Source organism: Sarcophilus harrisii, chromosome 3 (assembly GCF_902635505.1).
Source record: "Sarcophilus harrisii chromosome 3, mSarHar1.11, whole genome shotgun sequence".
Taxonomy (NCBI): Eukaryota; Metazoa; Chordata; class Mammalia; order Dasyuromorphia; family Dasyuridae; genus Sarcophilus; species Sarcophilus harrisii.
In genome coordinates this window covers 72,385,833-72,662,902 of record NC_045428.1, presented here as the reverse complement: position 1 = coordinate 72,662,902, position 277,070 = coordinate 72,385,833, and the positions used below count along the sequence as shown (strand labels likewise).

Below are 277,070 nucleotides of genomic sequence, written 5' to 3'. Positions count from 1 at the left end.
TAGACGTGAGGTACAGCCAGTGAAAATGCCTACATTTGGGAGATGGGATGTCTTTTATGAGGAAGTCAGAAGAGTCACTGGGCCAGTCAAGGACTTAGAGATTACTTTCTACTAAGTTCCCACTAGATTTTTAAATGGTTCTTCTTATTCTACGATTCACTACCTAAAGTAGGAATGTTATAATTTTCTGCTATTATTCATCTTTTCTAATGTTAGTTCTATGCTATTCCAATATCACTTGGTTACTTTTGGTGGATTTCATCACTCTTCTTGACATTTAAATTTGCCATCACTCTTATCAACATAAACTTTTCTCAGACCTTATTCATTTCACTAAAGCTATTTATGTTGAGTTATAACATGTCGAATATTGGAAGATTATAAGGTATAAGGAAAATGGGATTTGTTTTTTATCTTGGAGGTGCTAAGGAGCCATTAGACTTTACTGAATAGGAGGAGAGGGCATCATAATATCTAGTATTTTATGTGGTACTTTTATAAATCTCATTTTGTCTTCACAACAACACTGGGATTTACCTGCTAGTGTTATCCCCATTTTACAGATGAAGAAATGAAGGCTGAAAGAATTTAAGAGACTTGGCCACAATAAGAAGCTACACAGGTAGTTTGAGTGAGACAGGAGGTGAAGTCAGGTCTTTGTGATTCCAAGTAGAGCACTTAGTGATCTGGGCCACTTATTTTTTTTTTTTTTTTTTTTAATAGCCTTTTATTTACATGATATATACATGGGTAACTTTACAGCATTAACAATTGCCAAACCTCTTGTTCCAGATCTGGGCCACTTAACTGCCCAGTTGTTACATCACTTGCTACTAGTGCTGTGTCATATAGCTAACAAATTACAGAATTGGGAATGCTCTTATAACTCATAGTGCTTTTCAGAAAACAAAATTTCACAACAACACTGGGATTTACCTGCTAGTGTTATCCCCATTTTACAGATGAAGAAATGAAGGCTGAAAGAATTTAAGAGACTTGGCCACAGTAAGAAACTACACAGGTAGTTTGAGTGAGACAGAAGGTGAAGTCAGGTCTTTGTGATTCCAAGTAGAGCACTTAGTGATCTGGGGCATTTAGCTGCCCAGTTGTTAGATCACTTGCCACTAGTGCTGTGTCATATAGCTAACAAATTACAGAATTGGGAATGCTCTTATAACTCAGTGTTTTTCAGAAAACAACAAGGTTATAAACTGGAAAATGAAGAATTGAGTATAGGAGAAGAAAGTGTCATTTGACAAGTTAATTGTTTTCAGGGAATGTATTGGGTATTCTGTGTGTATTTTGTAAATATCAGTAAATCACAAATTATGAAATGAGATTGAAGACCAATTTTATGTCAATATAAATTAAAAGGAAAATACTATGTTAAGCACAAAAAAAAAATCATTAAACACTTTCTACAAGTATCCTATGTCTTATGAGACAGAATATGCTATTTTAAGTATATCCCATACTTAATAGAGGGAATAGGAGATAGAGCAGTACAACATAAATAGCTTTAGTGAAATGAATAAGGTCTGAGAAAAGTTTATGTTGATAAGAGTGATGGCAAATTTAAATGTCAAGAAGAGTGATGAAATCCACCAAAAGTAACCAAGTGATATTGGAATAGCATAGAACTAACATTAGAAAAGATGAATAATAGCAGAAAATTATAACATTCTTATTTCAGGTAGTGAATCGAATAAGAAGAACCATTTAAAAATCTAGTGGGAACTTAGTAGAAAGTAATCTCTAAAATTAGAATACAAATAGCTCATATATATATATGTACATACATCCATATGTGTATATATTTTATATATTATGAAAATTTAACATTTGTAAATCACTTCCAATTTTTCACATACAGAATTGGTTTAAAAAAGTTTAATCTGAAAAAAAGACATGGATAACTATATTTGAAGGCCTATAATACGAAAAAGAAATGAGCTTTGTTTTGTCATATAACAATGAATGAAATTTTTAGAGGCAGATTGAGTTTCAGTGTAAGGAAAAACTTTCAAAACAATTGCAGCTGTAATTACCTTTCTTACTCAAAGAGGACTGATATTGTTGGGGTTAAGGTATGGTGTATATAATATAGCTCTAGCACAGATTAGGTAGAAATAGTTCATTTGAACATTTAGGGTTGAGATGCCGCTACCATTTCATGTTTCCTTTGTGTTTCTGGAATTATGGGCAGCCAGGTAGTGGGGTGGATAAAAGTGCCAGTCCTAGAGTTAGGAAGACCTGAGTTCAAATCCAACTTAAGAAAAAGGATCTCAGGATTTATTACCATATCTTGCCAGATTATCTTCAGAATCTTCCTGAGATGATTCATTTGGAAGTAGTTTAATTTTCTCACATGGTGCTAGTAGGCTGTCCAGTTTTCACAGACATGACAATGAAGTCAGCATAATACTCTGAAGACCTTCAGTTTGGTATATCTTAAAAATACTTCACTTTCTTTTGGAGCTTCACAAACATGAAGCTAGTTCTGGCGATACATGCATCAACTTCCATCATCAATGTGGACATCCTTAGAAATCTTACTGCCAAGATAAGGGAACATGCCCACAATATTCCACATTTCTCTATTTGCTACAACAAATGGTTCAGTATTTGAAAGGTACAGTGCCAGCTGGTAGAAAACCTCTATTTTCTTGTCAGGCCAGAATTAGCAAAAGCAGCAGAAAATCAATCCATAACTGATTATGTTGCATCTTTGCCTCAGAGGCTGCTTTGGGTGCACAATTATTGGTCAACAAAAAGTAACCTACCAACTCTTCCTCCACTTTTCTCTTGATTTGTTGCCTTTTCAAGAGGGATAGCACTTCTGTGATGAGACCTTGTGGAACAATTACAACTATCTCAAAGTAAAATGGGCTCCATTAGGAGTTAGTTCCTTTTTGCTGTAACTCTTTAAACAGAAACTAACTTATTGGGGACTTAGTTCTAGAGAGGATTCATTCTTAGGATGAGTTAGGCCTCAGAGCCCATTCAGCTTTTGCTACTGACTACTGAAGATAGAAGGCACAAACATAAATATAATAAGCATGTTAATTGATTTAGAGACTTGCAAAATGCTGACAAGTGATCATAAAAGATGTCATGGAGGCAAGTGGCATTTGAATTTAGTTGGATTTTAAAGGATAGGAATTAAATCAATCAGCAAGCATTATTATGTGCTTATTATGTATCATGTATTTTATATATATATATATATATATATATATATATATATATATATATATAAATAACTTTTTATTGACAGAACCCATGCCAGGGTAATTTTTTACATTATTATCCCTTGCATTCACTTCTGTTCCAATTTTTCCCCTCCCTCCCTCCACCCCCTCCCCCAGATGGCAAGCAGTTTTATACATGTTAAATAGGTTACAGTATATCTTAGATACAATACGTGTGTGCAGAACCGAACAGTTCTCTTGTTGCACAGGGAGAATTGGATCCAGAAGGTATAAATAACCTGAGAAGAAAAACAAAAATACAAGCAGTTTACATTCAATTGGCAGTGTTTTTTCTTTGGGTGTAGCTGCTTCTGTCCATCCTTGATCAATTGAAACTGAGTTAGATCTTCTCTTTGTCGAAGAAATACACTTCCATCAGAATACATCCTCATATACAGTATCGTTGTTGAGGTATATAATGATCTCCTGGTTCTGCTCATTTCACTTATCATCAGTTCATGTAAGTCTCGCCAATCCTCTCTGTATTCATCCTGATGGTCATTTCTTACAGAACAATAATATTCCATAACATTCATATACCACAATTTACTCAACCCATTCTCCAATTGATGGGTATCCATTCATTTTCCAGCTTCTAGCCACTACAAACAGGGCTGCCACAAACATTCTTGCACATACAGGTCCCTTTCCCTTCTTTAGTATCTCTTTGGGGTATAAGCCCAGTAGTAGCACTGCTGGGTCAAAGGGTATACACAGTTTGATAACTTTTTGAGCATAGTTCCAAATTGATCTCCAGAATGGCTGGATGTGTTCACAATTTCACAAACAATGTATCAGTGTCCCTGTTTTCCCACATCCCCTCCAACATTCCACATTATCTTTCCCTGTCATTTTAGCCAATCTGACAGGTGTGTAGTACCATGCATTATATTAAGGATACAAAGAGCAAAAACATTACCTGCCTTTAGATATTAGTAGTATAGAAAATACGTACAAAAGGAAGAGATGAAAAACATTATAGATATATGAACACCCCAAGAAAGGCATGGAGATGAGGAAACTCAGTGTATTCTCAGGACAATGCATATTTCTCCTGATCAATTTGAGATTAGAGAGGAAAAATAAGGTAGGAGGGTCAGATTGTAGAGAGCACTGAATGCCTGGCAAAGGAGTTTGAACTTTATTCATTAGACTCAAATAGGGAACCACTAAATATATTTAAACTGAGGACTGGCTATATATAGTATATTGCCATAATGTTTAGATAAATGTATTCTAATAGTAATTCTCTACTAAAGTCCTTAAACTTCTGTACTGTATTATATTTGAAATAGTTTTTTTCAAAGTCTGACTTAAGCAACCATCTTCTTCCTATACCATGGGCTCCATTATATAATCTGCTCCTCTTGATTGGAAAGTTCTTTTCCTATGCAAATTTATCTTAAAACATTTCCTGGACCTTTGAATATACCAGTATCTACCTTGAATCACAGTTATTAATGTATTTGTCTTTTCCCTTTCTGATTCCCCAATTATAATATAAATACCCTGAGATCAGAGGCTTTTGTTTTTATTTTAACATTTTTTATATTTTTAACATTTAGAAATTTTTTCTTTGTAATTTTTAAATGTTCTTGTTACTGTTATCTAAAAGCTTTAATGAGAGCTCTATTTAGTAACATAATTATATAGGAATGAATTTGATAGAGGAAATGAGTTTCATATTAGATAAACTTGATTATATTCTATTTATTCAAAGTTAATATGCTATGTTATTAATAATAAAAAATGAATGATAAGGAATTAAGAAATTTTTTTGTTTTTGTTTAGTACTTTCAGTCATGAACCACTCATCAGGACCCCATTTTTGGCAAAGACCATTTATTTCTCCAAACCATTTTACAAATGAGCAAATGAAGGCAAACAAATGATTTGCCCAAAGTCACACAACTAGTAAGTGTTTGGGCCAAATTTGAACTTGGGAAGATTAGTCTTCAGGCCTACTGAACTACTATTAGGCAGTTATATTTTAAGTTTTGAGGACAAAAATGCAAACGAGGAAAAAACAGTTCTTGCCCTCTAAAAGTTTACATTCTAAAGAGAGAAGACAACACATAAATGGAAGCTAAAAGGGCAGAAAGATAGGAAATGTGTGTGAACTCATAGTTGGAAGAGAGAAAGAGGATGAGCCAGAAGGCAGGACTTTTTAGGTAGCTTAGTTTGGAAATAGTCAAGATTCTCTTAACTGTTATAATGACAAACAACTAGTGATTCTGAGATTCTATTTATCTTCTGATCTTAAGTTTTTACAACTTACTGTCATTAATGGGGGGACAGGGTATCACACATAAAAAAACTTATTGCCTATTAAAAATGGGGAAAGGTAAAGAAAAAGATGATGCTGGGAATTAAAGCATCTTAGATTTTCCTTGCTCTCTATTACTTCTGTAACCAGTGGTATTGGGAAATTTGCCCAGGGTGATAGAAACTGTGTCCCATGACAAGAGGTAAGCTATCCTGACCAGCTCTAATCGTTCTGAAAAAAAGAATCCCAATTTGAAATATTTTTAAGTTTGCCTTTCTCCCATGAATCATCATCTACAGAATGATTCTACAACTTTTTTAGACCAAGGAAAAGTAGACAACTTTGTGTTTGATAACACCATGTCAATAGCTCAACATTTTTCTGCACTATTATTGAGGCAGCTTTTGACTATACACATGGTACAAAACTTAATTGACAACGGCTATTTCCTGTGGTGGAAACAAGGATGTAAACAGATATACACTAGTGCACACTACAGTACACTGTTTTAATTTCCCAGAGACAACAGTTCCTATGGTGACTGGCAAGATTTTTTTCCTTTCTTGTCAGGCTTGTTATTAGTATGCTGATATATTGCTTTTTCTAAATGTACCTGCTGGGTAAGTGCTGCTATTATGTTAAAAAAAAAAAAAAAAAAAAAAAAAAAAGCAGGTGTGCTGGGGTTTCCTTGGGAGATTTAAAAGATGGTGAGCCTAAAAAGTTGAATAAAGATGTACAAAAGCATCAATTTTTTTGTCTTGTACATTTAATGCTGAGAGGTACTTGGTTAAAAGCCTTAATGCATAATTTTACTTTGAGAAAAGGGAGATTTCTGAACATCGTTGAAAATATTCCACTGAAGTCTTTCGCTTGAGTTCTGAGTACCAGTGCTTATACGTGCCAACTCTGATGGGTCTTACCAGGCAAGAAAGGCTTTGGATAGAAGTCTGTATCTTTTCTGAAAACGAGCCTAGCTATATTGAAGTTCATCATTACAACACAAAACATTTGGAAAAAAAAAAAACAAAACAACCTATATACTACAAACTCATGAAGGAATGGAGGAATTCTGCTCCTTATCAGTGAAGTATATATACACAACAATGGCAGATTGACGTATTTTAAATATTGAAGTGCTTTGCAATATTGTACTAGGCTAAAAATATAACACTTTTTCAATTGAAGTTGGAAAAATATACATTTCTTTATAAACTTAAAGTGCCTAAATTTTTGGTAGAAACATAGTCATCTTTACAAACCCACCAATTCTGAGGAAACTATGCTATCTTTGCTCTTTTGTTTCTTGGGCTGAAAAGTAGGGGGAAAACACTTTCCTGATCTTTTAAATATTGAAGGAGTCATAGACCTTTAAATAATTTAAAAATGAAAAAAAATTTTTTATCTGCCTGATTGCTATGTTTTAATTTTATTCTGATTTTGATGCCATCCTTTTCTCACTTACCTTCCTCTCTCCCCCATTTTCTATAAGGGGTTGGAGTTCAGGTGAGTGGGTGGAGAGATGGTCCGTCAGGTAGGTCAGTAGAAATTTGTGAAAGTTCTGGAACTTTATTAAGGCATAAAAATCTTGCAGTATAAAGTGGGTTTAATGAATGAACCAATTCATTTTTATTCTATTTAGGAATAAAGCTAAAATTTTTGAAATCCAATCAGCTGATGTGAAATGGAATATGATGATCTTGGTGGGCATTTTGTTAGTGTCCATGGCTATGTTAGAGGATCTAGTTCCTTTTCTTTCATCATGGCCTTAGGTTGAACCTCAAAATGTGTGTCCATAATAGCTGGAGAAAGTAGTAGGTAAAGGCAATCAGTCTTTATTCAAGTTTGTACTGCCTGATAAGATCCTTCTCAGCGACAAAGAAAGTAGATAGATAGTAGATATGCTGATGAAATTGAAATGGAACTTAATAGTACCTTTTTCTCAATTAAAAACTTACATGTAAATTTCTTAAACAAGACTAACTCAGTTTCAAGAAAATCTCTAGGTCTTTACTGAGAACCATAGCTCTTGTCAGAGAGTCAGAGGACATGAGTAATTCAAAGCTAATGTATATAAGAAAAAAAAAATAGAAAAATAGCATTAAAACATTTTTCTCATAAACCTGGGGTATATTTTCCAACCAAGACATCCATCCTGGAGAAGAATAGATAAATGGGTGACATGTATGATATGTATGATTAGGACACATTGATATTTTGTCATGTGGACTCTGTAAGTCTGGGGGAGAATAATTAACCTCTTATTAACCCCCAAGTGTTTTCCAACTTGAAATGAGGGTTCAAACTCAGGCAGTATAGCCCTGGAATTATATAGGTCCTTATGAAATATGGGACTCACCAGAAGAGAAAATATTTTTGACTGCCTATGGGCTTAGATATATCTTTACAGTTTTTCTTTTCTTTTCTTTTTTTGGTAATAAGCTTATTCTATTTTTATACCTTATTAGCTTTATGCTTGTCAAAGAACTGAAGATACATAGACAGTAGCTAGAATTGAGCCACATAAATTACTGATAAGCCTTCAATATTGAACCTGAATTTTTTTTAGAGTCCTGCTTGCATTTGTATATAAAGAGAAACTTCCTAATAATTACAACTGTCCAATAGTGAGATGAATTGCTTCACGAGATAGTTGGTTGCCCATCAATAGAAGCTGGTTGACTCTTTATCAGTGATATTACAAAAGGTATTCTTGGTCAGATATAGATTGGGCAGATGGTCTCTAAGATCCTTTCCAAATCTGAAGTTCTGTGCTCCTATGAGTGATCACAAGCTTCTTGAATTGAGTATTGAGGCAATATAGTACTATTGGAAATAAATCACATAGATCTTGACAATATGTGAACTATAATTGAAATTTGAAATATTTATAGGTAAGAAATTTTTGCCTGAGGTTCTACTCTTCTAATTGGTAGTTTTCTTTTCCTAACTGCAATTTGAGAGTGGACCACAGCTATATTTATTTCATTCTCACCTCTACACTCCAGGGACTACTATCCCTCCTCAGCAAATTCAAGCTCTCTTTTCCAGCTATCCTCCAAGTGTTTGTCTTCATTAGAATGTAGGCTCTTGAGAATAGAGATTGTTTTGTTTGCTTACATCTATAATTCTAGCAAAAATGTATAGAACTAGTTAAGTTCTTAGATACTTGAAAAAAATCTAGTTTGCTAGCTGATAGTTATAGATGATGACTAAATAGACAGTTTGTAATGAATTCGATGAGACTCTCCCAATGAAAATAACATATACTTTAATACTTGGTAGCTTTAATGCAAAGATGGGAATATTGGGAATCAGGAAAAAGAAAATATTCTAGGCAATAACCAGGTCAAATTAACAAGGTAGATAAGCATTTACTAAAAGTCAGGCAAACAAAAGAGATCAAAGGTTTATGCAGAAGTCTTGTGTCTATAATGAATAATCTTCAAGGGGATAAAATAGATTAAAATGGAAATAACAAATATTGATAACATCTTGCAGTGAGGATATTTGGTTCTCAATCTCTGTAAACAATACCAGCATATTTCCCTCTTGAAGTTTTAAGGTACCTTGGGACATTTAAGACAACTTTTCATAAACTTAAGCATTAATTGGTTATGTACCAGTAATTAGCATCTTAGTTCCATTTAAGGGCTTAATATTAGTTAGCTTTAGCAAAGGAATATTTACTTTAAAGATATAATCAGAAAAGTACAAAGAATTCCCTCCAATGCCTTGGGGGAGAATTCTCTCCTATTTCACCTTAGTCTTTGGGAAGAATAGGTTTACTATTAGCATAGCTTCTACTTTACATTGATCCCACCAAGTTCATGTCCAGATGCTACAGGACTAATAAATGAGTCCTTGTCTAAGCTGCCTTCCCAAAGGCCACTTTTTCTCCTCAAGGCATCAATGTTGGTTTGACTGCAAAAATCTGGCTTGATACCAACTCCAGGAATCCAAAAGGCTCACTTTCCTGACCTGAAACTCACAATGTTGTAGTCTCCAGAAATCTTTATCTAAAATGAAAGGGCAAATACTGAGAAAAACAAAGGATCAGAATCTCTTTTTTTATGAGACCACATGAACCTCAATGAGGAGACCCCAAAGCTTCTTCCATTACAACTTTGTCTCATATCAAATCTCATCCACAAAAGAGTTACACCAAGAGCAGGGTAGCTGAAGAGTAAATGGACAAAGGAGACCAAGTACTTTTTGAGGTGCTCCTAGTACCAGTTCTACACCAATCAGAAAACCTCCTTTTAATCACATGGTTAGCAGATCAGAACCAATTATATGTTCCAGCATCACTTTTAGATGCTGCTATTACATGTCATCACTATTCAAAAATAGGTTTATGGGCTTCCTTTACTTGTAGAGACACTCAGAGATTATATGCAATTGGGATAATCCCTGTTACAATCTCAAAAAATGAAACTGACAATAGTTTAACACATGGTAAATTAATAAGTTATTGATGTCTGAGTCATTTTTGAATTCAGCTATTAGTGTGTTCCAATCACTGACTGATTAGGAAATAGGTCAATATGTATGTCAAATTAGGGGGAAAAAAGAGATGAGAGCAAACAACAAAAACCTCTAGAATGAAAAAGACTTGTCAAGATTTCTATGATCATTTTGTAGACATTAAATTAAGCATTTCCTATATGTCAGGTATTGCATGTACAAAATATAAATCCAAAACAATTCTAAACCATTTTCTCCATTAATGATAGTGAATACTTCATTTGAACTTCAATATCATGGTTTTGATGTATACCATAAAGAATTACAAATGGAATCAAATCAAGTACATGTAGAGAAAGTTACTATAGAGATTACAGAGTTTTAAGAACATGAGAATTCAGGTTTCAAATCATTTGAAAGAATGTAAGATACTGAATAGAAAATCACATGTTATTTTTACTTAAAAAAATCATTGAGATAGTAAAAACTTTGAAGCCATATGCCTCCTTAATTTATGAGAATAACATATATATATATACACACACATATATATGTATATATATATATATGTATGTTATTCTCATAAATTTTTGATTTTATATATATTTATATATATAAAGTATATGTATATGTACTTCTGGAAACAATATTTCATAGAATATCACCTTTTTATAGTCATTGACAGAAAGATTCAGAAAATAGACAAGATGCTATTTATATTATTGATGAAAAACAATTTGATTCAACAGTATAATGTCATTTTGAAAGCAATGTCTTTTAAAAAGGTGCAACTCATGTATATACTAAGATCATATGAGATTTGTGGGTAAACTCAAAAAAAGAAGTAAATTTGATCATTCTTTGATTATAACTATCAAAGGAGTCATAAAACAGGGAGATTTATACATTAAAAATGTTTGCAACTGTCATGGATTATGCCCCGTCTGAGCCAAATGACAGAGAAACGGTGAGACTTTCTATATATATATATATATATATATATATATATATATATATATATGTATATATATATATATTTTTTTTTTTTTGCAGATAACTTTGTACTCTGATTGTGTCAAGCTCTAGAATATTGAAGAACCATCTAAATGAGATCTGAAATCACACAAAAGATTTAGGCCCAACTACTCAAGAAAAACAAAAAACCAAAAATTACTATTATCCAGACTATGATACCAAGTTATCTAGTTGGATTTATAACCCATAGAGTTGATGTGTGTGTATGTTATATATATTTATGTGTGTGTCTATTTATTTTGGACACATACTAAAGATAGTATAGTAAATGAGAGTTGGTAAGATAATTAAAATAAGCTTTTATTAAGTGCCCACCATATACCAGGAATCATGATCAGCACTGGGGATACAAGTAAAGTTAAAAAACAAAAACAAGAAGCTTATAGTCTAGTGAGTGAGAAAATGTGCAAATTATGTACAAATAAGATATATACAATATAATTTGGAGATAATCTGAGAGATGGTTCTAAAATTAAGTAAAACTGGAAAGGGCTTCTTGGAGAAACTGGGAGAGAGATAATAGCTCAAGGAAGAGAAAAAGTTCTAGATTTCACCAAAGGGAAATTTCTGGAGACTAACCTCAGGGTATCATTGTTAAGTTTTCACTACTCCTTTCCTCCAGTTTGGGACCTTTCTTTCCTAACAGAGGATAGAGATCAGGAGGTCAGTTTGAATCTAAAGATATTTTCCCTAGACTAACAATATTTAAGAATATAGAAAGATATTTCTAGCCCAATACTCACTCTTTTTGAGGAGAGCAGAATGGTGGCCAGCCTCTGGACGCACCCTAGTGCTTCCTTTTCTGGAAGGAATCAAAGTCTCGCTTGGAGAAAGGTAGGAGGAGATTCTAGAGATAGCTAGTCTTGCCCCCTCCCCCCCAAAAAACATCTAGACAGATCCATGTGAAGATCCCAGTTCCTTCAGGTAGTGGTTTAAATCAAACACATCTGGGTGAATGGAGTGATGGCAGTACCCGTGATAGGGTACTTGATAGTAATAAGGAATCTCAGAAGAAGTGTGCATTTGGGAGGAAGATAAATTCTGTTTTAGATATATTAAATTTGAGGTGCCTCTAGTATATAAAATTATAGTTGTTCAACAGGCAGTTTGGTGATACTTACCTGGAGATTAAGAAGGCAGAGTAGGAGTGGATATAGATCTGCAAATAGTGTGACCAGAGATGATAACTTAAACTTTGGGAGTTGGGGAGAACACAAATAAAAAAGTTTGGAGAAAGAAAAGAAGAGGGACTCAGGATGGAACCTTGATTGGACTTTTTAGCTGAGCCTAATCTGTCTTTTTCAGATTCTTGAAAACATGGCTTTATGTGTGTAGGTATTTGGATAGTGAATTTACCTTCACAGATGCTTGTTCTCTAAGCCATACATGCCAATTTTTAAAAAGCCAAATGGAGAAGAGTTTGGCAGCAGTGAAAAGGAAGGGAAATGCACAGCAGGCACCAATGTAATACAGGATGTTCAAATCTTGAAAATGGAATTAGGCCACTGAATCAGTTTGTCTGACTGTTATGGACCATGGGGATATGTCCTAGTTCTTAAAAAAATACATCAATAGTTTAGTACAGGTGTATGACAAAATTCAGTGAGAGAACTACCTAGTGGGAAATCATTGAAATTAGGTCTCTCTGGATCTGTGCTGAACTTGCTTCTTTGTTGTTTGTTTTTCTTGAGCCTTGTTTGTTCATGTGTGTATATGTAAATATATGTGTATATGTGTGTGTATATATATATATATATATATATACATATATTAAATATATAGAAGTTGTCCCAAAAGTCTTAGTACTGTTTTAAGCTTTAATAACTTCCAAAGTACAGATACTTATATTACAAATAGCAAATAAAAGCCTAATTGTTTGTTTCGTTTACACTTATTTAGTTTCATGAATTTGAATAAACATTTTAAATTTTAAACAAGATGGGACATACATGGCATGGATGATTTTCTGGATGACGCTTTTTCAGGCTTGGCCATCTCAATCACCTGTTCTATCTCTGTTAGACTTTTTCTTGTGGGATCAGTTCAAAATTTTCATGTATACATTAACATCTTGTTCTTTGCATGATCTTAGACTAGGTAAAAAGTGCAGTCTTTTCATTCATTGAGCAGTATTTGATAAAAATTTTTATGAAAAGAGTTGGAAATCAACTGGGGTGATATGAAGAATAAGGTAGTGTTTATGTTGATGTAAGGGTGTGTAGAAGCTGTGCTGTTTTTTCTAAGTAAGTTATTTGTGTTCACATGGTTCTGTCTAGCTCTGACTTCCATGGGAGGAAGGGAAGGCTAGAATCTCCTCCTATCTTTCTCCAAGGGAGTCTGTTCCTTCCAGAAGGGAAGCAGGAGGGTGGGTTCAGAGGCTGGCCACCACTCTGCTATTCTCAAAGAGAGGGGTATTGGGCTAGAAATATCTTTCTATAATCTTAAATAAATTGTTAGTCTAGGGAACATATTTTTAGATTCAAACTGATATCCTGATCTCTAACCTTTATTAGGAAAGAAGGGTCCCAAACTGTATATATATATGTAATAAAAAACATAAAATAAAACCGTTTATCCAAAATCCAAAACCGTTTAGCAAAAGAGAAATCAGAGAAAATATATGTAAGAAAATATATCCCAGACAATGCAGATTGGATGAGCTCTGTCATTGGGAACATGAGTCTCATATCTTAATCAAGAGTAAATCCCAAAAGTCCCTAGTGTAATAAGTTGGGGATAGGGACATAATCAAAGTCCTGGCTCCTGTATATGTCAGCTTCTTCCCATATGTCTTTCTTCTTTTAGAGTCCTGAAGAGCCTGGAATACTATTATTTCCTTCTTGAAACTGGAAACTAGAGAACCAGGAAGCCTTTTCTTTCAGATTCTCACTGTCTTTGCCTTTGGGGCAGGTATAGAAAATTGATGTTCACCAGTGAGGAGAGACAAATGAGTTTTGAGCCAAGGGTTACATTTAATTTTAATAAGCATATGAATATTGTTAATAATTTAAATAATTTTTAAATATTTTATGAGTTTGTAGCAGTTATATGTCTGAAATTATTATTAATTTTTTTTTTTTAGTGAGGCAATTGGGGTTAAGTAACTTGTTCAGGGTCACACAGATAGATGTGTCTGAGGCTGGATTTAAACTCAAAAGCTCTTGACTTCAGGGTCGGGTCTCTCTTCATTCTCCATCTAGCTGCCCCTATACCTGAATTTATTAAAGCTTAAAACTGCACTAAAACTTTTGAGACATCATGTATTTATAAGTATGTATAGTGTATATATAGAAATAGATATATTATTTATATATACTTATGTATTAAAAAAAGATATGCCTTGTTGATGCCATTTGAATTGGTGGCAGTCATATCACTCCCTTCCAGACTGAACTTTTCAGAGAGATAAAGAAAAACAATGGACAAAATTATTTGACAATGATCACCCATGCCTAGGTGTATTCTATTTTTTTCTAGTAATTCTTTGCTCAGCTGTGAAGGGGAAAATCTTTCAGATTGTGAGTTCAGTAAGGGTAGAAACTATTTTTTCCTTTCTTTGTCTAGCAGTTAGCATAGTGTCTGGTATATAGAAGACACTTAATAAATGTTTATTAATTTGAGTTGTTAACATTGTCTACTTTGTGGGACCTTAATTTTTCCAGAATTTGACTTCCATTTAGTCATTTTTCATCTGTATTGCTGTAGCTATTCTCTGATTTTGTTTACTTCAGTTATTTTTATTAATGTAAACTGGATGATTTTTAAATAAAAAATTATTAAAACAAATTTATTAGTTAGATCAATTGTTTCTACCCTTTGAAAGCTGAGAAAATCCAGTGACACATTTTTTTCCATTTGTTTCAATGGCTATGGTGGTGCCTTAATTCCTCAAGGGAAAAATATAAACTATTTAGTGTGGCAGTTAAGAATTTCTACAGTCTGGCTCCAATTTTTCTTTCTAGTTTTCATATCCTGTATGCTCTGTTCAAGCCAAAAGAGACTTCTGGATCTTCACCTTGGGCAATTAGTGAATGCAATGGAGCTTGAGTAGGAAGGACTATACTGAAGCAAGTTTGAATCCACTCATTATTAAATTTTCAGTGTGAGCATTTACTTCTGGGAAATCAGCAAATGGTATAAATCAGGGCTTAATTTATTATACTGTTGGTTGTCTAGACTTAAGAAAATAATGGAGAAAATGTTAATAATGCAGATTGAATTTAAAATTATATCATGGATAATTGTGGAGGTGGGGGTGAGAGGAGGTGGTTTAAACCCTTTTAAAAATGTTTACTGGAAGAACCCATGAAACTTGGGTTAAAACTCATATGAACTGACTCCCCAGGTAACAGTATTCTCATCACTGAGAGACTTAGAGATGATATAGATGTAGGAATGTAATCTATTGGTCATCATAACTGCAGCAGGGTTGATAGGCCAATCTTAGTTACTATAACTGCAGCAGAATGATGGTACTACATTATAGAGGATTAATCTATAATTTACATATAAATATATAAATATGTATATTTAATTTATATGTTTTATTATATATAATATATAATAATTATATATAAAATAAAATTTATATATTTACATAAATAAAAATATAACTAAATATAAATTATAATCAGATTCAAGAAGACTGCTCCATTTAGGAGACATTCTTGGAAGTGATTCCATCATCTGGGGCTCTCTCTCTTCTTATCTGCTAAATGAGTGAATGACTCTGTAGAGGCTCTGTCTTAGATTTCTTATGGATGGATGTGTGTGTGTGTGTGTGTGTGTGTGTGTGTGTGTGTATGTGTGTATGTGAGAGAGAGAGAGAGAGAGAGAGAGAGAGAAAGAGAGAGAGGTGGAGGGAAGGCTCCCTTTCCATCTAATATGTTTAAGCCTAAACTTCTGCCCCTGGCTACCTCTTCTACTTAGCCAAGATGACCAATCCTGAGAGATAGACTTTTTAGTATTGAATACTTCAGGAATTCAAGACAGTCTGTAATGGACGACAATAGGATAGGATTTCTACAATTATATTCTTGCAGAATATAACTATTAAAAGGAGGATGAGACAAAGGCATGTCCTTGCAGGCCTGAAGACAGGGATCTTGAGGTAGTTAGTATAATGGAAAATGGAGATGAAGGTGAAATATATTTAGCAGTCCCACAAAATGTTTCAGGCTTTTATGGTTTAAGTTTTGGCCTCCTGGGAGAATATAAGGGCAACTAGAAATGTTGTGTAATGGGACATTTGATCATCATTTTTTGCAGTGCTCGTATTAATCATAATTTATAGTAAGTCTATGAAAATAATTGTAGTTTATTCACTAATATCTGCTAGAGAATAAAGAGAGAAAATTTTACAAAGAATTTAAGATCTCCTAAACTAAATCAATATGTACTTTGATGCAAAGATTTGCATAGGGAATATAATGCAAAATATGTTTGAAGATGTGATTGAGGAGTAAAAGAAAGGTGTAAAGATATTTCAGAATAATCAGAAACCTCAAACTTGTATAACATGGATATTTTCTTTAAGAAAAGAATTAGAAGATGTTGGAAATGGAAAACATCAAAAAATCATTAAAAAATGAAAATAACTATATATTAATGAAAAAGAAATGGTTAATTACTGACATGGTAGTCTTTTTAGAATTGCCTATCTATGTGCAGTAGTAACCAGACTTATACTCTACCAGAGTGAAAGTCGAGTCAGCGTCAAAATAGAAGAAATGCTTACAACTTCAACTTGAAATATTCATATAAACTATTTATGTTAGAAATTGAAAATGGAAAAAAAAAGATTGACCTTGATTTCATCATTTCCTGCTAAAATTGAACAAATATGAAGCAGTTTTCTAAAACTCCATAAAGTTTGATCCCTAACTAACTTTGGATTTGTTGTCTTGACTTGCCACTGAATAGCTTACTGGTGGAACCAGTTCTTTTTCCCCTTTCCCTTCCAGGGCATAAGGGATATAATTCAGACAATAATTAAATGAAAAAAAAAAAACCAGATGATTCAGTAGGGCAACATAGACAGTAATCACACAGCGGAAGGAGTAGATGGGTTATGCTCTGTACCAATGGAGAGAATACTCCCAGCTGTGAGCTAACAGTTCCAATGAAGTATTAAAATACTGTTGACAGTCTCTCTATTTTCTCCCTTCTGATCACTTCTCATCATGTTTCTAAACTGTTATTTTCAGGGCCTACACTAGGATGTTAATTTGTCATTGAGAAAAGTATGGTGAGTAAACATTGGAATTTTTTATAGTTACAGGGCAATTTATTTTCTTTCTAATATAGAAAATGAAACACGTGGTCTCACTGCAGTTTGTCTAACTGCTGTGTTTCTCCTCTACTTCATAGGGAATGAGATAAGCAGTTATTTCTGTTTCTTTCCATTGCTGCCCTAGGGCCCCTTGTGAAGTTTACATGGTTACTGATGGAATCATCAAGTATCAGGATGCTTTTACTTTTGATTGCTTTGGCAGAGATAAATTTTGAATCCGGGCATATTAAAGAAACCTCAGATATAATAGAAATAATACTTTCCAGCAGACTATTACAAAATCATTACAACTTTAGCAAGGTTACCCTTTCTGGGCCTCAGATATTTTATCTGAAGAATGAAGATTTGGACTAGATTGTTATCCTCAAACTAATTTGGTGACAGGACAGTTTTAGTCTTCCCTATTTTTCTAGTACTTTTAAATGTTATACACTCTATACATTCTTTCACTTCTCCAAAAAAAGCAAAAACAAAAAAGCAAACAAAAAAAACCTCTTTGCTGTTGCTTGAACAAAACTATTCCATTTCCTGCTTTGGCTGTTTTAACTGGTTATCCCTGGAATGGTATTCCCTCTTCAGCTCCAACCACTGATTTTCTTGGCTTTCTTCAAATTCCAGCTAAAATTTCACCGTTTATAGGAAGTCTTTCTTGATCCCCCTTAATTTTAATATCGTCTATCTGTTGATTATTTATAATTTACTCATCATATTGCTTTTTTGAATATAATTGTTTGTATGTTGTCTCTTCTTATGCTGTGAACTCTTTGAGAGGGAGGAGTGTTTTTTGCCTTTCCATCAATTCAGCACAGTGCCTTGGACATAGAGGAATTTAATAAATGTTTATTGACTGATAACTGACACATCGTTCTGCCTAAAGTACAGATTCTAGGCCATTCATTTCCCTTCTCAAAAAGCTTCAGTATCTTTCTGTTGCCTGTACAATAACATAAAACTACTTCTATTAGATTTTTAAGTTCTTCATTCTCTGGTTTTAACCCATCTTTTGGAGCTGTTTAAATATGGCTCTTTTTCACATATCTTTTAGTCCAGCCAAATTGGTTTACTTATTGTGCCCTCCATGCCTTTTTGTGCAGTCTGTTTCCCATGCCTAGAAACTCTTTCATCTCTGCCTTTTTATTCAAAGTTGATCTCAAGGGTCATCTTTTATTAGAAGAAGATTTCTGGCTTTCCACAGTCTTTGGGCCCTTCTGGCTTCCCAAATTACTTTGTTTTTATTTTGTAGTTGTTTTTGTATGTGTTTTCCCGCAAAGAAAAGGTCAGCTACTGGTCAATGAAGTAGAAGGAAACATTTTGGGAAGAGAGAAGTGTGGCATTTTATGGGACGATGAGGATTGTTGTTTTAGAGAGGCAATAGGATGGTGAGAGGAATAAAATGGAAAGAATCTTCAAATGGTGGAAGAATTTGAATCAAGGAGAGACTCATTTTGATCTCATAGCCTCTCTGTTCCCCAAATCTGCTGCACCTTGGCTATTTTATTAGTAACAAATCAATGAATAGTACCATTTTCTCATGGAACTTTATTTATAATATGTGGAATTCTAGAGTTCGGTGGAACACATTTTGGAAAAGTTAATTTCAGGTCAACTAAATTCATTTTGGTTCAACAAACATTTATTTTGTTTGCTGAAATCTTGTTTTAGAAGTAAATAGGTGAAACAGTGTATAGAATGCTGCTCCTAGAGTCAGAAAAACCTGAGTTCAAATCTACCGTCAGATACTTGTTAATTGTGAGAGCTAGATGAGTGACTTAACTTCTGTCTACTCAGTTCCTCAACTACAAAATGGGTAATATCACCTATATTATACATAATGGTAAAGATCTAATGAAATGACATTTGCAAAGCACTTAGCACAGTATTTGACACATTATAGATGCTTAAGACTTGGTTGTTTCCTTTCCTTATCAACTTTCTATCACCTACCTTTCCTAGTGTATTTCCCCTACATTTCCCTCTCCTTTTTTGAAATATCATTTATAATAAGAATGAAAAAAAGAAATAAAGAGAAGGGAGTTTGGCAAAACTAACAAATATAAAAAGAGATTAGTTTTGTATAATTCCAAATCCATAGTCCCATAATTCTGCAAAGAAATGAAGAGTTTAATCTCATCTCTGTTCTTTAAGATCAAACTTGACTATTATAATTATTATAATTTCTTTCCAACTATTATATTCCAATTATTATAACTGTCTTTCTGATTACATTGTTGTAGTCATTATGAATATTGCCTTCCTGATTTTATTTACTTCCTTTTGCATTAGTTCATATAAGTCTTCTCAAGCTTATTTGATACTGTGATATCCATCACAGTAATTGTTTCTTACAGCACAATATTTCATTCTATTTATGTTTAATAATAGATGTCACTAGGAACATGAATGGGTCTGTGATCTCTGCTCTTTTCCTCTCTAAACAGAAAGAATCTCATTTGGAATCCCCACAACCTCCATGTACTATTGGATCAGTGAGGAGGCAGGCCACATACAGGACTTTTCATCCTAGCTCCTTAGGCACTCATGGCTAGAAGCAGGGATGATGAGGGGGGCAAGGAATATGTTAACCCATCCTCCTGTCCTAATGTTTTGGTGGACTGTGACAAAAGGCGTGACCAGTACTGAAGAGGGTAGCCAAGACTGAAGCATCTCTTGGGAATGATCTAATAAGTTCTGGGGAGCACAAGAAGATGGAAAGAAAATGAGAGAAATAAATCTCTTAATGAAGAAGAGTTTATTAATGAACTAGTGAGCTTTGTGGAGAACATGGGAAAAAGAGCAGAGGTTAGGGACTAAGTAGGGATGAACCTGAACAGGATAGAAATGAATGAGAGTTAGCAGGGGAAAGTGGATTTTTTGGCCCTCTAGAGCACAAAGAGTCGGAGAGTAAGAGCTGGGAACTTGTTAGCCACAAAATAAGAATGCTAATTTATCAGAGTATTTAGCTGATCAGAGGAAAGGACTCAAGGATTGAGAGTAATGGTGGTCAGGAAGGTTGTGGTGGGAGAAGACCCTATTCTTGGGCAGGATTCAGATGGAACAACCATTTCATTCCACTTTCTCTCTCAGTCCTTGAGACTCAGTCCTGGCTTAATAATAGAAACATAGCAAGCTTTTCTAATGCTTGTAACAGAATGTAGAAAATGAGTGTTGTGAAAATGCATGTAGTTAGGAGATGGTGTTACATGTTTAAGGAATAGCAAGTAGAAATGGATGAGAATAAAGTGTGAAATTTGGAAACATAGATAAGGGAAAGTTTGTGAAGGAATTTAGATGTCAAAGAATTTTACATTGATTCTTGAGGGAATAGGGAATCATAGTAATTTATTGAGTAGGGGATGACATGATTAGGTCTATGCTTTGGAAAAGAAACACTTTTATAATGGCCTGGAAGATGGCCTGGTGTGGGGAGAGACTTGAAGCAAGGAAACTTAATTCAGTTGGTCATTACAATTTTACAGGTATAAGATGATGAAGGCTTTCATTAGAGAGATAGCTTTGTGAGTGTCCAGGAGAGAGCATATAGAAAAGACATTTTAAAGGTAAAAATCACCATTATATATATAATCACCACAATATACATATATATATATTTTAAGGGGAAATAAGGACTCAAAGATGATATTAAAATTGTGAACTTGGGTGATTGGGAGGATGATAATGCTCCCCAAAATAACAAGTAAATTGAGAAGGAGGGAAGGTAATGACAGAGATGATGATTATGTTTTGGACATATTGAATTTAATATATCCGAGCCATTCAGTTTGAGATGTGAGACTTTTTTGGGATGCAAGATTTTGTTGGAAATTTTACTTGGTGGGAATAAGGGACAACACATTTATCTTTAACACAAAAGTTTTTGACAGTTTTATTAGAAACTGCCACTAGATGGCGCAGATAATTTTTAGGAAAGAGAAAATTCTGGTTATCTGGGATTTTTGTTTTCTTTGTGTGATATAATGCAGACGTATAGCTTAGGAAGCTTTGTGGGGACATGACACTTCAGTGTATTTGTGAGCTTGAGGCCCTTTGTTTGACAAGCTGATGGAGAGAATCATTAAATAACACTCTTGTCTGAACAAAGAGAAAAGATGAACCATGGAATAAATATTGTTGCACATTTTTTTCTTCTCTCTCTGCTTCTCTCTGTCTCTCTCTGTCTCTCTCTCTGTGTCTCTATATGTCTCTCTCTGTCTCTGTCTCTGTCTCTCTCTCTTTCTCTGTCTCTCTGTCTCTCTCTCTCTCTCTCTCTCTCTCTCTCTCACACACACACACACACATTCATATTTTCCTCCCTTCCTTTCCTTCTTCCTCTTCTAATTACAAACTGACTGTAATAATAAACCAATGGGTCAGTTTTTTCCTAAACTGTTGTGGTTGATGAAGATTTCAGGAATCCAAAAGGATGCTTATTGTCTCCCTTATCTCCTCCTCCCATTATATTTAAAAGGCAAACATGAGCAAATATAAATAGGAATGGGCTAATTCTCATGTAAAGAATTATAATGTCTACCTCCTCTTATATATCATTTCATGTTATGTCATGATATGTCATTTTATGTTATGTCATATTTGCAGCCTTTCTGTATTCTTTTGTGGGGGAAGATGGAATAAAAATCCTTGTCTATTTGTAATTTGGGTGAAGGCCAAGCACTTGATGAATATTATAAACAGAGATGTTGAACAGAAATAATGTGTATTCATTCACTCTTTTTCATTGGATGTTCTCAAAGCATAGTTCTTTCCTCAGTGTATAAGCTATTTCCTTCTCCTTGACTGTCAAAATGAAAAGATGCATTATGGAAATGTTTTTCACCAATGGTTGTATATCTCTCTGGCCATGCTCCAGCCCAGCTGCCTGTCGTTCAGGGAGAAGCTATGTGCTTGGTGCTTGAATATACACCACCATGTTTTCTTCTGTGCTGAGTGACACATTGAAGGGTCACTGCCTGGCACAGTAGAGCAGAGCTTGGTGTGTGTCCACGCGTGAAGACAGCTTGTTTACCATTCTCTGAGAACCATCTGGCAGCAGCAGGTTCTAATCTTTACTTTTTGGGGGCGAGGGGGGAGACATCTTTATTATGATTTTTGAAAGATTAGTCATTGAAGCATACGTTGAGTAAAGGATGGATTCCAGAGCTTAATAACCTTTGGGAAGATCCCATCTTATGAATTCAGTTGTATTTTTCTTGGCAACTGACATTCTTCTACCTGCTGATATACCAAGACTGGTTTTACTCCATTCTGGATATCATAAATGAAGGTTATGTTTTTGTATTTCCCTGAGAAACAGGAGAAAAACACTCTTTGCCTATTCATCTCTGTGTCCCTAGAATCACCTAAAAGAAAGAAGCTTAGAGAAAGCATGCAGAAGAAAGATCCCTGGGCTTGTAGTTGGATAACTTAATTAATAAAATGATGTCTGAGAGTGAAATTTAGATTACTGGACCATAACATAAGATATAGGAATGTTAGGCTTCTGGCCACACATAGATTACATATTACAATGCTTTATATAAATGTGTGAATGTTCCTGGCTTCTTGCAAGACTAATCCAAAGAGATATATGAAAATGAAAAAGAAGGGGGAAAGAAGCAATTTACATATATTCACCAAAGTAGATACTGTATAGAGTTACTACAATCTGGGAAGAAGAAGTAGAGACACTTAAAAATGCACTGGAAACAAAATATAAGAAATCCCTCTCCTCACTAATAAGACCCATATCTAAATACACAAATGCACAAGGCATAAGTAACAAAAAAGATAAACCAGACATCCTAAAGCAGAGGAAAATTTGATTTGATATCATTGAGAATTGATGGGATGAGAAGCAGAGCCAGAATATGACTGGCATTTGGGTATAGCTCATTCTAAAGGACTAGGATAGATAAAGAAAAGTAGAATTGTATGAAAAGAAGCAGCAGCTATGTGATGAATTGCAGGCACTAGAGAGAGAAAACATGGTGGAAACTTTTGACAAAGAACAGAGGAACAGAGATGTATTACAATTGGATTATTCGATAGACAAATGGTATCAGACTCAAATAGAAACAGGGCCAAACCATACATAAAGATTCCTGTAAATGACATAGTGACTTAGAAGATCACATATGAACATTTTATATATTTTATTATATTTTTATTTATTTTGTTAAATATTTCCTAATTACATTTTAATCTAGTTCAGGCTATACTTGGTGGTATTGTGGCCTAGGGATTGCATATTTGATACCTCTGCTACAGACTATCTTTATACAAAGAGGTTATAAATAAGGAATTTGGAAAAGAACTTAAGAAAATCTTGACTACTGAAGCATAGGAAATTTCAGTTACTCAATTAGCTATTGCAGCCCGCCATCTGACCAAAGAAGAGTAGTTAATAATTTCTTGCTTTAATCTTTAATCTGATTTTCACCAGTGAGGAGGAACTGGTTTCTGGAGTGCAAATGATAAGAACCTTGGGGGAAAGTGATCATTCCATCTTAGAATTTACGATAGAGAAGAAGATAGTCAGACAGTCTAAAGTGCAGCCCAGCTTTTGGGAAAGCAAATTTCAAAACCTTTAGGACTATTGCATGATCTAAAATTCCACAGTGGGGATGAAAACTCTCAATGAAGAAATCCTAGAAACACAAAACCCCCAATTTTGATTTTGACAAAAACAAAATACCTACGGATACCAGTGAGAATATCTAAGGAACAGAGCAGTCAACTTGGATTTTTAAAGTGCACATATATAAAATGGAAATAAAAGCCGGTAAAGGAGGCTGGATATTCTAAGAATGGTGTCAGGGGAACTCTGAGGTATCACAATATACCTCGCAGATTGTCTAAGATGACAGAAAAAGATGATAACTGTTAGAGGAGATGTGGGAAAACTGAGACACTAATGCAGTTGTGAACTGACCCAACCATTATGAAGAACAATTTGGAACTATGTCCAAAGAGCTATCAAACTGTGCACACTCTTTGATCCCGCAGTGTCTCTACTGGGCCTGTATCCTAAAGAGATCAAAAAGGAAAAAGGACCTACATGTGCAAAAATGTTTGTAGCAGCCCTTTTTGTAGTGGCAAGGAACTGGAAACCGAGTGGAAATCCATCAGTTGGAAAATGCCTAAATAAGTTATGGTAGATGAATGTTATGGAATACTATTATTCTCTAAGAGACATTTAGCAGGATATTTCAGAAAGACCTGGAGAGAATTACATGAACTGATGCTAAGTGAAGTGAGTAGAACCAAGAGAGCATTGTACACGGCAACAGTAAGATCATATGATGATCAACTGTGATGGACTTGGCTCTTTTTAATAATAAGGTGATTCAGGCCATTTCCAATAGACATGTGATGGAGAGAACCATCTGCATCCAGAGAGAGAACTATAGGGACTGAATATGGATTACAACCTAGCATTTTCACCATTTTTGTTGTTGTTTGCTTGCTTTTTTTTCTTTTTCATTTTTCCTCCTTTTTGTTCTTTTGATTTTTTTATTGTGCAGCATGGTAAGTATGGAAACATGTTTAGAAGAACTGCACATGTTTAATCTATATTGATTACTTGCTGTCTAGGGGAGGGGGATGGAGGGAAGGTATGGAGAAAAAATTTGGAATGCAAGGTTTTGCAAAGATGAATGTTGAAAACTATCTTTGCATGTATTTTGAAAATAAAAAGAATGGTGTTAGGGATACAAAAATTCAGAATGCAAAGCCATAGGAAGGATGGTATGAATGCAAAATAAAAAGGGCTTATTTAAAAAACCTATGATGTTGGAAAGAAGAGGATAAAGTAAGGAATTATTGCTTATGATGGATGGATTGATCTTAATGGCGAATTGAAAGAAGGCTGAACTCTTCAATTCCTTTTCATCAGATTTCTCTAGGATAGAACAGATGACTGATAGAAAGTCAAAGCATAAGATAAATTGGGATAAAGTAAGAAGGCACATGGTTATTTTTAATAAGTTCACGCCAACAGAATCAAATGAGTCATATGCCAAAATATGGATTAATGAATAAATAAGAAAGGATTTTTAATCACTTACTTTGTATGTGCACTGTACTATCCACTAGGGACACAATATAGGAAATGCAAGTCAGTCCCAACTCTCTAGGTTATATTCTAATAGGGGAAGATAATACATTAAGTGAAATGATGGCCAGATTATGTTCTAATGGGGAAGACAATACATTAAGTGAAATGATGCCTTTGGTCTGAAATTTTACAGGGATAGTGAATCAAAGGACAATTGATCGACATGGTTTTTCTAGAATTGGTAGTGTTGATTTGATCCCTTTCATTTTGTCATCAGAGACAGATAGAAAGTATGTTGTAATTGAATGGAATGGAGTAGGGGGTGGAGTTAGGACAGAACTCTTCCCCAATTAAGTGAATATAATCATCGTGTGGAAACTAGAGGATCTGGGCAGACAGACTAGCTATGATTAATATGCACTAACCTCTATAGAGCATGGTCCCAGGATGGGAGCTGCTCATTTTGGAAGTTGAGAATGAGTGGAACAACATGGCATGAAGATGATAAGAGTAGAAGAATTAGGGTAAAAATGATTACTATGGCACTGTCAATGGTCTCTCAAAAATTATGGAAAATAGTTCAATAGTAGTATTCAACAATGGCAAATGTTATCCTGATTTTTAAAAGTGGGAAGAAGATGGAGTTATATAACTATATATTGTGTGAGGCCGGAAGAAGAGAGGATCATTTCTTTATGAACAAGGTAGTGTTTGCTCTTAACTCTGAAAGAGGGGACAATTTTAAAAGACTGAGAAGTGGGACATAGGAGGAGGCCATATGAGAAGGGAATAATCTTGAGCACAAACTCACAAATTCTAGTCTTATATAAGGAATGGCAAACATCCATTATGATGGGAACATATTAACATGTGGAGGAGTATCATCTGTGATGTAAGACTGTAGAAGAATTGGAATGTCATACTAAGAAGTTTGTACATTATTTGATAAATGATTGGGAGTTTAAGAACTAAAGGATTTTGAGGAGGGCAATTACCTGCTTAGATTTGTATATGAAGATTAATCTGACAATGCTATCACAAGTAGATTAGAAGAGGGAGAAAGTGGCTCTAAGGAGATTAGTTACAATAATTCAATACAAGTAATAATAAGGATTGGTATATAATGCTGCCATTTTTTCTGACTGTTCCCCATGCCCTCCTCAAACTCTACCTGGTGACTTCCCTGACATCCTTTAAGTCCTAGCTAAAATCCCATCTTTTATAAGAAGCCTTTCCTAACTCATCTGAATTCTAGTCCCTTCCTTCTGTTCTCTTTTCTTTCCTTCCTTCCTTCCTTTCTTCCTCCCTTCCTTCCTTTCTTTCTCCCTCCCTCTCTCCTTCCCTCCCTCCCTCCCTCCTTTTCTCCCTCTCTCCTTCCCTCTCTTTTTTCCTTCCTTCCCTCCCTCCCTCCTTCCCTCCCTTCCCTTCCCTTCCTTCCTTCCTTCTTTCCTTCCTTCCTTCCTTCCTTCCTTCCTTCCTTCCTTCCTTCCTTCCTTCCTTCCAATAGATATATGTAGTCTTTTGAAACACATACAAAAATATGTTATGAGTTGTGGGGTGAGACCAAACATTTGAATTAATTAGTATATAGATTCCCTCTTGAGGAACTTTTTTTTTTTTTTTTTTTAACCAATAACAGATCACTACCTTTCACCAACTTAGTCTTAGAGAGTTACCTGGGGAATCCAATGGTTAAGAGATTCATCTAGGATCACATACCCAATATAAATCAAAGTCAGGACTTGGAAGTCAGGACTCCAGCATCAATTATTTATTCCTACACTATGCTATTTCTTGTGACAAAGATAGCACTACAATCTTTTGGCATCCTAGGCAATCCTTTAAAATTATAAATTACAGAGAAATTTTGAGTTCCAATAGTGGATGAATTTTTAACACCAGAAATTTTCCACATCAATGGAATCATAGGTCTGGATCAGGAAAAAATGTATATGTTTTAGCATTTAAAAAAAATCTATACTCCTCTTAAATAGCCTCTGTTTTTTATGTGTTTCCAAGGCTTTCTCTGAACTTCTTTTGAAATACTGAATGCCATAGGTAAGCTTCTTAACCAACTTAGTTAAGAACACAGCTTAAGGAAAATATAGGAGCAAACTGAACTTTTCCATTCAGCCCATAACTGACTCTTTTTATTGTAATAATACTAAACTTAGAGGGTAAAGGTTTGATAATCTTACAGATTAATTTGTTTTATTGGTTCATAATCTGCAAACAGAGGCTTAACGTCTCCAAAATGCAGAGTTAATACACGGATTTATAGGTTCAGAAGTCCACTTGCTTCTCACAAAGGCTTATGAGTATGGATTACCCCAAAGTGAAGGTTTATACTCATTGATGATAAGACAGATAGACCCATAGTGGCACCATTCATAAATTTTGCCGGGTCGGCATCAATTCATAATTATTCTACCAATAGACATCTAAGTTATAATCATTAGCCTTGAACTTCTCCACCTGGGAAATGTTATTTTTACTCAGGAGTGACTACATGAATGTACTATATTATAAACCAAGGGATTCCATACAAAACTTTTTTTTTTTTGGTAAAAGAGAAACAGCTATTTTTCCATTAATAAGAACTTTTTCTTTTGTCTTCCTATTTTCAAATTTCTTGTTATTTGTTATTTGACTTATAGGAACATATATTTTCGAGGTAGCTATAAAAATTAGTGCGTGAACCTGTATAATGTATGATTTGAAATCAACTGAATCAAAAGACAGTATGCTGTCTTAGAGAGCAACTCATATTAAGAAAACCTGAGTTCAAATCTTGCCTCTCACATAGATTGGCTTTGTGATACCAGGCACATTAATTAATCTTTCAGTGCTCAGGACAGACTACCTAAGTATTGCAGAAAATGCTGATCTGCATTGAGAAAGGGAATTTCTTTACAGGAAGCTCCTTAATCTGATGAAATCACAGATCTATATAGGAATAAAAAAATCTGCACTAAAACATTGTATGGTATGTAGATATTATCAGAATTATAGCTCCTAGTGAGAGAAGTTTTTGGTCTCATTTTCTTTTAAATTGACCGTTTGGAAGATTATCCATGAAAATGGTGGCTTTGGTTTTGCTTTGTTGGTAACTTAAGTTTGTCTCCTTATATTAGAATTATATGAGATCAGTCCTAGGCTCATGAATTTAGAGGGAGTACAAAATATGACATTGATTTGTATGTATCTCCTTACATTAGAACTCTTAGTAGACATAAAATTATATGGTATGCCTGTCAGTTGCTACAGAATGCATGGAATGAGAAGCTGATAATTTCAGCGACTTCAGTACTTGTATTATCTGGAACTATACTTTGTGTGCAAAGTATTGAACCTTTTGAAGTTGGTAAATTTTTTTCTTTTCTAAAAATTTCCTCTCTGATCATAATCTTTTCCCTATACCTTGATCACTCTCTTTGTATCTTTTCCTACAATCATTATCCCTTAGGTTTCATTTATTTCTTGGGCCAGTTTGGATTCCATAATCAACTAATGAAAAACTCCATAGGATCTCATTCCTTTGACCTTTCACTATATTTGCTTGTCCTAAATAATCCCTATTATCTCTCCTGCTCTCAGGCTGCAGATTATTGCTAAATAAAGTTACAAAAGTGCTCATTGCATTAACTGTGGTTTTATGCTATATAATCTGGCCTGAGCCCTCCCTCCTTGCTGCTCTGCAATTCTTTTATTCATCTGTTATAATTCTCTATCCCCTTTTTATGTGCCTTTTCCCATTATGTTCCTTTATTCTCAAATGCTTGTATTTATGCCTCAATTTATGTCTCAATCACAACAGTGAATGATTATAGTTAACATACAAATCTTAATGTAATGAGTTTGCTGTAGCCTTACTGTCTCAAGGTCTGGCTGATTACATTTACCCTTTAGAATTGTAGAGTTCTATGAGGAGTTAGAGGTCCTTTTGGTGTTGTCTTCCCCTATCTTGTTATTAGGGGCCATTAACTAGCATCCCAATTCCCTTTAACCACATTGATTACCTTTTACAAAGGGATATTTACTTTATAGATATAAAATATACAAACATAGCCCTCAGCTTCTTGGAGGCCATAATTTCCCTTATGTCTTCTTGTCACCTCAATCTGGGGAGAGGAAGTTTAGATTAGAAATTTAGCTTCGTTCCTACATCATATTGGTCTAAGATTAAAGTCAGATGTGAGATGACTTCTGGATGAGTTTCTCTCAGCTGGCATCCATAAAATTTGCTCCTCAGGATATTAATACCATACCAGCTACCAAGCCAACTCTGGAATATTTTTATCATTCTATTTAAACTACTCTCTTGAAGGCCACCAATGACCTTGAAGCACCATGTCTTATGACTTTTTCATAGATTTTATTCTTCTTCTGTGAAATATTTGATACTATATAATATTTGCTTCCTTGGGTTCTTTCAGATCTCATCTGAACACTGTTCTGTTTCTTTTGTCTCAACATTTTTATCTCTCTCTTTCCCAATGTTTAGTTCTTGAATTTTTTTTTCTCATGACCTTCTCCATTAGCAACCTCATTTACTTGCTTGGTTTCTGCCATTTAATTTGTATCTTTCATCCCAGTGCACCTTTTGAGCATTTATATCTCAATCTCCATATGACTCCCTCCTAAGAAATATGTTTTGAAGTCTTGTTGGAAAGTTCCAACATTGTGTAGTGGAAAAAGTACTGATCTTAAGTCAAGAGAAACAACTTTATCAAGTTCCAAGTTTACTGTTAATTAACTGTGTGGCCATATATGAGTAAGCTTTTCAGTTTTCTTATCTTTAAAATGGGACTTTACTATCTATTTTAGTGTTTCAGGAAGACTTAGATCTAAGTTCAAATTGTACCTCTCACAGATACTGACTATGTGACCCCAAGTAAGTTACTTAATGCCCCCAGACTCTAAGATGTTAAGTTGCAGAATAATTGCTAGTCTTCATTGGCAGAGGTAGTGTTTCTTCAACAAGAATTCCCTTTGCCAATAAAATAACAATAATCTCTGGGGAGAGGGGAGAAAGTGGGAATAGACTGAGAGAGGAGGTGGGGGAGTAAGAAGGGAGAGAAATAACATTGAGTATGGGACCATTCAGTAGAAGCATTGCCATAGGGAAGTCACTTATCATCTCTAAATCTCCATTTCATCATCTGCAAAATTAGAGGTTTAAACTAAGTGATATTTGAGAATCCTTCCAGTTGAAAAATTCAATTTTGTTCAATTCAACAAATTAATCAATAAATCAGTCAACAAGCATTTATTAGGCATCTATGACATGCAAAGAACTATGCAAGGCACCAAAGATAAAAAGGCAAAAATGAGAGTCACCACTCTCCAGGGACTTTCATTGTATTAAGTGATTCTATGACTTTAATAATTTGTTATTTTGAAAATCACCCATTGCTAGAACTAGATCTTGTCACCCCAAACACACAAAGCTAATTAAAAAACCACAACTATATGTACAGAGAAAGCTCAAACCATTCTGGCATGTTTTGCTAAATATTTCTTGAATGCATCACTAAGAATTAACTATGAACATTAATCATTTTAAATATCTACACTTTTAAACCAAGAATACTGGTTGCATTTTCATGGGTATTTGCTTTCAGCTCCACTTGCTGTAATTGATACTTCAACTGGAATCTTTTTCTCCTTCTGCCATTTTAACCATTAGCCTGTCAATGATCAATTGCAGCATTGAGAGATTGATTATTTAATCAATCTGGACAGGGGTTTAAGTGAAATATTTCTGTATGAAGGATGAAAAATGGAAAGATTAGGAATATAATAAGTTGTAGAGTATCCCAATAGGAAAATTCTTTGAAGTCTAGATAGTGGTCCATGAGTACTGTAGTATGGAAATCTCACTATTACTTTGACAAGATTCTGATTATGGAATGTTCAGAAATCATAATATGATGGGCAGAAAACTTAAATGCAATTTTTAGCCAATTCTTGAGGTTGACCTTTTATCTTGACATATAATCCTGAGGCAAAATGTTAACATAAAACTTGTCTCACCACTGACCATCCAAAGAACTTTTTTGTTACTGAACAGTTGTCTTCAGATAGTCTAAATGGAATGAAAGCCACATATATAGAAATCTGCAAATGAGGTGGTGAGTTACTCAAAGAGAGATAATGAAATAATTCCATTATGGAAGGATTCCAAAGATAATTCATTGCACACCTGTGCAAACATAAAGAGAATAGGTTACTGTTTTGATAACTCTGGAGGCATATTACTGCCACAGCTTGTTAAAGTCCTATTAAAGACTAGAAAGAGCCTTATATAGTCTAGCACTTTCAAATTACTCCTTTATTTGCAGAAACAGCTGTATAGCACAGTGCATAGAGTTCAAATCCTACTTCAGACATTTTCTAACTGTGATGTTGGGCACAGGGTTTTTTTTGTTTTGTTTTGTTTTGTTTTGTTTCAGTTTCCTCAATGTAAAATAGGAATAATAACACCACCTATCTTTCAGAATTGTGGGGACCAAATGAAATCACCAGAATGATTATCAAATGAGATAATATTTGTAAAAAGTACTTAACATAATGTCATACATGTAGTAGGCTCTATATAAATGTTTCTTTTCTTTTCTCTCTCCTCCATCATTTCAGTTGCATCTAACTGCTCCACTAAACAGATTCCATTGTTCGTTCTGACCTGCTCATGATTGCTTCTGACCTACGGAACTGTTTCTTGATGTGATCTCTTTGCTTTTAGAAATTGAAGCTTTCTTCATTTCTATTGGAACGTATCTGGTTCCCAAGAGGGACTCGGCATCATAGAATCTTAGTTAATGGAACAGCAGAGCTGGAAGGAACCCTAGATATTATATATAGAAGATTCCTATTTGAAGGTATGTAAAATCCAAATTATAAATTTCTTAAATTCAGGTCCCCATCCTGGCAAAGGATTTAAGCAATAAATAAGACTGTGCTTATCACTCTCTGCTGCTGTTATCTAGGTCCCAGTTACTATAACTTTCTACTTAGTCCTTAATGACATTTTTTCCTTGGATTATTTAATCTCTTGGTAATAATGTTTTCCATATTTAGCTAGCCTAATCATTGGATTAGTATACGCAGTTTGGCTATCTGCTGCTAGAGTTACCCCTTAAACTCCCAACTCCCTTGGGTTGTGGCAGTCATTGCTATCTATTGTTAGGGATTAGGAAAAGAGAAAGCTAATCAAGAGAAAGAAAAAAGAAGTCAAAACAAAACCAAACCAAACCAGGGGGAGAGAAACAAGAAATAGAAAAGATCTCATGTTTAGCAATGGTAGAGTTCTATTAATTACCTTTTATTAAGGTTTCATAGTCCTTGAGATTCTTTGATTATCTCATGTAATGTAATATAAATTAGTTGTTAGAGGCACAATGGCATAGTGGAGTCTTCAGAATCAATTCTAAAGCTATGGATTTTACAGAAGATCCCAATATGAATTAGTACAGAAAGCTCTTACTGGAAGCTTCTAAAACCAAATGACATCATAGTTCTGATTTAAAAAAAAATAACAAGAACAATTAAATCTTTCTAATTTTAGTGTGAGTAGTGAGTCACCCTGATATGGTGGATAGGGCCAGAAAACATTTGAGATCAAGTCCAGTCTTTAACATAATTGATTGTATGACTTGTAAGCAAGTCATTTAACTTCTCGGTAGGTAGCCTCGGACAACTCCCATAAGGTTAATTTACAAAATAGTTGGTGTGAAATGTGTGCTAGTAAAGGGAGTTTCCTTATTAGTTCAATACAGTAATGAAATCATGAATAACAAAAAAATGAGCAGAACTTTTCTTAGGATGTGGAAAAAATTCTTGAATTGATATTATGCTTGAATTTTTCCTGACCAATAGTTTCTCCTGCTTACTCAGAAAATAAGTTTCTCTTTTATATTTTATAGTAATCATGAGACACAAGAAAGAGAAATTCCACAGAAAAGATACATATATGTATATATATATATATATATATATATATATACACATATATATCTGCAATATATTGGAATGCAAAAGAGTATATATACTCTATTTGCATTTTAAGAATTACTAAGCAAAGACATCAATGTTAATATTAGCACATGCCTATGAAGAAGATTTGCCTTCCCAACTATTATCCCTATAGATTCTTGGTCAATAATAAACCAGTGTCTCTTGATTTTATTAGTGAAAAGACTTTCCCACTCTTAGCTTGGTCACCACAAACAAGACATTTCTTTCATTGAGACATTAAATGCTTTCAATTCATCTATCTACTATTCTAACTCGCCTTGAAATTGATTAAGCCTTTTATTCAAAGGAGAATGATTAGCTACTCCATTCAAGAGAGAAAGAGGATTCTGAAGTAAACCAAAACATATATTTTATAGGACAAATTATACTTTTTATAATACAAATGGGATCTTAGTGTTTTATGCTTCTACAAGGTTAAGTAATACTATTTTTCTTACTCTTTGGAAACAGCCTTAAAATGATATAATAATAAAGTATTGCTTCATTTGTGCAGCATTATTAAGGAATAAGGTGTTGAATATTAGGAAACTTTCCAAATAACTGAAGCTCATCTCTCTTAAGAACTAAAGCTTGCTTTAAATTTTATTTTTTTTCAGTGGAATCCTTCTAAAATATATCATATACTTATCTCAATTAAACAAATTTAATTTAAACTTTTATTGATGATTCAAGGTTATTATGAGGAATAATAAATAATACATTATTTTGCAAAACAGCTAATGCCCTCAAGGGCTATTGAGACTGTGGGGGTTTCCTCCCATTCTAAATGCTCACAGTCTTGTGATTTTCTAATTGATGTTTGCTCTGTCTTTCTTATTGTCATTAGTCTCTATGATTGTTTTAAATAACATTCCCCCATATCTCAACTTCATTGCTTCTATTGAATTAGTAACTTAAATTTTATATTTTGTATGTGAAATTTTTATATGACCTGCAGGATATAGGGGATTTGGGAAACTCCTATATGACATTTCCCAATGGGTCATTACCATCTGTTGTTGCAACGTTATATTCCTTAAAACTCAAATAAATACAAAAAGGTTTTTTGGCAGACTGAAGAAAGCAAAGTAATATACCGTACTTTAATATATAGAAATGTTCTTTTTGGTGTTCATTAAAATCAGAATAAAAACTTTAAAAAATATATGATGATATGTATATATATATATATATATATATCTCATACACACACACACACACACACATATATATATGTATATATATATATATATATATATATATATATATATGTATATGAGATCCTGAATAACTGGGTGTAGTTGGCTGTGAGAATGAAATTGCTCCCTGGGGCAGGCAGGAAAGGACACTAATAGGGGTAAGATTAGTTTCATAGCCCCACCTTCTGTGGAGATCATAGGCAGCCCTGCCTTGCTATGTCTGTTCAGAAATCCGAGTTATTTCAGATCTCTGAATTTTCCCCATAAATCTGTCCTTGGCTCATGTCATCTTTGCTGAACCCCTTTGGGTCAGTGTCCCATGGCACTCTGCCTCGAGGTATATTTCTCCTCCCCCATGCCAATTGATGTCTCTCCTCTCATCCTCCACCATGCCTCTATTTTTTCTCTTTCTTACAGCTAACTCTTTTAGGGTGCTAAATCTATTTTGCTATTTAGTCTGCCAGCTAAGGACATACTCCAACCTCTCTCTCCTGGTTAATTGTGAGTTCCCTTAGGGAACTTGCCTTTCCATCATTAATTGTTAAAACCCTTTTCCTTACCAACGAAATGCTGTCCCAACTCTTATTCATATTTATCACTGCTAGTGTCTTTAGTATCTCTTTATTTTATCTACAACCTCTTCTCCTAAATAAATCTATCTTTTGCCAAAGAGAATGGCCGTTGTGAATTCTTCACATGACTGAACACCAACATTTGTACCTAAATCTCATCATTAGCTGCTAAACTCTAATCACATCAATTGGAAATAGGAATTGCTCTTCTAAACCACATCATTAGGTGCCTACAAATCACATTACAGTGGCTGGATATCATTCAGGATGCCTGGAGATAGTCCTGGAAACTAGGATTCTACACAATGTACCACCTACATTCTATCTTGGTGAATGTGTTTCAGTACTGTAGCAGCTTAACAATGTACCCTTATTTATTTTCATTTGTTTCTAAAGTTAAATCTCACTGGGGGCAACAGGATGGCCATTTTAAAATTACCCAGACTCTTATTAGTCACCTTTCTGGGAGGATAGCAATAGAAAGTGAGAGGAAAGCTATATAGTGCCTGCCTTAAAAACAAAGGGGGGAAGTTTTTTTAAATTATAAAAATTATTCAAAGTCTATGGGAACATGATTGCAATCTTCACCTAAGGAACAAAATCCATTGGTTTTATTAAAACTGTTTTCCTCCCTCCTTAATAATCTGCTTGTTTTTTCATATTCATAGCTGTAGTCTAGTTGGTTGAAGTCCTCAGCATTCTGATTAATCAACCATGAAATGATGTTATTTTTTTTTTGTATATGTCATCTTGACATCTTGAGAAATGTTTACATGTAGCTGATTCATCCAACTTATACTCATTTGTTGGATTAAAATTCAGAAAAGAGGTATTTATGACAAATTTGACTCAAAAAATATCTTCTAAAGATTCTAAATTTTTCTAAAATTCCCATTTTCAATAAAAGTTATTAAAGAAAATATGAACTTATCTTTACAACTTTATTGTATCATCCTGAAATCCCAACATTCAGTTTAGTTGAATTTAAATCTGTTAAATGGAAATAACATTTGTTTTCTATCTAGCCATGATTATTCTTTAGTTCCGCTGCCAACCAGGGGGTGCTATTCATTCAGCTATGACAGAATTTCCTTGGCTGGATGATGGAAGTTATTTCACTCAAAGAAACCTGACAGATTTTGGTAGATATCAACTGTTCTTTCTTGAGTCTACTATACTTCATCCGGATTTCCTTTGTTGTCAGTGCAAATACCAGAAGGAGATGGCATGTTGTCCTGTTAGTCAGGGCAATGAATTAGAAGAGAACATCAAATTCTATATTATCTGGTGATAAACAAATATAGCAAGAATCCTAGGATCCCCATAAGAGTTTAGACAGAGGGAAAACTATATCATATCCTGGAAAAGAACAAGTCCATGTTAATAAAGAGAAATAATCCCCCCAAATGGAAAAATATGGCATTTTATTCATAGTGAAGACAGTTAATTCTTTTTATTTATGTGGTGTTTAAAGTTGTATTGAAATGCAGAACTTTGCCCCCCAAGTCAATAGTTCTCATTCAGGAACTTGAATCCTCTTCTTTCTGTTGGGTGAGAGGAGAGAGGGCCTCTGAAAGCCCCACTTGCACAGGATCTGCTGTGCTCTGAAGAAAGTAGTGGTGGAGAAGGTGAAGGGCACGACTGTAGCACAATGCCCTCATTGCCCCTGTTCCAAAATGGGTGTGGAACAGACCAGAGAGTTTTACTGGCCTTACATCCAGTGGAATTTGTTCTTTGCTCTTGCTGGACATCACACTGTACAAACAGACCTTGTGTATAGTAAAAAATGCTTTGTGATAGGCAGAATTCTGAATTAGAAGATGCTTGCCTTCTGTCGGCAATCTGCCATTTTCCTTTCTGCATGACCACTCTTCAGAGCCTATGATCTTTATGCTGCCTTCCTGTGAAGCTTCTATTCTCTGGATAATTCTTGAATTTTCACTCTAGTCAGTGTCTTACCTGAGGACAGCAATGAACTTAAACCCTGGTCAACTCAAAGGACTATCACCCACTGGAGTGGAGGAAGTTGGGTACAAGTGAAACAGAAGAACCAGTCCACTTTAGTGCATTGGTGTCTGTGGATCACTAAGCCAGGAGACTCATACATGGGAGGAAACTGATTCCTAGAAATTATTCTTTCAGGTCCCTGGAGTCCTTATTAAATAAAGAAATCACACTTAAACAAGTGGTAGTGGGCTGATCATTAGAATCACCAAGTTGCCAAAGTTTTAATATGTTTCAGTTGCATATATTATTACCATATCTTGATGTTCATTAGATTTCATTGGTTTTCCATTATATTCTTTTAGCCTCTTTTTTCATTAAACTTTCATTGTGTTGGGAAGAACTTTTGAAGAAGCTGGAGAAGAAACTTGTTCCACACAATTCACTCATTGATCAGGCATGGTCAATATTGAAGTGGAATTTGACCCGAACCAATGACTCACACAAAAATAACAAAAACTATTATCCGTAGAAGACATTGCCTCTTTCTTATCTGGGCATTTTATTTTAAGAAAGGACATTTGTGTGAGGGACTAAGATAACAGTAGTAGAAGAAAGATTTTGGGGCAAGGAGGCTTTTTGCTCTTTTTTTTTTTGCCATTGTAGGATTGGCTATCATATCTGTGTATCAGACTAATCCTCAGTCATTTTGTGGAATGGATTTCTTGAAAAAAGCTGTCTTAACCCTTGCTTTTGCCTAGAGATTGCAGGACTGGGGAAGATATGTTTGGAAATGTCTATTTACAAACACAGAGGAACTAAGACTCTAACTTTTAATTATACCTTCTCTGGGGAATCTCAGGAATTTGCACAAATCCCCTTACAATTCCACTGGGGGTTTATAGGTATTTTCATTCCTGGTAATAAATTAAAAAAAAAAACAAACTAAGGCAAATGGAAGATTTGAAGAACATTTATAGACAACTTTTGTTGTTGAGAGTTGTTTTTAACTTTTCATGATTTCATTTGGAAATTTATTGGCAAAGATGTGGTTTTTCATTTCCTTCTCAGCTCATTTTACAGAGTAAAACTAAGGCAAACAGGGTTAAATGACTTGTCTAAGGTTTCACAGTTAGTGTCTGAGGATGGATTTGAACCCATGAAAATAAGTCTTAACAATTCTATACCTAGTGCTCTATCCACTGAACCACAAATATTTTGCTTTAAAAAAACTTAAAAGTCCCAAACTAAAATGAATAAATAACCCCCCTCCATGCCTCATTCCTCCATTTCCCTGCCTCCTGTTTTTCCTACATCCAGTTCCTTCCTTCCTGGTTTCTGAAGATAGTCTCTCTAATTAAACCATAATGGGTGGGATTGAGTTTGAAATTGAGAGGGTATTGACAGCATTTCCATTCCTTTAACAGGCAAAGCAACTGAGTTTAACACCTACTAATTGTTATTTATTTTATTGAACCAAGTTTTTCCTGACATTGAATCCAGTTTTCTACAGCAAAAGTGATTACTTAAAATAACAAGCTATCACATAGTATGCTTCCTTTCCTGGAGTACTTCAGGTGAATTCCCTTGACCATCACTAATCTGCTATCTGATCCAAGAGATGCCTACCTAGAAGTGATCTTGAGGTTTCCTAGAGATCTTTATATTTTTCTCCTGAGTGGTGTTTTGGAGTCTTTCCCTGAATGGGACCTTGTATCTCTCTCTTCCACCCTCCACAACCTCATTCTTAGGTTTGTCATTCTTAGACAAAAGAAGGATATTATACCCCTATGTGTTTGTTGAATTTAATTAATGCATTGGAATTATTGATGATACCTTGGGGGCATCCAGTCTACATCTCACAGTATTGTGTCACTTTACAATATAGACTGGGTTGGGAAATTCTGACTTAGATGATATACAATTTAAAAAAAGTCCCATGTGGTAATAGCTTCTATGGGGAAAATTGCATATGACATTATTCCATTGTACTTTTGCTCTCTGCAGCCAAATGGCTTGTCACATAAATTCTTAGATAGTCACTCTTTCTGTGAAATCCTAATGACTTCTAAGTATAGTGGAATAACCACCATGATCTGTTAGTTCACTATTGTATTCAGCATGTCTATAGCTTTCTGTACTTAAGTCTAACATACAAGTGACAAGAGAACTGAAAGCATTTAGAAGATACCATTTGCAGGACAGGTTATATATCACTAATCTCAGATCACTGTTTCACATCCAATTAATCAGCAGGTGTTTATTGAGTGGTTGTTGTGTGTCCCATTTCCTCTCAGACCTTGATCATCAATCATTCTCTCTGTCAGGGATTGAAGATGCTGGGAAGGAAAGAACAGCAGTGTATCCAAGATTGTGAGGTCACAGAGCTGCCAACTATTTCTTTAGGCCTAATTTACCAGATTATGAAGAAGCCTCAGGGCTGGTATCCTATGGTGAAGGAAGGAATTCCAGATGGAAAGCTGGCTATATGGTAAGGCATGGTTGAATAGTATATGGCTGAAAGTTCTTTGGTATTCATGATTCCTGCTATGTGTAGGGAGGGAGGGAAGGAAGGGGAGAAAGAGAAACAAGGAGAGAAGAGAGAGAAATGGAGGGGAGAGGAGGAAGGGAAAGAAGGGAGGGCAGAGGAGGAAAAGGAAGAGAGGAGAGAAAGAATGAGACTTGCAGCAAAATGTAACATACATTTTATGTGAATTATTTCCACTATTTGCCTACAAATTACAGGAGTCTGCCTTCCTCCTCTGAAGTTTCTACTTCCAAATGGTAGTATTGAAAATGTCATTTGTACTACAATGGTAGGTTACTAATTGTGAAAAGACACAGAAATGAAAAATGGAATGTTGTGCATGAGGAACAGATGATAGGCATTTTAAGATAAAAGGAGCACTATGAAATGATTGGGAGGCAGATAGAGAGGTTAGATCATGAAGTTTTAAGGATAATTTTTTATTTCATCCTAAAGATCATAAGGAGTCATTCTTTTGAATATGTGGAAGGAGATCTTGCTTTGATAATTATATATAGGATAGGCTGGTGAGAGTTTGGGGATTTTGAAGGCAAGCAGACCAATTAGAAGGCTATTATAATATGTCACTGAGAAGTAAAGGGGACCTGAATCAAGCTGATGGTTGTCTAAGTGAAGACAGATGTGAGAAATATTTCAAAGGGAGAAGAGATAATAAGATCAACTGATTAGATGTGTATGTGTGTGTTTAAGTTTGTGTGTATGTGGGAGGGTATGTGCAAGAGTTCATGAGGGAAAGTAGAGTTGAGGTCTACAAAGTTGTATGCTTGGGTAACTGGAGGAATGGTGATGCCCTCGGCAAAAATAGAGAAGTTAGGAAGAGGATTTGGTTTTGAGAAGCTTATCAGTCCTATTTTCATCCTGTTGTGTTTGAGAAGTCTATGGTACATTCAGGATACCATTAATATTATCCTGAAATTTCTGAGTAATAACTAAATTTAAGGGCCCTAAATTTCTCATATACTCTTCTATTGATCTTTAAATATTTCCATTTAGACTTTAGAGAAGACCATGAAATATATGCTTAAGAAATAACAACAACAATGATTAAATAGATTGAGGTGTTCTTTGATTCATGTGATAGTATATTTCTAGGAGATTGCTATTAAATGGACTTCTGAAGCATGAAGCAGTTTGAGATCATTGAAAGCAGTGCACATTGGATGAAAGATGAAGGTGTGATGATTATATCTGTAATAGGATTGTATAAAATAAAGAATCTAATAGACATGCCATATAGATCTTCAGGTATAGGTTAGTTGAGATTATCCTTTCCACATCTGATTCTCTGTGATTCACTTGGAGGTTAGTTATCTGTGAATCTTTTTTATGCCACTATTTAAACAAGTTTCTTGAAAACAGAGACCATAAGCTATTTATCTTTATATTTCCTATATCACCTAGTCCAGTGCTTTGCACATGGTAGAAGTTTAAAAATATTTGTTGAATACATGGATGGATATTTTAAAATAGCAGAATATAGGGTGTTACTGGCAGAGGAATCAGGGAGTTTAGTTAAGCATTAATTAAGAATTTGTGCTAATAATATCTGAGACCCTTCATTTTACAAATGAGAAAACTGAGATCCAGAGAGATTACTTGATTTATCCATGATCCCATAAACTAGAGTGCTGGAGGGTAAAAAAAATAGAATATATAATATATAAGACATTTTATAGGAAAAAATGATAGGAATTAGTGGTTGCCTAGTTATAGGAAATGGAGAGGGATCAGTTACAGATGACTAATTTTTCTAATCTAGTTGATGGGAAAAAATGGTAGCAATATTGATGGAAATATTGGGAGAAGGAGCTGGTTTTGAGATGAACATAAATTTGATTTTGAATGCATTTCATTTTGATAAATCAAATTCTGAATTAGACATGGGATTCAGGTTTATTAGGAAGATAGAACTAGAGATATAGAATAGAATTCATTATCTTGGAGATGGTCATAGAAACAATGAAAAGATATAATTATATAACAATAATCACAGGGAGCATTCCATTATGCTTTGGATCTAGTTAAATTCAATTCAGCAAAGATTTGTTAAGCATCTTTAATTTGTAAGGCACTATGCTAGAAACTGAATAAAAAGATAATGTAATACAATGTATATGGAGAAGTGAAATGATGAGGTGTAGTGGGATGAAAGTAAAGAAGATTGTGTTCTATGCAAATTTAAAGGGAAAAACACTTTTAGTTTAAAGATTAGGGAAGGATGTATGAAAAAGTTAGTAAATGAGTTTAGCTTTGAAGAAAAATAATCTTTTTGAAAGGTGGGATGAGGAGAGAGTAGGATTTCAAGCATGGGGATGGGCTGATCCAATGTACAGTGGCAGAAGATCAGGTGACCAAAGCTTGGGGAACATCTAGTAGAAGAATTTGTGGATGTGAAAGATGGGATAAAAAAGGCTCTTCAGTGCTATGTTAGAGAATAACTCAACTAATTCAGGTAAATGAAACCTACCATTCATTTTCCATTAACAGCCAAAGGGTCCATCTGTACCATCCTTATTGTCAATTAGGCTGATGCAGTTTAACAGTCACACTTTCTTGATTGTCAAAATAATTGTTTTTGAAGATCTTCCTTAATCTCTGCATCATTTAAAAAAGTAAAAAAAACAAAAACAAATTTTGACTTGTCACCTTTATCATTATAAAAGCAAAGGATGCTTGAAAAGATAGTTTCATTTCATTGAACATTTTACGTATTCTCCACTCCAGTTAATATCTGTAGTGATCAAAGAGATACATTTTCCTTTATACTGGTAACAGAAACTAAATTAGCATTATGGAAAGGATAGGTAAAATATGAATTTGTCTTCAATTTAACAGATTTTTTTTTCTATCCCCATTTTACTGAATATTTATTGCTTTCTCTCAGGTTACTTCTTTTGTATTTCAATTGTGAAATATGCCTACCATATAATTCCAGCTATTTTCAGTCAAAAACATTTTGAAGACCTTATCATTTTCTAAATCTTTTGTGGCTGGGATATTCAAGAATCCATTATGGATTCTAGTAACACAAATACATACTATCCTATAAGGCATGGATTTGAAACGATCTTAGATTTTTTTTTTTAAATCACACGATCTAATAAAGATTATCTATCAACCTATCTATCTTTCTACCTATTTGTGTATACATTTGTGTATGCAAATACTTTGAAATTTAAATAATTTTGTTTCAAATAGGATAAATTCCCTGTCATAGGGAGGATTGTATATAAAATTGCATTTCTTTTTCTACAACTTGTTTTTTTTTTTTTAAGGTATATAATAATATATTTTACACATAGCTTTCCAAGCTGCTCACATTTTCTCTATTTCCTTTTGAATTTGTTTCTCTTTTCTTCTGTACATTAAAATGTTTCAATAATACCCTTTTCTCCCTCTTTTTCATATTTTTAAAGAACTATTCCTAACTCAACTCTTTCCTCTCAAATCCTCTTACCCAAATTAAAAATGAAAGGAAAAAAGTTCCAACTAATAAACATAATAAAAATGATACAATGTATTCTGAAATGTATGTCTCTTTCTGCACCTTGAGTATATCATACTTCAAGAAGTAGACAACATGTTTCATCATATTTTCTCTAGAGCTATTGATCATTTCTATATATTCAGAGTTCTTAAGTCTTTTACAATGTTTCTTATTTATGATGTGGTCATCTAGATCAAGAATAATATTGTTTTTGTATTAAGAACCTTTTAGTATTCTGAAACCTAGAGACACCTTTCCAGAATAATGTTTTTAAGAGCATAAAGTAAAATACATAGGATTACAGAGGGGAAAAAAATTGCAATACATTTATCAAATTTTAAAAAACGTTCACAACCCCAAGATATGAACTCCTGCTCACATTTTTTCTTATTCTAAAATTTTACTCTCTCAAATGATATAAAACTGACTTGTTTTTCTAAAACCATCCCATTTATGTTTCTTACAATGCAATAATAATATACCATAATTTGTTCAGCTATTATCCAATAGATGGGCATGCCCTTAATTTCAGGTTTTTTTGGTTTTTTAAATCTCTACCTTCATCTACCCTTCGAAATTGAAGTGTATTTTGGTTTTGACTATGCTAGCCTTCATACTTTTCTCTTTCTTAACCTTTCTTCTCCCTATCCTGATCTCTTTTTTCTGTTGTTTGATGTTTTTCTATAAATCTTTCTGTCTCTGTTTTTGTCTCTATCTCTCTGTTCAATCTTTTTTAATTTTCCTTTAAGAAGGGGTTCATCTAATGCCCTTTCTCCTCAACCCTTCCTCCATGGGGTATACTGTTCTACTGACACATCCCATTTATGAGAAATACCTTCTTCTACCTATGAAAAACTTCCTTCTTCCTTTTTTATATATTAATATCTTCTGCCCTTCCTTCTTCCTCCTTCCTTTAAAACCTTTAGAAAAATGAGAAAAACAAATCCATCTCCAAGGCCTCAGTTTCTCTCATTCAATTCTCTTAATATTCTTTGAAGAAATTAAAGATACTGAAAGATAGGGATTAAAAAAAAAAAGGAAAAAATTTGATGCTAAGGGCATGTCCAACTATTGGATAATGGCTGAACAAATTATGGCATATGAACATAATTGATTATTACACTGTAAGAAATATAAGAGGAATGCATTTAGAAAACCCAGGAAATTTTAAATGAACTAATATAGAGTGAAGTGAGTAGAACAAGAAGGAAAAAATTCGATCAGGTTCTTCTTGGGTTCTGTGAACTCCTCCATTTTCTTAGGATGTCAATATGCATTAGAATTTAGCCCCCTTTATTTGCTCAAATGAATTTAGCTTTTAGATGTCTCTTGACTCTTAGGTTTGCATTTCAAAGTTTCAGTTTAGTTTTGGTGTTATCCACAGGAGTGTTTGAATATTCTCTTCTATTCCATTAAAAGTATATTTCTCTCTTCCACATTTTCCAGTATTATTTACTTAGCTTTACAGAATAATTTTTTCTTTGTTGTAAGCCTAGAACTTTGAATTTTAGATATCAAGATATTCATATATATATATATATATATATATATATGTTTTGTGTGATCCTGAATGTGGTTTTTCATACTTGAACTATTTTGGGGGGCAAGGACTGCTTTTTGCCTTTTTTTAGTATTTCTAGTGCTTAGCCTAGTGCCTAGCACATAGTAGGTATTTAATAAATGTTTGCTGAATGATTGATTGCGGCATTTTTTCTTTGATGTAGAAACTCTGGATTGTAGCTATGACACTCTTCGGGCCTTTCGAGGTTTCTTTCAAGAGGTGATCAGCAGATTGCCATATTTTATCTATTCTGCCTCTTCAACATCTTTAACATCCAATTCTCTTGTCAGGCTAGACCAGTTTGGTTCTTATCACTTCTTGCCTAGAATATTATAATAACCTCTTAATTATACTTCCTGATTCTAGTTTTTCCCCTTTTCTTATCTATCCTCTATACTACTGTCAAACTGATACTCTTAAAGCACAGGTATAATGCTATTCCTCTTGTCAAAAAGCTTTACTGCTCCCATTTCTTTTAAGATTAAATAAAAGTTAGCCTATTGGTAAATTAACAGCTTTCACAATCTGACTGCAGCCTACCTTTTCAGATATTTTGCATTCCTCCCTCTCATGAACTCGATATTTTAGCCAAAAAGGTTTGCTTGTTCCCTGGAAGTGATATTATATCATTCACCTCAATGCTTTTGTATCTGCTTTTTTCCATATCTAGAATGCACTACCTGCTCAAATTTGTCTCCAACCTAAACTCTTTCCCAATTTCCCCCATTTGTTGTAACTCCCCACTTCCCACATCCAAGTGATTTTATCTTTACTTTACATTTGCTTATGTGTGTACATGTAGAATGCAAGTTGCACCAATGCAGAACTATTTGATTTGTCTCCATGTCCCCAGGACCTAGTATAGCATCCTGAACATAACTGATCTTTAATAAGTGCTTGCTGAATTGAACTGAATTTTACCAGCCAATTCACCCTATTTTGGTTGTTCTCTAGCTAAATATTGCCTTTTCTTCATAAAACATTGGACCCAGAATTGAACATGACATTCAATATGTGAACTGACTAGGGAAAGCATAGAAGATAATTATCTTTCTCATTCTAGAGACTAAGCTTTTGATATAGATTATATTATCTTTTTTGAATGCCATCTTGTACTGATCACTCACATTGATCTTGTGATTCCAGAATTTTTCACGCACACTATCTAGTTTCTCATCATCCATCTTTTGCTTTTGAAGTATTTTTTTTCGAACCTTTATAAAGATTTTACCTTTATGTCTAGTGTTATTGGCTTAGACCCAGTAGTTTACCTTGTGGAGATCTTTTTGTCTCTCAACTTTTTAACCGTGTTGGCAACTTCTTCCTGATTTACCATCCATAAATTTGATGTATAATTTATGATTTCCTCCAAGTTATTGATAAAAATATTAAATTGGAAAGGCAAGAGGAAGTAAATAAGCATTTATATAGCAACTACCAAGGGCTGAGCAGTATGCAAAGTGATTTTTACAAAGATTATATCATTTGATTTTCACATGAATTGTTCAAGGTACTTGACATTATTATCTTTGTTTCATAGTTGAGGAAACTGAGGAAAACAGGGTTTAAGTTACTTATCCAGTATCACACAACTAGTACACATCAGTACAATGACAAGTCTCAAAGGAATACACTAGAGTAATTTTTAAAAGTTTGTATTAGCTATCAATGATTATCTTTTGAACCCAGCCTTTCAACTACATAATAAATTAAGTTTTTGATTGATTGTCTAGCCGTATTGTTGGAATCTTTACAAACTGTTAAGCCATTGGAGTTGATGAGACAATAATTATCTAATTTGGCATGGTTCAACATGATTGATTTGTTCTTAGAAGGAGATATTTTGGGCCAGAACTTGAAACAAGGTACTAAGTACAACTAATAAAGGATGCTTGTGTTCATACCTTTAGAGAGCTCATAAGTATCTAAATACTCAATGGAGTTCACACGTTTGGGAGATTTCAGGGCTTAGTATGGCTTAGTATGAGATATCCAAATTCACACCTCCCTTAGGGCCAGAGAGCACTCTGGGAGATAACCCAGAATCCCTCTCTCTCCAGAAGGAGGAGTTAACCTTTGGGAGATCATATAGATAAAGGAAGCTCTTAGAGCTTGAGAGAGTTTTCTGGGGAACATTGACGGGTTGGAGAGGAGCACTCTGGGAGAAAGCCCACAAGTCCTATCTTCGAGGCAAAAGAGATTCATTGCATCTTCCAACTTGGTGCTGGCTGGAGGCTGAAGAAAGCAGAGGCAGAAGCCAAGGACAAAGCTGCAAGATCTCTTGGAACCAAGCAGAGAGATAGGCCTGAACTAACCGGGCTATATTGAGGACACAATAAAAGATCTGAACTTTTATTACCTGGCTGTGTTTTGGAAAAAAAACACCTACATTTGATGACAGTTATTATTTTAATCTTTATTTTTATCTTTTTGTCATCTGTTGGCATCAACAATTTAGACAAGTAGGGTTATAACTGTACAAATCACATAATTGCTATTATGTAATAGCAATTAGATCTAATCTAATAGCAAATAATCTAATCCTTTCATATTTTGACTTTGCACAACCAATTCTGAGTTGGCCCTAATGATTAAGAAAATTGAAATTTCTTAGTAGTCTTCAAACCTTTGACTGATTTTACCTCTTGGTTCAGAACCACATTTTACAACAGAGTTTTCATTCTCCTCTGCTCCCCTTTGTTCACCTTCTCACTGAAGTCACCAAGCACCAAGATATATACTGTGTGCCAAGGTACATATTGACTTTGGAGAATCTTGAAGCTTCATAGAACTTCTTTAGTTTTTCCTCTGCAACCATATATCTTCAAATAAATAGCTCACATTTATATAGTACTTTAAAGTTTAAAAACACTTTTTATATGTCATTTTATTTCATTCTCACAACCTTGTGAGTTAGATTGTATCATATTTCCAATTTGCGAATGAGGCTGAGAGGGAGCCACACAGTTATGTGGAATTTGAACTCAGTTTTTTCCTGCTCTCCCTGTCCATCTCATCATCTTTTCTATTTGCTTGCACTTATTGTGAGAATTACTAGGCAAGAAAATAAAAAATTCCATGAAATTATATTTTTAAATTTCCTTTGTTTGTATAATGAGAAAACACTATCCCTCCTTTGCTTACACTTCCAATAAAAAACCTGTGACCTGTTTTTCCATTTCTTTTCATAATGTCCTGTTGACTTCTTTAATGTAAGTAACCATTTTCATAGTACTTGCTTTCATTTCATGAATGATAATGTAGATCATGAATGATAATGTAGATATAGTTAAATTGCCAGCTATTTCAGTAGTAAAACAATTTGATTGCTTTTAGAAAAAGTTATACTTTGACCACCAAGAGTTAAATTACTATTTGTAGATGGCCTATGAATCCAGACACTTTTAAAATAAATTTTAACCATACCTTTGCTAAACTCTTCTCTACAATTCTGCCACCATCAGCCAAGGAAAGAGAAAAGAATTGCACAGACTAGATAGTCATTTTGCATTTCCATCTGTTTCATGAGTTGCTATCAGGCAGCCTTCTAGATATATTTATTCGTAATTAAAGGAATTAGTGTATTGATTTTGGGTGATTTGGAGACTCATCCTCTCTTCAGTTGCATCTTTAAATGTTCTTAGGGTTCATGCTAACCTTTCTGCTTATTTGCTTTTCCTTCTGTTCCTTCTTGCTGCTTTATTAATAGACTTAAGTGGTTGATCAGTGTACTGACTTCTCTCATTTGGAATCATACTTGTGACAATTGCTTAACAAGTTATTTACTTTAAAAATAAATTCATGGATATCTTTTGATTTAACACACACATACACATACTTTCTTTTTTTTGGTTTTGTTTTATTTTATTTATTTTTATTATTATAGCTTTTTATTCACAAAACATATGCATGGGTAATTTTTCATCAGTGACCCTTGCAAAACCTTCTGTTCCAGCTTTTCCCCTTCTTTTCCCTACCCCTTCCCCTAGATGGCAGGTAGTTCAATACATGTTAAATATGTTAAAGTATATGTTGAATCCAATATATGTATACATATTTATAGTTATTTTGCTGCACAAGAAAAATTGGATCTAGAAAGAAAGAGAAAAACCTATTTCTTATGGTCATTCCTTTCTCTCTTCTCACCCCATCTTCTTCTAGTTCATGCCCTCATGACTTCTTTTTTTGATTATTGCAGTAGTATCATAATTTTCTGGTTTACTACAAGTTTCTTCCCTTTCCAACTTAAAGAGAGGGTCTAACTATGGTACTCCCATGCTCAGTAAACTACAGTGGCTCCTTCTAGAACCAAATGCAAACTCCTCTTTTGGGCATTTAAAGCTTTCTCAATCTTCATCCAACCTACCCTTGCAGTGTTATTATATACTATTTCTCTTCCTACATTTTCAGTTTAGCCAAACAAGTCTTCTTGTTGCTGCTCACACACTATTCCAAGTGAATCACTTTGTAATCCTTGAAGTGCTCTATAATATTATCTCTTCTTCCATCTCCATGTTGTCAATGCACTTCCTCCTTGGCTCCAACTCTTAGAATCTTTAGCTTCAGATTTCAACTCAAATGCTACCTCTAACATGAGGTTTGTTCTTGATCCATGTTCCTGCCCTTCCTATCTTCTTTACAGAAATTACCTTGTATTTATTTTGTACTTTATAGTTATTGATCTTCATTGTTGTGGCCAGAATGATATGGTATTTAGAGTACAGTTTAAGGCCAGGAAGACTTGAATTCAAGTTCCACCTTTGACATATATTGCATATGATCCTGGGTAAACTGGGTGACTTAGAAGCAGAAAGATCTGAATTTGATATTTAACTAGGTTGTATGATCCTAGTCATTTAGCTCAGATCAGTTTCCTCAGCTCTAAAATGAGGAGGTTGTATCTGATGGCCTCTAAGGTTCCTTTCAGCTATAAATATATGAGTCTATGATGTATCTTCTCAATACTCTAGGAGTTTTCTAAGACTATAGTTAGTTGCCAATTAGTGAAGTAATGAATCACACAAAGTGTTGGTGTTATTTGAATTTTCACTGCATATTTCCATTGGGTTGGAACCAATTGCTATATTTTGCATATAATTAAAACTTGGCTTAGTGTGTTATGATAATATGACCATGTCATAATATTAAATTTTGCACTAATTGAGACCTTTTTAGCTCTATAAGTTTCAGAGAAGGTGATACTTGTATTGCTATAAGGTGCTTCCTCATTTGGGAGTTCCTTATACATCAATTAAATCATACATCTTACCCTTAAGCTTATCTCCTAAACTTATGTGTATACTTTCTTTTTTTCCCAAATAGAATATAACATTTGATTTTTAACATATATTTGGAGGGATAAGGGCAAAACACCAGGGCCATAGGGCCAAGGGCTATTGATTCTGATCAAGTGTCAGAGGTGAATGAGTTGTTTGTACTTTTACCTTGACTCCTGTCCATGTCCAGTTGGTACAGGAGAAATTTGCCCTGCTCTAGCTCCAGTTAGAAGACAGTTGCTTATTTTTCCTTTTATTATTTAAATATACTTGATAAATAATAAAATATTCCTCCCTGAAAACTTTTTCATTATGTCTAATAGAATGAAGCTCCTCCTTCGAAATCAGACCTAATAGGTAGGTAATAGTGGCTGTGAACTGTTATTGATGAGGAGCACAAGTGGAATGATAACATGGTTTACCTGGTTTGGAATCTAGGAAAAATGCTGGCAGAAGAACAAGTGTAAGAAAGTTTTAACTAGGATTGTAGCTAGAAACACTTGAGCCATAAAGGATTGAGGTATGGGGGAGAAAGAGAGTAGGAAGTCTGTAAAACAGATAATTCAGAGTATAATTTTGAACAGAATTTTTTTTGTTTGAAGTTAGCTTCTATAGTTGCTAGTTAGCATTGTGTAATGGTTTCCCAATTGTCAAGCAATTTAAGTAGTTATTTTAGAATTTCTATTTTGCCAGTGCTTATCATTCTATGCCTGCTGAAAAACAAACAAAAAGAATAATCAATTGAGAACATTTTAATGAGACAAACCAGTCAGTAGCAGTGGGTGACTTGCATCCAAGTATTTGTTCAAATTCAGGGAAGTTATGCATGGGTATTTGATGGAGAGGGTGGAGTGGTACTGGGATCTAATAATTGAGGAAAGCAAAAAAAAAAAAAAAAAATACAGATTTTCTGCTAACTTTTCAGCTATAGAAAAAGGTCACTTATTGGGAGGGTTTATTCTAGAATGTACTTTGAACAGATGGCTTGCATAACTTGTTTTCCATCCCCAACCAAAAAGGATTTGGGAACAAAACGATAATTCAGCCATTACATTAGTTGGAACTTCTGATATATTGTGGATGATCTGAATGTTAAGATATAAATAAGCACAGATGCATATTAAACTGTGAAGTCATACTCTGTCTTTTCCCTAAGCATTGTATCACTCTATATTCTATAAAGTATTGTATTAAATACAATATTTGCTTTCATTTGAAGGTGGCAGTATAAATTTCCCCACTTGAAAGGTGAAGAAATAATCAAATCACATAGTTGAATCATCAGTCTGAAGTTACTCAGGTCACCAGAAGTATAAGGGGACCTCTGTGTGCTTTCTCTTGGGGCATTTTTAAAAGAGCTCAGAAACTGACAAGCCATTTGCAATCTTATATATCACCCAGATTTGATGTATTCTTATCTAGTTAGTTTACTGATTAAAACTATGTTATGGTCATCATTTTAGGTCTCTTGGGTTTAAAAGTGTCAGTATTCCACTAGTTACCACTAGATCAAAATGAACCATGGAGTGCTTAATTAAATCTTTCCCCTTGGATTATAATATGGTTTCAGTGTTTTATAATTGGAAGGGGCATAGTTTCTCCTATTGCCAGATTTGAAGAGAAAAAGTTAATTTGTCCATAACCTTGGCATTAGTTGAATGAGAATGTGACAGTGGTCACCAAAAGAAAGAATAGGTTTTAAAATTATGCTGAAAGAGAGAGAACCTTATGATATATAAAACTAGTTTAATTAACTATGGAACAGTGCACTAATATTCCTCCTTTGAAACAAAGCTAAAACTGAAATTGGTTTTTTGCTTTCTCTCATTGTTCCTATGTAGGAACTGATAGGAATATAGTTGTTTGTCAGAGGGAGGGATTGGTTAGTGATGACTTGTGATTTTACTTTGTAAAATGTGAACTAATAGATATTCATTGCTTTTTAAAATCGAACATCTTTAGATAAAAATCCTTTAGGTTTGCAGATCATTGGAAGATATCTTATTGACTCTCATACTTAGCCCAAGATGACTACCATATAATAAGAACTTTTCTTTGATATTAATTTAAAATGCCTTTTTTTGGGGTGGAGGTGGGATGGGAATGGGTAGGAGTGGGTGAATATTTAAGAACCAGTTGCTTCTAAATAGAAAATGGACTTTTAAAATGAAGTTATTTCTTTGCACTGGGAAAGCACTGCATTCAGAGCACTTCAAAATAATACTTAGAGTGGAATGCCTGTACTGAAACATATATTCTATCATCCTACTTCAAGTCTGACCCCAAATTCCAAACCCTCGAGAAAAGCCTGGAAATTTCTTTGTCTATAGAATGCAGTATTCAAACTGCAGTCAGTCATTTTACACTCTAATGACTGTGATGGCTCATTGGTGTGTTGCCAAGTATCTGCCTAGGATTCCAAGGGACAGCTGGGAATAGACTCAGTTAGCATTGAGTTAAATTGGTCACCTCGGTGGGAGGGGAAAGCTAATTAAGTTGGTAAGACAAATGCATGAGGAAAATGACCAGAGGGCAAAAAAAAAAAAATACCTATTCTTGTTTGTGAGCCATATAATGGAGGATAGGGGGGTTGACACACAAGGACAGAAGAATGATAGGTCTTCTAGGAAGGAAAATAATTCATGTAGAAGAAATCTTGAGAGTTCAGAGAAGACCCTAATACTTAAAGAGGTGCTTGTTATTTTAGATTTTTAAATTTAGTTCAGAAGTTTAAAAAGCTGTTCTTGATTTGGGGAGTGGTATTTAACTGAACTGGATTTGACATTTAAGTGTGGACCTCCTTTATAGGAATTCATTAAAATTAGATACGTTTAGAATAGATGTGATTTATAGAAGGTCATGGACAAGTTGCCTAGGATGGGCAATGATGGATCTTAGGACTAGTGCTCCCATTACTGATAACACAGATCCTTTGGAATGCTGACATACATAATTACAACTCGAAGCAATGTCAGTCTAAATGCTAGAATCCACTCACCCTCAAACAAAGGTCCTTTATGAAAGGAGATCCCCATTATCCTTTGTTCTTATAAAATAAGCTGTAAGTTATAAATGGAGAGGCTTCTTCCCCTTTTAATGTGTTCTTCAGTCCTGGGAGATCACCTGATAGATCCTATACCATTATGAATAGTTCTGCAATCATACAGACAAATATACATATATGCATATATATGTATATAGATTATTATTATTATTTTTAGTCAATTGAAGCACAGTTAGATGATAGAATGGGTGTAAAGACAGGAAGATTGAATTTAAAACCTGCCTCATGCATTTGTTAGCTGTGTTACCTGAGTAAATTACTTAACCTATCTCAACCTCAGCTTCCTCATTCATAAAATGGGGATAATACTAGCACCTATGTCACAGGATTTTTGTGAAGATCAAAGAATATTAAATATACATTTTATATATAACATATATATAAAACTGAAAGTGTGACATAAATATTAGCTATTATTATAATTATTATTAGCTTACTGCTGTATATATCAATTGAGACTATTAAAAAGTTCATCCTTTTTCTTCTAAAAGGATAACATTTTTGGGGAGGAGAAAAATTGCTACTTTCAATGGCATCAATTTAACCAGATGGTGAAATGCTGAATTGAGCTAGTGACCTGAATTGTCCTGTACTGGCTGCACCTTGTTCAGTCCCAGCGTCATTTAAATGATACACTCATGATAGATAGGTGGCCTTGGCCCTGTGTTCTGCTACTGAGGTCATACAGCTTTGCTGAAGATGGGTACGAATTTTCTGTGGGATGGGGAAAAAAGCAATGTTTTAGCGGCAAAAAGCAAGCATGTAAAGAATCTCCCCATGTGCACACACATGTTGTTTGGGCACATTGCCAGCTCTGGAATGATTGATTAAAACAGACTTCCTTTGCAGCCATATTTCCAGCCATGCTGGGAAAGGGAGGAAGGGCACCTTTGAAGGAGGTGGGGCTGTGCATAATTATATCATTCTTCTGATGCTTAAAGGAAGCTTATTTTAGAAAGACAAATGATTCCCTAGTGTGTAATAACTTTTAAAATCATCCTTAAAATACAATTTTACAAAAAAAAAAAAAAAAAAAAAGAAAAAGAAAAAAATACATTTGCACATTGTTATACCGAAGCAGATTTCTGAAACTGGAAGATTGTTTATTAGTGACACTAACTTTCCCAAAGAGCTCAAATTGTTTATTTTTTTGTTTTGTTTTGTTTTTAAATTTGCTAAGCTTTTCAGAAGAGGATTGGCAGTTCTCCCAATCAATTCATCAAATGAAATAATATTTGCAAAGTGATTAGCCCAGTACCTCAATACCTGACACATAGTAGGTATTTAATAAAAGTTTGTTCTCCTACTCCTCTATGCCTTTCAGGAGGTTTCATTGCAAAGGCATCTTTAAAGGGATCTATAATTGCTAGTGGCGGTACGATATTAATAATTCAGATCTCAGTTGAATTGTGAAAAATAATAATTTGTTAGTGTAGACAAGGCTTGATTCATGAGTTGTGCATTAATATTGGGAAAAGGCACTTATCCCTGCTTTGAAATGTAAAATTTGTGGAATTCAGATCTATTTAAATTTACTCAAGGACACATCAGTGGCTTTTTAATCAAGGTAAAACATCTTACTCAAATACTGATTAGCCCTGACAATGGAATTATAAACAGGATTCTAGGTTGTGAATTTGCTAAATATTTTTCCCAGTAGTCATTAGCTAGTATTCTGATGATATAAAAGAAAGTCCATACTTTATGAAATCAGTTGTTTTGCCAATCCAATATTCTCTTTTAGACAACGATTCCAAGGAATGTTTCATGGGAAAGCAAATAAAACATGAGATATACCCTAAAAAATTAATTAAACCAAGATCCTTCTTTTGGAGTCTATCTTGTAGTCTACAAGTCATAAAATAAAATTAATATTGTTTCTTTCATATTCCTAACGTGTATGTGTATTAGATCTACCCTGCTTAAAGTTTTAAACTAAATCTACAAAAACAGAATGGTAGGCATTTCAGGGATATTAGTTCTGTAGGAACCATGTTGTGGAATATATTAGAGTATGAATTGATTATAATGTACTTCTGACATTATAGTGAAATGACTTTGGGTGGGGCACTGTTAAGTAATATGTATCTCTACGTGTGTATGTATATGATTGTGATGGGGTACAGGGTACAGAAGTGCTGAACCCCTAAATATATTGGGTTTTCTAGACTTTCCCTGTATAAGCCACCCAATGTTGGGGAGCAGGTATATGACCATCAAAATACATTAGGGCTTCATGTTGGTATTTAAGGTGTCACAAAAGAATTTTAAGGGTTAGACCATCTCCAAATCAAGGGGTAAAGATTTTATTATTATGCAATTGACTGGTGGGCTTAAGTTCTAAAAAAAAAAAGGAGTTTTAGCAATTAAAAAGGGGAAAGATTTAGGTGCTTCATTCCCCAGGGGAACCTACAATTAATTAGGGGAAGGACACCTGGGAGAAGACTCCATAACAAAGGGAAAGGTGTTAAGATAGGATAACCATTGTGGCACTTAGCAAGTAAAGTAACCCTAAGTAGCCCTATGACTCTTGGTAAGTAGGCTAAAAGGAGTTAATCTATAACAAGGAAAAAGATGCCAAAAGGCAGAAAAAGCCCCTAGAGAACTTGCTGTCATAAAGCATGTAGTTCCTAATGATCCTGCAAAGAAATGGGATACAGATAGGGCTTTTTATAGGGAAAAATGACCATGGGAATTGAATTTATAACTTGGTCTTCTTATTGAATTCACTAACTATGGGGTCATGATAATTTTGTCAATACAAGGAATTCCACAAAGAATCCAATAACTCCTCTTCCTGCTTGTTTCTGGGAGTAGTGAAGAGAATTCAACTAGGCAGTATTATGACTCAGTTTCTCTGAATTGCTCTGCCTCAGTTTCCCTGAATTGTTTTGCCTTGTTTTTCCTAATGACGACCCTCCTTCCTGGCCATTAGGACTGAGATAATTAGGACTGGGAGTCTTGGCCACTAGCATTCCAAAGAGTTATATAACTCCAGATGGCTTATCTCAAATATTTAGATGGGACCCTCTGAACCAGATTTAGTGTCTCCTAGACTCTTTCCAATTTATCAGAATTTATGATCCTTGCTCCTTACCTCTAACCTGTCAAAACTGAATTTTTAGTCCTTTCCTGGAGTTTCGGCTCACCAGTGCTCCACCCCGCCTTGCCTTTGTTTCCCTGATTGCTGGAGTCCTATAAAAGTCTCTGGAATCCCTAGCTCATTGTTGGATGCTTTGAGACAATAGTCCCATCCACCTGGCTGGCTAAGATGGTTTAGCCAGTCCAAACTCTCCCTCTAATAACATATTAAAAACCTCTAATTTTTATCTTGCAGTTTCTTTGGAATTACAGTAGGATCCCGTGCAACAAAGATCCACTTAAATTCTACTTAAATTCAACAAAAGTCTTCTGTCAATGCCCTACTCTCTATGATCCATCTATACACTTGATGCTAGCAGCAATGTGACCTTTTGCATGACTCTTATTTGCCCTATTAATTGTATTTTGCATATACTTATATACATATTTGTTGTTTCCCCTGATAGAAATAAGCTTTATGAGAACAACGATTTTTATATTTCCAAAACATATTATAGTGTTTGCCATATAGTATACATTTAATAAATATTTATTGATTATATATTATTGCATGTACACAATTATAAATTCAGAAATTTGTGATTTCTTCAGCTTAAGTATATGATATAGATTCATGATAGAGACTGTAGCTCCTTTACTTTGTAATGCAATGCCAGGCAAATAGAGACTGGTTTAATTTTAAAGTGCAGAGTTTAATATAAGATTAGCTGACCGAACGAGACTATGGTCCAAAGCATTCCATCCCAAATGAGTTTTGAAATGAGCTTATATAGGATTGTTAACTAGCAAAGCAAGCAGATGATAACAGAATCAAAAAAGAAGGGGGTTAGATAATTTCCTTTTTTATCATCAGGCAGCTGTTATACAAAAAAAATATGTTTTTCACAGCCTAACGCAATAACAGAATGCATACAATGATGGGGATGGATTTGGGATATATATATAATGGTGGGAATGGGTTTAAGGGGGCTTTCCAGGGTCAATAATTTCAGAGAACAATGACTGATCCTATTTTGGAAAACACCTTGCAGGTGTGATGAACCAAGTAAGCAGAAGAACAGAAATAGGCAAGGTCACTCTATGGTCATACTTGTCACTTCGATGTAGTATGTGAGAAGGCTAAGTTCATGTTCTCAAGAGAAATTTATGAAACTCAAGAAAAACATTGGTAAGCACTGGTAAGATGCCCTTCAAAAGCTTCTGAAAAATTCATATCTTATCTAATTTGGTGATAAGATCTCTACATGCACAATATGCCTACATGATCATGTATATGTAAGTATACATATGTATGTATTCTGGGAAAGAATTTGGCCTTATAAAATTAGAATATTTAACTACTATTGAGTTATTGACAGTTACAGATTTGTATAGATATATTGAAGTGGTTTTTTTTTTGATATGTCAATATTTGGACATCAAAATTGGGCAGAGTTCCTTATGGACATAATCCCCATCGATTGATAATTTCAACTGAGCTATGTTATCTTTGACCTTAATATTCTTTTTATTGCTGACAGCCTTACAATAGTATTTCTATTTTCCCTGATGCCTGATAAATACTTATACTTTGCAACCTTGAATGCCTGTTACAGGTAGATCCTATCATAAAATTTTTGAAAAAAAAAAGATTTGTTTTCTTTGATAGTTCTGAAATTCTCTAAGAAAGAAGAGGGTATTATGTTGCTTAGAAATTTAAAAAACTTTTCATTTTACTTGATTCAGACCTAATTAGAAGATAATATAATAAAATTTGTAATTTCAAGAAAAAGGAAATAATTGAAAACTTTACTGTTTGTTTTAGGTAAGGGAAAAATAGTATGAGAAAATGTCATAAAATTTAGGCACACACTCCAACAACCCAGCATGACATGAAATTCAATATTCATTTCCTAAAAGAAGTTATACTCATTTGAATAGAAATTTCTTAAACTTGAGCATTTTGAAATACTGATAAGCTATGGAGGCATATCAGTGTCTTAATATTTAAAGATATATTATAAACTTGAATTTGTGAGTGTTAATTGTCAAATAATTTTTAAAAATGCAAGTAATAAAGGAAGCAAGTATATTAATTAGGGAAATGTTTTTACTATGGGTTGTTGTTGTTTTTTATTCCTTGTGAACGTTTGTATGTAATTGAGGGCTTGAGTCTTGCCTATTTCAAGCTTGAGCCCTGAATAATAGGCTTTGCAGCTTTTCTGTATACAGAGTTATTAGCTTGCTCTAAAACTGACCTGATGTTTTTTTGATCTTTCTAATCATAGATCTGCCACCTCTAAATGGTACCTGCTAAAAATTCTTTTTGATATTATGGATGTTATAACACTTTGAATCTTCTCTAGTGTGTTTGGGGAGTATGTCTTAACTTCTATTCAACTATAATATTAACCGTGTTCAGGACACTGTTTCCAAGATGGAAATTATATAATAGACTCTACCCTCTTTATTTATTTCCAGATTTACTGATGGGAAACCTGTAAGAAAAAGGCTGTTATCTAAAATGGACAATGATGTAAATGACCTGAAATGATTCCATTCAGTGCTTTTGTGTGAAAGCTAGTCTTGCAGAGACATTAGCACATCTTAAGATGGCAAGGTGACTCAATGAATAGAAAGCCTCAAAATCAGAAAATTTGGCTTTATGACCTACCTCTGACTTACTGGCTGTGGGATTCTTTGAAAGTCATTCAACTTCTCAGTTACCCCAGGAAACCCTTTCATCCCATAAGTTATAGATCATTGATAAAAACTTCTTTATCAGGAGTTCCTTATACAATTGAAATCATAGAACTAACTTTAATTTTTTTTCCCTTTTAATAGTGATGTATTTACGTGATGGTCACTGATTTCTGTATCTATTACTATTATCTGGAAGGAGAGTGATTAACCTAGAACCTAGCTTCTTAAACTTTGGATTGTTTCTGCACGTGGAGTCTTATAACTGAATGTGAGGAACATGAAATTATGATTTATTATCTGTAAACATTTGATTTTCATATCTATTTTATATACCTATATCCCTGAGGTTATATAAAAATTTCTCAGGCAAAAGGGGTAGTAACTAGAAAAAGGAATACCCCTTTCTAACATTGAGGATGTCTGAGGCTTTTAGGTCATTGTTCCTTATACTTTGGCTTTAGAATTATTTTTGTGTTTATGTTGGAAGGAGAAACTCAACTGAGACTCTTTATAATAGCAGTGAGCCTTGGGATTTTGATTTCACTGGAAGATTGTATATTTCTGTATTGGTATTTCCATCTACTGTATGTTCTTAGTAAAATCTTGTGGATTCATTTGCATTGCAAGATGCCTGAAGTCTCAGGGCTCACAATATGCTAAAAGGTAGGACAAGGATGATTCACAAGGTCAGTGACAGCTGTGGGTGATAACTTTGTATGGAAGATCATAGACATCCGTAGCCTTAGCAACACTTTCTCAGCTTTCCTTATTCTTTCTGGCATGGCTGTGTAAGGGCAACTTGACAGATAAGGAACCCTGATGATAATTTGAAGAATTATGGTAATAGACTTGCATAACATCTTCATAATATTTCATTTTTGCTAGTCATGGGACCTAGTTGATTTTCTTATTTACAATCAACATTTTTGATTGTTACTAAAATAATTTACATCTACATAATAATGAAATGCAATTGACAAATTTTTAACAAATTTGGTTAGAAATGGACAAATTTAACAAATTTGGCTAGAAAAAGTCTAAAGATTATTTCAATTATGGCTTTAGGTTTTTGAGTTAATGGAAGTATTCTATCAATTTATTTTTTACATTGTATCATAGATGTACATGCAAGAAACATTGTTTAACTGTTCAACAGTTTTTTTTTCTTGACTTTTAGTTATGTATGAGGCATTCATTGGACAGGGTTCTAATAAAGATAGAAATGCAAGAAATGCAGGCATACTTCAACTTATAGTCAATAAGAAAATGTATAATTTAGTTAGGAATTTATAGTTTAGTAAACTAATAATGTAAATTTCTTCACAAAATAGAAAATGGAAAAATGCCATAAAATCAATCAGAAAAATATCTCAAAGATGAATGTGAATTACCCTTTCTTCTTCTTTTTCATCTCTCTTGCTTTCCTAACAACTACTTGACAAATAATAATAAGAAAAAATATGTAATATGAGGGGTGAGGTTAGGTAAAGAACCTTGCCCTTTTCTGTCACTCATTACATTGCATTTTAAATGCTATAATTCAATTAAACATTTATCAAGAACCTACTATGTATGAAACACTGTGTTACTTTTGAGGATAGAAACAATTTGTTGATTAATTTCCTTCATAGCATGTTCGCCTGACCTTTGTTATAGATGCCCCAGGGTGCTTAAGAACAAAGTTTCCACTGATTTTATGATATAGTTTCACCAAATTTCCTCCATTTTTATGTTTTAACTTATTATCATGGCTAAGCATGGGAAGTCCCTCAAGGGAAACACATTAACAAATCTAAACTGGAAATTACCCAGTAACATCTGCTCCTTTTAGCCATGTCGTCCCACTGTGCTTAAATCCCTTCTCTTTTCTGAGAGAGGTTTCTGTATATACAGTGCAATCAGAGGTACAGTAGTTTCCAAACACTAGCCAGAGAAAACGTGGTCACCCCTGTGAAAATCTAGTGTTCTTTTTTATTCAGGGCTATTGACCACAGCAGCTGCTTTCTTTACTTGCTGCTTCCTTTTTGCCAGCAGCCCTGCTCCTCTGTTATGTCAACAGCATCCTCCTTTTAAGATCCATCTTTTTCTCCTTCCCCTGGTGGTAAAAGGGTGAACAGTTTTTCTGTTATCCCTGAGGAAATGAATAATTCCTACTAGAATGTTGTTTGTCCATGTCTCTAGGAGTAGCTGGCATGATGGATGGCATTGCTGGAGCCCCTTTCTGTAAGAGTTTATCCCACATGGCCAACACTGCTTTTGGTTAGCTGTTTTCTTCTAGGTCACCTGTACTCTATAAATGAAGTCTTATATTTTACAGCTCAAAGCGTTCTTAAAATTTTCTCGCTTTGAATTTTCCTTCTGTTCTTCCCGGAATGTTGAGCAAAAACTGAAGACCATTCTAACATCTGACTTTGTAATCTTTGCACATGCAGGGTCCTGCCTTCAGTGGAGTGTCCTATGGATTTTGAATTGTAAAGTTCAAAAAATGGAACTCTGCATAAACAGGGCTTCTTATTCTTTCTTTCTTTCTTTTCTTTTTTCTTTTTTTTTTTTTTTTGGTGTCATGGATCTATTTGACAATTTAACTGATCCCTTCTCATAATCATGTTTTTTAAAGGAGTAAAGCAAAATACATAGTACTGTAAAAGCAATTTTTTTGAAATTATTTTGAAAATTATATATATGTATATATACACATATATTTTCAGTATATATATATTTATATTTAAATTTCACAAACTTTGATTTAATGGAATCACAGCATATCTCTATTTTACTTAGAGTTCCATCTTTCCTTAGGGTTCTAAATAGTCTAATAGTCTTTCTCCAAATATTCTCCCTCTCCCAACTCAGTAAAACACTGTGGTTTAGATTGAGATTCCCTGTGGCAAGGGAAATGAATTCAACCATGTAAGAGTGGCAATTTTCTGATATTCTACATTCACTTTAGGAACCTATAAAGGCTTGCTACCTTTATAGCCTTTCCCCAAGGGCTTGAGATTTTTTGGCAGAGAAGTACAAATGTAATCGCCTAATATTTTGTTGAGTTCCATTTTCACCCTAGAAGCCATCCAGCATGGCTTGGAAACCCTGATGGGGAAATCAACTGTAGGTTTCTAGAAGGAAATTCCTTAAACCTTATACGATTTTGGCTTTTGAAGTAACTCATAATAACAGTGGAGAGCAACTTCCAGATATTTTGTCTTTTCCTATCCAGCTTCATCCCTTGCTGATTCACTGGTGCTTAGGGATGTATACATTCTCCTTTTCAATCCAGTACTTCTTAGGAACTCCCCTTTCTCTTTTTGTCTGGATCCTCAAGTTTTCTCTTTAGAGTTTTTAGATAACCCTAAAACTGATATTTCCCAGAAACTCTTCCTTCCCTCTTTAGAAGCCTAGATTCCAGATTTTGGAATCAGGAACTCTCCTTTAAGGCAATGTGGATAAAACGAAAAGCACACATAAGTGTCATTGGTCTTAGGGAACTGGAAAGGACACTTGCACAGTTCTCTTCTGGCATAAGTTTATCCTTAGCACATTGCTGTCTGCTTTATCCTCTAAATAGTAAAAGAGACCTAAAAGGATAATTCTGCAACTCATTTCTCTTTTTCTAGAGCAATGTAAAGGAGTGGCTCTAATGTGTGTTTGGTAATGTAAATGAAATAATTTATCCTTATTTAATTCACAATAGTTAAAGCCAATCATTCCTACCTCAATTTATGAGCTATCATCAAAGGCTCGAACAAAGCCTATGAACTCATTAATTTTATGAGGAAATTCTCCTTGTCAGCCTCTTATACTCTTTTAAAAACAATTTCAGGGAGATTGCTTCCTTCAAGACCAAGGTCATTGTTGTATTCCACTAATTTACCCACATTGCTGTCTATACATCAGAACAGAAGCAGTATGATATCTGTGCTTGGGATATCTGAAAACAGCTAAAATTTATCTTCAGATGTGGATAGGCTTCTAAATAGAGAATTCTCTTTCAGCAGATCAGTTGTTCTACAGTAAGCATAACGTCTAAACTGTAATTTTACATAATTGGGTTTTGAATGTTAGATCACCCAGACCTATGCCCATTCCTGTTAATTGGAATGGGAATTAGTGGTAATTAAGATGGTAGGTTCAGGTAGAAGCAAACATTTGCCATTACAATTGCCTCAGAAATATGCATTGGGCATTTTTTCTATACTTGGAGCCAAGCAGCATCTTTCATGTCCACTCCTCTTTCCCAATTTTTGTTTAAAACTTGAATCAGAACTTAGGTTATAGTTGGGAAATGGGACATAATTTTCAGAGTGCCAATGTTTTTGTTGGGGTCCCTCTAATACTACCAATATTCTCCCAACTTTGAGGCAGACATACCCTAAAGGATAGGAAATGTTTTGGAATGTATTGAAAGTATTTTCTATTTATTTTTGCTTTTTGTTATTTTGATCTTAGAAAAACATGGAAAGACTTGCATGAAATAACAAAGAGTGAAGTGAGCAGAACAAAAAGAACATTGTATACAGTAACGGCAATATTGTTTTAAGAATGACTTTAACAATAAATCATTTTGACAAATTTACTACACAGGACATGAAGAAAGATGCTATCTATATCCAGAGAAAAAAAACTGGCAAATAAAACTATATGTAGCATATTTTACATATATACACATATATGTTTATATAGAAAAGTATGTTTATGTATTTACATACATAGACATAAAATATGCCTATACACATTTACATGTGTACATATATGTATATGTATATACATATATATATACACATTTTATATATACATATTAGACACATATTTATGTCTAATGATAACCATCTTTATGGCAGGGGTGGCAGTAGAAAAGAGAAAAAAGAAAAAAATTCCATAATTTATTATCTATTAATAAGAAATAGCAAATTGTACATAAGATTTACAGTTTTCTATTTTTAATTATAGTATATTATGGAAATGCTTCTTTTATTCTAGGAATTAAAAACAAAATGAAATTTAAAAAGGAAAAGAAAGCATTTTCTATTTATCTTGTGATGCACACTAATCTCCCTGACATTTTCTACTAAAAAAAGAAAAAGAAAAAGTCAGAAAGCTCAATAGCTTAACAAGACATATAAGACCCTTGAGGAAAACACTCATAGGGCACGAAAACTTATCCCTATATACAATAGGACAAGAAGAAAACATTATGTTCTCCACTGCCATGCTTCATTGAAGTTTTCCTTGATTGTGCTTACTCTCCTGTCTGATCACCAGAGAGTTGGACCCATATACGGCAATGAGGGCAGGTTTCTAACTCTTCAGGAGTAGAAGTTAAGCTTCTCTTTCTCTATATGTCCAAAAGTCTAGAATGAGAGAGAAATTTGCTCTGTGTAAAGTTGAGAGCTGCTACCTTCCTATAACTCATTCAATTTAGTTGCCCTATCATTCCTTCTTTCCTAATATTTATTTGATCAAAGCCTTGTACTAATCAAGTTGAAGTTGTGGCAGTCCTCTTGTTGGTCAACTTAGTTTTATTTTCTTCCATAGTCTGTCAGTCAAAAAAAGCATTTACTAAACATTTACTATGTATTAGGCTACTATGCTAAGTAGTGGAATAAAAAGAAACTCAAAAGCACCGTCACTGCTCTGAAAGAACTGACATTCTAATGATGAGAAAAATGTAATTAACTATGTACATACTTGGTATATAAAGAGTAAATGGAAGATAATCTCAGAACAAAATAATGATGTAATGGGAACTGGGAAGGACCTATAGAAAGTAGAACTTGTACTGGGTCTTCAATGAAGTCAGAAAAGTAAAAGTAAAGAGAAAGCAAATTATAGGTTTGGGGTACATATTGTAAATTCATGGTGTTGGTGGGTAGAGTGTAGGTGTCAGTATAGCAGGATTATAGAATATATAGAGGGAAGTAAAATGTAAGAAAACTGGAAAGAAAGAAAGAGGCTAGTTTATAAAGCATTTTGAACATCATTCAGAAGATTTAACAGTTGATTCTTGAGGTCGTAGGGAGCCACTGGACTTTACTGAGTAGAGGATGATGTGGTCAGACCTATGTTTTAGGAAAACCATTTTGGTAATTGAGTGGAGAATGGATTAGAGCAGGGAGATTCTTGAGGAAAGAAGACCAATCAGAAGGCCATTGTAATAGTTTATATGAGAGGACATGAGAAAGGGCCATGAGGGATATCTGAAAATAGAAACAATAAGTTGTAATAATTAATTAAATATGTGAGGTGAGTAAGAGTGAGGAGTTGATTGTGACCCTATAGTGCATTCTTAACTTGATTGACTAGTTCTTAGTTCTGGACCATTATTCAAAGGGGAAAGTTGATGAGAACACATGGATGAATCATGGCAAATGTATAAATACTACTATAAAAATAACCAGACATGTCTTTCCCAAGTTTCTTCAGTGGGTTGCCCTTATTTGAAGAATAGCTTAAAAACCCTGCTGTGGTGGCTAAATAGATATTAAATGAAGTAAAACAATTATTTTTTCTATTATGATTTATTCTCATTAGTGACGATTGGCTATATATAGATTCTACTACTTCCATTAATTCATTCATAAACCAAATATTTATATTCACTAATTCCATGCACAAAGTAATTGCAGAGTAATATGGGAGGGTATTCAAGGAAGTGCATGGCTACATAAGATGAAAGAGCAAAGAACAGTGGAACCTGCCAAATAGAGCAAAATCTCTAAATTTAGTTAAGGATGCCATATTTTAGGAAAAACACCGATTAGTTGGAAAACATTTAGAAGAGGTCATTTAGGACCATTAAGAGCCTCAAATTCTTTCTGCATAAGGATCAATTGAAGAAATTATCAATATTTAACCCGGAAAAGAGCAGCTTTACAGAAGATATAATTTTCTTTATGAATCTGAAACTCTGTCATGTAGAAATGGCATTATACTTGATCTGCTTGAACCAAAGATTGATTTAGAAGCAATAGACAGAAGTAGGAGAGAATCAAATTTAGGCTTGATGTAAGAAAAACATTACTAATAGTCTTCCAAATAATTTAATAACAGGCATTTATAAAAGATTTTTGATATTAATTTAAAACATGATTGAGAATGAAGATGGTTTGGTTATATGGCAAGAATGAAGAATAAATGTAAGTAAAAGTAAGGACAATTTTGAGCACTGTTCTATTGCAAACTCTGGAAGTATGTAGACAAGAATTGTATAGGATAAATAGGTATAGATGGGTTGTGATGTGCATCATTGGAGAGAGTGTCCCAATTATTGGGATCTCAGATACAGTTTAAATATTTGAATACACAGCACTTTAAAGTTTGAAAAGGGTTTTGCATGTGAGGTACATACTATGAAAAATATTATTCTCTTTTTACAGAGAGAAATGTGATTTTCAGAGGGACTAAGGAACTTATCTATGGTCACCCAGTTATCATTAGCAGTGGGATTTGCACCCAAGTCTTTTCTTGATTCTTGGTTCTCTCTCCACTAAGCCGTATTGGAGTTCACTTTCCCTATAACTGGAGAGTTCTATAAAAAGTGAGGTGACTCTTTCTTTGTTACATTAAAAGGGAGATGCTTATTTAGGCTCATATGAATTGAACCAGATGATCTTTGAGATCTCTTCCAGTAAATCTTTGATCATTTTTTGGAGACAATTAAATAGAAACTATTTAATTATGTATATATCATGCAAATTCAAATGCTTTTTTCTTATTAAAAGTATCATTGATTGAAATGGAAGAAGAGAACCAGTAAACTTTTGTAGGCTTATTTTTTCTATATTGGATCACATGTTTATAGTAACACAACTGATTAAGAGATTTATAGTAAAGCCTCAAATATTTATTGTATGCTGGTTAAAGATCATCCATTTCTCTTAGCAGAAAAATATATCTAAGAAGACCCTCCACAAAGAGTTCCTCCCATACATTTTAAAAGTAGAAGATTCTATGGCAGATATGAGTGGGGAGTTTAACTTACTTCCATGAGTTGTTGACCATAAATGTCAAATGACACAAAAAAACAATGGCATATGCTCATATTTGGTATTCATTAAAATTGTGGAGGAGGTCTTATGGGAAGTTTAATCAACAATCAATTTCCTATTCATTCCAAGGTTCTTTTTAAATGCTCCTTTTCACATATAACATTGTGCTATGTACCTCAAACCCTGGAACATAATAAACTACCTTAATGAAAGCTATAATTATTTAAAAGATGTCATTTAGAAAAACAAAGTGGATGAAAAATGCAGTGTTCCAAGAATATGACATAAAGTTGTATATTTCACCCAATTTCACTGGTTAATCAATTTAACAATATTGTGGACAGACAAAATATAATGGTCAAAAATCTGGATCCAGAGTTGAATAGAAATAATTTGGACTTAATTGATTTTTATAAATTACTCATTGATTTCAATGATTCTAAGCTATTTAATGTCTTAAAAGTCTATTATTTCTTTAATACCAACATTTTCTTTGTGATGTAGGTGCTTATAAAATGTTTATTTACTGTTTTAATAATTTAATAGTGGACCATTGGGTACTTTTATTTCAGAAAATTCAAAATTACATGTAACCCAAATAGCATTAAAAAAGAAATACATAGCTGCTATTAGTTGTAGCCTCTTAACAGAATATTATATTACATTTCAATATTAATGTCAGTGTCATTATATTACATTATATTACATTCTTGTTAGTAAGTCAGTCAAAGGCATTTATTAAGTGTTTACTTGACACTGTGTTAAGTGTTAGGGATATAAAAAGAGACAAAATATGTCCTTGAGCTCAAGGAGATTACTTTCCCTTGGGGGAGACAACAAGCAAACAAATATGTACAAATAAGTTGAATAAGCTAAATAGCACATAATTAATGGAGAGATAGCATTATAATTTGGACAGCTTGGGAAAAACTTCCTGAAGAATATGAAATTTTAGTTGGGATTTGAAAGAAATTAGCAAAACCAGAAAGTGAAGATAAAGAGGGAGAGTATTCCAGACATGACAGACAGTAAGAGAAAATACTCAGTGCTCATAGTTGGAATTTCTTGTTTAAAGAGGCCAAAGTCACTAAATCAAAGACTACTTGACAGAAAGAGTAAGATATAAGAAGATTGGAAGAGATAAGGGAAAGCTAGGTTATGAAGGGCTTTGAATGCCAAAAGGAGCATTTTTTATTTGCTCCTGGAGGTAATTAGAAAGCTACCAGAGTTATTGAGGGGTGGTTGTGTGTGTGACATGATCAGACCCTCACTTTAAGATAATTACTTTGGTGGCTGAATTGGATTATGATTGGGTTGGAGATGGATTGGAAACCTGAGATAGGCAAATCCACCAGCAGTAATTCAAAGGTAAGTTAATGAGGGTCTGTACCAGTGAAGTGGTAGTATCCATAAGAGGAGAAAAAGGGGTATATTTGCAACCCACTGAATTAGTTCATCAATATATCTATCTTAGGTAGGGATCACCAATGGACAATGACCTAGATCTAGAGGAAGGAAAGAAATAAATATTTTTTAAAGTGTTTACTTATGTGTCAGGTGATGTTCTACACAATGGTAGTATAAACACAAGAAAAAAAGACAGTCCCTGTCTTTAAGGAGCTTACATTTTAATGGAGTGTGGAGGGAGGAGAGATAACACACAAAAGGAAGCTGGAAAATGGATATAGGGAGTGGATGGGAAATTAAGGTATCTAGACAATCTAGAAGTCTAGAAGTCAGGAGCAGAGCTGAGAAGTGAATGAAGGATAATTAAGAGCTCTCAACAAAATGGAGACCCTAGGAGGAAGTCACCAAGGAGAGGCTGCAGATCTTACAATGCTATTCCAAGTTGAGAAGACTGCAGGGGATGGCTAGATATTGCAGAGCAAGGAAATCTCAGGTGCTAAGGGAAGTTCCTGGATGAAATGGCAGCAGAGTCATGTTTTTGAAGTCTGGAAGTCAGGAGCAGATCTGGGAGAAGAATGCTGGACAACAAAAGAGCAAACAGACTGGATTAGCAAATTATATAGTGCCTTCAGTGATCCCAAGCTATTCTTTGAAGGAAATCTTACATTTTCTTTTAGCATCTTCTTAGTGATGCTATATGACTTTGAATCATGGACCCTTAACAAATGCTGAAGAATCAGAATTTCAAGTATACAAAGGACAGTGGGAAGATATAGCAATTGTAAGTAGGTTATAATGCGATAACTTTAATGTGCTTTTAATTATATGATATCATTAAATATTTGTAATATTATGTAGTTGAAGTCAAGGAGTAGTTATATGGTAAGTACCCAGTTAATTCAGGAAACACTAATTAGATACTAGTTCAGTATTAGGCATTGGGATCCAACAATTTGTACTCTCAAGGAGCTTCTATTAACCTGGAGGTGGAGCTGGAAAACACATGCAAACAAATGCTAAATATATACAAAATACTATAAAATAACATTAGGAGGAAATAATAGCTGGGAATGTTTAAGTTAAGAGCATAAAAAAATACACCCACATGCCAACAGACTCCTGACTTGGTGGATATTTCAAGGTTCTCCAAGTTACCAGCTTCTGCCCAGTGGATCATATACATATCTGATGAAGGCAAAGAGGTCACAACTGTGGAAGCGAAAATGCCGTATTATGCTAAGGCTAAGACAGACTCCTTTTGTTAACTTGAATGACATATAAATGTCTCATTTCTTCTGTTATTGGAACTAAACTACCAGAGTACTGCAGGCCCTTTCTACAATAGGAAATATACTTAGATGACAGTTTGAGTTCAAGAAGGAAACTAGTAAGAGAGATAAATGGAAACTAGATTGTGGAGCACCTTGGTTGTCAGCCTGAAGATTTTGTATTTTATCCTAGAAACAAGAGAGACTTAAAGTTGGGGTGACATTGTTAGAACTATATTTTAGGAAGGCAAGTTGTAGGACATTCTGTGGGGATTCGGGACATAGGAATAAGATAGCTATTTAACCAAGGGGTATTCTGTGACCCTGAACACCAGGAAATCTTTAGCATATTATAGGATATAGAGTGAGTATAAAAAGCACTACAGAGTGTTTAAAAATTTTTTTTTTATTTTGAAAGTCTGAAACTCCCACAGTAGAATTACATCTTTTACTCTGCCCAGATAGTATTTATGTGTGTCAGTAATATCTTGGCATAGGTGATTATGAGTTGTCCTGTGGTATCACTTCCTGTGAAGATTGTGAAATTTAAGGGGCACTTTCATCTATATTCGTTTTGTGTATATACACATATATGTACATGTGCATATACATACATATATTAGCATATATGTGTATATATATTAATTGTGTAGTATAGTAGCTGGAGAGCCAGCCTCAGAAACATAAAAACCTGTATTCAGGTTCTATTTTTCACACATCTCACACATATTGGCTGTGTGATCTTGAGTAATTCATTTAAAGTTTCAGTGCCCCAGGTAACTTTTTAAGATGAAAGTTGGAGAACAATTGCTAATCTGTTTTAACAGAAGCAATTTCCTTTCCTGGATCTCTCTATATAAATGAAATCACAGGTTCAGATTAAAAATAAAGTATTATGTATATATTTATGTGTATATATCTCTTTAGTTTCCTAGAATGAATTAATTTTATTTTTGCATTGTGAATATAGCTGCTTGGACAGGTAGGTGGTGTAGTGGATAGAACACCAGCCCTAAAGTCAGGAGGACATGTGTTCAAATGTGACCTCAGACACTTAACACTTCCTAGCTCTGTGACCCTGGATAGGTCATTTAATCCCAATTATCTCAGGGAGGATATATATATATAGATATATATATAGATATATATATATATATATACTTTAAATGGAATATTTTAACACAAGTTGGTTTTTCCTGTCTTTCAAGGCTCATCCTAATCATCCTGGTAAAGTAAATAATCTTAGGGAGATCCCACATTTCTTATTATCTCAGGCTCAAATTTATATGGAAGGGAGAAAGACAAAAAAATTGCTTTATATCCATTTGACACAGAATCAGGTACAAGACTCTCCTTCCTCCCGGCCCAAAATTCATTATATAGCAAAAGAGCAATTAAATACAAGCACAGGGCCAGATGAAGGGCTAGAGTTGTAAGGAAGCATTTTAACAGTACGAACTGTGAGGCCTCCAGCATAGCTGAAGGCTCCGAACCCCCTGGGGCTCTGGTGGTCTCAGGAGATAGTGGTGCCTTTAGGGGCTCCTTCTGCTAGATTAGAAAAATCTTTACTGAGATGGACAGAGGCGAATTTCTCAGGTTAGAAGACTAACTATTTCAGCTGAGCTGTGAGATTTTAATCTCTTTCCCCTAGAGATTTTTTGTTGGCCAATCAAACTATTCCCTTAGCACACAATGTTGTATAATGACATGCATGCGCTGGAGCAGAATTTGCTGTCCAATTTACAGAGCAGAGTTGCCTTCAGCCCCAGGCAGAGCTCTGGCTGCTGTGCATCTTTCTCTAAATTCAACCAATGGCCTGCCTCCCCAAGCTGTACACTCTGTACAGCAGCTGCAACTCGTTATCAGCTTTGTCCAGAATAACAAACAAAGAAAATGCATTTTGCAAGGGTTTTCTCCTACCCCTCCATAGAGAGTCAGAGGAAATTTAGCAATCATTGAAATGCTGATTGATTGGCTATGTTGACTTAGAGGAGTCCAAGGCCATATAAGCAGCACTAACTCTTAAAAAACAGCAAGTTCTTTGTATTGTCTTAAGATTTCTTAATATTTCTGTGGTGTGAGGATGTGCAAGTATCTTCATTAGGGAGGGCCATTTTTAGAGAGATGACCTTCTGGTAGGCTAGAAAATACTGCAATATTTGTTTGATTTATTACTATTTGTATCCAGATTGTTTACATGTAATGGTATTTTTTAAACTTCTTAAATACTTTTAATACTTAAATTAATAATAAATTAAATACTCTTAATATTTAAAACTATACTTAAATACGCTTGTATTTGGCAAATATTGGTTTGTCATATTGATCTGATATAAAATGTATGGTGCTGACAGATCTTTATGAATTATATTTAAATTATGTATTTATGTAATTATGAATTATATAACATCAAAGGTTTATAGTCCTAGAGGAGAATAGGAATCATCTAATCCAATCTTTTTTGTAGATGAGGGAACTGAGGCCTAGGGAAGTTTACCCATGATCGCAAAGTAAATAAATCAAAGGCAGAATTTTAAGTCAGACCCTCTGCTTCAAAAGCCAGTATTGTTTCCATTCTACCTGTTCTTGAGGCAAAACCGAATAGAGGAATGTAGCTGAGACCAGTCCCCCTAGAGAGGTGAGAAGGGTGTAATCAGGAGAGGATGAGGGGCAGCCCTGCCGGCATAATGTGGCCCAAAGGCCAGTGGAGGATTTTTAGGGGAGGTGCTAAGATAGTGGTTCCCAGAGGTAGAATACACACTCCTCTTGAAAAATTGAACCTACCAGATGTTGGTACCCTGGAGCAAAGTTCTTCCTCTAAGTTCTGTTTCTCTGGACAAAATAACTTTAGGAAGCTACCTGACTACCATAATAAAACTTGAGAGAAATGTATATCTAATCAGGATTAAGTGACAAGTGACTACCTGACCCTTAATCATTTCTTGGGAATTTGATGAGGCTTTCAACACAGGATACAAATTTGTGAAATGGTTAATTTTATAGAGTTTCTTTGGTATTCCTTTCCGAGGGCTTCAAAGTTCTTAACAATTTAGTATTTTTTGTCTATCTCATTAATCCCTACACATCCTTGTGAATTAGGTAGTCTGAAGGGTTTGCCTAGTTTTTCAAGAATCTGGAGGACAAAGAGGTTCATTGTCTTGGCCAAGAACAGAAACAGACTGTGACATAGCCAGAGATCCAGGCCATTTATCTCTTGATACCACTTTCAGCTACTGTTCATTTGCTCACAAACAAAAGGAATTCCAAACTGAATAAAACTTGAATCATTACAAGAATGATAGTGGAAAGATTGTGTTTGAAGTGGTTTTGAAATGTTCTGGCTAAATCCTTACCATGTCTGATACAGTAGATCTCAGAGTCAAGAAGCTGTCTTTGTGTGTGTGTGTGTGTGTGTGTGTGTGCGAACATTAATTTTTCACAATTTCTTTAGGGGAAAAAATGCCTAGAAAAGTTGTGACTTAGCCAGAGTGACACAATGCTGTGCCTAGGACTCTATACTTTGATTTGTAGCAGACTTCTGGGAGCATAGAGCTACTCTCTCTATTATCATTTTTTTTTTAAAGGCCTGATTTATTGACTGGCAAGAAAAAAAAAAACTTAACTGTGAAGATATATATTTGTATGGAGAAGATAAAAGATTTTCTAGAACTTTTCAGAAGAAAAATATCATAATCCAAGTATATAGTCATATAAATAAATGTTTTATTTTTTAAAAGATAATTATAGGTTATTAAAAATCAGCAGCATATAATGGATAGAAGGATGGTCTTGGAATTAGGAAGATCTCAGTCCAAATCTTGTTTCTGTCACATATTGGCTGTGTTGCTAATGGATAAATTAACACTTAGTATCTCTAGAAAACTCTAAGAATCCATGTCACAGAAAGTGTTGATAGAAAAAAATAGAAGTTATATACTAACAAGTGTTATGTGATATAGTCTATATTCATTTGTAAATGTAGATTTTACTTATGAAATTTAGTATCTTGCCATATATAACCTTTATAAAGAGTATTTTGTATTTACCTTCACTTTCAAATTACATTGTAATCATGAATTAGTCCCTCTTTACTTTTTTTCTTTAGAATTTTGCTCTATAGACAAATTGGGGAGGAGAAATAAAAGATAAATAAGTTACAAACCTATATTAGTAGAAGAAACCCTATATTAATGAAATCATAGGTAGACTACCTTACCAATTAAAAAAACATGCAACAGTCATTTGAATCTTTTTTCTCATATTAAATAAAAATTGTTTATGAGTGTAGTGAAAGACTGAAATCAAAAGCATACAGAAATTGAAATCTTGGAAGCTAATTTCTGAAGAACTCCAGATGATAAAATTTATTTACTCAATCTAGTTTAGTTTGTCAGTGTTATATGCTTCAATGAAAGTAAGGTACAATTTACATTTTTATCAGATTGAATAGGTCTTGTGAAGTAGTGGAATTAGGTGGAAAGAGTGTGGGACTGGGAATTGGTAAATCTGGGCTTTGGTTCCCAAAGTTGCACCTTAATTGTGTGACCTTAGTCAAAACCTCTCACCTCTCTGAACCTTGGGTTCCTTATCTGGAAAATGATGCTATAAGCCTAGATCATCTCTAAAGTCCCAATCAACTTGCACATTTTAAAATCATCCCAGATTTTGGAATTTAATGAATTTTTTTTTCATCCATGGAAGAAATTTTTTATTTTGGAAACCTTTGTGATTTAATTAAATAACTAGTAAATATAATAATTCTCCCCTCTCCCTAATCTTTCCAAGTCAGCTGATATAGGGAGGTCTCTAATCTTATTGGTATTAGAATATGACCTGTCACTTGGACTTTGAAGCCTATTCTTTTCTTCGCTCAAGATAAGGAAAAGTGTCTTATGTTAAGTCTGGAAGAAACACGGAATCCAGTTTCAAGGTAGTGGAGTTGTTATTTTTCCAGACATAGTCCAGGGTATTCCAGCCTGAAGAAAAGAGTAATCTCCTTAAAAAAGGACTTTGCTAATTTGGGATTGGACATGGAAATCCTGTTTCCAGCCAAAGTGTATAGAAGCTTTAACAATTCAAAGTTTATTTGCTTTGATTTTGATCTGACTTATCTTTTCTTAGCTGCTCCTTTGCAAGATTTGGAAAAGAAGGAACAGTGGTGAGCAGAGTAATTCATTGACTTCTAATGATGAGTTCTTGAGAAATTTTACTATTCCTGTTTGATAGTACCTTATATAACTTTAGTATTATTTGGGCATGAGCCTTTGCTTTTCTCTCAGTGCTTTTGTTGGGATTTTTTTGTAGTATTGATAAGAAAAAATAGAAGTTATATATTGTCTAGCATGCCATAATCTGTGTCTGTTTTTAAATTTACTTCTCTTAGATTTTACTTATGAAATTTAATTTCTTCTGAAGAATATTTCATATTTATCTTCACTTTCAAATGTCATTGTTATCATGAATTAGTCTTTATGTTTTTTTTTAGAATTTTGAACTATAGACAAATAGGGGAGGAGAAATGAAGGATAATATTGGTATGGTTTATATATAAAGTCTAATGAATTGTTTGAGATGTATATCCATCCATTAGCTGGTTAATCCAATCAATGTGAACAACTGACAGGGGTGATTCAAATATATCTTTTTTTTAGTGGAGTTATCTGGTTGTAATTTCCACCTTTCTTTGAGAGTCTCTTCTTGCTAGAAGGAAATTGTCTGGTGATAGGAGATGGTCTGGAGTATTTGGGTCAACTCTTTTGAGGGCAGGGAAGAAAAAACATTATTTATATATGTAAATCACTTTCATATGAATTATCACCTTTAATATTGATAGATTTTCTAAAGAAGGGTGGGTTTTGTACATAAGGAGATACTGCAAAGAGTCTTGGGTTTCATATACTTCATTTCCATCTTGAAATTAAAAATTTAATGTAATGTTTCTGAAAATAATTTCAACATCATTTGCAAAAATTGAAACATTGTCTATTTGACCCTAAAATAAATGATACATGGGGTGTTTGTGGTACAGTAAATAGAATGCACCAGCCTGAAGTCAGGAAGACCTAAGTTCAAAAACAGCTAGTTGGATTTGCTAGTTGTGTGACCCTATGTGAGTCACTTAATTTCCATTTGCTTCAGTTTCCTCATCTATAAAATGAGGATATTAATATCATCAGCTTCACAAGGTTGTTGTGATAATTAAATGAAATATTTGTAAAGTGCTTAGCAATTTGATAAACATTATATCAATGTTATTTATTATTATTACTATTAAATGCTTTTTGTATATTATCTCACTGAAGGTTTTTTAGCAACTCTATGAAATAAGTAGGTCAGATATTTATTATCTCCATTTTATAGATTAGGACAATGGACAATAGAAGGATTAAGTGTCTTCCCAAGGTGATAGTTTAAAAGTGGCAGAACTGATATTCTAAATGAAATCTTTTGTCTCTTTCCTGTATACCACAGCTGTTTTCCATAATGGGGAGGAAACTCTTATTATTGTCCTCATCTAACTCAAGATCATGCAGCAGGTCAATAGTGGGGATAAGATTTCAGTTCTCCTTCATCCTAGCCTCGTGCTTTCTCTGGTAGAATGTAACTCAGAGTAAATTTAATTCAAATGATATATTATAAAATGCCTGGGTATGTTGTAATATACAACATTATAATACACAACAACTCCCAAAAGAGGAATCACTAGATCTCCATTAGAGAGGAGCTCTACATTTATAATCTTGTGATCTTCTAAGTGAAAAGAAGATAATGATATAAATATTTATTCACACGAACTTTTAAATTAAATACTTCAATATTTTAAAAGTTTATCACTAATTTATACTATGATATATGTGTATAAATATTCCTGAGCATGTTACTTAAGGTTTCTTGTGCTCAGTTTCCTAAGAAGAGTTAGAACTAGATGATTTCTTCAGTTCTGTGATTTTAAAATCCTCAGATCTCTGTAGACTGTAAATGGCAAAGACCAATAGTTTCTTCCCTTAGGAAACATGTCTCAAAGGGACAGTATTACAAATTGGAAGAGATTTAGATCATTTAATCCAATTCCCTCCTTTTTAAAATATGGACACTAAGGCCCAGAGAGAACACTGATAGTTAGGAATAGAGCTGGAGCTAATACCTGGGTCTACATTTTCTTTTTATGCCTTTTCACATACACCATACTATAAGGAAGAGAGGTGAAACAATTCCCTGTAATCTTTCTTTTTACAATTAACATAGGGTCATAGAATATTAAAGTTAGAAAGGACTTTGGAGGTCCCTTAAAAATATGCTTTCAGGCTCTCTGAGTGCTGATATCCTTTCTCATAATGTTTTAAAAGTATGCTTGTTACGGCTATGAGCTGCAGAAAAGTTCCCCTATGGGCAATATCTGCTTGTATACAGGGCCAGTTATGCCCTTACTCAGCTTGAAATACGCTCAGTGCTTGAAGTAGGTCAGGGTAAAATCGGGGAGCATCTCCCCTCTTTACAGGAAGACCTGAAATGACCTTGTTGCCTAAGCCATCCCACTTTCTTATTTCACCAATTGAATTAATATTATAAACCGTGTCACTTCCCTTTCTCCTATCACTTAAAGCTTTGCTTCTATTGTACTTCAAAATTTTGTACAGGGTCTGTAACATAATTATAGCAAAATCCTAAGATTCTCTTTATGAATTTTTCCATTCCTCCTTTCTCTTGCTCCACAGATATTATTATTATTATTATTATTTGATATATCAGGCTAAGTAACTTGTGGAGTAACATGGCAAGGTGGTGACATTGATCAAGAAAAATTCCCATAACTATGACAAGCAATGGAATCTATAAAAATACCCAGTTGGCTAAATATATTTGACCATTGTTGGGCAATTTTTCTTAAGTTTGGCATTTTGCCAAGTTGAAATAATTGCTTATGCAGTTGACTCCCCTTTTTACGCTTGTTCTTTCATTCAGTATGCCCTTTCTTTGATGTTTCTGTAGTTACTGACTTGTCAGCTTTATGGTTTATTTGCTGGACCGTTTACCTAAGTCAGGAAAGTAACTGATAAATGGAACAATCATCTTTCCACATCTCTTCTATCTAATCCATGTCACCACAAGCTTCAAAGAAGGTTGCCTTTTCTAGTATTTTTAAAAAATTATTTCTGCAATTTAAGAAAAATGGTAGGCATCCTGTGAACATTAATAAATTGATTATTATTCAAGATTATTCTGTGACTTGCACACATATTTCAAATATGTAGCAATTCAAAATTATGAAAGATCTGCCATATATTGCAAGTATGAGTAAAATCACACAAAATCCTTTGAACATCAGCAGTCCTATGTAAGTAATAGTTACATTAAATTTAGTGAGGTTAAATTTTTTTTTTAAACCAGCAAGCTTATACTTGGCAAATTATTTCAATTTTGGGTATTCATTGGATTTGGAAAATCAACAAGGTAGAATAAAGTTGGTGTTATTCATGCTGTTATATTATTCTTTGATTCTCATGTTAAGAAAAAATGAATTCAACATCAGAATCTGCTTATGGGAAAGTCTGATATAATGGCACAGCAACATTCTTATTGATCTAAACTGAAGTCCTAAACTTCTCATTTTTTAAGTTAAAATTTTCCCATTTTTTAATTTATGAAAAATTAATTTATACTTTGTTTTAAAACTTATTTTTCTTGAGTTCGATTTATCAAAATAATTAAATTCTGTCAAGCCTTTTAAAAAATCCATCAAATGGGAAAGATTAGTACATATTGGTCCAAAAAAGCTGTCTCTGAATATTGTATATGCTTAGCCCTTAAAATAAGATCTCTTGGGGAAAAATAAAGCATCTATATTTGACCAATATAATAGTGTTCTTATTTTGTGGATAGAGAAATTGAAGGAAATATTATATGACCTGATTAAAGTTACTAAGTGAGATAGGTTTTAGGTCAAAAATAGGACTGAAAGAGTTTTTCCTCTAAATATGCTAACCTGAAGCATAAGATACGTTTTCCCAAAATTTTGACTCATAATTTAAAGCTTAGTATATCACAAGTCATGGATTTCAAGCTGGGAACATAGAAGCCATCAAGTCCAACCCTTGATAAGTGAAATGACTAGCCACTTGTCATGCCTTTGGTTAGTGTTACAGATATTTTCTGGATCCTGAGTTCATATACTATTCCCTGCACCACTGAGCTGCCTATATAAACTTATAGCTTCAACTAGGAATGAAGAACAGAAGGCTATTGTAGAGTGTGTATATATGTTTAAAAGTTTTATTTGTTTGATTAGTCAGTTGGAAAAATGGAGTACCTACCATGTGGTTTGCACTATGCAGAACCTACAGAGTACAGAAGAAATCTAAGACATAGGCTCTACTCGTATAAAGCTTACTCTCTAGAGAGGGAAAAACATAATGAAAAAGGAAATATTGTAAATAATATTATGTACTTTAATAATAAAGTACTACTTTGTGCAGGAAAGAGTAGGAAAAACCTTAAGGTGTATAATAAATATAAAGGAATTAGTGGAAAGATCACTGGGCTACTTGGTAGCAAAAAAGTCTCCATGGAGAAGAAGGGAATGCTAGAATGTAAAAAAGGAGAGAGTATTCATATAAGTTATGTAAATTTTTCATTAGCATATGAATTTATATTAGCCAAGTGGTTCTTCTTAGTTTTAGGCAACTAATTCTCATAATCATCTATATTTTGTCATGCAAAAACTTAAGTGCCCAAAGTAGAGGGATTTGTGTAAAAACAGAGTCAACTAGTGCTATGTTAAGCTTCAGACTTTGGACTATAAGAGGAACATCCCCCTTTGTCAACCTCTCCTATTCTTTTCTCTCTATTTTATCAGTCTTCTTATTCTGTGTACTCCTTCCTTTATGTCTTATGTAACCATAAGACCTGGGGGAATCATTGGGACACATGAGAAGAAAGCAACTGGGAGGAAGTAGGTAGGGGAGAAATTAGGTGTTCCAGGCAAATGCTGAGGTTCTGAAAGCAGTCATGATGAAAGGGAGTCACAAAAAATTCTCTCCCCTCCCTTTTTATTGCTAGGGCCTCTCCCACCTGTCAGGCTAGCCTGTGTTGTTCCTTGCCACAGCATTAGATGGTGGAACAGGAAACCAGAATGGTCATTTGTAAACCCTCTACTCTAGGATGCTGCACTGGAGCTCAGCTTGCCTCTCCAGTGTGTTGGTTTTTGTCAATTTATATCATAAACGATGTTTCTTTAAATATTTTAATATAAATACCATTAAGGAAAACAAAACTTTTTTTTTTTTTTTTAAAGAAAAGACAACTGATCTTCATTGAAATTGTTTTTGACTTCTGAGGAGAGTGTTAGTTGGAAAGGCAATTGAAAAAAAAAGTACCATTTAAGACCTTTATTTTAGCTCATTAGAAATGGCTTCCCTATGTTTTAGGTAAGTGTTTATGAGCTCCATTGCAATATTTCAATTTGTCTTTTAATATGATCAAGGTTAGTATTAGAAAGCTTGTATATAACAGTAGACATTTTCATTTATCCTAATCTTAGAATTTAAAAGGACATCATTATATAGTACTGTGGAAAGCAATTTCTTTCCTTGCAATATAGTCCAAATTATTGGGGCTCTTATTTGATTTATATTTGAGAAAAATAATTCGATTTCCATTTTCTCCCCTGAGATTGTTTATATTATAAACTGAACTATTTTACCATCAGGTGGATCCCTAGGCGATGATTCATATATATCTATCTATATATACACATGTATATATATATAAACATATACATACCTATATGTAACTGTTATAAATAATTTGTTAGGCATGTAAACAAAATTTTTGTGTATATGCAGTGTATTTTGGGGGTTCAGACATTTGATTTCTTTGGTCTTGAGACACTCAGTATAGAAATTCCTTTTACCAGTGCAAATAAACAAGACATCTGCAGTATTAAGAATTATCTGAGACATTGTAACATTAAATATCTGACTCATAGTTACCTAGTTAGCTTGTGTTGAGACAGAATTTTGATCTAGATCTTAATGGCTTTAAGACTGGCCTTTTGTCCATTACTCCCTGCTATTTTTTTAAGGTAAGAATCTCTGTGGTGAGGAGAGTGCTCATTAAATTCTGATACCTATACATTCTTCTTAAAAGCATTTTTCTTCTTGTTATAATGTGACCACAGAAAAGAACAAAGTCTCTAAAGACAAGTCTTTTTTTTTTCTCTCTTAAACCTTGTTTAAAAATCAAAGTTCACTCTTCATTGATTGTTGCAGTTTTGCATATTTAGAAATCAGTTCTGCTTGACTGGCAGGATTATTCTAAACTGGAGTATTCAAAATAGTCACAATGTAGATCATTGAAAAATCAAATATTTTTAATAAACGGAAGCTATCATTTAAGGAACTCTTGTTGAATATGAAAAAACCGTAAGATGATAAAGAAGTTATTAAATATTACTGGAAAACTGAATACTTCTTTAGGCATGAAACTTTTCTTGAAAATTCCTTTAATAACCCTAGGAACATAGTTATCACCTGTAATAGAGAGAGGGATCCTTCAGAGCTGGAAATGATATCTGTTTTCACATGTTATATATTATCACAGTCATAATACCTCTTCTAGGACCTTGCATACTTTTATTTCTCTAACTGACTTACATTTGCAGTGTAGCTTTTTATTTTAAGACACTTGCAATGTCTGCTCAGATTGAATTTTTATTTTCAATTTGCTAACTTTTAAAAGTTAAGTTTTCTTACAATGCAGCTTTCCAGCCATCTATTGTTTGTTTAGTCCCTAACTTTCATATATGCTTTTAAAAGGTTCAAGAAAATATTTTCTGAATCTTAACTGAAATAATCAGTTCCCTAATTACAAATTTAGCCAACAGCCATCATTCTTTCCCCTTCCCACATCCATCCCTCCTTCCTAATATTTCAGATAACCTAAAGTCATATAAAATCACATAAAGTAAGTTATGTGAAAAAAGTACAATAGATAGACAATACCATGAAAAAGAACCTAATTCCTTAACACATACCAATATGCTAACATTTAGTCATATTGGTCCTTATTAACCATTGCTCTTAATTTCATAGTCCAGGACCAGGTCCAGAATGTTGACTTCATTTCTTTCTTCTTTCCCTCCAGTATGTTAGATTTTTTCTGAAATCATTAGCCTCTGAAATGGAAAAATTCAAACTCATCCTTGTCCTGTATTAATTTTAACTCTTAAGTTTCCTGAGTTCTTGGAGTCTTGTTTTTCCTAACTCTGACTTGGGATAAAAATCTATAAACTTGGATGAATGATGAGCTATGTGATCCATTCATAGCAATTTTTAACTTAAATGACTTTTAAAATGATACATGATAACTATGCTCTAAAAATGTTTTGAAATGGAGGCTGAAAGGACAATTAGGATGGGAGGTGAGCTGACCTGCTTCTCCTTGTGCCAGGTCCACTGTGTAATAGATGACCATGGCAGAAATGAGATGTATGATAGTAGGATTGTCATAAAACTGGGTGGAGGAGTTCTGGTTTACGTTAAACATTTTTTCAATAATGTCATTCCCATGTAACACATTGCTCTTTATCCTTATGAAGTCGGCATCTTCAAAGAACATTTCTTACACAACTTGTGAACTTGCTATATTTAATTTAGAGAGATTCCAATATTTTCCCCTTATGGCACATGACCTGAGGATTACTATCAGATAACCCCTCCTCCTGGTCAATGGCCGCATAGGAAACCTTGCCTAATTATTTGTGTTTGTACTTTGTAAAAATGAAGAAAACAAGTCCACGAGGGCTGTTTGTTCTGTTCTTTGTTGGACTGGAAGAAGGAATTGATGGTCACTGAACACGCAAAAAAACTGATGTTGAATTTTAAAATCCTCCTAGAAATCATATTTTTTCTCTTGAGAATGAGCAGTTTCCTAACAATTTGGTCATTTTATTTGATAAGTTAAATTAACAAAGTTTAGCTGATATTAAAATGACTAATTTGGATTCTATATTTATTAATACTTTGCACACTTTAATCACTTAATATTTCTCAAAATGACCTGTCTTTGGAATAAAGTAACCATTTGCTTTTCATTTCTATTGTTTCTTTCTAAAAAACCTTAATTCACAAGATTATTTATCTCTTTTAAAACTAATATTTAGCCCATATCTTCTCTTTTTTTTGCTTATGAGATGAAAGTTTAGAAAACAAAAATAAAATTCTTCAGTTGTTTTCTTATCAATACAATAGACACTTCAAAGTTGAAAATATATTTTTCTCATTTTTACTTGTTTTCCTGTTTTAATTATCACCATCTGAAGCAGAAGTAGATTAAGTTAGTAAAATAGACCAATTATAACTGATTTGGTTGATCAGAACTAGTCTATCATTGAAAAGAACAATATAGCTAAGACAAATCCTATAATTTTTAATTCTAGCAACAAAGTTGCTGGAAAGATAATTAGCTCTACTTATTTTCTCAATTTTTTCCCCTTTTGAGCACTGAATCAACAGTGAAAGTCCAATCCTATCCCCACCCCCTTTTTTCTGACAGTTTCATTGACTCTAGCTTTGACTCATTCTCTATTAATCTCAGGTATGTCTTTAGGCTGCAGAAATCTACATTCATTGCTTCCATAGAATCATTTATCCCAAAGGTCAGATGGATGCTTAAAGGACCTCCAATTATAGACCTAACTACAATTCAATTTAATTATGTAGCATGATCTATTTGATCAAAAAGTTGTGCTTCAACACTTATTTGCATAATGGGCACTGTATAAACTATGTTAGAAGGGGAATTATAGAGAAAAGAAACTTGCCTGTTAAGCATCTGATAGCCTAAAAGAAAGTTTTCTCTTGTTTCCCCCCCCCCCAAGAAACCCCTGTCTTTTTCCAAAGTTCTAACTTTTAATTTTATAATGCTTTTACCTCCTAATGAAAGTTTATTTTTTCCTTCCTTTTTTTTTTTGTCCCTAGCATTAGAAACATCTGGACACTATGCTTTAATTAAGAGCCCTTTCATATACATGAAGTTTTTTTTTTTTTAAATTGTTATTAAATCATCCTTCAGTGTCCTTCACAATGAATAGTTCCATTTTCCTTCATCATGCCTCATATTTTTCTAAGACTTTAATCATCTTTAAGGTTCTGTCCGTAACACCTTTTAATATTACACACTATATGATTGTTAGGGATTCTAGTGATGCGTTCACTTTTATTAATTGCAGCTTTAAAATGCTGATTCCAGTCAGTTTAATTCCTAGGGATTACTGCATGCCAAAATCTACTTTTAGATCATCTTTTCTCACCATGTATCTATGTAATGTTTTTCTTCTTCATGTATGCAAACTCCAGTTCTAATTCATTTTTATTAAACTTTATTATCCTTTTTTTAACCCTTCTATTTAATGGGATTATTAAAAACAAAACAAAACAAAATCTGATCTAGCTTCCTAAAATACTTCCACTCCTTCTCTCTTCATGACAGGAACCTATCCCAAATTTACTCTCTTGCAAATTTAATGAATATGAATTTGAATTTGTAATTCAGATTATTTATGAAACTGGGTCCAAGACAGAGCTAAGGAACATCATTTACTATTACCTTTTAGGATGACACCAAGCTACTGATAAATACTTCCTGGCAATTGTGTTTGAAAGTCAAAATTTCTATTCAACTTTGATCTTTTAATTAGGAATGTTATTTCATTAAATATCCTTTTTTTCCCTTGAAGAATTATACTCATTCTTTTTAAGGAGATTGTTCTTGATTGCAATCCTAGCTCCTTTGTCTTCTAGAATATCACATTCCAAATTCTGTTTTTTTTTTTAATGTGGTAATCATTAAATCATATGTGATCCCTATAGCTCCATGATCTTTCAATGATTTTTCCCTTGATGCTTAAAATATTTTCTGTTTGACATGGGAGTTCTGGCATTTAGCTATAATATTCTAAAAGAGGGAACTTTTTTTTAGATGGCAATTAAGTAGATTACTGCAATTACTATTTTACCCTCTAGTTCTAGAATATCAGAGCAGTTTTCCTTGATAACTTCTTGAAATATCTAGACTTTTTTTTTTTTTTTGATCATGGCTATGAGGCAATCCAATAGTTCTTAAAGTCTCTCTTTTCAATCTGTTTTCTAGGCCAATTGTTTTTTCAATGAGATAATTAACTTTTTCTTCTATTTTCATTTCTTTTGATTTTGTTTTATTGTTTCTTGCTGTCTCATGGAGTCCTTAGCTTCTACTTACCCATTTCTAACTTTTCACTGTGCTTTTGTACTTCTTCTTCTTCTTCTTTTTTTTTTTTTTTCTTTTGGCCAATTCTTTTTAAAGTGTCATTTTCTTCAATTTTCTTTTGTGCGGGCTTCTTTTACTAAGCTGCAAATTGTCTTTTCATAATTTTCTTCCTTCGCTTTCATTTATTTATCTAATTTTTTTCTCTGCCACTCTAATTTGATTTTGAAAATATCCTTTTAATTCTTCTAGGAAATTTTCTTGTGCTTGTGTCCAATTTACATATTTCTTTGAGGCTTTGCTTCTGGCTATTTTGACTTGATTGTGTTTTTTGGAATTTGTGTCTTGTTCTTCCCTGTTACCACAATAGCTTTTTATAGTCATATTATTTTTTAAAAATTATATGTTCATTTTACTACACTATTTCACTTTTAGTTGCAACTTTAAATTAATGTTCCCAGTATGGTTCTTGGGGGTGGGGTGACTGTTTCAAGATTTAGGTCTTTTATCCTGCTCTTTTCAGAGGTAGTTCTGGGGGTTTAGGATTTTTTTGGTGCTTCCAAGGTGATGTTATACTTTATTTCTTGAAAGCTTTTGAAGCTGCTGTTCACTTATACCACTGGCATTTCATCCATGTAGGCTCTAAGCCAGATTCCACCCTGGTGTCACATATTATTTCCCCCAACCTCCTGTTTTATCTTGGACTGGAAGAATGTTTCACTCTGATATTTTATTGGCTCTGCCACCCTGACATTTGTGTACTGATTTTATTTGATCTATGATATATACTTAGCCATATTTGATTAAGATTGTTTCTATTTGTCACTTTCTCTTTACTTACTAGTTTTATTATTTTTGTTATAAATTTAGACTACTTACAAAACCCAACAAATTGCAGAATATGAGATTTGGAATGCACCACGGAAGTCACCTTCTTCCTATTTGTGTGACCTTGGGCAATTTATTTAACCTTTCTGTGCCTCATTTCCCATAGATGTAAAATGTGGAGTTGAATTTGACAACTTCTGAGGCTCTTCAAGCTCAAAATCTACTTTGATCCCTGCAATTTATAGATAATCAAAATGAATTTTAGTGTTAAATTAAGTTCCCCTGCTAGAATATGTGGTGCAGGTGGGACTTCTGGGTCTTCTGGTTTTCTGTTTACCCCATAATTTCTACTCTACCCCATAATTTTATTTAGAAATATATTCTAACTTCATCTAGTAACCTATTTCTATCTTTTGTGATTTCATATTGATATTACAATTATCTTCCTCCCGCCAAATTACTTTCCTAGACTGAGCTTTTCTCTTTTCTCCTTTTCAGGTGTGTAAAGTCCATGGAGGCTTTTCTAATATGTTCAGATATATTATCGCTACTCTTCATTTTGAGGATGAAAAAACTGGGATCTAGAGTGATGAAGTGACTTTTATGCAATATAACAAGTGTCAGACATAGGATTTTACCTTCTATTGTATGACTGTAAAACTACTGCTTTATAGACCTCCCTTTTCAGCAGACTTCTTTCCCAGGTTGCTTTTCTGACTTCCCTATTACTGCCTTCATGCTAATGAGAAAAATCTTTATCTTGGTTCCTTGGCTTTCTGCATTTCAAAATTGTCACTGATACTTTGAGATCTGCTACTTGACTTACTTTCTTGATTTTCCAAAGATGCTAGGTTGTTAAAGTTTCAAGTTACTTACCTAATTTGCCTGTATTGCAAAAGTATAGCTTTTATTTCTTTTGTAGTATTGCAATTATATTCAAAGGCCATGATTATTTTTTCTGGATTGTAATGCATATGACAAATTTTTCTAGCATCTTCCTACTTTCTGGATCTATAGAAAAATTCTCTATCGTTGGTAGATGTTTAAAGCTATAGCACTTCCCTTTTCTTCATTCTGTGATTTCTAAAATGATTAATATCCTCTGAATCAACTTTTTTATTGTGATAACTTTTTGATGTTATATATATCAATAAAGTCAGAACCATTTACACTGTTTTTATTTCTTAACTAGATTCTGGTTTCTAAGGGCCAGTGATTATGTCTTATTTATTTTTTATATCTCCTTTAGTTCCTAGGCAGTGTATCTCACATAGTAGCAGAAAAGGCTCTTAAATGAATGGAACAAATACACATTTATATACTGCCTGTTATGTGCTAGTGCTGAGAACTTTTTATAAATATTATCTTATTTGATATTCACAACAATCCTGTGAAGTAGATGCTATTATTCTTATTCCTATTTTATAGTTGAGGAAACTGAAGCAGATAAAGGTTAAATGAGTCACACAGATGTTAAGGGTCTGAAACTGGATGTATAACCAAGTTTTCCTGACTCAGCTCAACCTCAATGAATGACTACTCCATCCATAGAATCACAGTTCTATAGCTAGACCTTTGCAGATATTGATAGGCATCAACTTTAGGAAACATAAGCTAGGAAATTAAATGATTTCCCCAAGGTCTCATAGCTAGTGTCTGAGACAGAATTTAGAGCTATGATTTCATGCTTCATGATTTCAAGTTTAGCACTCTATAACAACACCTAACTGTGGTGCTCCATGCAACATTTTGAGTAGAGGCGTGTTGTTGTTGTTTTTCTTCTCTGAAAAGTGTTTGTGTTGACACTTTACCAAGTCTTCTAAAATTGCACCTTGAATTGGCCTTTTAAAAATGCCCTTTTAAATTTTTTTTTCTGGCCTAACATTTCTTCTATGTTGACCTAATAATATAATTTATGTTCTCTTAGATAGGTGCTATATGGGCAGAAGCTAAAAAATGACTTTTAATTATTTTTTTTGTAATGTTTTAAATTCATAATCTGACAAACCAAACAACTGCTAGAATTTTGTATCTGGAGGGCAGGTAACAATTTCAGTCTCTTTAAAGAGATAGACATTTATGACCTTTAATTTTGGTCCTAGAAGTTACAGGTACAGTTTTCCCATTATCTTTTGAGACCCTTCTTCCCAATTGCTTTTGGATTTTTTCTTGCTTCCATTTCTATATATTACAGATGAAATATGGGATAATCAGAATTCTTTAAAATAAGTTCTTAAACTGCCAGTCAATAATGATTTTTTTTTTACCTATTTTCCATTGAAGAGGTTTGTTCCTTCTCCAATATTAATAGCATTTTTATACTCTTTGTGACTTGTAATCATCCATTATTAGTTCTTATGATATCCCTATGAGGAAATGAATAATTAACATTATTATCCCTGTTCAATAGATAAAGAAATTAAGCAGAGAAAGGTTAGATATAGAGGAGTTAAGTGACTTGCTCAAGATCACATAGTATGAACAATATAACTTTCAAGCTGCTGATTAACTCTCAATGAGGATATATACTCACAGGCTGCAATCATTAGAAAAATTTAACCTGCACAGTAGTGAACATAGAAAATTAGATAACAAATTTATTAAATTGTCATCCTATACATTTAGAATACAAAACATTATATTTCTGTCATGTATCATTTATTGTAGTATTTTTCATATTTCATAATACATAATCACAGGGATTTCATATTGACTTCTAAGTTTGTAGCATTAAAGAGCAGGAAATTAGGATATTTTTAACTCCAGAAAGATTGAGAAGTCCTTAGATCTTAATTCAATTTCTGGTATTCCATGGAGGAAAACAGCTCAGTGCAATAAACAGTAATAACTAAGACAAATGGACCTTAATGGAAAAGAATGGCTAAATCCATAAAAAATCATTTGCAAGTAATTTTTGTTAGTTGCTTGTGGGAGTAGAGACCTCTAATGACCTATTTAATATAGAGTATGCTTTTCAAATTCATTGATTTCCTAAATATCTTTTTTATTTTGGGTTACTATTTGTACTTATGTTGATTCCATCTATATCCTTGGGAGGAAGCAGAGTGGGAATTGAGCTATGTTAATGCATACCATTGTTAGAAAGATTTGTCATTCCTTTTACCATGGTAGAGCCAAATACCTCCTAAAGAATTTGTGATATCTTTACTAAATACTCAGCTTGCCTAGTATTAACATCCATAGAGTTTGAACCTTGGAAGCAATCTTGTTTAACTTGAGCAGAAATCGTTTCTACAGCAACCTTGAGAAGTATCAACTAGCATTCAATTTCTAACTTCTTGTGAAGAAAAACTCACTATTTTTTGAGTCAGTATATTCTACTTTTGGAATCCTTCAGTTATTAGGAAGTTCCCTCTCTCCCTCCTTCCTTTCCTTCCCTTCCTTCCTTCCTTCCTTCCTTCCTTCCTTCCTTCCTTCCTTCCTTCCTTCCTTCCTTCCTTTCTTCCTTCCTTCCTTCCTCCTTCCTTCCCTCCCTCCTTTCCTTTCTCCCTTCACATCCTTAACCTAGAGATGCCCTTAAAGGCACTTGTTTTTTTGCTCCTCTGAAGCCTCCCAAGATATCTTGGAGTTTACTGGCTAGGATTCCTTGTTAAGGACCAAACTTAAACCAAAACCAATCTGACTCTGGCTATCAGTAAGTTCTAGGCCAAGCCCATTTGGTCATTCCCTGGGTTTTGATTGACTCAGATTGATTATAAATGTCAGTCATTTCTGCTTTGGCCAGAAACCCTGGGTCTTCCCCTTCCACATTCATTCATTCATTCATTCATTCATATATCCATTATATTTTTTAGACTAGGTGAAAGAGAAGGTCCTTTGCCTCAATTGCTACCTAGCATTAATAGCTATCTAATCACTGAATGGGTATGACCTCAGTCAAACTGAGACCTTAGCTTAAAGAGGCCAAGGTCTCTCATTGACTCTAGGATCATCTCCAGTCTTCCTAATCTATATTTGACTACTGACCTCAGATGGCTCTGGAGGAAAATGTGAGACAAGTAACTTTGCCCAGCCTTCTTCATTTAAATCCAATTCACAAGCATGTCGTAACATCACCTCCCTGATGTCATGGCCCTCTTTGAGAATGAAGGACAAATATCAACAATATAACTAGGATAAAATATAGTGGGACTACATTACCTCCTTCGTTATCAATAAGCTGCTCCACCCTGTTATACCACTGTCTGCCATTCATGCTTTAAAATTGTGGGCAAAAAATGATGGAGAGAAGAAGGCCAAGGACAAATTTGTTTAACATTTCACTAAATATTTTCCTCCTGGTTGACAATGATACACTAGTCATCTTTTATTGCTATATGTCTTCATCTACCATTTTGCATGTTTTCTACTTAATGATTTTTAAAAAATCTAGTTGTAATTTTTATCTATTATTATTCATATCTGAATTTCTCCACCATATTGTTTTTATATTTTTACATTGATCAGAAGCATGGCATTGCTAGTCAGAAACAACTGGATTCAAGCCCTGTTTCTCACACATACTTTCTCAGTAAGCTTAAAATAATTACTTAACCTCTCAGAGATCTAATTGTATTTCTAAGGTAACAAGTACAGGTCTGTATTGAGAATTAGAATTTTATTAATTGAGAGGTCTCTATACCATTGACATCATAGATCTGCCCAATTAAAAAAAAATCTTTCTCTAAATAGTCTTTGGATAAGTCTCAAGCTCCAGCATTTCCTCAAATCTCTTGAACATATTTTTTTAACTTTTGCCTACTGGGGACACAGAGCCTAATCATAAATCATTAAATTGAAACCTCCTTATTATATCAAATTTCCTGAATTCTGATACAGATTTGGGACCCTTTAAAAAATCAACTTCATTTACATGTATTATATCATTTAATCTTCACTACAACTCATTCAATTAGATGCTGTCATTATTTCCATTTTACAGACAAGGGAACTGAGACACAGAGAAATTAAATGACTTACTCCTACAACTAATAAGTATTTGAAGCAAGTTTAGAACAATATTCTTCATGGACTCATGTTAAGGTTCATGGACTCGTGTTTAAATTTCTGTTTGTAGTTTAAAGCCAGGGAATTAGATAAGTTCCAAAACTATATAATAGATAGACTTGATATCTTTGTCCCTGAACCAAATTTGGATCATCAGTCTGTTTGATCATCTTCTAGGAGCAGAGTTAGATACACACTTGTGTAATGTTCTTATTCCAACTCAGGGTGTTGCCTTTATTTTTAAGGGAAATCTAAAGAATGAAGTCAAAGTCTGTGGAGGAGCTCACCTCTGCTTGTCTACACTAATTCTGGCTTCTTGCTTTTTAGTACATGGAGATTATATGTCATAGGGAGCCAAGATTAGGAAGATACCTATAATGGAACAATAGCCCCAAATCTCAAGCTTGACCCAACCAACTCAAAAAGTTTGCTGGGATTTGGGGGATACATTTTAAGTTCTAAATTTGAGCCAAAATGTGGCAATTAGTCTCCACCAAAATTCTGTCATTAGGTGGGCTCAACATCATACCTTGAAATATGGCTATCTCAGTTTGCTGTTTCAGATGACCTGGATGACTTTCCAGATATCACATCTTAGGGATTTGATTATTTGGAGGACAAGATCTAGAACTGACCTGATTTTTTTTGACAAAGGAAATGTTCTTGGAACCAAGTCAAATCAGAACTTTTTCCTCATGTGTCCTCCTTCTATTCTTTCTATATGTCTACTCTACACAAAACTAAAAGAAATATTTGGGGTAAGATGTACAATGCTCATCCTGTGTATTCTTGTCTTCACTCTTCTTCTTTGTATATTACCAAATCTGTTATTAAAACTCAGTTTGAAATTGGTGACATTAACAGAAATTATCAGAACTTCCAAATTCCCAAGACATATTGCAGATAAGACTGAATGTTTGTTGAGTAACAGGGAGAAAAATTGTTGGGAAGGTAACAGGACAACATATCTACAATGCTTACTTAAAATTACAAACCTAGGGTTACCTTATTATTAAATGAACCAGTTTACAAGCTACATTGATTATAGGTTGATTATTCATACCACAGTAGAATTTAAACTAAATTCTAAAAGTTTCCTTTTATATTAAATTTTTCTTTTTATAAATAACATGTTATGTATAGTATACATAGAGAGCTGGCCTTGGAATTAGAACGTTCTGAATTCAAAATCTATGGTTCAGTGAGCACAAGCAATTTATGCTAAAGGCAAAAACTTTTAAATCTGTATTGATAGTGAGAGTTTCTATATTAGAAATCTTATACATTGCTAAAATCTTAAATTTATATTCTTTCCCTTACCTTCCTCCAACCCCCTGCCTAAGGGGGGAAAAAGCAAATCTAGTAATTTAAATGTCTGATTTGATGTATAAGGACTTGTTTCAAAAAAATTAATATAAGGAACATATCTCATAGAAAGTAAAATGCATCTATATTAAGAAATAAAATTTCTTGTCCTGTTTTGGTCAACATCCATCCTATGGAAAATATTTTCATTCTCTAGAGTAGCATTTTTTTTTAATGGTTGCTCCAAGAAGTCATATAGAAGACCAAAGAAAGTAGCTCTTTTAGACATTTTCACATTTTTCTCATCTCTGTGTCTTTATTCACATCATTCCTTAGGCCTGGAATATATTTCTTTTGCTACCATTAATTCCTCATCTTTAGCATCTAAATCTTAAATATCTTTTCAGGCTTAGCTTAAAATGCTAATTCCTCTGTAAAACCTTCACTGATCCCTCTGGCAGGATCTAAATTTTTATACCAAGATTTTTCATTGCCCTTGTGTCTACCCCTCTTAGGCTATTTTTTTTATTGACTATAAACCCCTTAAGGGCAACATCTGTTTCTCCTTTATCTCTGAATCCCCAGCAACTAGCACAGAGAAGGGTCTTTTGCAATGATCTTTGATTGATTATCATATCCTATTTTATACCATAATTATTTTGTTTGCCTGGTACGTTCACACTAATAGATTACAAGTTTCTTGAGAGCAGTAAAATTTATTCAGCAACCAGCATTATTATATATTGCATAAATTATATATTATTATATATTATATATGCATAGAAGTGTTTAATACCTTTAATTGAATGATTAGAGAAATGCTTTTGCATTTAGAATTTTGTAGCCTTGAAAGAAATTGACATAAGAGAATCCCTTTAAGACTCCACATCCTCTAAATTATTGAAAATAATAGATAACCCAATAAATGTATTTTAAGGCTTATAGTAATAACAATAATGACAAACTTTATGCCTAAATATATCTCCATTGTATGTTGTATAAAGCTTTAATGCTTGTAAAGTGCTTTTACATACATGATCTCATTTAAGCCTCACAACAACTCTATGAGACAATTACTACAGATATTATTGTCTCTATTTTAAAGAAATTGAGGACTTGAAATTAAAAAAAATAAGTTGTTTGTCCAGGGTTACATAGGTAATAACCAATGTGTGATTTAAACTCAGGCTTCTTGACTCAAAGATCAACACTCTATTATGTCTCTAATAAGGGTGAAAACACAAAGTGGAAAGTTTTTTAGATAATTATAATTTAATAATCAATAGAACCTTGATTATGATTTCAATGCATCCTTTGCGTCTTACACTTTTAATATAGTACTGTCCAACTAGAATGACATTATAGTATGGAGGTGATTAACCTCTCAAAAGCTATCTCAGTAAACCCCAAATTCTGGAATGGTTTCAAGTATGGGTCCAGCCTAGTTAAGAATGGAGTAGCTGATCTTAGAAGATTAGCTATCAGGCAATGACTTTTGCAGTCAGAACTTCCCTTGAGGACTATACTAATGGTTGAGAGGTTATGAGATATGTTATTGGAGGATCATTGCACTGATGACATCATAGATCTTTCATTATAAGCACATAGGAAAGATAGGATAATATAACTCCTCCATTTGTCTTGGCTCATTTTTGGTGATTGTTAATTACTTGTGTAATTTAATTAAATATCATTTGATTCCATTTTAGAATATAGAATTATGTGTGGTGCAGCAAAAACAGGTGGTAATATTTTAATAAATAAACTCTGTCACATTTCCCAATCTCTCTCATCTATATAGGCATCATATATTATATGTTTACATATCACAATATGTATATATATGTTTACATATGTAATGTATATTCCCATACATATGTACATGTATGAGAAAAGGTTTTATTTTCTTGGAAAATAAAGGTGTGCTTATCCTTTAATATGAAATAATACTGTGATAAGTTCCAAATTGTTATATTCCTCATATCATCATAAGACTTCAGATTTCTTTGAACAGTCAAAATTTAATCTGTAGGAAACTTGGGAATACCCTGTAGAAAGGTCTTTCACCTTGTAACGTCATTTAGATGTTACTAATTTCCAAGTTAAATGTTGTTCTTAAGACTTTCCTCTATGTTTAGGTCATTCTTATTAGGCTGCATAAGCAGTTTCTGTGTAGGTATCTTGTTTCCTACAGTGCTTGCATATTTTCAGTAGGAAAAGTTGCTATTTGAAGTGATGCAATTTGTGTTACATGACCATAAGAACATCTCAGGAAGTTACATTGAGAGGAGGGGTTGGAGAGAAGGAGGAGCTATGGCTAAAGACATTTAATGGCAGAATGAATGGGAATTTACAGAGAGTGAGTGTGCAGTCAGGCCTAACCATAAGACTGTACCTCCTTACACCTAAATTTTGTTTTACCTTAATTGAAAAGTTTCATAATTAAGACCCTTAACATCAATCCAATTCTCTTCAATTTTAGTTGCAGTCTTCACCTTCAAAATGACAAGGATTTTGACAGCTTACAAAGTGGTAAAGGCCCTAAAAACTGGCTTTTGCAATGGAACTGCCCAACGACAATGGAAAGTGTCGAGGACTGGCATTAGACTACTGAGTGTTAAGGTAATGTTCCCTTATTTGTTCTTTCCAGTATAATTTAATGCTTGTAGCAGGAAACAAGTAATCACTAGCAAGAGGTAATGGATTTGAATTTAGCATTTAATACTAATTGATTATTTACTGGATTCCAGAATTTCATAATACAACACATCCTCATTTTAAGCTTCAATGAGGATGAAAATTCCAGGGTAAATTTCACAGAAGGCATAAGTTTATAACTCTTGGTGGCTACATAGGACACAGACATAATTTTCATAATGATTACTTCTCAAGAGTTTGGTAGCTGACCATACTTCTCTTTGAACCTACAAACTACTGCAAATAATTTAGGGGATAAGGAAAAGCAATATGATATGTTACATGGAGAGACAACCTCAGAGTTAGTTATTATAGGAATGAGTCCTTTCCCTCGTAGCTGTTTTAATGTCTTAGAATTTATCCCAGGTAACTCTTTAATACTCCAAGTAGCATCTAGCATCTGAACTGGTGAAAGGATTTTCTGCATTGGATATTTCCTGTACCAAGAAATCGCAGGCCTAGTCCCCCCCCACCCCCCCAAAAAAAAAACCCAAAAGTTTAGGCTGCTGCATGGAAAGATTGTTGATTTTTGTGCCTGAAATTTGAGTAAATTCACTTTTTTTCCCCCATTCTAAGACTTACTTGATATTAGCAATTCAACTTGGAGTAATTATCTTGACTTTTCTTCTTCTAGAACATCTTCAAGTATAGCAAATATATAATTTCCATTTTAAAGACTAAGAAATTGAGGCAAAGAGCACTTCAGATTGTCCAGATAGTATATTATAGCTGAGTTTAAAAATGTAATATTAAACTTTCAGGATACTGGGCTTGACAAGAAACCTAGTTTGTAGTCCTACTTCAGATATTTACTAGCTACATAACTCTACACAAGTTATTTAAACTCTTTATGCCTCAGTTTCCAGTTCTATAAAATGAGAGGATTGAACTCAGTGGCTTCTAAAGTATTTTCAAGCTCTAGGATCCTATGAATGATAAAATGTCAATAGCAGCACTTGATTTTCTTTTTTCTTTTGTATTATTGTATGAAAAAGCTTATCGCTAAATTGATCTGAAATGACCGTGATGTAATTGCCACGTTATTAACAATGAATGCAAAATTTGAGTAGAAAAAGTAACATTAAAAAAAATTCTACCAAAGTATTACAAATTCTCCATGGTAAAGTAGTCCTACCACAAAATTTTTTTTTATTGACTTAAAAGCAGTAGAGTCTAATTTGTGTTACATTGTTTCATCTCTAATAGGCATAATCATTATATTTATTTTCAAAAATTACCAGCTAGTTCTCCAACCTCTACAGTTTTAGATTCATTAGTCCTGAGGGATGGTTTGGGACCAGGAATCTTTTTCAACATGAATATCATGAATACCAATGGGGATGGCTAAGTAAACACTGAAGGTAGATACTGCTAATTACCATAAGTAGATGTAAGGCTCAAGAGCAAGAGAGAGAGGATGGATAGGAAAAAATGAGGAGTGAGATAAGAAGAAAGGAGGGAAAGAGAAATAAGGTACTACCAGTTGTACCTACTATTAGCTAAGTCATTTTGTAGTACCTAGTGTTTGAGAGTTCCATTTAGTAGTTAACAGTCCTAGCTACAAATGCTTAGAAGACTTTCCCAGAAGAGGGTCTTGAGAATATAAGTCCCAAGAGAAATTGTAACAGTGGATTTAGAAACATTGGAGTAATTAATTTATTTAGATTCTATTTCAGTGAAATAAGAGAGGCTATCAGGAAGATATTTCCCCAATCATAGGGTAGATATAAATATGGAAATAAAGAATAGGGTACTTCATGTATAAATATACTTCATAAGAGAATATGCACTCCCAGAAGACAAGGACCATATCTTTTTAGCACAATGCCTGGCACTTAATAAATTCTTATTAACTGGCTGACATACCAATCTCAGAAAAAGGAGCTTAATGAAAGTAACAATATCTTGAATTTATACTCTTTTGGTGGGAATAGATAACATTTAAGCATGCAGTTCATATGCAGTAACTGATTATCCTCACAATATTTTATAAAGTGAATTATCTCCATTTGCATGGTCAGAACATAGAAATAGAAATGTAAATTATTGTGATAGAATCATAACCTCCTTGAAGTCAGAGAATATTTCATTTTTGCCTTTGTATCACTAGTGGAGTACCTTGAATACAGCCAGTGCTTAATCAGTGCTTTCGGTTGATTGAATACAGAGAGCCATATAAATAGCATTAAGACCAGAACCTGCATATCCTGAGTTGCAATTAATGCTCTATATACCCATCGCAATAGAAAAAAGAGTAAGCTTTGGGTGATGTTTATAACAGTTCTGGAGATGAACTTTGGGAGAAAGCCATTCTTATTCCTCCCATTGGCAGATGTATCAACTGTTCATAGCTAAGAATGACAAATTTGTAGGAAAAATAAGGCATCATTGCTGGCTGTAAAAGTCATTACTCACACTCAATCACATCTGGCCTGAATTTCTGGAGGAAAGCCAGGAATGAAAAATAGGAGTTCTTGAACTTCAGAAATAATTTATTAAAATTTTTCACTGGTGCCCAAGGGAAGTCCTGCTATTATTGATTCATTTTGCTGCAGAATTCTACCCCCCAGCTTGCCCCACCTCCATTTCTAACCTCTCCTCCTTAGAAGTCATAACTCTGTCCCTTTTCTATTTTATAAGTCCTCCTAGTATTTTGAGAAGGGCAAAACCCCTTGGAGATGCTAGTGGTGCAAAGTGATTACTGTTATGTGTTGGTTAATAAATGGCAGTGAGGGCTGTAGACAGAGATGTTTGTTCTACAACTAGCACAGGGCTGAACAGAATGTGAAATGTACAGTGGGACTTGGATCTGTGAGGCCTGTCCTGCTAGGCAGCTACCATTGGGCATTTTCTCTGTCTTCCGAGGTCACCTATCCTCCCCCTTTGGCAAAAAGGGCCAAGGGTGGGTTTGACGACAGCAAACTACACCCTTGTTCTTTCATGTTGTTTTTTATTTGTGTATTCTTGGCTAATGTTTGTAGATTGGGGTCCTGCCAACTGAGCCTGCCATATTTCACTTGTAGTAAGAAAAAATGTCAAGGGGGCTGTATACCTAAAATGAAGGTGACCTTAAGGATAAGACTGACTAACAGCCATAAAACAGAGAATAATGCCAGATACGTGAGCTTTTCTGTTAGTGCTGAAAATATTTAACATCCAGTATTACATGAGGTGAATTATCATAGGGAAGAGAAGAAAGATTTAGGAGGACTAGAACCAGAAGACCTCGATTTTAATCCTGGAGTGGCTGATTTCGTAGCCATGGGACTTTGGACAAGTCACTTAATCTCTTTGAGATTTAATTTTTTCCCTTGTGAAATGAGAATAAAGAGACCTGTCCTTGTTCACTTTGCTTAACAGGGCTAAGGGAAAGATCAAATGAGATAATGTGTGTTAAAGTACTTTGAAGCAATCTCAAAGTATGTGTAGAAATACTCAAATGGATCAATCTAGCATAAAATACATCTGGGTATTGCCTTCAATAATGCAGATCATAACCTATTCAAGCCTGCTTCTTCTGTGCATATCCGTTCACAAATTCACTACCGAAGTCCACCCAATGTGCTAGTTTCTTTACTCATTTACTAAGTCTTAGGGACTCATTAATACCATCAATAATTAAAATTAAAACTTGAGTACAGTATATTTTCTGATCTTTGGAAAGAACTGATCAACACTCTACTTTGTTCTTTTTATTACATAGGCCTTTAATGTACAATATTTTTTATATTTAGTAGTAATTATATAATTATATTAATATAATATAATTTCCTAGAATTGTCAAGTGGTCTTCTGAGTGCTCAAATTATTTGCAGTTATTATGCTTGTATTAATGTTTTTCTTCTGATAATATCATGCCAGACTACTTCAGATTAATATGTTTAGTGAAATCATCTTTAAAAATATATTTCGGAACCATGTCATGGTGAAAAGGCCTGATAATTTTCCTTGACATTAGCCTCTAAAATTAAGATTGCAGCCTCCAAATATCAGCTTTTGCAGATGACCAGCATGCTATTTTGAAAGAAAAAGGTAACAAACTGAGAAACCTAATTTCTCTTGGAAAAGAGTATTTTCCCTAGTCTTCTTCCTCTCCCCCTAAAAATAGTCTTGACATCTTGCAATTCAGTTCCTTCACATTTTGCAACTGTTGACAAGTATCATTATTAAACCAAAAAACTTTCCAGATAAAAATTTTGGTATCCCTCTAACTTCTCCATACTCTGCTGAGTATTAATGTTATTCTCTTCAGATAATTTTAAAATTTTGTTTATTTTTTTATACTCAGAGATCCTTAAGTAAATGTATTCATTGTTTGAAACTGAGGTATGATAAATAATAATAATAATAGCTAATATTTATATATTACTTTAAAATGAGCAGAGCCTTTATATAACATACATATGCTACTTTTTTATGTATATGTAAATTCTTATTGATTTGCTCAAGTCTCACAATTAATAAGTATCTGAAGCAGGATTTGAAATCAAGTCAGATCCTGAGTACTAGCCACACAATTGTGGTGCACAATTGTCCTGACATCTATTGACCTTTTCACAGGTAATTTTAGCTATGGAGCGGACAACTTCAATAAATACTGCCAATTGCTGCCATTCAATTAGACTATAGCAACATTGTATCCAATTCTTGTGTGACCAAATTCAGGTAATTCCTCTGTTGATACAGATCACAATTCCCTCTGTATCTCATAGTATGTTATTGGGCATATTTTCCCATAATTTATACATACAAGATCTAATTTATGTCCTGAAGGCTTTCCCTTTGTTTATTTTTAATATCCCAGGATCAACAAATTTAGAATCCGGAAGGAGCATCTCTAGGATTCTAATGCAGTATTTGGCATATATAAAGTTTTTCATTTTTGCTGTATTCTAAGATATGCAAATAAAAATAATTGATATAACAAAATCTCTTTATAACATTCTTGCTGAGACATATACGTCCATATATCTTTAAGTGTCACAGCCTTATATTCAGATTTTACATATTTGTGTTTTTACCCACAATGTATCCAAAGCCATGTAATAAGAAACCACATTACAATCCCAAATAAGCTAACTAATGATGATAATGAAAATGAAATGGTAATGACTTATATCTACATAGTGTTTCATAGTTTTACAAAGCGTATCAATGCTGTCAGATAATAATAATAATTAAAATAGCTGATCTTTGTAGACTTAGAGACAACATGGCATAGTAAATAGAGATGGGTTTGTGCCAGGAAGACATGAACTGAATGAAGTTTTGCCTTTGTGACCCTGGATAAAGTTCCTTCGGATCTCAATTTTCTGATCAATTCTCAAAGATTATAAATTTCAGCAAAAGTACAAATCTACATGGACTGCAATCTGTTCATCTAGAAGTTTTCTATACTAATGAAATCATAGATCTTATTCTTATCCTTATTAAAATAGCACTTTGGGGGCAGTTAGTTGGTGCAGTGGATAGAGCACCAGCCCAGAAGTCAGGAGGACCTGAGTTCAAATCAGATCTCAGACACTTAATAGTCTTGGCTGTGTGACCCTGGGGAAGTCACCTATCCCCAATTGCCGCAGGGGGAAAAACACTTTAAAAGATCTACTAAACGCTTTGTATGCTAGAGAAGGAAATGACAAACCACTTTAATATCTTTGGACATCAAGAACATCATAAATAGGGTCATGAACTGTCAGACACAACTGAAATGGCTACTGGACAACAAAATGCTTTCTATATATTCTGTTTTTATCCATGAGACAACATGATCTGTGAGGTAGTCAACTGTTGTATATTTAGACAGATAAGTTCAAGTTCTGTTTTGGAGGAAGTTTTATTTCTCTTTAAAATGTTCCTTCATTTTTGTCAGGGGCATGAGGGAAGCTTCCTTTCATCCTGCAGATGCCAGCTTGGTCATGATATCCTATATGGGGTCTTGTGAATGTGAGGGTTGTGAAATTATGATTTATCCATAAATGTTTGATTTGTCTATCTAATATACATATATACGCGGGGTAATGTACAAATTTTTCAGGTGAAAAGGGGTTGGGAGGAAAAAGTTCGAGATGCCCTCTTGTAGACCACTTTTTAAACAGGGTCAAATCTCTGTCCCCCATAATGTTTTAAAGACTGATGAACTTCTCTAATAGTCTTATAGGTTGATGGTCACAAGAAAGTTTGACCAAGCTAGGTGGCAGTAATTTGGAAATGCTATCTAGTGTTTTCTTCTACAAAGAACTCCAAAGCACAACCATTTTCATCTACAGAAGTCTATTGATGATTTTAAATGTCCCATCCTTTGGCTGTATCATGAAATGAACATGGGTTTCCCTCTTTATGTGATCATCTGCCAGACTTTCTCAGAGGGAGAGGAGTTTTAGCCCTGAGACATTGAACCTCCTAGCTTTGTATCATATACAAGAGACTTTAAACACTTCAGAGTCCATGGCATAAGAGAAAATATGCTGAAAAGGCTGGCAACTGGATGAAGCAAAATCAAGTTTGGCATTCATGAGGTTGGGTTCTTGAATTCTCTCTTTTTCTCTTGGCTGTTTTCACCCTCCTTCCTAATTACTTTGACCTTGGACTATAGCCACCAAATCTTAACCTGGCTATGTCTTCCTAATGCATTTTAATAGTTCCCTTTTGGTTAGTTTATAAAACTGAAAATAAGTCTGTGTCTGCTTATAGCATAAGTAGCATTTCTATTTCACCTTCTCTTAAAGCATTCTACCTAGAGTGAACAGAATACAACAGGACCATCACCTATTTATTTCCTAGCTGGAAAAAATCTTTATATCCTTTCATTTATGAATCCACTAGCCCTTTGTGTAGTTAGTTGTGCTCTTTATGATCAGGGCAAATTAAAAAAATTCCTTTGTTTTTCTCTCTCAGACTTTGAAAGTGAAAAGTTCCATAAATGTGAAATGCCAATCTCACTGACTGAAAATTTGTGATAATCTTTAGTCCTTTAACTGATAATCTATATATATATAATATACTATTTGTAGAATTCTTATAAATTCCGTAATTATGAAACTGAAATAAAAAGTACCTATGAATCTTACTGAACCTTATAACTCAGTATTCAGAAAAGAGACGCAGACTTTGAAATTTATCACATATTTGTATTCTGGTTTAAATTTAACTAATAATGAGTTAATATTAACTTAGGATGTTGTAAGGTTTAATTGATTACTGCCATTAAGTACTTTGAAATCCTTCAATGGAAAGCATTGTAACAAAAATGAAACATCATTAAATATTTTTAAGCTATAAAAAATGAGTTTAGGTTCTAGAGAGTCTAAACTGTTCATATTTGATAGCTTAACTTGGAGAGTGAAAATAAGATTCTACTTACTAATAAAAACATGTCATGATTTGAATTTATTGCCATGCTAGCTATGGAATCATTATTTGAAATAAATTCTATCTTTAAGCATCCTACATTTAAAGCCTGATTCGGACTTACTTGATTTCATAGAGAATGAATATTGAAGTGAACTTATAGTTCAGGAAAATCAGGCATGTTGAAATCAAATGTATATGTAGCTTTAGGCATTGGTAGAAATAGAAGGGAACACTAGGGACCTCTAGTTTTTCTAGTATGCAAATCATTTGCATAGATAAATGATTCAACAGTAATGCAGTCAGAGTTCCCAGAGTAAATCATTTTCATTTCCACAACTAGCTTACGGGGCTTATTGTAAAAGCAGTTTTTTATCTTTAGCTCTTATGTAGAATTTATTGCAATAGCTGGCTAGCAGTTTTATATTACAAAGGGAATCATCATGATTTTATTGGCTAATTTTCACACTCTTTAATGGTGACAGTGCCATTATTCCCATTTTACAGATGTGTAAAATGAATATAGCAACTTAGTGCCCAAAGAGATATTGGGCTGTCTATGCATCAGCTTTGAATAGACACCCTCCGCCCCTCCCCTCCACCAATATACACACACAATCCCCTAGTTCTTTTTTTTTTTTTTTTTTTCCCCCAGAGGGCAGTTGTATTAGTTTTTTGAAAGGGCTATATTCATTTCTGAACACATTAGATCAGTCAACTTGATTAGTTTGTTAAAATTGTCAAAGAAAATAAATTGATAGTTTTTCATTATTCTTTCCTTCCTCCCTCCCTCCCTCCCTCTCTCTCTTCCTCCCTCCCTCCCTCCCTTCCTTCCTTCCTTCCTTCCTTCTTTCCTTCCTTCTTTCCTTCCTTCCTTCCTTCCTCCCTCCCTCCCTCCCTTCCTTCCTTCCTTCCTTCCTTCCTTCCTTCCTTCCTTCTTTATCTATCTATTTATTTATTTTCTAGGTTTTTTTTTCTCCATCTTAAGAAAGTGCTTATAGACCAAGGAACCAGAGGACACTAACACATTTGGTTATAGTTAGTTCTGTAAATATGTTCTTATACAGATACTTGAGGTTGTCACAGCCCCTTGATCTCAGTCAGTCATGTGGCATCTACTTTAACAAGATGTGACACATTACTTTAATTTCCATATAATTCTGAGCAGCCACAGTTATGCGAAAGTCTGACTTAGTAGCTGGATATTTACTGTAATCAGTTTGAGCTTTCACTAATGATTTTCATTCTGACTTCACCTTCTCCCAGACTTTTGAAGTCAAGGGTTCAAAGGACAGAGAGTTCAAAGAGAACTACCGATATCCTTAATTTAAGAACAGGTTGATGATTAGATGAGGTAAGATAAATGAAAATCTAGCTAATGATTATAAAATATATAGCCAACATGCTTGTAAAAGTTTATCTAACAATAGCAATATAGTCTAGACAGTTCAGAATGCTTTATATTTGCTTGACTTCTAGACCTGCATTCTCTGAATGAGGTTAGTCTAGCACTTAAGGACACATTTTCAGTTTCTGCAGCGGGACTTAGTCATGAATCCCAGTCATAATTATTGCATTGCTCCTATGCCACAAAAGACAGCTTCAACAGGGGCTCAAACTGAGCATGCTCAAGTGGATAGTTCTAAGCAATCATTTAATGGGGACTAAAATCAATGAATGATGTTTTGCTTGGCATTTTGTTTTTGGAAAAATAAAAATACACTAAAGGTTTCACTTTCACTTGAAAGAAATGTTATTATGTAAATATAGTACTACTTTTTTTCTAATATTTTAGAGGGGAAAATGGTATCTTCTCAGTGTGTGACATTTGAAACATTCCAATGAATCTAAACAAACCAACTAATACCTTTTGTATTATATTGGAATTATTTTAGATAAAAAAATTTCATAAAGTTATTCTTAGGACAAAAATTATTTTAAATGAATGAAGCTCTTAATTTCACAGATAATTACAAGTGCAGAATTTAAAGGCATGCTAGTCAGCAAATTTTTTTTTTACTACAGAATAAGTGAAAAATTTCCTCCACTCTCATCTACCCAGAACCATAAAGATGGGGCATTTCTGATATAGAAGTAACAACAATAATATGAATTGTATAATATTTTAAGTTTACTTTATTTACTACCCAGTTGAAAGTACAAAATAAAAAGGAAAGTAAAAGGAAGTAATCAGGTATGCACAGAATAACAAAAGATTTAAATACTTTGTAATACATTTTAGAGAAACTATTAGGTGTATAAAATCTTCATCCTGATGAATGATTTTCCCCTAAATCCCCAGAAGAAATTAATAGCCCCTAGAAGCAATTCACTTTTCTTCTCTACTGTATAGAATCAGTTAAATACTTGTATATAATTAGCTAATATCAAGACTGCTAATTACCCAGTCTATCTTATTTATCAACTCTAAAATGCCTTTCCTTCTCCTTTTTTCAGTACCCAAATGCCATCCCTTGCAAAGTCTTCCCTGATGTCCCCAGTTGAAAGCAGTCCTCACATCTCACATAGAACATCACTGCCTACTTTGTGATCCATGCTACATGATATCACATTTTGTAATAATAATAGCTATCATTTATGTAGGACTTTAAGATTTGCAAAGCCCTTCACATGTATTAGTTCATTTGATCTTCACAATAACTCTTGAGATAGGTGCTATTATTATCCCCATTTTACTGAGGAAAAAACTGAGATTGAGAGACTTGCCCAGAGTCACACAAACTACTATGTATCTGAGGTAAGTTTTGAACTCAGGTATTTCTGGAACCAACTTCAATACTCAGCCATTGCACCATCTAGCTCTGTATTGTGAGTGTTTGTATTAGTGTCTCATCCTTATCCTAAGCTCTGAAAATCAGAGGCAGTATATTAGTAAATGCCATGTTCTCTAGTAATAATACTTATCATACATTTGTTCTATTTGTATTTATTATATTTATACTACTTACCTCACAGGGCTATTATAAGGCAATTACTTTGTAAACTGTAAAAAATATATCAGTACTATATCAATATGAGTTGTCATTACTATTTCTATTGTTATTACCTCATTGCCTCTGTGAAGTGATTGGATTTGTATTCTGGGAGTGGGCGCGTGCAAGCTTTTCTGGGTCTTATTCCCTCTTAGAAAATTTGACCTAGGCTAGATTGAAATTTTAAGGAGTATTAAAGAAGAAATACCATTCTAATACTTCCCAAAGATTTTAGCTTGTCTAAAAATTCCATATGGAACTAGCACTATGAAGAACAGAAGTGGTATCCAAATTTCTCAGGGATTCCACTTGGGCCCTGAGTACTCTCTGAAGTTCTACTTATCTAGGCAAAATCTGAACAATTCTTCTATTTCCTCCAAGGCTTTTGAAGGTTGCAGAGCTTCTTCAGATTTGGTTTAGTTTGTGTGGCTCCTGAAGCACAAGGGCTAAGTGGACCAAATCATGAAGATCCTCTGCTAACTTGACTTTTCTTTCTTATGTACATTAACCATGGGATTTCAGAATCTATAATCAATTCTTGCCTCTCTGGAGGCAGGTTATCTGAACTGAAGTTATGATTTAAGGTAGAGATTCTTACCTGGGGCCCAAGAACTTGTTAAGAAAATTTTTTTGAGAAACCAATGTAATTGGTTTTCTTGTCCTGAGAAGGGATCTATAGATCTCACAGAATTTTGTTAAAAGAGACAATGATACAAAAAAGAAAGTGAAGAATCTTTAATCCACAATAAAACTTAAGTTCAATTTTTTATAGATATAATTAAGCAAAATTCATGTTATTTTTTGATATAATATATTGTGGTTTAATTAATTTTACTTAATCACACAAACCAAACCCATCTGTGACTCTTTTAAGGCAAAACCTTTCACCCAAAAGAGGAAGGATACAGACTCAAAATACATAAAGAAACTAATTTGAACAGAAAAAGAAACTGGTTCACTTAGATTGGTGTTTTGCATCTGTTAATGATGAGATATTATCTTTTTCTGTCACTGAGTAGAAAAGCAGGATGCTAAAACTATACAGCTCTAAAACTTCTCTTCAATCAATTTTTTTTTTTTGGCTGAGGCAACTGGGGTTAAGTGACTTGCCCAGGGTCACACAGCCAGGAAGTGTTAAGTATCTGAGACCAGATTTGAACTCGGGTCCTCCTGACTTCAAGGCTGGTGCTCTATTCACTACACCAACTAGCTGCCCCTCTTCAATCAAATTTAATCCACCAACAAGCATTCCTTAGATGTATTCCATATTCTAAGTACTGTGCTAGGTACTAGAAACACAATTCTTAATCATCACTATCAATCAATAAATCAAACAAATTTTATTAAATTCTTACTATGTGTCAGGCACTGTGCTAAGCACTGGGGATACAAATCACCACCAAAATAGTAGCTAATGGTTATATGGCTCTTGAAAGCTTGCAAAGTACTTTACAAATGTCATCTTATTTTACCCTCACAACTCTGGTAGTTAGATGTCATTATTATTCCCATTTTACAGATGAAGAAACTGAGGCTTAGAGAGTTTAAATCCTTTGCTCTGAATTATAGAACTTATAAATAACCAAGGCTGTATTTGAACATTGGTCTTCCTGACTCTAGGATGAGTGCTCTTTCTGTTGGACCACCTAGATACAAAATTGAAATGGTCTCTGCCCTAGACAATTCGTGGAGTGAGATAGTGTTAACAACTTTTTTTTTTTTAATCATGATGTACTGTTTACATACAAAATGGCTGAAATCTCATTTTAAAAGCATGAATAAAAAGCACATTGTATAAGGAAATACATTTTGAAAAATTTTGTTGCTATTGGGACCATCCATTATTAAGTTTAATTAATGATTAATCACATATGGAGCATCAGTCTATATCTTTGAATATTATCTATTAACATAATGGTCTCTTTATGAGGGGAAGGAGAAACGAATTGATTTCTCACAATTGAAGTTTTCCAAATATTTATCTTTCTTTTTTTTGGGCTATAAACATCTCCTTCATGTTACAAAATGATCAGAAGGAGATTCTAATGCCTTGTCTTGAAATTGAGTACAAACTAAAGCAAATTTCTTCTGGCAGTCATTATATTAAAATATGAAAAAATTGGAATCAATGTATCAGCATAATAGGGAATTAATAGATGTCATTAATGAAAGGAAAGAAATAAATTGCTGATGACAGAGTATGACTTGGCATGTACTTTAGATGAGGAAAGGGAAAAAACAATGGGAATGTATTATATAAAATCTGAACCCAATTATCTTTCCTTTCCCCCAAAGAGAGAGAATTAAAACACTCTGATTAGTAGTATTAATATTAGAACTCCATTATTAATAATAGTCTGGGAGCTGCAAATAATATGAAATAATGAAAAAGAGAAATGAATTATATAGATCTGTTGCAATCATTTTATTAAAACTTTAGGTAATGAATGTTTTCATTTTTGTTTTGAATGGTAATTCTTTGGATACCTGGTAGACAACATTTGCCAAGTAGCCCCATGTCGTCAATATTTCATTTTATAATGAAATGGGGTAGTTATACAGAATTAAGCTTTGCTTTGACTAGATGTGGAGAGGGAGAGAAAGCTAATAATAAACCAGCTTACTCATATCTTGCAAAGAGATATTACTTAACAATAAGGAAATAATAGAGCATTTTGACCCAGTGATCCAAATAACACTATTTGAATGATATATGTTATAAATGACATAAAGCAGCATCAACTTTAGACAGTCAAGGAAAGAAAAGAAAGGGGATCACTAAATATTAGTGGTCAGAAGTTATATGATGAAGAACTTGAGTTTCTTGACTACTCATAAAGATTCTATACTCTAAGATATGAAACCTTTCTTAAAATAAAATTTAATAAAAAAAAGGTTTTCAGTATACTACAGTATACTATAGTACTTCCATAGATCCAAGTCAGCCTGAAAACATAGTCAAGCATTGTGCCATGCATTAAGGAGATAATAAATTTGAGATGTGATTCTTTCCCTCAAAAAACTTAAAGTCTAATAAATAAGTGGACAACTAAAAAACCAAACCAAAACAAACTACACCCCAAAATAAATTGGACATGAAGTGGACTTGACCAAGAAAGTGCCATGATATGTTCAAAGTTAGGAAAGACCCCTGCTTGCTATGGGGAAAAGAATAGACTTCATGGAGGAGGGATGGACATTAGAGTTCTGCAACACTGAAAAAGAAGAAGCTGTGTTATGAAAAAAGAAACAAATGATACTTGCTTAGTAACTCTATGCTGACGGAGACTGTTGACTTGAGAGCTATAATAGAAAGGTTACTATTTTCCAAGGTTATTTTCATGGACATGGCTATTCAATGAAGGTGTCTCTAAAACATGGCTTAACATCATCCAAATAATTTTTTTAAATCAATTAAATGTATCCAGATAGCAGATAGTTTCTGGAACTCCCTTCCCCTCCCTTTCCATTTTTTTTCTCTCCATTTCTCTCTGCCCAAGGAAGGACAGATAATACTTATTTAGCTTGCCTTCATGAAAATTTCATTCTTCAAAAAGTAGAAAAATAATGAGGGTAACTACAATTCTGAATGATTTTTGTAAGTGTAAGTGTAAGATTGGAGAGATTTGTGTAACAGTATATAAAAAAAAGATATGAAGGTTTTAGTGACTTGAAAAGTTAGTATAAATAAATCCCAACAATGTGACATTGCAACTAAAAAAAGGTAATGGGAGTTTAAGGTGCATTAAACATTATGTAGGATTTGTTTTTGTTGTTTGTTCCCCACCCCTCTTTTATACCACCAAGGAAGTCATAATTCTTCTTTATTTTGCCTTGATCAGACCACATTTGGAATATTGTGTTCAGTTTTGGATACCACATTTCCAGAAAGACATTAATAATGAAGATAACCAGGATGCGAGGGACTTTAAGATAAAATCATATGAGAATTAGAGAGCAAAAGTAGAAGTAACAAAAGACCTTAAGGATTCATATAAGGAAAAAAAAATTCCTAACAATTAGAGATATCCAAAAATAGAATGAATTCCTTTTTAATAGAAGACTTCAAGAAATGATTAGATGACTACTTGTTGGTGTTCTAGAGGCATTTCTAATTCATGAATAGATTGGATTTTTAAGACCTTTTCTAACTCAGAGATTCTGGGATCATGTAATTATGGCTGTGGGAGTGGGAACATAATAAATATGTTTGCAGTCAGTTAACATGATGCTTATGGGATTCTTATCATACATGGATTTTAGGATCATAAAGTCAGAGTAGAAAGAAATCTTAAAGATCATCTAATCCAATTCCCTCATTTTGCAAAAGAGAAAACTTAGGGCAGAAAACAGGAGTTACTTGACTTGCTTAAGGTCATTCTGGGAGTAGCAAATGGCAGAACTGGGATTTGAAGTAACATACTCTACATCCTAATCCAGCACATTTAGCTTACTTCTTTCTGTTTTTTTTTTTTTGATAAAAGCCTTTTTTTTTAAGAATTGGAAAAAAAAGATCACAAGGAGAAAATGTTGACATAATAAAGAATTTAAAAATTGCCTCTTAAGCTAGAGTAAAACAACAGCACATTAGCTACCTGATAATACTGTATATGGAGGTATTAGTAAATGGGAAATGAGCAACAAACAGTTCTCCATATCAAAAAAGGAAAACCAAAAATGAATATGTCTAAAACTAAGCAGAATTTAAATTGTATTTAGAGAAAAAGAAGTTCCCACCTGCCTGTGAGAAATGGTGCAATTTTCCAAAACATAGTGGGCAAGAGCCAGTCTTGAAAATTTGAAGTGCTTCTGGTCCCTCAAATTTCAGCATATTTGAATAAATGACAAAGTATTTGATTTATTCATTTTACTTTCCAAGACATTTGGATTCCTTTCAAGATCCTAGTACTTAAATTTATTTTGTTGTCTTTTTCTTGAGCTTTAACTTACCTGTTCAGTGGACAAATGAAGTATGGGTCCTTGTATCTGTAGTGGTTTCTTTTATACTTTTAGTTTTAAAGGCACCAAAGTGCTTAGCCCTGAGCACTTGGAAAATAACTATACTATGATCTAGTTTCCGTGTTGAAGGCTTTTTTTTTTGGTATTAGGACATATTATTACCAAGGCTGCAAAAGTGTCTTATGATCATAACAAGGTGATTTGGGGTGGGGAATCACTTTGGAATGAAATGGCACTTTGGGACTGTTAGCTAGAAGAAAGGATTCCACATAATAGTTCATTATACAGAGTTCCTCCATCAATCCTTAGACAACCCAATTGACACTCATCATTTCAAAACCATTGGAGGCCAATGCATTTAAGAGGAATGTAAAGAGCAGTATAGGCAATAAACAGAAGGCTTGTAAAAATATAATGTGTAGTAGGGAGGAGGATAGGGAGATCTATAAAAAAAAAACCCCAGAAACGAGCAAAAATATAATTAGAGGAACCAAAAGACATATTGAATACAATCTCCAAGACTATTTCAGGCAACAGTAAATGTCTCCTCAAATATATCTTTAGTAGATGGAAAGTAAGAAACCAGTCCACTGGAGAGAGGAGGATATGCAGGGCTATAGAAGGGCTAACAAAAATCAGCTTCATTCAACACATAATTTTCATCTTCTTTACAAGATTAGATGGTGCTTAAAATAAGGATATTCAATTCTGATTTTTTTTATATTTAGGGTGCAGAAGGGAAGGGAAAAGATGAGTTAGAAATTAAAATAGTACATGAGGCAGATGGTACTCAGAATAAGCAGGGCAAACTGGCATAAGAAAACCAACCACAACAGCTCTCTTGTATTTTCTTTTCCCAGATCTCATCAGTTAAACAGCCTCTTTTCAGGTTTTACCAAAGTTAGTTTTTCTATAATATTTGAGAAATATTTTTCTTTCCTTCTGTTTTCTGAAAGGCAGAGAGTTGAATACCATGATTCTCGAAAGTCAGAAATACTCAGTCTCAATATAAAGGAAGAATACCATAGAGGAAAGGAAGCAGGATCCAGGGGGAACCTGCATTCCAATCTTCACTGACACTTGTGACATTTAGTTTCAAGGCTGTTTTCTTATTGTAAAAAAGGGCTAAAACAGCTGTAATATGTATTTTGAAAGTATTTATTGAGGTTCAAATGATATAATGTTTGTAAAACAGTATAGAAAAGCTAATATATTTACAAGAAAGTGATGTTTCAGCATTTTAATTGTCATATCCACATGCATTTATCAATCACTGACGTGTGTGTGTGTGTGTGTGTGTGTGTGTGTGATCTGTGATATTGTTCACCCTATAAATGAAATGAGCTTTGGATCCAAATTAACTTTGTCATTGCTCCAAAAAACTATCAGTTAATTTTTCAAGTTAGAAATGGAAAAAGCATATTTAAATACAGGAGAAAGCAACTGTATCATGATTTTGAAAGCAGTAACCAAGAAAAGATGGTCTCCTTGTAATCAAATTAGGAGGGGGTTAAATGAGTGGCTATTAATTAGTTAATGAATTTTTGCTCTGTGTCTCAATTTATGTATAAATAACAAATTGATGGGGTTTTTTTCCCTTTTAAATCAACTAAAGTCCCTTTGGGACATATGGATTAAGAAGCTAATGAGTATTGGATAAAAGACCAAATTTGAGATTTTTGAGTACTTGTCATAAGGCTGCAGATAGATGAAATTTCACCTTAGAGATAAAAACTAAAACAAACAAAATGTCAAGTTCTTACAGTTAATTATCTGGTGCCAGAGTATGCAAAGCATTCCACTAAAAGACAGGAACTTGTAGCTCCTGTGTTGAATATCGACATGATGTAATAAGTGGGAGAAGCACTTTGTGAATATGACTCCTAGCTCTGCCGGTATTAACCTGACAGATTATTCGGCTTCTCTGTTCTTCACTTTGCTCATTAGGGAAATGAGGTGGGTTGGATCAGATGATCTCTCATGTCCCTTTCAGCTCTAAGACTATGATAATATCATTTGACAAAGAAGTGACTGTTTCAGGTAGCTATTTTTTTCTTTTATTTTGTAGGCTATTGAACCCTTACAGAAGGATCTCAACTTTTCTAATTTGTTTTCTAGGAGAAAAGTAAGATGGCTATGTGTATTACATGCAAATTTGAGAGAATATAATGCAAATTTAATAGAGTTATAACTCAGAAGTCTGGCACTAGAAATAAGTTCATTTGGGGGTAGAAGTGGAATATTTCTTGGCCGTAGTCAAGTGCACAAGTGTACAAGAAAAGGGGCGGCTCCTCCTGGAGAGAGCCTGGCCTGAATCTCCATTGGCTTACTGATGTTTCATGATGCTCCAACTCCCAGGAAGAGGGACTTGGTTATGAGAATGGGAAGTGATGGTAAGGAAAATAATGTTTAGGACTTCAGAGGTGTCACCTTGGGATAGGAGAGGGAAAACACTGATTGTACCATATGACATGGCATTGGCAGAGACTAAAAATCAGTGTTAATAGTCCACTATGTGAAGGACACACAGTCTCAGAATATTGCCTGGGATGCAAGGTCCTGGATATTTTGACACAACTGTCCAAATCTTTCTGAAGATCATGAGGTCCTTCTGGATGGGAGAGGAGCCAGGGCTTCTTTCCTCCCTGATTCTTCTCTCGCCTCTGAAGTGGTTTACAGGATCTTAGATAGAATCAGGTCCTCCTGGCTTGCTACTGAATTAATGCTGGATTTAGAAATGACTTTCTGTTTTATAGGATAAATTTATTGGTAAACATTAGCTTAATATATTTGATTATTGAATTAATTCAAAGGAAATGTTCCCACCTGATAAAGGTATCATGACTAGAGTATTCTGTTAATCATTGTAAGTGATGGAGGAGGTGATTTACTCAATAGATTCCCACATATTCTGTAATGATGAAGATTCCCTTGAAATTCCAGGAGAAGGGACTAAAGTGGGACATGAACATACTTCTACATCGTTTATTACTTTTAAAGAAATAGATCAGCTGTGCCTTTAAGGTACTCTCATTTCCAAACATTTCAATTCATTATGGTGTCTCATATTGAAGGCATTCAATAAACATTTGACTTGGATAAACTAAAAATCCGATAGTCTTTTTTTTTTTGGTAAGGGTCCATTGGACAGTTCAGAATATGTGTATATATATGTGTGTGTAAGGAATACTAAGAATAATAACTGATGTCACTCAATTTAAGCAACATTTCTCAATATACATTATGAACAGTCCTTCTATTGATGATTCATCAATAGTTTACACTGTTCCTTTCCAGAATGAAATAAAACTGAATACCTATTTATGACAAAAAATCATTTGAGAAGAATAAGAACAAGCAGGAGAATATCCCCAGATGTGACTAGTTAGATGGCCATAAACTGAACAATGCCATATTATTTAATCTTTTATGTTCAAGATTCTGATTGACTTCCATTATATAATATTTTTTCTATATTGCCAAGACTCATGTAGTTTGTTTTTTCTAGGCTCAGACAGCACACATTGTGCTAGAAGATGGAACCAAGATGAAAGGTTACTCCTTTGGTCATCCATCATCTGTTGCTGGTGAAGTTGTTTTCAACACTGGCCTGGCAGGGTAAGTGATGCTTAAGCCCTAGTCTCCTTCTAATGATAGTTAAGGGTATTGGGTTTATTTTAGGTAAAATGGGAGGAAATTATCTACTAATAGGATATGGGTGCCTTTGGTTTTGCCATTGTACAAAGCTTCAGACATAAATCATTAAGAAAGAGACCACTGAGATACCACAATGATAGTTTGTTATCTGCTCTTTCTACTGCTAAGTAGTTTCTCCAAAGGGTAAATAATGCTGACAACTTAGGTGAGAAAAGCAGAAAATTTGTCTATTACATCACCTAATTCTGATTATGTATGAATCTTATTAAAGTAGAGAACAATAAAGTAAGGGAGAATATCAAAACACTCATCTCCCTCTTGGTTCCCAGAAGAAAACCTTTGCTCTTGCAGTTCAGTAGGATCATGGAATCATAACCTTTAGAAGGGGAAGGAAAACTTGAGTAATCTTGTCTAGGTATTTGATTTTGCAGATGAGGAACCTAAGGTCCCAAGAAGTGGAGATTTTTTCACAAAGTCACATAGCAGAATCAAATTTAGAACTGTGGCTTCTGACTCGAAATCCAGTGTTCTTTCCACTGTATTCTGTAGCTGCTTTGTTTATGAATGGGATTTTTAAAGCCACACTCTATTAGTACAATCCCAAAGACTGAAGAAATAATTGAGTTCCTGCTTATGTCTTATAATCTTGTAATTAAATAGGAAAGATGAAATTACACAGAGAATAGTATTCATATTCTTCTTATTACTAGTTATCATTGAGAGAGGAAATATCTAATGTTGATGCCTTTTAAAATGCACAATGCTAATTTAAATGAATCACTGTAATATATTTGTCACCAAGCTTTTTTTTTAAGTGAGTTTTGGATCTCAATATTTATAAAGCCTATTCAACATTTGAAATGTTTTCAGAAACAGTCCAAGATAGAGATTCTAGAGAAAGCACACAACTAACCCTTTCCTGAAGTATCTGGGAATCAGGAGTTCTAGTCCCACTCTTAGTTCCGCTACCAACTATGTATATGATTTAGAGTGAATCTCTTTGCTATGTCTTTGTGGTACTCATTTTTCTCTATAATATGAAAGGGTTGAACTAGATTGAGGGGTTAACATTGTTTTATATCATAGAGCCTTTTGACAGACTAAAATATATGCTTTTAAATGCATAAAATGACATTTATAGGATTATAAAAGAAAATAATTGCATTGAAATATTTACCAAAATAGAAAAAGAAAAATAGTTCAAATACTCCAGATTAAGGATTTCTAGGCTAGATGAATGAAATTCTATGATTATATAATTTAGCATTATTTAAAAAAATATTTCTACAAGAACTATTTCAAAAGGGATTTTTGGAAGAAAAGGGAAGGTCACCTTTTCAGTGAAAATACTTGATAAGTTCTTTAGGGACCTAATTGAGCCCAGAAAGGGAAAAAGGTACTGATGTCCAAAGTATTGGCTGAGATTCCATTATTTTATTAATGTACACTTTCCTCCAAACTCTAAGTTGCCTATGTGAAATAAAGAGCACTAGATGGATTTTTAAATAGTTCCACTGGTGAGAATGTTAAATTACAGTGTATGAAATCTGTTTGCAAAGTTTTGCTTCACAAGGCAATTATTTAAGCTTTTCGACAGCACTAATTACTAGCTGTGTTAATATACCTGCCAACAAACAACTGTTTAATATAGATCAGAATGATGGAGGGCACTAGAGTTTTCTTTCCTGTGATAGATTATAGGTAATAAATCTTGTCACATCACAAAAGTCAAACAGGACCTGATGGATTAATTTCCTTTCAACACAGCAGTTCCCTAGCACAAGCTATATTTATTCATTTACGGATGAGAGTTAAGAATTTGTTCAGAAGCAATGGCTAGTTCTTTTAAGGAGAGCTGGAGGAGAAAGAGCTGGAAAGTTAGAGTTATTTGTTAAATATACATCTCCTTTTGATGTTGAAGTCTAGACTTAATCTTTATAGATTTGGATAGGTTCTCAGAATCATTGACTTAGAACTAAAAGGACTTTAGAGATTAACCATTCCATTTCTCTCTTTTTGTAGATGAGATTACTAAAACCAATAAAAGTTAAGTGACTTGCCCAAAATTATATAACTATTTAATGGTAGAGCTAAGATTAGAAACCAGCTTAAGTCTTTATCTTTTGGCAATAAATGTATCAATAAATATATCTTATTTGGCAATAAATATACCAATGTATCAATATATGATGTATCAATAAATAATCATATCAATATAAATCTATATATATCAATAAATATATAAATCTATATAAACATATCTTAAGCAAGAGATGTTAGATGAGAGATCCATGATACTTATGCATCTCAACAGATTTTTGATTTTTAGTCTTTAGGAGGAAAAGAGGGCACATAAGAACATAATAAATTTAGCTTCCCACCACCACCATTGTAGCACTGTACATAAAACAAAAATTGAGTCTGATACTAAGAAGATCCAGTGAATATAGAGTTAGGTGCTCTTACTTAACACCATCTTCTCATCATATTAGCCTCGGACAATAACCTGCCATCTTTCTAATATATAGAGCACTAGCTCCAAAGTTAGAACATTTTGTTTTACATTTATGATCCTGGACAAACCTGGGCAAAATCTGTAAAATGAGAAGATTGGAATAGGTGACCTTGAAGGAATATTCTGGCTTTTCAATTCTATAATTCTGGTTCTTGAATATGAGAATTATTAGAGCATAGAGGATAACTTAGAAGCCTATGTCAAATGATTTGATGAGGGAATCTTGATGAGGGAAGGCCATCAACCTAAAGTAAATGATTTTATGAAGAAAACTACAAAAAACTAGAAATCTGTGGTAAATCAGAGTTGAAAAGCTAAATATTATATTGAATGAAATTTTAGTAGGGATTCCTTCCAACAGAGTTTGAGGAATTTGTGAATGAATTTTCTTTTTTGGTTTCTGAATTATTGCCTCTGTTATTCTAAGAACAAAATTCACTTTACATAAGTTAAAGAAGCAGTGAGATTCAGTGTAAAGTATATTGAATAAAGAAACAAAGATTTAAGATTCAAATCGAAGCTCTGATACTTAAACCATTATGAAACTGGGTAAATCATTTTACATTGTGGATATCAGTCTCTTCTCCTCTAAGAGCTGGACCATTAGGTTTTTTGATTCATCTTTTTTATAGAAAGATTAGACTTGAGATTTTATTGGTACAGGAAACTCCTTTTATGAATTCAGGCTGGCACATTCTCTGGAACTTATAGTGTTAGAGAGTAATTTGCATAATTGAGAGAGCTTGTTACTTTCCCAAAATTACATAACCAGCATGGCTATGTAGTTAGATCTTGAAGCAAGGTCTTCCTAGTTCTTTATCCGAGGCTAGTTCTTTATCAACCACTACATCACATTGCCTATTGTGCAACCTAGGAATATGAACACTTATCAGTCCTGAGTCTGTGATAGCATATGGTTTTCTAGAGATACATGGCTAAATACATATGGCCAGTATATAAAATTTCAAATGGATCATTAAATTAGTTATAGTTCCTTTGCTCATTTGCCTTTAGATGAAAAAATGAAAACTTATGGGAAAAGCTACATGAATGAAATAGATCATGTATGTGGGAAATAAAAATCAAACATTGATATTGCATATATACTTATGCACATATGCATATAAATGTGTATAAAATTTTTCACAATTTTATATATGCATATATATTTTTAGAGTTCCAAAAAAATTTAAAATCGATATTATAGAATTTACTTCTATTAGTTACATATATGCATTATTTTGATAGCCTATTTCATAATCAAGAAAAAAGGTATATACATTAATACTATTTTTATAACTTACATATTGGTTCTTAAAGCCAAAAAATAACTTTCTCACTTTGTGACAAAAATATTTTGCTAAGAATGTCAAATTACAATAAAAGCATCAATTTGGACCTGTTTATATCTAGTAGACTGTCTAAAATGTAAATCCTTTACCATTTTCTAAGCAAAACAGATAAAGTGAAGAGAAAACTTTTTTAAAAAAGAGGAAATAAACTAAAAGCTTAAAAAGAGGTTTTATATTTACAAAGCAATATTCATAAAGTAATGTTTCCAAAATACTTTCACCTACATTATATTATTAATCTTAATATTAATTAATACTAATTAATTAATTAAGATTAATCTTAATCTATAATAATCCTGTCAGACAAGCAAGATAAGATTCTGTATCCCATTTTTCAGTCAAGAAAGTGAAGCTCAGAGGGGTTAAGTAGTAAGTGAAATAGCAAGGACTAGAACTTGCCTCTTTTCTCTTTAACTCATTGCCCTCTCTGTTATGGCATGATGTTTTCATGTTTAGCTCAAGAAGTATTTTATGCATACTCATATATCAATAAAAAAAAAGAAGGCTACAAAAATGTTCTGGGAAGGTTCTTATATTGATGGGCCAGTTTTTCCTCAATTTGTAATTCTGTGATTACATTTCTATGGTAGTCTAAAATCTATTTAAAGTTTAAAATATACATTATCATACATTTTATTGTTTTGCAATAAATTTAGTGATTCAAGTAGTTAATAAGTTTCTTTCTGTTGATTGCCTCTTTATGTATCTCTCCAGGTACCCTGAAGCTATTACAGATCCTGCCTACCGAGGACAGATTCTTACAATGGCCAATCCAATAGTAGGAAATGGTGGTGCTCCAGATACTGCTGCACTGGATGAAATGGGACTAAGCAAATATTTAGAGTCAGATGGCATTAAGGTAATAGTCATAAATTTGACAGAAAAATTCTCAGGCAAAATGAAGCATGAGTTGAATAATTTTCTTAACAGCTAATCTGAGTAATTTGAGATTTCAAATTTGTTCTTCTACAGATAGAAAAGAAATTATTTTCCTACATTAGAATAATTTGGACTTCAATTATTCAGAATCATTGTTTATCTTACTTAAACTTACTCTGTTTTTTATTGTGGGTATGTAGAACTAATTTAGATTGTGATCTTCAAAAAATGCCTTGCCAGATTTTTAGTAGTATAGCCTACAGTTTATATGTTGTGCTAGACTCAATCCTATTCAATCCAACAAATTCAGTGAACATTTGTTATATATCTGTTGTGTATAGAAAATTGTGCCGGAGGAGAACATCTTGCAGGATCAAGCAAAAGCCAGTAATCAAAGTATAGGGGATGGATGGACAGGCATTCAGATAATAGCAAAGCCAGAGGTTTCAGTAGATTTGAATCCAAGGGTCCAATCAATACCAGAAATCTAGTTAGGAGATTGGAATTTAGGGGCATAAATATAATACCAGAAATCTAATTAGGAGATTAGAATTTAGGGACAGAAATATAATACCAGAAATCTAGTTAGGAGATTAGAATTTAGGGACAGAAATATAATACCAGAAATCTAGTTAGGAGATTAGAATTTAGGGACAGAAATATAATACCAGAAACCTAGTTAGGAAATTAGAATTTAGGGACAAAATATAATTACTAGAAGGCGAGGAATATAGTACACTAGGATAGAAAACCAGTCCCTGGAATTACTGCAGAAAAAAACAAAGCTATAGGAACTTAATAATACTTTAATTTGCTTTACTTCTAAAGTTTTCTTTGTGCACTAATTCTTTATAAACAGCAGTGCCACTGGAAGACACATATTGTCTTAAGAGCTTATTTTCTTATATATTCTTATTGTTGGAAAGCTATGGAGAATTAAAGAATTTTAAAAATTAAAGCAAACTAATTATTATGACAGTTATTTCAACAGAATGCTATCAAGTATATATCTTCCCTCTAGTTCAAAACAATTTCCTGTTATTCTTATTTAATTTTTATGTGGATTCACAGCAGTTGAACTTATAAAATCATTCCTATAGTAATTGACTTATATGATGGAACTTCACAACTGCATCAATTAATTCAAACAACCTTATTTTTTTTCTTTGCAGGTGGCAGGTCTGCTGGTGCTGAATTATAGTGAAGAATACAACCATTGGCTGGCTTCTAAAAGTCTAAGCCAGTGGCTACAAGAAGAAAAGGTGAGAAATTTGATATGGAACCTTCCATTGGTTAAAGGCCAATATTCATAGTGTAAGACAGAGAAAATATATCCTGGTTCAGAATAGCCAGATCCTTGAGAAAAATTATTCATTTCCATTTATTACTGTCTACCCACTGGGATTGTATTTGAAGACTTCTCATATGTATAGCATCGGCTGGGACTAGAGTTTCCCTCACATAGTCTTTAAAGACCTAGACTCATTTCCATGAAATGAAACATCAGGGAAGGACTTCAATACAAGATTATATGTGTGTATTCACATGTACACATGCACATGTGATATACATGTGTATATACATATAGGGCTAATATATTCCCAATTTTTTTTATGGCATACATACTATATATATGTAAACCTGTATATATGTTCATATAAACCTGCATGCATGTATATCTTTATATTTATAAATGTAGACTATATATGGAATTATTAGACGTATGTATGTGTATATATATGTATCTATCTATTTATTTCTCTCTCTCTATCTTTATATGTACACACCTAATTCCATTAGCACAGTGACAAACCAGTTGTTACTCTATATGCCATACAGAGCATGCATTTTATAAATACATTTGTACCTCAGTTCTGACAGTTTTTATTCCTGTTGAGGACAATTTTAAACTGATATATCATAAGACAATTGGTAAATAAAGCAATACTCACTCCCCTTCACGATGTTATCATAATAAGTGAATGCAAATCTCTTTGAATATTAGCCAAGGGATTAGCAGACAGTTGCACAATTGTTAAAGTGTACTTGGAATTAGGAAGACTTACTTGGTTCTCCATTTACTAGCTATGTGAACCTGGGCAAGTCCCTTTTCCTCTGTCTTGATTTTTTTTTAAATCATAAAAAGGGGGTAACAATAGCATGTAACTCACAAGGTGATTTGAGTGTTAAATGAGAACATTTCTAAAGCCTTTACAAACCTCAGGCAACATATAAATGTTAACTGGTCTTTTACTATTATCTATTACTAAGACACAAAAAGAAATTTTAGTAAAGTGAATTATAGAATGAATGATAAAGTATTTATTAAAAATTGGCTGATGTGTATTGTATTAAGTACCTTGGACATAAGTAAAAGTGAACAAAACAAGTGCTACATTCTAATGGGGGAAGATAGCACCTAGAGAGGAAGGGGGTGGTGTAATACATGTGTCATGATTTGTAAATAGTTGGGAAATGACAGAGTCTAATTCTGGGCAAGATGAAATGAAAGGTCATTCATTCATTGGAACCCAGCATCCTGGGGCAAAGTGCAAGGTTTCAGTGGGAGGAGATTAGGATGAGGAGAAGAATGAGGCTCATGACTGAAGTACACATGATATGGTTTTGAAATGTCCCATTTAACAGAAGTTCCCAGGGCTTGTGGTTCAAACTATAAACTTGTGTATTACTTACATAAACTTAAACACAAAATTCTTGAGTCCCCCCAATATGTTCCATATGAGTTTTAAATAAATTATTTAAATTTAGAAAAGACAGAAATAAAAATAAAAAATAGAAAGTAATAAAACCAAAAATAAGTGCATTCCAATGTGAGATCTGGGTTAAAAGAATGCAGTAGAATGGACCAACATCCTCTGCCTTTCCGTAGTAGCAACCCTTGGTCAGAATAAAATAAAAGACTGGAAAAAAATTGAATTGGGCCAGAGGATAGATGCAGTTAAGTTGGCATAAGAAGGTGATTCATTCTGTGTTAATAGTTCTTCATGATAGTCATGATACTTCATTTTTACTGTAATTTTCTGCTTCTTCCAGGTTCCAGCTCTTTATGGAGTGGATACAAGAATGCTGACTAAAATAATTCGGGATAAGGTATAACCCTCATTCCTCCCTCCCAGCTCCATGCACCCTCCTTCCCAAATCCGTAGGTCTTCCCTTCCCTTACATACTTTTTCTTCTAATGCCTGAAAAAACTAGACACCTATTTTATTATGTAAAGTCATGAATCTGGTCAATTTTAGCTTTTTTAAGCCTCAGATTTTTATTCTATTATTGATTTCAGCTTAGTTCATAAGGTTGAACACTTAGAGAGTATGCTCATTACTGAATGTGCTTAAGGTTAATTCATTCAACAAGTTTGTATTGAGTGTCCAGCCTATGCACACTGCTACAGGGGATATCAGGCCAGTTGAAAGCATGATCCTTGCTCCCAAAGAGTGCATGCATAATCCTGTTAGGTGATAGGGCATATATTAAAACCAATGGAGAATATCAGCCAAGGCAAGATAATGCAGCAAAAACAGAATACAGAAATTCTGCCTGAATGCAAAGGAAAGAAGTGGATGGCATGGGGATGATGACAGTTGAGGAAATTTCCTTGGAAAAGGTCAATCTGATGTTAATTTGTTGAAATATTTGAAAATTTTCTTTTGTAAAATAAGCAGTGATCAAGTAGTTCCACATAAAATGAGTCTATTGATAATAATCCTGGCAACCAATTTGCCCTTGGATTTTTATGATTCCAGAATTCCTCTTTAAGAAGAGCACGTCTTGAAAACTAAGTGACCTATAAGGCAGTTTAGATTCCTTGGCCTCAACCTTATATTATCTAACCTCATATCCCTGTTTTCAGGATACTCATTTTCCATAATTTGTTTCCCACTTGTGAAATTAGATGAATTCTTTAAAAAAAATTTCTTTGGTTTGTTCCCCATTCAAAAACAAAATAGGAGTTATTTATTACTATGCTCTTTACCTTTATACCATATTTATAGTGATAGATATATTCACCAAATGAATTTACAATCTTTAAATTAAACTATAAACGTGCAAGGAAGAAAAATAGGTGATATAAATGATCCATCTTGAAAAAAATAAACATACAACTGAACTGATCAAAAAAATTTTTTTGAGAGAACATACCGGATGTAGGTGGATATAGCACAAAGATCTGGGTTCTAGTTTTACCTATGACATTTAGTAGCTACATAATATTAGAAAAGTCTCAATTTTCTTCTCTGGGTCTAATTTTCCTTATCTCTAAAATAAGGAGGTTGAGTCAGATGATTTCTAAGGTTCACTTTCCTTTAATATTCTCTTCTTTTGTGACTCTGATATCACTGTCAATGGAAATAAGTGCCAGCCAGGAAAATGAATATACATGCTCTTTTATCTAAATGCAACTCATTCTTTAGGCTCCTCATTTCAATTCTCCCTTTCTTTGGTTTTAATGAAAATTAATTTTCAGGAAGAAACTCAAATATTTGTTATATAAAGGTGCTTCCAATCTAAGTTTAATGACATGGGTAGCAGTGGAAGTTTGTGAAGAAGTCTGGAGAGGTAGAAATTCTCACTGGCAAAAATCTGTTCAACTATTGTATTTTGTAGATTAAATAGATTTAGTGCTTTTGGGAAAAGAATATACAAGACTGGGTCTTGAGATAAACTCCTAAACTTTCATTGGAAACAAGTATGTTTTTAGTATTTAACTAATAATTTAGCACATGAAAAATGGCAGCAATACAAATTTTATTGGAACATGAGTGATCTATATAAAAATTCAAAATGTAGTCTTTTCTTCTATCTATTTTAGATTGAAAAAGTAGGTTATTTTTTCATTCACTGTGCTTTTAGGAACAAAGAATGAGACCTGCTTTTCAAAATTAGGAATGCATAAATAAACATTTATTCAATAAATTGGACTGAAGATAAATAAACACAGGACATGAAGTTAGATAGTAATCCACTGTAGAGGTGAAATGTGGTTTGTGATCAGTTTTGCCATAGTTAGGAGCTAGAGCAGTGAGGCAACTCTCCCTAGGATTGGAGTAAGCCAGTATTTTTGAATACTTATTTGAAAACCACTAGCATGCTGATTTTTCTATCTCCAGCCACTTAATCCCAAGTGACTTTTTCTCTAAACGATTATCTCTGAGAGGGAATAAAGGTTTGTTTCTATTTCTTCCCAGGCAATAATATTTTAAGGAGTAAAGAGGAAATCATGCTATGTACTTAACTTTCCTCTCCAAATAAAATCTTGACAACTAAGATTAGAATGGAATTTTTATGAAAAAAGTTTCATAAGCAGACCCAAATTGACTTTTAACAACAGCAAATAAACAAATCCAAAAGGAGAATAAGAAAGGAAGAAAGAATTTTCTATTGGATAAAAAGGAAAAGGATGTGTAGAACTTCAAGGTCAAACATACACTTTACTGAAACAGGATAATGTCAAATTGCTATCCCATGTATTGAGAGTAGTGAACAATTCTGATGTCTGACCTTGGGACTTTACATAGTATTTAATCTTTGTTCTCTACTGTACTCACTCTGACATTATAATAATAATACTATTTTATACATCCTCCTCCAATTTTATCGCTCTCTTTTCATCTCAATTGGTAGGTTTGGACTCCTGAATTAAAAATTAACCATTTTTCCTGGGCATCAAAGGCATGAGGTTGTGTTCTCAATTTTACCAATTTGGTAACTTAAATTTAGGTTCCAAATCAACCAACTATATTTTCCATAGTTTTTTTTTTTAAATGTGATATGTAAACCTTTTATTTTTAAGTCTGTGAAGGTGAATAAACTTCCACAGACAAATTGAACATTTATAAAGATGTCTAAATTTTGGAGCAGCTGTTCAAATCCCTATGAGTTTAGCCTGTCAGCACCTTCTTTGTTGCTTACATTTAGCTGTCTAATTCTTTAATTTGACAGGGCACCATGCTTGGAAAGATTGAATTTGAAGGTCAGCCTGTGGAGTTTGTGGATCCAAATAAGCAGAATTTGATTGCTGAAGTTTCAACCAAGGTGAGAGACCTTCCCTTTGATATTTTGAAAATTTAGCTTCTTCCCTTTAGTCTTGCCTTGCTTGGTATAGTGCCATATTCATTTATCAGGCCATCTCAGTTTTCTGGAACAAAGCAGAGAATCAGAAAATTAGCAAAATGAACTTTCAGAAGCCAATATAAATCACAAAATTCATAGACAATAATCATGGGAGAGTTTCTTACAATTTTACTTTAAAGCCAATTATTCATCCTTACCTTAGACATAATGCTAATAACCTTGGTTATCTACTCCCATAATCTACAAAAATTTAGAAACAACAAATTAAAAGTCTGTTAGGATTGGGTACTTTGACATCAGCAAGAAATGATAACTGACAACTTGACTGTGGAGAAGACAAAAAAAAAAGAAATAATGAAAAGTGAGAAAAATATAGGATTCATCTTTACTGATGAACATTTTTACAGTATGATGAACAATAAGATAACCTAATCTTATGTCATTGTGCAGTATTATACCTTCCCCTCCCCCCCACGTACTGAATTTTTTAAAGATAGGCCTTCATTAAATCTCTTGAAATGTTTACAAGACAGACGTTTTATCGTTTTTTTCAATGATTGAGAAGCTGGGCTGCAAAGAAATTAGATGAGTACCCTGAGTCAGTCATAGAAGGTAGGATTAAATCTTAAATCACGAAAAACTGTTTTCAAAAGCATAACATAAGTACCATGAAGGCAAGGATTGTTTCATTTTTTTTACCTTTGTATTCCAAGCATTTAGCATTAGATGTGGTACACCGTGGCTATTTTATAAATGTTTTTGAGGTTTTTGAGGTTAAAAATTTTCTTTCATTAATTGAATAAAGACAAAAGGGTATTCATTGAAAGGATGGAATTTTGTTCCAAAAGTGATATTGAAATGTTAGTTTCTATTTTCTCCTCTTTCTGCATCCCTCTATTTTTTCTTCTTGCTTCTTACCTTATGCCAATTCTGAAAATGAAAGAATCAAAGCTGCTTAAGATGAACAGAGTCCCACCCTGAAACATCTCATGGCAGAGACTCAGGTAGAAATACTTAGCATTCCCAAGATCTCTTCTCCAATACTAAGTCCAGCAGTACTTGATAAAAAATAGCCCCAGCCCTTGCCCTTATAACAAACTTGGGATCTAATAGAAATTTCCATTTCCATTTTTTAATTAAAGAAAATGAACTTCTGAACTTATCTACGCTTATCTGACCTTCTCAATCTGGCTGTAGCCTACCCTTTTGCTGATAGCAAAACGACCAAGAACATTCTGATATGCTGCTAAAAAGAGATAGAATAAGATACAAGCTGTGTTATCAAAGGCTAAAGTAGACTGAATATAAGACATGATTTGGGAAAGTAAGCTGATTGTGTACCAATTCCAAACTGTCAAGGATATGATTCATACAAGCATAAGGGATGCTGTTTGTTCACTTTTAGAAACATGTTACAAATAAAGGTTTCTAAAAACTATGGCTCAGAAAAATATTCGAATTACTCCTCTTTAATATTCCCTCTTTTCTGAAATAGCCATTCTTGATCCCGAATGTTTGAAAGTGCTTTGTGTTAGATTAGGTGAAGCCCAAAGCTTCAAAGTCAAAAAGCATGGAAGACATTTTGTAATTGGGACTTAATTTTGCAATGCCATAAAACATCCCTAAGAGGAAGGATAAATTTCTGTTTTTCCTGGAAATGTGTATAGGGATCAAAGCAAACCTTTTTATACCATAGAATTTGCAACATTGAGCCTTAGAGAAAGTTCTTACACTCTTTGTGTACCATGGACCTTTTTGGCAGGTTGGTATAGGCTGGGGGACCTGTTTTTCAATAGTATTTTTAAATGCACAAAATATATAGAATATATTGATAATGAATTGAAGAGAATATATTGAAATATAGTTATTAAAATATTTTAACAACAAGTTTAGAGCCTCTAGATTTAGAAATTTTGTTGAAAGATGTGCATAGGGAAGTGCATTCAGTCTTGCAATTAGAAGTTGAAGTTCTCAGTTGCAACCACCAGGGGATCTATAGTCACAGACCAGGATTTTAATTTGAGTATCCAGGAGAAATAATTGGAAAGGTAGTCTCACCCCAGAAAAGCACAACTACCCTAGTTGTAAAGCTATTAAGGGTGAGTTTGTGGTCTCTTTATGTTTGTAGATTCATTTTATTAGTGTTAAAAGCAGTTTTATAAAAACCAGACAACACATTCTGTGATCCTCAGTGGTGGTAATTATCAGCTGGGATAATCAATCTACTGATAAACAGTTATTTCACATAAATAAGTTTCCTTCTTATTATAAAGTAAGAATGTGTTTATTTGGAGGTTTGAGGTTCTAACTAACCATCAGTTGGTTTGGTGTTTATTGAATTCAGGCAATAAACTTAATGCTGTTGTATAATTTAGCTATTAGAAAAGTAATTTTCCCTCCTTTTTAGATAAAGAAGAGATGTAGAAGATAGCTGTGATTTAGTGGATGGCTTTAGAATTAGAAGGATATTGGCTTAAATCTATATCTGAATGGGTATATGACCCTGGTCTGGTTATTTAATTTTTTTCCATGCTATAGGTAAATCTTTCAACACAGTATCTTAACCTAGGATCTCTAATATTGCTTAAAGTATTTTGATAGTTCTATTTCAATATAATTGATTTTCTTTCCAGTACTATATGTTTTGTGCATTTAAAAGCACTATTCTGAGATGGGGTCTATAGGCTTTACCAACTCTCAAAGGCCTCTAAGACATACAATAAGGGTTAAAAACTCCCTCAAAGTTTCTAAATTGCAGAAGAGTTGCTGGTTTGCATCCTTGGAGAGTGTTTTATCTATATTTTCCACATTAATGAAATCTATGTTTGTACATATCTATAGAGAGTAAGTATATACATTCCACAGCATGTACAATTATATATATATATATATGTAGACACATCTCTAAGTATATGCTTTTGATAATATATATGCATATATATGTATATATGTGTCATGGAATTCACTGTGTGATTTGTGAAGAAAAATATTCACCAAATATTCCATCAGCCTTCCTTGTAAAAATCTTTAAGTATTGAAGATCCTGAGTTATTACTAAAGACACCTATTTTGATGGAGCACCTGGGCAGTTAAGTGTTACCAATAATGCATAGAGTGCTGGAGTCGGGAGATATCTTCCTGGATTCAAATGTGGCTTCAGATATTTATTTATTAGCTAAGATATTGGACAATTCACTTAACTCTGTTTGTCCCAGTTTTCTCATCTATAAAATGAACTGGAGAACAAAATAGAAAACCACTCCAATAGTTTTGCCAAGAAAACTCCTAGTGGAGTCACCAAGAGAAGGACAAAATGACCATACAACAACAATAACAATAAGATTGAAGAAGGATTAGCTGTTTTTTTCCCTATCATTTAACCTTTTATTTTCTAGATATGAATATATGAATTCATAGCTACGCTATGAATGTAGCATCTTTTTGGCTTACTTTTTGGGGAGGTTACTGGAGGACTCTGGCCAGTGAAATAGAGACTGTAGATTCAAAAGGAATTTGGGATTCTGACCCTCTGGTGATGAAGGAATTTTATTGTCCAAATTCCTTTGTGTTCATGAATTCATTAATTAACCTATAATTTTTACATATGAAATTTAGAAGGGAATGAGTAATACTTAAGGGATTTAAGAAAAAAGATCACTTGGAGTGAAATCTCTATGGCTTTAAGAAGCAGACCAAATTTAGATGCCTAGAATTACTGATATATGTTTAATCATTTAGTCTCTTTTAAAGAACAACAGTCCTGTAAAATTTTAAATGACCATTTCTACTCCATCCTTCAGATAGCTGCCAAAAAACCTGACTATATCATTCCTTGCCTCAAAAATCTTTTGTAGCTCCTTCTTATCGGAAGTTGGCTTTTACAATCTGTCTCCATTTTACCCTTCCAGCTGTATTTTACATTACTCCTATTCATGCACTTTAGGTTACATCCAAAATCCAGCTCTAGTTCTCTCAATTTGATATCTCCCTCTATTGTGTATATATGTACAAGGCCTCTCTTCCAGCCTCTGTGCCTGGAATACACACTTTTCTCATCCCTAACTCTTAAAATCTTTATGTTTCTTCAAAATTTTCAGGAACCCATTCCTTCAAGAAGCCTTGCTCTTCCTCTCAATGAATTTTGCCTGCATATTTATTTTATCTCTTTAGTCATTAGTAGAATATAAGATTCTTGAGGACAGAAATGATTTTATTTTTAATTTTTGTTTTTATATTCCGAGCAAGTAGTTCATAGCAGGAACTTAATAATTATTTTTGGAATTGGATAGTATCCTTTAAATAAAGAGTAATATTAGAAGGAAGCCAATCATTTGGAAAAAATCATGATATCTCATTATTCTTTTGTTAACTGGAATGGGTTATTCTACTGACCTTTTAAAATTAGATTCATTTATAGAATTTGATGAGGTGCTTATGTGAATCAATGCCATTTCAGAAAGTAAACTTTGGACATATTAGATTAGCTTCATTAAATTGAGTTTCTGACTATCAGATTTGTCTTTGAAGAGCACAGACTATTTGAGGGCCTTAGAAAGGGGAAGAAAAAGTCATTGGAAAACTAACATGTTGCAGTGGAAAAAACACTGGATTTGGTGATAGAAGGCCTAAATTTGAATCCTGATCATGTCACTCACTGTGTAACCCCAAGAAAATCACTAAGCCTTTTTGGACTTCAGAAATGAAGTTATTAGAGACTATTTGACTACCTGGCCTTTGAGGTACTGGTCTATTCCTATGTGATCTTGTAAGTTCAATCAGATATTCATTTCACCAGAATATTTTTAAAAGGAAATTAATTTTGAGGATTTTTTTCTGTAAAAATAAAGAAGCCCATTGAAATTTATCTAGAGCTAAGTCTTTAGAGACCCTGTCTCCTCAGGGGTCTGCTTTTTACATATTACATATACCATTCTTTGTTCCCTTTTAATGCTGAACTATCTTAAGTCAAACATAAAGAGATTCCATTTCTGTCCTGGGTCAATCACAGAGTTTTTTTTTGTTTTTGTTTTTGTTTTTGTTTTATATGAAAATCTTGGCCTCTGGCTACTGCTTTTCTTATGGCTACCATTTCTAATTGAATGTGTGTGTAATAAAGTGACTATGGGATGATACACAAATGCAGGTTTCATTCTATTTATTGTTTCCTTCAGGCCTTGGGTTTTTTGCTAATTATCTTTAATTATTTTTAATTTTCAAATTTTCAATGTTTTTATTTAAAACATAAATACAAAATAAGAAAAAAACAAAATACAAAAAGACAGAAAAATAAAGCAAAATAAAACAAAATAAAGAAACATTGTTATGTGCCAAGCAAAACATTGGGGAGGATTAAAAATATGTAACAATAAATTTCCATTTCAAGAAAGCATATATAATAATAGAAGACATTCTATTCATAACTGCTCATTTTTTCTTTGCTTCCTTGTAGGTTTTCTTTTGTTCTCTGCTTTGTTCCCTTCTTTCCCCCCCTTTTCTCCCCACCTCTTTACTTCCCTCAATATGGCTATTGTTAAGCATGGAAATATTTATATGTTCTTTGAGTTTCAAAAACTTTAATCCAACCTTTGAGCCTGAGTTTCTTAGAGAATTTTGGGCAGGATAATCTCAAAGGACCATTAAAATTCTACTATGACAATGACTCCACGATTCAGTTCATGAGCTTGGCAAATTTGCACCAAATGGGGCCATGTTCTCTGGGAGAACTAGTAGGGACACTCCAATTTTTTGGTTGACTTTGATTATTTTCTCATTTCCAAGGACTTACCCTGAGTGCTGGGGACAAATTCTCTCCCTCTCTCCTTGTCCTTTCTTCTTTTTTCCTTTCTTTCTCTTCTTTATTGCATGTAAGTCAATCCTTTTTAACACCTAGCTCCCAAATTGATCATTAGTAGTTGGAGTGAGTGGAAGAGAAGAGCTCCTATTTCCTTTTCTGGGCCCATTTCAAGACCTGATAATGTCTAATTTATTTTAATTTTAACATTGCAGACAGTATACCTTCTCCCATCTTCAATATAAAAGCCTTATGACCTTGGGTCTTAGTTTTCTTGCCTGTAAAAGTGGGTTGGTAAAGAGAAGATACTCTCTAAGGTCCCTTCTATCTGTGGCTTTGTGATCCTATGATCTTAATAATCATTTGAAGTGATATTATCATAGATAATGAATTACAATAACATTTTTTATGAGAATAGCTATACAGAAATATAAATGAACATGTCTCAAATTGTAGGAATCTGAATTTATTAATATTTAAATTTATTAATTTTCTTTCTTAAAGTTTTAAGCTTCTCTGTTCCAAAACTCAAAATGTATGATGAAATAGAGGCTTTTGTGTGTCACAAAATCATTCTGATTTTGCATTGAATCTCATGCTCCCTACCTAACTTAGACAGCAGTTCCTCCCTAAAGTCTTTAGAAAGAATATTTTCCCCCTCAGTGGTAAGCATTCACCTGCGAAATGATTTAGTTTGTCACCTAGCACCAACTAGAATTACTATGGAGAGCAACATCTCATCAGGAAGGTTCCAGCTTATAAAATATTTGGGTGCACTGGGGGCTTTTTCCAAGGAGATTATTACCAAAGTAAAAATAGTCCAATTAGTTTCATAGCAGCCCAGAAGGAACCCAAATTGGAGAGAGAGATAGTTAGTGCTTTGTAATCTCTCTGAGCCTTGTCTTGTCACAAAGGAGCAGAGAACCGCTTTGCCTTGGGGATGAGGAATGCAACCATCCCAGTCTCCTGACTACTGATGACTAAAGACAAGTAATTTTAGTATACAGAAGAATTCTGCTGAGTTAAGAAGACAAGTTGTTGAGGCAAACATGTTGCTGTAATAGAGTTAGCAACCTCTCGACCATTCTAGATTATGTACCTCCCATTTTGACTGCCTGATAACATCATGAGAAAAAACTATGATGCAATTTCCAATCCAATTCCACAAATATCTTGAGCTCCTGTATAATATGGTTCTGTGCTGGGCCCTTCCTTAGTGTAAAAAAAGGGGAGCTTATAGTTTAATGGAAGGAAGGAGCATAAGGCATGTTTACAGATGAAGGTTATAGTGGGAAGAATGGATACAAGCATTGGAAGGATTGAGTCAGAATGTGATATGAATTTTGAGTAGGGAGATCACTTTCAGGACAAAAGATCAGAATAGTTTTTTGGAGGAAGTAGTGCCTGAACTAGGTTTCACAAAATGTATTTGATAGATATAGATGTGGAGAGAATATATACTAATTATGATAATGTGAATGTATGCAGGGAGGAGAGGGCACTATGACACTTAGAAACACTGATAACTGAGTAGAAAGGAGTCATTTAGTAGAGTTTTAAACGTCAGGCTAAGAAAAGTGTAAGGCAGAATGGTGCAATAAAAAGATCTCTGAAACCTTAATTCAAATGTTGACTTTACCACTTTGTGATTTTGTGTAGTCACTGAACCCCTCTGGGTCTCAGCTTCCTCATTTGTAAAATGGCATTTTTTTGACTAGGATTTGGTTGTACCATTGGTACTAACTTTCCAGATGAATGCATTGAATCATTGAATCATTATCAAAGGTTGCAAAGATCTTTTGAGAATATCCAAATTGACCATGATTTCCTTTATGTTTCCTTCTAGTTTTAAATTCATGATCCTTTACTTTTATCATCCTACAGGCAATAGAAAACTATAGAAGGTTTTAGAATTGGAAAGTTAAAAGTTAAATGCATTATTTAGAAAACTGGTAGCTATATTAAGAATGGAATCTAGAGCAGGTCCACTTGCTAATGCAATGACATTATATAATACACTTAACTTTTTTAAGATTCTGCTAGAACTAAATCTTTTTCCTCTGTGTTATTTCATTTGGTGATCTCATAAGCTCCCATGATTTCAGTTATTATTTCAATATAGATTACTCTCACATTTACTTGTTCAGCTCTCATCTCTTTCCTGACTTCTAGTCTTATATTTCCAAATACCTATTAGACATCTTATGCTTTCTTTTCAAACCTTTCTCTCTTACTAACTTTCCTTTTACTTTCAAGAGTACCACCAATCTCTCAGTCACATAAGCTCACATTCTAGATATCATCCTCAACGTCTTGCTCTCTCTCACCTTACTCAATCAATAGTTTAGTTCTGTTGTTTTCACCTTCATGACATCTCACTTATATACCCCCTTTTCTCTAACACTGTACACCACCTTGGTGCAGATCCTTGTCAACTCACATTTGGACTGTCTCATGTATTTCCAAATTCTAGTAAAAAACTTTTTAAACTGTAGGTTGTGACTCTAAAGGGGTTATGAAAAATTTGGCAACAGTAAAAATATTAAATATTTTGCCAAGATTTAAGTCTTCATGTAAAAGTGAAAAGCACATCCATTTCATTAATATATAAATTTCCTTTCATTTTAATAAATGTTAAAATTATATGTATATCAAAGAATTGTTTTAAAATAAATTTCCATGCATTTATTTGATTTGATTTAACTTATCAGTAAATGTTTGATTTGTAAACCTATTTTACATACCTATATGTATATATGTGTATACCTATGTATACCCATGTGTGAATAAAATTTCTCAGACAAAAAGGAGTCATGAGTAGAAAAAAGTTTAAGAAATCCTGTTCTAGAGCATACTCAACTCAGCTATCACATTGGTATTGCTAAGAGAAGATCTGACCATGTCATTCCCTTCCCTTCAATAAACTCCTGTGCTCCCTAAGATCAGATATAAAATCCTTGATTGCTTTTAAATCATTCATTACTTGGCTCCTTTCTCCTTTTCTTGTACCTTATTCTCAGTATATGCTGATCCATTGACTTTGTGGTATTCTGTCATTCCTCTCATAAGACACTTCATTTATTGAATGTGGGCCTTTTTCCTGGCTGCTGTCCAATCTGGAATGCTTACCTTCTTCATCTCTGCCTCCTAGTTTTGCTGAACCCCTTCAAGTCTCAACTAAAACCCATATTCTTTGAGAAGCCTTTTCTAATACTCTTCAATATTGAGATTCCCTTTGAGATTTCTTTTTATCTATCTATCTATCTATCTATCTATCTATCTATCTATCTATCTATCTATCTAGTTTGTACACAGTTATTTGCATATTGTTTCCTCCCAATTAGCCTGTGGGATCCTGGAAAGCAATGACTGTTTTCACCTTTGTTGTATCCTTAGCACAGTGATAGGCACATAGTAGATACTTAATAAATATTTGTTGATTGAATTACTGACCCTATGGTTCTAGCACAAACCAAATATGAAGAGATCCAGACATTACAAAGTGACAGTATGAGTAGAAAAAAATAGAAAAAAACACAGATTTGAGAGATGCTGTATTTGTAAAATAGAACACAGTTGATGATTGTCTATGGGGGAAATAGGTTATATATAAATTATATGTGGGGAGATGATGGAAGGGAAGAATCAAAGATGACTCATTTGATTTGAGTTTGGACTGTTGGAAGAATTCTAGGGCTTCAGACTTCAAATCTAAAACCTGCCACTAGGTGGCAATGTGATCCCTTTAGGTAATTGTGTAATCTTAATCCTTGGAGTTGTTTAATTTGAAAGATTCTGCAGGACCTCTTATGAACCGCTAAGCAGGAGTTTATATATTATATAAATATACATTTATACTATCCCTGAGAAGGGATGTCTGTCCTCTCTTTTCTATTAGGTTTTATTTCAGAAAAGTTGGAAGGAAAAATACTAACAGACTTCAAAGATTTGCAACTTGCTTGGTTTGAAGATTTCCCCCACTGACATAAATTCACAACTGCCTTATAATATCTACACTCTTTGAGGGTTATTGTGGCCAAAAAGAAAAAAAAGAAATAATCATTACTCTAAACCCAACTGAGAAGAGGCAGCATACTGAAGTATGGAGAGTCTCAATACCAATTGCATGTCTGTCACTATCTATGAGACTTGAGCAAGTCTCACCTTCCCTGGGTTTCAGATTCCTCATTTGTAAAATGAGCTAGTTAGTTTAGATGACCTTGAATGTCCCTTCTAGCACTAGATCTTTTGATCTGTGAAGAACTTCTGTGAATGGGCTCAGGAATAAACATGCCTCAGATAACACACACACAGCCTGTCATCAGTCTATACTTGTTTTCAAAAGCCTTTTCAGCTTTTATTCCCTTGACATAGTCTTTAAGATCTCAGGGCGACTTCTTGTCCACAGTGGAGCACTGGGTGAAGAACATAGTAGAGAAAAGGAAAGGCAATTTAAGACAGAAATCTTGATTTTTTGCTAAAGTGAATGTAATATTCTGATCTAATAATTCTTAGGGTATTATATTTAGAGCTGGAAGGGATCAAACCCTCACTTTATGGTTAAGGAAACTGAGGTCCAGAATGGAGAACTGACTTGGCCAGGATCATATAAGTAGTAAATAGCAGAGCTTAGGTTGAAACCTCTATTCTATGACTGAATACAGTGTTACTTCAACTGTGCTTTTACTGATGATACTTTGTGACTGAGTTATGGAATGCATCAGTATCTGAAGAATTAAAGCTGTAGCTCATCTAAAAGACAATAGGGAGGTATATAGGCACTAGGATGCTGCAACACATTATCAGCTTAAAATGTGTAGAAGTAGCATATAAGCACATATCATGAGAAAAATGACCAGACAAAGAAGTAAGAGAGCCAAGTGATAATTAGGTGATAGTATGCCTTCATGGTTCATTGGTGTTCATGAAATAGCAAGAGATTGAAACTGAGCTTGTTGGGGTGCTTCCCTCTTTCCTGACCACCTATGTCCTCCATTCCTCCTGCCTTACTGAAGTCTTAATGGGAGAATATGGATAAGAGTTTGAGATATGGGCTACTATAGATAGGTTTTGAAGTGTACCATTGGAGGGAGTATGCAGATTAATGGAATTATACATCTGATGTCATCTGGTCATTCCAGTTATATCTGACTCTTCATGATCCCATTTGGGATTTTCTTGACAAAGACGCTAGAATAGTTTTCCATTTCCTTCTCCAACTTATTTCATGGATGAGGAAACCGAGGCAAACACAGTTAAATAATTTTCCCAGAGTTACACAGATAATAAGCATCTGAGGCCAGATTTAGACTTAGGAACAAGAGTCTTTCTGACTTCAGGATTGGCACTCTATGCACTGTGCTATCCAGCTGCTCAAATTCTAGATCTACTAATGTACAATTAGTTATCCTAATATCTATGATTTCATATAAAATCTTAATTTAAAAAATTCCTCTAAAGGTAGAAAGATCTTTTTTAGCCATGTAGATTTCAGCTTTCATCTTGTCACACAACTAAAAGAGGGTTATCATATATAAAGTTCTGTAAAACTCTCAGGAATGCTATAAGAAGCTTAATGTTGAAGCTAATAATTAAATTGAAATGTTTCAATGCCCATTTTCTGCTTACATTTCTGCCATTTTGTGACTTTTTTGGGGGGGATGTTTGCAATCAGGTTGTTTTTCCCTAACTTTAAAGTAATTCTTAGAATTGACTTAATGACTATGATGTGCTTTGAGATCTCACTGTGAAATAAAACTTCTAAACACAGTTTTTCAAACATCCTAGGGGACTACTAGCTTACATCAGGCTAGTACTTGCATGCTGATTTTTTATACTAAGGAATCTTTGCATAGACTTATTACACAGGCACTCAGCTCTACCACATCCTATCTTTATTGCAAGCTGAGGATCAAGTGGTGTTTAAGGCATGATGTATCTATTACCGCATCTGTCTAGTGCTGAATCAGGCAATAATACTTGAAAATTCCATTGCCGCTAGCTGTTAATGAGGCAAAACATGGGAAAGATGGTCGTTAAGTATGGAAACAACCAATTTCTTAGGGATCATTGTTATTACTGTAATCAACAGTATATATAAAACAGCAAAGTACATTTTAAAAAATTTCATAAAAAAGATTCAGTCTGTGGCACTTGCTGAGCCTTTCTTGCAAATTGATTGTTAACTGCCAGTCACTCCCCAGTAGTTAGCACTCAATCTGCCACCAGCCTAAGTGCAAAACATTCCCAAATGTGTCTATGATATTGGTTTGTCATTCACAATAGGAACTTCCCTCTAACTCTCTTGATTTCAAAATGCAGGATGTCAAAGTGTATGGCAAAGGGAATCCTGTTAGAGTCGTTGCTGTAGACTGTGGGATAAAGCAGAATGTAATCCGTTTACTAGTGAAGGTAAGTTATTTTCTTCGCTGTAAGAATTTCTCACAATAGTTTTTTTGTGTGTGTGTGTTTTGATGCCTGGTTGAAGATATTCACAGAATTGTTGCCTTGGTTCTTTGGGGGATACTTCTGGGATGGTAGGTTTCCCTTGTCTATTTGGTTTACTAAGTGAAAAAAAACTTTTCAATTTAATCGTGCTGGATATAGAATAGAGAAAGTGATGGGAATTGAAGGTTGGGAAGGAATTTGAATCCCGACTCCTTTACTTATTCACTGTGTGAACTTGGGCAAGGCCCTTTCCTTCTTGGAGCCTCAATTTCCACATTTATAAAACAAGGGGATTATACTAGGTATGATCCTATAATCCCACCTATTAGATGTCTAAGAAATCCATAGCTCTTAGCATAGAAAAGCAGTTAAATACCATTTCTTCTTTGGTGGGAAGAGAATGAATGCTTTCTGTCCCAGTCCATGATGGTTTGGAATATGTCAGGTGAACACCAAGGACCTGGAGAAAGTCCTTGATTTCATTATATATGCTTTATTTTTGCATGCCCTGTCTATTGCTTTTCTGTGTCTTGAGATAGCGTAGGCTTAATAACAATACTTCACATTAATTTTTGACTTATCAAATTCAGGTAATTTTTGCAAATTCCTTTGAGGGTGATACTTTTTTTTCTTTTGAGGCATTTTATGGCTATTATTTTTCTTTGAAGAAGCAATTTATATTGAGAATAGGAGAATTTTCCCTTCTCCTTTCCTTTCTCAAGATTAGCATTGTCCAAAAGACTAAGTTCAAAGCATCTGAAATTATTGGCAGCCCATTATTGACCTTAGAATATATATAACATTGAATATGTGCTTTGTATCTATTTTGATGTAAAAGAATTTATATTTTCATATCCAAAATTAGCCTGAAAAAATTAATCATCATTTCATAGAAAATGTGGTTAGATGCTGGGGAAGAAAGGTAATTAACAGGCAATGAAGGAAAGGTACCCATATGGTAATGTAAGGAAGATCAGAGGTAGGCCTAAACTATAAACTATACAAAAAATAAATTACTCTTTTTTTTTTGTTAACCTCCTTTGATTTTGGATAATAACTATATCCTGTGTATACTATGATTTTAATTATGGAGCCTTTGCACACATACTACTTCTTAATTATGTAACAAAATGTATTATTTGCTTTGTAAAATCCAACTTGAATGTAGCATGTTTTCAGTTATCTAAATTACATAAAACTACATAAAATATAATGAATCTAGAAGAACTTTTTATTTGGCAAAACAAAGTTCCTTGTTATTTGAATCGTGGAATTGAATTTTTTTTTCAAGACAGTGAAAGGGTAATAATGATAATAAAAATTTAAAATAATTTAATTAAAAAATTAAGATTTGCAAAGCACATTCATGCCATTTGATTCTCACAACAATCTTGTGAGGTAGATGCTATTTTCATTCTTATTGTTCAAATAAGGAAACCGAGCCTGAGAAAGGACATGTTTGGGATCACATTACCATCTCATTTTTTTTTTAAAAAGGAAAATATATCAAACAACCTTTACTTGTTATTCATGTTGCTTTTTCTAGAGAGGAGTTGAAGTACATTTAGTTCCTTGGAATCATGATTTCACCAAGATGGAATATGATGGACTTTTAATTGCTGGAGGACCTGGAAACCCAGCTCTTGCACAGCCTTTAATTCAGAACGTCAAGAAGGTACAGAATGAATGAAATCTGTATGTAGGTTGGTAGATGGAGGGTCATAGGTGATGAGAGTGCCATGAAAAATTTCATTTAATTTGAGAAGGTTTTTAAAAAATTATTTGTTTCAATGTAAACTTTCCATGGGTTTCTTGGAGGCAGCAAAGATAATTTATTACATTGAGGAGTCAGAGAGTACCAGAGATAATAGAACCTGTTCCTCAGGCCAAAAAGCCTAAAAGGCTTTTTCATAGGATCAGGACAGATGATTCTCAATGTTCAAGTAACCAGTTTATATTTATCCTTTATAACTGCAGTGTTATACAAGATAATTCACATTCATGAAGATGACCTTATCCTGTAGAAAGCTGTGAGATTCTCTCAGAAACAGGACCAGAAATCTTATACTTAAAATAAGCAGTTAGTTTGCAAATTCAGGCCTTTAAGTCCTTTTTCTAGTGTTTTCATTTTTTCATTTTGGGAAATTAATTTTGGGAAAATTCCTATGGAGATGGTCATTTTACTTTTCTCATATCAGTGTAAGATCTTAGAGCATCATCCAAGAAGGATTAAAAATTATCCTTGGTTTAGTTTCAGTGTTCAATGTATTTATTGTCTTCTGAGTATTTGAAAATTGTCATTTATCAAGAGTATTCACTGTCCTTCAGTTAAACAGAAGTTTTACCCAATTAATTGAAGTGACATTTTACATAATTAAATACATCCTGTACTGATAGAGAAGAAAAGCGGAAGTATTAGTGCCCTTCTAAATTATCAATATATGGAATAAATAACATTCTTTCCTTTATAGATCTTGGAGAGTGATCGTAAAGAACCTGTGTTTGGAATCAGTACAGGAAATTTAATAACTGGATTAGCAGCTGGAGGCAAGACCTACAAAATGCCTATGGCCAACAGGTAGGCAAGAGCTGGCTCTAAACAAAAAAGGAACTAGGAACAATTTTTTCAGTTTTTTGGTTTAGTCATGTTTGTCACCAAGTCTTATAGATAACCAAGTAGGATATCCTCAGAAAGTTTGTTACACAATGCTTTGGGCATTGCACATAGATGATAATAAGGTTTCATGCTTTACTTTGTTAGAATGTCTAAGAAAACGTTTCCTCTATCTATTTCCCCTGAAATTAAACAAGTTGTTAATAGTTAGAGATAGTTGCATAGCCAGTAATTTTGCTTTCCAAAAAAGGAAGGGAATGGTGTAAAATGCATACACTAGTTTAATTTCATAAAAGTACTATCATCTAAAAATGACCAGATCAATCCTATCTAAGACTGTGAAATACTGAGACCTGGAAAGGTTACTGTCTTTCCCAGTCCTGTATTCTACAGACAAAAAACTTAAATCCCAGAAAGATAAAGTGATTTCTTCCAAGTCATGCAATTAATCATTCCAACAATCTGTCTATCAATCAACAAACATTTAATAAGTGTTTATTCTGTGCCAAATCTGAGACAAAAACATTATAGGGTAATGGAGAGCTGGCCTTGAAATTAGTAAGACCTAGGTCATATCTTACCTCTGACACACAGACTCTGAGCAAGTAAGCCACTTAGCCTTCTTAGTGCTCTAAACAACTTTCTTAAGACTATAAGTGCAGAGGTCATTTTTTTCCTTTTTTTCTTTCTTTCTTTCTTTATTTTTATAATAACTTTTTATTGACAGAACCCATGCCAGGGTAAGTTTTTTACAACATTATCCCTTGCACTCACTTCTGTTCCAATTTTTCCCTCCCACCTTCCACTCCCTCCCCTAGATGGCAAGCAGTCCTATATATGTTGAATATACCATAGTATATCCTAGATACAATATATGTGTGCAGAATCGAACAGTTCTCTTGTTGCACAGGGAGAATTGGATTCAGAAGGTAAAAATAACCCGGGAAGAAAAACAAAAATGCAAGCAGTTTACATTCATTTCCCAGTGTTCTTTCTTTGGGTGTAGCTGCTTCTGTCCATCATTGATCAATTGAAACTGAATTAGGTCTCTTTGTCAAAGAAATCCATTTCCATCAGAGTACATCTGCATACAGTATTGTTGTTGACGTATATAATGATTTCCTGGTTCTGCTCATTTCACTTAGCATCAGTTCATGTAAGTCTCTCCAAGCCTCTCTGTATTCATCCTGCTGGTCATTTCTTACAGAACAACAATATTCCATAACATTCATATACCACAATTTATCCAACCATTCTCCAATTGATGGACATCCATTCATTTTTCAGTTTCTAGCCACTACAAACAGGGCTGCCACAAACATTTTGGCACATACAGGTCCCTTTCCCTTCTTTAGTATCTCCTTGGGGTATAAGCCCAGTAGTAGCACTGCTGGATCAAAGAATATGCACACTTTGATAACTTTTTGGGCATCATTCCAGATTGCTCTCCAGAATGGTTGAATTCGCTCACAACTCCACCAACAATGTATCAGTGTCCCAGTCTTCCCACATCCCCTCCAAAATTCGTCATTATTTTTTCCTGTCATCTTAGTCAATCTGACAGGTGTGTAGTGGTATCTCAGAGTTGTCTTAATTTGCATTTCTCTGATTAATAATGATTTGGAACACTCTTTCATATGAGTGGTAATAGTTTCAATTTCATCATCTGAAAATTGTCTGTTCATATCCTTTGACCATTTGTCAATTGGAGAATGGCTTGGTTTCTTATAAATTAGAGTCAGTTCTCTATATATTTTGGAAATGAGGCCTTTATCAGAACCTTTAACTGTGAAGATGTTTTCCCAGTTTGTTGCTTCCCTTCTAATCTTGTTTGCATTAGTTTTGTTTGTACAGAAGCTTTTTAATTTGATATAATCAAAATTTTCTATTTTGTGATCAATAATGGGCTCTAGTTCATCTTTGGTCACAAATTTCTTCCTCCTCCACAAGTCTGAGAGGTAAACTATCCTATGTTCCTCCAATTTATTTATAATCTTGTTCTTTATGCCTAAATCATGGACCCATTTTGATCTTATCTTGGTACACGGTGTTAAGTGTGGGTCCATGCCTAATTTCTGCCATACTAATTTCCAGTTATCCCAGCAGTTTTTGTCAAATAATGAATTCTTATCCCAAAAGTTAGGATCTTTGGGTTTGTCAAACACTAGATTGCTATAGTTGACTATTCTGTCTTGTGAACCTAACCTGTTCCACTGATCAACTAATCTATTTCTTAGCCAATACCAAATGGTTTTGGTGACTGCTGCTTTATAATATAGTTTTAGATCAGGTACAGCTAGGCCACCTTCATTTGATTTTTTTTTCATTAATTCTTTTGAGATTCTCGACCTTTTATTATTCCATATGAATTTTGTTGTTATTTTTTCTAGATCATTAAAATATTTTCTTGGAAGTCTGATTGGTATAGCACTAAATAAATAGATTAGTTTAGGGAGTATTGTCATCTTTATTATATTCGCTCAGCCTATCCAGGAGCACTTAATATTTTTCCAATTATTTAAATCTGACTTTATTTGTGTGGAAAGTTTTTTGTAATTTTGCTCATATAATTCCTGACTTTCCTTTGGTAGATAGATTCCCAAATATTTTATGCTGTCGACAGTTATTTTGAATGGAATTTCTCTTTGTATCTCTTGCTGTTGGATTTTGTTGGTGATGTATAAAAATGCTGAGGATTTATGGGGATTTATTTTATAACCTGCAACTTTGCTAAAATTATGAATTATTTCTAATAGCTTTTTAGTAGAATCTCTGGGGTTCTCTAAGTATACCATCATATCATCTGCAAAGAGTGATAGTTTGGTTTCCTCATTACCTACTCTAATTCCTTTAATCTCTTTCTCGACTCTTATTGCTGAGGCTAGTGTTTCTAATACAATATTGAATAATAATGGTGATAGTGGGCAACCTTGCTTCACTCCAGATCTTACTGGGAAAGGTTCCAGTTTTTCCCCATTGCATATGATGCTTAATGATAGTTTTAAATATATGCTCCTGACTATTTTAAGAAAAAGTCCATTTATTCCTATACTCTCAAGTGTTTTTTATTAGGAATGGATGTTGGATTTTATCAAATGCTTTTTCTGCATCTATTGAGATGATCATATGTTTTTTGTTAGTTTGGTTATTGATATAGTCAATTATGCTAATAGTTTTCCTAATATTAGACGCCCTGCATTCCTGGTATAAATCCTACTTGGTCATAGTGTATTATCCTGGGGATGATTTTCTGTAATCTTTTTGCTAATATTTTATTTAAGATTTTAGCATCGATATTCATTAAGGAGATTGGTCTATAATTTTCTTTCTCTGTTTTCAGCCTACCTGATTTAGGTATCAATACCATGTCTGTGTCATAAAAGGAGTTTGGTAGGACTCCTTCAATCCCTATTTTTTCAAATAGTTTATATAGCACTGGAGTTAATTGTTCTTTAAATGTTTGGTAGAATTCACATGTAAATCCTTCTGGTCCTGGGGATTTTTTCTTAGGGAGTTGGTTAAGAGCTTGTTCTATTTCTTTTTCTAAGATGGGACTGTTTAGGATATTTACTTCTTCCTCTGTTAATCTGGGCAAGCTATATTTTTGAAGGTATTCTTCCATTTCATTTAAGTTGTCTAATTTATTGCCATAAAGTTGGGCAAAGTAATTCCTAATTATTGCTCTAATTTCCTCTTCATTAGTGGTGAGTTCTCTCTTTTCATTTTTAAGACTGACAATTTGATTTTCCTCTTTCCTTTTTTTAAATCAGATTTACTAAGGGTTTGTCGATTTTGTTGGTTTTTTCATAGAACCAACTCTTAGTTTTATTAATTAATTCAATAGTTTTTTTACTTTCAATTTTATTGATCTTGCAGAGGTCATTTTTGTGTTTTTATCTTTTTTTCACGACTATCACTCAGCATGGTACCTTTCCTTATATATTAATAGAGAAAATGACAGTATTGGGACTCCACTTAGGTCTTCTGAGCCTTTTCCTCAATGAACCTGTTTCCTCACATGTAAAGTGAACACATAATATGTGCATAATATATGGTAGTAACAGTAATTAATAGTACTTATAGCATAGTAACAGTAAGGAATAATGACAACAATGATATTATTGTTGTTATTATTAATGCTAGTCCTATGATATTCTTTGAAAAATTTGCTTTGAATTTAGGATATTGATCTAAGGTCCTTTCCAGTTCTAAATCTATGAAAATAAATTCTCTGCTTCCTTCCTCCCTCCCTTTTTTCTTCCCTTTCTTACCCTCTCCTTCCTTCCCTCCCTTCCTCCTTCCCTCCTTTCCTTCCTCTTTCCTTCCTTCCTTCCCTCCTCCCTTCCTTCCTTCCTTCCTTCCTTCCTTCCCTCCTCCCTTCCTTCCTTCCTTCCTTCCTTCTTTCCTCCCTTCCCTTCTTCCTTCTTTCCAGAATTCCATAGAATTATTCAAAACTTTTCATATACTTGGTATCGTTCTCTTTATTTCCTCTTAAAACTTTCTTTGTGAATTTTTTTGACTTTGAATAAATGGCTTCACATGTTTGTCAGTTTCTGTAAAGTCAGAGAATGACTTTAAACCACATCAATCAGAGTGTAACTCTCCCCTTTCAAAGTCCAGCTAAATAATTTAAGCATAATACCAGTGTCCAGCATTGATTTTTTTTTTTTGTAAAATGCTTGGATGGAATTAATTTGTGATTCCTCTTGAGTGCAAATTTCACTCAGTAACTGAAACCAGAAGTTTCTTGGTTACTTCCTGTTGACTACCTTATTGGCTAAAGCATTTCTATGCTTTCTTCATCTTTTGCTCATGTATTTCTCTCCTTTCTTTTCAGAGGGCAGAACCAGCCAGTGTTGAATATCACAAATAGGCAGGCCTTCATTACTGCTCAGAACCATGGATATGCACTGGACGACAGCACCCTCCCTGCTGGCTGGAAACCACTGTTTACAAATGTCAATGATCAAACCTGTGAAGTAAGCACTTTTTCTAAAGACCTTTCCTGAAAGTGATAAGAAGTGGGGGTGAATGAGGACTTCATTCACTGTTATTCCATTTACATACACTGCTGCTTGTGCAGTCATGTTCTCTTTTTAGGAACAATTTTATAGGTCATTTATCACAGCTAGCTGCATTTTAAAAGATATTTGCTTTTTACTTTTTATCATCAATTGATGCCTTTGGCATCTCTATGCCTGAGGTGGTACTGTGTTCATAGCAATGGTTAAGGAATAACATTGATATTCAGGGTTTAATTGGAGGCCAGTCTAGTTCTAAGGGTGGAAAGTCTAGTTTTGGACCCCTATATGAGACCTGGACTCAAACAGGCATTGAGTTTTTGTTTTTATACTGGGTCATCTGATAAAAACTTTAGGAAGCCACTTATACCTGGCTTCATAAAACCATGGATCCAAATATATTCTTAAAGATGACCAAGGGACTCTAGACCAAATTAGAATGGTTCTGAAGGTTGACTACTGACAATAATTCTGTCTCTACTTATCATCTGTCAGGACCAATATTTTCTCGATTCTCATGCCTAAGATTTATTCTCTGTTAGTTTGGAAAGGTCTCTTGAGCAGTGTTCTTCTTCTCAGTTTCTTATTTGAACTTTTTTTTTTTTTTTTTTTTTTTTTTTTTTTTTTTTTTTTTTTTTTTTTTTTTTTTTTTTTTTTTTAGTATCAGTAAAAGCCATTATTGAAGCTTCTTTTTTCCTCCTTGTTCTCAGGGAATTATGCATGAGAGCAAACCAATTTTTGCTGTCCAATTCCACCCAGAAGTCAATCCAGGACCAACAGACACGGAGGTATGTGAGAAGGATAATTTCTATTAACTGAAATAGATTTTTATTGCTGAATGCTTATAAGAAATATAAAGAAACCAAAACAATCATTGTGGTCTTTGTGTAGATATTTGGGTAGTGTTTGGTTAACAAATTTAGTATTAAAATCTTTCTGTGAATGTTGTAAAGTTTTCTTTTATGAAAAAAAAATTGGGAAAGTCCTTAGGAAACCAGATGCTATTTTTGTATAAATCCATTAACATTCTAATACATTTCAGTTCTCAAGTTTACAATTGTTGAGCTATGCAAATGAATTCCCTCTTGCTCTCTCTTGTTCTCATAACTGAAATGAAATTTTAATCCCCCATCTGTGACTTCACAAAAATCCCTATGGCAACTGGTTGTGTAGCCACTAAGGATGAATAAGCAGCAGGAGGAGAAGTTAGGGTATCGAGGGTGTTGGGAAGGAGAGAGGGCATGTGTGCCCATAAAAATTATTCAGTCATTTTAAGAAAAGAACCAAAAGGAATGCTTAGAGGAGATTTGTTTTTAATTTAAATGTTATTACTTTGGTATGTTGTTAGTTAAATGCACAAGTAAAACCTTTTTCCTTGAAAGAAGTTCTTTATGCATTATTGAGAGATATCTGGGAAATTAGATTTTCTCCTGTATTATGGTATATATTTTTTGGTTACATTGACCATTCTTCTTCAAGGTCAACTGGAATATTGTGTTGAGAAGGGAGATTTTGTGAAAAAAAGAAAGGGCCTGAAAAATATCCCCCTTAACTCTCCTCTGTCTTCTTCATGAACTAGTTCTTTTGCATTGCCTTTTGTGGCATTAGCATTAATTTTTGCCCCAATATTTATTGTAAATCTATTTTATCATTTCATCATTAGAAGGTGACAAATGAAGATGGTGATTGTTGTTTTCGTTTTTGTAACCCTAGTGCCTTAAACATAGCAGATGCTTGTTGAATTAAATTGAATCATATTGCTTGTCTAACATATCTAAAAGCAGTGCTTAAATTATAACTATTATTCTTCCATATCTAATCCAACATGGACTATTATATGAAACTTTAAATTTAAAATGCCCTTCTAGTAGATTTATTTCACATTAAATTGCTTTAGGATCATTCCCTATATGTCTACATTTTTGTTCTTCCAAATGCTTAATAATTAAACCCTGGGAATGAAAATTTTCCTGTCTGATAAATGTCTGGAAGTAAAATTTCTGCTTAAGTTTGAGGAAAAAACCTTCCAGTTCTTAGAGTTGTTAAAAATAAACATTTATAGAGGGTCTCCTGTACACCCTTCCATCATTTTGTAGTTATTAGTAATTTCAGAGTGGGCAAGAGAAACAATTTAAATCTTTGTGTCAAAAATTTGAGTTTGAAGAAGCAGAAAAAAAATGAAGAAATTAATAAGTCCTATATTGACCCAGAAGGCATTTTCTTGAATGTTTATATAGTGTGAGAAGCTTATTTTCACTATGTCTTTAGTGGAATGGTAGAACTTTGGTGGTAATGCATATATGTAATATGAAAAAAATCATATACCTAGGAAAATTTTGAAATTTCTTAACTATTTGTTTATTTTATTTCACAGTACCTATTTGATTCGTTTTTGTCACTGATAAAGAAGGGGAAAGGGACCACTGTTACATCAGTTCTACCCAAGCCTGCACTTGTAGCATCTAGAGTTGAGGTCAGTATAGATGTATTTATTTTTAGTTTTTATTGTATGGATTTTTATTACAGAATAATGATTTTGAAATGAAGACTATGAAGAGAAATGGCAAAATCATAATAAATATTTCAATAAAAATATTATTTGTTTCAGATGATATTTATTGGAATTTTCTTATTTCATATTAACATCAAATGTCATTTTAAAAAATCCCAATCTAGATGGTTACATGCAAGTAAAAGTTTAAATGGAGAGTAGGATTTTGTTTCACTTAGAGTTTTTTACATTCCCACACTGCCTAATAAGCAGCAGAAGTACAGATAATTGAGATATTGTGAAGAGTGGTAGGTAAATGACTTCTGCTAAAATATCTTGTGTTCATTAGTGTCATAAATTTAATAACAAGATATCTTTACCTTTAAGAAGCAAATAGATAAGTAATAATATACTACCATAAATAACCAATACAAATATAACACATATCATCTATATGATTCTTTTTCCTATGTGATTCTTTTATCAGTGTAATAAAAATGTATAAAAAACTATAGGGTTTAAATAATTTGTATAAAATACAAATCACTTTAAATTAAATTTTTGCTAAGGAAATGTCATAAACTTTTTGTGTATACAATGCATTAGAAGATGGAGATAAATTTATATATATATATTTTAAATTTTTTCTCAGTTTAGTAATCTGAATGAATGAAAATAACTGGATTCTCTTCCATTATTTATCATCCTCCAAATGCATCTAAATGATAACAATAATTATCTTTTTAAAAAAAGGTTTCGAAAGTCCTTATCCTGGGATCTGGGGGTCTGTCTATTGGCCAAGCAGGAGAATTTGATTATTCAGGATCTCAAGCTGTAAAAGCCATGAAGGTAAGAGAATACTGTGCTTCATCAATACTAGTTTATGTACTTGAATGAGTCTGATTAGTGCTTCCTTACATAAAATTTATGACAACACAACTGTTGCAAAATAATCTATAATTGTTTTCTTAGTTCCACGTTTTATATTTAAGATATAAATAAAATATATTTCAGTGTAAAAACCATAAGTTATACATTTCCTTTTGGATCCTTTATGTATAGAAAATAAATTAATTTTAATGGGAACTAAAATTCTTCTTCTTCGTCTTTTTTCTTTTCTTTTCTTTTTTTAGCTGAGGCAATTGGGGTTAAGTGACTTGCCCCAGGGTCACAGCTAGGAAGTGTTAAGTGTCTGAGGTCAAATTTGAACTCAGGGCCTCCTGACTTCAGGGGTGGTGCTCTATCCACTGCAGCACCTAGCTGCCCCTCCATTATTCTTTAAATGTCTCATATCCTAAGCTTCTTAAATTGAAGAACTTCAGAAGAAGGATTTTTCATAGAAAATGAATTGTTTCCTTCACTATATTATTTAAGTAATTCCGTCATGCCCTCTACATTTTTCAAGATGTTTCAATGGAGAAAGTGGTCTGAAGACAGGATTTTCCCTAAGGAATTTGGACCCCATGGGAAGACCTAACTTCGTTTGTGCTAAATTTGTATCTGGCTGATTAAGGCAAAAAGTAGCCATAGTTATAGCTTCTGTTTACTATTCACAATGAGTACATACTCTCCTTAAGAAAAATTCCATTTTTCTGTATTATTCACTAAAGATTCATCTTTTCATTTTTCTTGATTTGGCCTTTTATTTCCATGTCTTTTTCTGGGTAGGATAAAAGTAGAGAAGATGGATAGACACCTGAAAGCTGATAAAAATCAGTTTTACTGCATTTCTCAGAAAAGGAACTCGGGGTTAAGCTTTCATAATATTTAAATCATTAGCTGACATATTCTGACACTTAACAACTCTTTAGAAGGGTGTGCTCCTTGCCATAAAAATAAAGAAGCCATTGGATTTCTATGTTTTACAGGTTCAAGGGTCTTCTGAAGAACCTTTGAATAGCTTCCTGTTCTGTCCCATTTCCCTTTCCACTTTGCCTAGCTGATTCTAGAAATTGCATGGGTTGGCTATGTGATAGTAATATCAATTATAGTCATCCATATGAACCTGTTGCCATTTATGTCTGATTACCATGCAGCTCAATAACAATTATGCATGTCATTAACAGAGAAAAGATCACAGAGAGCAAGCACTCCCTCTGGGTGGACTGATTAGCACCAAATTCAGAACTAGCAAGGGGAGTAAAGATTCCAAAGGAAATCCAAGTTAGTTGATCACTTTAAAAAAGGTTACTATGTAGCAAAATTCTATTATTTTTTTCCCACAAATTCTTGGAAATAAGAGAAGAAAAAGAAAATTTCACAGAACTAAGAGAATACCTCCCATCACTTGCAGATGCAGTTGTCTAGTCTTGTTTCCAAATAATCGTGGGGGTATAAGTTATCTTTCTTGTAACTTTTATCTGATTATAGCACCGATTTCTGATCAATTTCTGATCAACTGTGTATATTTAATGTTTGTAGCTTGTCAGCCACATAATATTGTCGTCTGCTCATAATTAAACATATCAAAGGGAATATAAATTTCACTTTTGCCTTGGTAATAGTTGGATAGTTCTTAGGTATAAATGTATACTTATACACATATATACATTGTATGTATATACATATACACATCCACAAATTTATATTACACCCACATATATACGTATGTATATATGCATATATATGAATCTCATTTTCAACATTAGTTGAGGGAATCTTTTCTTTTTCCACTGACTGCCCTTCAGAATTGTTGTAGCACTCAGAAAAAGAATTAAAACTAGTGGTCTATTTTGAAGGAATTATATCTTTACTTTCCAAAAGGTTGCTTTTGGATACTCTGATTCCTGTCCACCCATTATAGAAATATACCATACTCCTTGAGGATACAGAGGCAAAGTAGATTTTTCTTGCTTTGGAGGCAGGCACTCAACTTGACAAGACAATTAAGTTACTTCCTTAGGCTTTTACTGAGAGCAGTCATATATAATCTTTAATCTTTCTATTCTGAAACAGATTTTGAAAGTTTTCCCTATTCTTTGAAGAACTATATTTTTCAAGAGGATGACTTGGAGACCAAGATAATGCTATTTTATTGACAAGTGATCAACTGAATTCTGACTGACCCTGGGAGACCCTTTCTCTATCTTCCTTCCTTTTCCTTAGTACCTTCAATACTTAAGAAAAACATCGGACAATATTATATATCCAACCTCAATCAGATGCTTAGCTAACTTGTCCTTGGAATTCTTTCTTACTTTGCTGGTCCTGATCTTTTACTATTCAAGTCATTTCAGGGCAATGTGATCTGGTCCTTTGTATTCTGTTAGTGTAAAGCAGTTCATAGAAAATAAGCTCCACTTATAGGAAAGTTGAGTAGGCTAGGGAAGGTAGAATAAAGTATGGTGGTATGCCATTGATCTTAAAATTTTTTTTAATAGAGATTTTTGTAATCTAACATCTCTTGAAAAGAAGTGGAATATAGTCCATCAATTATACTCTTCATGATTCAATTGGTCCTTTCAAAGGTTCTTCCAATTTACATAAAAGCTGCTAAATGTTATATAAAAAGTTTGGAGTCTGAAAGTTATTTTTATTGTTCAGTCTTTCAGTTGTGTCCAATTCTTTGTTATCTTGTGTACCACAGCATGCCAGTAATGTCCACAGGGTTTTCTTGGCAAAAAAGTGTTTTGCCATTTTTTTTTTCAGTGGATTAAGGCAAACAGAAGTTAAGTGGCTTGCCCTGGTCACAAATCTAGTAGGTGTTTGAGGTCGAATTTGTATTCAGAATTTAGAATTTGCCTCAATTTCCTCATTCCTCAAAATGAGGATAATAATAGCACGTATCTTGCAGAATTGTTGTGAGGATCAAATGAAATAATAATTGGAAAGCACTTAGCACAGTATTTGGCACATATTTTAATATTTGCCTATAAATATGCTATAATGCTAAATATTAATATGCTATATAAATGTTAGTTATTGAAATTATTTTTCACAGTTTTATATTAATTTTCTGAATTATGTTTTAAGTTCATTGAAATATAATTACCACTTCCAGTAGTTAGATAGTTAAGGATAAAGTTAGCAAACTCAGGAAGTTAATGAACTATTCTCTTCTCTTTTACAATGGAAACCAAAGTATGATATTGTAATATTCAGTGACTTCAGAATGAGTTAGTATAGTTAATATTTTTCTGTATGAAGTTTTATATCTTAATTGAAAAATTATAAGCCATCTTCACCTTATTATCTTGGGAGATGACATTCTAGTCAGCAAATTCAACAATCAAATATCAAAAGCCTACTGTGGTCAGAGCATTTTGCTAAACTGAGTCATACATAAGGTTTAGCTAAGACCTAATCTTGCCTTTATGATGTTTGCATGTCTAAAAGCAGAACTTATACATAAATAGCTGGAGTACTGAATAACATATGATACCAATAGGTACCAGAAAAATTATATAATATATATATATGTATATATATATATATATATATATATATATGCATGATGATTTTGCACCCCACCATCATGTTCTGGGGAAAAATAATAAAAAAATGGAAGTAACATGTGAGCTAGACTTTCAAGGATTAGTAGAAATTCTATAGGCAGTTGGGTAAGGATTATGAACTGTCTTTGGTCTTTGTGTCCTTAAAGACTTGCATAATTTCCAGCATATAATAAGCACTTCACGCTTGTTGACTGACTGAAGATGTGGACTATGAGGCAGTCATTGTGTGCAGTGGAATGAATCTTGAGCTTGGTGTCAAAGAACAATGCATTCTAATTCTGACTTTAGTACTTACTAACTTTTTATAGTGGGGAAGTTAGGTTAGTCTACTTGGGCCTTAGTTTTTTTTTTTTAATCTGTAAAATGCACAGTTTAATGATATTACCTCTAAATTTCATTATAATTCTAAATCTATAACTATATATAGTCCTTCCTTTCAGCACATTATATATTTTTTAAAAATTTTGATGAAAAAAATCAGGATTTAGATACAGTGGGTAAGAGAAAGAGAATCACAATGCTTGCTTTGCTAAGTGTTCCCTCTATTCTGGCAGAGAATGATGTTGTACTTCATTGCCTATGTGAAGGATTGTCTTGAGGGTCTTTCCAGATGTTAGGAATGAGACAATGAATATGGATATCTTAATGTATATATGTACTTTTAAACCATATGGTCATTCTCTTTCTGGATAATGTGTACAGACAATTGTATAATGTTCTTTCTTATAACACTACCAGCAGGGATGAAAGCCTAGGAAAAAAATGGTCAACTAGAAATAGATTCCTAGTGCCTCAGGCAAAAAGAGAGCACATCAGCTTTCATTTAAAATATGTACATTGTTGTTTTGTTTACCAAGCAGTGGAAAGGCAAGTAGATTAGCTGTTGGGTTTAGCTCCATTTTCTACCTCATTCTGTTTTGTCTTGGACTTTGGCAATTTTGGAGTTGAAATATCAAAGGAAGGAACAGTACTCAGAATTGTAATTTAACTTTTTAAAATTTTTTCAGGAAGAAAATGTGAAAACTGTCTTGATGAATCCCAACATTGCTTCTGTCCAGACCAATGAAGTGGGCTTAAAGCAAGCTGATACTGTCTACTTTCTTCCTATCACTCCCCAGTTTGTTACAGAAGTTATAAAAGCTGAAAGACCAGATGGGTTGATTCTGGGTATGGGTGGTCAGACAGCTCTCAACTGTGGTAAGTTCTTTATAGCTATTATGGTTCCAATAGGAATTTGCCTCCTATATAAATGTGTATTTTTTAGAGGTTGAACTATTAACTGTACTTTGTATTTTTGTGATATCTTCTGTATAAGAAGTAAAAAAAGATTTTTTAATGGATATAACTATTATTGGGTCCATTTCATAAAGAAATTGAGAGAATGTGCAAGTTTGGTATTTCCTATTGAATGCCTGGAGACTTCTCTAGGGAAGGCAAGTGGATTTCTAGTTGTTCCCTTTTCTTTGTTTCAAGTCCCACTGCTCCTTTCTTTGTAAAAAGGAAGAAAGTACTTTACTTGCTCTTCTTTTTGTTCTCACAGCTACTCCTGGGAACTTTAGGAGAGGAATAAGAAATAATCTAAGTATAAGACTAGATTTTCTATTCTTTGAGTATCCCCTATAGCTTCAACAATAAACACTGAATAACAGTCATAGAGACCCTTCAGTTCAGCTTTCATTTTAAAGTTGCAGAAACTAAAGCCAGGAGAAGCCTAGTGGCTTGCTCAGGACTTACAGGTAATAACTAAACACCCCATTTTATTTGAACCCATTCCAAATCAGTTTAATATCCAATTATTAAGTATCTAGTATATTCAAGGTATTATGCCCTAAGATATAAAGGCAAAATCAAAATAGTCATTGCTCTCAAGGAGATTATATTGTAGCATGGGGACATAAAATAGATCCAGATAAATAAATGCAATCTAGCTCTACCACTTTAATTCCCACGCTTAAATAATTTAGAATGTAAAAATTTTTTAGGATTTGAGATTATTTGATCCATTGTATTTGTATCCCCAAGGCCTAGAACAGCCTTGACATATAGCAGGCACTTAATAAATACTTGTTGATTTATCTCCAGGTAGGCCTAAATTATGTAGCAAAGCATATATAATAGATCAGTGGAAAATTATAACCCAAATTTATTGACTGTCTTTAAGCAATATAGACACTTATCTAGAATCACTTAAGGCATGAGTAGATGGTAGTGATAAAAATAGTAAGGAGGGAAATGAGGCACTTTGCACTGAAATGGTGAGAATGAACTATTAGAAATCTCAAGGTCTTATACAAGCCTATGATGTTTTGATTACAGATTCTCTCCTATTCAAACTGTGCTAATGTGTGGCCATTTATTGATTATAACCATAGCACAGAATAAAATTATCTAATTATGTAGTGGCAAATGTAGTAACTGTTAAAGTACATATGCAAATTAAATATTATAACAATCAATTATAGGAACAAGGAGGAGTTTGACTTTGGGGGGAGATAAACTTATGTGCCTCTTGCTAAATAATTTATAAATTATAACTAAAACTTGAGGGCATAAATTTTATTTTATAGAATTTTTCTAGAAGTCAAATAGTTGTTCTGTAGTTCTTTATAGGCCTTCCCTAAACAACACTATACATACATTCTGGGACTTCCAGCTAAAAGAAATCAGAAAAAGGTCTTTTTACTATTAGCAAATTGCAAAAAGAACTGCTTTTCAATGGAGAGGCACCTTTTATTTTAATAGATCTCTGTTCATGATAAAATAATAAGTACATGAATGAAGCCAAACAGGCAGTGAGAAAGAAGAGTTCTAATATTTGACTCTTTAGGAAGAATTTATTTTTAGATCTCACAATTTTCTTACCACTTGAATGCTTAAAATGTTCCTGTTGTGAGCAACAGTATTATTATTCCCATTTAAATAAGTCTATTTGTACAGAAGACAGCAATAGTTGTCACAAATTTTGTTAGTCTACTTAAACAGTGTTGTTTTCTTTAGGCTATCACACCAAAGGCTATTATGGCTTCTTGATGATAAGTTTTAGATAAAAAAATATGACAGCTGATTTGCTAAAAGAGAGGTCAGAAGCCAATCTGAAATGCCCCAAACAATACTTTGTGTTTGATCCTTCTGCAGGAGTGGAACTGTTCAAAAGAGGGGTGCTGAAAGAATATGGTGTAAAAGTCCTGGGAACTTCAGTTGAATCTATCATGGCTACTGAGGATAGGCAACTTTTCTCAGATAAATTGAATGAAATTAATGAAAAGATTGCGCCCAGTTTTGCAGTTGAAACGGTGAGGAAATGGTACCAGTATTTGTTTTGGGAACATATGGGAATTTTACTTATGATGCACATTAATCATGGTTGAACTTATGTGTATGTGTACAATGCATTCATGTATATGTATATATGTGCCTATGGTTATATAGATTTATGTAACATGTATATCTGATCTCCAAGAAACGCATATCTTTTCATCACTCTTCATGTAAGAATCACTGGGGACAGGGATTATCTTCATTTTACAGATGAAGAAACAAGTGCAAAGATTAAGTGACAGATTACAGGTCACTCGGTAGGTCAATGATACAAGTGTCATTAGAACTCAAGTTCCTTGGGCTGAAAATCAGTCTTTCCAGGTGACAGGTAATAATCATTCACTTGTGCTGTATGTGTGAATGCATAGCAGATTTCACAAGGTCAGTGACATTTGAATGATTATATTGGAATAAAACTGATCTTGAAAATAGGTCATCATATGCAATTAAGCAAATTTCTTTTTGTGAGTTACACATGGATAAGATTGTTTAAATGAATATTATATTTTTTATGCACTATTTTTTTCTCAGTGTTAAATCTTGTTTGCTGTAAGCTTGTCTGTTAGCTTCTAATTTCTTAATCCCACTTGATCTATGAGTCCAATCAAATTATGAAGGAGATAGTTTTTGATTGAGCTTCTTTAACATAGATCTAGGCAGTCTCCCAAAGTCAAGTTGAGCACAAATAGAATTCTACATTCCTAAAATTAAATGATAGCATGTATATTTAGGGGTGAAAAATTGTCAATGAGTATTTCTAGAGTAGTGTGTTGAATATTTCAGGAAACTGCTGTCATCCATTCTTTATTTTAAAAACAGTGTTAACTATGTCTCATCTCGTCAAAATGAAAATCAGGCAGGAAGGGGGTATGATTACATACCCACTTGTATATAATAATGCACCATGACTGAAAAGCATGGCCATGAAAAAATAAGCATATTTCATAGTATAAAGGACCATTGCTTAAGAAAAGTAACAAAGAATTGAAAACTGAATAAATATTTTTTGTTTGTCAAGGCATTTTTAATCAGTCTTATCTAGAAATAGTTGTTTTCAGAAGATAGAATAATATTTTTTCTTAGAAGGTTGGCAAAAAAGTTCTTCAAGTTTGAGTCTTTTTAAAATTATAAAAAGGTAAAGGAATATTATTGAATCATATTCAATTTTAACTTTACCTCTACCCTTCCTCCCTCCAAATTTTATTCATGTCACCTAAACAAACTCTTAGAGTTGTATTTTCTGTGAAGGTTGGTCAACTTTTAAAACTCTTCTTCCTCATTTTTAGATTGATGATGCTTTAAAGGCAGCAGACAAGATTGGCTACCCAGTAATGATACGTTCTGCCTATGCCCTTGGTGGATTAGGATCAGGTATCTGTCTAAACAAGGAAAGCCTATTGGATCTTGGCACAAAGGTGTGTAAGTCTAAAGGTGAACTTGCTAGCAGCTATATATAATATCATTTGGAGATAATTCTGCCTCCAGAAAAAATAAACATAGCTGTGAATATGTGTCTATATACATATATATATAGACACATATTTTTTCTTTATTTGTTAATTATTGTTTTCTAAAAGTCAATATTTGTTATATATTCTGTTAACTTCAGTAATATGAACTTATGATTAATTTCTATCTTCTTTTACTTCTAAATTCTATCCCAAAACATTAATAAGTATATTGGCAAATATACTTTATCTACATAGATAAGATTGTTTTGAAGTTGAGGTGCTGTTTTCTTTTCCTTCTGGAAATAAAGGCATGGTTTTGACTATACCCAGTAAATTGAATAAATTCCTTGTTAATGAACATCTATTCCTCAGATATGTGATGTTTATTTTAGATATTATTGTCTGATTTACCCCCAGAAAAGGAAAATTGTGATAGTTGTTTGCAAATAGCTTTTGATTGATTTGTGCTGGTGTTCTTTATTAAGAATTCTTACTAACTTCAGAGTTGTAGCCTAGGACTAGAGTAACTAACAATTGGATAAAACTGAAAAGGCCTTGTTGGAGATGATACTTGAATTGCTCCTAAAAGGGACAACTAAAAGCTTCAAGAATCAGGGGTGAGGAGGAACAAACATTCCAGTCATAAGGGAGAGATGAGGGGAAAAGTATAGAGGTGGGAGAAATAGTGTTGCTTTTAGAAAACAACAAATAGACTAATTTTGATGTAACATGTATAAGGGAAATAATGTATAATTATCCTGGAAGGATAGGCTGGAAAAAGTTTGTAAAAGTCTTCAAATCCTAAACATAGGATTTACTATTTTACCTCTTATATTGCCTCTTCAAGGCAATGGGGAGTCACAGGAGCTTTATGAGTAAGCAAATGACAAAATCAGACCTACTATTTATGTTTGGTTTCTGCGTGAAGAATGGAGAGGAAAGAGGAGGTGAGTAAATTTGTTAGGACAGTCTAAGTGAGAACTGACTGAGGCCCGAACTAGGAAATTAATGCTATAAATGGAGAGAAGAGGAAAGAGGAAACATAATTTTCTACAGCTTTATAAAATAGATGTTTTTATTGTGATTGGAGGTAGAATTAACAAGATTTGGATTAGGGATGATGAGAGTAAAAAGTTGAGGATGAATTTAAGATTGAAAACTTGGGTAACTACTTTAAAATGGTAGCTCTGTAAAGAGAAGTATAGATTTTCATCTGTTCATTCTCTAAAGTATTATGGTTATGTGTGTAACCATCCTTATTCATCTTTATTAGTAAATATTCTTTACTATTTACTAATTACTAATAAGGATGAAAAAAATTCACACAGTTAAACCTGGTTATATTGTGATTCAGGTATGAGGTTCAGGCAAAGCCTAAATATGTATAACCTTTTTAGAATTAGAAGTTAATGAGCTAATTGGTTCACTATTATACACAAAAATGAGAGAGTAAAAAGGAAGCTCATAAGATCCATTTCTCTGTCAAAACTCATCCCTTTAACACTTTATTGAATGCATTTTCCTTTGTGTGTAGGGGAACCTTATGAAAATTAAAATGTATACCAATGAGTGGTGAGCAGGATGAAGGTTAACTGCCTGAACAAAAATATCAGTAGTTGAGTAAGGATACAGCTTGGGAACTAACATAATTGAGCAGGACTATATGGTTCTCTTTCACTCTCATTCCTGCCATGAAACTGCATCAGATGGTTTGTTTTAGGGCTATGTTGTCTTAGTAAAGAGCTCAAACACAAGTCATCCAAGAGCTTCATCATTACTGCCTTTTGGGGTGGGGGATAAACCAGATGATAGTTTCTAAATTATCCATCATATTTCTGGGGAACAGATGCTAAGTAAGTTTGTATGTGTTCAGATAATCAAACACAGTGACAGACTTATACATCAACTCAGATTTTATTTTTAAAATAGTGAGAAAAAGGAAACATTCTAATATAAATGTTTCATTTTTTTTTTGAGATTCTGAGATTGTGGGTTTCAATCAAAGAATTTCTTATGGATCTATAGTTGAGGCTTTCTACAAATGCCAAATGATACTAATTAACATAATTATTACTAATAATGCATATTTATTAGCCATTAAAATTCATTGAACAAGCATTTTTAAGCATCCAATGTGCTAAGTATTGGAGACACAATGACTAAAAAAAAGGTGTTGCCTCTCAGGGTAGGAACTTATAGTCTATTGGGGGCAAAGAAGAAAGCATGTACACTTAAATATAAATGAAAATATGTACAAAATAAGTTCAATGTAAATTCTAATGGAGGCAAAAAAAAGAGTAACTGTGGGGATTAGGAAAGGCCTCCTGTGGGATGTGGCATTTGAATTGAGCCTTGAAGGAGGAGAGCAATTCTGTGTAACAAGAGTAAAAAGGGGGAACATTCTAGACACAGAAACAGAAAATGGTGTTGATCAATATGTAGTTCAGTTTGGCTAAAAGATAGAGTATATAAAGGAGTCTAATACACATTAATCCTGAAATATAGGAAAGAGTCAGTTGCAAAGGGCTTTTAAATGCTGAAAGGAAGAGTATATTTTTTTTATTCATTATAGGCAACTCTACAAATATATTTAAAATCATGGATTGGACCATCAGGTTCTATATGAATTCAATAACCACAGTGTGCAGATATGTTAATAGAAAATATAGGGCTTCTGGTCTTTGGAGGCATTTAATTTCTGAAAAGTCAACACAAAAAAAGTTTAGATCCATTTTTTGTAAATTTAAGTCAATCCAAAAGAAAATAGGATTGCCTTTAATTAAGATAAAACATATATAGAGCTACATAAAATCATGTTTCCTCCTTCCTCTTCATCTTTCCTTTTTTGCTCTTCCTATCCAAATTTTACTTATACTTTGAGATCAAGTCTTGATGCCCTGAAAATCTTTTACTACTTTCAATTTAAAGTTATTCAGTTAAAAAGCATGATAAGCCAGCCACTTTGCTGAAGACTGGGAATACAAGTAAAAGGAAAAATATGGTCTCTATCCTCAGGAAAGCCTTATTCTAAGAAGAACAATTTGCAAATCTTTATGTAAATACTAGACCTATATAGTATAAATGGAAGGTAATCTCAGAAGCAAAATATAAATTGGGATAAGGAAAAGGTCTGAAGGTAAAATTTGAGGTGTCTTGAAGTCAGCCATAGAAGTCAAGAGAAGGAGGTATACAGAGAGAACATTTTAAGTATAGGAGATGGCTAGTGAAAAGCAAAGCTATCAGGAGATGGAGTGTAGTATTTGAAGAATTAGTCCTATGTTCTGTTTGGGTTCCGATTGACTCTGAATGTAAATAGCAGTCATTTCTCCTTTGTCCAGAAACCCCGAGGATCTTCCCTTCCCAGATTTATTTAGACTATTATGTTTTTTTTTTTTTGATTAAGTGAAAGAGGAAAAAAATTCTTTTTTGCATGTCAATTGTTACCTACCCTTAATCACTGGGTGGCTGTGGCCTCACACTGAGACCAGTTGAAGACCTTAGCTTAAAAAGCCCAAGGTTTGTCATTTCATCCAGGACCATCTCCCATTGTCCGGATCTATATCTGGCCACTGGACCTAGATGGCTTTGGAGGGGAAGGTGAGACAGGTGACCTTGCACAGCCATCCCTCACTGAAATCCAACTCACTTGCGGGCCATCTCATCTCCCCATTTTGGTCCTTTTTGAGAAAGAAGGACAAATAACAGCAACAGTCCAATATAACTAGATAGTGTATAGGGAGGGGAATTATAAGAATATTGGAAAGATAGAAAGGGACCAAGTGTTGTAGGACTTTGGATGCTTAAAATGGACTTTCTTCCTGACTCCCCTTAGCACTTGTAATTTATTTGACAGTTAATCATGAATTTATTTGGGATAACTCATCTACTATTGTCTTAAATTGCTACTTAGAGCTTTAATTGTTATTTAAACTTTCACTGTAAACTCTTTGAAACCTGGAGATCATGTTATTCATATTTGCATAAAGAGTCTAGTATAATGCTCTACACTCAATGGGTGATTAATAAATATTTGTTGAGATAATTTGATTTTTAATTTGTGGAAATAATTTGATTATTTGATAATTTGATGATATAATTTTGATTCTCAACTGAGCTTCTTTACTTTTTCCAATAAATAGATGAGATTCTTTGAGACTTGACTGAAACCTAATAGGCAACTAGAATTCTTTCATTACAAAGCATTTTTTTGATGTTTGCTTTCTTTTCATTAAAAGTGTTTGCCATTGAAATGAAGAGGTTTTAAATCAACCTAACTTAAGAAGAAGAAAAACAAATCGGCAGTAGGACATGGGCAGATGAAGTCAGTTAGTTTTTGTGCTTCTGTTAACTTGAAAAATACAAGTGCAGATAAATATTGAAAAACACATCTGGAAACTTGTTTCCCTTTTGAAAGACTGATACCATCATGTAGTCAATAGTTGTTAGCTAATGGATCTTGGTGATAGTATCACTCAATTAACTCAATCAACAAATATATATTAAGTACTTACTCTATGCCAGACGGTTTGCAAAAGTGCAAAATAAATGGAAAAGTACAGAAACAGTTCAAGGGGAAATCTCCAGTTTGTTGCTTCTCTGGGTTGAATGATTCCAAGGATTTGCAGAAATAAATGCCATTGTCATTGAAGCTTTCATTTCCCTTTCTGATTCCTAATTAAATACATGTTTTAAGTAGAACCTAGACCACATGACCTTCAAGGTCCATTTCACCTTGAATATCCTATCATTTTCTGTCACAAACCAAGAAAAATGGACATTTTGATATGTTTTGTATTTGCAGGAGCTAAATGTCCTGACACATTTTTGGTTTAATCTCTTATTGACTGTGATTATATAGTAAACTTTAAATAATTATAACAATTATTCTAATTTATATGCCTATTCAGGCTATATAAGCCTAAGACACATGTCAGTGAAGTGCAAAAGTACTGACACTACCACCGAAAAGAGCCATGCCATGTATTTCTATAGCAACTGCTAATTTTAAAAATGTGGATTTTAAAATTATTGTTGTTGATTGAAACATATTTCTGTTTATGATTACTTTCCTCTTCATTTTCCACATCACAGTCACCTAACCTTTGCTTAATATTAGACCCTCTCATTGGGCAATGGAACTACTATTTAGAAAAGTTAGAGTCTCCAGATTTCTTTTTCCACATTTATTTATATGTCATATTCTTCACAGAAGCCTAACTATGGAAATAATTTCATTTTTCTATGCCTGATTGCTCAATTATTTTCTCCGTTATAAAAATTAGGTTGATTTAATGCCATAGCAGCAATTTGAATGGCAACTCTCAATAACATAAATCAAGCATAATCATAGCTAGATGTTATTTCTAGCATTGCTCTGATTTTTCTGACACCTTGTGCCTTTTTGAGTGTTGAGAATGACAGTTAACTGGGTTAGAGATGCTGATATTGGCCAGGATCTGATCCAGGACATCTGCCAAACTTCACAAAAACTAAGTAGTCGATTAGAAAACCATCACCAATACCAATACTACTATCACTACCATCCATATCTTGTCATATTTAAGAAACACTTTGACTTTGTTTTTTAAAATTCTTTTTAATCTTTTTTCCCCAAAATTCTTATTTCTAGGCATTTGCAATGACTAACCAAATTCTGGTGGAGAAATCAGTAACAGGATGGAAAGAGATAGAATATGAAGTTGTACGAGATTCAGCAGACAACTGTGTCACAGTCTGTAACATGGAAAATGTTGATGCCATGGGAGTCCATACAGGTAGAGAAATGAATATAATGGGAGTAACTATACAATGCGTTAAGGCAGAGATCTTTCATATTATTATGATTCTTTCTTCTTCTGGTAGCTATTCTTTTTTTTTTCATTTATTAAGTGTTTATTATGTGCTGGGCAGGAATACAAAGAAAGGCAAAAAAAAAAAAAAGGATTTTTTTTTTTTACATTCTAAAGCAGAAGACTACATGGATATAAGTGCAAACAAAATACAGAATAAATGGAAGGTTATTGTTTGTCCTTCATTCTCTTTTTTTTTTATTTAATAGCCTTTTATTTACAGGTTATATGCATGGGTAACTTTACAGCATTAACAACTGCCAAACCTCTTGTTCCAATTTTTCACCTCTTACTCCCCCATCCCCTCCCCTAGATGGCAGGATGACCAGTAGATGTTAAATACATTAAAATATAAATTAGATACACAATAAGTATACATGATCTGGTAGCTATTCTTATAGACAAAGTAGCAGTAATAATACATTACATTTGCTTAGAGAGATATATAAGGGGGATTTATTATTATTATTTATATATATTATTTATTATTATTATACCCTTTCCTCCATTTTATGATTGAGGAAACAGGATCACAAAGATTAAGTGATTGAACGAGAATCACATAGACTCTGGCAAAAAAAAAATGGCAGAGACCAGACTAGAATTCATTTATCCTGACATTTATCATTTATACCCACAATTTCTATTGTATCACAATGAATATTGAGGGAATACAAAATTAAAATTATTTTCAGTAGATTCTTTTTGTTGTTGTTTATCTCCACACAGAAATATTTTAAAATCTTTCCAGAAATATTCATGTATTTCCCAAGCAGTCAAATTTAATGTGGGAAATATTGCCTTGATATTAGGCTTTTCCTGAATGAGCCTTGTTGGGGCCAAGGTCTATCTTGTATCATGAAGGCAGATTATGAAATAGGTTAGACAGGTTGTAGGCAGTTGCCCTTAATTAAGGCATGTTGCTTGATTCTACAGGTGATTCTGTCGTGGTAGCTCCTGCCCAGACCCTCTCCAATGCAGAGTTTCAGATGCTCAGACAGACTTCGATCAATGTCGTTCGACACCTGGGCATTGTTGGTGAATGTAATATCCAGTTTGCCCTGCATCCTACCTCCATGGAATACTGCATCATTGAAGTGAATGCCAGATTATCTCGGAGCTCTGCCTTAGCCTCAAAGGCCACAGGGTAAGTCCAGGACTAAGGAGAATGGGTTTATATAAGGGCAGGTACCCAATTTCTAGAATACAAATAGAAAACTCACTGCCAGGGGCAGACTGTGCTGTATTTACAAACTATATTCTACATTTCTGTATGTTGCCTGCAAATCATCTGTGGAACCCCGAGGACACAGTTATTAATGAGTCTGATGCCAGATTGAAGCAAATAGCATAGCTTGTTCGCTTTGTCTGTCAGCTAATCATAAACTAATCAAAATCTGGGTGGTCAAAGCAGTCTGCTCAAAATCTGTTTCTTAATTCTGCCTTGCAGATGCTGTTGAAAAGTGCAAATTAGTCCTTAATTTCAGTCCTTAATCAACTTCTGTACATTAGGAAGCCTTGTGGCAAGATGTAGACAAATGATGCCATAGAAACCCAGCATTCAATGCCTTTTTTTGAGGAGAGGGGGGTAGCGAATCTCCTACAAAGACAAATGACCTGTGGTTTTTCTACAGGTCAAAACCAAAAATAAATAAATAAAAAAAAACCTAACCAAACAGCTGCAGTAACTGGATGAGGTTGACAGGTATCTTAAGTCAACAACTTGTGCAAATATGATTAGAAAGTGAATTAATTCTACCCACTGCTGTTGTTAATATAGATCTTATTTAGCATTTATATATGTATGTCTATAAAGTAGTTGGTAGTATAGCAAGAAGAATTCTGGGCTGATCAATCAATCAATATGTACTTAAGCACTTGCTATATATAAGTTCCCTGGATACTTTGCTTCTAATTCTGGCTTTGTCACTTGTTATCTATGTGACTTTGGGCCACTTAGTTTCCCTTGATGAACTTCAGTTTCCTTATCTAGAAACTGAGGGAATCCAACTAGATAATTTCTATGCATATATGTAACATTTATAATAATATTATATAATAATAATTTTATAATAGATATAATTTTCCATGTGGCTCTAAGTTCTAAGATTTCTAATTGTCATTCCAGCTCTCAAATTCTTTGATTCTGCCTTTTTTTCTTTTCAACTTCCCAAACACTTAAGAAAGATAGTTTTTGATATAATGGAGAAGGCTAAAATTTCTGTTGGTTTAAGTTTAGCAAGTTGCCTTAGGTTGATATATAGATAGAATTATCTTAAATGTTGATTTAGAGTTAGAATATGCCTCACTCCTCACATACTTCACAATTCTGGCTTGCCATTTATCTGACTGCTCTTTCTTAATACTCTGCCTTCCTAAGGGTAGTCATTCTTATACTTTTTCAAGACATCTTGGAAATTTTGACTTTAGAATAGGTCACTAAGAAATGCCTAAGTGAACATCTTATTTGTCAGAGGAATAGGGCACCTACTTGCTTGGGGCTGAGAAAATACAGAATTTTAAAATGCACCTTGGTTTAAGTGGGTGAATATTTTAGGTGAAATATGCCTAGATACTTTATCATAGCTCAAATTTTCTGACATATGTCCAATGAAATGCTGTGCAGAACATAGACTCATATGTAACTCTGACATGAAATGAACACAATCATTATACAAAATTCAGATTTGTATTCTGGATTTCTTTCTTAATGCTCAGTAGTTCAACAAAAGTTTAATAAAATGTTGTCTGACTTTTCCTCTCTAGGTACCCATTAGCATTCATTGCTGCAAAAATTGCCCTAGGAATTCCCTTACCAGAAATCAAGAATGTTGTATCTGGGAAGACATCAGCCTGTTTCGAGCCTAGCCTGGACTATATGGTTACCAAAATTCCTCGTTGGGATCTTGACCGCTTTCATGGAACCTCCAGCAGAATTGGTAGTTCCATGAAAAGTGTAGGAGAGGTGAGTATCTTGTTTCCTCTTTCATTTATTCTTTATTCTCAGTTTTACTCATGGAGCTATAAAATTTATTCAAACTTTTAACGTGGTTGACAAGTAAATAATTTGAAAAGAGAGTAAAGAATAACAATTGCTTTATTATTCCTCTGAAAATCACATCCTTTAAAATTAGCTTATTTAGATATTTTGTATATGCTGAATATTTTTTCTGATTGCTATATATAGGAAAATATCAGAAACAATCCTGATCCTCAAGGAATTTCAAAATTCTTTTAAACTGATTTTATTTATAATGTTCAACGAGTGAAAATAATAATAGTGACACTATGGCATTGAAATCAGTGAACCTAGGATCAAATACTGTCTTTGATGATTATTATCTGTACAATTTTGGAAAAGTGATAATCTTTCTGAATCTCATTTTCTTCATCTGTAAAATTAGAAAATTGGACTATTTGATCTTTGAAAGTCCTTTCTATATCTAGATCTATAATCCTAAAACTAATAAAATAATCTTAGAGACAACAGGAAATGATCTAGGTTCCCTCATTTATAAAATAATGTTTTGGAATAGATGATTTCTAAAATTTTCTCCTAATTATTAAATAACTCTCAAAGAACACAGAATATAGAGTTTCACCACCCAGTTCCCATATCACTGGAATCACTTAGTGATGTTATAACTTTTAACTCAATTTAAAAACCACATAATAAATGTTTTGAAATATCGTGTTAGGTGCTCAGGAAGGAAGAAAAACTTAACCATTGTTTTATGGCTCTCCAGTGCCTCTTTTCATGGAATAAGATGATAAGAAAGATAAGACATTGAAAACTATCACTATAATGTAGAGATAGAGAAGAAGATAGTCAAAACTAAGTGTTGTGTGAATTTGAAGGGGAAAGAGGATATGAAAGACAAGTTTGTAGAGAAAGGGGTATTTGAGTTGAATTGGAATTCCAATAGTAAAGTTGGAAAGCAAGAACATTCCAGAGGCACTGAATGAGCAAAGTCATGGGATAGAAAACTATAACATTTGTGATCAACATAGAATACATTTATTTTTCTAGATCATAGTGTGAAGAGAAGATAAGGCTGGAAAAGTAGAGTGATATTGGATGGTAGGTCTTAAATTCTAGGAAAATGGGGTTTGAGCTCAGAGGAACTATAGTGTAATGAGAAGAGTATATTTGAAGTTAAAGATGTGGGCTCTGTTCCTAATAATAATTACTACCACTATGATTTCTTTGTTGTCTCTAAAATGAGAGGTCACTTTTAGTTCTAAAGCTAATATCTTGTAACTTTATTCAGTAGGCTATAGGGAACTACTACAAGTCTTTATGTAAATGAGTAATATTACCATATCTCTACATCAGGAAGATTAGCTTAACATAAATATGAATAAAGTATGGAGTAGAAATAAGAGAGAGGGGAAGTGGGAGATAATTATGATAGACCAAATGCATAGTATGGAGGACATATATTAGATCAGTGTGTCCAGAATGAAAGAGAAAGATGCAAAAAGAGGTAGAATGGACAGGTCTTAATAGATTGTACTTGGGAAGAGAGAAGAAGGAAGAACCCTAAAAAAGAACCCTAAAAGTCCAAATAGAGGAGGCTGGTAACTTAGAACAAAACAATAACATTAGAAGGAAGAAAATTTTTTGGGGAAAATAAATTCAGTTTGATCATAATTTTTTGGATATTCCTGTGCAATAGTCAGGTGGAATTGTCCTTCAGGTAGTTGGAGATCTATATCTTAAAAGAGAGGTTCTAATTACCTTTAAAATCTGTCAGCTGCCATGCAAGCAGAGACCTTTGGTTCCAGAAAGAACAACATGAGAGAATGTGGATGGAACAGTGTAAAGTCATATTTGTCACTTGAAAAACAAGAAGAAAAAATTATAGTTACACCAACATTAGGCCAGTAGTGTTACATATTTTTCAAAAGGAGAACTTGATTACTCTCTATGTAATTATGGGGTTTCTTGGTGTTTTTGATACTCATGGAGAATTTTAAAGCAGTGACAGACAAGGAGCTATTTGAATTTAAAATGTCTTATATGTTGTAAATTTTTGTTTGGTTGTTTGAATTTTTTTCTTGTGGAGGGGATCATGTTCTCTGACTCTGATGAAGACCAGAATTGCTATGCTATCAAAAATAACTTTACTGATAAATGTTTTCAACCAGAAATGAAAGAACTAGATGGTATAAATTCAATGAGAAACATATCTTCTCATAAAGCACACAGTCAAAATTTTAAATTGGAGGGACATGGAAAACTTAGATAGTGTTCACTTTGAGGTCATTATCTGAGATTTTCACTTTTGCTGACATTCATTATTATTTCAGTCTAGGCAAGAAGGTGGGGAGAAGGACATGGTACAAATTTTGTTTGGTTTTTACATAAGGCATTTTCAGAATCGGAAAAATAAGTTTATTTTGGTTGACTCCAAAAGCTTAGAAATAAGAGAAGAAGCCTAGGACCATAAAGCCACAGGTTTCAGTGTTTATCACTATTAATAAGAGAACATTTGCTCCTTACTGTGAAGCAAGAGTTCTTTAGTCAAAAGTTATCACAGACCCAGTAGGATCTCTCTCCAGGATTCAGAACTTAAGAAGAAAAAGGTGACTCACATGAAAACTTTTAGACAACTATAATTAATATTGACAACTCCAATTTACTTTCAAGCTGAAAAAATTCAGCAATAATAATTTATTATTCAGTCAATTGGCCATTTATCTCTTCAAAATTTAAAAATGATGCTAATAGCTATCCCTTAAATAGTGCTTTAGGGTTTTACATAGTACTCTGCAAACATTATCTCATTTAATCCTTACAACTACCTTAGAGCTAGGTGCTCCCCATTATGTCCCCATTGTACAATTAAGGAAACTGAGGCAGACAGTGTCCGAGTGCCTGCCTAAATACAAGTCCAGCACTCTTATCTATTGTAGCACCTAGCTTTTTCTATCATAATTAACCATAGAGAATATTTTGTTAATTGTATTCTTTCTCTCTTACTCTGATAAACTAAACTAATGTAATTACTAAGTAATTTCAAGGCAAAAATTAACTTTGGTTAAGGTTTATTGGTGATGGAAGGTTATTTGGTGATAGTGATTTCATAAATTTCACTATTTATTTCACTATTTATTCACATGATTTTGTGAAATTTATGAATCCCTCCTCAGAATTATTTTTTAAATGCATAAAATAAAATACATAGGATTATAAAGGAAATCAGCTATGTTAAATATAGCCATCAAAATATGATTGAAAAAATACAGTTTCAGAGACCACAGACTAAAAAGTTATTATTTTTAGTCTGTTATTATTAGTTAGTATTCATTTAGAAACAACCTAGTAGTATCTATTTACAAATGATTAGAATATATTTTAAATCTTTTAGAGAAAATGGTTTTATAAAACCGTAAAACTTTAGAAAAGGAAGAAATTTCATAGATAATTTAATTAAACTCTTATTTTGACAGCTGGGGAAAATGAGTATTAGAGAGGTTTAAATGATTATAAAGTCTTAAAGCAGGTTAACAATAAAGCTATAATTAGTATCAAAATCTTCCGATTCCTAGGTCAGTGTATTTTCCAATATGCCATCATGAGTCTGATATTTTCAGCAGACTCATAAATTTGAGCATCATGATCCCATTTAGTAGTAGCTAAGACCTATGTTACCTGAGAGATAGCAGCAGTTGTGGATTTATGATCCAAGGACTTGGGTTGGAATTCAGGCTCTGCTGCTTATGACTGAGGTCTTTAGTTTCCTCATCTTTAAATAAGAGATTGGATTAGATAATCTCTTAGACCCTTTTGACTCTGTAAGCCTATAAAGCTCATGATTTTGTCAATATTGCTTTTTCTGCAAAGACTAACTCTTTATTAAAATGATAGTATAAATATTGATTAAACACTAATTCTGTATGTGTGTACATTTGTATTACAGAAAAATGCCATTTGAAGTAAGACTGGAAAGACTATAATAAAGCTAGGCTTAGATTAATGCCTTTTTGCTATAATTAAAATTATTTCTTTTTTATGCTTCAATCTGTATTCAGACACAATCAGTTCTTTCTCTGGATATGGATAGCATTTTTCATCATAAGTCCTTCAGTGTAGTCATGGATTATTGTATTGCTGAGAATAGCAAAGTCATTCACAGCTGGTCATCCCACAACATTGCTATTACTTTGACCACAGCACATAAAATTATTTCTAATCTGTTTAGTCCTAGGTTTTATTTTTTTACCCATTTATAGTACTATTATGTTATTTTAGATAGGTGCTTTTGATACTCACACATATACACATATATAAAATCTTGATATAACAAATACTTAAATGCAATTCAATGGAATTTTTAATCTAAATATATATTTTAGAAAGGTTGGTGACTGATTATGGATAAGATGGTAAGGTTTACTAAGAAAAACAAACAAAACGACATCTCAAAATAGTATGTTTTCTCAAGGATTCTAAAATCTAAAATAGCTTCAGCTATGAAAGTAGAATATAATTTTCTAAAATTATATTCTAATAGTAATAACTTAAGTAGCATGAACCTTGGCAAAATATCCGAATTGGATGTTCACATATGATTGCATACTTGTAATTGGGCTATACACATAAAAACTCCTGCTATAAATGGCCAATTTACCCTAAAAACAGAGCAAGGATAAAGTAAGTAGTCAGACTCAGTTTTGTGTGTGGATTGTAGAGCCTGTACCAGTACTTTGCTCTATAATCACACCTCAGCAATGGAAGAAAAAAACTTAGTAAAATTTTTAATAAAGTTTATAAAAATGTCTTTATTTTATAGTAACACATAAATAGCATATGAAGTGTTTCATTTCAAGCAGACTGCTGCAAGCCCTTTCTCTGATTAAGTGGAAAATCTGGGAACACAATCTTATGCATGACCACCATGAGAAATCAAGGGACATTTTGAGTTCTTCTGTTATTTTGTCACTCTTATTTTAGTTTTAAAAACCAAATAATCTGAGAACATTATCAGGATAAATCTGTGATCTTTGAATTAGTGTGATGCCATACAATTAAGTTAAGGAGTTTCTAAAAACTAATTCTAATTCATTCAGATTTATATAAAAACGTTGGTTCTGGAAGAAACCTTAGAAATCATTTATTTCAATCCCTGCATTTTACAAAAGAAACTGAGTTCCCTAGAAGTTAGACAAGTTAGACAAAAGTCCAGGGTTACATAGATAATCAGAATTCAAATGAAGGTCCTCAATTCCAAATTTTATTCTCTTTTCCCCATACCATACTTTCTTGACAGACCAGGAAAAAAATTATAGTACTGCATTTGTAATTTAGAAGATGCGGGTTCCAATTTCACTTTATTTACTTAATAATATGTTGATTCTGGACTTGAACTTCCTCAGCCTCAGTTTCCTCATCTATAAAATGGGAATAATAGTAGCTATAAAGCTTAACTTTATTTAGTTATTCTTAAGGAAATAAGAATGTCTCTAATTTGTGTGGCAAAATTTATAGTTTTATACAGGATATCCCCAAAGTCTTATTGAAGTTTTTAATTTTAATAGCTTCAGCAGCTTCAAATGGCACTAAGATTTTGGAGATGCCCTTATAAGTATCCATTGTTGTAATACAAAGAAACAGAGACTTAGAAGCTTTAGGTACTTTCCTGTGCTAATTAGGAACAGAGTAACAACTAGAACTTATGGCTCCTGATTTTTCATCCAGCAACTTTTTCAAAATATATTATTTTGCCTCCCAATAGTTCACAGATAGTAAATACGTATATCAAGTCTTAAAATTCCCTTTAAAAACATGTCTGGAAACCAGCCTTCACCTCACATCCTGCAATGAAAGGGAACTAAACTGTCCTTAGACCATCCCTTCAATTTTAGGGCAACTCTAATAATTAGGAGTGAGCTTAGATTGAGCAGAAATATAACTCCTTATGCTTCCAGTTACTTCTGGAAAAAGTAAAAGGGAAGCCTCCTCCTTTTATACTTAAATATTAATTTTTCTTAATAGCAACAAATAACACAATTTTCTTCAGGAGAGGGCATTCAATATATTTTACATCTGGCTTCATCTAGCTCTGTTAGTTTATTTTTAGAAAGGTGGGAACAAGAGAAATATTGGACTAGCACACTATCTACCATGATAAATCCCCAAGATTCCTAGTGGCTATAAAGAATCCTTGAGAAAACATACTGTTTTGAGATGTTGTTTTGTTTCGTTTTGTTTTTCTTAGTAAACCTTACCATCTTATCCATAGTCAGAGTCACCAACCTTTCTGAATAATTTACACATTGCTCAGATACAAACCCAGGAAGCTAGTTCTGTGTAAGAAAGCGTGGAACTTTAATGAAGCCAGTGTTTCCATTACTTTTTCTTTAAGTCATAGACCAAATACTGAGCAGCTTGATATTTTACTACAAAAATTTAAAGAACAATCTATATGATCAAAGCAATTAGATTCCCACAAGGTCAATCTATCATCTCATGTTTTCCTGCAGTTTAAGGCAGAATCTTTCCTCTCCCTCCCCCACAGTTCTATCTGAGCAATCCACAATTAATTGCAAACATGACTGTGACAACCAGACTGACTCTGTCATGGGAAATATAGTCTCTGAACACAGTGTTAGAATATTTCAGCAATGATTGCTTCTAAAGGTTCCATTAATATGAATTAAAACCCATAAAGTCATCCCGTTACATACTAGCAGATCATTATGTATAAACAGTTTTGTTTCTTTGCTCATATGGGACATTTCTCTTCAGTTATTCCTATAGAAAAACACTGAGAATGACAATAGAGACTCATAGGTTTCAGACACTACCTTACCATAGACTATAGACCTTAGCAAGCATGGCTGAATCTCTAAGCAATAAAAGGTTTTGTTCCAAGGCAAATATGTATCACAAAGACATAATCAGGAAGAAAAAAATATAAGAAATGCATTTAAAATAAAAGCAAGATTGTTCTTCCTCGTGTTTCACAAATTATACACTTTTTTTTAGTAGTAAATTCATAACAGAGTCACAGTAGCTAGGAGCTATCCTGTCTCTCCATAGTCATGTAATGGAGCTGTGTTAGTCATACTAATTTTTCTTTCTAATCCTCCAAAATGACCCCTTTGTTTAAAATTACATTGTTTTTAGGTTCATTTATTCAGTGAGATCTCCTTTTCTTGATCAGGTACAAAACAGGACCCTATAGTGACTCAGGGTCACTTGCTAAATCCCACAATCAGGTTATCCTTACCATACTGAAGACTGTGCCAAAAAAAATCACATAACTGCCAATTAAGTTCATTCCACAATTTTTGTCTAATCACAACTGGGATCTAACCAGTGTAGAAGAATTTAAAAATATTTCCCACTGCCTGACTTTCACTCTTCACAATAGCTATTTCAAAATTCCTTTCTCTTGAAACTCCCTGTACCATTCCTTGATTCCTTTTAGCAAACAGAATATAATAAATGTTGTATCCTCCTAATAAAATGGAAGCTTCTTGAAAGCAGATTTTTTTTCTCATCCTTTTATGTCTAGTGCCTAGCTCAACAGTTCTAATAAAGCGGGTATTAATGGATGCTTGTGTGATTAAAAAAGGATTAAAAAATGTATTAGGTTTTTGTATTAATATGAAATCCTTAAACTTGTGTTTGTTACAGGTTATGGCTATTGGTCGGACATTTGAAGAGAGTTTCCAGAAGGCCCTGAGAATGTGTCATCCATCAGTTGATGGTTTTACCTCCCGCCTGCCAATGAACAAAGAGTGGCCATCTAATCTAGATCTTAGAACAGATCTTGCAGAACCATCTAGCACACGTATCTATGCCATTGCTAAGGTAAGGAAGAAGCAGGTGGGAATTGAAAACTAATTTTTTTCACTATTTTTTTTGGCTTCCCAAACCAGTATTTGAAACTTTAAAACAAGGAATCTGAGAGAAATAAAGAAATGACCAGAGAATTCTACAGTTAATGGAACATTCACTTTTCTTTATTTAGCCTTAATGACATTACCATTGCTTAGAAGGAATGTCCTTTGCAGCATGTAGATCCCAATTTGTTAATATGCATACATAGATACTTGTATATGGTTTTGGAAAGATGCCTTTATTGATTATTCATTTTTTTCCAGACAATCCTTTACTTAAAATTGAAACCAGTCAGTGTTGCATTTTAGAAAATAGGATCAATTTAAAGGCTCGACTTACAAGGTGCTGCCCTCTGACTGACCTTTTTTATTATATCCCAGTTCCTTAAGAGCACTGGCAAGTAGCAGATGAAACAAAGAAAGAAATCCAGCACCAATAAGCTCTGCTTGTTGCCTTTTTTCTGATGTGGCTCCAGTTTTTGGCCCCTTCTTACAATGTATTAGGTTTTTTCCTACTTGGATAGTTTTATATTGGAGAATTTTCTGTTCTTTAAGAATCTGCCTAGCCAAGAGCTTATTCTGCATTCTTTAAAAATTTTGATTCTGTTGAAGCAAACAAACAAAAAGTTAAATCTTTCTCCTTTTCACCCTGTAGTCCCTTTTCATGCAAATCAAGCACCATATTAATCTTCTTTCATGTTTACTGTGCTTGTAGTTAGGAAATTCAGCTCATCTGATTCTGTGAAAGGTAATTCAGGCAGCTGGGATCTGTTTGGTCAGAAATCCCAGAATGACTTTTTGACATTTAAGAAAGAGTGAACATTAATCCTCGAAGAGTATCAAGCCATATTTGAGCTCTGAAGCCCCTCTTTACCACTGTATGTACCCATGTATGCATAGTGCTGAAGTGATGAGAATATGAATTTCTTCTTAAAAAGGGAAAATCAGCCTTTGTAATTTACCTTTGTAGGAAATGAAAGGCATTGTAAGTGGCTTTGAACCCAGGAACAGTTTTGTGTCAGTTATTAACCCCAAAGGGAGGGGAAAATAAGGGGGAAAGTAAGAAGGTTTTTTTTTTAAATTACATACAAGTTGTATTCCTCTCTCTATTACCCTTTAAGTGTCTTAAATGTAAAATAATAAAATTAAAAGAAACTGAAAAGGGTTAGTGTCTTTTACTAAATAAATGAATACATTTGTTACTATGCTGATCTTGGGTCAAGGTTTTACAGAATTAAGATAATTAATGGCATTTGGATAAGAAGTTACTACTCAAAGTCCTAATTTCTTCTTTATTTTCTCTTTCTTCTGCCCACCTCTCACATTATTACAAAATTTGAGAGTTATAAAGGACCAAAACAGCTCTCTAGTCTCTAACCCATGTATGAAAGGGATCCCCACTGAATGTTGTTAAAAACAATCCCCTCAAAAACATGTCCCAGGAAATACCCAGTATATTTATACATTCATTATATCACTCAAAGGGAAAGAAAGGTGATTTTTCTTAGACTCAGCAGCCTAGCTCCTAGTGTATCTTAAATGAATGGGTAATGATCCCTAAAAATAGGGAGTTGCCAAAGTGCCTCATGGAGTGGGAACCTAAAGGTCAAAAATGAAAACTCCCCTTCTAACTTTTTAAAGATTGGGGATTCTTTTTCAACTGACTTTTTTTTTAGTGGGTAGAGGCTTTCTACCTGACATTCTTTGAAGAAAGGAATATGACTATGGTTTAAATTATTGGCTGCCAGTACACCACAGGAAGGAACTTAGTTCTGTTTGTTAGAGGTCATCATTACTGTTTATTTCTACCCGCTACTAGGAACTTGCTGATTTTGACAAAGAATTTAAGGCCTGGAGAGAGCTGAAGGGAAGAGAAAAACTGAAAGGAAAAAAAAATGAGTAAAGGGAGTGTGTAAATCTTCGCTGGCTTTCAAGAGTTTCAGTAAAGGGCAACTTGCTTACGGGCTGGTTGTCTACTACAGTCATATTGCAAGATGACTGGATCAGCTCTCTCTCCTGGTTTAGGGACACACAGGGCATTATTTCTGATTTTTCAAATAGTAATGCAGTTTCAGAATTGTTTGGGGGTGATAATCACTTCCATGCCAGTGGTACATCAGAGCCAGGAGGTAGTGATATCTTAATATGAAGCAGCAAGGACTAGCTAGTATTTTGCTTTCTGTCCCCCAAAATGATTGGGACTTACCAAATAGTTAGTCTTCCTCTGTTGTAATGGTCCACAAACCACTGTGGTATGGTATCAATTATTTGCTATAAGAGTTATAGGAGCCCTATGCTAATATAAGGTTCTATTTCCCTTACTCTATCAGAGTGAGCATTTAAGAATAATAAGAATATAAAGAACATTAAGAATAAGGAGGATATTTATTGTATCCATTAAAATATAAACTTTTTGTTGGTAGGAAATATTTTTCTTTTTTTTTGCAGAGGCAATTGGGGTTAAGTGACTTGTCCATGGTCACACAGCTAGGAAGTGTTGTGATTGAGGTCAGATTTGAACTCAGGTCCTTCTGACTTCAGGGCTGGTGCTCTATCCAGCAGCTACCTAGATGCCCCAATATTTCCCTTTTTAATGTGTATTCCCATTGCTTAGTGCAATCCTTTGCTGGATTTGAACTCAGGGCCAGTGCTCTATCCACTGTGCTACTGATGTGCTCCAGTCATTTTTCACAGTCAAAATGAATGAAGGACTATAGAGAATGATTTGATATATCACAAATCTGGATCTTGAAAAATGTCTTGAAAGAAAATAAATACATGCATAGAAAAGAAAAATCCATAATTTATAGTGGTAGGTGTATTTCAGTTTCCTTGGAGGATTAACAAAATCTTGTATCTAAATATAATATATTGCATTGGAGATAACATTGGGTTGTTTTTTCCCTAGTGAATATGGAGAGATTTATTTTAAAATAATAAAAATGTAAACTAAACATATTTAGAGAGGTTTAAAGACAGTCTCTAATGAAGAAGGCTTAAAAGATATAAAAAGTTTGTTTTTCAACTTCAGCTCACCTCTTCGTTCATTTTGCTCATGTCACATAATTGATTAATCAACAACCATTTATTAAGCGCCTATCCTAGGTTCTTTCATAGGGAACAAAGACAAAAAATGAATCAACTTCTATCCTCAGAGAGCCTATATTATGTAGGAGAGACATGTACACAAGTAAATATATAAAATACTTTAGTAAATGTATATGTATTATGTAATAATGATAATAAAGGTAATTAGGAAAGCAGTAGCAATGCTAGTAGGGAGAAATCAGGAAGGGGTGTCATGTTGGAAATGGCATTTGAACTGATCTATAAAGTTAGGAGATATGGATTTAAATCCTTTCAGTTCTGCCTATTAGTTATGTCACCTTGAGCATGTTACATAGTCTCAGTTCCTTCATTGATAAAATAAAGATGCTGATACTTGCACTCCCTCTCTTATAAGGATTGAAGAGAAAGCACCTTAAACAATCTTGAAATTCTTTAAGAAAGTCTTATTAATTTTCATTGTTTAGTTTATCATAGGATTTTCTGATGCAGGGGTCATATTAATTTGAATAAGAGTTTTTTTTTCCCCCAGTAACAATACACCTTTCTGAAGGAATAATATAGGAAAATCTCATCAAAGAATAAACTAGAAGACTAGTGATGAGAGTAGCATTCTATTGGTTTTTTTTTTAAAGGTGACTTTTTTTAAACCCTCCAAGCTGGGCATAGGAGGATAAGGCTATACAGATAGAACTCATTTTCAAGGGACTTTCCTAGAGTATACACCTCTGGGATTTACTTAACCAATTAACTGTATCTTATTTGAAAATGCAATTGACAAAATCTTTGAACTTATTGGAAGGAACTTCAGTAATTCTAGTTTCATGGCTCTTATCTCAAGTCATAGCCCCAGGCTATCTAAATAACATGGCAAAACATGATTGTTAGACTTTTGTGAAGTGTTTGTCGAAGTATACTCTTTTATTTTTGGCAGGCCATAGATGACAACATGCCCCTGGATGAGATCGTCAAACTTACATCCATTGACAAATGGTTCTTGTTTAAGATGCGTGACATTGTAAACATGGAAAGGAAGCTAAAAGGACTAAACAGGTAAGGAAGCATTGTTCTCAGCTACCACAGATGCCTCCCAGTTTATCTTGGCATTTACCCAACAGCACTGAGCAAAGTGGTGCTGGGTCCTCAGAACAGTGGCTGTGGCCATAAAATAATTGATAATTTTTTTCTCTTTTAAATTATTCTCAGCATGGAAGAAATGGTTTGTTATGTATTAATAATTTTTAACCTCACTCTTACATATATGGTATTATCTTCCATAGCATCATCATTTGTTTTATTGAAAGAATATAAATATATATATGATATATATATATATAATATATATGTATACCCTGTGATAGAGAATCCAACTAGTTTTAATCTTTTTATTTATATATATTAAGATGGCCTTGTTACAATTTATGCATCTTTCAATCCTATTCTTATATGAATGAGTAGACCATTTCCTTGCTTTGGAGAAATTGACGTACCCATCATTAATCCTTCTCCCAGTATTCTTTTAATGATAGGTCATGCTTTAGTATGTCTTATAGAACAAATACATCCTTTCGTATCTGCTAATAATTTCGGAGAATCATGACTGCTCGCTTCAGCTTGTAAGTGGGCCACATTCCAGCTTCCATTAATAGATATTTTGCCAATTGCTCTTAGAATTCATTAACATTTTTCTATACTTCAAGGCCAATTATTGTTAAAATTCCATTTACAGTTCAGGGATGTCCATTAGTACCCTTCTCTTGCCCCTTCAGGAATACCCAGACAATGCCTATTGTTACTTTAATAATGAAGCTTGTTTTAAATCTCCTTTTTGCATAGACATACATTTTTTTGGGGGTACATCTGACAAAAATTCAAATGCAGATTTTAAACAGTTATCTTTGGCTACAGGCAAAATTTCTTCTTGGTATCTTCACCTTCTTACTTCAGACATTGTTCTGAACTACTGTTTGACCTGATGTGAAAGATTAGCTTTTCTACTAGCCTTATGGCGTGTGTATGCAGAGAAATAATTCTCTCAGGATAAATTGTTCTTGTACATCTTGACTGATTTGAGGTAATATAGAAAATCTACTTAAGAAATTGTCCAAGCCCTTAAAAAATTCCAGAGCCCAAATTATTGAGCCATTTGGAAAACAGCATAATTTTTGAACCCTTATTTGCCCAATTAGGATAGGTGCAAATGTGGCAATGAAAATATTCCCTTTTTGAACAAAATATTACCTCCTTTCTCTTCTTTTTTAACCTGGTAGCTATTTAAAAAGTTCATATCTTGCTGTGCAGATTTGTGCTTCTTATTCTCCTAGATTTAGAATAGCTATATTTTTAGAAGCAGTTATATATATATATATATATATATATATATATATATATATATATATAAATCTCTTATTTTTTTCTAGTGATCACATAAAATGAACAATAGATAGTAATAAATTGAAGATCAAGGCTATAAATTCGTCTCTGAGTTTTGCTGACTTGATATTTCCCTCCTTGGTTTATGATGCCAACAGAAGCACCATGTTGACTTATAGTCCATTCTACCACTTTCTAGTTTCATGCAACTGATTTTGAATGTTCAGAAACTACTGCAATTAAACCACATGAGGGTGCTAGAAACTTATGGTATTCAGAATGGGACCAGATAAGGAACTGGAGGAGAGATAATAGATTTTGCTATGAAATAAACCTGCATTTGATACAAATTCTGCTTTTTGGGCAAACTGCACATTTTTTAATTGAGTAGCTTGTATTATTGTCAAAAGATAGGTTGAGATTTTAGAGATTCTACCTAAGCAGAAATAAATGTCTAAAGATAATGAGCAAGGTCCTTGGGGAAAAAAAAGAAAATCCATTGTTATACAGCTTGTATAAATTCCCTCTGACCTCCATACTGTGTTGCATTTGTTTGCTGGCTATTTAGATTTTTCAGTCTCCATCTTCAGGGACAATCATTCTTGCAAAAACAGATGGTTTTCTATATTCATAATGGGATACATAAATAGTACATTAAAATCTTTTATGTGTGTATTTCATAGTACTTCAAAATGATGAGTATAATAATATGAAATTTGCATCTTCAATAATTGGCTTAGCTACTCAGTTTATTAAAGCTCAGGGAGGAAAGTTGCAAATATACCCCAAATAAAACACCTTAATAGTTATATCTTCTGAGTTAAGCACAGTGCTTTGCACAGAATAAGCATTTAATAAATATTTGCTAATACAAATGAAATACCATTGAGCTCAACAATCAAGGTGATTTCTAGTTTGTTGTATTTTTTTAAATCAAAAAGTCTTGAGTACATGCCCACCAGTATCTTGGTGTTTGTGTTAGAAAGGGAAAATAATAGCTGTCATTTATATGATGCTTTAAAAATTTTCAAGTTTTTCCACATATAATATTCAGTCGATCCTTGCAACAACTTTAAGAGGTATCAGTGCTATTATCATACACATTTTATAGAAGAGTACTGTAATCAGAGTGTCAGTTGCTTCTTATAAAGTAGGCTTCTTCTTCTGCCTTCCTTAATTGTTTATAAACAGGCATTCAGAAGTGAAAGGCTGATCTTTACTCACCCATAGAATGTAAGCTTCTTTGGACTATGTGAGAAGGCACAAACAGGATCTGAGATGGGGAAATAAATATCGGGATATGTTGAATGGGACAGAGTAACTGAGGAATATTGCATACATATGGGAAGTAGTAGAAATGTCTAAAAAAATTTCTTTTATTGAAGGACAGTTAACATGAATCATGCTCATGATGATCTATGAAATCACAGTTCTCTATAGAATGTCTAGACGAGGCAGGCAGGTGTTAGCATAACATATCAGCATTCAGCTAGACATTATTTGTTCCCATCAGATCTCTGTTTACATACATGTCACAAAATGAACGTAGAAATAACTTTTTTTTTTTTTTTTTTTTTAGTCACACTTCTTGAGTAATATCTATTCTGGTAGCCTTAGCTGTTACTATAACTATAACTTCAGGCAGCTTCAAGAAGAAAGATCTCTATCCACTTCACACCATTGACTTTCCTCTTTTCCTCTTAACTTGTTTATTGTTGCCTGAGGGCATGTTAGAGAAGTTGACCTTTCTTGGTAGTTGCCCAAATTTTTAAGGCTGTGTAACACTAGCTAATTTTCTTAGGAACATAGCTTTCTTTCCCCTTGCTCTCCCCATTTCAGATTGAATCTCTTCAGCTTTTAAAGAGTTCCTATTGATTTGCAGCCAACTGATATAAGGGACTGTTAGTAGAATGCATATGCCCTGGATTTATCCTTGCTACAAAACATCTAGCCTACATCAGCCATGCAAAAAATTGAGAGAATTTAGGTTAAGTCAGAACTGGTAGCAGGACTGTAAAATGTGTATAAGCTCTGCCTATTTCCTTGCTCTATATGTCTACTTAGGTTGAGTACATTCCAGTTCTTAGCACAGTGTCTTGCACCTAGTAAGCCCTTAACAGATACTTGGTGATTGATTCCCTATCTCTGGTCCACATTCACTAATATTCCCTTCATACATTCTGCCCACTTTATACAGGTATGCACTTTCATGCAATGATTCTTTTCTCATAGATACCTCTTAAAATGGCCATAGAATAAAGTACATATAAAATTATTTAGAATTTCTTTTTATTTAAAAAATCATCACTGTTACTTATTTCTTTTTCCTGTTGGCTCATGGGCAAATTGTCATCTGATTTAGCAAAATAAAAACAAAATAAAATATCTGGCCACAGGGTTATGGGCAAGTAATGTTTTTCATGCTCTACTGTAGGTAAAATGAAAAAAAATTATGCAAAATGCTTTCATCAATCATTGTCCTCTAAAATTGAAGTAAAACCTTGTTATAACTCAGCTTGGTAGAACATAGAATTGGATAAATGGCTACATTAATCATGCCCTCCCTTATCCCCCTTATCACATTGAACTTGAGGCAAACTCATAAAGTGGGTATTCACCCTGATTCTACATACTAGGGTTCATACCAAAGGATTCAATTGTATTTGGGAAATTCAAGTCAAACTCTGGAAGGGAACTCCTCATTTGACACACACATATCCGGGTTCTAGTCAGGCAGGAAACTAAATGTACTACAGTAAAGTTTGTGATTAGGGCAAATTTGGAGGAACTGTACACAGAGCCTATTTCAATTCAATTCAATTAAAACTCAATTATTTAATAGGTACTATATTCATTAAATAAGGGATATAAGCAGCTATGGCAGAACTATGCTAAACTTGGAGTCAAATTTTCCCTCAGACTCTAGCTGTATGACCCTGGGAAAGACTTTAATTTCTGTTTGCCTCGGTTTCCTCATTCTGTAAAGGGAGAGAATAAGAGCAGCGCCATCATGAGATCAATTGAGACAATATATATAAATCATATCACAGTTTTAAAAGTGTTATGTAAATACTGCAATTATTATTATTAATTATACAAAGAGAAATAAGCATGATATGCAATAGTAGAAAGAACTTAGGTTTTAGAATCCATGAACCTGGATTCATTTTGCTGCTCTGTAAAATAAGGACACTGTATGAAATTATTTCTATAATCTCTTCCTGCTTTAAATCTTTGGTCCTGAATGAAGTGACATTTAGCGATCTCTATTCAAGTGAAAAGTGTAAAAAAAATCATAAGCTTTAGCCTGGTGAAGAAGACTAGAAGCTACTCAGATGAGGAATTTGTCCCATTTCTTATTATTGCTTGTATTTTGAAGAGCATGTTGCATTTCTCTCAATTTAGGCAGTTTGTTCTGAATATTCCACTTTAATATCTGTCCTTGATGAGCCATATTGCACTTGACGTTTGTAATATTGTAGGAGAGCTTTAAAAGAAAGCAATTGTCCTCAAAACTAGGAGTAAAAAGTAGACCATTTCTATTTTTTATTGCTGGAGAATTTTTTAAGAACAAGAAGAATTAGAAGTATAATCCTGTTTATCTTTTAATTTCTGCAAATATAAGCAATTTTAATTCAATTAAAAAACCTTTTATTGTCTGCTTATATATTAGTTATTTGGGATAGGTTTTCTGTATACAAAGATAAAACATTTACATTCTACTGTAAAGAAACAACTCATATTCTGATTATTTAATACCAAATGCAGACAAGATAGAAACCAAATATTTCAGATTGCAAGGGAGCACCTATACCTGGGGGATGTTGGAAAAGCTTTTTGTAGAAAATTGAATTTAAACTGAGCCTTGGAAAGAATTAGTGGTTTCAGGAGGCAGAGAGAGAAGGAAGGATCATCTGACCATGGAAGATCAGGTACAATTAACAAAGGTACAGCTGCTTATAGCTCCTTTATGCATTAGCAAGCAATAGCCATCAAACATAAATCTATATCAGGGATGCTTGAATCCCTAGATTGTACAGCTCTTGCTTCTTCCATTCTGATACTTCCATTTAGTTAACAGCAAGAGCACCTTCCATTTTGTAAGGTAAAGGCACAACTTTCCAAACATCCCTTCCCTTTGCACATCTGTACTTGAAGTATGGTGGGCCAAGTCTGTGGGTCAATACTAAAAATCACAAGCAGCACCCATCATTTTAAAAAAACAGATTGAAGATGAATTTGAGGTTCCACATGAGCATTCAAGTGCTAAATTGAGCTCAGTAAACAGAGGATATTTTCTAGGGACCTCAAACCTCTAGCAGATGCAATAATGTAAATATCCCCTTAGCAGGAGCTCTCCCTTTAAATTAAAGGTCTCTTCTGGCTTTTTAAATTTTTCATTGACTTTTCATTTCTTATGATTACTTATTACATATACTGGGCCTTGTATTTAACCAAAGCCCTTTGGGAAAAGGTAGCCATTCGATTAAAAAATAAAATTAAATGATGATCTTAAAATTGATGATGATATGAGAAATGTAAAACATAAACCTAAATTTTTTTTATTTTAATTTTTACAATAAACAAACAAACAAACAAATAAATAAAACAAACAATTCCCTAACATAGTACAATGAAAATGATTATTCTTGGAGATGATAGGATAAAGTGCAGAGTTGTCAAGCTTGGGGCCTGCTTCAAATCAGAAGTCTTGAGTTGTGAGTGAACTAATTTAAAATATAATTGGGATATGTTAAATGAAAGAAATACAGATATAGTACAACACAGATAATGTTCATTCGTGTTGAGATACAACACATTATAGATAATGTTCATTTGTGTTTTTCTAAGTCAGTATGCTCCAGCAGGAACCTATTTCTAATTGAATTTGACACCATTTATATAGAATACATTCGTGTATTCTATATGTATGTAGCTAAATGCTAGGAATACAAAGGCCAAAAAAAAATCTTTCTGCTATAGAGGAATATTTCTTAGAGATATGACTGGGTAAATCACTTAGCCTTTGGAAGATATTTCTTCAGTTGTAAAAGTATAATGGGAAGATAATTACATCTGGACTCAGGAGATCAGGTTGCAATCTTAACTCTAGCATTATTGACTCTATGACCTTAGGCAAAATACTTTGTCTATACAAGTTTCAGTTTCTTTATCTGTAAAATGAGGCACTCAATTAGATAATTGATTTTCAGTGCTAGATTCTGAGATCCCATGAATACTTATACCATGTCCTCAAAGGAGTATTATGAAGGAATTTTGTAACCCTTTCAATGTCAGATTTATGATTAGAGGAAGTTAGTTTATTACTTGAAAAAAATATTTGACATAATTTGATTTGGGAAGAAGCTGCTATGATTACAATAATTACCATGTATGTAGAACTTTACATCTACAGCTGGTTTATTCTGACATATCAAATTAGCTTGCTGATTAACAGTTAGAAGCTGTGGGCACACCATGGTCACTCAGGAGAGCACGTTATAGGCAATTGTTGATCAATGGCTTGAATAGGGGCCTTTGGCAGGACCAGTATATAGTCATTATGTGACATTAGATCATTTAGCTGCTGAAGCTCTCTTTCAATACATGTAAAATGTCACTTTCTTATTTCATGAGGGTAATGTGAGACATAGGAATATACATGATACCATGGATAAATTACTTTTCTCTTTGGGTTAAAATGATGCTATAAATCATTGTTTATTATAACTCACTTTTTAAAATTTGTTTTAAACATTTTTCCCCAAATTCTTTTATAGCATCATAGAATAGTAAGACATTTAGAAATCACCTTTCAAGAAGTTCTTAATTTATGTGTGTTGGTGTGGGGTGGGAGAAGGTGTCACAGACTTTGGCAGTCTGGTGAAGTCTGTGGCCTCTTCTTAGGACAAGGTTTTTAAATGCATAAAATAAATAAAACACAAAAGATAATTAAGGAAACAAATTATGTTGAAATATAATTATCAAAATACTTTTTAGTGGCTGGTGGGTCCTAGGCTAACAGGTCCATGATCACATAAGCTAATTTGTGGTAGTTCCAGAATTAGAGTTGAGATGCATATCTAGTTCAATGCTCTTTTCATAACATTACCTCATCTTCTCAACAAACACTTTAAAAGAATGCTCTAGATTTGAATTTTATATTCTTTTCAAATCTTTGAAAGAGAGATGTTGTTCTTGGGATTTCCTCACTTCTATGACCCCTCAATACAAAAAATAAATTTCTATTTTTAATTTTCTTTATATCTTAGGTAATAATGATTAAGATTTTTTCTTTTTAGATGATAAAATATATTTCTAAGTAAACCTATATTTCTCTAATTTTAAAAATTATTTATTAGTGATTTATTGGCTTGGGGAAAACGGGAAGTGTCAATATCAAAAACTTTAATATTCCTATATCATTAATTCATTTTACTTTTTTAAAATCAAAATTCTTAATCAATATTTGACAATATTGATCATGATATCATATCCTTAAGAGTATAAGTCTTTAGATTTATAACATAAATAAAATGAGTAGCATGCATTTTGATAGATAAAATTCAGAGTACAAACTAGAATGGATTACTTTTATTCATTAATTATAACATCTCTTATTAGAGGCAGCTTGGTTAAAGAGCAGGCTTGGAAATCAGGACTACCTGACATCAAGTCTTCCCTCTGGCGCATACTGATTAGATGACCTTTGCAAAGTCACTGGACTTATTGTGTGTTATGGATAGCTTCCTAAGACCATCAGTAGCAGAGAAGATGAAAGTCTGAATTGGTTGATGGACTTTCTTTTCCTTAAAATTCCTTATACTAATGAAAACATACTGTTTGAAGTCTCATTAATAGATAAAAATAGACATGTCTTATTCACAAATAATTTGTGGGTTATCCCTGTGTTAATACTTTTGTTTCCAAATTCATTCAATAAATAATTAATTTTAATTTTAATTTGCAATACTATGCCAGTAAGTTTTAGATATTGCAAAGATGAAGTAAAGGTGCTTGACCTCAAGGACCTTACGAGTTGATTGAATAGAGACCAAAACATGTGTAAAAATAATGCCATAACACAAGAAAATATATTTATGCAATCATTGTTCTATTCTTCTTTCACTGATCTTCAAGTATATTGCAAAAAATAACACAGGTGACAAATATTATAATTCTATTTTTACAAATGGTAGAACTGAGTCACAGAGTGGTGTAATGACATCTTTTTGTGTGTGTGTGTGTGTGTGGAAAGCTGGGAGTATAGTTTGGGCTTCCTTTTTCAGTTTTATTCTTTAACCATCATAAAGTGTTTCTTTTTTCTCTTTTCTTGAGAAATGATTTTTAAACCAAGAAGCTGAATATTAAATACTCATTAACTGTTGAGTCCTAAGCATTATTTTCCTTCCTGAGTAGTTGACATCAGTAACAGCAAAAAAATCTAGTTTATAAACACCTCTCCCTCTCTCCCTGCCCCCACCCCCCAGCCCAAGATATCTTTCTTAAGGACCTTGCCTTAAACCCAGATCACTCTGACTCTCATTGATTGACCATTCTCTGCCTCATTTCTTACCTAGCCTTAATTGTTGATTAGCAAAAGATAACAACCTCTGTAAGCAGAAACAGGAACTGTCTCCCTTTGAAGACCCAATTGGAACTGGCCAGTTGTACTATCCAGTAGTAATACTTTACAAATTTGCTTCATTTGATTCTCACAAAAACTCTTTGAAGTGTATCTATTATTATCCCCATTTTTCAGATGAAGAGACTGAAGAAGACAGAAACTAAGTGTTTTCCCTAGGGTCACACAGCTCATAAGTGTCTGAGGCTGAATTTAAACTCAAATTTTCTTGATTCTAGCCCTAGCACTGTCCACTGTGCCACCTAGTTTCCTTAAAGATATGCATTCCCATCTGAACAATTTAAAAAAAAAATGACTTTGTTTAATCAACCATGAAAAGGCTCTAATTTAATTTTCAGTAAAGTAGATATTCTATCTAGAGTTGCTAACATAAGCAAGAGTGATTTTAGTTCCTGAAGCAATACTGGTCATACTTATGGTTTGGGTAGGCAACATGATCTCAAGAAGCCTGGGAAAGGAAATTGGTTCCTAAATTACTTTTTTATTTCTTTAAGGATTTTGTAAGTTCTTTTAATATGAGAGAATGTTTTTTATTTTAAAATTAGATAAAAGACTAAAAATAAATGGATATAAAACACATACACCATAGTGTAAATAACTGATATTGACTTCTTTCCTGAGAGCAAGATTAGTTAAAGGTATAAAGATCATACAGATATTAAGAAGCTTATGATAAAGAAGAACACTATGGCAGAGACCTAGAAGTCTGGAAATAATATATATATAAACAATTTTGATGATATTTTAGAGATTGAATCAGTAGATCCTGAAAATTGATTAGTATGGTAGGGAAAATAAAGAGTGAGGAAACAAAGAGAATTCAGGGTTTGAGCCTTCCGCACCTAAATAACGGTAGTGATAAGAATTACATTTGAGCACCAATTCTGAGGCATGCCCTGTAGTCAGAGATGACCAGCAATATAATTTTCAAGAAGGCTATCATGAGTGAAATGCAGAAACAAAGAGTTAAGTATAAAAGTGATATAATAAAATTGCCACACCTTTCTTCTTCAACAGCAGGAATATGAACTAATAATTTCAAATGGTGTAGGGAACATCCAGGAAGAGAAAATTCTCTTGACCGATACATTTTTTTTGGGGGAAAAAGTTTAAATTTTATTGAAATCTCAGGAAAAATGTATCTGAAGGAGAATATTTAAACTTGTGCCACATTACCATCCCTGGAAAAATATTATATCTTATTATTGTGGGTTAGCATCTAATTAGTGAGCAAAAATAGTTAAAAAAGTGGGATCAAGCGAAAGGATGCTAATGCAATTTCTATATCTTATAATCTTAGAGAGTTGTCTAGTTTAGCACACTGAAAAATTAAGGCACTTGCTCAAGATCAAATGGTAAATAGAAATTGGAGACAAGATCAAGGCCAGCATGCTATATTTCTTCTTTCATTCAGTAGTATCAAGTAATCAATTCGTTCATTAACTAATTTATGATGCATAGTGCTTGGGACGCCTTCTCTATGGATCAACTGAATTTCATCAACAGTTTAGAACACTATGTACATAGCAAGTACTTATTTGCGGAAGCAACAAGTAAATCTTTTACTCTAGGAAACCTAAGAAGTAATTCTCCTAATTTGTCCTTTGAAGTGATTACCACTTCACTGTTAGAGTGATATTAGAGAGCAGAAATAATTACTAGTACTGCTACTGATTATCACTGAGATCTCCCTTTTCCTCTGAAGATCTCCAAATGACTTAGGGAATTGAGTTGTCATACAGGTTGTCATCCTTCCAACAACAAACATCAAATATGACATGTCAGCAAATATTCAATTTTACTGGATATTCTAGGCTTACTTACACAACATATTATCTTCACCCTTTTCATTCAAGTGTTAGGAAAATTTAATCCTGACCAGGTTACATTCTGCAGAAAATTACTACAGACCAGTTATGCCAGTGGTTGGCTTCAGCTAAGCAATTTAATAAGATTCTGAGTAATGGCCTCTAGAAGTCAACAGAAAGTTATTTATTGAGAATTCCTTCTCTTGCTAATGTCCTTGGGACTACAAAAGGTATATTTTGAAAACAGCTTTGTAGGAACATGACTTGATTTAAAAACATGCTGTATTGAAGCTTCAGAAAAGTATAAAGCTGAAATTAAAGCTGATTTTTGTTATTCTGAAACAGAAACAATGGAATATAAAATATCAAAGAATCTCATTCAATCACAGTTTTATATTAGGGTACAATAAATCATTCGACTTTATTTCTTGGGCCAGATTTAATGTATTAGATTCCTTAGATTTTTGGAAAAGACCTGAGGATTTTATTAACCATGTAGATTAAAAAAAACTCAAAACATAACAATCCAAAATTTTTTCCAGTTCTGACTTTGTGACATCATTAATTAATCAATAAGCATTTATTAAATTCCTTATATGTATTATGTATATGAAGATGCAACAACAAAGGATGAAACAATCCTTACTCTCAGAAAGAGCTTACATTCATTAGTTTGGAGAACCCATTTACCAAAGCATATTCATTTTAGAGAATGGCCTGGGGCACTGAGACGAGGTTCCAGATTGCAGAGTCACACAGATAGAATTTGAATGTAGATGTTCCTGACTCATTCATTACACTATAACAGTGTTTCATGGCTGCTTTCAATTAGAGAAATTCTCTTTTAACTATTAGTCCTACTATTCTGTTATACTCTAAATAGTGAGAGAAAGTATGGCATTTATTACAGAGAGGTTCCTTTTTTTGGGTCATGAACTTCTTAGGCAATCTTATAAACTCGATAGAATAATGGAAAGCACATTCATTCTGGAGTGAGAAGATAATGGAAATTATCTATAAGTACATTTTCATCTCCATGACTATAAGTGCAGCATTCTATAGAGTTACCCACTTGTCTTTAGTTCCATTTTCAGTCTGGTCAATGGATGCCTGATGACTGATCAATGGCAAAACATCATTTTGAGAACTTTAGAGATAACAGACAATAACTAGAGTCACTTTGTATTTCTTTGTTTTCATTTTTTGTACTTAGCTTCCATTTGTGAGGAGATAAAATACAACTGAAGCTAATTTAATTCAACAATCACTTATGAGTATCTACTATGGGCAAGGCACCTGACTACAATAAGTACAGAATCAGATGTTTAATCATATAGGAACATTTCAGAACCAGTGCTAAGTAAATTCACTGTGTTTTAATAAGGCTCAAGTATCTAAAACTGGATTTAGAATACTTTTATTTAGATTTTATTTTATTTAGATTTAGATTTTTTTAGAATTAACTTAATCTGCTTTATAGGTAATGGGTCATAGGATTTAGATGGTGAGATTTTTCTAATTCCTTCTCCACCCTCAACCCAAAATTAATGGAACATTAATGTGGATATTCAAGGTGTATAGGTACAGGAAAAACCAAATAAAAAATAACACCTGTCATAGCACAAACATTTAGATCTGTGAGCAAGGTTAATTGCTAAATAAAATATATGTGGACAGTGAAAAATTCAGATGCTATGTTTTTTTTAATATCTTGATATGGTGTGACCTATACATGAAAGAGCAAAATGATGAACTGCATGTTGCGCTCTGCTCATGGCTGCTATGGAGCTACAACCATAGTATCATCAAAAAAATTGAATAGTGGAAAGGGTGGCATTTACTACAATCAACTAGCTTTCTATCTCCTGCCTTTCTAAATGTTATTGCTATTTTTGACAGTCATCTTTTGCATTTCTCTTGGGAAAGAAGCAACAATCTGTCTCCTTAAAAGAAAAGACAAAGAGATAAACAACTTTTACACTGATCTCATCATTGTAATTGCCATTTATTCTAAAGCTTGTGAAATGCCAGAAATAATCAATGAATTTAATTCATATCTCTTGGAAGAAACTACTGAGGAAGTAGGGAGTAGAATACATTTATATCAACATATATCTATATGGATTACAAATATCTTACTCCTTTCTTTTTCTTTCTCAAGCAAACATCATTACTGAACTTCAAACCCTAGGTTTCTTTCGACTTTTGGCTTGGGGAGGGAGAGGAAGGTTTGAAAAAAATACCCTATATCTTAATCAAATTGCAACCCCATCCAATAATTGTAGGCCAAGTGGAGTGCTCATTTTCACATTAGAGTTGGTGCAATCTGGAGGGAAATTTGTTTAGCATTACTTGTGAGTTGGTGGATCAGATAAAAGCCAGTCAAGTGGAAGAGAGGACTGTGTGAAGTACACTGACTCCCTTGGTAATTGCAATGCTGCAGGCGTTTCTCAAGTCAGTTAATAGATTTCCCTAGCTCCTCTATGCCAGGTGAAAATTTCCTCATTAAGGGGAATTTATTCCATTTCCTTTTATCATTTATTATTGAAGAAGTGTGAGTGGATAAAATTTCAAAGATGACAGGGTAGAATTTTAAACAACAACAACAACAAAATCTATATTGGAAACTGAAAAGAGAAAGAGGGGAGAGACTTGTATTGTTTATAAACTATAGAGCTCACTGGAGATTGAGCTCTGTAGGAGCTGAACAACACTGTCTAACCATTACATGATTATGGCAGAGTGTGTAAATGTCTGATTGTCTAGTTTTAAAACATTTTTCCCTTCTAAAAATTCAAGCTGTCATTTTGTGTGGGTAAGTATTGAGAAAAAAGAAGATTTTTGAGGTTAGAATCATAGCTACTTGTTCTTTTATCATTTTATTGTTTAAATCCAGCTATGGAATTGTGAGAGTGTAAGCTTTGAAGATTTTACCCTTGAACTATGAAGTAAGGAAAGCTGCTGGGAGAAATCAAAGAAGAACTATTATCAATATGTAGCAACATTGGTGGTTATAGAACAAATAAATAAATACGCACACACATGTGTGCCTTGGGTCTATGTGCTTGTATTTAAGGGTCAAGACAAAGACATTGCAATATAGATAAAGATATATAAAAAGGTGAATACATATTATATATCTTCATATAATGTTTGCTTGCACGAATACACTTCAATCAGTTATCACATTTCTCCTTGAAACAATAGTTCTAAAATTTGCATTCTGATATGAATGCAACACTCTTATGTTTTCTCTTTAAAACTCAATTCAGCTTAACATTTCTCATTTACAATTCAAGGCTTATATTTCCAATTTTTTTGTTATTTCATGTTTTTTGTTATTCTAAAATGAGCATTTCATTTAAACTTAAAAAAAAACCCCAGCATATTAAATTCCTGGTCCCCAAATCAGCTTTTACCTAGGCTAGTTTTTGTTGTTGTTCTTTGCTTGTATGTTTTTTTAAAGATCAGATTCTTTTTAGAACGGGCAAATCAGAGGGCTTCCTGATTCAGGCTGGTGAAAAAAAGACATTTGATTCTCCATATTGGTACATTAGCTTCACACCTGTGTAAGATTATTCATTCCATGTTTGACTATGAAGAGGTTTAACCTTATTTAAGTCACTGGCCCAAGGCTAATGAATCGTGTCTTCAGACTGTCTCTTCTTTTATTTTATTATAATGGGATACAAAATAAAGTTTTATATCAGAACGAGCTGCAAATGAAGCCAATTTTCTTTCTCTGTCAGTAATGCAATGACAGCCAGTCCTTTGTTTTTCAGTGGCAGATAAAAGAGAGTGAAATATATAGAAAAACAATACACTCATTTTCTTGGGGTTAAGTCCCTTCGCTCATACTTAGGCAACACTGAATTGGAACGGGGAAGTCTGGCTTGGTTGTGCCTTTACTAATTGCTATTTGAGTCAGCATCAGCATCTATTTTGTGAGACAGGGAAATGGAATCAATTGCTTCATTTCATGAAATCTTAGAGGTTAAAACATAGAGCATTAGATTGTATATAAATTAAATATTGAGAAATATATTTTTCCTGGAACTTGTGCTTATATTCATGTTCCTGATGGAATATTTACTATGCAATCTAAGGTAACCAGTGACATGGTTGCATATTTTTGTCTTGGTAACTCACTCTTATACTTAGAGGGCAACTATAATAGCAGCATTTAAAACATGTATTGGGTTGGAATTCAATTAATAAAAATAATTTATAATTTACTGAATGCTTGAAGTACTTACTAAGTGTCTGGCATTGTGCTTAAAGCTGATAAAAGATAAAAGCAAAAATAGTCTCTGTTCTCAAGAAACTTCCATTCTATTGAGAAAATAAATATACAAACATTCAAAGTATATACAGAGTGGATACCCTAGTACCCTAGAAGCTCAGGAGTGAGGTGGAGCTATTGAAAAGGGTTTCATATATGGGTGATGTTTGATCTGAATCTTGAAAGAAATCAGGAGTTCCAAGAGGAGGAGGTGAAGGAGAAAATTCTTGGCTTGGGGGACAATATGTCCTGTACCTATCCCTGGACCAAGGAACAAAGATTGGAGAATGAAGTGTTATATGGGAGAAATAATAAGTAGGACAATATGACTAAGACATTGGAGTATGCTATACACCAATGAATGGAGGAGAGTAATATGTAAGGAGATTGTAAAGATAGGAAAGTTCCAGTTTGTGAAAGCTTTAAATTCCAATGACAAGAGTTAGTATTTGATTGAAAAGGTAATAGAGAACCACTGGAATTTATTGAGTAGAAACATGACAAACTCAGACCTACACTTAAGAAATTTACTCTGGCAGTTTTGATAGTAGTGAGACAGTTGAAGAAAAGACATCAGCTGGAAGGCTACAATTCTTTAATATGAAGCAGTTAAAACCCAGCATCCGTAAAGAAGAAAGGGAATTGCATTTGCAATTCTTCTCTTTGGGATCAAATTTGGCTCTTATAATTACACAGTGTTTATGTTTTAGTTTTTCTTTCAATTTATATTTAGTCATATATATTATTTTTCTGGTTTTGTTTACTTCATTTTATATCAATTCATATAAATTTTCCTATTTTCTTCATATTCATAATTTCTTAAAGTACAGCAATATTCCATTGTATTTATGTACCACAATTTGCTTAGCAATTTCACAGTTTATGGAAATCTACTTTCTATTCTTTACTACTACAAAAAGTGAGGTTGTGGGAACAATCAACTATAAATAATAATTTGAAACTTTTATGTAAAAACAAACCCCCAATTAGTACTTAAAAATGTTACAACTTGTATGCTAATTCCTTGTTAAAAGAAGTGTCTTTTTCTGGGCATATCTCTTACACTTGTATTATGCTTGGGAGCACTAATATATCAACAAAATAAATGAACATTTTCAGATCTCCTTCCTGTCTGATAAGAAAAAGGATGGGACAGCAGAAGAATACTGGGAGTATATTGGGATTTCAAAATAAACATTTTTGAAAGGGGAGAAGTAGAGAAGGGACTTGGATATAGGATGACACTGTTGAACTCAATGTTTATTTAGGGCAGAACTTTTCAATTTTTTTTTTCAAGACTTGCATTTTGGCAGTCTAATAAAGCTATAGACACTTCCCCATAATTATGTTTTTAAATGCATAATATAAAGATATAGGATCACAATGGAAACCATTGTATATTTATTAATCATATTTATATACATATTAAACATTAGATACATGTTTAGAATATATTATTTCATCATATATATTACATAATGATCAAATATATAACATTAAATATATATTAAATATTTGTGGGTTTAAAGTCAAATTCATACCTCCAAGTCAAGAACCCTTGATTTAGGGTTATTTCTGAATCTCTACTTTTTCTATATTTTCATTTTCATTTTCATTTCATTTTTGGTTTTTTATATGGTGGAAAATTAAATTTTGAAAGAAATTAGAACTTTTGCTAACAGTATATATATATATATATATATATATATATATATATATATATATACACATACACACACACACATATATGTAGTACATTTTTTCTTTGTCTAATGGGTTAAGGAACAATAAAAAAGTGGCATGAATGTTCATGAAGAGAGGAAAATAGCACTGAATAAATGTGAGAAGGATAAATACACATTTTTCAGCCCAAATGCAATTTCGTGTTTTTTAACCACCAGTGATATATAAGATCAACCCTAACGATGTTAGTCTGCAATAATAATTGATAGATTACAAATGAGTTCCACTACACCATAATACACTTTTTCAGTAATCATATATGACTAACCTCTGAAGATGCAAATCCTCTTAACCTATTGATTGGTAGAGAATAGGACATCTGGGACCCCTTAACACTTAGGCAAGCTCAACATCCTCCTCTGCTCTCTTTTTTGGGAGGCTTTTGATCTCCTCTCTTAATACTAGGGGTTTCCTGGGAAGCTCCTGGGGTTAGTATAGTAGGACCATTATGGAAAGAAAAATGCAGATGAGCATTCTCCTTTCCCAGTACTTTTTAATAAGATTTTCAAGGAACATTAAAGACTATCTACTTACTCATTTTGCAATTGGGTCCCCATTGAAGTCCATAAATGTTAGGTGGCTTTATAGAACTTTATATTTGGAAGGGTTCTCAAAGTCCATGTGATCCAACACATATCTGAACAAGAATTTCTGCTGCATATCTCTAATAATTCAGCTTTCTATTGAACACTCCTTGTAAAGGGAGCTCATTACTACCTAATCTACTTTGTAAGACTTAAATTATTAGGAAACTCCTTTACATTCTTCTCACACTCATATGTTTTCAACTTCTGTACATTGCTCTTCTAGTTTTTGGCATCAAGAATATTTATTATTTTTTATGATAGCCCAACAGGTACTTGAAGATAGCTATCATGTCCTCCATAACCCTTTTTTATTCATCAGACATTCCTACTTATTGTCTAATGTTACATAGTGAGTAGAAAACTAGAAATTCAAACCCCCAGCAGGGTAATGCTGTTGTAATAGTGTTATTATATATAACATATTGTTTTAACAAGATGAATTAAGGATGTTAGATGGGGTAAGTATAGCACCCTGGGAGAAAATAAACCTTCTTAAAAAGTAGGAAAGGGGGATTTCACAAGGAAAGAACCAGTGGAAGGAAGAAAGCAAAATGGACAAAAAACAATGGAATTCCACTTTTAAAGTTTAAGAAATACCTATCACAGTTTCTTTTCTTAATCTTTTTTTCCCCACCTTTTTAGACATGGTAGTTTTTTTTTTTTTACTTTTAAGTCACAAAGTATGGTCTAACAGATGGCATTGTGCTACAGGAAGTCAGAAGTGTATCAGAACTTTAATGACATATGGTTGTCTATTTCAACAACTATGTTTCTTAGAGTCTTAGTTTGAGTACAATTGAAAAATGAAAGCAAACATATTTTTGCAAACATTTAAACTTTAATGTGACTTTTGATGTATTCAACAAGACTAAAGTTTCAGTGTATTTATAAAAATTGCCTTTCAAAACTTACAATTGGAAGTCATACCTCGTTTGTCAAATATTTCCATTCTCTAGATTAATGCCTGCTTGCACATTAAAAGCTGATTTATTGAAAAGACAAACATATCCTTGTCAGTAAATGTAGAATCAGAAGTCCTCATGAAATTTTTCCTTTTATTATTTCTTTTGCTAAATTAAAAGTAAGTAGAAGCCATAACATATTGAGAGCCTTAATAATTTTGGTTCGGCCTTACTTACTAAGCCAACCTTTTATTTGTAACTACTCTAAGATTGGGTGAAATCCCAGTTATAAATTGACTGGAAAAGATTTATACTTAAAATAGGAATAAATGAGGTAACTCCTTTTTTATTTGTCTTTACAAGCTTCCCTCTTACCATCTTTAATTCAAATTCCCTTTTTTCCTTTGTAGCAATGGTAGTAGGATCCAATTACCATCAACTAACAAACTCAAGTGATAAGTTAAAGTTCCAACAGAATCCAACCCCCTTACTCCCACCTGAAAGATTCAATATCAACAGTAACTGATCTTGATGACAGCAACCTTCATTCTGTCTCCTACAACAATAATAATAATAATCACTTATGTACCTACTCTATGCAAGACACTATCTTAGGTGCTAGAGAAACAATAGCACAATCTCTTTAATTGTGTAGCTTCTATCCTATTTGAAAAACATAATTTTATATATTTTCAATTTAAAATGAATGTTTCCACATATATATATATATATATATATATATATATATGGAAACACTCAATTTATATATATATTAGAGCATAGAAAGAGGATTGTATATGTATGTGAATTTCCATTTCATATAGACAGCTTTTAAGAAATTAACAATAATAATAATAATAAACTCTTGAGACAAATAGTCATGGTCATACAAAATGAATTCACAAAGTGGCCAAATCTAAAAATGTATATATTTTTTCTGTACTTTGAATCTATCTTTTCTCTGCAGGTTACTTCTAAAAGTCCTGTTTATTGTAAGATGACATGATTCTATTTGAAACACAAATCCTTGCATCTGGCCTTAAACAACTTATAATTCTAACCTCACCTTTGGTTATACTATTTTTCCTTTTTAGAAAACTTTCATTCTATTCTCTATTCAAATCCTAATCTTCCTTTATAGTTTATTCAAAGTCCCATCCCATAGACTAAACTTTATTAATTCTACTTCACACTCCTCTTTTTTCTTACCTTTTACAAGTTTTTACCTATTTACCTTTAGAGTTCCATTCTTTAAAAAATGTGATATGTTTGCTACTCTATGAAGCCTTCCCTGCTCTCCCTGTTTAGAAACGATTTTGTTCCTGAGACATCACAATTTATATTATTGTTATCTTTTTTGTTTTTGTCTTCTACTTGTAGCCAGTAAGCTTCATGAATGCAGGAACTATATCTTATCTAAAATTTACTAGGATTTTAGTGATTTTCTTATAATAGATGCTTAATAAGTGTTGAATGACTATCATATAATTTTACTTTTCATAAACTTTTTATCCTTCTGAGTTGTCATGAATTGTGTTTTGGGTATGTCTTGAATATCACAAAAGACCCAATGTTCCTTAGGAAAAGATCATAATCTTATTTCTTTAGTATCTTTAAGAGTGTTAAGCACATAGTAATCTTAACCATGTATTTCTTAATTAATTGGTCAATTTATTATTCAACAAGGAAAAGGACAAGGGAAAATGTACATAATTCTTGAGAATATTAAGCATGCAATGTAAGACTTGAAAGAAGAAGAAATTAAATTCTCTGGGGAACTATATGGCATTGATCAGAGAAGCAGCAGGAAATTTAGAGTATAGTAGCATAATAGAGACTATATTGACAGAGAAAAGTTATAACAGCACAAATAAAAGCAGTGTTCACACTAAAAGGAAAAGCTGAAATAAATACCTCATAAAACCACAATTTTCATTTTAGTTCCATATGCAAGACATGAATGAATTAAATAGAGAAGATGAGAGAAGAGGAGAGGTAGACTCAGTTTATTTAAATTAATCTCAAAGAATTATGATAATTGAAAGAACACTGGATTTGAAGCCAAAGGATCTAGTATTAAATGTTGGTTCTCATACTAACTATGAGATCTTAGACAAATCACTTAATTTCTCTTGGACTCAGTTTTCTCACCTTTAGGGTAAGATCTCTAAGGTACCTTCAAATTCTAAATCTTTAGATTTTATTAATTTTCTAACAGTCGACTTTAAGGAGTCTGCTGTTACAAGATTAATTTAAGGAGGTATCTGCTTTGTGCTATACTAAATTTGATTGTCATGGATCTTTTGGCAGTGTATTATACAAATTAAAGCCTGTTTGTTTTATTTTTGGTAATATGACATATAGACAAGGTGAAAAAGGATGAATCAAAGATGTTACCATTATTCCTTCTCTGGAAGCTGATAGAAAAGTGGCATTTGGGAAAGGGGGTGGGTGGGAGGATGGGTTCATTTTTAATATACTGAATCCAAAGTTGAAGTGGAATCAAGATAAATTCTGGGTAGCTGGAAATTTGAAATTGGAGATATCGGCCAGAACGCAAGGCCACTTAGATTTTACTAATGGTGCTAGTTGAAAATATGTGAGTGGATAAGAGTCCCCCAGGGACAGGTCTAGGAATAAATGAGCAGAGGGCTGGGGAAAGCATTGGAAAAGATAACAAAAGAAGGGAGAAGAATTAGCAAAAAATACAACGAAGTATCAGAGAAGGTGCAGAAAGATTAGATACAGTCAATGTTATAGAAGTCAAAGGAGGAATTTTAAGAAGTAGATTGTAAATTCTCTGAGGGCAAAGACCACTTTTCATCTTTTCTTTGTATCTCCATTATTGTTCATTGTGTATAATATATGGTTGGAACTAAAATGATTGTTGAAATGTATTGAATTAAAATAAGAATGCCTGGTGAATAGAGTTAAATGCTGACAAGAAGAAGGATAAAATTTTTAGAATGTTATTGGATTTGGCAAAAAGGAAATATTTTGGAGGAAAAAGATGCAATTGAGTAATGAGGAATTGAAGCAAGTTTTCAGAAGATAAGAAGGGAAGTGATAGTGACAGATAAAGACCAGGGGCTTGATAATGAAAGAAAGGTGAGAGATTTAATAGAAGCTCAAGGGAATACAAAGCCTCTCAGAGGTTATTTAATATATTATGTTCTGGAACATATTTGAAGGTGGGAAAGAAGGGTCATTGGAAAGGGGGAAATTGAGAAATTCACATTTTTCTTTTCTTGATCTAATTTTGAACTTTTCTTTTGTAACTCCTAGTGATTCCATTCCAGAGGAAATTCTGAAAAAGGCAAAAGAGATAGGATTTTCAGATAAGCAAATTTCAAAATGCCTTGGATTGACTGAGGCCCAGACCCGGGAGCTGAGGGTAAAGAAAAACATACATCCTTGGGTTAAGCAGGTAAAGAATGTTATTTTCTCTTCTAGTATTTTTCTGGTAAAATGAAGAAACCTTTTAAAAAGAGCCTTTGTCAACATTTGAAATGGCTACTTGAGATATGATCCTGCTTGAAGCCTGAAAATACTTGTATATTGGTCTCCATGGTCATTAGCCTTTTTCTATAAAATTTGATTTTATGGCACCTTTAAAGAGGGTAAAGTTAAAAGTAGCCATTTCCTTAAGACGAAACAAGAAAAAAAAAGCTCTTGTCTTTTTTTGCCCGATCTGTGTCTAAATGCCATACTTTTGCTGAGAGGGACCTGAAAAACCTGATGTTAGTGACCTGCAATATAGAGTCTATGAAAAAAAAAATAGCTAACTCACTTGATAGTAACTTTTTACAGAGCAATACTTTATTTTAAGTGTCCCATCATTATGGGTTCATTTAGTATTATTGTGATAGGGCTGAGCATAATGAGTTCATCTGGTATTCATGATGATCATGCAAGAACTTTCCTAGGTATGTCATTGTAATTTTTGCCATTAGTTTAAGGGCTACCTTGACTAAAGTGCTACCAGCTGGTTTTTGTCCTTAAAAATCATTGACTGTTCCATTGTGGGCTCAGGGGGACTATATATACCCTTAGGCCCTAGTCCAGCTGCTGAATATTTTTCACTCAGCATTTATTATCTTTCTTTCTCTTTACTTTGCTCTTACAAACTTGATGAGTTCTGTTTCATTTTCTTTTCTGCACAGGACTGCATACCTGCTTTTTGAACTAAGAATTTATCTGTCCTTCCCAAACATGTTCCATGATATAAACTCTTTTCTCCCATGACTAATCATATCTTGGCTTTGGTTTTTTATTACTTCAGTGACTACCAATATCCAAGCAGTACTCTAGTTTTTAAACTAAAAACACCTTTATTTATGGACACCTTTTGGTTAAATTATATAACTAGCTCATTTATGTCACTGGATGGGCAAGTTTAGCTGATAAGCAGTTGATATAATCATCACTTGCTACACATGAGGAGGATAATTGTAGTGATGTCATAATAGTAGTAGGGGTGTGTGCTTGCACATATAAAAGCCTATTTATCTATGGGGGTGTTAATATTCTCCAAATATTTGTTGCTGAGGCAGTAATATATACTTGGAGAAATTGCCAATAAGTTTCCCTGTCATTTTCTAACAAGAAACATTTTTGTTTCTTTTGCTGTCTTGGAATTAGTAGCAAAGAAACAAAGAAATATGAATGGAAGTGATTTTAATAATATTACTGCCATAAGTATAGGTTTATCTAATATGTTGCTTTTCTCTTTTTCTTTTTTTCAGATTGACACACTGGCTGCAGAGTATCCATCAGTGACAAACTACCTCTATGTTACTTACAATGGACAGGTAAGCCTTATAAACCCTATACCTAACCTGGTTCATTAGGTTCTAGTTTTGAATCCTGGCTTCTTTTATTTTAAAGGATCTGTGTAATTATAGGCACTTCATCATTGATCACTAATTGCTTATTTGAATAATGAGAAAATTGGACCAAATGACCTTCATATTTCTTTACACACCTCAAAATCCTGTGAACCAACGGATCTCTGTTCACTCCTTAAATATCTACTGATGCTTGTGGTAAAAATGTAAACATTCTAGTCAGATGTGATCATATATTCATAATTTTGACCTTTGTCCCTTAAAAACTGGACCAAGTTGATGAAATATCTTAATAAAATATCTTAATGAAATAATAAAAGTTGATGAAATAATAATTAATCTTAATAACTAATAATAGTCTCCCAAATGAGACTATTTGGGAGAAAAAACAAACAGTAAATTGCATTAACACATATCTACTAAGTTTCTCAGACTTTCTGATATATTATAACAAGAAGGAAACCAAATGATGTCCAGTATTATAGAAATGAGCAAAGCTGTTGAAATGCTGAATACAATATGGTTCCTAGAGGTTGCATATAAAGAGACCCCTTGAACCGAGGGCCAGACTTGGTATCACAGCTCATCCTGACCTATCTTTCCAGTTTTACCCTTTCCTGCATTCTGTGATCCAGCCAAATGGTCCTTTATTCTTTTCTTCTCACACAGAACTCCATAATAATGTTGACCTTATCCCATTCTGCAAATATTCTTGCTCTTCACCTCCACTGATTTAATAAAATCCTCCTTTACCTTCAAGGGTTAGCTCAAGGACCATATTCTACATGAAGCCTTTTCTGATTCCATTAGTGAATTACATTTCAAACTATGTTCTAGTTAATTATTTTGCATTTATTTGTATGTATTTATATGTATATTTATTGTCTTCCCCAATACTCTCATCATTATGTGTTTAGAGATTTTCATTCTTTGCATTTTTATTCCCTAGCACCTAATATAGCACATACCATTTAGCAGGTGCTTAATAAATGTTTGCTAATTGAAGTCTAATATGGGGGAAAAATAAACCACTAGAGTAGTTGTTTTTCAGAATCCAAATTATTTTCCCTATTGAGTTAATTCAATTGTATGTATAGAAATAGCCATAATTAATTGTGTGAGAGAGCTACTGGGTACATTGATCATGACTTTGGTTTTTCATCCTCAGGAGCATGATGTAAAGTTTGATGATCATGGAATGATGGTGCTAGGCTGTGGACCATATCATATAGGTAAAGTTTATATTTTCCATAATTGTTAAACTGTGATGACAATGAATAGGAACTATTTTAGTTCCCATTTAGGAACTAAATTATTTTTATTAAAACAATTTATTAAAATTATTATTTTAGTTCCTGATTTAGGAACTCGGCTCCATTCGGGAGTTTTGTTCAATATATTAGGCTTTCTCTTCTTCTCTAAGCCTGTCCTTTGCACCAAATCCATTGGTATATGACTTTTATACACACTATTAAAATAACAAGTATGAATCAGTTTTTATCCCAGCACAGTAACTACTTTTTATCCTGAAAATTAAAGGGGATTACTTCATTATTTTTAGTTGAAATTTCATATCATTTAGCAAAAAAAAGAAACTTGTTGAAGATTAATTTTATATATTTTTCTCCATAAAACAAAAATAAACCTTTTCCACCCCCTCCCTCAAAGTAAATCTATATCTATAGCTAATATTTCTATAGTACTTTCAGGTTTGCAGAATGCTTTGAATATATTATCTCATTTGATCCTCACAATGACCTTGTGAGGTGAGTGCTATTAATATTCCCATTTTGCAGATGAGGAAATAGGACTGCAAATAGTGAAGTGACTTGTCCATGATCACACTACTATTAAGTATCTGAAGCAGAATTTGAACTTGGGGCCTTAATTCCAAGCCCCAATAGCCTAACTATATCACTTAGCTGCTCATAAGAAGGTTGATACTTTGTGAGAAACAGTAATATTAATTACTGTGTCTGTTGCATACCCCACAAGACACTATGCTAGGTGATGTTATGAAAATATTTATATTATTTTAACCTCTCCCCATTGTTCAAAGGATATTGAGCAAATCTTTGTCATGCTGTATTGAGCATGATTTAAAGCCCTTCATCACCTTGTCCCAACTAATCTCTTCTTTACTTAATAACTTAGCAAAACTGGCTTTCAGTTTCGCACAAATGCCATTAGCTATTACTCATCCTTGCAATATACTTCCTCCTCACCTGTCTCCCTTCTTTTAAGACACAGTTCAGGTAGCATCTTCTACCTTTCCTGATATCCTATTAACCAAACAACAAATTATCTTGTATACTTTGTATTTGGTAGTATTTCCTTGATATTCTTAATATATTTATTATTGCCTCCTACATTAGAATATAATCTCCTTGTTTGTAAGGATTGTTTCATTCCTTGTTCTGTTTTCCCCAGAGCCCTGGCCCATGCCTGATACATGATAATACTTAATAGATACTTGTCAATTGTTTTAAGAGAAACAGTGAAAGGTGAAGTTAAATGTATTACTGATATTCAGAAAGTTGGCCACTAAGTAATTAATTATTAACTTAATTAATTTGATAGCAGAGAAAATGGAATTGTCTGCTCAGTGTGCAGAGTTTGCTTGCTATCTGTGTAGGTAGAGATGGGAGTACCTACCTACAAGTTTTTTTTTTAATATTGAAGAAGTTATTTTCAAATTAAGGAGAATAAAATTATGATTTTGAATATCCACTATGAAATTCATAGCTATAACATACACATTTAACATTTGATTATATTCCACTTGGGACAAAATAGTTATATATAACTTGAATAGGCTGATTAAGGGAGATGACTTTGCTGTATCTCTACCAATTCATCTTTAAAGATACTAACCAGAGTATAGTTAGATATATGCCCTTAGAAAGCATTGAGTAATATTTTCCTTGAGTAGTTCAGGAGATATGAATGACTATTTTGTGATGTCAAGGGATTTTTTCAAAGAGAAAAAGAATACTGTCCCTAAATCAATTATTCATTCCACAAACATTTAATGTCAGTTATATAGTTTTATATATATATATATATATATATATATATATTACATATATATATAATAGTTCCATATTTCGTTTCATGTATATTTATGAATTTCATAGTAGACATTCAAAATCATAATGATGCAATTACAAAATTTTAGAAGATAGAAATTTATCTAAACCAGTTGTTTTTAACCTGAGGTATGTGAACTTGTTTTTTAATATATTGATAATTGTATTTCAACATAATTGATTTCATTGGAAGTCCTGTGCTTTTATTTTATGCATTTAAAAACATTTTTTTTCTGTGAAATAGTTCATAGGCTTTATCAGGCTGCCAAAGGAGCCTATGATACACAAAAAACTTCATAATTGTTCTAGTCTTAAAGCTGTTGACGAAAAAAGCCCAGAGTAGTTGCCCTGGATTACATTCTTATATCAAGAGTGGGGCATAAGCCCAAGTCAGTTGACAGAGCAGATCTAATTTTGTGTATGTAGATTTATATGTTATAGAATTACATTTTAATGCTTCCAAAAAGTACATCTCATACACAAAAAGAATTCTGATTGTTAAATTTCTGACCAGTGATTATTCAGTCTTCTTTGGAAATTTTCACATTTAACTTCTAAGTCAATGCAGGTTTTTATTTTTGGTCATTGTTGTTGTTAGAAGCTGTCTTCTTATCTTATCTGGGCTGGATTTCAATAATTATTCATGTTCTGATCCTGATATTGATCAGTACTGAAATTTTAACTTATTACACTTCCTGACTTGGGCCAATTTATAACACTCTCTGTCCCTTAGGTACCCTTGCCCTCTGTGCTAGAGGCTCATCAAACTAAGTGCTGGACTTAGTTTGGACACCACTTACTTTTTTTTTTTTTTTTATTTAATAGCCTTTTATTTACAGGATATATACATGGGTAACTTTACAGCATTAACAATTGCCAAACCTCTTGTTCCAATTTTCCTCTTACCCCACCTCCCTAAATGGCAGGATGACCTTGATAGATGTTAAATATATTAAAATATAACTTAGATACACAATAAGTATACATGACCACAACATTATTTTGCTGTACAAAAGAATCAGACTCTGAATTATTGTACAATTAGCTTGTGAAGAGAAATCAAAGATGCAGGTGTGCATAAATATAGGGACTAGAATTCAATGTAATGGTTTTTAGTCATCTCCCAGAGTTCTTTTCTGGGTATAGCTAGTTCAGTTCATTACTGCTCCATTAGAAATGATTTGGTTGATCTCGTTGCTGAGGATGGCCTGATCCATCAGGACTGGTCATCATCTAGTATTGTTGAGGTATATAATGATCTCCTGGTCCTGCTCATTTCACTTAGCATCAGTTCGTGTAAGTCTCTCCAGGCCTTTCTGAAATCATCCTGTTGGTCATTTCTTACAGAACAGTAATATTCCATAATTTTCATATACCACAATTTATTCAGCCATTCTCCAACTGATGGACATCCATTCAGTTTCCAGTTTCTAACCACTACAAAGGGCTGCCACAAACATTCGATGCACATACAGGTCCCTTTCCCTTCTTTATAATCTTTTGGGATATAATCCCGGTAGTAACACTGCTGGATCAAAGGGTATGCACAGTTTGATAACTTTTTGAGCATAGTTCAAACTACTCTCCAAAATGGTTGGATTCGTTCACAACTCCACCAACAATGAATCAATGTCCCAGTTTTCCCACATCCCCTCAACAATCATCATTATTTTTCCTGTCATCTTAGCCAATCGCAGGTGTGTGAAGTGGTATCTTAGAGTTGTCTTAATTTGCATTTCTCTGATTAATAATGACTTGGAGCATCTTTTCATATGACTAGAAATAGTTTCAATTTCTTCATCTGAGATTGTCTGTTCATATCCTTTGACCATTTTTCAATTGGAGAATGAGCTTGATTTTTATAAATTAGAGTTAATTCTCTATATATTTTTGGAAATAAGGCCTTTATCAGAACCTTTGACTGTAAAATATTTTCCCAGTTTATTGCTTCCTTCTAATCTTGTCTGCATTAGTTTTGTTTGTACAAAAACTTTTCAGTTTAGTATAATCAAAATTTTCTATTTTGTGATCAGTAATGATCTCTAGTTCTCTTTAGGTCATAAAACCTTCCCCTTCCACAGGTCTGAGAGGTAAACTATCCTATGTTCCTCTAATTTATTAATAATTTCATTCTTTATGCCTAGGTCATGAACCCATTTTGACCTTATCTTGACACCACTTACTTTGGATACCTACTTGGCTTTAGTTCTACTCTAGCTCAATATCCATGAAATCAAATCCATTTAGCCTCAGCTTCTTCTAGCACTACGGATTATACCGCGTACACCAGTGCTCTCAATGAGGTTTATCACTGTTATCTTCCATTTACTTTTTGATACTTCAAAAAAATGTCCTATTATATCAGTAAGTCAACAAACATTTATTAAACTCCCATTATGGGCCAGGCATTAAACTAAGTTCTGAATATATAAACACAAAAATGATATAGTTTTTGCCCTTAAAGAGCATACATTCTATTGTAGAAGCTCTTAATTTAATACTTTTAAAGAATCTGTAATCTCATCAGTCTAGTTACTTTTACCTATGTGAACTGCAAAGTCTTCTTCTATGCAACATTTTCATGAATTGCTAGGATAAACAAAACAAAACAAAACAAAAATTATCTAACAATTCTTCCACAATATAATTAAACTAGCTCTTAGATAATAGACATGCAGCATGTCTATACTTGAAGGCATGTATCTTTATCTTTCTATTATCTATTTTTGTATCTCTCATATGTTTCTATAGAAAGACAGATGTACACATATATGTATTTCTTTATAATTAGCTTACTTTTAAAAAATATTACAAAGATCCATATTTTTTTCTATAAGGATACTTTCTCCAATGAAGACCAGTTATAACCCCTCCACTGTGCAGGACTCTGAGAATTGAAGGGGCCAAAAAGTTTTATCATCTTTTGGCTAAAGTCATGATGAGTGTTTCTGAATTTAGCCAAGTTGACCTCAGACATAATCATCTTTTTCCGGGGAATATTTGAAGTTACAGACTAGATCTGGGTCTCTTTCATTATTAACAATATGAGAAAGTGAGTCTAGCTGTTGTCTAGGAATTAAGCTCTAAATTCATATAATCGTATTCTTCTTATAGTTTCAGCAATTCTTGAGTTTAACAGCTCCCTACTTTAGGCTAAACTTGCCATCATAGCATTTAAAAAAATCCTGCTCATCTCTGTGCTATGTGAGAACCTTGCCCCAGGACTTCAATGTGGACTCCTAAATCACACAGAACATATACTTGAGCAGCTCTCTTTTGTATGTCTGAATATTTCATCATAAAGACAAATAGATTCCTTAGCTTTGATCAAGGAATCATAATTTTTCCTTAACTACGATTTTTCATTTTTCCTTTCTCCTTCTGCCTCACCTCTCATTTTGGTTACTGTCTTTGTAGGGAGCAGTGTGGAGTTTGATTGGTGTGCCGTTTCAAGTATCCGAACACTGCGTCAACTTGGCAAGAAGACAGTGGTGGTGAATTGCAACCCTGAGACAGTAAGCACGGATTTCGATGAATGTGACAAGCTCTACTTTGAGGAACTTTCTCTTGAGAGGATCCTAGATATCTACCAACAAGAGGTAAAAAATTAATAATGGAGAGGTGTGCAGTGCTCTCTCATGTTATCTCTGTCTCTCTGTCTCTGTCTGTCTGTCTTTCTCTCTGTCTATCTCTTTCCACTTTGTCTGGACTTAGGAACACCCAGTTCATCCAGCGTCAGATACTTATACGTTGTATGATCTGGGACAAGTCATTTAATCTGTTTACCTTAATCTACTGGAGAAGAAATGGTAAATCACTCCAGTATCTTTGCCAAGAAAATCCCATGGATGGCATTAATGTCCTGTAGTCCATAAGGTCACAACAAATTGTACATGAATGAAGAATGAAATGACAAAGTATATATACGCACATGTGTACACATATTCACAATACATAACTTCTTAAGAAGAAAACTTGAATAACCTCTAACCTCAATCCTTATACCATAAAAAACATAAAAAAACCTAATATCTTCTAAGACCTTGCAGAGTAAGGGTTCTTAATTCAAGACTGTAAACTTGTGTGGGAAGAAAATTACATTTTTATGTCAACATAATTCCTTTGTAATCCTTTTTATTTTGTTTTATGATTTAAAACTATTGTTCTGGGAATGAGTCCATAAGCTTCATTAAATTGCCAGAATAAGGGTCTATGACACACAAGAAAAGGTTAAGAACTCCTATTCTAGTAGTACTTGCCAATTTTCACAAATATTCACATTTTAAATATTATAAAAATACCGTGAGGATTACTTTGTAGCATATGTCACATAAATGTTAACAATTGTATAAAGATGGCATCATGCAAAATATTTTGGAGGGATTTAATTGTTCATACAGATATTTATTGAACAGGCTACCATGCCCTTGGAATGCTCCTGTTTAGTGTAGAGCAGATGTGCCGAACAACTCCCAGAGCTGAGACATGAGATGGTGATCAGAAAGGGTCAGCCAATTCTTTTTGCTACTAGAGTAGAGCATTCACCTATAATTTAAAATCCATAGTACAGATTCTTGATTTAGATTACTCTAGCTTTTGCTTCAATTTGCCTGATATTTTTTCAGTACACTTTGAATAGATCTTTGGTATTATCTTCTTTGTCAGTAAAAATATTGAATTCGTAATCATTTATACTTTCATATAAGTGAATTGCAAGAATTGTAAAGTACTTTCTATCCAACATATATAATTTTGATGGAGGTAGAGAATATGAATCTACAGCATCCAACTGGTGAATGAGCGTACATATTAGATGAAGAAATATGCCATAAGAGAGAGGCATATTGGAAAAAAAATCCATGCAGGATATAATAAAACAATATTGCTCTAATTCACAATTTTACCTAGGGCCATCTACTTAAAGGAAAAACTTGCTTTCAAATGAATTCACTAATGTGAAAATTTTTAAAAGGTTATATTGTAGTTATAAGGCTCATCCAATAATTCTACTTCTCTTATTATTACTATTGTCTAGAGCATAACATTTTATATAGTCTACTATTACTGAACATCAAATTTCATTTTTTATTTGTGGATTAAATTATTTTCAAATAAATATTTTCAATAAGTTTCTCAATCCTTACCCCCCCCCCCCACAAAGAACTTATTGAGGCTATAAATATAGTTGAGATTCTGAACTGTTTCAGTTATTTTAAGTTCTGCTTAATTCCTTGCTTTCTGAGAGATTTTTTCTAGAATAAAGTATAGTTGATCTGAGCAGCTTCCATGAAAAAATTTTTACTAAGCAAATAGTTTTAGTAGGCTACTTTTTTAATGCCTGAAGGTATATGCAGAATTATTTCTCTGAAAACCAGGAAAGTGTTTTACACAAAACAGATGTTTAGTTAATAATTGTTGATTGGAATTGACAAGTGTCCAATGTATGCTAATAGAAGTGCCATGCATAGGAGTGGGAGGAAGGGGGAGGTAAGGGAGGAGTAGAGTGGAGGGAAAGAGAGAGAAGGAGAGAGGAAAAGTGGAAAGGAGGGAGGGAGAGGGAGTGGAGAATATCATTGTAGAGGGGAGAATATCATTATAGAGGGTGAGAGTTGTCACAGATTTAGGATTTGACTGATCTTAATGATGACTATGATATAGATGATAAGTGAAGAAAGGTACTTGATTATATAAGGAGCATGGACATAAGCAAAAGCATGGAGATAGTAATACATATATTGGACAATCAGTTCGCTGAAGTCGTGAGCCTTCTGTAAAAGATTTACTAGGAAATGACGCTGAAGCAGAAGATTGCTAGATGGATTGAAATGGACCTTGAATGTCCAGGTTAAGAATTTTTTTCCTTTATCCTATAAGCCAGAGGACCCAAGTCTGTTGTTCATTGACCTTTTTGTCTCTGTAGAATTATAGTAAGGGTTTCATAAATCCATAGCTATACCCAAACTGTCATTTTGGCTTTATTTATCTACAACCAAACATACAGAATGGCAGTGTGATAAATAGGCATATATCCTTTTGTAGACTACTATAATAAATGTATTCTTGTATGTGTGTATATATATATATATTACTATTTTTGAAAATATACTTAGATTTTTTTTGAAGTAAAATATAAATTCATTTAAGTATTAACATTGCAACTTCTTGTCATTTAGTTTCTTAATAAATAAATACTAATAGTATCATTTACTAAAATGTGATGTGTCTAGTTTTCATTATTAAAAGGAAATAACTGGTGTAGGTAAGAATAAGCCATTAATGACTTTTGAACATTGAAATGTCATTATGATAGTAGACTTTTAGGAAGATTAATTTGATGTGATTTGGAGAATGAAGCTGTTTGAGAAACAAGATACATAGTGGCAATAGACCAGAATACAGTAATAGTATGAGGTATACAGACAGAGTAGGATGAGCAAAATACATTGTAAATTGTATCCTGGGCCTTGAGACTTCTTGACTCTAATGTTCCTGAGTTCCAGCCTCAGACATCTAATAGTGTGTGACCCTGACAAATCACTTAACCCTCTTTTCCTCAATTTCCTAATTTGTAAATGAGAAGGAGAAGGAAATGGCAAATAATTCCAGTATCTTTGGCCAAAGGGATCACAAAAAGTTGGACATAACTGAAATAACTTAAAAACAGCATGATTCCTGCCCCTGAATTACTTTATCACATCTGTGAATGATACAAATTATATATATGATCAAATTGCTTGTCAGTGCTGAATATATATATTAGAAAATAGTTTCTTGGAGAGCAGATAGTAAATATTTAATTTACTTTGTAGAACAGTGCACATGTAAGTACTTGCAATTATTCAATGATAAAATAAATGTAAGTACCATTAACACTAATTTAGGCATTCCCAACAAGGAAAATTTAAACAATATTAATACAAATCTAGAACAGTTACCCATTTGTAATGAAGTTTTACTAATGACTTGTTTTTGTGAACTTCTTCCTCAGGCATGTAATGGCTGCATCATTTCTGTTGGAGGTCAGATACCAAATAATTTGGCAGTACCACTTTACAAGAATGGAGTCAAGATCATGGGCACTAGTCCATTACAAATTGATAGAGCTGAGGACCGTTCCATCTTCTCAGCTGTTCTGGATGAGCTGAAGGTAGCTCAGGCACCATGGAAAGCTGTTAATACTTTGGTAAGAAAAAAAAAACAATGGCAAATGTCTTTTAAACTTTCTCACTTCAAGAAAATGTAGCATAAAGTTGGTGGTCTCAACTTTGTAGAGTATATTCACTTCATGGCTGCCACATTTCCATCATTTGTTAGATTATTATATGTTCACTAGCTTTTTTTTAGGGGGGGAGATATGATGGTATCAAAACAATAAGAACAACATGATTATTTTTGGTTTATAAAATGCACATTATCAAATGACATGTGTGAAAGGCAGTTTGTAAGCAAAATATTACATGAAAGTAAGTTATTATTATTTAATTCATGGAATATTTATTTAGCCCTAATTATGTGCAAAAGAAATAGCCTCTGCCCTTAATGAGCTTACATTCTACTATATGAAGATTTATTAACCTTTTTAGTGCAAAGGTTTTTTTTTTTTTAAACATGACAAATAAATAAAAAAAAATAGCTATAGATCAGTGAAAATATAGAATGTAATTTTTCCCCTCCAAATTTATAACTTGCCTGAAATTTGTCCATAAATCACTGGAAGGAGAGGAATGCAATATGTAAAAGAATCTATGTGTATATAGAATATATATGCATATATGTACATGATATACACATGCATATGTAGAAATCTCATATACACATATGACTATATGTGTGTGTGTGTGTGTGTATGTGTATAAACTTATAACCAACATTTACCAAAAGTAATGGAAATAAAGCACTTTTCATGTAAATCTTTTCATGGCTTAGTTTATCTGTCTCGCTTCTTATATAGTAACTGATCAAGAGGTGTCTTGAAAAGAAAAAAAATTTAAAAGACATATCTTCCTTTCTCCTCCCCCACATTCTAAATATTCTTATAGATAAAAAAAGAAAAAAAATGGAGTGATGTTAGATTGACACCCTAATTTGTTGAGGGATAATATTCTTAGAATCTTGTTGACTGGCTAATAGAACTTCCAGAAAACTCAATATTGTTTACAAATAAGACATATTTAATGGGGATATTGAATCAATCACGTGCTATCAGGTGAAAGTACTACTTTAGTACAAACACACAAATACATAAAAAGTGATGATTAATGAAAAGAGATATGGTAAGAACTATAAAAGAAATTAAGAAACAATTAAATGGAGGGCATACTGCCCCATTCATATTAGAAAATCACTTCCTAAATCCATGACCGGTTTACCTACTTAAGAATGTTCTTTTTTGAGAACTATTGTTCAGCTATATCTGAGTGAGGAGAGGTTGATATTCTTCACCTTTGTCCTTTTTCCACACAGCTATAAGAAAACAATGTCTAACACGTACCTGAATTAGATTTGGCATTTAGAAATACAGACTAGGGGTTGAACCCTTTTTAGTTCTCAATTGTACTTTTTTGCATGAATGCGTGAGATATATTTGGTTATGATTTGATCAATCAGCATTGTTCCATACTGTGCACTCTTAGCTATTAATAGGAAGCTTTATCATTTCTCTCCTTTAGAAAGAAGCTCTTGAATTTGCAAAGTCTGTGGGTTATCCCTGCTTGCTGAGACCTTCCTATGTCTTGAGGTAAAGTATCATCAATGTGAAATTTTTTTCATTGTGGACTTTAAAAAGGAAATATCACTAAGAACAACTACAGAGAATAGAAAACAGAGTGAAAAATCTGTGTTCTATTAATCATGCTAAAGCTCTGAAACTTAATTAATTGTATGTTTGTGGGGTATCTCTGAAATCATCTCAGGCAGATTAAGGGACCCACATTCTGTCATTCAGTGGAACACTTTTTATCCTAAGAAAAGATAACATGAAGCAATTGGGGGTTTCTGGATTTTTTCACATTGTTACTCAAAATTTGTCCTTGCCATGCTAAGGAGAGGAAAGTTTTACACCAGAGAATAAGGAAAGGGAAAAAAAATCCAACAATAGAGGAAATTTCTCTTGCCAGCATCTGTTTTCCAATAGTCAGACATGACAACAAATCTTTGCCTGTTGCCAGTTTGTTCTTTGGGTGCTTTTAGTTTCAAATGATGAATTTTTAAGTTCTTGCTAAGAAAAAAATACAATGAAAAGGCGTAGGAGAGGGAGATTTTTTATAGTTAGACTTTTAAAGTTATTTGGCTCTCCAATGTGGAAGTTGTGAATTATCACTTGTTCTCCTCAGATGTTAACACTTGTAAAGAACTACTTTGGTGAACATTGGATAAGAAAACACAATTTGCTCTGCACAATTTGCAAGTGTAAATGGAATCTTAGACAGGATCCTTTAAAAATAATGAAAAATTTCAAATGAGGTGGAAAATGTATTTTTATTTAAATGAGATTTTCCATAAACTGTGGTTTCATAATACTACCCTTTTTACATATTATTTAAAGTAAATTCAGACTTTCAAAAACTTAGAACATATAGAATGGAAAGGAATCTTTGCTCTTATTTTTTGGGGGGAGGGGTAGAACATGTGTCCTTTACTTTTTATTATGAAATCATAGCCATAAATATAATTTCTATTGCTATGCCCACCTTGTGAAAATATGGTGCTTAAATATGGCAAAGGCTAATGGTTTCTTATTTGCCTTTCTGTTCACAATTTTTTCTCAGTATGCCTGGCTTTTATTTGCTTCACTTTTTTACTGAACTTATAGTGTTATTTTTTGACCTACACTGCACCCTTCAACCCTTATGACCACCTGAAGATTTATCCAGAAAACAAGAAAAAAATTGGAAGTACTTACTGCAGAAATCTGGAATAAGTTGGGAAAGTAACTGGAAGAAAGGAATTTGAAAGCCCCTTTTACTGTTTGTTTTTTAAAGCAAAAAATGAAGCTAACTTCTTACTTGTCTTCATTTTCCCTTTCCTTTCTCTTGCTCATTTTTTCTCCCTTGTTTTTCTTTCAGATTCATTCTTTTTCTATCACAAACAAACAAGAAACCTCACAAACCCTCTGACTTTAGAATAAATTCCACATTTTCAGATAGCTCTCTTTTAGAAGAAAGGACATAGTTGAACAAATCCTAGTCAAATACCATATATTTATACATTTTGTCAAAAGGTTCAATTTTGCCTTAGAAGTGGCACTCTGTTCACATTATTATGGTGACTGATGGGCCTAGAGAGCTAATAAAGTGACCCCTTTGGACAATGAGCTGATGGCAAATATACCCACACAACTTTGGTATAAATCCAAGACCAGTGGTATATACTGATGAAACCAGGTTAAGGGTACATTAGATCCTGTCTGGAATTCTGTTGAAAAATGAGAAACTTCTGCTAAAGAAAGTAGACATAGTCTGCCCCTTAAAAACTTGAATCAGAGAGGGCTGTCCTGGGGAAGGTTATGTAATAGAGCCATGGGCTTTGTCTTTTTATTCTTCAGTAGGGTCTTCCTCCCTCCCACCCTCAGCCCCAGCCCCCTTTAGTAAATATTTACTATTTACTAAATTAAAAAAATGTTTAGTAAAATATTACTGAAGTTGTTTCAGTGATTAAGTAGAATAATGACTTACTTTAGACATATGAACTCTCTTTTAAAGCCTAGGCTGGAATAAGAGATTGGGATTACAGAAATTGCTTCGAAATGTTCTGAGAATCAAAGTGGGTTCTGTCTTTTGTGTTTTGCTTCTGAAGCCATAAAACAAAATAAGACAATAAGTGAAAAACTGACCTGCTTTTTTTCCCCATTTTACAGTGGGTCTGCAATGAATGTAGTATTCTCTGAGGATGAGATGAAGAAATTTCTAGCAGAAGCAACTAGGGTCTCCCAGGTATAATTTTTTATCTCTTTCCCACCCTTTCATTGATTACATCCCATTTCCATCCCTTCCCTTCCCCCTTCTTGTTTTTTTCTTAATGTTTGTAGGCAAGTTTATTCTGGTGATTAGCCTCATCTATGTACAATGAGATAATTCAGTCACAGGCAATTATGGTTAAGTTCTTGTAGTCCTCTCAGGGTAGGTGACTGGAGTTTAGCACATCAAGAAACAAAACAGAGATTTACCTATTTGTAGCTCTAAGCATATAGCTATTTTAGAATTTTTGAATTGCTTATAAATTAGATGCCTCCAAACTGTGGCATGGAGAGCTTTTTACATTGAGCTAACTTTCAATAATGGTACTCAATAAAAAAAAATTAAAGATTTTATCGTTTTTAATTTAATGTAATTAAATTATTAATTTAATTGAAGCCTGACTGGGTGTTTTTGCTTTTGTCAGCAGTGGGAATTTATACTAAATGCTCCTACTCAGCTTATTGATTTTTTTTCTTTTGATGCTCTCCTCTATTTGTAAATTAATAAAGTTTTGTACCATTTTCTGGTAACTTTGCTTTCCTCTGCAGCCTGCTTGTTTTTCTTTTTCCCACTGGTATTACCTTGGTGCTATCCGCTTAAGATTTACCCAGTGGGGTTATTGATCTGTAGACCTTGTACTGTAGAAGATGAAAGTAGTGTTTTCCTTTTAAATGCTTTCAAAAGCTAGTCGAGGTAAAAAAAAAATACACAGGGAAGAGTTTGATGTTAGGTGAATGAAATTTGGAAGGGAGCTGAAGAGGAATTTCAAAGAGGAATTAAGAGTGTGAATGGTTTCCATACAAATGAAGGTAGACACCTTTTCTGTGTAGTGGTTTTTCCCTTTACTGAACTTTCTGGCAGAGGAGATTTTAAGTGTTTGAGTAAAAGGAAGGGAAAAAAAATAAAACAATCACTCTGGGTTTTCAGTTCAGATCTGATTGAAAGTGGGAACTGATAGGAAAATTTATTACTAGAATCAACTTTACTAAATGCGAAGTTTAGGGAAAGAGAAGACCCATTCTTCCTATCAACTTAAATTCCTTTCACTCCAACTTCTTGTAATGTGTTCCATGTTTCAAGAAAAGAGAGTAATAGAGATAAGCCTTCTGTTTCTAAACTCTCAGCTACTCATATTTGGTTACATTTCATCTCTCTGAGAACATTAGATTTCATTGACTATCTGCACTGAACTCCCAAACATGTAGTCTTTTATCTACACTTAAACTTCATGAGTTCTCTGTGGGTCAAACATAAGTCACATCGCTAAAATTGAAAATCCATATGCCACAGCTCTCCTTACTAAAGGCTTATATTCAAAGAACCGAAGGATTTATGACAATCAACTCAGTTTACCTTGCAGTGAGAACAGACCTCTTATTAGTCATTAAGGGATATTTCAAATGTTCATTCTAATAATTAGTAAATTTTCCTATTTCAGAATAATGTCCTTACCATCAAAAGTAAAAGTATTTTTTCCTAGACTGATTTCATAAGACAGAATAGGGTTAAATAGTTCATTTGAAAAAAAAGACCTGAAGTTGAAGGAATTGGAAAGATTTATCCAGATAAAGTGAAGAATTAGAAAAAACATGATAGTTACTTTTAGAAAAAACATGAAATACTATCATATGAAAAGAGATTTAGCTTCTTTTTTAACACCTAATGGCAACTCTAAGACCAAATGGGTATAAATTACAAAGACAGAAGATTTAGCCTACTTTTATAGAAAAATGTTTTAAGCATTAGAGATGTCCAAAAATAGAATGGACAACCTTGGGAAGTAAGTTTTTCCTTACTAAAGGTCTTCAAGTAAAGACTGAATAACCACTTATTGTTATTAATTTTTTTTAAAACAAGATTCTTATTCAGACTGTCTTAGATGGTTGCTGAACTCCCTTCCTTCTTAGGATTCTCTATTTGGAAGAAATAACCTGAACCAAGAACAAGAGGCTAAGCAATGAGATTTTGATGGCTGTGGAAGCTCAGAAGTTTTCCATATAAAATGTATATTTTTTTCAGATTTTATATACAATTTTAGAATTTATTTTTAGCTCACCAATCACTAGAAACTGGAGAAAACCTAATTATCTGCCCTTAAATGTTTATGTTCTTGCAGAAGATATTTATTATGAAGTGCTTAAAATTAAGTATTACCTGAAAATCCCCAAAGTGGTATTCACATAAGCTACATCACTCACTTGGTATGTATTTTTAACTACAAGATTTTATTTTGTTTTTTTTTTTTTTTGATAGGAACATCCAGTGGTATTGACAAAATTTGTTGAAGGAGCTCGAGAAGTGGAAATGGATGCTGTTGGCAAAGAAGGAAGAGTAAGAATCCAAGCCCTCCTTCCTATATTTCTGCCCTCTCCTACTTTTTAATCTCAAAATTTTGAAATGTTACAAACATTAGAATTCATGGATAGATTTAGAAAAACAGATTTTTAAAAACTCAGTGAAGTAGTTTAGTACAATTAAAATACCTTTTCGTTGACATTCCAGCTGATATCACAGATGCTATATTTCCTATTTTTCTTAACTGTTAGAAATTCCTTTGAAAATTTTCAGAATTAATTATCATCCTGTTGTTAGAGTTCTTTTAAAATAGATTCTCCTTCATTTCCTTTCTGTAGTTTTCCTTTCATATTTCAATGGACGTTGTAAATATACTTAGCAGCTCTGATGTTTACAAATGAAGCCTCTGCTTTTTCTCCAACTTTCTCTGATCCTTTGATTGGGTTAGCAAAGGCAAAATTGGGTATGGTAGAATAGATAAAGATAATGACATAAACATTACCACACCATATTAGATCTTTGTATGCTCAAGTTTGTTGTTAGTTATCTCCAACTTTTGGAGGAAAATGAGAATTCAGTTGAATGCATTTATTCATTTTATAGTTAAAAAAACCAGCATGTTGTTTCATCTGAGAAAATAAAAATATATTTGGACGCTAGTCCATTTTTCACCATATAGAAATCCTGTTATAGTTTATAGTAGCTTCAAAAGGCAAACTCTGCACTTTCAGTAATGAAGTTTGCTGTTTCATAAGAAATCCCATTCAAATTTTGAAGTTCTATAATTATTTGAAAATCCATTCTTTCATTAAACTGAAATCTTTTCCCCTATTATTTCTACTCATTAGTTCTAGTTTTGTTCTTTAGACTTACATGGAATAAATTAAATCTTACTTTCATAGGATACTCTTTCACATATTGGAGTAGTATTGTGAAGAGCTCTTTATTCTCATTTACTTTTTTCTAGCCTTAAACATGGATGGTTACTTATTCTTTTCCGTGTATGTCATAGTTTCTAGGTTCTTGACCATCTTTACCAGTCTCTTATTTATTTGCTCTAGTTTATCCTCATGAAATTTTAAAATTTGTCACAAAGAACGCATATTAAATGCTATATATGGTTTTGCTAATTTTTACAAACTAGGACTCTGACCTCTTTTGTTCCAGATACCAACCTAATACCACTACTGCTCTCCAAGATTACATTAGCTTTATTGGAAGATCTATGATTTTGTTGACTTATGTTTAGGCTGCCATCAACTAAGCCTTCACAATCCTTTTTTTCTTGTGAAGTCTGTTAACACTTTAAAATTATATAGTACTTAAAGATTTGCAAATTGATTTTCTTACAAAAAACTGTGAACTGCAGAATTGTATTATTCCATTTCTGTGGATGAAGAAATCAAGATTAAGAGAGATAAGGGAACAACTTGCCTGAGGTTGAAAGTTGAAAGTAAATAATGATGTCAGGATTCAAGCCCTGGAACTTCTGACTTCAAATGTAGCACCCTTTCTGTGCTTCTGTTAAGCCAAATCTCTTCCCCATCTTGAATTTTCCCATTTACTTTTTAGAACTTAAATGTATAATTTGATTCAATTTCATTTTTGTTTGTTCTTGTTCATTGTTCTAGTTTTGGCAGATTTCCCTTGTAGTCCTAAAGGGATGTCTCCCTATTATTTTTACCCAATGATCATTATCTGTCTCCCTATTATTTGTACCCAGTGATCATTCTCTCTGGATCTATAAAGAGTCTTTATAGACTGGAACTGGATTCAAGTTCAAACTTTGATTCATACTGGCTGTGTGACCTTAGCTTTGTTCTCTAAGGATTCTAAATAGATTTTTAGGACTATAAATTGCAGAGAAGGAGGTGACCTGTATCGAAAGCGAAAGCAGAATGAGGTTTCCATCAGAAAATTCCTCCTTTATTACTATATTTTTGCTTCTGTGCTTGAGTAGTTTTCTGTTTTTGGAAAATATCATTCTAATCCTCTATCTGGTTAGTCATGTTTCCACAATATTCTTGCTTCTCTTTCCTTTCATTATCATCCAAATGCTTCTTTATTTCTGTCCTCACATTTGTGATGATAATGTATATGTTTTCTTACCAGAAAGTATAACTCTTTTATGTCATTTGCTACATTTCTTCCTTTTGAGCATGGAATTTAGTATTTTGTGTTCTCATCATGAGCCTCATCTTCATAAATTTTACCAATATATTGACAGTACAAAACCTGTACTTGTGTCAAGGGCAGGACTTGCTTTCAGGCCTTCCTGAGTCTTAGAACAATTTTATCTGTGACATCACACTCTAGTAAGAAAACATACTTCTCAATTATGACTGTGTAGGTCCACTATTTTGCTATTCAGTGGGGAATTTCCAAAAAATTAATTAGACCCATTGCTTTGGGATAGGTGTTCTCCCTATTACAAATGGTGCTTAACCAATCGTCTCCCATCTTCTTCTCTCTTTGTTCTAGGTGATTTCTCATGCCATCTCTGAACATGTGGAAGATGCAGGGGTACATTCAGGAGATGCCACTTTGATGCTACCAACACAAACCATCAGTCAAGGAGCCATTGAAAAGGTTATAATTATATGATGATGCGAGGATTTAAATCAAATGTAAAGATATCAATACATTTTACATAATGTGTAGTGATGTAATACACATTGATATTGTGCTTTGATCAATATATAGATATTCCCTGTATTTATGATAATTATAGAGCCTCTACCTTACTTATTCTTTGAAAATTCTTGTCCATGTTTTCCAGAAATACTCTTTGATATTCTAGATGATTTAATGGAGGATTCCCTCTTTAAAAAACAAAAACAAACAAACAAACAAAAAACTTGTGGATAATTCTGTAGAATGTTTTGGAGCAAATTTGTTTCTCAGGATCATTAAGAAAATTTAAAGAAAAACTATTTCTTTTCCTCCTCCTTTCAAACATAAATTCAGTTTTATTAAATGTCTTAAAATCCTTCCCAAGTATGAATATTTTGATTCAATAGATAACTTACATCTTATGTAAGAGAAAGTAAAAATCATACGTGACTATTTTAAACTATAATTTATATTTATATGGAATTTCTCAAAGCTGATTTCCTTTAACATTAGCCTTCAGTTGTTAAATTATATCTAGTTTGCTTAGTATAATATTTCAGACTGTCCTGCTTTCTTTATCTTCTATTCTAAAGTATTTTGCTGTGATGAAAGTCACATGATTCCTGGACATATCAGATTGAGTAAATAGCTCAAGACAACGATGGTACTACACAAAAATGTATCTATTTCAAATATGTCCCAGCTTCAGAATAATGATCCCAAGAACTAATTTTCCAAGTTTCCCAGAACTCAGTCCCTGGAAGTGATCCACATCTTCTCATTAAATTGGTGCATTGCCCTCAAAAAGGGAATATGTGAAGAGCCCATGTCTCCCTTTCATTAATCTTCTCTCTTGTCCCGGCTACCTCAGATTTCTAGCCAGATTCATACAACATGTATGTGACACTGAGAGCTTCCTACAGAGGAATGCAGCTTCCTTTCCACCCTATCCACCCATCATAGCTTATCTCCTGCATAGGACAGGGCAATTATCTGGTTCAAGGATGCAACATAAAAGAAAAGTGTCCTGACTTTTTTTTTTTTAGTACCTTGTACTCCCAGGACCTAAACTTCTCAGGTGAAATGTCAGCTTTTGAGAAGGAGTTTGGGCTATATCTTCTGGTACTGGAATATCTCTAAACTAAAAAGTCCTCAGCTATCAAAGTTAAATCTAGAGAAAACAGCTGTCTGTGTGACAGAGGAAAGGTAATATTAGATAAATTAACATAGTCTTTCCACTGGCCATGGTGTCTGATATTTATCAGTAATGAGAAGGATCATAGATAAGGTTATCAAGAACTTATGAATTGAGGAAATTAAAGGGTTAAGGAAATATGCTTTAATCAAGTGGCTTTGTTAATGCTGTATATTGTATACAATGATATTATTATAACATTTTCTTATCCCTTCACCCTAGGTAAAAGACGCCACCAGAAAAATTGCAAAGGCCTTTGCTATCTCTGGGCCATTCAATGTGCAGTTTCTTGTGAGAGGAAATGATGTCCTGGTAAGAATTGTTATGGCTGTTTTTGAGATTTATAACAACTTATAATTGCAGTGTTAAACAGATCAGCTCAGGTACCACAGATATTCTATTTCTCTGTGGACATGAACTATAGAGTCACTGAGATTATTGATAATTTATATCTATAAATGGGATAATGCTAACTATGGAATACCTGCCTTGTTTGATGCATTTGCTCTTTGTGCCATTGATATGTCATTCATGGCTTTGTTAAACACACTGACTTACATTATATGGTAAGTGTGATCTGTCCATGCAATGTGGTACTTTGAGGGTATAGCAAGTTTATAAAATTGCTGTCTGCCAGTAAACCTATTAGTGTGCTATTAGATCATAAGAAAAAAAGGGGCTGGTTTTGAATGCCATTTAAAGAAATGGGAACTAGGTTAGCCTTCATAAATTTAGACTATATTAAAAGTTTACATGCTCTGATTCATCATGATCCCTAGGCATTTCAGGTTATGTGATATGATATGTATTACTGTCCTTATCTTTCCTTTTTCATCACCTCATTCCATTTCATCTTTAACGCCAGGTGATAGAATGTAACTTGCGTGCTTCCCGATCATTCCCCTTTGTATCGAAGACTCTTGGAGTGGACTTCATTGATGTGGCCACGAAAGTGATGATTGGAGAAAACATTGATGAGACAAATCTTCCTACACTAAATCAGCCTATAATTCCAGCTGATTATGTTGCTATTAAGGTAATTAAAAAAACACATATATTTGTGTATACACATATAAATATATACACATACATGTGTGTATATGTGTATACATATATAAAACATATTTATATATATTTTAATCCTACCTTCTGCAAAAAGTCTATTGTATTTCTCCTTAATCTTAGTGCCTTCCAACTGTGACTACCCCCAATTAATCCTGTTTATATCTTGTTTATACAAGGATATTTGTACATTGGAGAAGCCTATTGGAGAAGCAGACAAAAAAAAAACTACAAATACTCATAATAAACATTGATGTAAAATTTTTAAATAAAATGTTAATAAGTAGGCTATATAATGGTAATGGTGCACTTAATCCTAAAGAATCAAGTTAGAAATTAATTATAATCATTAAAAACTTCAGTAAAATTTCAGGATATAGGATAAATCTATATAAATTATTAGTATGTCAATATGAGTAAGACTAACAAAACTGAGCCATAAGAGCTAGAAAGAAAAATTTCATTCAGTATAACTATAGAAATTAAACAATATTTGAAGGGTGACAGTTGAAATCTTTTGGTAATAAGTACAGAAAGAACATCACTGTTTTAGTATTCATATTTCAAGGAAAAATGCATATTCTTTTTATAAATTATATTACAGAGCCCTTCAATTATTCAATTGACAGAGCTCCGTCAATGAGTTGTAATTTGTGAAATTTCTTTGGGGAGGGAGTGAAATATATTTTGTTATTTGAAAATGTGATATATGAATTTTTAAAAATTTATGTTCTCCCTCTTATGCATACTATACATACATATGTACATATATATGGATGTGTGTGTGCATATATATTACATTCACATATTATATATATGGATTATGGCTAAGACTCCTGTCTTGATTGTGATTCATGACAGATAAATAAATTAAAGGGAATGTAATTTAAGCTGCTTTATTAATGGTACACAATGGCTTCATCATGACATCATCTTATCTCTTAACTCAAGATGAAGAATATCATCAGAAAAATTTTATATATGATTCATGTATATATTCATATCTATATACATGTACTTCTATAATGCATATAATTTACAACCAAATATATGTGCATACACTATACATACAAACATGTATATGGATTTATGTACAAAAAATAAAAGAACATATGCAACATACATATATACTTAAAACTGTATTAAACACTTTTGGGGACATTTCTGTCTGTACATCTATAGGGTACAGGGAACCTTGGAAAGAGGACAATTAGGGTTCACCTCTTGCTTCTAACAGTTACTGTCTGCATGAACATGGGGAAAGCTATTTAATATTTCATTACTCCAGGCAACTCTCCAAGATTATAAGTTATGGAAATGCTATACTGGTCAGGGGAACATCATCATTAGGAGTTTTCCTGTACCAATTCAATTAGTGATATGGTCAAAAACATGCATACATACGTGTATATGTTAGTCAGCATCTATATCTTAATTTATTTTACCATTAGCAAAAAGGGCCAATATTTCTGGAAAAAGTATTCTTTTTCTTTTCCCTTTTTAAATAGTTATCATTTAGCATTTTAGGGGGACATATTAATGCAGTGTGTAAACTTTAAAGTGCTCTAGAAATGCAATTTTTGTTATTAAAATTATATAGTCAAATTATCTCCTATTTACTCATTAGTGGTTACTATAGCAGCAACCTCATGAGGTGGGTAGATGTTTACTAGTAAAATTTCCATTCTGAAGTTGAGGTAACTGAGCTTAAGAAATACCAAATTAGTTCCCTGGGGTATAACCAGTGACCCATGATTGGGATTGGAATTTATAAGCTAAATTGTTCCTGGATTTTGATGTTTTCTCATGAGTTAGATGCTCAGTTTAGGATAAAAATAGGCACTATGTATTGCATAAATGAGAAATAAATATTGGGTTTCAAAGTAAATTTCACTAATAAAGTAAAAAAAAAGAATCTCTTATCTCTTCATATCACATGAAACTTCTTGGCAGAAATAGTTGTAAACAGAATGTTTTCTAAAGCTTTTAAAGAGGTGTCAGCAACTGTTTAATGTTTTAGAAGTCAGCTCACAGACAGCCATTTCTGGCAAGGTTACCAGTTCCAAGTCTGAAACATCAGAACATGGAGATGAATGTTTAAAAGCCCTACTAAGAAAAAAAAAAGTGTTTGAACTCTTTGTCTTAGGAGTTTGATGCCCAACAGACTTTGTGTTAAATCATTGTTTGGGAGAAATTTCTGTGTAGGCTAGATTAGAAACCTTGGCATGGACTGGTCACAAGGGCCCTATTACTGAAAGAATTTGTGATCATTTAACCCATATTTTTGGCCAGGAACGCAGAAAATTCTTGGAACTGAATTTTATAGTAATCTTTCAAGTTAGTAGCCTTCACCAATGAGATATTGATGTATCTACTATGTCCTAAATGAATTCTGTGAGAAATGACTTGTTGCACTTATTTCTTTTATCTTTTTTTCTTATCTTTCTATTTCCTTATTTTTCATTAGGCCCCAATGTTCTCTTGGCCCCGATTAAGAGATGCAGACCCCATTCTACGATGTGAAATGGCTTCTACTGGAGAGGTACTTAGTTAATAATCTTTAGACTTACTATTATCATTATTATCACCATTTTTACCACTGTCACCATTATAATCATCAACATCATTATTATTAACCTGATTTATAAGACTTGGACTTATGAGCTAGTAATGTGCTTAATAAAAAAGAGAACACAAATGCTGTTTGTAGTTAGAATAACTCTTAAACTCCTTAATGTTAATATCCATACGTGCTTAGCCAAGTTATTTTTCTTAACTCTTATTTTTCCATATGTGAATGATGTTTCTAATTTACTTCTAGATATCTCAATAAAATTTTATGCTTCCAAGTATTTATTATAAGTTATACAGAAAAGCTCACGTACCTTTATTATAAAGTTCTAAAATAGGGGTAGGCAATGTCTGTCTTGCACACCAAATAAGACCTGGGAAATGGTTTGCTAAGGCAATTATAGGCGATGATGAGCTGAAAGCTAGATACAACAGCCTCTCACTGCTTTGAGTTCTATTAGTTGATAATTTTTGTATGGCCAGAGAAATAAGTATCTAAATTACTTTTGGCAGGAAAAAAAAATTCACATCCCTGTTCTAAAAACCTTTTGTACTAAATTAATCTTAATAATATTAGGAGTTTAACAATAGGTATATTCAACTCCATAAATTGAGTGCATTATGCTAATATATGCAAAAGCCTAAAAATTGTTGAAAAGAATCTATACACATTTACAATCCATAAGTCCCAGGAAGATTTATCTGGAAAAAACAATATAATGGAACTGACCACTGGATGTCCCCCTTCACTTGTATTGGGACTCTTTCTAAGGGTTTTTCTTTTCTTTCTTTCTTTCTTTTTCTTTCTTTTTTTTTTTTTTTTGAGTGGGGGAGAGTTTTTTATGAGTGCAAAATACATTTTTTGGAAAAAGCTGTCTTATTCTGGAAAGTTCTCTACATGTCAGTGTCAGTGCATTTTATGAATCACCTAATATTTGACAGATATACCAGTTCAAATTTCAAATTCTCATCACTGCACATCAAAGTGGCAACATCAAACTGTGGAGTCTGGATATTTACCCTTTATGTGAATGAAGCATTTGCTGAAGGGGAAAAAAATAATTGTATCTAATATATGATATTTTTATGGTTGCATAGTTACAAATAAGCAGGAAATCAATGAAATAGAGACAGTAGAGGAAATAAAGATGGTTAATCTAGACATGTCAGGTAGAACAGAGGGTCATTGCTTTAGTCCCTTTGCTATATTTTATAATAATTTCCCCAAAAGCAATCAAATTTTTGCTGAAGACTAATAGGCTGGGGAACCGAACTTTAAATTAATGATATCATTCCATGTTTCCATTATGTACAAGGAGTTTTTCAGGTTAAGCTTGGGTATTTGGGGTAATACAGTAGTAGGTCTGTGTTCAATCAGTCCAGTTTTCAATGCGTTGAAAGATCTGTTTTCTATTAGTGCTGCTTTCTGTGAAGTGGCCTATCTGTTTTCAGAGTTAATGGTCAAAGAAAATACCCTCATGTCTTTTCTGCCTCCAGACATACGTTTCTGTAGCTGATGAGAATATGAAAGGGTTAGAAATGGAGCCAATTTTTGCAGATGGAAGTGGATAATATTTTATTCATAAAAGAGATCATTCTTATGAGTTAGAAAGATCTATATTCACAAGTATCATAAAGAAAGATGTTGGAAGGTCTGTCTCATAGCTAAAATAAGAGTAAGTCTTGTTTAGTAAAAGTTCAATTATTCTTTAAAGAGACATTTTGTCTCACAAATGTCTTGTTTGGGATTGAATCAACCTCTGCCCTTGGTGAAGAAGCTGTATTTTACTTTCCTTAATGGTAAGGTGCATGCCAATAGTAATCCTTCTGGGAAATCTGACCATTGATCTAGGCTTCCTAGTTCTTCTTTATTGATGAAGTTCCTTTATTTTCCAGTTTGGAATCTTTTCTCTCCTTAAGCCTCCAACTTCAGTTTTCAATGCTACAGATGACCTCATTCATTGAAACCATATGTTGTGGGCTCCCTAATCTATTCTTCTTTGTACTTCAAAACCTTACTACATCTGAAACAAGGTTTCCATCCTTTCCTTTTGTTTCTGAAAATGAGGTCATTTTGCCAATGTTAATCTCTCCATTTTTTTGCCCTCGAACCATATCTTTTCTCATATCTGCTAGGACTTTGTTTTTTCTTAAAATTTCTCTCAGCTCTTTTTCTTAACTATTCCTCTCACTCCTCTTACTCTCCTTGCTTCTTCAGGGTCTATATCTCTGTGTCTCAATACTCCTATGAATATTCTCTGGCCTTTCTTAAAGACTACAAAAACCTTCCCTGAATTTTCTACTTCCTTAGTCTATACATCTCCTTTTTCCATCATTACTAGACTTTTAAAAAGAATAATTTACACTTATCATATCCACACCCTTCCTATCTGCTCACTTTTTCATTACCTCTGATTTAATTCTTTCTCTGCTACTTCTCCAAAATTGCCCTCTCCAAAGTCACTAACTACTTTTTAATTTAAGCCATATTCAAATGACTCCCCCATCCAATCCTCCCAACCTAATTATCCTTTCTTCAAGTGCTGAATACTCACTTCTTGATGCTCTTTTCTCCCTTATGTTTAATTGCTTTGATAGTTCAATTTCTTCTTACTACTATGTGTTCTATCTTTTCCTTTCACTCTAAACTTGTTGATAATCCCATTCACTCTTAATTGCTGAAGATCTTAGCTTAAATATATCGACATATATTATTTCCAAATCTAGCTTTGATTTCTTCCCTGAACTCTTAAATCTGCATTTTCAAGTATCTGTTGGACATTTCCACCTAGATGTCATACTAGTCCATCAAATTTATCCAATTCAAAACTAAACTTGTCATTTCCCCATGCAAACTTTTCTCCCTGTCCTCAATTCTCTCTCTATTAGTGTTACTACCATTCTCCCAGTCTGTCAAGCTCAAAACCTTGCAATTATCTTTGACTTCCCTGAAATCCCATATCTAATCTACTGTGGCAGTATCTTTTTATCCACACCCTCTTCTTTTTGTGCAATGTCATTCTCCCTCTTTCATTCTTCATTACCTCCCACCTGAACTATTGATATACATTCTCTTCCTGCCTTCAGTATCTCTTCTCTCCAATCCATTCTTCACACTACTGCCAAAATAATTTTCTTAATGTATAGGTCGGACCACATCAATTTCTTGTTCAAAAATCTTGAGTGGTTTTCTCATTGCATAAAGAATTAAATGCATACTCCTTACTCTGGGTTGTGAGACCCTGTCCAATCTAGTTTCAATCTGCTTTTCCTTCTTCATTCCATTTCCTTTCATATATTATATGTTAAAGTGAAACTGGGCTTCTGGAAAAGCCTGGTCTTGCCCTATGCTTTCTTGCCTCTGTGTGTTCTTGCAGTCTATTATTCTGGAACCAGTTTCCTCCACGTTCCTTCCTCTTATGATCTTCCTTCAAGCTCCAGCTTCAGTGTTACCTTTTCTATGAGTTTTATACTTCCTCTTTATACTTAAGAATATTTTTTTCTAGTTTTATCCTTTGACTTGATCACATCCTAGCTGTATTATATTTAAATATGTACACATGTTATAGAGGTACACACATATACACATATATATATGTTGCTTTCCATATATATATATATATATATATATATATATATATATATATAAAGTCACAAATAAAATGTTTAAAAATAGTAGACGATTTGGAAATATTTGTTTGATTGTTGATTTTTGTTGAAGTCATTGGACTGGCAGCCAGTGTTTTAGTTTAGAATATATCCCATTGGTATTGAGGAACCAGTTACTCAAAATACAAATTTAGATTCCAGGATTCTTTAGTAATTTTGAAGAACCAGACAATGATAAGGGGCACAGCAGACAAATTGTCATCTTGTACAGAATTGTGTTTGTTCTTTAGAATGTCACTTTTGCTTTTAACTACCATGTAGTATACCTTTGAGTTAGCATTTTATGAAATGTTACATCAGAGCTTCAAGTACATTTCTAATGTACAATATTATGCCAATTTGGGGCTAGTTTTAGGAAATTCAATATTATTTAATATTGACAATAAGATATTTTGATTCATTCCCCTAAAAAAATTCAAACACTTTTTCCACTTCAGTGAATTTATCTTCAGTTAAATTTATCTGAAAATTTTCTATAAGGAATATTTAATGTTGTTTGCCTAGTTGAACAGAAATTATATTGCTACTTCATCTGTGCATTATTTCATAGGGAGCATAATAATACTGTTATTTGTATATTATCACATTAACATTAGAATACAGATCACTTATTTACTTGTAGAGTAAATCAGAGGCCTGTTGAAGATCTTAGCTTAAAAAGTCCAAGGTCTTCATTTCATCTAGAGCCATTTCCAGTCTTCCTGATCTATATCTGGCCACTGGACTGAGATGGTTCTGGTAGGGAAAGTGAGGCAGGTGACTTTGCACAGTCCTCCCTCACTTAAATCCAATTCACTTGCGTGTCATAGCACCACCTCTTTGATGTGATGGTTCTCTTTGAGAACAAAAAACAAATAACAACAAATCAAAGACTATGATCTGTGACTAAATAAATCACTTGTTACAGTATTTTTTATTTCTAGTATACTTTTGAGTAGAGAAATAAGTGATTATTTCTTTATTTTTGCTTAATGAAAACTATATGATACCTTTGTCTTGGCTATGTCTGGATTAGAATCTCATGACCATTAGAGCATGGGCAACCTAAGTTAAATAATTAAAAGAAACATGGCTAATCCAAATGTTATTTTTTCTCTTTGATTATTTCTTTTGAGAGGCATGAGATGGGAGGTTCTCCATATATGGTTTTATACTATAGTACTTCATATTATATATATATATATTTATAGATGTATATATATACAATATACATGTGTGTATACACATATATGTGTATATACAGATATATGTATACATACACACACATATACACATTAGAATCAAGGTTTATGTTCTTTTTTGTTGACTATGTAACGTGTTTTGCTGACTATGTGACCCTGGGCAAATCTTGTGCCTCATATACCTTTCTAATACTATAAATTATAGAAAAGTTGCTGATATGCTTTGATAAAAGTTTTCTTACCAGTAGTTATTGATATTGATGAAATCATAGTTAGTTCCACTGGAAGGTTGATTGGGATTCCCTGAGCATTCCCTGATGATCTCTCTCTGCTATTCCTGCACATTGTCTTAAATTGTTAAATTATATTAATCATCTTATCTTATCTCTAACAGGTTGCTTGCTTTGGTGAAAATATTCATATGGCCTTCCTGAAGGCAATGCTTTCCACAGGATTTAAGATACCACAAAAAGGCATTCTGATTGGCATCCAGGTGAGTATGCCTGTGGGTCTGCATGCATTTGTGTAATTGAGGTGTGGGAAGGAGTAAAATGGAATTCTATTGATTGGAAAAGGAAAAATGAAGGTTCTGTTGTTTAGAATTTGACTTAATAAGTGAGAACTTACAAAAGGAAATGTTTGCTCTTAGTGAATTATCTGTCTACTTTTGTCTAATTTTATGTAAAAATATGAAGATTTTACTCTCTTCAATAGAATCAGAGAATACATGGAAAGAAAATGTCTATCAAAGGGACATTTATTCCCAAAGTAGTGTCATGCCAGGACAAGAGCTATTAGAGGCTAAACATCTGTTTACATATTCTATATTTTGATTTGCTAGGAAATTTAACTAGTCAGGAATGTTAATTCATACTCTCTGAGACTAGGACATTAGATATCTGTAAAAATAATATAAATGAAGAGCTTTATAAAATGAAAAAGCCTTCTCTGGGTTTGAATGTATTTCTTTGGGCAAGGCAATCAATATATATAATATGGATTTCTTAATTTGTGGTTCACTGGCCCCCAAGAGAGTTGTGAGTAGATTTCAGGAGGGTCCATGAACTTGGATGAAAAAAAATAACATCTTTATTTCAATGTAATTGATTTCCTTTATAAACTTATGTATTTTATTTTATGCCTAAAAATATTGTTCTAAAAAGGTGTTAATAGACTTCACCTGATTGCCAAAAGGTCTGAATGTAAATGGTTAAGATGCCCCAATATAAAATTAATTGCTTATGTTAAAAGGTACAGTAGTCTGTTTTGTTTATAAATATTTTGAAGGCTGTTATATATTTCCCAACTGTTCAATTACTTTATTTTGTGATTGGATAATTCTGGGGTCCTATAAAAACAATTGACATAATAGCCCTGCTGTGCTTTTAATAAGATGATGCCCAGCATTGTTATATAAAAATCAATAAAACCATAATTAAAACTGTGCCAGATATTCTTCAGCTAATAGGTGATTATTACTGAAATTGTCTCATTGGGGTGTCTTCATATAAGCAAACTAGACTTAGGGGGCAGACGAGTAATGGAGTCTTATGGAAAATTTTTAGACAAGAATATCTTAGAATAGTTCTTCCTAAAAAATGTTTTATTGGCTTTTTTCATATAATAAACATTTCCAGATTATAGCACCCCCTGAAGGTCCTCTTGTACTAAGTACAAATGCAAAATGAACACTATAACAATAGCCTTATCTGAAAGAACATGCATTAATATGTACCTGTAGCCCCCACCTCTCTATTTTAAAATTTAACATAAATCAATTTTCCCTACATGCCCCACTATTGACAAAAGAGAATAGAAAAACAAATTCCTTCTAACAAATATTTTCAGTCAAGCAAAACAAATTCCTTCATTAGCTGTATATAAAACCATGCATGTCTCGTTCTGCATCCTAAATCCATCAACTGTCAGTTAGTCAGGAAGCAAGTAATATGTTTCAACATAAGCTCTGTATTCATGGAAAGTCATTTCAGTGATCATAATTTTTACAGCTTTCAAAGTTCTTTGTCTTTACAAATAACTATTGTTATGTAAATTGTTTTGGTTCTACCTATTCCATTCTTCATCAGTTTATGTTAATTTTTAAATTTTGATGTTATAATAGAAATCATTATAGTACCATTTACTTCACTCTGCATCAGTTCATATAAGTTTTTTCATGTTTCTATGACCCCATTTATTTCTTAATTTCTTTCAGTACAGTAGCATGTCATCATGTTAACATGCCATAATTTATTTAGTCAAGCTTCATATCTTTAATTTCCAGTTATTATTGATGTTTTGTGCCACTACACAAAAATCTTATAAATACTTTTATACTTATAGGACTTTTTCCTATTTCTTTGATGTCTTTAGGATATACATCACTATGATATAGCTGAGTCAAAGAGCACTTTTTAGTAACTTTCTGAATAATTCCAATTTGCTCTTTTAGCATAGATATACCCATTCACAGACCCATAAACGGTATACTAGCATGACAGTTTTCCCATAGCTCTCCAACACTTACAATTTTCCTGTGGCCATCTTTGAGTGAGGTAGCATCTGAGAATCACTTTAATTTTCATTTGCCTTAGTTTCTTCCCTTGAGAATTGCCTGTTCATATTCTTGGATCCTTTATCAACTGGGGAATAGCTTTTATTCTCATACATTTTAATTAGTTATTTGTCTATCTTGGAAAAGTTTTATCAGTTGCTTCAAAGATTTTTCTTCCAGTTAATTATTTCCCTTTTAATCTTAGTATTGAATTTATCTGGACAAAATAATTTTTATTTTAGGTGAACTTTCCTTCTATACTTAGATTAATGTTTATTAGATCTAATTTGTTTTGTAATTTTAATATCTAAATTATATATTCATTTGGAGCTTATTATTTGCAAAATTATGAAGCATTAGTTGAAGTCCAATCTTTTCCAAACTGCCATCCAGTATTTTAAAGGTACCAAAAAGTGAGACTGATAAAGGAGGAGAATAAAAAAATTACTTCTAACTGCCATTTTTAATGGCAGTTCAGAGATAATTTAAACTTTGTGCTAGATGCTTCACATCACAGGTAGGTTTTAAATATTATTCAGTTTCAAATATAAGAAAATTTGCCCAACATCCAGGAGTTAAGGTTTAAAGTTTAATGTGAGGCCTAAGAGTCTTCAAAGGAGACAAAGCCCCCAGAGCAGCTCTTCACAACTAATAATCTTAGTGCTAGCATTTTAAAGCATCAGTTTAAAAAGGTAGGAATGTATAAAATTGTTCCCCAATTGGTTCTAGTGCTTCCAGGAAATGGAAGGCAATATTTAATCTAAATCATATAAGTATTTTTGTGACTCAAACACTAGTTCCCATTTGACTGAGCAGAATTTTTCTTTGTAGAAAGAAAAAAAAAAGATTGTGTTTCCTTAAACTTTAAATAGCTCAAATGGGGCTTCCCAAGAAAGGGTCTACTTTCCAGTACATTTTATTAATAAATCAATGTGCCAGCAGAAACAAGTTATTGCAAGAAACCTCCTTATGCCTCAGTATACATTGCTAGCAGGGGTTTTATCTTTATTTCACAGCATTTGAAAAAATACATAAAAAATATTGAAAGGTTGAAGCCTGTGTTTCATGGCAGAATTGGTATACACAACTATAAAGTAATAGAGAAGTATAAGAGTCTTTCTCCCAACCTAATATATATTATGTATCAGGCAGAGAATGCTAGTCCTCACCAGTAGCAACTGAATGAACTCTCTTTGACATTGTGTACTAATCTTTCATCTCCAGTGATTTGGATCAATTCTTAGTCTTGAATTTAAACTGATGGGTTCAATAGACCTTACTAACTAGAAAGCCATAAACTGTAAAATCACTAGGTATCTGTCTCAGTGATAACATCATCAGCTACCAATCATAACTTTCCCCCCTAAGGTTTTAATAATTATAGGTCAAGTCATTGACATCCTATATTTCAGATTGCTTTAAAATTTTATCATTTAGTTTAATAAAACTTATTTGACTTCATGTGAAGTCATATGAACATGTAAAGGATGAATTTAAAAGAATATAGGATTAGGCATGTAACTATTTTAAGGATAACCAATTAAAGGTTAAGCATATAATCAAGAACAAGAAAGAACATACCTTCATCTCTTCATCTTTTTCTTCCCCCTTCTTCCCTCATTCCTTTTTTCTCTTCTCACTCCCCTTTTCTTTCTTTCCTTCTTCTCCTCCTTCACTCCCTCCCTCTCTCTTTCCCTTCCTTCTTCCTTTCCTTCTTTCCTTCCTTCTTTTCCTTCTTCCTTCTAAAAATAAGTGGAGTTGTCTTGGGACTCTATACTATTGTATCAAAACAGTAGTGCAGACTATCATAATTTCCTTAAAGGCATAGATATTTATTTTTAGCTTTGAATCACCAGTGCCTAGCAGAACCTGGCACAGTCTTTAAAAGTACTTAAATGCTTCTTGATTAATTGGAGTGGAGTGGGGGAGAAAGAAAGTAAAAAGAGAAAGGAAGAGTTAACATAATATAGGATACTTTCTTAAAGTATCCTATATTATGTTAACTCTGTGTTGAGTATTTTTATTTATAGTCCCAACAAATATGTAGCTACATAGTTATCAATTCCCTTTTGCTATTCACTAGTTATTTTAGGATTTATTTCAATGAAGAATAGTTATTATACAGTCTTCACTCCTATAACTTTTACCACAAGAAGAAATCTTATAGATGACATCTTTGGAACACCAAAAGGATCCTGAGATTAAATGAAAAGAATAAAGAAATCTTTAAGCTTCTGATTACTAAAAAACTCAACAAAATTTAGCTTAAAGTCATCAGAATTCTTACTAATTTAACTGCAGCTTTTATTTTTATTTAATAGGAAGCATTTTTCAATACTGTATCATTTGGAGAGCACTGAATTAAAGAGTCAATAAGCAGGATTCTGCTCTTTCACTTGTTAGATCTGTGAGCTTGGACAAAATACTACACTTTTCAAGTTCTCAGTTTCTTCATAGATAAGAAGAGGTTAGACTAAATCATTTGAAAGATTCATTCCACATCTAAAATTATAGGGGAGTGTGAGCTGACAGCACGTTATAGTACAAAAAGCACTAGTCAAAGTCAGAGGAAGGGATTTTGAATTCCAGCTCTAATATTTTCCAGCCATGTGACCCTGAGCAAGTCATCTACCCTACATGATTGTTGGGGTGGGGGGGGGTGAAAGGGCTTTGTAAATGTTGGAGCAGCATGTAATTACTTGTATTTCTATATTGCTTTAAGGTCTGTAAAATATAAGTTTGTGGTTCTGAGAAATGTAGCAGATGTCAGGATGATGCTATCTACTACACCGACATCAATGAATGTTGATGCTCTAGACTATTTTACTTATGTCATCATAGTAGCATGAGGATTATTGCAATTTTTTTGAAGGCATAGACTTTTACATTGATTTGACCCCCTAATATTATATCTATATAATTATACACACATATATGCATATATTATATATGTATATGTTTATCTATATGTGTTTATATGCATCCATATACATTTACACATACATACATATTTGATTCTCCTTATAATACTATGAGATAGAGACTATTATTATTCACTTTTTATAGATGAGGAAACTGAGGCATCTGAAAGTGAAATGGCTTGCCAGGGACCATACTGTTAGTGTCTGAGCATTATTGTGCTGGAGCTGACTTTAACTGCTGCCTTGAAAAGGTGTGCTAAGTGTTAAATTTGTAGGGCAAGCATTTATATCTTAGAAATCAGCAGCTGCAACTAATCAGCTGTAGATATGTTTTTCTTGATTTTCTAAATTTGATAATAATAATGACTTTTAGAAAACCTGTGTGCCAGAGACTGTGCTAAGTGTGTCATATTTATTATCTCATTTAAAAAAATTTTCATAAGGTAGATTGGTGCTGTTATTATTTCCATTTTACAGTTGAAGAGATAAGAGTTAAGTGACTTGCCCCAGAGTCACACAGCTATTATGTATCTGAAGTTGGATTTGAACTTAGATCTTCCCAATTCTAAGTTTAAGAAAGTGATAGAACAATTTTTCAATAATGCGGATTAAATTTAAGAATGTATTGTACTTTTTTATTTTTGTAGAAATTGTTGTTAAACATTTATTAGCACACTCCTGCATTTATGTAATCTTGACTCCCTATCAAGTGTTTTATGCATTGTGCCACCCAGCAACTTTAGAGAGAGAATATAAATTATTCTCCACTACGGCAAAAGTCTTTTTAAACATAGGGTATTTTGCAAGTTTATGTGGCAACTAAATTATCCTTGTTTCCTTCAATATTATTGGCCCCCTTAGTATAGTATCTTATAGCTCAAATGATGCCATAAGTGGGAAAATTGCTATAAGTGGGAAAATTGTTCTTGTTATCAACTTTTCTGTAGGGCCATTTAACAATAAATAATTTATTCTAGTGTAGATCAACCCCTACCACTCGGTTATCCAGTGATATCTGTGTAGTTGAAAGTATCATCCTGACATCTGTGTTGCTGCATTTCTCAGAACCACAAAGCTTGTATTTTATCTGAAAATCCCAGATCCAAGTGATTGTGAATTGTGAATAGCAATAGCCTTTTGTTCACTATGCAAAATTATTCGGGCAAGCATGGAGTAGACAATCCAGAAATCCCTTATATAATCATTGCACAACTATTGAGGCAAGATCACTTGACTTTTTAAAATGTAGCCAATAATTGCATTAATGTGAACAATCTAATTTGAAGAAATGAAAATAATCCCTTCCCTTTGTGTTTAAAAAAAAAAAAAAGCAAACCTCCCAGAGAATAAATCAGCTTGTACTTTTCACCTTTAGTAACTAATGGTTCTTTACACAGGTACTTTCAATCAGCTTTTAAATCTGGGGCTACTCAGATGCAAGCTGACAGCTGTAATTTCTTTTTGTGAAAAGGCTGTTTTATGTGTCACAAGTGTTCAATACATGTTTGATAGAAGTTTGTAATATAGTTGTGAAAGCCAACACCCCTGACCAGAAGGCAGAGTGATTCTCAGGCTGGGAACCTGCCGATACTGTCATGTTGGATATTTATCTTTTCCACTTGGGGTTCAGAAGTGAAATAGCTTCATAATGAGGTTCTGGCTGTTGTCTGGAGGTCTTAGAAGATGCATTGTGTTACTACAAAAGAGAGAAGGAGAAAGAAAGCCTCCACTTTAACATTACTTCTAGAAGTTTTTCATGATGACCTTTGCCAAGGGCACAACATCATCTGAGATTACCAAATGGCTGAATTGTAGGTAATCCACTTCTTCCTTAAATTTGTGTAACAATGAGACTGTGGCTGACTTGATTCTCAATGTAGTAGACACCCTTGTCACCTAGAAGTTACAAAAGATGATTAACTTCCAGGTTCTTTTTAGCAGAGGTACTCCCAAGAGATGCAATTTTAGTATTCAATTAAACTAAAAATCAACAAATACTTATTAAGCACCTGTTCCATACTCATTAGTCTTCTAGGTGATATGGAAGGGAGAGTGAGCAGTATAGTGCTTATTTACTAGAAATACACCCAGTGATATCACATTTCAGGAGGACTTCAACAATATTTCTAAGTTTTTGTGCAGTGTTTTATTTATACTTGCATTATCTCAAGAATTCTGAAAAATATCATCTACCTAGATCAGAGGTAATCAAATACATTTGGGCCATGCACCTGTTTGGCACCCCTGTGCATTGCTTTTCAGAATAATATTTTTAAACTTATTTAAAAAACAGGGTATTACAAAGGAAACCAATGATATGGATATATAGTTATCAAAATGTTAAAAATTCAATGATATATAGTTATCACAATATTAAAAATTCTAAGTTCCTAGTCTCTTTTCGGGTCTGCAGACCCTTGTTTTATCTGACCTAAAGTTTTAGAGCTGGAAAATACTTTAGAGACCATTGCCCTCATTTTATAGAAGAGAGGACCAAGTCCAAGTTACTTGCTTAAGGTCACAAACCTATATAACAGGAAAACCAGGATTAGACTCCCACCTCTTCAGAATTTAATGTTATTTCTCCTATTCTATGCTGCTAAGCAAGCAGTTCTTTGCCCAGTTCTCTCTAGAGAATAATAGTCTACTGTCTCCTTCATTAAATTGTTCCAGTATCTCTTAGAACTTTTTCTCTTAGGAAATTTTTCTCACATCTAACCTAAATCCCTCTTGCGTTAGTTTAATCCCATTCTATTTTGCTGTATTCTCAATGGAAACAGAAAGCAATCTAATCACTGTTCTCAATAGTATTAATTTATTTTCTGGACCTTTCCTTCTTTTAACCTTTCCTTCCAAATCCAATTTGTCAAGTCTTTCATCACATAAAGAATCACATAAGAATTGAAGGATCCCCAAAGCTTGTAACCAAAGCTAGATCTGAAGGGGAATGTGACTTTTTCTCCAAGCTTTATTGTCCTCAAAAGGTTTTACTAGTAAATAAATATCAGGAGGGGTAATTTTTAGTATAAAATTAATAAAAACAAATAAAATATTCGAATATTTTGCTTAAATCATTGTTATAAGTGGTTTCTAGCTTTTCAATCTGGCATAATAGTTTATCTGTCATAATGAGAATATAATTGGAGGTAGAATGGGCCAGGCCAGGGATGGCTAGGACCCAGGAAGCAGATATATTCCCAGATCTCAGAGTGAGAACAGGTGATATAAAACATGCCAGAAGTAGGCAGGAGGAGGGGTTGATACAGGTGGGCAGAAGGTTGAAACAGTACTGTTTTTCCATGGTTTTAAATGGGCTGTGAACAAATATCTATCCTTATGGGAACATATTTTATTTTGATTTGCTCATTTGTACCTTGCTAAGGAGGTGAGGTCATAGTTTTGATTCCTTTATTTCTTTTCTAATTTTTCTTTACCACTACTTACACTACTTGTCCAGTGAACTTATTCTTTGATCATACTACCCTATTATTTAGACAATATCAATGAATCCTCCCAACTTCTGGAAAACAATCCAAATCATTTGATGTAGTCTCAGTTGTGTCATCTTCATGGGTTATAACAGGAACTCTAATGGTTCTCTCTTTTTCATGTCCATCCCTGTTCCAATCCACAGTCAGCTACCATATTGATATTTCTAAAGCATATATCCTAGCTTGTCCCTGTTACTCAGCAAGCTACAGAAACTTCCCTATTCTCCATAGGCTAAAATACCAAATGCTTTGTTTGGCCTTTAAAACCATTTACCACCTAGTGCCAATCTATCTTTTTTAGGCTTATTATACCATATTCCCTTTCATACATTTTACATTTCATTTAAACTGACCTGTCTGTGAATCTATGGTTCTGGAATTCTATTTCTTGACTTCATGTCTTTTATACAAGCTATTCTCCAAGATTGGACTGCACCATCTCCTCATTTCTGTCTCTTGGCATCCCCAAAACCTTTGAAGACTCATCTCAACTACAACTTCCTTTAAGAGGTCTTTTCCAATACTCTCAGTTGCTAAAGCTAATTTTCACTTTCCCTCTCCAAAATGGTACGGTATTTACATTTCATATATTTGAAATTTAAACATAGGCAGTAAGACTGATTTTCTTAAATAGAAGGTAAATTTGTTGAGGATTTGGGACTGTTTTGTTTTTAGTCTTTTTAATGTGTATGTATAGTGTATATAGAGTCTGGCATAAAGATATTTGTTGAATAATTGAATGAAAAGAACAAAACAAATTGTGATGAATGAACGTATGATACTGAGTTTGGAATCATTGTTTCATTGACTTAGGGAACTCTTGGGTAAGGAAAGTAACTCCCTCTACCAATATAGATTGATATTGCCCTTCAACTTTTGATGATAGAGTATGTCATTGATTTTCATAATGGATACAAGGATAGGGTTTGGAATCATGATTTCATTGGCTTAGGGAACTCCTGGATAAGGAAAGTTACCCCCTTTACCAATATAGATTGATACTTGCCCTTCAACTTTTGGTCATAGAGAATTACCTAGAGTACTGAGAGGTACAAAATGTTCTTTATGTCATATAACCATAATGTGTGAAAGACATGATTTAAACCTCTGAATTTATGACTCTAAAGCTGAATCTACCATACCACATTACTTTTTATGATATAGGAAAACTTAATATTGTAGATAATGAACTAGTAAAGTTAGATGTGCTATAGATCACTTATTTTAAAAATCTCTTTTCAGCATTCCTTCCGTCCCAAATTCCTTGGTGTTGCTGAACAACTATATAATGAAGGTTTCAAGGTATATTATTTTAATTTATTTTTTTTTCCAAGCTACTTTCTTTCAACATTGAAAATCTGGCCAGGAACCAGAACATTGGCTTCTGTCTGTAATGAGAACCTCAGAGAAAAGCAGCAGGGCCAAGTTATTCCCTTTCAAGCTAAGAGAAGAAAGGCTTTGGTATCACCATCTTGGTAGGCCCCAAACTTGAATAATTTCATATAAATGGCAGAGGCAGCCTTTGAGTTCTAAAAATAGTTTTCATTAACTAAATAAGAATATAAGAGTTGGGAGAGTAAAAACTGAAAAAAACATTTGGAAATGTATGTTTAAAAAAGTGAACATGGTGTAGTTATAAAGCTTCACTGCATTTCCATATTTTTCCTTTCTCCTTTTTCTTGGTTACTTAGGGGAAAATGGTTGCTAGCTGTTATAGGCACAAGCAAAATCTCATTATAGTGGATGCCATCACAAAAAGAGGTTCTTTGAAACAAATGCAATTTCTTGGCTGGCCCGTAACAAGTGTGCTTTGTTATGATGATTATAATGGATTCTCAATAGCAAATAACAAAAGTTTTCTCTGGTCCCTATCCAAAAATACCTTCTATTATGAAAAGTTCTGGTTATGTGCTATCAGCAGGTGGGGAGGAAGGGACTGGAGAGCAGTTTGAATCTGAGCTGTTTATTGCTTTATTTATTATTCTGACTGTTCTGTAACAGTGGTAACTGTTCCATTTATCCTCAGTCTTTACCTTCCTCTAACACTGAAATCACCTGGGCCTATAATAAAGCACTAGAAGTCTAAAAGACCCAAGCCACCTTCCTTACCTTGCTGGAAATGCTTATTTCACTTGTTACTTCACCATAGAGAGACAGTTTTTTTTTTTTCATTTTCTGCTCCACAGATGGAGAATGTTTTTTTTTTTTAAATATGTATATTCATTATAACAAAATCTCACTATAACAAAATAATTAGGATGGTCCATGGAGATTATTGTAACAAACTCTCAAGATAATGAGCTGATCCGAGCTACACTAAAAACAGCCTGTTTTTAGTATTAGAACATTCTGACAGTTATTTTGTTCCTTGAAAATATTGACACAGAGGAATAGTTCTAGTTTCCAAGAGATCAATTAATTTATGGAAATTATTATATAGCCAAAAGAGATAATTCATATGAGGAACTTGGAGGGTATTTCTATCCTACTTAATGTACATCCCACAGCCCTTGGAGAATTTGGTACATCTGGCTTACATTAAAGAAACCTAAATTATAAAAGTCCAACTTGCTATATAGACATAGAAAGGAGTGGTTTTTTCCTTCATTAAAGGATCAATTACTTTATAAAACTGCTTACTGTAGTTTTCTTTTAAAAAGTCCGGGAACTGAAATCAGAAAATACTGAGTTTTCTACCCATTCTAAGCACTTACTAACTGCCATGCATGCAGTCTCTTTGACCTCAGTTTCTACATCTTTGAAAATGAGCCTAATATTATACTCTCAGGAATGGTTTAAGGTTCAAATGAGATAACTTATGGAAAGTGCTTTCTGCACCTTAAAGTACTTTACAAATGCCAACTATTTTCCCTTATTTTTGTTAGTCAGCTCTCTATGTATTTAAAAAATGATTTGATTTAGAGAAATATGATTGCTACATACATAAATCAGAGTAGGACTGAGTTTGTCAGGAAAGAACTATAATCATTAAGGGTCCATCTAGTATGTCACCACGTGTCTCCAGTTTTCAATAGTTACATAGGATTTCCCCTGTTAATAATTAAATCACAAGTATTTTAGCAAAGTACATTGATATCTGGGCTCTTAATCTGTTCATTGATTTCTTGTAATAACCCCTCTAAGATGTTTCCTTTATTTTCAAATCCAGCTTTATGCCACAGAAGCAACTTCAGATTGGCTCAATGTAAACAACTTGCCAGCTACCCCTGTTGCATGGCCATCTCAAGAGGGACAGAACCCTAGTCTTTCTCCTATCCGAAAGTAAGAAATGGGGCATATTTGAGATGTTGGGAAAGGTTTTCTTAGCTACCTAAACAAGAAAACGTCAAGCTTAGGAATTAGTATTTGGGATTCATTATAAAGATTTGAAGCTTATTCCTTATGATTGCAAAATGATCCTTTTTAAATAAAAAATTCACTAATTAAATATTTTTAAAACTATATATTTTATGGTAAAATAAAGTTTTATTTATAAATCACCCTACTCAACTATGGACTTGATCATACTGTGAATCAAATTATATTTGTTGTGTACATAATAATGTAGGGCCCATCAATATAGTGGCATAAGGAACAGGAGTGAGAAGAGGTGGGTTGGAATTCTTCCTCTGACACTTCAGTATCCTCATACTTAAATGACAATATGTTTAATATTGTCCTCAGAGTTTTGGTAAAATGCGAATGAGTTAATATCTGTAAAGTGCTAGCAAACATTCAAATACACACACACACACACACACACACACACACACACACATATAATTGGATTTGTGATCACATCAATCTGTGATACATATAACAGCCTCTCGTATTTACCTATCCTGGGAGCAACACATTAAAGTGACATGGACCTATGATCAATGTGAACTCCTGTTTTATATAAGTCACTGTTCCAAGTGTTGTGATAATGTTATTTGCCATTTGATTATAGGGACTGGTATTCCCTAGGGGAAGGCAAGATTTTCCTCAGTGTACATGCCTTCAGAGGTACCATTTCCATTCATGTTAATGAAATTGTGTGGCAGAGATACAGCACACCTAGTTAAGGATATACATTCAGTCAGACAATTTTATTACTGCCTATTGAAAAATTGTCATATTGTATACAGAGTGATATGCTCTGAATTGGACCCTGGAAAACGTGTAAATCATTGTTGAATAAAGGCAGAAAAGGATGGCTTTGTATCTGCGCCTTAGTTTCCTTCTCTGGATATTATGCATCACTTGGCTAGGACTTATCAAACAATAATTAGCACAACTTCATATGATTTGACATTTAAATGTCTCAGTCTGTGGCATCAAGGGAGCAGACAAATTGAGAGTTTAATTCAAAATCAGGTTACTTGCGTCTTAATGCCATCTGCTAAGAGCCCCTGGACTAGCAGGCAATGAAGCAAAGCTAATGCCAAAAAAAAGAGTTAGGGGTCTTTTCTCAGAGAGAAATAATGTTCTTGGGAAGTAATGAATTGTCCATTAAGTCACTGATCACCTTATTGTTGAATATTAGCATATTAAATAGAAAGCAATTCCTGTCAAGGAATTGAGTGTCTTTTGGGGAGCATAAGGATTAAAGTATCACTACTATTCTCAAAGAAACATAATTCCAATTTTTAGTTAGGGATATAGGAAGCGGGATGGAAAGTAGGGTTCTTTGAAATAAACTTAAAAGGTCAATCAGTTAGTCATGGAAATTTATTACTAGATGCAAAGCAAACATTGTTCCATGTATCTTCAGTGGGGAGTAATAGAAAAAAAGGCAACATAGCACTAGATTTTAGACTGTTAGGCGTAAATATTGACTGGCTAATTAGTCTGGGCACCCTGAGAAAATCATTTTACCTTTTCTAAGCCTTTGTTTTCTCATCTGTCAAACACGGGGGTCAGACTAGACACCAGTTAAGTTCCCTTCCAATCCTAAAGTATTTTATGATCCCAGGAGTAAGAGTATCCCATGAGGTGATCTAGCTCCTAAGATGCTAACATCTCCATGCTAACATTGTGATTCTTATTTCTCTTGCCCTCTTCCTCCCTGTCTAGGTTGATAAAAGAGGGAAACATTGATCTGGTTATTAACCTCCCCAACAACAATACCAAGTTTGTCCATGATAATTATGTAATCCGCAGGACAGCTGTTGACAGTGGAATTGCTCTCCTCACAAATTTCCAGGTATGTTTTCTCATTGGAATAAATATATTATTATACAATACTGATTGAATATTTGGTCAAAAACATTTTATTGTGATGATTATCTGAAAATTATCAAAAATATATGCAAATATACTTCCTATTTTCTCAGTATTCAGATCAGTGAGAACATTTTAAAATATGGCTTTGAAATGATTATGCCAACAATGAAGGGTTCTGGCCAAACCTGAGTGATTGGTAGATAATCAGAGAAGATGTCAAAGCCAGAATTTTGTCCCTACCTCTGATCATATATAATAACCCTGTAGTCCAGGATAATTAATTTAGTCTTCTCTTAGTAGCACATTAGTTGCATAGTAGATACTAATCTGAATTGGTAAAGGGAATTTCCTCACCTGGGAGTTTCCATAACTATGAATAGTTTCAGTCCTTTTTCTCTTGGGCCTATATGGCTATTAAACCTTAAGTAACTTATAAAATACCAAAGAATGGTATGTATTGAAATAGAGACAAACTTTAGATGCAAAGTGCTATTTAAAAAGCTATATTAGTCATAGCTGGAGCCAAAATCACAGTTCAGTTACAAGGTTCAAATGACTTTTTCAGTTATGTCCAGTTTCACTTGGATATGTATACTGTCTTTCTAATTTATCACAGAGAGGGGATTTTTTTTCAAGACTCATTAAATAATTTACCTATCATATTGTTTTTTTTTTCTGGCCCATTTTGAATACTAACAATGGGTGAAAGGGGGAAAAAGAAAAAAAACATTCATGGTAAACTCTGGGATATAAGAGAAAATCCTAATTAAATTAAAATCTGAATAACTTTTATTCCATGGTCTTTTAAAAACTAGGATTAGCAACACAGATAGCTTCAGTCTGACTCTATTAAACAATAACTCTCATGTCATTGGGGTAACTAAAGTGCCTGCCTGTGCCTCTATTTCCAGGTGACCAAGCTTTTTGCTGAAGCCGTTCAGAAATCTCGCTCTGTGGATTCCAAGAGTCTTTTCCATTACAGGAAATACAGTTCTGGCAAAACTGCATAAAGGAGCAGTTTACCTACATGAAATCTTGGAGTCATGTGTTTATTCTCTGATGGACACACAGAATTCCAGACTTTGATCCCCAGACAGAGAATTTTCTTTAGTCTAAATTGTGTTATGTCGTTTTGCTTGGTTGTGTCCTTAAAAAGCTTTATCTTTTTTAGTTTAGATAGCTGTCAATTACTCTGTCAAGTCCTTGGACAGTAAGCCCTTCTCAATTTCTTCTTGCTTTTCATGAGAGACTACCCCATGAGTAATGCCTTATTTGGGGCACACACATAATCTAATCTATAGCCCTCCTTGGCAGCTGATATTCATTATGTGGCAAACCCAAATCATTGGTAGCATAATGGCTGAAAAAAATGCTTCTCATGGATAGGTCCATATTCTTAACTATTATTTTTTTTTCTACTTGAAGACTCTTGCTGGGAACCATCATCTTTAAATATCTTCTGCTCTATTCAGGTGTCTTTTACAAATTGAGTATGCTACCCAAACCTTATTTCTCTGTCATGTAGTTTTATTCTACATTCCCTTCCATCATTCCTGAATATCAAAGTTGGTATATTTCTTCCTTACAGTAATCATTCTTCATCCACCTAGTACATTTAGTGATATCACAATCTCTTTTCAAGGTATTGAGTTTGATGAGTGTGACAGGAGATCTTTAAAGTATAGATTTCTTTAAAGGACACAAATTTGCAGCCCCTTTGAGGCAGCATATGACAGAAATAAAGTGGTTGGGTTTTTTTTGTCCATTTGTTTTTAACCTTGGTTTAGTGTATTCTTTTGCAATGGACAGATTTATAGGTTTTTCCTGTACTCTCAGCCTCCCTAACCATAACAACTCTTTGGAATCCTTCTAAAAATTACAGTTCAATCCCTAGAGATTATACCTTCTGTGTACCTAGTGAATCCCATGCTATCTTATGACTTACACACAGTTTAATCCTAAGGTCTCATTCCATTCCTCTTACTTTGCCTGAAAGAGCAGAAAAACTCTTCCTACTCGGCAGTCTTTGGGGGTTTTAAACGTTTTGTATTATTAAAACTGCTTTCATTGTTAACATTGAAATAAAATGCTATTGAAGAGAAGTTAGAAGACTGTCTTTGCATTTTTTTATCATCTTATACTAAATTAGTTTCTTTGACCAGGATCGAATCTCTTATTTATTTTCTATATTAATCAGTACATGGTGGGAGCAAAGGTTATTCATAATAATGATTGTGAACATTTGTGTTCCTTATTCCAAATGATTTTGCATTTACTTGTCATGCTTCTAGTAATCCTTAGGATGAAATATTATTGAGCTGAGTGGTTACTTAGTACCCTGATTTTCCCTTTAGTATTGTTATTATTTCTAATTACACAAGTATACTATAAAGGAAAATTCAAAGGTACAGATGATATATGGTAAATAGAACAAGAAAAAAATCATCATTATTCTGGCTACTGTTTATATTAGCTGGCATTATAAGATAGCCATTAGTCCTTAAATAAGATTATACCATATTAATCTAATTTATATTTGTAAAAACAAATCAAAGGTTATAATAATTTAAACTTCACTTATATTTCTTCTAATAGCCTTGGGAACTAGGTGGAAGAGGTATCATTTATAACTATTTTGTAGAGAGAGAAGCAAGATACCAGAAAGAATAACTTACCAGGAATACAGAGATTGGTAGGACCCAAATTTTCCCTGATTCAGCACCCGTTATATAAGCATGTGCCATATAAGGAATCCCTCAACATATACCAACAGTTTGCATTTGGCATTTTTAAGTAGTAGTACAACAGATCTTTGGGCAATTTTAAAGTTGCACTCATATGATGATGGCATTCGAGAGTTTTGTTTTAATATTTTTATTTTTTAAAAATACTTTCTCTCAACCATATGATCACAGTTTTCCAATTCCATGACACTAGAAGCATTTTTATTAGCTAAGCAAAGGAGAGATGGAGGTCTTAAACTAACCAGTGACCAGAAGCCAGTAATACTGTTACAGACCAGTCCAACTGATCCATCTATTTAATATCCCCCAAACCTAACAACATGGAATCTTGATTGGTAGTTTGGAAGAGAAGAGAAACTTAGTAAGACTAAATTAATCTAACTTTCAAACTCCTCACTGAAAAGTGTTGCTTTTCATTCTTTTTTAAACACTGAAGGTTATAAGGGAAGAAGGGTTGAAATCTTAATGGATGCTATTTCGTGAGAGTATGAGAAAAAATGGTATCCTGCAAGCAAAGGTTGGATGACCATTTTTACCATATTACATGATTTTAATACTTTTGTACTAAAGTACCTTTGAACAACCGTCCAAAGCTGAAAGGAATCCCTAGTATAACACATTTAACAAGTGAGCATTCATCTTTTATCTGAAGAAAGATACATCTAGCCATATGCCAGCAAGTATTTATTAAATGTCAGGTATTCTGCTAAATTCTGGGAATAAAAAGGAAAGTAAAACACTTCTTGCAGAAAGTGGGACATTATAAATGGGTAACTTGGTTGGTCAAACAAATGACCTTTGGGGTTATTATAGCAATAATTCAATGATTCTTATCACCTCATATCTCAGAAGAATTCCATATCTTGATTCAGTGCTTTAGTTAAGACAGAATAGGAATAAGGGATTAAGCAATAAAGGACAGAGAAGTGGGTTGGAACCAGAGAGATCAACTGTGATAAACTGGCATTTCTCCTCTTCCCTAGGGAAGCTGGAGACTAGGCAGAACAACTGCAATAGAATGGTGTTTTCTTTCCTTACTTCAAAAGCAAAAGGACCTTTGCATAATTTAATGACAATACTCTTCTTCCTGTAGGAGACTAGAGACCGTATAGATTTAGCATGATGAAATGAGCAATGGAAGAATCCGAAATAGATTCAAATGGTATTTGCAAAATTAGTTGGAAGGTCACTACATTTAGTACTTCAGACATGAGGAAAAGTTTGATTTTCCCCAAATTGTAGAATAGGAGAATAGTGGTAGATCTTCAGACTTCTTAGCCCTAAGAACTTTCCTTTTAATTAGGATACAAGGTTTCCTAGTGAGATAGACCACTTAAGTCTAGATTTAATAATATATGTAATGTTAGATAGGATTGATGCTAGCAAAAATTCTAAGTGATAAAATAAATTATTCTTATTTCCCATATCTGTGACTATCAAGTTGCCATCTAATCTAAAACATTCTAAGAAACATAATAGTGTAACAAAACTTTTATTTTCCATTTCCTGCAAGGAAAATAAAGTTAGAACCTTTAAATTTAAGTTTAAAATGAAATTTCTGTCAAAATAGGTCCCTTTTTAAGGAGAGAATATGCTTTTCTCAAGAGGAAGGAAGGAAAATTTGAGTAAAATGGTGCTATTGCTGGTGTTGCTAGTGGAACACCATGATTTCTAGATGTGGCAGATTGACTACATACTTCGTCAGTCTCCATATTTTCTAAGAAGATGGAATTTTCTAAAGAACACAAGAAGAAAACATGAGTCCTTGTGTCCTTAAATGTAACAGATTCATAAATGAAAATTATAAAATAGAACTCACGGTACCTGGATCTGTCTATGATTGAGTTCCTATGACTTGTTTGCATTTTTTCTTTTTCTGAGGCAATTGGGTTAAGTGACTTTTCCAGGGTCACACAGCTAGGAAGTGTTAAGTGGCTGAGGTCAGATTTTAACTCCTGACTTCAGGGCTGGTGCATGCATCCATTGCCCCTATAAACCCATTTTTGAAGCCTTTCCTGCTCTTAACTAGGACAATGTCCCAATTGTGATTTACTTAACCAAAGTATACCTTTCTCCAACTTTCTGTCCTATTTCATGGGGGTCAGAAAACACCAGGCTATTCTTAGTAAGTGGGTTTCTCTAGTTAGCCATGGGATGGCTAGTCAGGGTTAGGGGTATAAAACAATTGGTCTAGGAACCAGCTGGGTAGGGTAAGAGGGAAAGATTCACTTTGGAGACTCAAAAAAAATAAGAGTGAGACTAGAAAGAATGGGCTTGGCTTCTGTTTCTCGAGTCCCTCCATTAGAGGTACCTTATTTGAAGGTCAGTGTTGTTTCACTATCACCCATTAGGAAGCTCTCTCTCTCCTTCATCCATTTATTAAGGGTGTCACCTATCATAGGTACTGCCTTGACTAGGAGAGAAATGGCCAGAGAAAATCTGGCACTGTCATTAGGGAATTGATAGCATTGGAGTCAGAAGCATATTTTATCTGGCCCAGGAATTCCAATTGGCCAAATTTTTTTTCTGACAGCTGGAACTCTTGGGCCTGAGGCTGGGGAATGTGTTCCAATGGCCGGAAGAGCCAGTTTCTTTCTCCCTGAGTGCTGCCAGCTGAGAATAAAGGCTGGGGGCGTCTGTTAGGAGTTCTGCCCTTTGGATTGGTCATGCCTTGGGGAGACCTTCAAGCCTTCTATTCAAAGTTGTCTCACAATTGATATGACAAGAATTAAAATCTTCAGGGACATTTAATAGGCTGTAGACCAATGGTGGCAAAGCTACCCAAGCTGCCACAAGGGAAGCTCAGGGGACATTAGTGATCAAGACACTTCTGTTATACTGGAAAGTGTATCATAACTGGAGATCATGGGAAATAAGTGCAGGGAACAGGAGTCTCAGGGTCCAATGAGGGAGAAGGCGAGAAGGAGAAGGAGACCAGGAACTGAAATAAAGGAGCCAAGAGTTGCAAGGAGGAATAACAGCAGGGAATGGGTTTTCTAGCCTACATAACAAGTAGGAATAAAACTAGCATTTCTCATGCCGGGGGGAAACTTCATCCTATGTGCCTGGTTTGTTTTAGAAAACATATGCCAATACACAGGAAAATCCATCCTGAAATCAGCTTAAGACAAATTCAGTGAAGATAAGTACAATAAGTCCTTTTAGCAGAGTAAAGTGGGTGCCAGGATGGAGCAGGGGTAAATGTGGGGAGGAAATTTGTGGGGAGGAAATGGTCATCTCGTAACTTACAGTTTTCATTAATTATTCTTGCTGATGATATGCTAAGCTTAATATTTTTAAATTTTTAAAGTGGTCTCAATGGTCTCTAAATTTTTGCATCCTTGTATAAAATCTTGATTGACCTTACCTAGTTAGATCTTTACCATGGTCAAAAAAATTTTCCTGAAGAGAAATTCATAGCTTATGGGTCATGTACATATGGAAGATTGGCTTCTTCTTGCCTGTGCTTCAAATAATCCCCTGCACCTGTGAGCAATGGGTCCTGGACACAGGGTTAGCAACAGATGTTGCTAGAACTCCTGTTTGGCAATGAAAATAATTGCCTAGTCTTTCATCCTTCTGTAGTACAATTCTTTGTCTAAATGAAGTGGAATTTCCTATAGTGCTTCAGGAATCTTCAAACATCTCTTGTTTTATCCTCCTACTCATCCACAAAGTTGATAGTGTGAACTTTGTCATCCTTTGTTTTAGAGATGAAGAAATTTGTAAAAGTTATGTGACTTACACAGGATCACATAGATCATATACGATGAAATTGGACTTTGAATTTGTTTTTCTTACTCCAAATTTAGTTGTCTTTTTATTACCAAAAGTTAAAATACTTATTCTTAATAATATGACAGAAACACCAAATGTTTAGTAGACTTGTTTTAAGATATATATAAATGAAAAATTAATAATTATATATGTTTATTCTATATTATTTATTTCTACACATATTGTATTACTATATGACTTCATAATAATAGTCCACATTGTATTATATAAATTATTATATATGTTATAACACATGTATTTTAATATTATTGTATATATATATTAGCCTATTAACTTCATGTCAATAATATAAAATAATATAATATTATCACTCTTATTACCATGAAATTAATAATCTATTGTAAGCTTTAGAGTTTTTAATCAAAATGTTAAGAATGACCATTTAATAGTAGTAATAATGATTATTATTAAAATGATGAGAATGAGGATTATAAACCCCTAAGAGTCTAACAGAGTCTGTGCTGTGAGGGAAGTAGAGAATGGCAGACAGAGGGATATACAATAAGAACTTTTCCATATATAACACTTGGGAAGCTCTAACTGAGTAAACACCCTGGTCAAGGTGATGGAATTGCCCCAAGAGCACAAAGAAATGCATGGGAATGTGAAGCCCGTGTATTTTTAAATCAGCAGGAGTCAGGAATTCAGGTTAGGGGAAAATCGTCAGTCTTTATTCTCAGTGAAGAGGGATCAGAGGTGGAAGATAATCGGCGATAGCAATGGGTGCAGCTGAGTCAAGAAGCTAGCTAGATCAACAGCCACACGACCAGCAGCTAGGAGAATGGAACCCAGGCCCAATCTCCTCCAGCTTCTCTTCCTGTCTCTCTCTCTGCCTCCACCCACCAAAATCGTCATTTCCTCTACAACACATCAGGACTTGCACGGAGAGTGGGCAGGGACCATTCTTTATCCAATCATGTATATTAATAGAGTATAGCCCAATTACTATTTAGCCTCACGTACTTGGGACCTCAGTGCATCAACTCAAACCTCAGCCCATTACATGGGAAGGCAGAAAGTTGTTGTATGGCTTAAGATAGAGGGCACAGAACTCATCATGCTCCTTCAAATTTTTACCTCACATGAAGGCAAGATATCCAAAAGCAAATCAGAAACATTGATACTGCACATCCTGGAAATGTTTCAATGCAGATGGCACTGACCACTAAAGAGGACAAAACATGAATATGTATGAAATGGACTGATGACATGAATATTTTCATTATGAGCCAGCACTAGATCATAATAAAATTGAGAGGAAAAAAATCTTACTAGAGATAGACAAGGGCTCCATATTGCTTTTTGCCAAGTACCCTCAGCTCCAAGTTATACAACAATATATTGCCAACCAGTTCAGGGTAATTGTAATAAATAACTTCATCTCTAAGCCTATATTAGAAGCAATAAGTGTTGTAATTGAGGCTCTAAAAATTGAAGAGGGAAAGTTAAAGAACCTGAGGCCATTAACATTTTTCATGTGATGCAAACTCCAGATATTACACGAAAAAAATGACTACAGCATCTCAAACTCTTTTAAAAACAACATAGATATATTTTCACTGGGACTTTGAAAAGTTCTTTCAAACTCATTGGCATGAATACAACTAACAGAGCAATTATACCACAATAGAATATTTTAAAAATCCAACAACTCTGTTGCTATATAACCATTTATGAAGAATGCATTCTCTCAGTAAGTATGGTTTCCAAATTAAAGAGACTAGAATCAAACATCTTATTAATCACTTCATATACATAAACGATTTTAAGCTATATGGCTTCACCAAAACCAGATTTAACAGTTTCTTTATTTTGTGGAATCCTTTCCCAATGATGTCAAAATATTATTTTTATAATAATATCTTTATATTTTTCAAAATACATGCAAAGATAGTTTTCAGTTTTCCCCTCAAAACCTTGTGTTTCAAATTTTATTCCTTCCCTTTTATTTCTCTCCTTCCCCTAGACAGCAAGCAATCCAATATAGGTTAAACATACACAATTCTTCTAAATGTATTTCCACATTTATCATGTTGCACAAGAAAAATCAGAACAAAAGGGAAAAAAACAAGAAAAAAAAAACAAGTAAGCAAACAACAAGATCAACAAACATGAAAATTCTATGTTATAACCCACATTCAGTCCCCATAGTTTCTCTCTGGATATAGCTGGCTCTCTCCATCACAAGTCTATTGGAATTGGCTTGAATCACTTCATTGTTGAAAAGAGCCATGCCCATCAGAATTGATCATCATATAATCTTGTTGTTGCTGTGTACAAGTTCTCTTGGTTCTATTCACTTCACAGCATTAGTTTGTGTCAGTCTCTCCAGGCCTTTCTGGAATTATCGTTCTGGTTGTTTCTTATAGAACAATATTCCATAACATTCTATCCTATGACTTATTCAGCCATTCTCCAATTGCTGGGCATCCACCTATTTCCAGTGTCTTGCCACTGGCTGCTACAAACATTTTTGCACAAGTGGGTCCTTTTCCCTTTGTTATAATCTCTTTAGGATACAGACCCAGTAAAGATACTGCTAGGTCAAAGGGTATGCACAATTAAACCAATTCTTAACAATACTTTGGTCTCCAGGCAAGATAGGGGATATAAATGTATGAAAAATAAAGGTATGACTAATAGACTAAAAGATACTACAACCTGAAGTAAAAGGTAAATAGGAAGAATATGTTTAAAGTAATTAATATCTATGTAATAACACTCTTTCTGAACCATAAAATGAGCACTAGTATATTTAGAAAATATCTTCCTCCCCATTTAGCAGTGTTTTTTACAATTACATGTAAAGATAGTTCTCAACATTAAATTTTATAGGACTTTGAGTTTCAACATTTTCTTCATTCTCTTTTTTCTTTTTTCCCCCTTCCCAAGAAAATAAGCAATCTGATATAGTTTATACATAAATATAATTATATTTCCACATTAGTAATGTTCAGAATAATCAGAACAAAAGGGAAAAACCACAAGGAAGAAAAAAAAACAAACAAAAAGGTAAAAAAGTAATTTTTTATCTGCATTCAGATTTCATAGTTCTTTTTCTGGATGAGGTCAACATATTCCATCATGATTTTTTGGAATTGTCTTGGATCATTGAATACTCAGAATTACTCAATACTCAGAAGAGCTAAGTCTATCATAATTGATCATCAGACAATTTTGCTGTTACTTTGCACAATGCTCACTTCACTCAGCATCTGTTCATAAAAGCCCAGGTTTTTCCTGAAATTTATCTGCTCATCATTTCTAATATCACAATAGTATTCTATTCCATCCATATACCATGATTTGTTCAGCCATTCCCCAGCTGCTGGGCATGCCCTCGATTTCCAATTCCTTGCCACCACAAAAAGAGCTGCTAAAAATATGGGTTCATTTTCCTTTTTTGTGCTCTCTTTGGGATACAGAATAAGTAGTGGTATTGCTAGATCAAAAGTTATGCACAGATTTTAAGCCTTTTGGGCTTAGTTCTAATTTGGAAAATAACTTAACAAAATTCATAATGTTAATTAAATGTGCCTAATCATCATTCTAAACCAGCAGTTGAAAGTATGTCTTTCTCACAAAAAGGAGAAAGAAGATTGATCTGCATTTTCAGAATATGTGATAATCAGATCAGAAAACTACGGAAATATTTATGGAATAAATAGGCATCACTCTACTGAGCAATGAAAAAAGTTGATAACAGTTAACACACTATTAGATTAAACAAATGCAATTGAAGGCAATTTACCTGCACCAAAGCATTAATTTTAATTTCTGTTGAATGTTCAAAGATTGAACAGATGAATAGAGGATGATTAGTGACCTATAGTGAAAGTAGGGCTAGGATTGAGGAAGGACCATAACTTTGTAGAACTAGAAAGAATCTGAGACAAGAAAAAGGAGCAAAATTGAATAAAATAATAAGGGGCAGGAAGTATGGAGGGAGAGGGTATATGGTAGGGGGGGGGTGGAGGTAGGAGGCTGTTTGTTTGTTTGGCAGGACTCTGTACCAGAGTCCTTACTAGCAATTTTAAAGCCTGACCCAAGAAGCAAAAAGTATGCTTTCAAATCAATTGTGGAAGAAAGAAAATCTAACACAAGCAATATGATGAGGAAGAAAGGCATCCCAGGACCCTGGCTCCATCCTAGGAAGAGGAGTAGCCAAAAGTTCTAATTTGATATCCATTATTTTAACCACTACTGGGAAGCAGCTTAAAAAAAACTGATCCTGGGAGTCAGGAACACCTGGATTCCACTGTCACTTCAGATACATACTGTTTATGTGACCCTGAGCAAGCCACTTGAAGTCCTAGTGCTCTTAAGCAACTGTCATAGATTTTGAGCTGCAGGAGAATTTAGAGACCATTAAGTCTAAACCTCTCATTTTACAGATGTGGAAACTAAGGACCATAGAAATTGGGTGACTTCACGACAGTAATAATGTTTACAATTGAATTTTAACCCAGATTTTCCTGAGTGCAGAATCCTATCTACTACACCATGCTGTCTCAAGACTGTAAGTTGCAGAGAAAATGTCTATCACTAGGAGTTCCCTAGTATCAGTGGAATTCCAGAGCCAATATCAAAAAAAATCAATGTACTGCAACAATGCCCTAGTTGCACCATCCTAGTTATAGCTCTGCTCTATTTGGAATATTTACATTTTTTTCAAACTAACAAGTTAACACGTTTGGAAGTATCTGAGTCGGTTATGAATCAGTGAAAAGGGAATAGAGACAATAAGCAAAAAGGAAGCCTGGGGAACTTCTTCATGCAGAGCACTTAATAGCAAGCAAGCAAGCCTAGCAGGTGGGAGGAAAAGATTAAAATTTTTGGAGCAAATAAAAATGCTTAACCGATATGATAAAGAGGACACAGGGAGTGATCCAGTTGTGGATTGGGAGGTTCTGTGGCTTTAGAAACAAAGGCAACTAAGGCATTTTAACTGTACATTTGTCAACTTTCTCCTTAAACAATGCTTCTACTGGAAACTTAAAAAAAAGAATCCCCAGCCCCAGAAAACCACAACAGTCATTTATCCCCCACAGCTGCAGGTACTTGAACCTCAGCTTCCACAGTGTCTGTAGCCTCTCGAACAATGAAAGTGGGAATTATCAACGCAACAAACTGGGGCTGAATGCAGCTAAATGCTTGATAATTATACACCAGCGTTACCATTTGGTTGCTGGTGCCAAACACCCACAGACACAGGTGCCACAAACGCTCACACACACATAATCAGACCCTCAAAGACCTTTCATTACGCGCCATTTGAGAGACCCTCAGCTTTAAAGAATGCACTCAACCCGAGGTCTCTCTTTTCATTCCTTTCCCATTTCTTTCCCTTTTTTGTTCTTGCTTTAAAAAGAAGAAAAGGGAGGGGGAAAACATCATTTCTCCTGATGAATCCTATAGAGTCATACTATGAGATGCCAACTCCTATCCTGCTGGGGACGACTCAGGTATTGTTTCAGGGGAAGAATCTGCGTCCTGCCCTGGAGTGGTTCCCTAGGAGCTAGGAAAAATTGGGACTGATTGTTTCTCTGGGCACCATCATGCATAATGGAGAGTTTCAGCTCTTGAGTAACAGAGTTTAATTACCTACAGCTGTTGTGATCAATGCAGATGTGTACCTATGTGTTTTTCAGTAAGTGACAATTAGTATTCTTTGTATGGAACTGTTTGCTTGATATTAGTTTTCCTTCCTCCTCCTCCTATTTCTGAACTTTCATTGAAGAGCAACAACCTATAAAAGCTTGATTCAATTAAAAAATTGTTGCTTATTGACTGTAGCTGATGAACATCTACTCGCTATTTTATTTTAGCTGTGCTGTGCCAAAAAAAGCACAAATACCAAAAAATCTTTGCTCATCAAAGAGAGCAAAGGCAGCAGTCTTGTGAAAAAGTCCAACTGAAGCTGCCCCCAAAGAGAACATTTCCTGTAAAATAGCTAGAAAAGCTAAGCAGCCAGTATGGAAAATAACTTCATAAAGTCAAGAAAAGAATGATTATAACAGACGCCACCCTTAAAGAAAAATAAAAAGATGTAAAAACATTATAAAAGAGAGGGCATTACAGGATGCAGACTGTAAGATACAACTAAGCATCTCCCTGTGTGCATTTAAAACCCTTCACACCACAATTCAACATGTTTTCCTAAACATTTCACATTACTCTACAAAAGGGACTTTATATTCCACCAAAACTGACCTATTTGATGTTTGTTAACTGAAACCAGCATTATATTGCTTGGCTCAAAGCCTTTACACAGAACGGGATACACCCCCTTCTCACACACACTTAAGAATCCTTCATTTCCTTTAAAACTCAATTCAGGTTTCATATACTCTTAAGATGTTTTTCTTCATCGTCCTAGTTCTTATTATTTTCTTCCTTCTCTTCAAATGATCATGTATTTATTTACCTGTTTACAGTGCATATTCCACCCCTCCCCCCCACTTCAATAGACTATCAATTACTTGAGGTCAGGAACCTGATTTTTATTTTGTCTTATTGTTTCCTTAGTACTTTGGACAGAACCCTGTGTGTAGGAGGTTTTTAACACTGAATGTGTGGACCTTTATTCTCTTCCAAGAATGAAATCTCCCTTTAATCCCTCTATCTGTACAAATGGAAGGAGGGCTATTCAATCCAATCCAACTGACTATGTGTCACTTCTGTAAAGTACTCTTCAGCTTCCAGTACTAAACCAGAGCAAGTAATATTATGCAACTGATAAAAATTGTCTGGAGTGCTCCAAGATCTGCACCAGAGAAAATAATATTATATGACTGATTAAATATGTCTGGATCTGCACTGTGACTCAATTAGCCTGCCAGGTGCTGTCCACTGACACTTTTAAACTCTTTATCCATTTAAACATAGGACATTATGTCGAATACAATTTACATGGAATAACTTAATTAGACTGTATGATTTGTTTCAATCTTCCTATTCAGGAGGCTTTACTTACGAACTCTTCCTAATGTCTTCTAATTAAACTGAGAATGTAATGTTGTATCATTCACTAGGTTTGACAAACTAATTCCAATACCTAATTAAAATATATTGAGAGACAGAAGGGGAAATATAACATAGTTTCACATCAATTTATAGGAGTTTGCTCAGATTACTAAAAACCAAACCAAGACCCTTAAAAACTCTAAGTCCAAAGTAGGGTCAAACTTCTTCTGCCTAATAGACCAGAATAAATCAAAAAATCAATTGACTCTTTTGACAGAGGAGAAACCCTTGGTAAAGTTACTTTTTGCTGGGTGAATTCACTCACATCATGGCGCCTGTTATTGCTGTGAACACAGATATTAGCTCACTTTCGAGGATCATCTGATCTGGCTCCTGGGACCCACTAAAAACTGCCATGAGTCCCTGGATGATCACCACAGACACTTGATAATAATAGCCTACATTCACATGGTTTTGAAGGTTTGCAAAGAGTTTTACATGAATTATCTCATTTAATCCTCACAACAGGTAAAGCTGCCATTTCCTCCAATTTTAAGTATAATTATTAACAACAGGTAGCAATCCTATCTAGTAAACATTTATTAAATGATTACAATATTCTAAACACTGGAGATACAATGAATAAAAAAGAAAGACATCTCTTCCCTCAATGAATTTATTGTAATTCTTCATCAACAGCCATGATTTGGACTTTACAAACTGGATGACTCTTAGTCATCTTAAATGGAACCTGTCCAATCAGAACTCATTATTGTTGTCACCTCCAAACTTCCTCCAAACTTCTAAATTCTGTTGATGGCCCCTTCATCCTTCTAGCCATTATGGGTCACTATCTTAATATTATATCTCATCCCCCACTCTTCCTCATTCAATCAGTGGCTAAATGCTGTCATTTCTACCTCTACAATATCTCTGTATAAAACAGGTGATGATAGGATTGATATGGAAGGTTTTTTTTTTGTTTGTTTGTTTCTGCTAAGGCAATTGGGGTTAAGTGACTTGCCCAGAATCACACAGCTAGGAAGTATTAAGTGTATGATATGGAAGATTTTCATGATGACAATAATAATAAAGCTAACATTTAGAAATCACCTTAAGATTTTTAAAGCACTGTGTATATGTTATCTCATCATCTCACAAGAAATCTTTATGGTAAATATTATTATACCTGAATTATAGATAAGGAAACTAAAATTAGGAAATGTTGTATGATTTGCTGAAGTATCTGAGGCTGAATTTGAACACTAGTCTTCTTGACTCCAAGTTTAGAAGCTCTTACTCATTTTACCAATTCGTTGCAATAAAATATTTGATAAACACCTATTATGTATAAAGGGCAGCTAGGGACACAGTGGATAGAGTCCTAGACCTGGAGTCAGGGAGATTCATTTTCCTGATTTCAAATCTGGTCTCTTCCTAAAGAATGTGATCCTGGGCAAGTCACAATTTAGTTTGCCTCAGTTTTCTCATCTGTAAAATGAGCTAGAGAAGGAAATGGCAAACAATCTTTGAATCTTTTCTGAGAAAACCCCAAATGGAATCATGAAGGGTCAGGCATGACTGGAAAAAAATTACTCAAATATGACAATGTATGAAACTCTGTCCTAAGTATGAAGAAAGAAAGATCTATATTAATTTACAGTTACTACTGTCAAGGAGATTCTAAGCTATTAGTGGAGTTTGCAATTTGATAACTAATAATTAGGTACAACTATTCTAGTTATATACAAAGATGAATAAAATCTGGTGTATTATCTGAATGAATTTGTTGTTTTGTTGGAGAGATGTACATGAATAATATAATACATGTAAGAATGTGATATGCTAAAGAGAACACAACAAATGGAGGGAATTCAGAGGAGGGAGAAGATATGTGAATTGATCTTTGAAGGATTGGTAGGATTAAAAAAAAAACAAACTAGAGAAGGTGCATGATAGGTACATCAACAGAGACACAGAAAGATTATTAGGAGGGAGCTAAAAAAGTAGATTGGACTCAGATCAAGGAAGGCAAAGAATCATAGATTCTGGACTTAATTGAATACCTTTCTCAGTGACCAGAATTTCTTGAGAAAGGAAGAGTAGAGTACTACTACAGAAGAGGAATTTGTCAAATTCTGATTTGTACAGTGAAAATTAACCTAATATAGGATTTTTCCTTCTCTCATTTCCTTCTTTCCTTCCTTCCTTTCTTTTTTCCTTCCTTCTTTCCTTCCTTCCTTCCTATCTCTCCTTCCTTCCTGTCTCTTCTTCCTCCCTCTCTTCCATCTTTCCTTTTCCTTTTCCTCTTCCTTCCTTCCTTCTTTTTTCTTCCTTCCTTCTTTTTTTCCTTCCTTTCTTTTTTCCTTCCTTTCTTTTTTCCTTCCTTCCTATCTCTCCTTCCTCCCTTCTTCTCTTCTCCCCCCATTCAGTGAGCAATAATTTAAATTTTTTTTTGCATTTTATTCTCAAATTTAAAATTCATACAGTTTGACATTATGATATCTAAGAAGTGTAAGAGTCAGAAAAGGCTTATGGGCACCCAAGTGTGTATTTATACAGGTGGAGGGTGTTTTCCTTTCAAGAGAGGAAATTGGTGGCTCTTCAGAGAAACCCTATTTCTGTCTTGATTGTACTACTTCTCCAATACCTTCTAATGTTCCTTAGCATATGAATTCAATAGCCATGTGTACCATCATCAGGGGTACAGTATTTCTTCAATATGCTGATGGTGACCAACTCAAAAAGCTAGAAATGAACAGGAGGGATCACTGGGAATTTGTCAAGTGTAAGTGCCCAGAAGGACTAATCCACTGCCCCAGGGCATATAACAGCTCACATACAGTTTACTTTTCAGAGGCTCTAAGAAAATCTCTAAAATCTCTAATCTCTAAAAAAAATAAATTTTGAGGTGTTTCCTGGTATTTGTATTTATTTGCATTAATATATTTACAATCCATGTAGAGACAGGCACCTTGAAGTTAAGAAATGAGAGAGACAGACTTCTGTGAACTGTTGATAAAGATCTAAGGCCTCAAATGAACAAAGGAAACCACATACTAATATATGTCCACAAATTTGATTCTTAACTGATTATATTCTTATCCTAAGGGATCTAAAGCTGAGGCAGAAGACTTATGTCCTGTGTTACTACAAGGCAATGTTCAACCAAGCCACTCTTAACTAAAAATAAAGTGAGAGTTTTTAAATTAACTGCTGGGAAAATAGCCTCAACAAATTCGGCTCACTATCTATGATCGAGAAAGAAGCCTATTAACAATAATTGGTAGGTTTTTAGTTTTCTAAGAACCCATAATTAAATTTTATTGTCTTATAAGTGATTAGGATTAATTGCTTCCACAATAGCTCTGGTGCTCATTACCCACTTTAAGTAAGGATATCTCCCTAGTCCGTAGAATTCAGCGATTTACTGCAATCCCTTAACATCATGCTTCCTGCCAAGGCAAATCCACCCCAAAGCTCAGCTCTCCTCAGGATTTGTGAAAAAGTGACAGGCCTTGATCCAACATATCTTTCTCAACAATTCAGAATTAACTAAACAAAATGACTTCTCTACCTATCTGGGCAGAAAAATAAATTGGGACAAGGGCAACGAGGGAATACAGAGCAGTGCGGATCACAGCATCCCATGCTGTTTGCATCTGGAATCAAAGAGGAATCATGCAGGCATTTGCTCATGTTTATTGCTGAACATGAAATTAGAAAGATGCTTCCTCTTCCCCACAGGTGCAAGCACATATAGTTATTAATTACAGCAAAACACATTTATTGACAACTGCAGGCCTACAAAAATCCCACATTCAGCAAATGGCTTTCAAGTTCATCTAGGAAGCTCTTTGGAATCAATACAAAAACATCTTACAGCTGACAAATTCATGTATTGTTGAGTGCCGTGCCCTCAGAAGAACTGAATGGAATATATTTTAATGTCTATGAAACTGAACCCCACTAATGGTGCCATTGCTCCTGTGGTATTTTTTTTTGAACAGAAAGAGCCCTAATCTTCAATTTATTTACTGTGTTAGGACACTTGAGATTAACTTATTTCAGACTCCTTTATGTCTCTCCCCTTAAAGAAGTTAATGGCATAGTAACGAAGCACACATTTACTGATTTCTCACAATACACCTAACTGAATGTCAGATACCATAGGAAGATAAAAAAAAAAATTGATAATGTAGTCTCTGCCTTTGAGGATCTTAAAATCGAATGCAAGAAAACATTCATCATAGATCAGGAGGGGCAATCTGGGCTTAGTTTGATGTGTACCCTCGATTTAGCAGAACAGATTTTAGATAAATCAATCAGCAAATACAACATATTAAGTGTTTCCTATGTGCCAGGCACTGTGCTACAAGCCAAGGATATAAAGAAAGGCAAAAAGCTTCTGCCTTCGCAAAGTTTATGTACTAATGGATTCGGTTAGAAAAATAGGTAGGAGCCCACTCCAGACACTAAGGTTCTATAGGATAAGAGGATCTATATGAGATGATATATTATCAAAGAAGAGATTCTCATGATAAAGACATTATTTGTGAGAAAGATAAATGGGAAGTTGTTGCCTTAAGAGACTGATGTAGATGAGCAGAGAATTCACTGACCTACTTAGATTTTAAGATGAATTATGTATAAGATGAAAAAGCAAAATCAAGTAACTGAGGATAAGCACAAATGAGAAACAGGACCCTGTAACAAGACTAGAACTGCTAAAGCAAAGAATGAGGTGAAGCTTGTGATGATTGTTCGGGAAAATTGAAAGCCTTTTTGTTTTGTTTTGGTTTCACTAATGCTGAGGGCAGAAAGAAGCTTTTTCCTGTGGGACTATTGCTGTGGTGAAAGGAACTGATTGATGATAGTGAATAATGGAGAAAAGGAAGACCACTCAACTGGGAAGGGAAAGACAAAATATAGCCAATGAAAATAAAAATTCACGATACTGATAATAATAGCACCTTTAAAGTTTTCAAATCCCTTTGTCCTCTAATTTGGTACTAATAACAAATGAGGTGATAGGTGATATAAAAAAGACTTCAAAGAATCCAAGAATCACAAAATTTCAGAGTGAAATGTGACATCAGTTATGAACTCATCTTGCTGCTATCTAAATAGCAATCTTCTCTACCATATCCTTAATAAAGTGGTTTTTAGTCCCCATCTGCAAATTACAAAAGTGGTCTTTAGCCCCCATTACAAAACAAATAAGGCACTCATGGCATTCTATGCCATTCATAAACCATTCTACTCATTAGGGAGTTTTTTCTCATTAGGGAGTTATTTCTCATTAGGGAGTTTTAAGGTAGGGAAAATATTACTTTCCAAATAATGTTTTGCATATCAAAGATAATATGTGTTAGTTTTTTGAGACTCTCAATGTCAATATAATTGAGTCATAATTATTGTTTCATTGAGGTGGCTTGAAGAAGCATCTAATATAAATTTGGAATAAAAATTATCAGGTAGGTCCAATGATTAACAACAATAAGAGTGTAAGAAATAAGCTATAGGAAATTGAAAATACCTCCTATAATGCTCAGAGACTCTTGTTTCTTTGATAAGATGAAATGGTTTTAGGGGAGAAGATTTATTTTTTTTAAAAAAAGCTCATTTACATGGTCCAACTAGAATGCTTCAGTGGAACAAGAACATTGAAGTGACTTCTGAGAAAGTGTAATGAACTGATTAAAAAACAATCTTATATAGCAATCCCCCCCAAAGCAAAATCTGATGGCATAGTGTTCTAGAATCTCCCTTTCTTGAGCTGCTGATGTAGGTAAAATTATTATCTAAGGTGAGAAAGAGAATACATATCAAGAGTTTCCCCCCTCCAATTCTAGTATCTGACTAATAAGAAACCATGGCTCAATTTTGAAATCTATTTTAAAATTATAAATGGGAAACCTCATGATGGTAGAGAACCTGTCTTTTCAAAACTTTGTATGTCATATAGTATAGTATACTGACACAGTAGGCACTTATAATTGTTTGTTATATTAAATTAAATTTTAGATCTAGAAGTAAATTTGGAGATCTTAATAGATAATATAATAGATGTCTTTGGACATCTTAGAATGGTTTCCTCATTTTGGAGTTGAGTAAAAAAATTCCAGTCTTTTAACTTGATTGAAGTCACAGAACTAATTATAATTTATTTATGGGTTTTTAAACTCTATTTTTGTTTTCTATTCCATAATCAATTAAGTGTTTTTAAAGTACAGACCTTGGGATTATGAAGATAAAATTGAGTTGGTCCTTTAAGATGTCCAGTGCATATCTCAGTGGTCATATGGGAATGAAACTTTGAAAAGAAATTAAGGATAGATATATAGATCTAGGAACAAAATGGTTTATATGGATTATATCCACAGGGATTGGTATGTTACCAATAGAGAGTACTTAAAATGGAGATTTGGGGTCCACCCAAATTTAGGGGGAAGGTAGAGATGAACAGTCAGAAAAGGAGGAAGGAATATAAAATATATAATTGATTAGATTCTTTCTCAAATATGTTTTGTACTCAAAAATGAAACTTTGTGGTAGATAGTATGTATTAGTATGTTTTTGCAGATAAGGAAACAGGATCAGAGTGGTTAAATTACTTATCCAAAGTTATCAGGCTGGAAAGTGGCAGACTTGGAACTTGAAGCCAGGCTTTCTGATCCTGTTTAGTCCTTTGTTTTCTGTTGCAAAAAGCCTTTCAGCATGGGTTCTTTTTATTTTTTAGATGAGGATAAGGATGTATTGATGATGATAATGAAGAAGAAGATGATATTAAAGATAATAATTAGACAACATAGTGATTGGAGAGTTGACTTTGGAGTCAGCAAGCCTTAAATTCCTTTTTTTTTTTTTTTTTGCATATACTGTGTGTCTTTATTATAAGAGATCATTATTATTGGACAAAAGAACTTGGAGATATCCAGAAATGACTGTAATTTCTAAACCAAAAAACATGAATCAATCCTAAAACAAATCTTCATATTATGGCAAAGCTCTTAGGCATGTCAGCTTGCCTAACTAAAATATATTGAAAACTGTTTTGTGTGTTGCATGGTTTTTCTATACATGGATATTAAAGGTTTTGTGGCATTGTTTGGAAAAACTTATTTCACAAGCTTTTCTTTCTTGTAAGACCCTTCTTCAGTATGGGCTCTTTATCCTTATTGTGCTTTTAAATCAAACCCCACAAAGTTTTTAGGAAAGTAGAGTCCCTGAGAGATAAACGGTTTTTATCTGAATACATTTGACAAGTGTTTGATTGGTCCATTGCTGATCCACTCATTTTCTAATTTCCATTTAATTCACTAAGTATTTGATTGATATTTTAACCTGTTGGTGACCTTGTTTGACACTAACCTAATTTTATTCACCAAAAAAGAACTAGGTCCTAGGAAGTTTGATGTTCACATTGGCAGTTAACCACTGCATGGGGCTTTAAAGGGAAGACTGTTGAAATGATCCCTTTATTCTCAACGATTCTCAGAGAGTGGGTGGGTTGCCTTCTATTATCTAGTTCTGTCTCTCCTCAGATGCTAAGACTTCTCTTTAGTCTCAGAGATGTGATTAGTACATACAGTTTTCATTTCATTTCATTCAATTCATACAATTGGAAAAATCTTTTGAACCACTTCCTTTTAGAAACCCTTTCCATTTCTGAATCAGCTATATTTCACTGAACCTCTCATGTGACTTCAGTCAATCTTAACACAGATGAGTATTCTATAAAATAATTTAATCTTTTCTTTTAGTACTAACAAAAGGAGTAAGCAATATATGACTGAAAGTGCCTAGTTTCCCCCAACTCCCAGAGAGTTCTTAGAAAGAACCTAACTGTTTTAGGAAAGACATAGTTCAGTTGTTTTAATCTAACCATATCGGGTCTTCCTGAGAAAAGACAAAGATATGTAGTAACTAAAACATTTCTCAAATGCTATTCAACTCACAGTGGGATGGAGTGGTGATTGGTAAGTCAAGTGAGGGGAGGTGGAAAAGTTTTAAATGGAGGGTAGTTCTCAGTGCTGTTTCATCTAGTTACTTTCAAACTTCTTTCCATAACTATTTCTTTCCTTGCTATTCAGTAGCTGTACTGGTTCTGATTGTTTTCTTTCATCTTGCTCGTAACTAGTGGAATTGGGAGGTAGGGGCAGACAAGGGCAATGTTTGATCTAAACATTGGGTGAGATTGTCTTTGTAGAGGCAGCTGGGTGGAATGAACTCAAGAACAACTGCATGCAAATTTGGCCTCAGGCACTTGTATGACCACGAACTCCTCGATTTGCCTCAGTTTTCCAATCTGAAGATGAGGATAATAATGTCACCTACCTCCTAGGGCTGTTGTAAGGGTAAAATGAGACATTTGTAAAGGACTTAGCACAAGTTCCTGTTACATAGTAGGCACTTAATAAATGTTTGATTTCTTCCTTCCTTCCTTCTTTGCCCTAGCCACCATCTTGCCCTGTTTATCCATTCATATTCTTGAATGTGTTCCTCTCTTCTTTCGCTTGACCAAGATGTGTATCAATTATTTCCTCTGGGTCTGTTTCAATCACTTTGGTCATTTTCTCCATGGAGAAGAGTCAAGAGTGAGAATGGCTTATTTGCTGTTCCAAGTACTTTGCTAAATAGTGTAAGAAATACCAGAGAAATATAAGACAAGCTCCATATCCTCAAAGCATTTATAATTCTAGAAGCCTGTTCTTATTAAGATTATGTACATTTTTACTTTTAATATTTCAAGGGGTATATGTTCTATTTCAATGATGGATTATTCTCTTCATTAGGCTTTTTCATCTACATGATTTTTTGTCTTTCATAAATTCTCCAACATGTTGAAAATTTCCTTTTATTTTTTTCTTTTATAATCATGGGCACCATTACTATATTCAAGCTGAACAACGTCATGTCTTGCTTTCACTGCCTTGTTTTCTGATCATGCAATACTGTGAATGATGTCCCTCTGGCCACAGATCATTGATACATGATACAGTATGCTGGTACTTCTATGTAGTGTTTCCTTGCTTGTTGTGTATGGAAATTTTACTTTTACTTATAATTAGCATTCTTCTGAGATCATGATGTTAGAAGATTCACAATCAAATGAAATCACTGGAGAACAGGATTTTCTATATCCAAATGACAAATTTTATTGGCAAAAGCATGGCTTGTCCTAACGAAGAAGTAGAGCAAAATTTCATACTCTCTATTACCAGGAACAGAGCTTGTTACCACAGAGCCACTTAATACTTGTTGAATTGAATAGAATTTCCTGAGTTTGTTGGTCTTTAGCTCTGGTTGGTATCCTTAAAACAATTTTTCCTTTAAAAACAAATAAAGCAACACTTTAGGTCAGGCACTTGGGCTATGAAAATTTGTGAGAAAAATACCAATTAAGAGGTCAATACCCCCAAATCAATTAGTCAATTTATTAATTTATTAAATGCTTGCTACATAACAAAGGTTGTGCTGATCAATCAATAAACATTTGTGTCAGGAACCAACACCCCCTCCTTTAACAATCTTTGTTCAGGTGGCCTTCTCCCCTCCCCAAAGGCAACTGCACTCTTAGTTAAACACACCTGTTTGAAGAAGAATGCTTTTAGAGCACAATGATTCGAGGGGTCCCAGGAAGAACATTAACCACAGAGCACAATGACCCAAGGGGTCCTAGGAAGAACAGTAACGACAAGGACCATGTGAACTTTGACACAGAGATAATGGTCTCACGTAGCAGTATAGCATAAAAACAAGACCCTTTGCATGAATAAAGTTGAGCCGTGACAAAATTTGCTCGGTCTCCCTCCTCTTTCTCGCCCGTTTCTCTTTCAGGCTGGGTCCCCCTCGATCCCCCGCATAACCGAGTCCCACTGGACTGGACGAGACACATTTGTTAAGTGCCTAGTGTGTGCCCTTGGCAATGTGCTAAGCACTGGGGATACAAAGAGCAAAGGATAGTCCCTGCCCTTGAGGAACTCACAATCTAAAGGGGGGTGGATGACAACAAGCAAACACATTTTAAAAACAAGTTATAAACAGGAAAATAGGAAATAATTAAGAGGGAAGGTTCTAGAATTAAGGGGAATTGGGAAAAGCTTCCTGTAGAAGATGGGAAGAAGGTTGAAGTACCTTTTCCCCTACATCCTCTTTTTTTCATAATCAGTAGAATTTTGAACTTGTAGAAGTCTTATGCTTTGTCCTTTTTCTACTAGAATTGGAACATAAATATCTAAAGAGGATTTAGTATGATCATATAATTGGAGGCAGCTAAATGATGCAGTGGGCAGAGCACACAGTCTGGAGTCAAGAAGACCCGAGTTAAAATCTGGCCTTGTACACTTATTAGTTGTATGATCTGGACAAGTCACTTAACCTGTTTGCCTCAGTTTTCTTATCTATAAACTGAGCTGGATGAGGAAATGGCAAACCACTCCAGTATCTGCCAAGAAAACCCCAAATTGGGTCACAAAGAATCAGATATGACTAAATAACATCAGTATTAGCTTCTGTGTTTTATAGATGAAGAAACTCAAGTCAGGAGAGGTAAAATCACAAGGTCAAGGTCCTTCAGATAAGAAGCAAAGTCAGACTTTAACTCCAAATTTTCTGACTCCTGTTTTCATCCAAGTCATATGTGGGTAGCTTCCATTGAAGGTGAAAGTATTTTGACAATTGAAAATGTTAAGTCTGGTTTAATGTGACCATTAAAAATTGGAATGTGGAAAAATTGAGACACTGATTCATTGTGGGTGGAATTGTGAACTGATCCAACCATTTGGAAGAACATCTGGAGTTATGCCTGAAGAGTTATTAAACTACTTATACCCTTTGATTCAGCAGTATTACTACTAGGTCTATTTCTAAATATGATTAGGGAAAAAGTAAAAGAAACTCTATGTTTGAAAATATTTGTAATAGCTCTCTTTGTGGTGGCAAAGAAATGAAATTTCAGAGATATCAATTGGGAATGGCTAAACAAGTTGTGATATATGATTGGATGAAATATCACTGTGCTGGGAGAAATGATGAGCTCAATAATCTTAGAAAAAACATGAAAAGACTTGCACAAAATAATGAAATGTAAAATGAGCAGAACCAAGAGAACATTGGATACAGTAACAGAAATATTGTTTGGAGAACAACTTTGAGTAAATAAATATATTATATTATATATTATGTATGTATCATAAATGGTAAAGATCATATAGACATGATCTATATCCAGAGAAAGAACTGATCAATAGAAGTATGTATAGAATAATTCTGCATATATATATGTACATACATACATATACACACACGCACCTGTTCTAATGGTAGTCATGGGGGGAGAAAGAAAGAAAATAAAAGGGGAAAAAAGAAATTGTATGATAACTTTGTTGTATATTTAGAAGGAATAACAACTTGTATGTAGCAGATTTGCATTTTCATGTGCAATCATCTTTTTTTTTTAAAGTATGTTGTAGGAATGCCTGTTTCATTCCATAAATTACACACACATACACATACTGAGCTTGGAAAAGGTGCTAATCATGCATTTCAGTAGCTAGTACATTTTTAAGGAGTGGATAACAAAAAGATTCTTTAAAAGAAGGGAATAAGAGTAGAGAAACCTAAGCTATACAATAAATTTTCTTTAAGGATTCAAAAATTTGAATTAAATAAGACTGAAAAAAGTAGTTTGTTGAAGAAGTCAAAGTCAATATATAGGAATAAAATTTTATGTGTATCCATTAAAAGAAGGTGGGGAAAGAGTGGGGGGAATCCCAGAACCAAGCTCTATAACCTTTAAGCTAGTCATTCACACAGGGTTGTGTTTTAGAGATGTTGAAAAAGGAGGTTCAGATTTGTTTTTCTATTGATATTCGATGGGAAGAGTCAGTCATGCATAATTTAAAGAAAGAATAATAAAGTCATTCAGGAGGACTACATCAAACTCATGGAGACATACATTATTCTTCCAGAACTTCACCCATTTTGAAGGCTGGAAGACACCTCCAGAGGTCAATCAGTTCACCACACTATACTTAAAACTGTTGAGAAAGAGAGCTGTCTTTCCTCTCATTAAAGTTCGGTAGGCAGTTATACTGTACAACTTGCCCTGGAGGCCTTCTCATTTTATTACTCCACTTTGCTGGTCTGAGGATTAGGAATCTGGGCTGACTGCAGCCATATGGAGAGAATGGATAGTAATGGAGGCAAAATATGCTTGTGTTTTGCGATTCTGGGACATTTAGCAATGGCACAAATTTCTTTCCAGTCATAATGGGTGACGACTGATGAGTTTTATAAGCATTGATAAATCCCCCTCTAACTTTTCACTCTACCACTAAAAGGTTGCATGGAGAAATCATTGCAGCACCTCTATTGACAACTCTCATAATAATACCCCCTTAGTCATGTATGTAAACATCCCTGCTTTAAACCTCACAAATCCCAGTCATTCCATGCTTCCTTTGATTTCTAGTTTATCATCCTGATCTAGATTCACTTTCCTCCCATCACAAGTTTAATTCTTTACTTAATCAGTTATTCTGCTCTCCAGCCCTTTGTCCTCTGCTCTTGTGTCCTTTCCTACTTTTTGCTATCTCTCCTTATAACTTTTTGAGCCCCAAATCTGGGTTACTCTTATAGTCCACTTTGTCTGCTCCAACTTTCAAGATACTGAATATGACTACAAGTCATATTAATGGAGCAATTAGATAAATTACAATTCACCCCCCCCACACACACACTCAGATATGTATGATTTCAGAAGCTTTGTAGTAGCAAAAAAAAAAAAATGAAAATTGAGAGGATGCCCATCAATTGGGAAATGGCTAAACAAGCTATAGCATATGAATGTAAGGGAATACTATTGTGCAATAAGAAACAAGAAAGCAGATTTTAGAAAAACATGGAAAGACTTGTATGAATTGATGCAAACTGAAGAGAGCAGAACCAGAAAGCACCATACACAGTAATAGCAACATTGTGTGATGATCAACTATGAATGACTTAGCTCTTCTCATCAATACAATGATCTAAAACAATTACAAAGGACTCATGATAGGAAATACTATCTATACCCAGACTCTGAATACATATAGAATCATGTTATTTGCACTTTGCTATTTTTTTCATGGGTTTTTTCCTTTGGTTTGTTTCTCCTTTCACAGTTCTAATATGGAAATATGTTCGACATGATTGCACATATACAACCTATAACAAATTACTTACCATTTTAGGAAGAGGGAGGCAAAGGAGAGAGGGAGAAAAATTTGGCCCTTTAAATTTTATAAAAATGAATGCTAAATTTTTTCTTTACAAATACTTGGAAAATAATTAAATAATATTAAAAAAATCAGGTGTTAGTCATTTATAACTTAGATTTTGCTGTCTCAAGGAGGGGGGGGAGGAAAATGGAGGAAGAGAGTAATAAAATTTATACCTCAATGTTAAAAATAGCTAAGATTATTTTTTGCATGTACTTGGGGGAAATAAAATATCATTTAAAAAAAGAATTGTGTGTTAGTGACATTACTCTTTATCTAGCTTTCTCTTTTTTCCACTTCTTATGGGGTCCCGAAAGAAAAGACTGAAGAAAAGTCACTATCCTACTTTACTTTAATATTTATCATTTTATAAAAAGTGAATACAAAAACTTCTTGTATTTTTATAATAGTAACAGAAGGGAAACTCATCTTTTATAGGTTGCTAGAGTTGGGGGAGTACCCAATATGGAGACATGATGATTTGCAGCCTGTTTGGAAAAGATGAGATGGCTATGCTGAACTCCTTCCTTAAATGGAGGATCTAGAAAGAGATTCCCAATATCGTCCTTTCAGTCTTCCCAATCAGAAAGGGGAAGAGGTCTCAGAGCCAGGCAGTATTGAGGAGATGTGCATTTTAGAGATAATCTCAGAAGAAAGACATCAAGGTTAAGGGGAAGCTGGCAGACTTTTCCCCAAAAGTGGGATTTTAACTTGGTCTTGAAGGGAACTAGGAGGTGGAGATGAGAAGCAGAATTCAAGACATAGTAGACAGATAGCTGGTAAAAATGCTCAAAGTTGAGAGATGGAATTTTGTGCTTGAGATGTGCTAGGAGATCACTATCATTGGTCCTGGAATATATGGAAAGATACAAGGTATAAGAAGACTGGAAAGATAAGAAGGAATCAGTTTATGAAGGACTTTAAAAATGAAATAGAGGACTTTCTGTTTGATTATGGAGATAATAGGGAACCATTAGAGTTTATTAAGTAGGGAGTGGAGTATGGCTTGGTCAGACATACACATTTAGAAAGATTACTTTGACAGTTTTATGGGAAATGGACTGGAGTGGAGAGAGACATTAGGTAGGGAGAGCAATCAGAAGAATATTACAATGGTCCAAGTGCCAGACTAGATCCTGAATCACTATCATAAACTTCCTTACTCATGTAAAGAAATCAGTGTGATAATTACTTGCTTGATACTTTTCTGTCAATATATTGTTAGTTGACTTCATGTGGTATCATCCATGATACATCTTTTAATTCTGTTTCATGGATTCCATCTGGATATAAACCCCTTTCAGTTACTTTTAACAAATCCATTATTAATTGATTATCAATTGTTATTTTGCTTCTTAAATAATTTAATATATTGTTATTGCACTTATCCATTCATTTCTAGTTGTGTTAAGATGAAAGGTGGCCTCTTTCCCTGGTGAACTCTAATTTTTTAATACTCAAAGACAGACTACAGTGTATTTTAGAATAGAATCACTGTTTCCAGACTTTTCAAATGATATTTGCAGATTACATTAATAATATAATGCTGAACATTCTTAATATAATATTAATTAACAGGTTAGTGACTCACATGACAGCTATTATTTTATTAAAATAAACAAATGTGCTTCATAATTGCAAATTGCATTGTGATGAATGACTGTGTCACCATTACACAGTAATAACATATTTGCTCCCTGTTTAATCAAGTTGAAAAGGAGGTTGAATAGGGTATTACATTTGACACCTACTATAGATGAAATTGAGAAAAGAACTCCAGGTCAATGCTTTTCTTTTATATGTGACACCTTCCTTTATATTTACAATTTGTAGAGCCAGAGATCACTGGAGATTGAAGCTCATGTAGGATCATTGGATGAGACACTCCTCAATTAAGTAGCTCAGCATTAAAATTTTCTTTTAAAAAAAGTGAGGGAAAAATAACTGGGTCATGAATTTGTAGGCAATTATTTAACTTGACAGCTTTTTATTATTTCCCAAATCATAAACATTTTCTTTTTCACTGTTTATAATATATAGCCAATTTATAGAATAGTTGGGTCAAGAGATAGGCTTTAAAATGCATTTCCCAAGGTTGTAAAAAATTTAATGAGACCAGGTATGGTATCTGTAATCCCTGCTACCTGGGGAGGCTAAGGCTGATGGATTACTTACCCTGGGAGCTCTGAGCTGTCATGGGCTAAAACTGATCATGCATCCATGCTAAGTCCAAAATTGATAAGTAAGCCTCCCAGAGTGCAGGGCAATCAGATTGTCCAAGGAAGGGCTATTATTCTAATTCAGGTCCTCTTTACCTCTCATCTGTACTATTGTGATAGCCTCTCCTAAGTAGTTTTTTGAACTCCAGTTTTTCTGTTTTCTAATCTATCCTTCAGAATCATCCAAAATAATCTTTCTACTAATAACATATTTATTATCATTTAAGATTTGAAAAAAAAAGCCCACAAAATCTTTTCTCAGAACAATCCTAAGGCTGATCACACATGTGCTATGACTTTTCAAGGAAACAAGCATTAGATAAACAGTTACTATGTACAGGCACTATGCTAAGTACTTTATAAACACTCTCTCATTTGATCCTCACAACCAGTCTGGGAGATATATTATCCCCATTTTAGATTTGGGGAAGCTGAGGCAAAGAAAGGGTTTTTGGCTTGTTTGTTTTTTGGATGACTAGCTCAGGGTTCATACGTAGTAAGTTGCTTAGACCTGATAGAACTCAGGTTTTCTTGGTTCTAAGCCTAGGGCACTGTCCACTGTACTGCCTCAATGCCTTCTCTCCTAGATGAGGATATTGACAATGATCATACAACCAGCAAGTGTTTGATGCAAGATTTTAAGCCAGACCTAATACTATCCACTATACTTTGCTTCTTGTTGTCCAGTCATTTCAATGATGTCTGACTCTTTGTGATCTCATTTAAAGTTTTCTTGGTAGAGATACTGGAGTGATTGGCCATTTTCTTTTCCAGCCCATTTTACAACTGAGGAAACTGAGACAAATTTAACCAAGTGACCTCCCTAGAGTTACTCTGCTAGTGTCTGAGGCTGGATTTTAACTCAAGGCTTCCTAACTCTAGACTTAGCCTGTATCACTTAGCTGCTCCATACTAGGCTACCTGATCACGTCATTCATTTCTACCTCAAAAACTTTGAAGGTTCAGTGGGTCATAAATTTAGTACTAGAAGAGAATAGGTTTTTGTTTAATGCTCTCATTATACAATTGAACAAACTGAGACCCAGAGAGATTAAATGTTGAGCCTGAGAACATATGAATAACAAATGGTAGAATTGAAATTTGAACCCAGGTCCTCCAACTTAAAATTCAGCATTTTTTCTACAATTTTTTTTTTTTACAGTCACTCTACTTTCAAAGACAAAATTCCTTAAAGACCTTCTATATCCTGTCTTCCACACACTTTTCAAGTCTTATTTTACATTAATCTTTTTTTCCCCACAAAATCCATATTCTAGTGAAAATGAACTATTATGATAATAGTTCCCTCTTTCTTTTACTTCAATATATTCTTCTAGATCATCACCATTTTTGAATGTCTTCCACTCCATGTCTATACTTGCTGAAATTTATATCCGATTTCATTTTGTCCCAGTTTCTGGCCCAAGGGTAATGGATATAAAATGTACACAGATAAATGGATATAAGATATATTGAGGGGTGAGCTAAGGGGAGAGGAAAAAGGGAAAGCAGAGGAAAAGAGAGAGAAAAAGGAGAGAAGAGAGATAAAGAGAGGGGGAAAGGAAAAAACAGAGAAAGAGAGAGAGAGAGACAAAGAGAGAGATAGAGAGAGAGACAGAGAGAGAGACAAAGAGAGAGAGAGAGAGAGAGAGAGAGAGAGACAGAGAGAGAGACAGAGAGAGAAAGAGAGAGAGAGAGAGAGAAAGAGAGAGAGAGAGAGAATACACATGGGTATCAGAGGCTTCACAGAGAGGCAATGTCTGAGGTGAAACATTTTAGGACACAGGGATTGTAGTGGGGCTGCCAGTGTGAATTCACATATGTGGGAAACAAAAGGTCAAGAACAAGCAATAGCTGGCATTTTAGTGTCATTGGAATGGACAATGACTGAAAGGAAATACTATGATATAAGATGAGATGTAGTTTTAAACTATACAACGAAGGGCTGAAGAGTCTATACTTTGTACAGTCTGGGATCTGCTGAGTTTTTTTTTTTTTTTTTTTTAACAAATCCTTTAATAACTATATTTTGATTAAATTCATCTAGTTTGCCAGGTTTGGCATTTTATTTTCATAAATTTAAAAGAATTATTCTGAGATAGAATCCATGGCTGCCAGACTTCCAGAGTCATCTAGTACACACAGAAAAAAAGTGTTTGGGTTCCTTTTCTAGAAATAATGGGGTGATACTGAGGATTTTTTTTGGGCAGGTAGACTGACTTCATCATGAGAAAATTATTTCTCTTTATTAATAATCAGTTGTTGAATTAGGGTGAGGATTTTTTTCAGAAACCTATACGTTCTTTAGAATATTGAACTGAAGGACATTGTTGATGGATGAGATTGCCCAAATCCTTGAGGTACATAATTTTTGATTCTAATTGGGAGATCCCACTTAACTGATTGATTTGTTGTTGTCCTTCATACTGGAAGCGTACCACAAGGACATCACTATTCTAGAGTGAAGTTATAGTATATCTCACCATGACTGATCACACTAACGTGAGCTTGGGATGCTCTGCCACACATAGGACACAAATAGTTCCTATGAGCATTTGGGGTGGATTCTCTAACTTTGTGCATCTCATGTTTCTTCTGAGCGAATTCATTTCTGATTTGCTCATAGAGCATCACACTTTCTCTAATGAGGGTACACCATGCTGGGCAGTCCTATGCCTTTATCTCCTGTGTTGTACAATTCATTCTTAAGTTCTTAAGAGATACCTTGAGAGTGTCCTTGTATAGCTTTTTCTGACCACCTTATGATTGCTTGCTGGTTAAAGAAAAAATTTTATGAAAACCACTCAACTAAAGAATGTTATACAGAATTTAATCTAAGAAATTTCAGCCCATTGTGTTCTACTCAGGTCTTGGGTCCTGGTAGAGCGTTTGTCTAGATTGTCTAAATCTGGGAGTGATCTGGGAAGAGAGTGATCAAAGTCAAGCCTACCCCTTATTAAAATGGGTCCACCTTTCATCATAATATTTATTTTTATTAATTGTGAAGCAATTAAAATTGATTCCCAGACTCAGACACAGTCACTCTCTCAAAAGCATGTAAATATTGAGTGGATACATGAGGATTTTTTTATATTTAAGAGTGTTACTGACCCTTTTATTAATTATCTGTTAGCAACAATTAATAAAGTTTTTTACCAGAAACTAGGTCTCTTGAACTTTTTATGAATTGTGCTTTATGAAGATTATTTTGGAAGTTACACATATAGGAAGATACCAGAGAGAGGGGCAATGGAATTCACAGAATTTAAGAGATGGAAGGGATCTCAGGAGCTATTTAGGACTTGAGTGGGGAACCCCTTGCCTGAAGGCTGTATAAAGCTTACAAAATAATTTGCATAATCAACTGCAATTATGGATGAGCTGAAATCTAGGTACAACCTACTACTGCTTGAATTCTATAAGTTGGAAATTTTTTACAGCCCATGAATGATATTATAAATATACAAATAGTCCTTGGCAAAAAAAAAAAAGCTTCCCCAATCCCGATTTAAGACAATCTTAGGAAAAAATACCCAACAAATAATTATCCTAGCTTTGCTTGAAACTTCAAGCAAGGTGGTGGGCAACACCCGCTACTTTTTAAGATATCCCATTTCTCTTTTGTATACCCCTAATTATTATCAAGTTTCTCTTTATATAAAGCCTACTTTTATATAAAGCTACCTTTAGGCAGAATTACCAGAGGCAATTCTGCTCTCTGTTGCCAAGAACAGATCTGATCCAGTTTCTACATTATAGCTTTTCAAATACTTGAACCCTGCTATTTAGCCCTTTTTAGATTCTCTTCTTTATAATAAATTTCCCCCAATTTTTTCAGATAGTGTATGATAAGAGTTGAAAGAGAGACCATTAGAAATCATTTATATAAATATACTATATTTACTAAATATATATTATATTATTATACTCTTCCTCAGTTAAGGAAAATTGAGGTCCAGAGAAATTTAGTGACTTGTGGTCTCACAAGCAGTAAGAGTCTAGATGGAACTTAAATCTAATGAGGGCATTCTATTTACTTCACCATATTACTTTCCATTTTGGTCCTGTCCTAGATTATTCATGTCATTTCTGAAATGTGACCAGAATAAACATAACTATTTTGTTTCCTTTCTTTTTTGATCTCATGATTATGATGTCCTGAATTGTTGGTTGAACAATAACTCATGATGAAGCAAACCATCACCTGCTGAATAACTTCTTCTAGTCCTTTGCTGATGTTCCCAGTCATCCCTTATGGCATGGCCCTACCCACCTTTATTTGCTTTGATGGAGACATCACAGGAAGAAATCCCCAAATACATGATCTTTTATTTTCCCCTGTGTTTCTTCAGTGCCTTTTCTCCAAGGAGCTCAGGGTGAATCCATCAAAACCTGGCAAATCCACTTTCAAAAATTAGGGAGCAGGGGTGGATCTAAGAGGCCTTGGAACGATAACAAGAAAGGGAATGAATAAAGAGGAGGGGAATAAATATAAATAAAAAAGAGGAGAAACTGAGACTGGGAAGAGGGAAAGGTAAAGGTGAAGTCTATTTACATTCAAGCCCATATAACAGCAAATGCTATTTTTCATTTTTTTCATATTATGCAGGTTTTTATTCATTTAGAAACCTTAGATAAGTCAATGAAAGTTCAACCAACAATGAAACAAAAATAGTAATAGGCAAGAAAGTTGCAAACTAATGTGTTACTCAGGATCAGTATATTAACTTCCCTTCTGTGCTTTGGAGTGGCTCCAATCAAAAATTATTAATGAAAATATCAACTCAAATAGTGAAAGTATCAAATCAAGAAAACTGTTTTCTCCCTGTAGCTGTCCATTTTCCCTTCCCTTTTAATAGTTAAAATAATAATAATAATAATAATAATAAATACAAAAAATCCTTGTCCTTTCCATCTTTGCACAAGGCTCTAGCATTGTTTGCATTATAAGTATATGCCAGCTTAGGGGATGGGATTGGCTTTGATTTTCAGAAGCTGATTGATGATGGCCTTCCTAAAGTAAGCAGAAGTTACCAATAAAATTGACTCTAATGGGTGCTTTGGGTGTTGTTATAACACAGCTGCAGACAATAAGCCAAAAGAGGAACAGCTGATGTGCAATCTTGAGAACAAGATAAGAGGTGGCGCTAGTAGCTATAGTTAGTGCGAGGAAGAAGAAAATGGAAAATATTTATAATGTTTGGTGATATTTCTTATGTGTTATGTTAGTTGGTAAGAACAGAATAGTAAGAATACTAGAATTTGAAGGGAATTTAAAGATAATCTAGTCCAATATTTTTTACCAAAAATATTTTTTTTTACCAATTTTACCAAAATTAAAGTGATTAGTTTTCCAGATATAATTTTCCAGATTCCCCAGTCTAGTCTTT

General features: G+C 33.6%; 1 protein-coding gene across 1 annotated transcript; it reads left to right on the top strand.

The window, feature by feature from the left end:
• Positions 1–94,351: 94,351 nt before the first annotated feature.
• CPS1 (carbamoyl-phosphate synthase 1) lies at positions 94,352–244,790 on the top strand. The gene is made up of 38 exons (XM_003765961.4): positions 94,352–94,471; positions 113,354–113,463; positions 118,084–118,228; positions 119,421–119,510; positions 121,303–121,359; positions 124,210–124,302; positions 136,454–136,543; positions 138,126–138,254; positions 139,051–139,157; positions 144,031–144,172; positions 144,925–145,002; positions 146,589–146,687; positions 147,459–147,554; positions 152,167–152,356; positions 154,295–154,452; positions 155,764–155,892; positions 161,558–161,702; positions 162,714–162,924; positions 164,544–164,742; positions 172,426–172,602; positions 176,632–176,750; positions 198,323–198,464; positions 199,783–199,848; positions 201,053–201,116; positions 206,391–206,572; positions 209,962–210,156; positions 211,643–211,710; positions 213,829–213,904; positions 216,182–216,259; positions 218,705–218,812; positions 220,254–220,343; positions 220,897–221,067; positions 223,561–223,635; positions 228,909–229,007; positions 238,723–238,782; positions 240,650–240,762; positions 242,539–242,668; positions 243,600–244,790. Exons 1-38 carry the CDS (start codon positions 94,352–94,354, stop codon positions 243,696–243,698), a joined length of 4,500 nt encoding a protein of 1,499 aa, XP_003766009.1. The 3' UTR covers positions 243,699–244,790.
• Positions 244,791–277,070: the final 32,280 nt, after the last annotated feature.

Coding starts and splice junctions, on each gene's coding strand:
- CPS1 (XM_003765961.4), top strand. CDS start 94,352: ATGACAAGGATTTTGACAGCTTACAAAGTGGTAAAGGCCCTAAAAACT. Junction 118,229..119,420: donor TAGAGTCAGATGGCATTAAG/GTAATAGTCATA, acceptor TTTTCTTTGCAG/GTGGCAGGTCTGCTGGTGCT. Junction 138,255..139,050: donor TAATTCAGAACGTCAAGAAG/GTACAGAATGAA, acceptor TTTCCTTTATAG/ATCTTGGAGAGTGATCGTAA.